General features: G+C 37.2%; 10 protein-coding genes and 1 long non-coding RNA gene across 20 annotated transcripts in view; 7 read left to right on the top strand and 4 right to left on the bottom strand.

Moving 5' to 3' along the window:
• LOC120314649 (carboxypeptidase B-like) overlaps positions 1-2643 on the top strand; it is a 13922-nt gene extending 11279 nt beyond the window's left edge. The window contains 2 exon segments of the mRNA XM_039357948.1: positions 1760-1844; positions 2416-2643. Coding sequence (XP_039213882.1) covers positions 1760-1844; positions 2416-2600 — 270 coding nt within the window. The 3' untranslated portion in view covers positions 2601-2643.
• A 15180-nt stretch (positions 2644-17823) lies between these two features.
• LOC120314648 (mast cell carboxypeptidase A-like) lies at positions 17824-32244 on the top strand. Its single transcript, XM_039357947.1, is given in 10 exon segments — positions 17824-19881; positions 20101-20176; positions 21196-21320; positions 23726-23828; positions 23945-24046; positions 24507-24608; positions 25170-25280; positions 26201-26291; positions 26991-27199; positions 31920-32244. Coding segments are annotated over 10 exon segments (1128 nt in total). The 5' UTR covers positions 17824-19807; the 3' UTR covers positions 32055-32244.
• Positions 31920-79785, top strand: LOC120314647 (mast cell carboxypeptidase A-like). Its single transcript, XM_039357946.1, has 12 exons — positions 31920-32004; positions 49014-49164; positions 49268-49343; positions 54419-54543; positions 55296-55392; positions 63621-63722; positions 65096-65197; positions 65866-65976; positions 68243-68336; positions 72913-73115; positions 73890-73974; positions 75750-79785. The coding sequence occupies exons 2-12, from the start codon at positions 49094-49096 to the stop codon at positions 75935-75937; spliced, it is 1254 nt and encodes a 417-aa protein (XP_039213880.1). The 5' UTR covers positions 31920-32004; positions 49014-49093; the 3' UTR covers positions 75938-79785.
• Positions 79786-127249: 47464 nt separating this feature from the next.
• Positions 127250-149931, top strand: GYG1 (glycogenin 1). Of its 3 annotated transcripts, none has more exons than XM_039357942.1 (8): positions 127313-127392; positions 129657-129737; positions 133703-133838; positions 135915-136089; positions 136852-137014; positions 143227-143353; positions 147043-147262; positions 149096-149931. In XM_039357942.1, the coding sequence occupies exons 1-8, from the start codon at positions 127386-127388 to the stop codon at positions 149279-149281; spliced, it is 1095 nt and encodes a 364-aa protein (XP_039213876.1). In that variant the 5' UTR covers positions 127313-127385; the 3' UTR covers positions 149282-149931. The 3 variants fall into 3 exon arrangements, with proteins under 3 accessions (XP_039213877.1, XP_039213876.1, XP_039213875.1); XM_039357941.1 differs by lacking the exon at positions 127313-127392 and adding an exon at positions 127803-127899; XM_039357943.1 differs by lacking the exon at positions 129657-129737 and having other exon boundaries at positions 127250-127392.
• A 719-nt stretch (positions 149932-150650) lies between these two features.
• HLTF (helicase like transcription factor) lies at positions 150651-173993 on the bottom strand. Its single transcript, XM_039357940.1, has 24 exons — positions 173846-173993; positions 170978-171170; positions 169658-169824; positions 167616-167749; positions 167401-167498; positions 166188-166262; positions 165662-165853; positions 165424-165516; positions 165275-165308; positions 164957-165047; positions 162922-162998; positions 162793-162837; positions 161724-161815; positions 160378-160521; positions 159233-159371; positions 158278-158413; positions 157785-157964; positions 156832-156956; positions 156391-156563; positions 155452-155571; positions 153883-153995; positions 153469-153649; positions 151737-151817; positions 150651-151518 (listed from the first exon to the last, which is right to left on the bottom strand). The coding sequence occupies exons 1-24, from the start codon at positions 173974-173976 to the stop codon at positions 151375-151377; spliced, it is 2958 nt and encodes a 985-aa protein (XP_039213874.1). The 5' UTR covers positions 173977-173993; the 3' UTR covers positions 150651-151374.
• A 1048-nt stretch (positions 173994-175041) lies between these two features.
• On the top strand, positions 175042-198205 carry HPS3 (HPS3 biogenesis of lysosomal organelles complex 2 subunit 1). Its single transcript, XM_039357988.1, has 17 exons — positions 175042-175403; positions 177149-177649; positions 178214-178397; positions 180065-180153; positions 181399-181591; positions 182498-182579; positions 184049-184203; positions 184401-184509; positions 184611-184792; positions 185863-186037; positions 187322-187552; positions 189500-189685; positions 190383-190571; positions 192433-192540; positions 193856-194062; positions 195203-195293; positions 195993-198205. Exons 1-17 carry the CDS (start codon positions 175193-175195, stop codon positions 196115-196117), a joined length of 3018 nt encoding a protein of 1005 aa, XP_039213922.1. The 5' UTR covers positions 175042-175192; the 3' UTR covers positions 196118-198205.
• Positions 197305-230770, bottom strand: LOC120314667 (ceruloplasmin). 4 transcript variants are annotated; one of them, XM_039357984.1, is made up of 19 exons: positions 229699-230770; positions 224982-225226; positions 223987-224199; positions 222917-223090; positions 222159-222413; positions 218110-218287; positions 216952-217091; positions 215837-215977; positions 215273-215484; positions 213263-213413; positions 211657-211869; positions 210645-210849; positions 210310-210449; positions 208653-208781; positions 207534-207640; positions 206464-206680; positions 205727-205866; positions 204840-205003; positions 197305-197479 (listed from the first exon to the last, which is right to left on the bottom strand). In XM_039357984.1, exons 1-19 carry the CDS (start codon positions 229851-229853, stop codon positions 197452-197454), a joined length of 3207 nt encoding a protein of 1068 aa, XP_039213918.1. In that variant the 5' UTR covers positions 229854-230770; the 3' UTR covers positions 197305-197451. The 4 variants fall into 4 exon arrangements, with proteins under 4 accessions (XP_039213918.1, XP_039213917.1, XP_039213920.1 ...); XM_039357983.1 differs by lacking the exon at positions 197305-197479 and adding an exon at positions 198201-198595 and having other exon boundaries at positions 229699-230009; XM_039357986.1 differs by lacking the exons at positions 197305-197479; positions 229699-230770 and adding exons at positions 198201-198595; positions 227536-228556.
• Positions 229854-240880, bottom strand: TM4SF18 (transmembrane 4 L six family member 18). The gene is made up of 6 exons (XM_039357994.1): positions 240668-240880; positions 238176-238265; positions 233952-234094; positions 233449-233629; positions 230994-232108; positions 229854-229986 (listed from the first exon to the last, which is right to left on the bottom strand). The coding sequence occupies exons 1-5, from the start codon at positions 240842-240844 to the stop codon at positions 232094-232096; spliced, it is 606 nt and encodes a 201-aa protein (XP_039213928.1). The 5' UTR covers positions 240845-240880; the 3' UTR covers positions 229854-229986; positions 230994-232093.
• Positions 240881-244069: 3189 nt separating this feature from the next.
• On the bottom strand, positions 244070-276964 carry LOC120314669 (glutathione hydrolase-like YwrD proenzyme). 5 transcript variants are annotated; one of them, XM_039357990.1, is made up of 12 exons: positions 276783-276964; positions 274999-275123; positions 274727-274880; positions 269614-269767; positions 267955-268161; positions 258200-258352; positions 253416-253503; positions 251510-251681; positions 249862-250024; positions 248689-248859; positions 247921-248005; positions 244072-245210 (listed from the first exon to the last, which is right to left on the bottom strand). In XM_039357990.1, exons 2-12 carry the CDS (start codon positions 275093-275095, stop codon positions 244978-244980), a joined length of 1677 nt encoding a protein of 558 aa, XP_039213924.1. In that variant the 5' UTR covers positions 275096-275123; positions 276783-276964; the 3' UTR covers positions 244072-244977. The 5 variants fall into 5 exon arrangements, with proteins under 5 accessions (XP_039213926.1, XP_039213924.1, XP_039213923.1 ...); XM_039357989.1 differs by lacking the exon at positions 276783-276964 and adding an exon at positions 276677-276778; XM_039357993.1 differs by lacking the exon at positions 276783-276964 and adding an exon at positions 276677-276778 and having other exon boundaries at positions 244072-244623.
• Positions 253542-257826, top strand: LOC120314672. The gene is made up of 3 exons (XR_005558496.1): positions 253542-255842; positions 255977-256053; positions 257253-257826. It is a non-coding gene; the product is annotated as an uncharacterized LOC120314672 (long non-coding RNA).
• A 6631-nt stretch (positions 276965-283595) lies between the features above and the next one.
• The window catches only part of TM4SF4 (transmembrane 4 L six family member 4), a 6632-nt gene continuing 1869 nt past the window's right edge, over positions 283596-288358 (top strand). The window contains exons 1-4 of the mRNA XM_039357979.1: positions 283596-283943; positions 284591-284680; positions 285877-286022; positions 287101-287290. Of these exons, the coding sequence (XP_039213913.1) occupies positions 283773-283943; positions 284591-284680; positions 285877-286022; positions 287101-287290 (597 nt within the window). The 5' untranslated portion in view covers positions 283596-283772. The remainder of the gene's footprint in view (positions 283944-284590; positions 284681-285876; positions 286023-287100; positions 287291-288358) is intronic.

The raw sequence follows: 288358 nt of genomic DNA, 5'->3' as shown, positions 1-288358 counted from the left end.
AAGTAGTATGCTTTCATTCATACATATATTATATACATATACATATACATACATACACACACACACACACACACACACACACACACACACACACACATATATATATATATATATATATATATATATATATATATATATATATATAACACATACATATGCATACATATATGACATTATTTTTGGCAAAGTGACTAGAATCCAAAGAGTAGTCCTATTGATTAGATAAACAAAGATAACATTCTACACACATATGCATGCACACACACACATCCCTGGACAAGAAACTCAAGATTCATGCTAGAATCTCACCACTGGTGACTTCTTGGAGGAAGAATTTGATTAATAAAAAATATATTCCTCCATTTTTTTCACAGCTTATTTTATTGCATCCATCATGCATGCAAAAATGCATACATGTATGCATATCGCCCATAACTGATAGTCTAATATTACTCTTTTTTTCTTGAAAAGTACTAAATCAATCTCTATTTCACAATGTTTCACATAATGTGTTTGGTTTTTTTTTGTAAAAGTAAATTGCCTCCCTTATCTTTGTAATCAGATTTTCCTACCTCATTCTCTTAACATTTATATTGGGCTACTTAAAACCTCTGTATATTTAATCACCTCTTTTTTTCTCGAAAATATTGCAAGCTTGATTCAGAATGTGCTCAGACTTTGGCTTGGGTTCCAGTTTAGATCATTATATGGTCCATCAGTTACAGCAAATATGTATCAAAACAAATTTAACTCTCCTTGTACTTTAACAATAATGCTTAAAATTCATAGACATAGAGCAGCGGTTCTCAACCTTTGGGTCGCGACCCCATTTGGGGTCGAACAACCATTTTATGGGGGTCGCCAAACAACGTGATCCACCATTTTTTCCCTCAGGGGGCGCCGCCGCGCATGCGCGCCGCACATGGGGCGGCGCCACACATGCGCGCCGCACATGGGTGCGCCACGCATGGGCGGCGTGTCCTTATGACCGGAGTCGCTGTATAAAAAGGTTGAGAACCACTGACATAGAGGGATAAAACTGGTTATAAGTTTAAAAATATAAAAATAAAATCCCTAATTCTCTATAGAAATGTAGGCTATTCTGATGAAATAATTTCCAAACCTTAAAAAAATCCTAATTACTTTCTTCTGGCACCAAAAACTCTCTGCTGTAACTTTTCTCTGCTAATTAATGAATATTGTTATGTGAAATTTTAAATACTTGACTTTAGCAATAGCGACAGCACTTAGATTTATATACCTTTCCATAGTGCTTTATAAGCACTGTCTGAGTGATTTACAATATCAGCATGTTGCCCCCAACAATCTGGTTTAGTTGAAAAACAGTCATAAATAACTTTTTTCGGTGCCATTGTAACTCTGAACAGTCACTAAACGAACTGTTGTAAATCGCGGACTATTTGTATATTAGATTGCAAGTTATTATTGCAATGGGAAATAACTAATTAATATGGCTGATATCCTGTTTGGATTATAGATATTGCCATGACAAAAAAAATTCAGAGATAAACCTTCTGTCAAAGCAACTAATACCTAAGTGAAAATTAATTAATTTATGTTTGAAGTGCCACAAGCTTTTTCATTGTATGACATTCTCTCTGAAGCTCTGGAATTAAGGGCTGACTACGGTAATAAAAATATGATACCTAGTTTCCAAAATATAAGTCTTCTTCCCATCTTGGCTTCCACTCTGAGCAAAACATCTGAATGTCTACCACAATTTATCTTTTCTCTAAAGAATTCTATTGCTAGAGCAGCCATCCGAGAACTAAAAGTACTGTATGGCACTGAATATACGTATGGTCCAGGAGCTGCAACAATTTGTAAGTATTATACTAATAGCAGTACGACTATGGTAATGATTAGATTATTGTTCATAAAAACTTGTAATTAGAACATTACGGACAGTGTATATACACAGGGATTCTCCCACTTTTCAAACATCAGGACTCTTGAGTACTATATGACTACAGTATATGTGATTTGCAGAAGTATTACAAAAAAGATTTCTCCTATTTTTCATAATTTAAAGCCTTGACTATGATATATATGAAAACAAGTAGAACTATACTGTTTTAGTTCATTAATTTTAATACGAAATTCCATGACTGATTAAAAAAAGACAAAGGAAACAAGCATGGTAAAATTATCTATTAATGTGGAAAATACAATCATTGGTGTGTCTCATACACTGCATAATGATGTTGGAAGAAATACAGTCTTACTCTTCAGGTAAATAGTAGACATCTAGCATAGACATATGTTCTGGAAATTATGGGTACTGAAGATCCAAAAGGGTGCCAAGTTGATACCATACATTAAATTTATGAAAATCAATTCTATTTACCTGCTTCTTTCTTTTAGCATATGTATTCCATTCCTTACTATTTACAGATCCTGCTGCTGGTGGCTCAGATGATTGGGCTTATGACCAGGGTATAAAATATGCCTTCACCTTTGAACTTCGTGACAAAGGCCGATATGGTTTTGCTCTTCCTGAATCTCAGATAAAGCCAACTTGTGAAGAAACTATGATTGCTGTTAAATATATTGCTGAATCTATGCTTTCTTTGAACTAAAAAAATAGCTTTCCAAGCTGAATAAATAAAATTTAATGCACAATTGCTTTTGTACATTTTCTGAATTTTCTCTGCCCCCATAACTTAGAAATATAAAACATAGAATAATAGAGTTGGAAGGGACCTTGCAGGTTTTCTAGTCAACTGCCAGCTGGAACAGGAGGTCCTATACCATTTCAGATAACTGGCTCTCCAGTCTCTTTAAAAACCTCCAATGATGGAGCACCCACAATTTCTGGAGGCAAGCAACTCCATTGGTTTATTGCTCTCACCATTAGGAAATTTCTCCTTAGTTCTAGGTTGCTTGTCTCCTTGGGTACTTTCCATCTATTGTTTCCTGTCTTGCCTTCTGGAGCTTTGAAAAATAGTTTGATCTCCTTTGTCTTTGTAAGAGGCCCTCAGATATTGAAACACTGCTATCATATCTCCCCTAGTCTTTCTTTTCACTAAACTAGACATGCCCAATTCCTGCAACCATTCTTCATATATTTTAGCCTTCAGCTTGTTCTGGGTTCTTCAAAAACTGTAGATGTATGTCTGCCAGCTTCCCTAGTATGCTGTTGTTTAAATAATAATAATTGTTCTGAGGAAGCTAAAATTGACATAGCTGGATGGGTAGATGAATGCAGAAGCAAGTTTAGGTTAAGGTTGATTTAACTGCCAATATAAATACACGTAAGTAGAAGTAGTGTATACCTTTTTTTAATGAAAATTATCAGCACTTTTGATCAGTGACGTCATCAAAGTAAACAAACCCACGTGCTGATTACGTCAACAGGGCACAGCCCTAAAAGGAAGTGACGTGCTCAGCCCCCACCCTCCGGATGTGACGTTTTGGCCTAATCCCATCAAGATTGGCAGTCAATCCTCTGGGTACATGATTAGGTTAACCCTAGACTAATTCTATGGACATTCAAAACCAAAAAGAGCTAAGTAAAGTGAATAATTAGCAGAGGCCTGTGTTTTTGGGGAACAAGCCCTACTTTGGGGAGCTGTTAACCCTAGACTATTTCTATGGACATTCAAAACCCAAAAGAGCTAAGTGAATAATTAGCAGAGGCCTGTGTTTTTGGGAAACAAGCCCTACTTTGGGGAGCTGTGAAATAAAAAATAAAAAAAGGCTTTTTATTTCTAATCATTCTAGCCTAACGATGCTTTTAATTTTTGTGGAGTTTTAAAAATCAGTGCCTCAAAAGCTGGGGAAAAAGAAGCCCCTGAAAGGCAGCCAGAGCCTGCATTTAACCCCTTTTTTCTAAAAGATATTTTTTTCTAAAAGGTATTTATGTCTAGGTGGTTTTAAAAGCATTTCCTCGAATGCAGGGGGAAAAACAAACAAACACAGCCCCTTTTAAAACCCACAGCTGGTTTTTACCTTTGTAAAAAATCTAAACACACATATTTTGCCATTTGTACCCCGAATAAAATTTATTCTGCCCGCCTTCCCACTATAGCAAAAGACAAGGAATATTAACAGGAATTAAAATGCTCACAAGAGGCAAGCAGCCAACCAGGCTCACAAGAGGCAAGCAGCAAGCAGCCATGCCTCTCTGTCTGCTAGTAAAAAAAAAGAAGGGGTAGGCCTTGTTTGGGACGTGCCCGGGCATGTCATGCTCCCCGTGATCTGGGCATGCGCAATGCTCAAGGGCGTGTCATTGCAAGGGGCAGGGGAGTTTGCTCCCCGTGATCTGGGCATGCGCAATGCTCAAGGGCGTGTCATTGCAAGGGGCAGGGGGGAGTTTGCACGGGCAGGGACATGCCCGGGCATGTCATGCTCCCCGTGATCTGGGCATGCGCAATGCTCAAGGGCGTGTCATTGCAAGGGGCAGGGGAGTTTGTGTGGGCAGGCCTGAACAGCTAGCGATTTGACCCCAGCAGTCTTTTGAAGATGGCAGCCTCTGATGGAGATTTGTTTGATGTAAATTTGACCCCCAAACCACCCAAGCGTGGGCGCAGAATAAGAAAAGGACCTGAGTTATACAGTTTCATTGAAGAGAACAAACTTATAAAACCTTGTTATTGCAGATTCTGCAAAACATCAAATGGTAAGTAAATATGTTTTTATTTATGATAATGTAAATGGTGCTGGAGCGGATACACCGCTAACAGGATGTGCTTTATATTTTGCAGACTCTGAATTAGTAATACCTAGACAGCAAACACTTCAAGACACCCCGCTTTTAGATTCCTGTGGTAATCGCCATGGTCAGAAAGCTTCTGCAGATTTCTCTGATCTAGACTGTAACAGGGATTATGAGCTATCCCAGAGACCACGCTATCTACCTTGTGAGTTAAAGAGCTGCAATTTGTGTAAAGACTGGTTTGCTTGTGACTGCGGACGTGATTTGTGGGGCTCAGACGGGTCAGAGTATTATAAAATAGTATTATCTTCTGATTCTGATAGTGGTGATGAGGGATATTTTTCTGATGGCAGAGCCGTGCACCCTCTGAATTCTGTATAACCAATAAAAGACTGTGTTAATGTCAACACTTGAACATTTGTCAGTGGTCTTTCAGTATAACGATGCATGAAAAGCTTTTAAGTCGTATTTATTATACTCCGGGGTGTGTAGGGAGTTATGGAGGTGTGAATGCCCTTTTTCAGGAAGCTAGAAAACATGATAAAAACCTGACCATGAAGCAAGTCAAGACGTGGCTGTCAGGGGAAGACGCTTATACGCTTCATAAGCCTGCAAGAATTAATTTTCCTAGAAATAAAACAGTAGTGTCTGGCTTAGATCATCAATGGCAGGCTGACCTCATAGATGTCTCCAAATTTTCTAAAGAGAATCATGGAAAAAAGTACATCTTAGCAGTTATCGATGTGTTATCTAAATATGCCTGGGCCTCCCCTTTATCTGATAAAACAGGGAGGGAAGTTACATCCGCTTTCCAGAATATCTTTCAAACAGGACGTGCACCCCGAAAATTACAGACAGATGCAGGTAAAGAGTTCTTGAATATTCCACTGAAGAAACTTTTAGCACGTTACGGCATTCATCATTTTGTCACTCATAGCGAAACTAAAGCAGCCGTTATAGAGAGGTTTAATAGAACCCTAAAAAACAAACTCTGGAGATATTTCACAGCTAGAAATACCCACCGGTATGTGGACATTTTAGCAGATACTATTCAGGGGTACAATAGCTCTTACCATCGTAGCATCGGTACTGCTCCTAACACCGTAAATTTGTCTAACGAAAGGGGTGTGTGGATGAGGCTTTATGGGGCAACTTTAAAAAGAAAAAGAAAGGAAAAATGTCTTAAGATGGGGGATCATGTCAGGGTATCCAGACTGAAGGGTAAGTTTGAAAAGGGCTATCAGCAAACCTATACGGATGAGATATTCATCGTCAAAGAACTGCAGACAAGGGGGGAAAGAGCGGTGTATAGATTAAATGATTACAATGGTGACCCTGTAAAGGGGGCTTTTTACTTTGAGGAGCTCCAAAAGGTTCCTGCTGACCAACAGCGCATATACAGAATAGAGAAAATTATCCAAAAAAGAGGGCGGGGGAGACACAGAGAATTTCTAGTCAAATGGACTGGATGGCCAGAGAAGTTCAACAGTTGGGTTAAGGAGACTGAAGTACAACATCTTTGATATGGCAGAGTTTTACATCACCCTTCCCAGCAATGCGTCAGCAGCAATTTTCCCCCAAAACAGAAATTCTAATTTTACTATACAATTAGCAAGATCATTGGATCTTCCAGGGTCATGGGAAGTAGGGCTAGCAGAGATACAGTATCCGCATAGTTGGCACACATTAACTTCTCCTGGATATTTTGAAATTGCTAATGAGAGAAAGAGATGGCATTTTTCTTTGAGAAGCGGATACTATACTAGCATCCGACAACTGTTAGAAAATATGAACAAGCTTATATCAAGTGCCAAGGACGGCCCTAAGACAACCCTACAGTATGATGCAGTGGGTCGAAAAATTAACCTTAAAGGTGATGAACCGCATACCATTCTAGTTAGCGGAGAACTTGGACATCTGTTAAGTACATTCCCTGGATTCAACACCTTATATGTTTACACAGACATTGTAGAGCTCCAGATAGTGGGTGACTACTATGTGCCATTACTGCGCTGTGTGCCTGTGCAAGGGCAAGACAATGATTTCATCACAATAACCTATGACCGTCCACATTATGTACCAGTCAGCAAACATCACATCGATACCGTTACTATAGAAATCAAAACCGACCAGGACAAAAACGTGCGTTTTTATAACGGGAAGGTGATTGTCAAGCTTCATTTTAGGCCTCGGAAAAGTGAAGGATGGTTGTAATCAAGGAGCACGGGAACCCTCAAGACTACGTGGCTTACTACAGGGCACAAGCCGGTGGAGGCCTTCCAGGCTTCCGAGGAGCCCCCATTATGTACGGGACAGGGTTAGGGGGTCTGTTCCGTGGGCTTTTTCGAAAAGCAATGCCTTTTTTGAGGCGTGGGTTAGAAATCATTAAGCCGCATGTGAAATCTGCTGCCAAAAACATTGTCAGAGATGTTGCGGGGAATCTTGTATCCCAAGTTGTTGATAGGGGGCAGGCTGGATCAGGGTTGTTCATAGCCAGGAAGAATTATGCATCGGGCCCCCCTATTCCGCTTAAAAAGAGAAGACTTGTGAAAAAGGCCCGTCATACCAAGAGGAGACGTGCGCAGAAGAGGAAGCTCTGTGACAAGGAAGACATATTCTAATACAATATGTCATTTATTCATTCTGCTTCAGAGGAATGTGTTAAATCAGAACTGGATCTTTTTCAACTGGCGCCTACACAGACCAGTATTGAAAACAGTACCTATGTCGAGATCCCTCCTTTATCAGCGCTAACACCCAACGCACCCCTGGAATTTTTTATCACAGGGCATGGTGAGCATTACACGGATTTAAACAACACTCTGCTGTATGTGAGTTGCAAGATTGTAAAGGCGGATGGGACGGATATTGATGATGGGGCAAGGGTGGGCCTGACCAACTACCCTATAGCATCACTATTTAACCAGCTGGATGTTACTTTGGGAGATCGGCTCATTACACAGAGCCATCATTGCTATTCTTATCGGGCCATGATTGAACTGATTCTGAACTTTGGTAGTGATGCACTGGGTACCCAATTTACAGCTGGGGGTTTTTACAAAGATGACTCAGAACTCATGGAGAGTACTCTACTGACAGCTGCTGGGAACTCCGGTTTCAAAGCGAGAGCAAGACACACGGCCGGTAGTCGTAAATGGGATTTGCTAGGGCCTCTGCATAGCGATCTGTTTTTTCAAGACAGACTGCTGATTAATGGCGTTGATGTGAAAGTCAAACTCACAAGAAGCAGAAATGAATTTTGTGTGATGAAGGACGGCAATGAGAATTATAAAGTGCAACTCCTGGCAGCTTCTCTCTTTGTAAAACGTGTAAAAATAGCCCCGGGAGTGCGCCTTGGGCATGCAGAAGCTTTGCTCACCTCCAATGCCAAATACCCCATTGATCGAGTGGGGATGAAGGTTTACAGCATTCCTGCAGGGAGCCTTGTGTGTAATCAGGAAAATCTATTTCTGGGGCAGCTACCTAAACAATTAGTGATTGGGTTTGTGGACAATGCATCTTTTAGTGGGGATTATGAAAGAAACCCGTTCAATTTTCAACACTGCAATGTCAATTTTTGCGCCCTGTATTGTGATGGCGAGCAGATCCCTGCAAAGCCTCTCCAGCCTGATTATGAACACGGTCTTTTTGTGAGAGAGTACATGCAGATGGTGCAAGCCACGGGCAAAGGCATGAAAGACAGGCCACTGATAATCAGCCGGGAAGAGTTTAACCGAGGGTATACTTTGTATTGTTTTGACTTGAGTCCTGATCAGGGGTGTTCTGAGCACTATTCTTTGATCAAGAATGGTAACCTCAGAGCCGAAATTAGATTTGCACAACCCCTCCCCAACACCGTCAACATGATTCTCTATGCAATTTTTGAAAACCTTATTGAAATAAGTCACACAAGGAATGTGCTTTTTGATTATATGTGAGTATGGACACACTGCAGCTCCTCCAATTGTTCTCTGGAAATACTGCCTTTCTAGGGGTCTACCCTTGTGATCTGCTACCCCAGAGACATATCTCCAAAAGACCTTTTGGATTAATTGTAAATACTCACCCTCACACTCTGCCTGGTGAACACTGGCTGGCCCTCTACTTCCCATCTCCTGGATATGGGGAATTTTTTGATTCTTATGGAAGACCGCCGGATAGCCCTGACTTTCCTGGCTCTATAGTGATGTTTTTAGAGCAGCAAGCTGAGAAGTACACATTTCACCAACGTCAACTGCAACACCCCAGCGCTGTGACCTGCGGGCAACACTGTGCGTTTTTTCTACTGAACCGGACTAAAGGAGTGGACTATGAAAATATTTTAAAGATGTACTCCAAAGCCGATATTAAAAATGATCAAATGGTAAAGCTGTTTGTAAAAACTATAAAGGTGGGAAGGGGGCTTGGAACCTGTAACCGTCACCAATGCATGCAGACATGCATGCCTTATTGTAAAATAAAGAAGAAGACTTAAACGTTTTTACTTGTTTCACTGTGTTTTTATTCATTTTACAAATTGAGCCAGTCACCAAACTTGAACCTACTTCTAGGATTTAATGTCCAAGGGCTAGAGGGGGTACCGGTAATCAGAGGCTTCTGAGTTCCAAAAGGGGGTGTCATAACAGAGACGGGGTTAGTAGCAGCTTCATCCTTAACAACCAGAGAATCTTTCAACTTTTCTATTTGCTCTTTAACAGTTGTAGATCCCAACACAGAGGTTGGAACATTCACCTCGGCCATAGCATTCATAAAGTCATCCCAGCCTTTAGGTTTCCGCTTCTCAGTAGGAGCTCGGTGTTGTGAGGCCCCTTTTACCAAGTCTAAAATATTAGTACCAGGAATAGGGACCCCTTTGTATAAAAAGGTACCACGATCATCCCAGGTTGAGACGTCCTGATGCTGCTTCATTTTGTTCAGTAAAAGTTCTGCATTTTTCCTGTAACGGGTGCTCACACCCCTTAGGATCTCATCCATCGCTGTGTCCTGCGGAGATGGCTGTGGCGGCTGTTCTGGTAAAGTTGGAAGTGGTCGAGGCTCTTCCAGTGGATAAATGAGATTCAGTCTGTCCTTTTCAGATTCATTTTGCCTGGTCAGTCTTAGATACCTCTGCAGTGTAGAATTGTAGAGCTTAATCTTGTCATCCTCAGACAAATCAGCTCTCTGAAGAATGGTACGCATCTCATCATCCAACCGGTTAGTGGCTATAGCCCCCATAGTAGGTGGCCTACCCTGTAGTTGCTCCATCTGATGACGCGACACCAGGTACATTTTCTCGGCATGATCCATGGTTTATCCAGCTAACGGGCTAATCAACAGCGGAATAGCTGTCCCTAGTAAGGACCCGATAAAACCACCCGACTGAAGTATGATCTTCTTCTTCTTTTTTAGTGAGACCTTTCTATCACTCAACTTTTTAATGACACCTTTCTTTCTCTTTAGAGACCGGAATTGTGAAGGTTTCAGAGGAAGGTTTCCTTTTAGGGTGTTCAGAGCTATTTCTGCTATTGCCCCCACCAGGTCATTGTTAGCATTGCATAAGATGGCTTTTCTCTGTCTTGGTCCAGCCTTTACTAAGATTTTTAAAAGCCCCCAATTTCTACGTACCCTCTCTGACATCTTAAATGAACTAGTGCTAGGGTAACTGAGCTACTGCTTTTTACACTTCTTTTTCATTGTGTAAACAGTAGGCCAATCAGGCGGGAAGAGGCCTGTTCTCAACCTGTAGGATTCTGGAGTGGTGGCTGCCAAATCTACCAAAAGGTACCCATGTGGTTTGTGAGTGGCATCTTGGAATACTTCTAAAAAATACTTTGTGTTAGTGGGATACATTTGCCTGGCCAGTGTGACAATTTGCATCTGATCACGGGGGCTGCTGAACAAAACCAAATATTTGGAATTCAGAGCTATTGTTCTCATTTTCTTACCTTGAAAGAACAGGTTTTGTAGTATGAGAATAATGCTCAGGTTTCTGTGATGGACGTACTGTGTAAAAGCCTTCTCTATTTGATCGCTGTCACCGGCCGATGCCATGAGATCATCTATCACAGCTAGAGTGATTTGTTTTGGCGGAAACAAATCATCATCTTCAAAAGAAGACGGAAGCCCCTCCATAAACTTAATATAAGGAACTTTATTAAGCAGTTCTTTGTACAGAGGTTGCCAACAACTATAAAACCATACAATATTTTGAGGCATTTGAGACAACACAACATCACCATGTTCTAACATTTGTTTGATAAAAAAAGATTTGCCAGAATTGGACGGGCCGCTTATAATACAGGAGAAAGGATGTACAAATTGTGCAATGTTTTCTGCCATCCTTAATAACCGTAAGGCAGCGTACAGTAATCCTCACTCTTTAATAACCTTTTATTATACACTACTTTTAGAGTTTTTCGGAGGACCCGCGTTTCTAGGGTCCAATTTTTCTTAACCCTAACAATCCCCAACTGCTCTACCCCGATCTCCTTTTTTCTCTCTGCACCAGACACACAATAATCATCTACCAAATCTTTCAAGCTGTCAAAATTAACCTTGTTGCTATTACCACAGTTTAGCGTGATCCCCTTCACTTTTAGCACCGTTTCCCCGTTGGACAAAGCATAAGCATACGTTTTGGGACCAGCTGCAACAAACTCTGTTATCGTAGTGTTTGGTGGAATCTCACTTGTCAGCTGTCCTAAATAATCACCCAAAGGAGGTGTCCACGCCCCCTCTCTACTTACAAAAATGACTGAATCGGTGTCATGGTACAGGCACCTATCGCCCAGCCCATCCAGTAGTCTGTATAATTCCAGCCGGGCATAAGCAGTAGTAAAGCTGGCGATAAATACATTAGTGCATGTCGATTTGGTGGGGTGGTTCTTGGCTGTTTTCCATGTCACAACAGCTGTCTCTGTATCCACAAACTCACATGAGGAAACATCATAATAGGGCACAAAAAGGTATTTGAATAAATCCTCAGGGTTTGTCACCACGGATGTGGTCGGGTGATTGGTGCTCTGACCAAACTTGCCCCACAGCGAATTTAAAAACAGCTTGGCAATCTGTCTTTTAGCAGGATTTACTTCAATGTGGTCACGTCGTAAGCGGACACCTTCCATCTTTTCATAATCCTGAATATATTGCTCTTCATCCTGTTCTGTTTTGCACCAGTCAGGGTAACCACTGGCCTCCTGTTTCTGTCTGAGATGCGTGTTCATATAACCTGAAAATAGCTCATTTGATGTTCTTTCAAAATGCCAGATCTCATAGATTTCAACAATTCTGTAACCTTTTTCTAAAGCTACATTCAATTCAATGGTACACCATGTCCCAGTCAGAGCTCTTTCCTCATCACTGTGTTTACAGGGGGTGGTTTGCAGTTTTTCTGTGCAGGTTGCACACAAACTAAACATTAATTTGCCCCCTGATTTGTGGGGTAGGATTGGGAAATAGAGATTCCTTGGTGGGTACACTTTGACTTTGGCCAACCCAAAATATTGCTTTATGTCCCCAAAGTTTTGGTAGATGATTTGCGGATGGCCAATTGGGTACTCCTTGGTCTTATTCACAAACGGGTACAAACTGGTGAAATCATAGTATAAGATTTGTTCACCGGGTTTTGGTTTGTAGTACAGGCATGTAGCATTTGTTCTACCACCAAAAAAAGCATCTCGAGGATTCAAAGGAGTTGGGAGCTTATTCTCAACTAGAAACTGCTTCAAAGAGGTGTCATCCTCCACCATGGCCCTCCATTCATGTTCCCAGATGCAGCGCACAGCATACCCCTGGCCCCTGAGGTACTCTTCTTTAATCTTAGTACGATTGTGCAGGCCTCCATATGTTGAATCAAGTAATTTGTTGAAGTCTTTTTCAGAGTAGCAGACAGGGCACCCATGAAAAAAACACCCGCGAAATTCAAAAGCTGTGGGAGTTCCATTTATGACAGCAAAACCATCCAAAAAATATTTGCCTACTTGCTTTTCACCCCCCTTCAGAGCATGCTGGATATTGAGATTCTCAGTGTGCTCTATATGCAACAACCATTGAATCGCTGGAGCTGAATACCTTTTCTGTGTCTTGTGATAATTGTCCAAAGGAGCTAATGCAATGGTATAGCTCTTCAAATACATGAACCGGTACTGGGCCATACAGACAGATGCCAGTGTGATATGTTGGAAGGGGTCAATGCCTCGAATCGCTATCTCCTCAACAATATCCCCCCCGACCCCTCTGAAACACTCTCGCTCAGTCATTTCCATCACCTGTTCCCTAAATCGAATACAGGCCTCTCTTAATATATCTACATCTTGTCTGCAATAGTAAGCCAGAGCCTTCTTTAGTTTAAACACAGTACCTGTATTAGCAGAGTGCCATTTCATGAATTCTTCTCTCTCCCCGGGCATCATGGTTTCAGGGCTGTAATACTTGATTTCAGGGAGTGGCCCCACATAGTCTTGATTGGCCATTGTATTGAACAAGTGGGGGAAATATCCTTTGCTGCCTTGAAACCCCATAGCTTTGGGTAATTTGCTTAATTTAAGGGGCAAAAATGAGAGGCTATCAATAAACCGGATCTTATAATCTGGCAGGGTGATACACAAAAGTTTCCCCCCTTGATTTATAAGCTGAACCCTAACCTTTTCACGGATCAATTGCTTCAGTACTAGGTACCCGTCATAACCTTTGGAGTTGTGAGCGATAAAAGTACATCCTTTAAACTTATGATTTATAAAATTCTTTACAAACTGCTCCAGGCATCTAACACCATAACAATCCCACCTCACAACATCTTTATCATCCTCATCCTTCAACATATCCCTGGCGCAGGCATAATTAGGTATATGGATGCCTGTCTCTTGACAGCATTCAAAATCATAAATAATATATCTTTTGCCAATTTGCGGCCGGTCCAACGAATTTAGAAAGCATAAATGCCCTTCCAAACTTTCAACCTTCTCAGAGCACTGTCCACACTTGGTTTCCTTGCACTTTTTGTGGGGGCTAAAGACGTAAGCCCCACACGTTTCACAATATTCTTTATTCTTACAGTCTACTTTTCCCTCCATAGCAAGCTGTGTGTGTCTTTCAAGACACACCTTAGACCGGCAAAACTCTTTGCACCTACAGCAGCGCGCCTTCTCCCCCACCACCTGCTGGCATTCTTGGGTGAGGCAGGCTCTGCAGATATATTGACAGCCATGACTAAATTTGTGGTGGTAGGCTGTGTGGCAGAATTTACAGAAATAGCGTTCACCCAGGAAGCCCTTGATATTTTTGATGCCATAATAATGCTTGTCGTGTAACAATATAAACACTATTTTTTCTTGCTGGGGGCTACCTGTGACAAAAAACCGCCAACCGTCCTGCATATAAAACAAGATCTTTATAGTGACCCTTAAAGCTTCTTCAAAGAGGTGTATCTGAGAAAAGTCAATTCTGTTTTCTGTGGAAACACCCAGTCTATTGTGAAGTTCCCTGGCCCTGGTAATAATTTCTTGATTTCTAACATCCCCGCCAATCAGCCAGAGCAAACAGCTAGCAAAACATAGAAATTCACCTCCCACATTGAAATCTACTAGGTGCTGTCTTTTTTTCTCCAGCACTCTGGTGAGCAGCACAGTGCTTAACTTCCTAAGACCTCCCCCCTCCTTGTTCTTCACAACAGTAACCACTAATTGCAAATTACCCCCCCCCCCACAGTATCTCGGCCTTACTTTGCAGCAGATTTTCAATACCGGTCAGAAAATCCTCAGCATTTAAATCATTGATATTCCTCCTGAGAGAAAAGAGAGGATGATTTAACCCCTCTGCATCCAGCCGGAGTTGAACAAAATCATTTGGACCTATGTCCCTAGCAACATTATTCAAAAGAGGCTGTATCACATTATGAACAGCCTCTATAGCATCTACAAAAGACCGGATTTGGTCAAGATTAATAAATCTATAGCGTTGATAATATTCCACAGCCCTGAAATTCCTGATAGGCTTCTCCCATTCCTGTACCATATCCAAATAAACATTGTTCATATTCTGAGAGTTTGCAGAGTTAGGGGCTTGTAGCTGTGGTGTAGAATGACATATCTCCCCTTCTGGTTGAGATGCTGGCATGGAATCACATTTATGACTGTCTGCTGGGGATGCGGGAAGTCCACCTCCATGCATTTTTGCTTTTTTGCAGGCCGGCTCTGGTTAAACAAACAAACAAAAGGCTATCACCAACATTCCTAATAATGTAATAACGCTCCCCTCCCTTTAGTTTCTAAAAAAATAATACTAATGATTTTGTAGTTGGATAAAATGCTAGATATTATACCTCCTAACAGCATTCGTGTTGTGTAGCTTGTGCATGGCTGGGCCTCTTGGGGCTCCTGGGGTAATGTAAGGTCTACATAGGGCTGGTCATCCACCCATTCTGAAGGAAAAAAAGCCCCCAATGTTCAGAATTGTTGCAGAAATGTTTACCAGAATCTAAAATGTTATGAAAATATGAAAGACAAATACCTTCATACGCCCTCAAACATTCTGAGTCTGTCAATTGGTTCTCTACAGTAATAGCAACATCAGTGAATAACTGGTCATCCTCCCATTCTGAAGGAAAAGAGAAATCCTATGGTCAGATTTGTTGCAGAAATGTTTACCAGAATCTAAATGTGTGAAAGTATGAAAGACAAATACCTTCATAAGCCCTCAAGCATTCTGAGTCTGTCAATTCATTCTAGTGAAATAAAACAATCAATCAGTCAAACAAGCAAGCAGACAAGAATATTCTAAAACTCCATTTTGCATCTAAGTGTTTCAAAAATTAGCCATAAAACTACTTACAATAGTGGCTTCCATTCTGAAAAGGGTCTTCTTAGCAGATCAAATGGCTCCAGAGGTACAGATATGCCAGAAACCAGCAAATGTGACTAGACCAGTATGGACCCTGCTTTTGTATACGCTGGTGATGTCACAACTTAATCACATCAGAGGAGGTGTGTTTTTCACAACTTTTGCAAATCTGACCAGCCCCGCCTCATCAGGGAAACCGAATTGAATAATACCCCTTGAGTTTTGATTAAATTGTGTTTAACATCTGCCAAAGTTAAACAGGGGTCAGCAAAAGAAAAACATAATACATATTTCATGTGATTTGTAAAGCCCATTTTATTATAAATTTCATAGCATTAAGAGATTCTTGTAATTAATTTCTGTTACATTTTGGCATATGAGCCTCTTCAGAGACAATGGCAATTCAGATTCAATCTTTGACATTAATGACAGTGGTTTACGGCTCTTTTCGATACGCTGTATGAATGTCTTGACCTCATCAAGGGAACCCTGGGTGAAATATAAGTTATTCATTTTGTCAGAAATACTGATGATGATCCAGAGAACATGAGGCATAGAAAGTCTAAAGCATAAGCTTTTAATATGTTCTGTTTCACTGGTACCATCCACGTGGTCTTCATCTGATTGTAGACACCCCATTAAGCAGTGGTGTAATATTTTAATAATACACGCTTTCAGAATCTGAGGCATGCTGGCATTTTGAGACTCCGCCGTTTCTAAAGCAGGAAATAAGTTAGATTTAGGCTTGCTGTTTCAACCAATCAAAATACTGTTTTCTTAATTTTTATATATATATATTTACTTACCATTTGATGTTTTGCAGAATCTGCAATAACAAGGTTTTATAAGTTTGTTCTCTTCAATGAAACTGTATAACTCAGGTCCTTTTCTTATTCTGCGCCCACGCTTGGGTGGTTTGGGGGTCAAATTTACATCAAACAAATCTCCATCAGAGGCTGCCATCTTCAAAAGACTGCTGGGGTTAAATCGCTAGCTGTTCAGGCCTGCCCACACAAACTCCCCTGCCCCTTGCAATGACATGCCCTTGAGCATTGCGCATGCCCAGATCACGGGGAGCATGACATGCCCGGGCATGTCCCTGCCCGCGCAAACTCCCCTGCCCCTTGCAATGACACGCCCTTGAGCATTGCGCATGCCCAGATCACGGGGAGCAAACTCCCCTGCCCCTTGCAATGACACGCCCTTGAGCATTGCGCATGCCCAGATCACGGGGAGCATGACATGCCCGGGCATGTCCCTGCCCGTGCAAACTCCCCCCTGCCCCTTGCAATGACACGCCCTTGAGCATTGCGCATGCCCAGATCACGGGGAGCAAACTCCCCTGCCCCTTGCAATGACACGCCCTTGAGCATTGCGCATGCCCAGATCACGGGGAGCATGACATGCCCGGGCACATCCCAAACAAGGCCTACCCCTTCTTTTTTTTTACTAGCAGACAGACAGGCATGGCTGCTTGCTGCTTGCCTCTTGTGAGCCTGGTTGGCTGCTTGCCTCTTGTGAGCATTTTAATTCCTGTTAATATTCCTTGTCTTTTGCTATAGTGGGAAGGCGGGCAGAATAAATTTTATTCGGGGTACAAATGGCAAAATATGTGTGTTTAGATTTTTTACAAAGGTAAAAACCAGCTGTGGGTTTTAAAAGGGGCTGTGTTTGTTTTTCCCCCTGCATTCGAGGAAATGCTTTTAAAACCACCTAGACATAAATACCTTTTAGAAAAAAATATCTTTTAGAAAAAAGGGGTTAAATGCAGGCTCTGGCTGCCTTTCAGGGGCTTCTTTTTCCCCAGCTTTTGAGGCACTGATTTTTAAAACTCCACAAAAATTAAAAGCATCGTTAGGCTAGAATGATTAGAAATAAAAAGCCTTTTTTATTTTTTATTTCACAGCTCCCCAAAGTAGGGCTTGTTTCCCAAAAACACAGGCCTCTGCTAATTATTCACTTAGCTCTTTTGGGTTTTGAATGTCCATAGAAATAGTCTAGGGTTAACAGCTCCCCAAAGTAGGGCTTGTTCCCCAAAAACACAGGCCTCTGCTAATTATTCACTTTACTTAGCTCTTTTTGGTTTTGAATGTCCATAGAATTAGTCTAGGGTTAACCTAATCATGTACCCAGAGGATTGACTGCCAATCTTGATGGGATTAGGCCAAAACGTCACATCCGGAGGGTGGGGGCTGAGCACGTCACTTCCTTTTAGGGCTGTGCCCTGTTGACGTAATCAGCACGTGGGTTTGTTTACTTTGATGACGTCACTGATCAAAAGTGCTGATAATTTTCATTAAAAAAAGGTATACACTACTTCTACTCACGTATAGTAAATGGCATTGTGTCCTGGAATGGCCTTCTTACACCTTCCTTTTGGCATAATTCCCTAAACCTTCAGAGAGGAACACACTCAAGAATAGCATGGCATGGCACAAAGGAGTCTTTCTCAGCCAGCACATCCATCATATGATAGAGTTCAATTCTCCAAACCCTCTAGCTCAGAAAGGCTAATAAAAAGGGTTGTTGCAGGAGGAGGAAAAACAGACTTTGGAAATTTGTACAAGAGCTTGTCTCGATTACAACAGACTTCTGTGTTGATCCTAATCAGATTCTTATGCAACTGACACAGTTCTATCTAGAAGTAGGCAGAAATAACGGCTGGTCATTTCTTCCTCTTTCTGGGTTTATCTATTTCAGATGTTCTTGAGATATGAAATTCAATCAAAAGACAGTATAATAAAATAAAATTAAAAAGATAAGATACTGTATATGGGAGCTTTGAATCAAAACATTAAGCAGTCAGCAAAGGTGATTTTCCAAATAATTGTGCATATGCTAAAATTTATGGTGCAAAGTTTGGTGTTTCTCAGTTATTCAACTGGTTAAACCAAACTTATGAGGGAAGAAGCAGAGAATGAATGAAGACATTAAGGATGCAGCAGGCAGATAGAAAGAAAGAAATAGATAAACAGTCAAGAAGGAATATAAACCATAACTGCTGAAATTCTTTGAATCTCCCTGTTCTGATAAATAGAGCAGATTTGTTTGACGTATCACACAAGGGTCAACAGCCCTTTTAAAAGGACAGTAGGAGACTGGTCTCTCCCACGTATTTCTTTATATATGAAAAAGATTTAAAGCAAGTCATGTGAAGCACATGGACAATAGAATTTCTCCAAAACTGTCCAATATGGATCGACATACCAGTATATATGGTTGACATGATTCAACACCTGTTTAATGTAGGTTTATGCTTTAGTTCAAAAGCTGCTGATGTTATGAAGCCATTTTATTCATTAGTTATCTCCATTTTTATTATTTGTATAAATAACTCAAGACATACCTAACATGCTTTTATCCTCCTATTTCTCCCATAAACAACAAAACTGCCATATATATGCTCTGTTTCTTCAAATCTCACTCCAGACTCTGCCCTCAAATTGGACCAAATTACATCCACAGTAATCTGGAGAGGACATTTCTGGTTCAATGCCTCGGATTAACTCGCATTATCTCCACGCACTCACAAGGAATTGCTTACCTTCAGTCAGAGGGAGCATTTGCTAGGATACTGTTAGGATAAAATGGCCAGCAAATGGAGTAAAAGTAAACTGAAAATTTATTTATTTGGCAAATTTATATAGCTGTTAATTTCATGCATGTGACTTACAAAGCAACTTACAAAGGTAAAAACACAAAAACATTACCAAAAAAATGTTCCACACCTATCTGTGGAATCCTTGATGCTCTTTATCAGTATTGGGAGGAGTGTTATTTTCTTGTAAATAGTTTTTGATTAGACTGTTGTTTACTGTTTGACTGTTTGTCTGAATTAGTAATTCCTTGAGTGGAGTATTGTTTACTGCTTGATTGTTGGTCTAATACTAATCCTGATGTTAATCCTTGCTTATCTGAGTGTTGATTGCAGGTGAGGAGGTATTTTGCTTTTTTTTCTTTCCTTTTTAGCTTTTTTGATAGTCATTTTTGAACGGTATGTAAATGTTGTTCATCTTTATTTTACCTCTATCTAGGCTGATATGTGCTGAAGTCTCCTGCAGAGCTGTTTATCTCCCACCATACAACATGACACTTAATCGTATTTTTCATCTGGCTGAGTTTTAGTTTTTCTTGTTAGTTTTATTCTCAGATTTTGTGATAATGAGTGGAAGACTAAAAGTATTAACTGGCAAACTCAAAAGTCATAGTATAGTATCCAATGAAAGCTTTAGAGGAAGTCACCTGATTGCTTATGTGTGCATATAAAGGCATATATAAAAAGTAAGGATCTAGCTTTACAGACAAAGTGGAATCATGAGGTTCATTCTTACATTTCTAGGGCTCCTTTTTACACCTCTGGGGGTTGTTCTCACACATTCCTTTGACAGGTAGATGTTTCTCATTGTGGTTATTTCCTGAAAGCAAAGTTACTGGTTTTACTAGCTTCACTACTGTATGTAGGAATGTAAGCAACTATTAGATGCAATCTGGCATAGCACTGTAAGCCTGATGGAATGATTTATAACCATACATTAGATAAAGAGAAGAAGAAAATAGAACAAAATGTGATTGTAATGTATTTTAATTATGCTTTATTTTTATTGAAGTGACAAAGTATTTCAAGTGAAACTTGAGAATGAAAATCAATTAAATGTCTTGAAGGACCTGGCATCTACAATACAGGTGAGGAGTCTTTTTAACATATGCGTCATATCTTTTTCCACATCATTCTACAAAGTTTTTACAAATTAAAAAAAATGCTTCAGTTAAATAAATGTGTTTTCAGTGCATAGTGAAAGCTGCAAATGAAGAGAAACCATTTCTGTAGTTCAGCTTATACAGTATTTGCAGCATTGACATACATATTGTATGTGCAGATATGCCAAAAACCTATTTTAGCTTAAACTACTACCCAAATATTTATATGATTTTTTAAAATGTAAAGTCTTGCAGTAAAACATAAATTGCATGAAAATTTTTGGCATTTTTGATTGTTTTGATCTTGGTGCTGATGTGATTGTCAGATATGAAGTAACATTGCATGTCAACAATATGTTGTAAAATATTTACATCAAATATGGGAAGATTAATAACAATACATTGTGAGAGATGAAACATTCAAATATTGGTGATTACATGACATTTTATTAATTTAGAAGATATGCTGAAATTTATAAAGTAGAAAACAGTACATGAAGGCATCCCTTAATACAACCTTTTCGTAGTTTCATGCTGGTCATTCAATGGCTTCATATTACCAATTGGCATTCTTTTCTCCCAAAGCTACCTATTTCTGACGATTAGTCCTCCATTCCAATATTAACTGTTTCTCTGAGCACCAGTCTATTCATTCAAGTCATCATAGCTTTGAATAGTCACTGAACGAATAGCCATTAAATGAGACTACAGCTACTTTTGCTCTGCATAATTAATTCATTTGCAAAGAAAATAAAACAGGATGACTGACTTTTATTAGATATAGTGAAATGTAATGAAGCAATGAAATTCTGTATCGTTAATGCTGAAGTTAAACTCAACTAACCTAGATAGGGTCAGTTGTTCTAACACAATATCCTATTCTGGCTCACATAACAAAGAGTACAAGAAAGGCATTTCTCTCTAACAGATAAAAAAAAATTCTACATGATTCCTCTTTTTTATTTACATGCTTAAAAATAAACTTGCCGTATTTTTTTTCCTAGCTTGATTTTTTGCATCCTCATTCAGTTCAATATGTTCTTATTGAAAAAAAAATGGATTTCTGAGTCAGTTCAGATCAGATAAACTTTGTTCAAAAGATCCTGGAGCAAAATCAAATCCAATATAGGTATGTGGTTCACAATTCAGATTCATGAGAATGTATGCTACATTTATTAGAATGATTATAAATAAATAATCAACAGTTTAATTAAAAAATATAAATGAAATCCAAATAGAATTAAACAATTTTTTTAGGAGACAGACAGAAGGAAGGAGACAGAGATGAAGAGTGAATATATGTCAATTAATTAAAGACAATTTAAATCAACTTAAAAGAACAACTCTTTAATGGAGGGTACACAACATATCAAGGGCCACACCTGGAAAGTAAATGGGGCCAACGGCCATTTCTGAATAGATTTCAGGGACTTTAAGGGGAAGAACAGATGCCTTGGGTCTCTTCCAAGCTTAAAGCATCCATTTTGCACTTAACTTTCCTCTCAAACTTTGAAACTTATGAACAAAAAAGAAAGGCTGAGATATGAGGTAAAAAGGATTGATGATCTTAGTTTAATCCAGTTTTTAAAATAGTATATTATGCTACATCTACATCTACAATATTATGTACATACTTATGTATGATGTAAGTCCTTTTACATCACTGCTGCTTGTTCTTAGAATAGAACTGGAAGGGACCTTGGAGGTCTTCTAGACCAGCCCCCTGCTCAAGCAGAAGAATCTATACTATTTCAGATGACTGTCTAGTCTCTACTTAAAAATCTCCAGTGATGGAGCGCCCACGATTTCTGAAGGCAAGCTGTTCCACTGGTTAATTGTCCTCACTGTTAGGAAGTTTCTCCTTAATTCCAGGTTGCTTCTCCCTTTGATCAGTTCCCAACCATTGTTTCTTGTTTTGCCTTCTTGTGCTTTGGAGAATAGTTTGACCCCCTCTTCTTTATGGCAGCCCCTCAAATACTGGAATATTGCTATCATGTCACCAAACCCAAGTCCTGCAGCCGTTGTTCATATGTTCTTGAATAAAGGGTAATCAATGTAAGATTCCATTTCTCTATTCATTCGATTTTTCTACTTGATTCGCAATCTCTTCCCCATATAAAAATAAAGGTTTGACATGCTTTCTTTTTTAAATGGCCATATCCCTTTTCTCTTGCTACTGCTCCTTCAATAATATATCAGTGCAACTTTCTGACTGTTTCTTGTGCTGTAGTATTGCAATAACTACAGATTTTTAAAATCCAGAGACATTAAAAGTGATGAGAGTTCCTCCATTGATTTCATCTAAATATCATTTCTATTTAATGAGGACAATCCAATACAAAACAGAAAAATAGGAAGCTGGGCCCAGAGCTGATAGTGTTTTTGCGGGCTGGGGAGAAAGCCCATGCTTCAAGCTAATTGGGGTATGTAATATATGACTATTTATTGGAGGATGGAATTGTACTTTGTTTCCAGGGGAGGAGAATTTAGTTTTTGGGTTCAACTATGTAGTGCCGTTACTTTGTTTGTCGAATAAAAGATTCTTTAAGGTAAACAATGCCTCGAAGTTCTTTTAAAGGGCTTCATATGTCAGAACCTAACAAAATGATACTTAATCAAGAATTCATTCTTCAGTTATTTTGCTGAACTAAACAATACATTTATAATAGAAATAGCTAATTTATGTCATTGTGACTACGGTATATATGTGTCCTTTCTGGATATCACAGGATCAGTTACTGATTTCTGCCTTTACCAAGCCTTTACTTACTCCATCTTATGCAGAGGTAACATATTAAAGGTTGCATAAAGTAACGTGATGTTGTACTTCTGATGCACTTATTAATATGATTATCCAGTTTAAAAACCTATTTCAGAATGGCTTACCATATTATTTTAAACCCAGTGTTTTCTTCATTTGTATATATAAAATAACCTGTTCACCAAAATTCACACATGGGCCAAAACTTTTTATGATCCATCCATCATTTATTTATTTTAAGAATTTATACATTGAAGCAGTGATGAGCTTTGGGCTGTGTGACATTGTAGGGAAGACAGTGGCTTGGGGTTCCCAACCCCCGGTCCATAGACCAGTACCGGGCCATGGCATGCAGCAACAAAAGGTTGGGGACTTCTGACTTAGGGAATGATACAATGCAGCACTTGTCAGTCACTGGATCAATCCTGTCCTCAGGTACATTAGGATGGCAACCAAAATTGTGCAATCAAAGTGTCATCCATTTGAAAAAAAAGGAGTGGGGCTTTGATCATTTAATTGTGGATGCCATGTTTTCTTTTTTGAAATTTAGCTTTATTCCTATAAATATTCAGATTAATATAAGCAAAACACAAAGGGGGCTCCAGTCCAATTTATAATACAGGTTTTAACAAAGAGAAAAGAAGAAAAAGAAGGAATACTTTTTAATGTAAATATAAGCCTATAGGGTAGACCTGGGCCAAAGAAATCTTAAACAAAAAGACTTCAGGGAAAGCCATGTTACATATTTAATCTAATTATGCTTCCTATCACAGAATTTTATTCCACAATCTACAAGATGAAATTGAGAAACAATTGGATGGAGGAAAACTTTTCCGTAAGAAATACTTCTACACGAGATATAATGAATGGAAAAAGGTATTATGCATTGAAAAAAAAGTGTTTTAAAATAACTTAGATAATTGAAAATAACAAAGCATATTCTATCCCTTTAATTCTATTGTCTTAATTCTATTATTATGTGATCCACTTAGATTGTTGCATGGACTGAACGAATGGCCAAAAAACATCCCAAACTGATATCCAGGAATGAGATTGGAAAGACGTATGAGGAACGGCCTATGTATGTCCTTAAGGTAAAAGTGTCAGTATAATTCAAGCATTTAATAAATAGGTGTATATCTACAGCTAATGCATAATGAGAAAGTAGATTAACAGATAGTTGTATTGAACTGCATTAGCTGACATCAGGATTAACTGATCTACAATGGAAAGTATGATTAAATCTGCTCTAATTCATTCAATTCCATACATTTTTTAAAAAAAACACTCCATCAAATATTCATCTCTCTTTTGTTTTAAAATGCAATAAAATGTACATGTATTTTATTACATAACCTTCTCAGAATTTTACATGTCTGGTTCCCTAAAATAAACAATTTTAACTGAGAATTTCAATAAAAGCTAGAAGTAGAAAAAAAGCTAGAAGTAGAAGCAAATTAAAGGAAATGCAAATTAATTCTAACACCAAAACATCAATTATTATGTAAAGTAAACATAAGAAAGTTGTAAAAACTCAATTTTCCCTGGAAACAGGTTGGGAAACAGAGTGGCCAAAAGAAAGCTATATTTATGGATTGTGGTATTCATGCACGAGAGTGGATCTCACCAGCCTTTTGCCAATGGTTTGTAAAAGAGGTTAGTAAAACATGCTTAATTAACATTGTTTGAGGGGAACTGACAGGTACAAGCGATTAGAAATCTGCTGATTTAGCCCTTATATTCATATCCCTGTTTATATGATTCTCTGTAGGCATTTGTCTGGCCACAGATTTGACACAGAATATTGGGCTAAATAATCTCTTGATCTGATTCCTCAAGGCTTGTTTTAGATTTTTCGTGCCAGTCTCTCCAGGCCCCAAATAATCTTCTGAAGTCCTCCTGGAAGTTTCCCATATAAGGTGAAACAGGAAAGAGCATTCAAGAAAGAATGGTCTTTACTTTCCCTCTGAAAAGAAATTTGCCCAGAACTAATTTTAACATTAATAGGTGCCAGAAAAAACACACATAATGTAAATACTGTAAAATAATTGTAAATTATTATTTACATTATAGATTTCATTAGTGTAAGCTAATATAGATAGACGAGGGAAGATAGAATGAAAATATACTTTAAAAGAAAATTATTGTAACATTTCCAATATTCTCAATTTATTGAAAATTGTTTTCTTTTAACATGCAAGTCTTTTTCTGTTACAGGCTGTCACGACTTACAGTATAGACAAGGACATGACACAACTCTTGGACAACATGAATTTCTATGTTCTCCCAGTGTTCAACATTGATGGTTATGTCTGGACATGGACCAAAGTATTATTCATATTTTTTCCTTTCTAGAAAACACCGTTTCTTTTGCTAAAATGAATTACGGGGACAATAGAAAGTTTCAAAGGATGATGTGTTACTACAGGTGTGTTAGAATATAATCTCTATCTGAGGATGAAAGTTCTCTATATAATATAATCTCTATCTGTAAAAGTTATTTGTGTTCTAACACGAAAAAAAATGAAAATCATCACAGATAAATATGTCTATCTATCCTTTCTTGGTGCTTTTTTCCCCATCATAATTAATATTAAAAGCATAGCTTCCTCCTCATGTAATCCTTTTGTTAACTCAGGACAGCAAAAAGTCATAAGTTAGGGCTTCATTAGTCTTCATATCAGTTAATTACTTCCAAGGATTTAAAAAAATGCAACATGCAAATTAAAGCAAATGAGTATATTCTTATCTGATCTTTTACAGATTATAGCTCCCTTCCTCATTCAAAAAAGGACTAAATCCATAAGAAATTACAGCTTATAATAATCAGCATATAGGAGTATTAGTCTTCTCTCATATGAGTATATCTTTCAATTACTCAAATGTCATCCTTACTTGGATGTCAGCACAGCAGGACAGTAGGATTATACTTACCCAGCCCATTGATAAACAACAACTCAGATTTGAAATGTAATAAATGCAAAGTGTACGCAATTCCAAAAGTTAATGTATATTTATATAATGTATATCATGTACATTTATTTTTATTCAGAGATAAACATTAAAGGTAACTTGTATGTTACACCACTGACAGATAATGCAGAAGAGAACATGACTGGAAGCAGTATATAGGACCCCAGTCCTTCTACCCACTTACATTTAGTTGTACATAATTTGCAAATAAGTTAATACTTTCAGAATTAAGAAATAAAAAGAAATAATGGACTTCAATCACTTTTGCCTTACAGGACCGCATGTGGAGAAAAAACCGTTCCAATAATTCAAACAGTGATTGCATTGGCACTGATCTGAACAGGAATTTCAAAGCTTCTTGGGGCTGTAAGTAGAATGTATGATATATAAGAAAAGAGAAATCCCACAAGTAAATATCAACTGCAGAACAAGTTGAAAGAAGCAACAATATCTGCAGGGTGATCAAAGTAACACAAATGATGAAAGCAGCACCATGCTGATGCAACAGAAGCCCTGGCACTTTTATATGTGCTTCATGATGTCACAAATACACACAAAGGGAGTAGAGCTTGGGTCACAAAAATATAGAGCTACCTTATTCATTTTGGGATAAAAATGGTAGATTCTGAGTCACTTCTGGATGAAAGTTAATTAGTTTTCTCTAGACTATATTGATGTATAGGATGCATAGCAGAATCAGGGACAATCTCTAAGTTAGACAATAATTAATGCCAATAATAATTTGTTCTGTTAGCCCTACATTATGAGAAATATTAAAGTAATTAATAATCAGAATGTGCCAATCTTTTTTTTCTAAAAACTGTATCAACTCAAAAAAAATCACAACTCTGCCTGTAAGACTGAGGTTCCCAAACTATGTAGATTCATAAGTGACCAATATTTCAAGGCTTTCATTATCTTGCTATTTACAAACTCAAAAGACTTAGGAATTTTTTACATAAAGAACCTGTTATGAATGCCTAGCCCATGAATCAGTAGTGGGAAGAAATACAAATAGCTTCCATATACACCGTAAGCAACTCTTCTTAATATTTTTCCTTGCAGCAGACAAAGTAGGTGGATTGCATGACCCTTGTGAAGAGATATACTGTGGTTCGTCAGCAGAATCTGAGCCAGAAACAAAAGCAGTCACAGCCTTTATTCGTGCACACCATGCTTCTATCAAAGGTTATATAACCATCCACGCCTATTCTCAGATGCTGTTGTTTCCTTATGGCTATACAATAGGAGAAGCACCTACTCATGACAAACTGGTATGTAGAAAAGGGGAGCTTTTCATCAGTCTACAACAGGAGTAGTCAACCTTGGCTCTTTTATGATTCATGGACTTCAACTCCCAGAATTCCCGAACCAGCACAGCTGGCTCAGGAATTCTGGGAGTTGAAGTCCACGAGTCATAAAAGAGCCAAGGTTGACTACCCCTGATCTACAACAAAAATGCATGGCCTTAGGACCATAAGCGGTCTCCAGAACTCTTCTGGGAACAAAAACCACACCAACAACTAGATAAGCTAGCTATTGTGAATATCAGTAGCACATTTTCTTGCTATTTCAATATTACAAATAAAGTAAAACTGTAGTGAAAGCCCTGAAACAGGCTCAAGGACATGTTTAAAAATTAAGGAAAAAATAAAATTCTCACCTCTCCCACTGTTCTTGCCTCCTCTCAAACTTTGAAATGACTCCTGGCCATCCCAAAAGTTTCTGCTTGCCCTTTTTATTTGTTTATTTATGTTTAAAGGTTTGACTATGTTTTCCCATTTGTTTTTATTTATTTTATTTATATTTCGTATTTCTAGACCAGGGCTTTTCAACCTTTTCACCCATTGTACCACTTTTAGGATATGGCAATATCTGAGTAACACCAGTCACCTAGCAAGGTGTCCAAAACCTGATGACCCCCCCCCAAAAAAAGGAAAAAAGTGATAAAGTACAGGTAGTCCTTGACTTACAACAGTTTGCTTAGTGACTGTTCAAAGTTACAATGGCACTGAAAAAAGTGCCCCCCAAGCCACAGCTGAGCAAGACACCTGCCTGCCCGCCCAGCAGCGCTCTTCCTCCTGTCCTAGGTTTTCATTGTTGTGAGCATTTCTGTTGAGGATTGGCAGCGTCTGCTGCCAATTCCCCCCATCTGCTAGGTTTTGGTCACTTCACATGACCCTGGGACACTGTGACCATCATAAATATGAATCAGTTGCCAAGCATCTGAATGTAAATTACAAGACCCTGCAGATGCTGCAACATTCCAGCTGATCAGCGCTTCTTCTGGGCTCAACAGAAGCACCAGGATCAGCGCTGAGCTCCAGCTGGAGCCTGACGCTGATCCTGGTGCTTCCATTGAGCCCTGACTGTCCCGAAGAAGCGCTGATCAGCTGGAAAGCGGCACTGATCCTAGACTTCCGCTCAGCCCGGACAGCCCTGCAGCTCCAGCCATCTCTCGCTCAGGCTTGTGCAGTGCTGCCACCGGTTCAGCTCATTCCCCTCCCCCGCTACCACTTTTCTAGGATTGTCACATACCACCTGCCAGTTGTCAATGTACCACAGGTGGTACCCGTACCACTGGTTGAAAACCCCTGTTCTAGACCACCCATCTTTCTCAAGGAAGGGCTCTGAGAAGTGTACACATAATATATAAAACAGCATATAAAGTTAACATTAGAATATTAAAATTAATTTGAATTAAACATTTTAAAATTATAAGATTGTAACTTAAAATTTCAAAGAAATAAAAAAATCCAAGATGCCCATTTAACATTGGTTAATAAAGGCAGAGGAGGGCTCTTATGACACCAGCCAACTTCACTATTGCATGGTCCTTTGTGCCCCCCATGCAAGGTAGCAGAGCCAGGTTTTGACCCCTTTTCAGACGGCCAGGATAGTGGGGGCCCACCTCATATTTGAAGGAAAGATATTCCATAATGCAGGGGCAGTGACAGAGAAGGGTGTCTTCCAAGACCAAGGCTGTCTGCAGCATACTTCCCTATCTGAAAAAGTGAGACAGGCTGATGGGATGGGATGAAGCCAGTTTCATAGGTTGCCTTGCCCCCTGCCATGTAGGGCTTTATGAGTGATAACTAACACCTTGAATTTGACCTGGAAGCAAACTGGTATCCAGTGCAGTTTGCAGAACCAGGCTGTTATATATGCACCCTTCTTTGATCACCAAATACTGTATATGCACAACAATTCTTTTATTGTTTTCATGTACTAAGTCATCTAGACTTTTTTTTAATTTGGTATATTAGGAGTGAAACAGACTTTTCCCCAAGAGACCTTTTTTTTTTCTTACACAATTTTCCTAAATTACACATTTTAATGCAATTTTTGACCTGAGGGCTATTTCAAGACAGAGATCAGGGGTTTTGTGAATAATCACAAAAGAATCCATCTTGGCAGATCATACCCTTTTATAGTTCCTCATCCATCTTCTCTGCCTGCTTGTTTGCTTGGTGAGAGATAGCACATGGATAGAAAACTCAAGAAGGAGAGGAAGCAGCAGCAGCTGTTATAGCAGGCCAAAAAGCCCTGAGATTGGCAGCGGCCCAGTTCTGAAGCATGGGCTTTGGCAGGTGCCCAACAGTGCTGGTCTTGACACCATCCAGCCCCAGAAAAAAAGTCTTGTAAAAGCTACTCTCCAGCTTCCCAACCAGTACGTACTATCACAAAGTACATGCTAGTTTTTAAAATAATCTGCACTTTGGCAATCACCTCACTTCTCACATTCAAAATGAGATGTTTTTCTTTGCAAAATAATTTTGAAAGGTTCTCCTATCCAATGCAAGCAGATGCCAACAAGGATCATTTTCCATTAGTGGTGTCTGGTGAGAGAATATTAAAGTATAGAAAGTTCAGATTAAGAAACTATTTCCTTTTATAGCCTGAAGCACTGAGTTGTTCATTTATTATAAAAAATCCACATTCTAAATTAATAGACCAAAATGAAAGGAATAACCAGACAATTATTGCTTATCTACCACATTTAAATTGCCTCCCTGAATTCACATGTAACAAATAACAGAAGTGCATTTGGGAGATGATCTGGGGTGGGGTAAAGGTAATTATTTACCTATAAATAAAAATGCCATCTTGGCCATGGCTCATAAGAAGAAAAGCAATAGGATGCACATAAATCAATAAGAACTTGTAACAAAATTGTTCTCACTGGAGCGGAGCATAGCCACCTCCTGAAAACAACAAGCACCAATCAAAGGGGTCTCTGACCATTTACCATAATCAATGATGAATAGAACAAAACAGACCACAACACAACAAAACACAATACAATACAATGCATAATAATTAACCCAGACTCATATCACAACAGGGTCCTTGGTGGTCTCTGAGCTTGGTTGTTTTCTTGCAGATGTTTCATTACTAAACTAGGTAACATCATCAATGCTAGTAAGGTGCTAGTAACATAATCAATGCTAGTGAACACCTTACTAGCACTGGTGAGTTACCTAGTTTGGGTAATGAAACATTGGCAAGAAGACAACCAAGTTCAGAGAGCACCAAGGACCCTCTCATTTCAATCCTGAGTTACAAATAATTTATTGGTATTCATATCACAGAAATAGCTTATATTGGTTTAAAGTTTCACAGATTAATGGACTGCAAAATGTATAGCTGATCTGTTCAATGAGACAATTTAAAGATCTGTGGTGTCCTTGGTTCTCTCTGAGCTTGGTTGTTTAGTTACAAGCAAACAATTTAAAAAGTACCAAGGACTCCACAGTTCAACCCTGAGCATATATTCTTTTCTCTTGATTCTAGGCAAAGCTTTCTTTTACAGATTGCCCTCCAATGACATTGATTTCTGGAATTTGCCACCCCAACATATCTGGAGGGTAGCAAGTTAGAGAAGACTGCTAAGACTGCAGAATGCTATAAATGCTAATCATCTAAAATTAGGAATTAGTTTCTCATCTCTGAAATTCATTTTTCTCCAAACTAAAGAAGATGCTATGTCACCTGCCAACGTATTTATAATATTAATGTTCTCATAAACAATGTAGCTACGTTTTATACAGCTTTTCATCCCATCAGTCTTACAAAATGACAGAGGTGTCTTCAAAACAGGGGGAAAACTTAATTAATTCAGTAAAATATGTTAAAATGTGTCAGTATATAAAAATGTTCTCTCTTGGCATCAAAAAGTTGGCACCAGGCTAAGTTCTTGTGTAATAGGAATGTAACCACCCAGAAAGCCACATCTTATAGGTTATCTTTGTACTTCTGAAGAACAAAACATGCAGAAAAAAACCTCAGCAGATTATCTTAAAGAACTGCCTTGGACCGAGGTGACAAAGAAAAGTGTATTATATACCTTTCATCTAAAGAAATATAGAAGTTGGCACTCCTTCAAATGAAAGGTCCTAGGCCTTCTATTATTAAGGATTAAAAGGCATTTGCATGCATATTCCAATACACAAATGGAGAGGCATATTCGGATCCTGGCTTGCTTGCAGACTATTGTTGCCGACTCAGCAGGAGACATGGAGCGTATTAGGTATACATCTGTATGACAACACATCTCTAGATGCAGTACAAATCATTCAGCAGACTTTCTGTCCAAATTATACAGCTTGAATAGGGATAAAATTCCCAACTGTCTTTCAACAGAAGTGGGAATCCAAATTCATTGCCTGTGGCCTCTAGTCACATCAATGCTCTATTATGGGTAATTACTTATGGACTGGGGCCCAAATCTAGGATTGTCCAAGAGCTTTAAAATCAACCAAAATTTAATTCACTTGTGACACTACATAGGGCTCAGTTAGCAGGTGTTAAATAGGACCTCAGATGCTTGTCATACTGGGCTAGAGGAACAAATAACCATTCCTGGCTGAAGGCAAGTTCCTATGTTCATATAAATTATCTGAAAGTGATTGGGATATCATTGAATTTGTATATAGTTGAATTTGCCAAGAAATAAAGGATTATTGATCTAATATTTCTTCTTTTCAAATACAGAATAAATTGGCTAAGGAAGCTGTAGATGCTTTATACAGTCTCTATCAAACAGAGTATATATATGGAGCAATTGCAACCACAATTTGTAAGTATTTGTATTTGCAAAACTCTGCTTTTTTATGCTTTTTACACTGAAAAGTTTACATATTTGCTTTGACATGTTGGGATATTTTATTCTGTAACTTATAAATACTTAAGAGAGAATGCTATAAGACAGTGATGACGAACCTTTTAGAGACTGAATGCCCAAAAACTGGCCCCACCCCCACTCCAGCTCCCAGCTCCGCCCTCACTCTGCCCCCCCATTCCCTGCCCCACCTGCCCACAGGACCACTCACCGCCTTCAGGGCCCGCTGCAGACCGCCCAGGCAACCCAGCAGCGCTATGACAGCCAAACCCCTCTGCCTGCGTCCTGCAGCATCAACTGCATGATGGGGTGTGAGGGCAGAGTCTTGTCTATGTTGCCTGGCTGCCATGTCCTTGGCTGTGCTGCTCCATGTGGGCCATGCTCAAGGGCGACTCTCCTTCAGGGGGGCTGCTGGAGAGGAGGGGGTCACAGGGGGAGGAAGGCTGGGGCAATGGTACGGCTGCCAACAGAGAGGGCTCTGAGTGCCACTTCTGGCACCCATGCCAGAGGTTCGCCACCACTGCTATAAGGCTTTATAGGAAGGTACAAACTTCATTCATGTTGGGCAGAGGAGGAGAACTATAACAGGCATCCTCAGTGGAGCTGTGGAAAGTTCTGCCATCAGGTCTGAACCATGCTTCATACTCCACAAGTGAAGAGAAACTGAAGTTATCTTAGGAACATATAGAATCTTAGATTTTCTCATCATCATTTTCTCATTTCTTTAACCTGACCCCAAATGTTTTTTGATAGATTTCAAAGAAGAAAGACTTTATTTAAAAAAAAAAAAAAAAGCTCAACCTCTAAGACAGTGGTTCTCAACATTTTAATGCCGCGACTCCCCAACCGGTCGTAAGTTGAGGACTACTCAACCGGTCGTAAGTTGAGGACTACTCAACTGATGCAGCACCGTTTGCAGAATGGGAGTTTTGGCGGGCTCAGCAGGGCAGAGACAGCCTGGACAATTCCTATTGGCTTTTGAGAGCCAATAGAATTAGACTCTATCCAAGAGAGTCTATTCTATTGGCTTTCAAAAGCCAATAGAATAAAAGGGAGTAGCACAGCTAAGGAAAAGGGGAAAAATGGCGGACTGCATTGTTTGGCTACCCCCGTGAAATGGTCATTCGACCCCAAATGGGATCCCGACCCACAGGTTGAGAACCACTGCTCTAAGAGTACCTTGCAGCCAGAGTTTTTTTAAGATTCTTTAATTCTGGAGATAAGAGGTTCATGTGAACTTCTGCTGTATACATATGCTTTTTTCCTCACATAAGCTTTCTTCTCACTTTGCTTTTTTTGCTTGTTTTGTTTTGTTTTTGCAACTTCAAGTCCGTGTTGATTCCTACCAACTTCCTGGACTAGTCTCTGAGGTTTTCTTGGCAAATCTTTTCTTTTTCTTTTCAGAAATGATTTGCCATTGCCTTCTTCTGCTAATGACTTGCCCAAAGTTACCCAGCTGGCTTTGTCCCTAAGACAAAACTCAAACTCTAATACTTAACTACTGTACCAAATTCACTCCCTCCTAAAGACAGTATTATTGACTGGGATTATATGTGAAATTTGCATTTCAGTCCATCTGATCATTTCAAATATTCAGGCAGAGCATGAAAAAGGCACATCCATGTATACAGTAATATTTCGTCCTCTAAAAATGTTTTTATCCCCACTTGACACTGTAGCTCTAAGAAACTAACAGGAGTTTGGATATGGCACAGATTCTACTGTGGATTCCTCCAGCCATCCAGTAAATGAGACTCTTCTCTTCAGGACTTATTTTCTGAGAAACCAACTATTTTGCTACCAGCCCTGTCATTTAGATCGGCAAGGGAGACTCTGTTGAAGTTATCCTGTTGCCTGCCATAATCTCTGCTATCTAATACATAGAAAATGGCTTCTCTTGTATGCAATGCACCTCCTATATATCATGTGTCGTAGAGAGTATTTGGACCCCATTTCCCAAAGGCTTAGGAAAATTGTGAAAAAAGTCCAAGCTGTTAAGGGCTGATTAAATTTAATGATTGTGATTAGTTTGCTTTGATTTTAAATACATTACCTATACTTTCATGTTTCATTATTAGTATTTTAATTACTATAAGCTACCTCAAGAATTGTTAAATGCAATTTCACATGTGTTTGTTTATGGTCTAAATAGATCTCCTTTTTAAAAAAACAAAAGACTGAACTGCAAAAAAACTACAATATTAACAGAAAAAAAGACATGCAGTTAAAAAAAAACTAGCTATATTATGGTGATATATACTAAATGTGAGTTTATTAAGCCTTGACCACATAAAAAAACATAGCTTCATCTTGGTAGTTTAAAATACAGAGACTTTTCAAAGTAGATAATAGTCTTCTCTACTTGCCTCAAAATCAAGTAAAAATACTTTTAAAATACTCTCTCTGCTCCACTCCGGGTTCAATGGAGGCAAAACTTGCATGAAATAACAAATTCCGTGTTTTATGAATTTAGCTCTATATCAGATTAAGCTCCTTAACTATAATATTTCTTCACAAAATTGTGTTGACATAGGTAATGATTTAAAACCAAAATGAGCCGATAGATTTTTAAAAATCTTCAAATTTATTACAATGCCAACATAAAACAATTTAAAATTTAAAAAATCTTTTTCAACATCCATTGAGAGAACAATAGAAACAAAATATTTTCTGATGAATTAATTTCATATTTAATCATAACAAAAATATTATGTATCTCTTAATCATCTTGAGTCTTCAAACTCAAATATTCCAATGCAGTTATCTCTTAATTATAGGAAATGGAGTTTTATTTAATGCCTATCTTTGCAAAGTTCTTTTTCATTGCTCTGATATTTTTTGCTTGAGCAAACTTTGTTGAACTAGTGTCCATTTTTGCCTTGAATTGAAAAGCAGTGACATTTATCCTATATTCCTTTTGTTCTCTATGATTGCAACAGATAACTTTTCACAATCAGACAGTACACTTTTGTATCAGCTTTTCATCTAACTGTTAAATTACCCTTTTCTTGCTGAAAGTACTGGTTTGAATTTCCATCTTTCTGATGTAATCTTTACAAAGAAATACTACATCATATGATATTATATCACAATAAATTCCCATGACTGGCACCAAACATCATTCATACGGAGCAGGAATTATGCAATTTTCTTTTGCTGGTGGAAGAAACTCAGCAACAACATTTGCAACATATATGAAACTAAGCCATGATGTTTTTCAATCCAACTTTTTCTGTCTTTAGATTTCAACTGTTTTCTGCAAACTCTCTTTTATATTTGCATATCTGGACTGATGATCTCACTTTTTCTGTTTCAAACAGCCAATAATTGGGTATTTTATGTCCAGACTTTTCAGTGTTCTATAAATTAACAAATATCCTTTTCTGACAAGAGAATCAAATGTACTGCGCAGTAAAATATTTATTCGTATTTCTGCATGTCTGGCAGTTTATAAAGCATTCTTCCTCATAATTTTAAGAGACATCATTTTCTAAAACTATTTAACAAACATATGAAAAATATCTCAAAAAGTTTCTGTTTACTATAGCAATAGTTTTTTCATTACAGGTTCTGTTTGGTTTGTAGGAGGTTTGTGATTGTTAACTCCTAGGGACCTGTGATTGTTAACTCCTAGGGACTGCCTGAATAAGTCCATGAGTTTTCTTTGCAAGATTTCAGAAGTGGTTTGCCATTGCTTCCTTTCTAGGGCTGAGAGAGAGCAATTGACCCAAGGTCACCCAGCTGGCTTTGTGCTTAAGGTAGTACACATCATTTCTCGGTTTCTCGACTGGTGCTTTAACCACTACTCAAAACTTCTTCTTAATGTGGAGAAAAGCAAGGTTTTACACCTAGGTAGGAAAAACCAAAGGTGCAAGTACAGATTAGTGAAATCTGGCTCAAAAATAGTAACTGTGAGAAAGACCTTGGAGTCCTAGTGGACTATCACTTAAACATGAGCCAGCAATGTGCTGCACAGTCAAAAAAGCTAATACAACCCTTGGTTATACAAACAGAGGAATAGAATCAAAATCATATGAAGTATTAGTACCACTTTATAAATCCTTAGTAAGACCATACCTGGAATACTGCATGCAGTTTTGGTTACCATGTTAAAAAAAAAAAAAGATGTTGAGACTATGGAAAAAGTGCAAAGAAGAGCAGCTAAGATAATTAAAGGCCTGGAGATGAAAACATATGAAGAACAGTTGCAGGAATTAGGAATGGCTAGTCTAGAGAAAAGAAGGCTAGGGGTGATATGATAGCAGTATTCCAGTATTTGACGGGCTGCCACAAAGAAGAGGGGGTCAACTTATTTTTCAAAGCACCAGAAGGCAAGACAAGAAGCAAGACAAGAAGCAATGGACGGAGATTAAGGAAGGAGAGAAGCAGCCTGGAATTAAGGAGAAATTTCCTAACAGTGAGAACAATTAACCTGTGGAACAGCTTGCTCTCAGAAGTTGTGGGTGCTTCATCACTGGAGGTTTTTAAGAAAAGACTGAACTGCCACCTGTCTGAAATGGTATAAGGTCTGTTTGAGCAGTGGGTTGGACTAGAAGACCTCCAAGGTGCCTTCCAGCTCTATTATGTTTGAATTTTTTTAAAAAAGGAAAGATACAATAGCAAACCACTTCTGAAAAACCTTGCCAAGAAAACTGCAACGTCTTATCAGGCCAGTCTCTAAGAATTGGACACAATCATGAAGAAGAAGAAGAAGAAGAAGAAGAAGAAGAAGAAGAAGAAGAAGAAGAAGAAGAAGAAGAAGAAGAAGAAGAAGAAGAAGAAGAAGAAGAAGAAGAAAGAAAGAGAGGAGGAGGAGAAGAAGAAGAAGAAGAGAGAGAGAGAGAGAGAGAAGAAGAAGAAGAAGAAGAAGAAAGAGAGGGAGAGAAGGAGAAGAAGAAGAAGAAGAAGAAGAATAAGAAGAAGAAGAAGAAGAAGAAGAAGAAGAAGAAGAAGAAGAAGAAGAAGAAGAAGAAGAAGAAGAAGAAGTAGTAGTAGTAGTAGTAGTAGTAGTATACAAGCAGGGAATTTAAGCCTGATTTTAGAAAATATGGATAAAGACACAGATAGCTGGGTGCCCTAAAACAACAGTATCCATTTAATTGCCTATGCTAATCCTCATTCTGTTTCATTTGAACCAATGGAGGTAGCTCTGGTGAAAATCTTCTTTTCAGGCTAATCTTACATAGCCAGTCTTCCTATTTCACCAATCCCTTTGTGTTCCAGTTGTTTTTAACATTATCTGTTTTTCAGACCCTTGTTCTGGATCCTCCATAGATTGGGCTTACGATGAAGGAATAAAATACTCATTCGGCTTTGAGCTTTGTGACTGTGGCCAGTACGGTTTCCTCCTGCCTGAAAGTAAGATAAAACCTACCTGTAAGGAAACTACGCTGGCAATCAAAGTAATTGCCAAACACATTGTCAGCAATGTTCAATGAAATTTGGTCACACTTCCTTACAAAAGAACTTCTCTCTTCCCTCACTGCCATTGCCTCCTTGATTCTACCCACAATTATGGATTTTCTTTTCTGATTTTTCCATTCCACTGATTTTTTGTTGTTGTTGTCTTTTCTTTGGTGGCTTTCAGCCCTAATTAAACTTTGAAAATGCAATTTGAAATTTTAGAGGCAAATTTCCTACTAGATTCATTTTATTCAAGCATATGGAAGGCATTTGCTGAATAACTGTTAGTTTACCTCTTAGTGAATTCCTGGATTTCCCCTTTAATGAAGATATCTCCGATAAATCTGATGATGATTCCTCCATTGCTCTTTGTTTGAATATTTGTTGCTTGTTCCAAATTTAGTTTTTTAGCCTGGCTCATCTAAAACATAAACTTTTAAACCTTTGGGCACAGAAATTCTGAAGTATGTCACAACTACTTTCCTTTGATATTACTTGCTATGGCTGAAATATACATATAGAAATATCATAAACACAGAAATGGAACTGATCATATAGATCTTTCTCAACCTATTCGCCAGTCATTTAGCAAAACTTCTTTATGAGAATCAACCAAATGAAGATCCAAAATAGCACTGTCATATAGTTCAATGGAAGGCTATGAAGAAAAAAGGTCTCAATTCTCAAAAGCTTAATATCTGTGGTGAGGCCTTATGATCCTGTCCTAAAATATCAGAATTTAGCTTCCATGTATCTGTCCGTCTGTGGCGATTCTGAGTCATCCAGGTCATAGTTGTCTGAAAAGTTGCCTTTTGAAAAAGCACCTTTGAGACATATATCTGTCCCAAAATAATCTTTGCTGATGAGTTCTTTCTGACAATGAAAAGAGAGCTTGCAACTATCAATTGGAAGCCTCTTCCGTCTTTTCCGCCTAAACCATTTGTTTTGTGCTAAGAAAAAAACATGGGAAAACATGTGAGTTACAAAGGGAAGACAATAATGTTTGGTGTCCCCTCAGTTCAGTTCTGGGAATGAGGCAAGATAATTGCACAATAACAGCACTGTCTCAAGGCATTGTATTGCTATTCAGTAATTCAGTATTAATGGGGTCATTGCGTTTACATGTTCAGTTCATCATTTAATGTGCCACCATTCATTCACTTTGCAAGAACTAATCTACATTTCATACACAATCCAGCAAAACAGCTAACTAAATTAGATCCAATTTATTGTTAAAGGCAAGAATAAAATTCATTTTGACTTTGATAAATGTACCTACAGTCCTATTTTAACTGAAGTAGCAAAAGTAAATTTGAATAGACACATTTTATTTTCTATCTGCCTGCTTACAGTTATTCCTTCTTTTACAAAATGTTTGCTGTTGATATTACTTAGCAATTGCAATACTTCTCTTAATACAGAAAATCCAATGCATGAAACCAAAAACTTTCTGAAAAGTATTTCCTAAATCAAAGTCCTGTTATATCTTGTTTTGTTGCCTGGACAGTTCAATTATGATTAGAATAACCTTAACATCCTTCATATTCATGAAGGCAATAATTTTATTTGACCAAATAGGTCAACAAACATTGTACGAATTTAGTAACTCTTTATCAGACCACAGCAGACACAGCATATTTTAAAAATCATCAAATGAAATTGACCAGCATTCTGCCATTTTCTAGCCCACCTTGAAAATTCAGAAGTTGTGAAATACTGGATTACAGGCTTATCAAATAGATACCTATTCTACTAAATCAGCCAACCATCAAGAGAATGAGTGATGGTGGTCCCTATAGAATGTTGGGGAAGCATTCTTCAGTTACTATGACACACAGATACACAAGCATTAATTTAAAGGAAAATGGCCTTTAGACATTCTTCCTGTGCAGATATACCACAGTCCGAATCATTCAGAAGGGTAGAGTTAATTTCTTACCTTTCGATGGGGTGGGGTGACTGAGTGCACAGTACTCTTCCTCTCATTCTGACCTTGTTTTCCTGAGAAATCATTTCGATTGTGTAGCCTCTGGGTGTTTTACAAGAAATGGGAAAAGAACTAGAGGGTACTTGCTCAATTTTATACAAAGAGTCTAACTGCACATAATATTTAATTGAAAAGGTTAAAGCATCTGAAGGAAATCAGTAGATATCTGGAAAAAAATCAGGACAAATACTTAAATTATTCCAAGCCTTGTCTCCGTAGGATACTTTCAACCATCTTCTTTATCTCATGCAAAAACTGTGGTCAGTGTTAATCGCCTATTTTAGCTAAAAGATGTAGAAGGATCAGTGTTTGCTTTATATTTAGTCTTTTATTTCAGTCTTTTCCTGAAAAAGGTGAATGAGGTGGTTTGGTATTCTTAGACAAAAGCTGATTACCAGCATTTGTTTTATTCAGGCTTGTTTTTAATACAGAAACAGCCTTAGCTCTCAGAGGAATAGCCTGTGCTGGGATCCCATTTCTCACCAAAGGCTCAGTTCCCCCTTTAAAGCAGTATCTAACTTAGAATCCAAGAACAGGAATAAATGTCTGCTGTCATGACACCTTGTTTTCAGGTCCCCGGGCCCTCTGAAGGCAAGCAAATTGCAGTGGAGAACATTCGATTTGTGATATTTCTGATACTTTCACTATTATATTTTCATTACTAGAAAATACTTTTTCTTAGGTGCCCACCCAGGCTTTTTGATAGAGGTTGATGAATTTAGTATTCTGTCTAGAAATATAGTTTGCAATTTAATTGTATTTAATTGTATTTTCATTTTCTCTTGATTTGAAAAACAATCTCTAACTGCTAAATGGAATATGGAAGTAAACATGAAAAATGATTTTTTTAAAGGAAAATAAGAATATTAATCAGTGGTTTATGTTTATCAAGTTGCAAAGAGAAAATATTCGCTACAAACTCCAAGGGCATCTGGTCAGTAAACTCTCTGCTCCATTCAGTTGCCCTGACTCCACCCAGAATAAAGGGATTAGTGGGTTGTAGAAAAAAAAATTATCTATCTATCTATCTATCTATCTATCTATCTATCTATCTATCTATCTATCTATCTATCTATCAAATGTTAGAAGTACTAACAAGAGTCTCATTGGGAATTTCATCCCAAAACAAAGACCAATTTGAAAGGAACTGATTTCATCCTAACTGTACTGGGAAAATAAAAGACCAAGCCTCATACATATCTTGAGATTCCAGTTACTATCAGCATACTATGACTATATTTATATTTATATAAATACATATTAACCGCAAGAGACACTTAATATACTATCTGGTTTAACACTCATAAAAGATCCAATTCTTCATTGGCTATGCACCTGGAATTGCCATAAGAAGACTCTGGTTTCTTTGCATCCTTCAACATAAGCAAAAAAGCACATCAACTTTTTTTAAATTCCTGCCCCATCGATATTTTCAAGTACCAGCATCCCTGATTACTGATTGTTGTGTCCTGAGCCTGCAAAAGCAGGCTCGGGACGTTGCAATGGTCCCAGGCTGTTGCAAGCTGCCCGGGACCAGACTGAGTGGCACCAGCCTGCGCGCATGCGCAAGGCACGAAAGTGCGCCATTCTTTGTTACCTTTTTTTGCCCGGGGATTCTATTTAGAGGCAGAGAGGCCTGCGAGCCTCTGAGTTGTGTCAGAGAGAGATGAAGAGAATAAAGGCTGTTACAACTATCAGATGTGTGCTCTTCTTTCGCCATTGACTCGAGGACTCAACACTGGCGACGAGGATGGGATGGCTTACAAGATAAAGAAAGAAGACTTGTAAGGCTTACCCAAGGAGTCCTGGAGAAAAGGAAGACGGCGTTAAACTCAGCATCTGGCCTGCCAGTACAGCGTTGCTGGAGGTAAGCTGGCTGATAGACCCCTTCCTAGAATAAGAAGCAAGGATGGCGAAGATAGGGAGATTGTCTGAATTCGACGTTACTCACCCAGAAAGATGGGAGTCTTATGTTGCTAGAGTAGAAAATTACTTTAGGGTGAATCAGGTGAGAGAAGATGGCTTGAAGGCCACTACTTTGCTGTGTGTCTGTGGTCAAGATGCATTTGAGATTGCAGAAAATTTGGCAGCCCCTGCTCCTCTTGAGTCTGTCACTTATACAGACTTAAAAAAGTTATTGAAGGAACATTTTCAGCCCACGTTGTCTGTCATTGCGTGGAAGCACACGTTTGAACAGAGGGATCAAAAAGTTGGTGAATCAGCCAAAGAATACATTGCAGCTTTGAGAAGAGCAGCTAAGCCCTGTGATTTTAAAGATTTAGAAGAAAGGCTGAGAGATCGATTTGTATGCGGGTTAAGGAACAGAGATTTGCAACAGAGACTCTTTGCAAAAGAAGATATTTCTTTCCAAGATGCCTTGAGAGAGGTCACAGCAGAGGAGGCAGCAGGTGGGGCGGTCAAGAACATGAGGCTCATCAGGAACAACCCAGAAGCAGTCTCCGTGCACCATGAGGGAGTCCAAGAGAGCTCGGAGGAAGATCCTGAAGATGAGGTGGATCATCTCTACCCATCCAAAGAAAGGAAGCAGAGAAAAGGCAAAGAAAAGGCTCCAGCTGTGTCCAAGTGCTTTGGGTGTAGAGGTCACCACAAGAGGGCTGACTGCAAGTTCCGTTGTGCAATCTGTAGAGCGTGTGGAAGGCAAGGCCACATAGCATCTGTTTGTCTGGGCCGTCAGAAGGCACAACCTCGAGAAGAATTGCATCTGAAAGGTACCAGGGTCCCCAGCCAAAACAGGGTGGGTTTCTGCGCATCACGCAGAAGTATTTGTAGAACAGGTACACACAAACCACTTAAGAATAAACTGTCACTTAAGGTGAGGTTACAAGGAGTTCCATTGGTTATGGAACTGGACACTGGGTCTGCTCTTTCAATCATTTCTATTCACACTTTCAGGAAGATTTGTAATAGCAGTGGGTTCCAGGCCAAACTTAGTCCATCCAATATAATCTTAACAGATTTTCAAAATTCCAAGGTGTGTGTAAAGGGGGAGGCTACCCTTACAGTACAGTACAAGGATTTTGAAGGACCATTGGATGTATTGGTAGTTGGGAGTGAACGAACGAGTCTTATTGGACTAGATTGGTTTGAGGTCTTGGGAATCCAAGTTACAGGGCTACACAATTTGCAAACGTTAGGCCTAACAGAGGTCTGCAAGGAGTTTGCAGATGTATTCAGTCCACAGCTACGATCTTACAAAGGGCCTCCAGTTTCTTTGAAACTTGACCCTACTGTCACTCCCATCAGGGTGAAAACAAGGAGAGTACCTTTGCTCTTAAGGGGAAAATTGATGCTGAACTGGATAAATTGATCCAGCAAGGTATTTTAGAACCTGTTGATTCAAGTCCATAGTTACACCTCTCAAAGCTAATGGGGACATTCGCATCTGTGCAGACTACAAATGCACATTAAACAAGGCATTGCAACAGCATGCGTATCCTATACCTGTAGTCAGCCATATTTTGGCTTCCCTAAAAGTGGGGCGTGTTTTTGCAAAGTTAGATCTGGCACAGGCATATCAACAGTTACCTGTTGATGAAGCTGCTGCTGAGGCACAGACTATTGTGACCCACAGAGGGGCATTCAAAGTCAAAAGACTACAATTTGGAGTAAATGTAGCTCCTGGAATTTTCCAAAGTGTTATGGAGAACACTCTGAGAGGTATCCCCGGGGTTTGCCCCTATTTTGATGATGTCCTTATTACTGGAGAAACTACTCAGAATTTAGCTGAGAGATTAAGGGCTGTTTGGCTTCGTTTCAGAAAAACAGGCCTAAAACTTAAAAAAGATAAATGCAAGATAGGAGTTACTTCTACAGATTTCCTGGGATTCAGAATAGATGCCAGGGGTATTCGCCCTGCTGATTCTAAATTAAAAGCCATACAGCAGGCTCCTAGGCCTAAGTCTAAAGCTGAATTACAAGCATTCCTAGGTCTCTTGAATTTTTACAACACTTCCCTACCTAACAAGGCTAATGTAGCTGAACCACTTCATAGGCTTTTAGACAAGCAGGCAGTTTGGCAATGGTCCCAAGTACATGAGAAAAGCTTTAATGAGGTCAAGGTCTCGCTCACATCAAATGATGTGCTTGCACATTTTAATGAAAACCTACCAGTCTGCATCGCTTATAATGCTTCCCCTTATGGGGTGGGGGCTGTACTTAGCCACTTAAGAGCTGATGGGACTCAGGTGCCTGTTGCATATTACTCCAGAACTCTATCCTCTGCTGAGCGAAATTATGCTCAGATAGACAGAGAAGCCTTGGCCATTGTAGCTGGAATTAAAAAATTCCATGATTTTTTATATGGCAGACATTGCACGGTCTGTACTGACCATAAGCCCCTGTTGGGGTTGTTCACCACTAACAAACAAACTCCCCATATTATCTCTCCTAGAATGCTGAGATGGTCTATTTTTTTTGTCAGCCTATGATTTTTCATTGATTCACAAACCTGGCAAGGAAATGGGCGACGCTGATGGCCTAAGTAGATTACCTCTGCAACTGGTAGAGGCTGACCCTGCCCCTGCCATCAATATTCTCTCCATTCAGGCGTTGCCTGAGTCTCCCCTAAATGCCAGGGATGTGGCTGCTGAATCAGCCACAGATCTCATGCTTACTTGTGTGCTTTCATGGGTCTTGTCTGGATGGCCTGAGAGTTGTCCAAGTACTGAGTTCCAAAGCTTCTAGCTCAAAAAGCTTGAGTTATCCACTTTTCAGGGTTGCCTGTTTTGGGGCAGCAGAGTAGTTATTCCTACTTCATTGAGACCTAGAGTCTTGGCCTCTCTCCATGAGGGTCATCCTGGCATTGTCAGGATAAAAGTGCTCGCGTGCAGCCATTTATGGTGGTCAGGATTAGACAGGGAAATAGAGGCCCAAGTGCATGGATGCCACTTGTGCCAGTGTTCACGCACTGAAATGCCTCAGGCTCCTGTGCATAGATGGGAGGAGACACAGTCACCTTGTCTAGGGTGCATGTGGATTACGCTGGGCCCTTTCAGGGACAATTCTTCTTGGTCCTTGTTGACAGCCATTCAAAGTGGCTTGAGGTTGTTCCTGTCTCTTCCACTACTGCTGCCAAGATCATTCAAGTACTAAGAGAGATTTTTGCTGCTCATGGCCTTCCAGATGTTCTGGTTTCAGACAATGGTCCTCAATTCACTTCTTCCGAGTTTCAGGCTTTTCTGCAGGCCAACATGAGTCGTCATGCGACTTCAGCGCCCTTCCACCTTTCCACCAACAGTATCATTGAATGGACGGTTCGCATCACCAAGGATGCTCTCAAGAAACTGACTTACGGGGACTGGCATCACAGATTGGCAGATTTTCTTCTTGCTTACCGCACCACACCTTCTACTTCCACTGGGAAGAGCCCAGTAGAACTTCGCTGGGGGCGCAGACTGATCACCAAACTTGACAGGCTGCATCTGGACAGGGTGGCTCCTCGGGTCTCCCAACCAAGGGCACCAAGGTGTCTGCAAATGGGTGCCCCAGTATGGACCCGGAACTATGGGCCCAGTCACCTGTGGGTTCCGGCGGTAGTATGCAAGGTCACTGCTCCCTTGTCCTACGAGGTTTCCCTGGATGCCGATCGTGTCCTTCGGCGGCATATCGATCAGCTGCGTACGAGACTGGACTCTTCCTCTTCAACTCCTGGGTTTTCTCCGCGGGGAGGGGGACCACTGTGGGCAAAGAGAAGGGTGTTGGCGGCAATCAGGGGCAAATGGAGAGACGGAGGAAGGCCTTTCCCAAGGTTCCGTAAGTGTCCCTAACAGGAATTCAGGGGAACAAGGAACAATACAGGCACCAGTACTTACTCCAGCCAGGGAGTCACCCAGGGGGCATACTCATTATTCACAACCTCACTACAGCACTCCAAGCAGGGAGAATAACCGGGAGCATCCAAACAACCCAAATAACACAAGAGAACTGGCATCCAAACAAACAAGCTGGCCCAATGCTGCTACTGCTCCCAAAAGGAAGTCTGCATACAGGGAGGTAGTCAGAGAGGCAAATCCTGATTCTGGTACCTCCGGCATGGAATGGGGGGCAACCGAGTACTGGGGCACCGCAGAAACACTAGGCAACCCAGTTACGGGGCTTGGGAGTGAAGGGATGCGTTCCCTTGATAGGTCCATTGTGGACTTGGAGAATACCACTGAATCACCAAATACTGGTGGGAACATAGAGGGGCCCAATAGCCTACAGTTAGGCAGATAAACCAGGTACAGTAGGGAGCAAAGTCTTGGTCTGACGAGCCCTGGTCAAGCAAGCAGACCAGGCAACAGAACCCAGGTCACAGGGACCACCAGAGCTTAAAAGAGGAGGCAACTCCACTACAATCACTGCACAGGATGGTCAAGGGAGTTCTCAAAATCTGAGGAGGTCACAGAGGGTTAAAAGATCTCCCAAATACCTGGAAGTACCATGTTATAGAGTGGCTAGTAAGTAGCTGCAACAGTTGTGTGGTTCCATAAGGGATAGCACACCACGTCCATTTGAAGGTCGTGTATACCTATCTATATAGGTTCATTAAGTTTCATCCAGGGGGAAAGGGGTGTTGTGTCCTGAGCCTGCAAAAGCAGGCTCGGGACGTTGCAATGGTCCCAGGCTGTTGCATGCTGCCTGGGACCAGACTGAGTGGTGCCAGCCTGTGCGCATGTGCAAGGCGCGAAAGCACGCCATTCTTTGTTACCTTTTTTGCCCGGGGATTCTATTTAGAGGCAAACAGGGCTGCGAGCCTCTGAGTTGTGAAGAGATGAAGAGAATAAAGGCTGTTACAACTATCAGAATGTGTGCTCTTCTTTCGCCATTGACTCGAGGACTCAACATTGATTATATTGGCTGAGGCTACTTGGAATTATCATCCAAAACATCTGAACTTCTCTTTTATTTGTTTGTTTAAAAGTTTACCCACTTTTGTCATTAAAAACAACCCCAAAGCAGAAAAGCAAACAATACAATTAAAAACTGTTTCCAATGCATTGAAAACCATTAAAAGAACAGCAATTTAGTAAAAAGCCTGTAAAAGTAGATGTTTAAAGTTATAAACAGTTTAAAAACTATGAAAGAGAACAGGATTATGTTGAATCAGGTCAAAAGGCACAGCAGGTGCTTAGTCAAAAGACAACTCGTTCTGCATCCAATTCCTATATGCTGGGTAAGAAGTCATAACTAAAGGCATCTTGAAGTTTAGAAGTCCTCACTATGAGAAACTATTGGAAAATGCCCAGCAAATAAGTCAGTTCAAAAATATGTGGATAAAGGTTGATAACAACCAGTTAAAAATAAAATATTTCCTTAAAAACTTCAGTCTGCTAGTATATAACAAAAAATACTTGATTGCACAACACTGATCCTAAAGGTATGTAAATAAAAATAGCACCATGAGATCATGTTCCATGCCATGGTTAGTTTACCCAGGAGAATTAAATTCTTCCTGGCCTGTACTCTGAATAAGTGCAGCCCAGAAGCAAGAAATCCACATGGGAGAAGGAAATTAAAGGAAGGACAATTATTCTAAAAAGTGAAAAACAGGTAGGGAATTAGAAGTCTGCAGTTTAACTTCATTTAGCTACACTCATAAACCAAATAAACCTTACTTTCTTATAGTTATATAAAAGGAACAAAAATCAACAAAAATAGCTGTTTTTAAGGAAAGACTCTCTCTCTCTCTCTCTCTCTCTCTCTCTCTCTCTCTCTCTCTCTCTCTCTCTCTCTCTCTCTCTCTCTCTCTCTCTCTCTCTCTTGTGAAACATGTCACTCCCAGTTAAATATGGGTTATTTTCCTGAAAAGACAGCTTCTCACAGAATTTTCTCTGTACTCTAAACAGTAATACAAACCATGGATTATATAGTTCATTGTTTATCTTATAAAAGCCAGAGTAATTGGCATTGACCCATGGCATCTATTGAACTATATTACATTTGTCTGTAATAACCCATGGTCCATGGATTGCATGCAGTCCTGGACAGCTAGTAATGCAGCCCAATTTTTAATGTTAAACTTTTAACATTATTATGTGATTTATATACATTAACTGTATTATATATTTCATATGCAACTTCCCTCAGTGCAGCCTTGGCAAGCCAAAAGGTAGGACACTCATGATCTAGACAAATGTGTCGCAGGTACTGTATCTTCATTAACTTAAAAGTTATCTATAAACGTAACATATTTTAACCTGAAACACACACATTCTTCTGGTACTTATCTCAGGTGCAATATGGTCCAGAAGTATGATGAAGTAGCCTGTTTTACTCTGAACAATGAATCCTTTAATCACCTGCAGCTCCTCTAATTTTCCATGCTTCCATTAAATCCAAATAAAAGATGTCTTACCCTTTTTTGTCCAAACTATCTTAGAAGAGTTGTTGCTGTGAAGAAGATTAGATGGAAAGACTGTAGTGTATGATATTTCAGCTCCTATACAAAGGCGTGATATAAATCTAATCAATAAAATTTGATTGCGGCACAGGGGGGGAATTCAGATCTGGATGGGACAGCCATAGAGGCTATACAAAGGTGGAGATGTAAAAGTGCATATATTGTTTTATAATAACAAAGTAAAGGCAAAAGTATAAATATATTCAAATGGGCATGACAATGAAACCAAATCTTTCCCAAACTGTGAGGACCTCTGGATGTATTAAGGCTAACCTCAAAGAGAATTCTCAGACTTGTATTCTCAAGTATACAAATACACAAGTACAAATGCATTCTGTGTCCCTGGACATGTTTTCTCATTTATCAAATACTGTATATCATTGTGAGAGTCATTTTCTGAACATTCTTAAAGGTGCTAATACGTATTACAGTGGTTCCCTGAAAATAAGACCTGGTCTTTTTTTTTTTTTGCCTCCAAAAGAGGCACCAGGTGTTATTTTTGGGGGGTGTCTTTTCCACCTTGCAGTGGTGGCACCAACAGCCCTGCTCAGCCAGACCATTTCTTCTGCGGCTGCTTGCCGCCACTCATGCGCATCGCCCCCAGGCTCTGCAGCTGAGAATGAAGCTCCGGATTGACGATGCAGCACCCCCACCCTCCATTTTGCCATCATAGGACTTCAGGAAAGGCCTTTGCAGCCAAGAACCAAGCTCCGGATTGATGCATGCGGTGCCCCCCGGCCTCCAAGGGCACCAGCTGCGTCAGTCCGGAGCTTAGTTCTCGGCTGCAGAGGCCTTTCCTGAAGGCGTCTGATGGTAAAATGGAAGCTGGGGGTGACATTCATGTGTGAGCGGCAACAAGCAGCTGCAGAAGAAGTGGGCCAGTGAGTGAGGCAGGTGTTAGGACATGGGAGGCTGGTAAGTGGGTGCAGGGCGTATGGAATAGCTCCATCCCACCATCCCCACCCTACTTGGTTTTTAAGCATGGGCCTCGCCCCAAACTAGGGTTTATTTTGGGGGTAGGGCTTATATTAGGTCCACCCCCAAAAATCAAGCTAGGGATTATTTTCAGGGTAGGTCTTATTTTTGGGGAAGCACAATGTAAGATTCCAATACCCATAGTAAATGTACATGAAATCTAAATGCAGACATAACAGCAAAACTTCACATTGTCCAGAGAAATCCTCTGTGGATATTATCTGATCATCAAATAGAAGAATAAAAATGTCAGAGATGAATGGCAGCAAAGAGAAAGGACCATGATGTCCCTGTTGGTTCTGGACGTGATGACCATTACTTGTGTTTTCACTTCTGCTCTACAATTTGACAGGTACAGCCTTTCCACATCATCAAAGGGAATTTTGGGGTTGTTGTTTTTTTGTTTGTTTCCATGCCTTGAAATGCTGCTCATTGCTTGACTTTCTCTTCTAAAGTGCAAAGGTTTTTCGTGTGAAACCGCAAAATGAAAAGGAAGTAAGTGTCATGAAATCCTTGTCAAACCTCATACAGGTGAGAAAAATTTGCAACTCAGATGCTTTGTGCCCTTTAAGGAATTTTGTAAAATTAATGCCTGTTCAAAAATATTTTCTATTTATCAAAGTGTTTGTGTGTGTGTGTGTGTTTCTGTTTGCATATACAGAAACCTGGATATGTACAAGCAATACAGATTCTTTGCCTGATAGAAGAAAATCAACTGTTTTGAATGCTTCCAATTGTTTAATATATAAAGGATTGTTAAAATGGTAGTATATCTCCACAGTTGAAATTTAATTAAAGCAGGAATGGCTCCCCAATATACAATATATCACAGAGCAAGGCAGATTTAGACATCTGGAATATAGTTTTTAGGGCTAACAAAATTACTAATGTTTAATACAAAGTTTAAATATTTAATCTGTGGTTAGTGGTTGGGGATGCAAATGAAAGAAAGAATATATTAAGTTATTTTTTTCTTTCTTCATTGTTTTTTATTTCAATATGAGGATGGAGGAATGTAACATCTTGTTTTTAAAACATTTTTTTGCATTTCTATGTTTGTTTTTTTCTACTTTTTTTGTATTTATAAACAAATGGATAAAGAAAAAAGGAAAAAACAATGCCTGGTAAACTCAGTTAAAAACCTGTCCTCAGTTCCAAAGCCTGTGTGCAAGTTTGCAATATCTTATTATTATTGTTGTACATTTTTTCTTTTCTGCCACAAAGATTTCATTTATCATATATTTTAAAATTCCAAACATCTAGATGATTCAACAGAAAAATTCTGCCCCCCAAATTTAAAAGTAAGTTAATTTCTAAAATTAGAGAAACGGGAAGACGCAGTGGATGTTACCATTATCCACTAAATGTTACACTGCATTTTAGTGAAGGGTGATGAAACACCTATTTTTGTAATAAGCATCAATAAATATACTTGGATGTCTACCTGAAAATTACTGTGTAAGAATGAAGATGCAAGGATTAACAATTGCCCATATGAATATTCTCACTATTTCCTGTGGTTTATTTTCTCTCCTTATACAGTACTTAAGAGAATTAAATTCATGCCAGACTGGCATTAAAAGCCAATCTGAAAGATTCACATTATCTTAAATTCTATTTCAAGTTTAGTTGGATTCCTGCTGATTTCATGGATGTGCAGTTTGTGTTGTTTTGTTTTGTTTTGTTTTTTGCAGCAGCACAAATGTGCTTTTCCACTGTTGGGATGTTTTTGTTTATTTAGAAAGCTTATACAACTACCTACTTTAATATTGGCCAATCCTAGGAATTTAAGAGGTCTGCCATCCAAGTACTAAACAGGCCTGACTCTATTTAACTTCCAAGCCCAGAGAATATCAGCCACACAATACCATCTTCTGGGACTATATTTTCATTCACATACAGAAACTTTTCTCAGCCCAATATGGCTTTTATAAATTACAAGAGGAAAACAGTCAAAACTTTAAAAAGCGATCTAATGTATGTAATAAGAAAACAGGTTTGTCTGGCTTTAGACCTTTTCTCATTGTTTTCATATCTCAGCAAACCCTGATTTTACTTCTAAACAAAGAATGCTTTATAAGTAGAATATAAACAGGATGAAAAGCCTTTTCATGGGCTTTCTTTTGACCTGCCTTATGGCCTATGTATAATGTGGATTTAAAAAAAAAATCCCTTGCAACTCAAGGTCTTTAACATGCAATGTCAAATAAGAACCAAACAAGAGTAAGCAAAGGGTCCAACTCTTTCATTCCAATTAAATTACATTACTAATTACATTATAAATCTAATACCATAAGGATTCCCTCTGTCTTTTCATTATCAAAGGCTGAATCTGTGGCAGAACTTGGCTATAGAATGCATTCTCAAAACAAGGCTTCCTTCCAAGAAATACACAAAAGGATAAGACTGTTTGGAAAGTTCTGTTCCTGGCTTAATTTAATAATTAATTGTCATTAGGATTCTGAGCTGATTTAAGAGGGACTGGAGAAGCTGTAATCTCGAAGCTGCTTATTGTTACAACCCATTTTATGGCCTCCAGAAGCCTTTAACAACACTGATGTTTAGCTTTCCATCATAATAAACCTGCAGTAGAATGAAAATAAAACTTCAGAAAAAGCCAGCCTTGTCTATGAACATGACCAGACCACTTTGGATCTCTGTGCCAACCCGTTTGGCTTTCCATGAAATCTGCCATGGATCCTCTGGCATTTTAGTCCAAACACCCAGATTCTTCCCAACTATTCCCAAATATTATTCAGTGGACCACAACATCTGCCCAATAACTTTAACATCAATTCCCAAAGGAAAGCCAAATGGGTTGCTGAACACCCAAACATAAGACATATGTGACCCCACAAAAAAGACACCAGGCTTTGAACTATCACATCAGCAATGGACACACGGCATCTGTCAGGAATCTCTGTATAAATAGGGCATTGTATCCTCTCCTCAGAGTGAGTGCAGGGCCCCACATCAAACTGTAAATTACAACATGACTAGCTCTAAGCTGAGAACATATGCCAGTCCAGTGTTTAATTTTTTAAAATATAAACAAGGCTGTGTTTCAATGGTTAGATGGCCTAGAGATTGGCATTTGAACATAGATCTTTTTAACATTTACATTTTATTGTGTTTTACTAATCTAGGCAAAATGTTAATATAAATTGCTAGTCCATGTATGATACGCTAAATAAATACATAGGTGGGCTGATTGTATAGCAGATAATAAAGGATCTAAACAGCAAGGTTAAAAATTATTTCCTTAGTAAAGGCAACTTTGTCAGGCACAACAACGCTCATGAGAAGCACACAATCAAGCATAGAAGAAGTAAGGTTCCCTCCTCACCCCCCAAAACCTGTTTTGCTTCATCTACATTTCTGGAACAATATTGGTATCTGGTGGCCTTGCTAGTTTATGGGACTTTCACCAAGACTATTGCATATTCCAGCAGCTGTTGCCTCTCACCAGTCCCCTATGGGAGAAAGAGAATGCTAGGATGAAAATGTCTTTTTTGAAACTCTGCCCACTTTCAGCTCTGATCCTGCCTATTTTGAACTCTAACACGTTTAACATTAGAAAAAAAAAATCCAAAATAGTTTTCAGCTCGCTTTACAATGAAAAGATATCCCAAATCTAGCATAGTAGTAGGAACAATGATTACAAGACATAGTTTCATTTTATTTTTTTTATTGAAAATTTTTAAGTTTTACAAAACAATTCCCTTCCCCAAACCCTCCCAACCCTCCCCTACCCTCCCCCGACCTTCCCAGAGCTGAATACAGGCTTAATTAAAATTTTTAAGAAAAATCTTAATACACATATAAACCATAAGCAAATCTAAATACATTAATTAAACAAATTATAAAATAGTTAACAACAATATATATATTAAAAAAATACCAGAAGGAAGGAAAAAAGAAACAGAAAAAGAAGAAATCAAATAAAAAGAAAATTAAAAAAATGTCTATAAAATATCTTAAATTTTAAATATAAATTATTCAAAAACTAAGTAATATTTTTATATCCAACTTATATTGTATGAAATCTATCCATTTTTTCCATACCAAAATATACTTCTCTTGCGATTGATCTTTCAAGAAAGCCGAAATCTTTGCCATTTCCGCCAAATAAGAAACTTTAAGAAACCACTCTTGCAAAGTAGGCAAAGATTCCTTCTTCCAACATTGCCCTACTAACAGCCTGGCCGCTGTAATTAAATTTAACATCAATATAATCTCTTTACTATCACAATCAGAAACAATACCTAACAAAAACAATTGTGGGGTAAATTTTACCCTTCTTCTAAAAATTCTTTGGATATTCCACCATATCTTAATCCAAAAAGCTTTTATATTTTTACATGACCACCAGATATGATAATAAATAGCATCCAAACATCCACGTCTCCAACATTTAGGCTGCAAGTCAGGATACATACGAGACATTTTTTGTAGATCAAGGTGCCATCTATAAAACATTTTATAAAAATTTTTCCTTAAATTTTGGGCTTGTGTAAATTTAACATTCCTCACCCAAATAATTTCCCAAGTATCTAATAGAACCGGTTCATCAAAATTTTGTGCCCATTTAACCATACATTCTTTAACTAATTCTGCTTCTGAATCCAATTCTACTAACACCCCATAAATTCTCTTAATATGAGTTCGTCTTTGATCTTTTATTTGTTTTAGCAAATTCTCATCTTCTCTAAGCAAACCCACATTACGATCTATCTTCCACCTCTCCACTATTTGTCTATAATGAAACCATGAATAAATAATATTTTCTTGTGTTAAATCTTCCAAAGATTTTAATTGCCAATTTTTACCATCCCATCTAAGTAATTGTGCATAAGAAACGCTATCCATCTTGACTCCTCTCTTTATCCCTTCTATCGTATGCCACGGTATGGCCCATAATGGAATTTTAAAGTCACTTCTATAATAAGACATAGTTTCATTTTTGATTGTTTAATTAAAATATTATTTAGAGTGCCTTAAATGCAAAACCAAAACATGATTAGAGTAAAACGAGAAATGAAACCTTTCAGTTTCTTTCTCATAATTGCATTCAAGAAGAGAAAAGGTAGCCTGAAATTTGGCCAGGCTTACCATCACAGTGCTAGGGATATATATATTTTATTCAATCTGTATTATGCAGTCTGATTCCCAATTCAGGGAGTAACATATGAGAACAAAGTTCTTCAGTTTTCAATATCTAAATATGTGACTTTCAGATTTTTTTAAAAAAAAGTATATTTTACAAAGAGCAATATTTTAAATATATATTAGCATATAATTGAGCTTTCATGCTGTTGTAACAGAGGCTGAAACAGGACACAATGTATTTATATAAAACTAAAATTGATTGGTATGTGATCATTTACAGTCAACATGGACTTTGTGACACATAATCAATCCATTAAAATTGATTTATCTTTTTGTCTAAACAAAGCATTCAACTATGACTAATCATTACATATGAACTTGTTTTAGTCTTCACACTTCTTCATATCAGATAAAAGAAGTTGAACAGCAGCAGTTTTTTGGGGTGTAACTTTCATTTCTATTCAGTCACAAGTCTTTTTGCATTTCTTTTTGTGCAGGTTGATTTTTGGTACCCAGATACGGCACTGCATATAGTCAAACAGATGGAAGTAGATTTCCATGTCAGTGCTACACAGAGTAATACTGTTGAGAGACTCCTGAAACAGAATGGCATACCTTATGAGTAAGTTAAACTTCTCTATTTATTTCTCAGGTCTTTGGTTATGTACTTTTGAAATTGTATAGAGATTGTACATGGGATGTGTCTATGTAATATATATTTATGAATCAGTGTCTTTCAATTAATTAATTCTCCCTTATTAGAAAATAGTGCTCTTGGATAGGAATGGTAAATTGCTCTTCTTCACTTGTAGCATCCTTACTGAAAAAAAGCAATCATCCTGGATTGTGCAAAAAAGTTCATTCCCAGATAGAGTGGTGTGTTACTGCAGGACCAACATACAAAATTTCCCATGAAGTTAATATGAAAGATATCTGAAGAGTGGCTTCTTTAAAAAAATAATTTATATGGCCTGCTCTAACAGATATGAATGATTCAAATACCACTGAAAGCAATGAAATAGTTTTGTTACGTCTAAACCTATTGCCAATTTGAGGATCAGATTTAAGTTGGATGGGCCCCATGATTTGAAAGTTGTACAAAATCTGCATGCAGTAGGCATTGAATAATTAATGTATGTTTAAATAAATATACAATAAATCAGTCTAAAGTAAATCAAAGTCTGCAGGTGAAATTTTTGTTAGTGTGGATTTGTCTGAATGCAGGAGATTTCTTGCTGTTCCTCATTGCTTTCTTTATTGTTTTAACTTGATGTAAGCCAATCAAAGTCCTTTTGGAGTCAATTGGCTTCTAAAATGCAGAAATAAAATGAGCTCAGGCTCAGTATAATTTTCTGATTATTTTTTATCATGTAGAATATTATTTGACAACCTACAAAAAGACATTGAAAAGCAGCTTGATGGTGACAAGAACGATGGACACAGCTATGAACAATATAATGAATGGGACAAGGTACAGAACTTATATGACATTCGACAAAGGAATGTCGAATCTTCAGCAGAAAGAATCCCCATTTATCAGAGATACTGGGAAGGAGGAGTCATGGCGCAATGGCTTAATGATGCTGGATTTGTCAGCTAGAGATGATTGGCACTCCAGCAGTTTGACACCACGACACCATGTGGTGGAGTGAGTTCCTGCCATTTTCCCAGAGCTCCTGCCCATTTAGCAGATCAAAAGTATATAAAAATGAAAGTAGATAAATAGGTATCACTTCAGTGGGAAAAATAAAGCAGTGTATAATGAGGAAGCAGGAGCGAGCACCAGACTTGCCTGGATTCTTCCAAAGTTGGTGGAAGAAAGCCCAGATAACCTGACATACCCCAAACCTTGCTAGTCAGCTGGTACAAAGCTAGTTCTCCCCTTGTGGTGTACTGTGTACTGTGCATACATGAACAAAATGAACTAGCAATTTTAGGCTGCCAGTACTACTCTGTGGTAAAAAGCATTGTAGACTTCCCTGGCTATATACACCATGCACTAAAAAAGAGAGAGAGAGAGAGATTAGACCATTTGCACTTGTTTGTAATTATATTTGAGTTTACCACTTGGGTGTACATACATCCTCTGAAGCATGAAGAGTGCACTTGGTCGCTAAAACTGAGTCTAGTTTAGACTATTACCTAAGGAATCTATCAAAAATGCATGCAAAAATTTTTCACACAGGATTGGACATGTATCTTTTTAGTACTAGGCATATGTCATGCAAGGATTTTTTTTATTTATTTAATTTTTTTCAAAAATTTTACAAATAAACATCCACCCCCCCCTCCCAAACCACCCCACCCTCCCCCCCCCTCACTTCCCAGAACTGAATATAGGATTATTGAACAAATTTTAAAAAATAACGTATACAATTTATAAGATAATTAATAATAATAATAAAAATCATAATAATAATATATATAATAATAATATACGTAACATAAACTTTAAAGTAAATAATATATATAAAAAAAAGGGAAGAAGAAAAAAGGGAAAGAGAAAAGAGGGAGAAAAAGAAAAAAGAAAGAGATAGACGAAAAATAAAACATATATAAAAAAGTATATAAATAATAATACAGAAGAAGAAAGAAAGAAAGAAGAAAAAAAAACAATCATTACAAATTATAAAAAGGCTAAATAATATTTTTCCATATCCAAATTATGTTGCATAAAATTTATCCATTTTTCCCATACCGCAAAAAATTTCTCTTGAGATTGCTCCTTTAAAAAAGCCGAAATCTTTGCCATTTCTGCCAAATACGAAACTTTATAAAACCACTCTTGTAAATTAGGCAAGGATTCCTTCTTCCAATATTGTCCTATTAACAGCCTAGCGGCTGTAATCAAATTTAGCATCAATATAACCTCCCTAGCATAACAATCAGTAACAATACCTAATAAAAATAATTGCGGAGTAAATTTTACCCTCCTTCTAAAAATTCTCTGAATATTCCACCATATCTTAATCCAAAAAGCTTTTATATGCTTACACGTCCACCAGATATGATAATAAGTAGCATCCAAGTGTCCACATCTCCAGCATTTCGGCTGTAAATTAGAGTACATAATGGACATTTTCTTTGGATCAAGGTGCCATCTATAAAACATCTTATAAAAATTCTCTCTTAAATTTTGCGCTTGTGTGAATTTAACATTTCTTATCCAAATAAGTTCCCAAGTATCCATTGAAATCGATTCACCAATATTCTGTGCCCATTTAATCATACAATCTTTAACTAATTCAGATTCTGAATCCAATTCCACTAAAACCCCATAAACTCTCTTAATATGGGTTGGCCTTTGATCTCTTACTTGTTTTAGGAGAGTTTCATCTTCTCTAAGCCAGCCCATTTTACAATCCATCTTCCATCTGTCCACTATTTGTCTATATTGGAACCATGAATAAGTTAGATTTTCATGTATTAGTTCTTCCAAAGATTTTAACTGCCAGTCTTGGCCATCCCATCTAAGTAACTGTGCATAAGAAACCATATCCATATTAACCCCTTTCCTTATACCTTCTATGGCATGCCGAGGTATAGCCCATAATGGTATTTTAAAATCAAATTTATAATACTTCCTCCACACTCTAAGCAAAGAGATTCTTATAATATGAGACTTAAAAACCCAATCCACTTTTTTATTAAATATTAAATAGGCATGCCATCCAAAAAGTAAATCCCAACCTTCCAAATGAAGTATTTCTATATTTGTTAAATTCACCCAATCGCTGATCAATGTTAGTACTACAGCATCATAATACAATTTCATATTTGGTACCTTGAGTCCACCTCTCTCACGAAAATCTTGCATTATTTTAAGTTTCACCCTTGGTTTTTTCCCTGCCCAAACAAATTTATTAATACCTTTTTGCCATTCATCTAAATTACGATCACTCTTTAAAATAGGTAACATTTGAAACAGAAAAATAAACTTTGGCAGGACATTCATTTTAATAACTGCAATTCTACCCATAAGGGATAACTGTAAATTGTTCCAATTTTTTAAATCCTTCTGTATCTCCGTCCACAACTTTTCATAATTATTTTTATACAGTTTTGCGTTGGAAGCAGATAATGTAACCCCCAAATATTTTACCTTATCAACAATTTCAAAGTCTGTTAACTTAACTAGAACCTGTTTATCACCATTAGTCATATTTTTAGCTAATATTTTGGTCTTATTATTATTAATTTTAAAACCAGAAACACGTCCATATTGTTGGATCAATTGTAATAATTTTACCACCGAACAAATAGGTTGAGACAAAGTAACAACCAAGTCATCTGCAAAGGCTCTTAATTTATATTCTTTTTTATTAATTTCTATTCCTTTTATTTCTTGAGACTCCCGAATTTTAATCAACAATATTTCCAATGTTAAAACAAACAATAACGGGGATAACGGGCATCCCTGTCTTGTACCTTTTTCTATTACAAAAGCCTCTGACAAACCCCCATTTACAATAAGTTGAGCAGTCTGTTTTTGATATATATTAGATAGTACTTGTAATATATTTTGTCCAAAATTCATCTCCTTAATTAAACATAACATAAACTGCCAGTTCACTTGGTCAAAGGCTTTTTCAGCATCCAAAAATATCAAGCCTGCAGAGACTTGGTTATTCTTTTCTAAATACTCTAATAAGTTAATAATTTGTCTAACATTATTTTTCATATACCTTCCAGTTATAAAACCCGATTGATCCTTATGTATAATCTGCTGCAAAATCCCCATAAACCTATTAGCTAAAATTTTTGCAAAAATTTTATAATCCACATTTAAAAGAGATATAGGCCTATAATTTTTAGGCAATGTAAGATCTTGATTGTCTTTTGGAATCAGTGATATAAATGCATTACGCCAAGATGGAGGGATCTCTAACCCCTGTAATAAGTTATTAAACAATTCACACAACGGTTGAGTCATCTCTTCTACTAGAGTTTTATAATAAATAGATGTCAACCCATCCGTACCCGGCGCTTTGCCCAATTTCAATTGTTTAATAGCTGTAACAATTTCTTCCTTAGTAATTAAACCATTAATCTCTTTTTCCTGATCTTCTGTTAATTTAGGAAAATTAACTTTACCTAAATAATTGTTTCTATCTGTAGTTTGAATATTAGTACTCTTGTATAATTTTTGGTAATATTCTAAAAAAGATTTCTTAATCAATTCTTTCTGATAAACCAATTTACCATTATAATTTATTTTATCTATATTCCTCTGTTTCTGTTTCTTTCTTAACTGATAAGCCAACCATCTCCCTGGTTTATTAGCATTACAAAATGTATTTTGTTTCATAAATAGTAAATTGGTTGCAACTTGATCAGCCATCAACATGTTAAATTGTGTTTTTAACAGTTTTATAGCTCCTTTCACCTTTTCATCTAAAGGATTTAAAATTAGAAGTTTCTCTTTTAATTTAATCTCCTCTTCTAAATCTTTACGTTTCTGAATCTGTTTCTGTCTATGCAAGTTATTCATTTTTATCAAAATACCACGCATAAAAGCTTTACTTGCATCCCACACCATTGACATTGATGTTCCCTTATTCATATTTAAAGCAAAATATTCCTTTAAACATTCCTTTAGTTTATGGACATTTTTTTCTTGTTTAAATAAATTCTCATTCACCCTCCAGGATCTCCTGTCTTCTTTCTCAGCAAACAGTTCCATCCAAACTGGACTATGATCAGACAATGTCCTAGGAAAAATTTTTACATTCTTCACCCTGTTGTATAAATCTGTTGTAATCAAAAAAAAATCAATTCTTGAGAAAGATTGGTGTCTATCTGAGAAGAAAGTAAAGTCCCTTTCTTCCTGGTTACGTTCACGCCAATAGTCTCTCAATTCCCAATCTTCTTTCATGTCAAAGAAGGCTTTAGGTAGCTTAGCCTGTTTAAAAAAAGTAGAAAAGCCTTTTTTATCCTTTTGTATATCTAAAACGCCATTCCAGTCTCCCATTAAAATCACAGATCTATAGTCCAACAAGGTTATTTTCTGATGTAGCAACCTGTAGAATTGCTCCTGTTGCTGGTTTGGTGCATACAGCCCCACAATAAGAATTTTCTTGCCATATAAACCAAGTTCAAGCATAACATATCTTCCATGAGGATCTGATTCTAACAGGATAGCAGATAAATTCTTCTTAACATAGATTACCACACCCCCTTTTTTCCCAGGGGCGGGAGATACAAAATGAGATCCCAAACGAGGATTGTTTAAGTATTTTTGGTCTTTAGATGTAATATGAGTTTCTTGCAAACAGATAATATCATTGTTGTGTTGCTTTAAATAATGGTAGATTTTTTTTCTCTTTTGAGGAATATTTAATCCATTAACATTCCAGGTCAGGAGCTTTGCCATCTCCCTTGGCCTTGAGCCTGGAGAAGATCCCCTCAAATTCTGCTACTGAAGAGTATGTTGCAGAGCTTTTGGGTCTTGCTCCTCCCACCGGCATTGAGACAATTTGCTGAGTAGATTCTTTAATTTCTTTTTCTTTTTTCTGTTGTTCTTTTTCTTTGCGTTTATGTGCTGCACGGGTCATTCTCTGTTCTTTAACCTCTGCTTGAGACATCCATACCACCTGTCCAGCAGTCATCACACCTGTACCTTCAGGTTTCTGTTCCATCTCTTTATCACTCAAGACTTTGTGCATCATGGGCAGAGGTGAGCCTGCACCCAGGACCGTTTTGTAAAAATCCTTAGCTTTAGCAACTGTATTAAGTCTGTAACGTGTCCCCGCATGGCTCAGGACAATACCTATCGGAATCTCCCATCTAAATGGCATCAGTCTTGCTTTAAGTTCATTTGCTAAAAAAGCAAAATCTTTTCTGCTTCTTAAAATTTTAGGTGGAATTTCCTTTAATATAATAATATCTTGGGCAGCAATCTGGAATCTTTTGTTGTAGAAAATTTGCAAAATCTGGTTTCGCAAAGACTTCTTAGCAAAATATATCACCACATCTCTAGGCAGATTCTTCTGTTTTGCAATCCAAGAATTAACTCTATAAATTCTTTCCACTTCCCCACGTAACTCATCTTTATCTATGTTCAAAATAACAGCCAAGTCATTAATCACCATTTCCATCAAGTCTTGGGTTTTATCTTCTTTCAGGCCTCTTATTCTCAAAGCATATTCCATCTGTCTATACTGGAACATAAGAATATCATCTTGTGAAGCTTCCACTTTTTTCTCCATATCTTGGAATTTATAATCCAAAAGTTCTACTGTTTCTTCAATTTCCTCCACTCTAGAGTCCAGCTTCACAACCACTGAGGCCACTCCAGATAAAGCTAAAAGTATATCATCCCTCAAAATAGTATTATTCTGTTCTAAAAGTTCCTTCATCTCTTGCTTCATTTCTTCCTTACTTTCAGATTTATTCTGTTCCAACAATTGCTTCATTTCCTCCCTAAACTGTGACACAGCATTTACCATTATTTCTTTAATGTCTTGTGCTGATGTACCAGATGGGGGAGGTGAAGGTGGAGTAGTTTTAGGTTGCTGCACTGAGGGTATTATTTTAAGTTGTTGTTGCCCAGTAGAAGTAACAGGAGAAGAGATTACCTTAGGAGCTGTAGTAGCTGGTTGTCGTTTTGAAGCCATTTTAATTTATCTTCCTTTCTTCATAAAAATACCAGTAAAAAATAAAAAATCCAAAAGATTAAAAATAAAATAAAATAGAATAAAATAGAATCAATTTAGAAAACTCCCAGAAGATAAAATAAACTTAAAAAAGAAAACAGTATTAAGCAATAATTCAGCCAGTCCGTCTTTCAAAAGAAAAACTTTAAAAACGCCATTTTACTTTCACTCTCACTTTTCCGCCCGCAAGAAAAAAAAAGAAAGCTCAAAAAATAAAAAAAAATCAGCACATACTAAATAAACTAAGTAAACTAAAAAAAAAATAAAATAAAGCTAAACTATAAATAAAGTCCTTTAAACAGTTCTGTCCGGTTTAAAATTACTCACGGTTACTTTAAATACGGAGATGGTAGCGGCGTTTCGCTTTGTTTCCGAAGAAACAAAGACAGCTGAGAGGCGGAGAAGGCAATGAACTCCGAGGGAGCACTCTTTCTACCCCCCTAAAATAAAAATCCAGGGAAGGTTAAGAGGTTCTACCTCTATTCATGCGATCTCTACCCCTTCCCTTCGCCCGGGAAGAGGATTGCGAGCCGCGGGCCAGCTGATGAACGCTGTGCTCCGCGGATCTAACACCATCTCAGGAGGATGGCTACAAAGTAGCCGCCATCTCCACCGCCTTAACCACCGGAAGTCATGTCATGCAAGGATTAAGCTACAGCCGCAACTACGTGAATTGAAGAAATTGTCCTCTATCATTATTATCGCATTGTCCATTTTTCTTCACAGAGTTGTCAATGTTTTTACAGATTCTATTCTTCTACTGCATTTACCAGATGCTTCATCTAAAGCAGTGTTTTACAAATCTGGCAACTTTAGGATGTGTGGGCTTAAACTCCCAAAATTCCCCAGCCATCGGGAGCTTGAAGTCCACATATCTTAAACTTGACAAGTTCCTTCTCCCAAAACTTACTATAATTTATAAATATAATTCTCTTGCAAAAGCAAAATGTTCAGGCAATAATATTCTTTTGAACTATTTACCCAGTAACTGGAATTTGATAACTGAACAATGTAAATGTGCCCTTATTATGAACAAAAGACTGATATTGCAGTATTGGAAAGATAAATGTAGGCCCTCTTTCATTCAATGAATTGAGAAGCCAATTACACTTGCTATAGGATTGCCTGTAAAGGAAGACTCTGTATGGAAAAATATAATGAAATATATTCAAATATAATTGAATAATAATAGCATCAGATTACTAATTATAAAATTGCAACTATTTATTGCTAAAATGATATAGATTTTTTTCTTTCTCCCTTGCTGTATTTTTTAATTTTAAAGCACTTTCTATGTGGGTATTTTTCCTCTTCTTTGACAACGTGTGTATTTTTATTTTTGTTTTTTCACCCTTTTGTTATTTTAAAAGCAATAAAGAGTATACGTAAATAGAAAGTTGCCTAAAAAACACTGCTCCACAGCAATAGATAATAGTGTTTTTATTTCTATGGTGTAAAAAAGTATCACTTAATTTTGTCAGAACTGAAGAAGCTTCTTGGATGACAAGTAAAAAGTTTTCAAGTAAAAAACCAAGTCCAGTTGCCTTTTGGAAAAGTACCTTTGGGACTATTACTCACGTATTTGTACAAATCAGATTTAAAGATAAGACAGGTATATTTTTTTACCTTAAGTGGATAACCAGAAGTTTAATGAATATGGGTTCCTTCAGCAGATACTAGACTAGTCTTCCTGATTTCAGCATCCCTCAGCTAAATTAAGATCACATTTCTCCAAATTCTGGCCAGTATATCATTGGAGATTTGTAGTATCACAAAGCTGAAAGACATTAAAATGGGAAGGTTATGGTAACAGGTATGAGATCAGTTGTTATTTAATGACCTGGTATCATATGCCTTATCTACAATTAGAAAATCATCTTACTCAACTTATAGGAAGAGAACTATGTTAATCAGTGATACCAAAAAGAACAAGAGTCTGGCAGCACACTGTCCAACTTAAAAAAAAAAAAATCATTTAATTTCATGGGCTGTAGATCTTTTCATCAATTTGTTTTCCAGCAACCCTTATTTTTCTTTTACCCAGATTTCTGATTGGACTGCCAGAATTGCAAAAAGCAACTCAACATTGGTTTCCCGTATCCAGATTGGAAAGACATTTGAAAATCGACCCATATTCCTTCTTCAGGTATGAAAACCTTTTCAGGAAAATAAGCAAAGAACAGATGAAACTGTGTTGAAAAACTCTCTCACACACACCCAAATTCACCACCCATATCTGGGGAGGATTCAAACAATTGTTTGATTAGTTCTAAAGCTAGCAGGTTACAGTGAGTCACTGGTCTGTTGCATTCAGAAGAGCCAACAGCAAAAGTCTCAAAGTCACATTTTCTTATATAGAATGTTGATCTAGTATTTCAGCCATGCATCTACGCTAGCAGAAAATCCCAAATGAAGGAAGAATTTTTTTACAGCTAATGAGAGAAAATAGCCAAGGACAAAGAGAAAATAGCCAGAAAGGAGGAAGTGGGTATCTTTCATAGTGTGAAAACATTACAGACACATTCTCTGAAAAGCTACATGTTATCATGTGATAACAAAGCTTTGCACCAAAGCTTTGTTATCACATGAGAGATAACAAAATGTGTTGAATCTATTTCCTCCTCTAAAGACATTGAATATACTGCCTCCTCTGAATGTGTTAATTTCATAATCAATTAATCATCAATAGGTACAAATTAACACACTAAATTCTACTCTTAAAGGTGCTGCAGAAAAAATACAGCAAAATACACGTATTTAGTAATACATTTGTATTAATAAGCATAATTGATTCAATCCGAATTCTTCTTCCAACTCTCCACAACATGACGTTATGTGTCATGCTAAGCAACCATGCAATTTGTTCAGTTTTAGTTTAGTACTCCACTAGTGCAGCCATCTGATTAACAAATCATGGTTGGTTTATGGTCAAGAACATGAGATCATTCTCTTTTTTTCCCTGAATGGAAGTCCAATAAAGTACTCTATACCTCATTATATTTTACATAGCAGATGGGGTCAGAATGAGTAGTGGGTGTTGTTAAAACAAAAATTATATTTGCTTTCATTTCATTTACAACACATAAAATTGAAATTAATTAAATATATATAATACAGTTGTTTCCATATATATATATAAACATTCTGTTTCTATCACATTGAACATTACCAATGAGCAGTAACTTCTGGAAATCTTTCAAGATCACAGCTGCCCTGAGGCTTAAGGTTATCCATCTTTGGCTTATTATGTCATTTTGCTCAATATAATAAGCATGACATGACAACCCAACAATACAGTCATCCTACTCTTTCAATGAGACAACAACAATGAAAAAAATGACTTGCATATACATTTCTACATACAAGAATTAGAATGAGTCTCTTAGAAACTACTTTTTCTTATTAGCAAAGCTATTTAAAAGTGAAGGTGGCAGAATAGAATGGATCCATCTGTAAGGAATAGTATGGTATTGAAGTGTACTTTCTTAAAAATCTCTTTTTTTTACTTTTTCAAAACAGATTGGAAAGAAAAATGAAGAGGGAAAGGCCATCTTTATGGATTGTGGTGTTCATGCACGAGAGTGGATTTCTCCTGCCTTTTGTCAGTGGTTTGTGAAAGAGGTTAATTAACAAGGATTTTTTTTTGTCTCATTTGTTAACTGTCCTCCAAATGTGTTGAAACAACTTCTAGCTTCCCTAGTTCTTACTCATTCATAATTGTATTTATTTGTTTGTTTGTTTGTTGTTAGTTAGTTAGCTAGTTAGTTAGTTAGTTAGTTAGTTATAGCCACCATTATTATTTTTACAATAACTCAAAGCAGCAAACATACCTAATGCTTCTTCCTTCTCCTATTTTCCCCACAACATTAACCCTGTAAGGTAGTTGGGCTGAAAGAGAGTGACTGGCCCAAGGTCACCCAGCTGACTTTCATGGTTAAGGTGGGAATTAAACTCACAATCTCTTGCTTTCTAGTCTGGTGCCTTAATCACTAGACCAAATTGGCTTTGATCTTTGATCTTGTGGTCTTTGCACGCTCTATAACTCCAAAGATCAAAGCTCTTGTATCCCACTAAACAAATAGAAATGTGAATCATGTTTCTGTATTCTCAAATCAGTCCATCATGAATAATATGGAAAATAGATTCTATAATGTTATATAGTGTGATGAAAAATGCTACAGTTCTAGATATACTTTATTTATAAGACCAACTGAGCCTAAATTTTGAGTATACAGGATCACAGAGAAAAAATTTTTTTCTAAAAAAAAGTTATGTTTTCTAAATTTCAGGCCATCAGCACCTATGGAAAAGACAGGGACATGACATATATACTGGATAACATGAATTTCTACATTGTTCCTATAGTCAATGTAGATGGCTATGTCTGGAGCTGGACACAGGTATCATTCATACTTTTTAACAGCATAATCTATGTTTAGTACCTAAGCCATGTTCCTTGAACCAGCACTCCCAAACCATCAGTTAAAAATCAGCTTTTATTCTGAGAGGCAAAAAAGCATACATCAGAAGTCCTCTCTCTTGCCTTCTTATGGGTCATCATTTCAAAAGCTGATGACCCATAATTTCACAAAGCTTGGGGAGTTGAAAATCTGTAAGATTTTAAGTCCTACTGGCCTTCTGGCACATTTTTAATGCCCTAGATCAATGGATATCCAGCTTTGTTTCATATATGGGGAATGGGATCTGGGACCCCAGACTTCATAGGACCCTCCTCCCCATTTTATAATTTTGGAGACCACTTTAACTATGAATTCAGAATTTTCTCCCATTATGAAGTGAAGGCATCAAAGTGAAATATCCTTTGATGATATTTCAGTTCTGAATACAATAGAAATTTTGCATACTAAAAATATTCAGTGTATTCATTGGTTCCAAAGTAGAACAGTCTACTGAAATGAGTTGGGAAAAGTTAGTTATAATTAATATAAACCATTCATTTCTATAAACTACTCTGAGTTTATATCCAATCCAACTGCATGAATCATCTTACATTTGCTAATAAGAATAAAAATAGCTATTGAAAACAACAAAACAAAATTAATAGAAAGTAGAAATGATTGCAAATATCTCTGCAGCAAGGAGCAGATAAGCATAACAAAAGATATGTATAATGTTATAATATATCAAAATTAGTAGCAATACAGTAATATCTATCTATATCCATTTATCTCTATATCTATCTATCTATCTATCTATCTATCTATCTATCTATCTATCTATCTATCTATCTATCTATCATAAAACAGTAATATCTCCAAGCCACCAGATTCAGCTTAGTTCAATATCTCTTTTAAATTATATATATTTGCTTCAGATATAATTCAACCAGCTTCCGGCCAAAATCAAAGAGACTAGTGGAGAAAAAGAAAATTATATGCAGCACGTGAGCGGTTGTGGGTGTTCCTAAAAGGACACATATCTGCTTCATGAGATGCATTGGTTGCTGGTTTTTCAAGATGCAGGGGGTTGGACTAGATGACCTCCAAGGTCTTCCAACTTTGTTATTACTATCCCATATTTCATTATAATATAACATTAGTAGTGAAAGGGAGGATGGGTGCTTATTAAAATCAATTACCTTCTAAAAATAATTTCAGTGTTTCTCAACCTTGACAATTTTAAGGCATGTGGACTTCAACTCCCAGAATTCCACAGCCAGCATTGCTGGCTGTGGAATTCTGGGAGTTGAAGTCCACATGCCTTAAAATTATCAGGGTTGAGAAACATTGTGCTAAATGGATATTTGTGGATAAAACCGTGATTGGGAAAACTAATGAATTAGTTTTACTGCCATGATTGAAACATATCTAACCATCTTAGATATCAGTCTTATAAGATTAGATCCTGCTAAGGCAAGAAGCAGGAAGGTTTTAAGATCGCCAAGGACTGCATCAAGAAGCAATTAATTCAGAAGGACAAAAATAAGGCATTCTTAGATTTAAATCCACTTGGACATATAAAAGCTCCTGATATTTTTCTAATGTAGTAGGAAATCTGTTGTTCTATATGCCTTGTTCTGAGTTTGAAGTATTGTACATTTTAATCTAATCAAGCCATGCCTTTGAAATTTCTACCACGTTAAGGCCAAAAGTCAAGATAAGCTGTGAAGTGTTAGAAAGCAGTCTAATCAGGGCAACTTGACAGAACCAAAGCTTAGATGGGGTCTTTTCCATTTGTAAGGACATTTGCCTAATGCAGGGGTCCCCAACTCCCGGTCCATGGACCGGTACCAGGCTGCAGCATGCCAGAAACTGGGCTGCACAAACAAGCAAAACCCCAAGCAGCACACAAAAACATACCCCCTCTGACCCACGGAAAAACCTCTCTCCACGGAACATGTCCCTGGTGCCCAAAAAGTGGGGGACCTCTGGTCTAATGGATCTGAGGATGCCTCTCTTCTTCCCTGCATTCTTTTACAGAACACTTGAACAAACCTTTTATCTGAACTACATAGCAAAGAGTTACAGCTAAACAAGGAAGGGGAATCAGGCTACCAAAGGAAAGCTCACTCAACACACTAGTTTTTCATTGCATTGTCTTTCTACAGAAAATTAATGCATTCCACTCGTAATTAGTATAAACAAAGAGAAAATATACAGAAATGTTTATGGGTCAGATTGAAGTCCCTAAATGATTTTTGTCCAGCAGGATCGTTTCTGGAGAAAGAATCGTTCTAATGCATCCCAGAGTAACTGCATTGGCGTTGACATCAATAGGAACTTTGATGTTGCATGGAGCAGTAAGTAGCCTTTGTAATATTATCTATACCTGCATGTTACTTTCATATGACTAATCCAGATGGTGTTTCAGTAAAATTACTTAGATTGCCACCAGACTTTTAGAGCAAGTAAAAAAGAGTTGGGTTGAAAATAGCATGTTTAATGAACTTAGGAACTAAGACTGAGTAAATATCTCATTTTTATTATCACCAAAAATATAAGTAATGCTCCTTAAAATATTATATAGGTCATACCTTATCACAGTTGTACTTTCATCAGTTTTATGTCCAACATCAATTTCATGTTGGAGCTAAAAGGATAAAGAACAGGCCTTCATTTTTTTAAAAAGATATTTTATTGTTTTTTTAATTCTTAAGAAAAAGTACTCAGGATACACCGTGGTGTTTGGGTAATCAGACATTCAAAAGTAAAAACATAAATAAACAACTCAACTTAATACATTCATTGTCCCCTCTCTATTTCCCTCAAATAACATAATACGTTTAAAATATTCCATTTCTAAATTAAATTTCTATTACTACTAAACCTGTTTTAAAATTTTATCAGTTTACAATTACCATAATCAAATTTAACTTTAAATCAACAAGTTATCAATTCAGGTATCCCTTCCAGATGTATTCTATTCTTAATCTCTCTCATCCCTCCTTTTATTACCAATCTCATTTATTTCTTCTTCCACTACACAATAGCTATCTTAGTTAAAAAACAATGTTAAACCTTAATTCATTTCAATTCATTACACAAACTTCAAATTTCATCCAATTTATCACATCTTATGTTATTGTACAAAAAGATCATCTAACTAATTTAAAACACTCCATTAATTATTAAAACCATCCCAATCTAAAAAATCAACATTTTTTCAATTCCAATACATAATTTTCATCAAAATAAATCTATTATTCCAAAAAGTACATTCTTAATCTATTTAAAATATCTGTTCTAAAAAACACCCTCGTATATATATATATTTATATTTTTTCTTGCTTCTAACTCTAAATCATAATCCTTAAAACAATCCAACATTGTCTTTTAATCCATTACACAATTTTAAATTTCTCTTTTCAGTCTAATTCTGGCTTTTTTTCTGTGCCAGGCAGGTTTCCATAAAGACACTTCCCTTTCAGCCAGTAGATCTATTTTTGTTGCTTGCAGTAGCCTTTGAAAGGATAGAAATCCCATCCTCTGCATTAGATATCTATTTCTCTCCTCCTTGAAGCTTCGTTGCTTTGTAGTTTGAAATCTCAGTCTTTGCTTCTTCTGTTCTTCTAAGTTGCAGATGGAAGGTTTGTAAGATAGAATAAGTTCCTCTTTTATCTCTGTTGATTCCTCTTCTAGTATGTTTTGATTTATACCATAGTCAGATGTAGCCTGGACATCCATTTGAACGTTTGAAGTGAAATTTCTGGATCTTAGTTCTGTAGTAAACTCTTTCATTGTAGCACATATTTCTGAAGTAGCCTCATAAATCTTTTCCAATATAAGTGTACAGTTTAATTGTGACTGAGGTTTCTCCATTTTGATAGTGATTAAAAAGAGTCTCTTTTTTCTTTTTTTGTGGAGGCTATATTTGATATAAATTAGGCAATATCCACCCCCACAGTTCCCACAGCTGCACAGCTTATCTTTTCTCTTCAAAAGTATTTTGAAGGTCAGGTCTGTTCCATCTTCAAAAGTAACCAGAAATTGCAGTATTAAATTTTTGCCATTAGATGTCCTCAGTAAATTTTAAAAGGTCTTTTCCAGACACCATTTCCTTTTTTCTATCTTTTAAAGTATAATGTGAAAAAAGAAATAATCTTCCAGCATAGGATAATAGTACAGTTCTTAGAAAGAGAGGAAAAGGAAAAAAAAAATTCTGTACCCCAAAAAATATAAAAATAAAATATAGTCTTTAAAATTTTGTTCTATTTTTATAGAACGCCTTTCTTCCCAAAGAATGTAGAAGCTGCCTTTTCAAGCCAGGGAAATAATTCCAACAAGGCTCTTACAGGTACCAAAAACAAAATAAAATAGAGAAAATAGCAAAGAAAAATCTCACCTGGATTCACCATGGGGGTTCTTACAGCTTAGATGTTCTTTGACTTGCGGTTTGAAGCAGCAGGGTGATCGGCCATTTTACTGGCCGATCTTCTTCTCCATCGGCCCTCAGAGATAGCTCGGACAGCTGAAGGAGCCGCCACTCCTTAGCAGCTGAGCAGAGCCTCCTCGACAGAAGTCGCACCCTCTAGGGTCTACCGGTGGAGGGAAGGCTAGCCAACGAGGAGACGAGTCTCCCCATGCAACTAGGGATGCCACGAACCAGAACTGGAAGTCATTCATTTTTGTTACTCTTATAAAGTAATACATACATTTTGGATACAATTCCTCAAATAGGACTGATAATAAAATCACCATATTAAGCATATACTACAAGTAAAACTATATTTACTGTGGAGAATAAATTGTAAACAGTAAAACATTAACTCTTTGCTCTTAATAGCAGTAAGTTAAGTTATAAAACAACATTGGAAAGGGTTAGGATCATGATAGAGTTTTAGACCTGGTCTTTATAGACAAATAAGCTTATTAACTAAAATCATTGAAAAAAGATGGTGGAGAAAGTTTAATTTTATGTAGCTAGGAATGACTCTAACTCAAGTATAAGAGATCCTCCATTAAAGATTGTAGAAGCTTTGGGGGAAATGAAAAATATTATAAAATGTTACACTTTCTGTTTTCCTATATAACTGTTGTGATCTCCATACCAAACCCTAAACAATGGAAGAAACTGCTTTAATATTGGTTACCATAGCACGATACATCACATCAGTATTGACACTCATTTCTTAACTACTGTGGGAAGTACAAAACTCTGGTCTTTTATTCTTCCATTTTAGTTTATTTATGTAAAGAAGATAAGGTAGCATTGTACACTCCCCAGAACCCTATTGCAATTTGTCTCCAAAATTTAGCAATGTAACTTGCCATCAAAATTGTAGTGTTCAGGCTTCCATTTAAAAGGAAATAAATCCTTTCCTTTCTCCATTTTTTCATGCTTTTATTGTATATGTTTACATGTGTTTTAAATCTTTTCTGACTGATTAAGATAGTATTTTATTTTTATACTATACAAGCTATTTCTCTAGGTGTAATTTGCAATTTCTGAAAAATCTTTCACTGATGTATGGCATCAAATTTCAATTACAAGATTTCCTTGAAGACTAAAAATCCATTATTAAAAAGCATTGTTTCATATTGAAACATTAGTGTACATAATGATTAAGCGTTATAAAAATCCAGCTAGGCCTTGGGAAGTGACTTTTTTCAAGTTGATTATAGCTATGAAGTACTTATCTGTGTGAACATGTATGTCCAAGTGATACCCAGTTTAGTCTAGGGTTAATGCACCCGGAGGCTGTGTGTGCTTTAGGCATGAAGTTAGGTAACTAAGGGCCAGTCACTCTCTCTCAGCCCATGAAAGGAGGTTCAGGTAGCAAGCCAATCAGTCAATTCTTGTTGCAACCAATGGGTGAACACTCTATTGGTCCAAAAGCAAGTGGAGCCTATGCTTGTGTGATAATGCTAGGGGGAAAAAAGTAGTAAGCTTCTATCTATTATATATATAATAATATATGGAAATTGTATGCTATTAAGTAATCTAGTATAATAATTGTCAAGGGTTACATTTTTGTATAATATTTAAACTATCTCTAGAGTGTATTCCTATGGACATTTACTAGTAATCCCTACTGAATACATTGGGACCTACTTTTGAATAAACTTGTGTTAGACACAAAAATAGTCACAAATTGAAATCCACTCTGAGTTACAAATAGAAAAGAAGTTTATTAGACTTCACATCCAAGTCTAAAAAAATAACGGTTTGCAAAGCGTGGTGGATTCAGGAAGGCAATGCAATGTAGCCAAGCACTGAACCACACCCCAAATTCCAAAATCAGATATTATTATACATCCTATCGCGATGCCCCATTCCCTTCCCCATGGCCCCATTGGCTTAGGCTTTAGAGGTTATAATCTATCAGAAGCGCCTAAACAGAATACATTATACTAATAAGATCCCTCTCCTACTATCCTATATCAATTCTAGAGGAGAGATGTCTCCCATCTTCTACACCTGTTAGATCCAGTAGGGGTACCAGGCACCAAAAGGTACTTAAAATCAATTCCTAGATGGTGACTCACGCTGGGCCCCATGGTAACTCCTGTTCTCCCCCCTTCCTCCACCTGAGGCTTGTATATTCCCTATATACTCAAAGCATCTACTCAGGCAATTGATTATACAATGATAATTATAAAATATAAAATATGATTACATGATAATACTAAAAGCATATATATTTTTATTTTTAAATTTCCCCCACACTTGAGAAAAAAACCCAAAACCCTGTGCAGTCAAAGCTATGAGTTATTTGAACATGCTTAAATGGTTTATTTCTATTAATCAAATTAACATGCTAAGTGGAAATGTCCTGATTCAAACGAAACAAATAAACATTTATCATAAACATTGTCTATGCTAACCAGGATCAACTTAACTGTGCAATAAAATGTAAGTTTTGTTTCCACTGACAGCTGCTGATGCTTCCAGAAATCCCTGTGAAGAAATATATTGTGGATCTGCACCAGAATCTGAACCAGAAACTAAAGCAGTTGCTTCATTCATCCGTAGCCATCTTTCTTCAATCAAGGGCTACCTCACCATGCATTCCTACTCTCAGATGATATTGTTCCCTTTTGGTTATACCTATGAGAAGACAGCAAATTATAATGAATTGGTATGAAGGCATTGCAATTGTCCCATTTCCTAAAATTTCTAATTTGAGTCTGTCTTCTTTGTGCTCAATCAACACAATTCTCTAGCAATCTTGAGATGAAATCCTATCACCATTTTTCTCATGTATCAATCAAAGAGATCCACATCCAGAAATCGTAGGATTTCATGTGGCTTATCATTCCCATCAAAAATTAATACCAAATTGTTAAATTGAATGTGATGAAAGAAGAGTATTTTAATAAATGGCAATTGATTATAGGGACATAGTTTTAATTACCTATCAATAAATTAAATCAAGGTTGATTTTTGCCCTGCCCCTAATTTACTTCTTTGTCCTGGAAGTTTAATCCCCAAAATCTTATCCATCAGAATTTTTAATCACATATGGCACTTTTAGACCTGCCAAATATATAATAAGATCCAGAATGTACAAGCTGCTTGAAATCTGCATTTCTCAGAATTTTGATATAATTCAAAATGTTCTTATAAAAATTGCACCCTAGGAACATTAGAACTGCACATTACTAGAACAAGCTAAAATTAGAATAATTCATATGAACATTTGTGTGAATTTTTTGCTGAATTTGTAAGCAATGGAAATGCCCAGATGATGTCAATAAGATGAAAAACTCAGTGAAACACAATTGAGGTAAGCAAAATTCCTCCGGGTATCCTAGATTCTGTGGCTCAAAAAAGCATATAGGAAGCTTACTTTTAAGACATATGTACATATTTTGCTCCAATTGATGCTGGTTTCTTCTTTGTTTGATACTAGAATGAACTTGCAAAAAGAGCTGTCAAAGCTATAGCCAGCCTATATGGTAAAGTGTATAAGTATGGAACATCAGCATCTACTATCTGTACGTATTTTACACATTGTTAAAAGACATATTACATCCTTTATAAGTCATGCTGGATAGTGATAGGGCAGTGGTGGCGAACCTATGGCACGGGTGCCAGAGGCGGCACTCAGAGCCCTCTCTGTGGGCACGTGCACCGTCACCCCAGTCCTAGGCCTTCAGCTGGGTTTAATAAAACCTTTTCGCTTTAGGTCTCCGCCACCATGTGCAAAAAAAAAAAAAAAGGTTCAATCAGTCAATTTCAACTTCTTGCGGGAAAAAAAAAGATCTTGCAAAGTTGAAATTGATTGATTGAACTTTTTAGTCCCAGCCAGTCTGCCGTTACCACCGCAGCCATGCCCACCCAATGGGCCACGCCCACCCGCACTCGACGATTCATAAGTGGGTTTTGAGTTGCAGTTTGGGCCCTCGGTCTCTAAAAGGTTCGCCATCACTGTGATAGGGCTTTCTTCCTCTGCTTAGAAGAAAAAAACAGTAGCATGGAGATGCAGCACTTGTGGAAAATACAGGTAATCCTTGGTTAATGATTATTTGTTCAAGGAATCATTTAAAGTCACAACAGTGAAGGAAACCTATGGCCGGTCCTTGAAGTTGCTTCCATTGCAGCATCGCTGCAATCAGAGATTACCACTTGCAACTTTCACTGCCAGCTTCCAATAGGCACAGTGAATGGAGAAGAAGGCAAATAGTTGTAAGTTGCAGTAAGTTGCAGTCACTTGACATTGTGCTTAATGATAGTGTACAATTCACTAAATAACTACAACCAGAACTGCCAATTTAAGTTGGCACATGATTTTTCACTTTCCAACCTTAGCAATGGAGTTAGCAGTCTCAATTACGGTCATTTACTGAGGACTAACTGTACCATCTATAACATAAATGAGCTGTTGAGTGTTTGCATATTCCCATAAACCCAATGCAATCTCTCTTGTAAGTATGTGCAAATGAAGCCACCAAAAAAGTGACAAATAAGAATATCCAAAGGTTTAGGGATCCTGAAAAGAGCTCATCTTTGACTTGTTGTGAGGGCCCTATATAGGGAATGGAGAGAGGAAAGACAGATCAAGATGGCTAAAACAGATGTGAGTGAAAATGGAGATAGCCCGTGAATGCATAAAATTCCATGAGTTTAAATTGATGATATCTCAAAGAGATTAATAATAGATCAATCCCACATCTCTGATTTCAGGAATGTGTTTGTTTTTCTCCTTTTAGAAAAGAAGCAGGAAACTGAGCCATAGCAATAGACTAGTAATCAGACTTATACACCACTTCATAGTACTTTAAAGCACTCTCTAAATGGTTTACAGAATCAGCATATTGCCCCTAACAATCTGGGTCCTCATTTTATGGTCCTTGGAAGGATGGAAGGTCGAGTCAATCTTGAGCCAGTCAGGATCAAACTGGTGGCAGTTGGCAGAATTGGCCTGCAGAACTGCATTCTAACCACTGCTCCACCACAGTTTCATAGAATTCCTATAGCATTCTACATAAACTGTTTTTCCATCTACCTCCATTTTTATTACTGGTAGCAGCTTTCCAAGTTGTGAGAGGGCTTTCATAACTTATGATTCCTGGTCCTATTTTTAAAATGGAAATAACTGATCTTAAACATTTGACTTTCCTCATGACTTCTACAAGTGAATAACAGTCTCCCCCTCTTAAAGTTATTCAAACACCAGTATCTTACCTTCACTTTTATTATTTTGTTTTTCTTTCTCTTTTTTTCCCTGCTATGTTTCCTGTCATTCTATTTGTTGTGCCTTGCTTTACAGATCTTTCTTCTGGTTGTTCCGATGACTGGGTATTCAACCAGGGGATCAAATACTCCTTCACCTTTGAGCTTCGTGATAAAGGCAAATATGGATTCCTTCTCCCTGAATCCCAAATCAAGCCAACATGCCAGGAAATAATGCTAGCAGTCAAGTTAATCGCCAGTTACATCCTCAACAAGGCTTTATAATTTGGACTAATGCTTTTGGATGCATTATAGATGTTTGGGAAGTAATAGATCATCATTTATTACATGTAAAATATTTGTTTTGAATTTGAAAGCACTTTTGGGATCTGTGGTCCCAAGTCAATGCAAAACAAAGGCATTTTAGCTTCTTCAGTTTCAAGCATAAAATATAATTTCACAAACAGTCTTCCTGCAAACTTTATTCTAATTATTAGACACAGAGGGACATTCCAGAAAAGAAAGGTTTTTATATTTATCTTCAATATCTGTATAAATTCTGAATTAAGGAAAATGTATGGTTTTGGTTATTGAAAGACATGTCAGTTAAGACAGCTTGAATTAAATTAGCTATGGTATATATTTTCTTAGAATTAAATAGAAAAAATAAAGGGATTTTCTTTTGTTTTTATGATTGTTTTGAATGAAAGTCAAATGGAACAACCAGTCCCTCATTAGAAATCAAAATGAAAGGAGGCCATAGTGTAATTTTTATAAGATGCACACAGCCAAATAATATTTTGGCATCTTGTGTGTCCCTTAGATTAAGTGGATATTTTTACAAGTGCAAATCACAGCTGAAGTGGAAGAAACCAGGACTGGACCATGTTGTACTGGATCAGATGTACTACCTTTTCTTTTGATAAGGCTGAAAATTATTCCTTCATACTAAGCTTTTCTTTATATTGGAAGACGTTTCACTGCTGTAAATTGGAGTTTTTCTTGTAATTCAAGTAACATCTCCCAGAGGTGATTTTCACTGTAACAGGTCATGAGGGATAAAGATTAAACTCATCTTCCCAAATTCCTGTTGTTTCAATAATGTTTTTACTTCTCATGAGAGCTATTTACAGGTGTAAAAACAGTCACACAAAATTAACATTATTTAGAATTATTGCAGCTATGTGCTATATTAAGCCATAATGTAGCTTGCTTCATTGTGATTTAATATATGCATGAGTCTAGCCAATCATTCCTTATTCAAGCAAATCTGTTAAACAATTCATGATATATTATGATAGGTGAATCCAGTTACTGAATATGATAGTTTGGTTCTTAAAGATGCCAGTGGCAGCAGGGGCATGAACTTTTGGCAGTCCCCAACATTGTTTCAGAGGAATTCAGATGTACTGAGTACATAAGTTGTGGTATTTTGTATTTTCCTTAATTTCAGAAAAATATGCAGATATAAAACTTAAATCTAACCAAAAATTAGAATACTCAGATGAATGTAAAGGGCAACTACTTATCTATGTGTTTTGTCCACTGGTTAAATTATAAAAACATTATGCATTCGTGCCTTTTCTCAAACCCATCTCTGATTACCTTTCTTTATAAAATTTATGGTCTCTTGATTATCTTCCTTGCCATGTTCTGAACCTGTCCCAGGTTCTCTGAAATTCATTTTAAAGTGAGATGTTCAGAATGGGACACTGTAGTTGATATTAATCTGACCTCAGCAAAATAAAGTATTGCCTTCTGCTGTTTAAAAATTATGCTTCTGTTGATTTAATCCAGGGGTCTTCAAACTTGGCCCTTTTATGACTTGTGGACTTCAACTCCCAGAATTCCTCAACCAGCCACACTGGCTGAAGAATTCTGGGAGTTGAAGTCCACAAGTCATAAAAGGGCCAGGTTTGAAGACCTCTGATTTAACCTAAAAATGTATCCAGGCAATACCATTTAGATTCTACATGTTTTGATTGTCTAAGGCCAAGTGTAGTCATGTTCAACATGCAATTTTTGAAGTCTTTAAAAGAACTATAAGAAATTGTCTGATTTAATATATTGATCCCTTGCTTAGCCCAAGTATTCCAATAAACAATTAAATTATTTTCATATTTTAGATTATTCTACAAAGTCAGTTTCTCTGGTGATTCAGAGTCAAAATGTTACAGCTTACCTATTATAGACCAAATGTGCCTGCCTGTTTTCAAGGCTGGAAATGAAAATATGTATTTAATAAACCCACATCCTAAAACTTGTCATGACTTCAAATCATTACTCTCCAAATAGACCAAAAAAGGGGAACAGTGCCATGGACCTGTTAAGTGTTAAAAATTGTCCTCTCATTCCCTGATCCATGCTTGTCCAGACAGCACACTACACAAGCCAATAGAATTAGTCAGCAAATATTTGTTTCACTTTCTCAAAGCCCTTTTGGAGTTCCTCCAGCATCTTTCTCATTTTACATTATCTCTTTTTCCCATGAATCTTCAGATTATCATCAAGTTTTGTGGTGTGGCAATTCATGATATCTATTCACAACTTTAAATGGCATAAAATTTAAATCTTCTCCAATATTTCACCTGCTTCAGTCTCTTTCAGGAAGGACTGCTGCTCCACTTCTTTGACTAAAGAAAATCAATGTTTTTTTTCCTTGTTTTTTGCAATTTTCTGTCTGACCATCTCTGATTAAATCAAGCACTTTATGGGTCCCTGACCAGCACTGACATTTTTGACTGTGCATTGACTGAATCTTGCTATCTTGAAATGACCACACTTCCTTAGGTAGGTGCATTGTTTTGTTTTGAGTTAGTCAGCATTGCCCTCTGCTGGGCCTTGTTTTAAGCACACAGTTGTTAATTTTTATTTTTATTTAAAAGGGTGGATAGGAGAATAGGAGCTAAGGTGGTTGAGGTAGTGAACTTGTTCTCTGTGGAAGTCATTGTTTTTATTTATTTTGTTGGTTTAATTTCTTTTTGTGTAAGTATTTTTGTTTTATGTTTTTAATTCTAGGTACAGTTTCTTTTGTTCCTGGTTGGATTATTTTCATAATAATTCTTTGTAGCCATATATTATTTATCTTTATATCCATAATGCTACTTTTTAATGCTTTCAAGGGCAGCTTACTTTCTATGGTTTCTATACATAATTATATTGTATTTAAATTTTTCATATGCTAAATTTAAGGATATTAAGTTGGAATGTGAGCGAAATGTAAAACATCCTTAAACATAGAAGGATTCTACCTAGCTCTTTAAATATCTGATGTTATATTTTTGCAAGAATCTCATGTCAGAGAGGATGGAATATCTTTTTTCATCTGAAATAGGATGACCAAGTATTTCAGAATATTTGCAGTATTTTCAATTTAAGCATATTTTAAAACTCAATATAGATTAGATACTTTGGCTACTTCAAAGGTATCTGAGATGCTGCAGTTGATGGAATCCATAACAGAAACCATAATATCTCTTTATCAAAAGTTGAAGAACATTTTTAAGTGAATAATAGTGGGATATATCAAACATAAACCAAAGGATTAGATACACTGATAATGCCCCATCAATGGCTTCATGTTCTTAAAGATGTTAAAATGGTATTGATTAATTTCAGACTGAAGCTGATTCATCAAAAAAATATTTAGAGTGTATTGGACTCCCCAAAGGACGTACTTGAGATTGTCTCTGTGGGAGATGTAAAAAGGATTATGTTATGTATGTGGGGGGTGGGTAGCTAAAAGGATAATATTGAGAAATTGGAACAGTGACTTTACTACAGACATTAAAGATTGACTTTTAGAATTCTGAAAATATATCTGTTTCAGAAAAGACAAAATGTTCTACTAGTAAAAGGATGAAGAAATATCTTTTTCTATGGCATAAATGTTATAATGTTTTATAATAATATTATAATATATGGTATTTGTGTAAAGCACTAGCCAATTGTCAGTTTAATGTATGATAGGTTTGTTGTTTCCTTTTTTCACTCTTCTTTTTTTCCTCTTTTTTATAGTTTTTATTTTTATGGATGTTTAGTTTAATTTTGTCAGTATTCTGTATCTTGGTACTTTGCTTTATATTCTGTGCTCTTTTAAACTAAAAAGAAATAAAGTGAAATAAAACTAAAAACACAGCGTTATTCTAAAACATTTTGGCAATTTTAAATGGTAGTTTGCAAACATAATATATAGCATGAGAGGCTCTTGGGATCAGGCAGATGTACTTGGATGCCAACAAAATAGCTTCATGCATATAATATTTTTTTGAAGACGTAGAGAAAGGCAGAGCTGGGGGGGGCAGAATCAAGTGGGTCATCAGCATAGAAATGGTATGTTGCCACAAGTGAACTAAGTTCAACACTTCTTCAATTCTGTTGAATCTTATCTGGTGCCAATTTAATATTGAACTTAGTTGACTAGATTCTTGTGTACAGGCTTGAGCAATAAATCTTTGAACTGCAACTTAATGTATGGTCCTGGTCCTTGTGAAAAAATAATGTATTTTTGATGAAATTATCAACCTATTGTTGTTGTTGTTAGTTGCGAAGTCATGACCGACCCATCGCTACCCCATGGACAACATTACTCCTGGCCTTCCTGCGAACCTATATAGTGTTTTTATTTTTCCATAAACATAAACTCAATAATTAAATCAACAGTGACACCCTGTGGCAAAAATTTATAGTCTGCTTTAAAAGTAGTATCTTAAAGTACGGGATGGAACATAGAGGTGGGACCACAATTGAGACTGGCAACTTAGGGACCACAATTGAGACTGGCAACTTAGTTGTTAAGCAAAGTGGTCACTAAGTGAAACAGCCATTCTGCTTATGAACTTACATTCTTCAAAATTTCAGCTTTCCTTTGCTTTACAGACCTGCAAAGGCTGAAAATGTGAAGATGGGTCATAAAGTTACTTTTTCATCAGCATCGTAACTGTGAAGTCACTAAATGAGGCAGTCACTAAAAGAGGACCCACCTGTATTTAACAAAAAAGATGAGCTTGATTTTGAAATTATCCTGCCCAGCAAAACGAAGAGTGGCTAGAGTGTTTATGTGTATAAATGTATTTATATATGGAGAGAGAAAATATCTATATCCATCTCTATCACTATCTCTGTCTTGATCTACATTATTTCCATACACACACACACACACACACACACACACACACACACACTATATATATATATATATATATATATATATATATATATATATATATATATATATATATATATATATGTTTTCTGAGGTTTTCGCGGGTATTTGTATGTAGGTCTTTGGTTGTTCGGGTTTTCTCCCACGTAAAATTGGAAGTGTCTTGGCGACGTTTCGACGAAGTCCCATTCGTCATCTTCAGGCTGGTGCTTTCAGCTTCGTGCCTCGAGCTGCAGTGTGTGGTCTTGGCTGTTTCTTCCTTTTAACTGCCAGTGGAGGTATGAACTGATTGGGTGGGAGCTTGGCTGTGTTCTGATTGGGTGGAGGTGTGTTCTGATTGGTTAGGGGCTTGGCTGTGCTCTGATTGGCTGGGGGGTTGGCTGTGCTCTGATTGGCTGTGCTCTGATTGGCTGGGGGAGTGTTCTGTTTGGTTGTGCTCAGGTTAGTCTGAGTTGCAGAGGGATTCAAGATTTTGGGCTGCCCTGCCCTTCCTTGGCTTCGTGTTCGTGGTCGTGCTTCCTCTTCATGGAGGGTGTCAGTTTGCTTCATGTATGGATTGGGGGGGTTTAAAGTGGCTAATGATGCAGCTGTGGTCTGGCTTCTGGTTTGTGGTCGTGCCTCATAGTCAGTGTGGCTTTGGGTTTGTTTTTTGCGTGGATGTTTGGTGGTGACATCCTGTGTGGTTTTTGTGAGTGTGGGTCTGGTATCATTTTTTGTGTTAGGGAGTCGTTTGTCAATGAGGGCGGGTTTCCAAATGGCTGGTAGGCGGGAGGTATCATCTCGCTTGTTCATGCTGTGTGGGCGTTTTTCTATCTCGATGGCTTCTCTGATTATTCTGTTATTAAAATGTTCACTTTTGGCAATGGTTCTGGTATTTTTAAAGTCAATTTCATGTCCTGTGGCTTTAAGGTGTTGGACCAGGGAAGATGTTGGTTCCTCTTTTTTGACTGAGTTCTTATGTTCTTCAATGCGTGCACTTATTCTTCTGTTGGTTTGTCCGATGTATGTGGTGGGACAAGTGGTGCATGGGATTTCGTATACTCCTTGATTTTCTAATTCAATTTTATCTTTGGGGTTTCTAAGGATGGTGGATATTTTTCTGTTTGTGCAGAATGCTGTTTTGATGTTGTGTTTATGGAGGATCTTACTGATTCTGTCTGTGATGCCTTTTATGTATGGGAGGATGGCTTTGCCGTTTTCTTGTTCTTTGTCTTGGATTTTAGTGGGGGTTTCTTTTTGGATTAGGTTTGTAATCAGAATCAGTAAGATCCTCCATAAACACAACATCAAAACAGCATTCTGCACAAACAGAAAAATATCCACCATCCTTAGAAACCCCAAAGATAAAATTGAATTAGAAAATCAAGGAGTATACGAAATCCCATGCACCACTTGTCCCACCACATACATCGGACAAACCAACAGAAGAATAAGTGCACGCATTGAAGAACATAAGAACTCAGTCAAAAAAGAGGAACCAACATCTTCCCTGGTCCAACACCTTAAAGCCACAGGACATGAAATTGACTTTAAAAATACCAGAACCATTGCCAAAAGTGAACATTTTAATAACAGAATAATCAGAGAAGCCATCGAGATAGAAAAACGCCCACACAGCATGAACAAGCGAGATGATACCTCCCGCCTACCAGCCATTTGGAAACCCGCCCTCATTGACAAACGACTCCCTAACACAAAAAATGATACCAGACCCACACTCACAAAAACCACACAGGATGTCACCACCAAACATCCACGCAAAAAACAAACCCAAAGCCACACTGACTATGAGGCACGACCACAAACCAGAAGCCAGACCACAGCTGCATCATTAGCCACTTTAAACCCCCCCAATCCATACATGAAGCAAACTGACACCCTCCATGAAGAGGAAGCACGACCACGAACACGAAGCCAAGGAATGGCAGGGCAGCCCAAAATCTTGAATCCCTCTGCAACTCAGACTAACCTGAGCACAACCAAACAGAACACTCCCCCAGCCAATCAGAGCACAGCCAACCCCCCAGCCAATCAGAGCACAGCCAACCCCCAGCCAATCAGAGCACAGCCAAGCCCCTAACCAATCAGAACACACCTCCACCCAATCAGAACACAGCCAAGCTCCCACCCAATCAGTTCATACCCCACTGGCAGTTAAAAGGAAGAAACAGCTAAGACCACACATTGCTCCTCGAAGCACGAAGCTGAAAACACCAGCCTGAAGATGACGAATGGGACTTCGTCGAAACGTCGCCAAGACACTTCCAATTTTACGTGGGAGAAAACCCGAACAACCAAAGACCTACATATATATATATATATATATATATATATATATATATATATATATATATATTGTTAAGAATATTAAAAACAAAACAGTGATTCCTGGGTAGACTCATATTAAACAATAAAATATACGAACACCAGGAAGTTATAAAACTATAAAAAGTTTTAATAAAACCAGAATAAAACCAAGCTTTCGCTGGCATCTGCCAGCATCATCAGGATAGTCTCCAGTCCCAGCCAATCCACCTGCGTTTTGATCGTAGTTTCTGTGTTGCAAGCTGTAATTTCCTCACTTTCCTTACTTATGCTGGTACCGCAGCTCTTCCTCCCTTCTTTGCATAACTGTAAATCGGGGGGACTCCTTAATTCCACGTAATTAGATGTGCACTGTCTGTGTTTATGTTGTTTATTCACCTCATCCTCCTTCTTGGTACTCTCTATTTCTCTTCTCCTCCCCCTGTTTCTCTGTTTACGATCCTCTTTCAAAACTATACCCTCATTGTTTGTCTCTGTAGCCCATGATTCCATTGTGTTTACATCATCCTGTTTCCCGATCCTTCGTATCACTTTATTAACTCCCCTTTCTATTTTCTCTTCAGTGGGGGTGATTTTAACACCCTCTCCAGAATTCGTGGCACCCACAAATTGATTGCTGACCCCTTTTTCCGAGGGAGCTGTCCCTTCACTGTTGTTCGTGTATTCACTCATTACTTGGGGGTATGCAATCTTCCTTAAAAGGAGAGGGGCGGAATCCTTACAGTCGTGACTTGCATCTCCTTGTGCATTCCTACGGGGAGTCGTACCTCTCAAATGTCTGTAGGAGCGTGTGGAAGCTCTAAGATTATAGCGAACAGGCTTCTCATCTCCCCGTTGTTCTCCTGCATTCCCAAGGCAATAACAATTCAAATGGGAAATGTCATTAGTAAAGTTAGTCGCAGGATCGCCGGTGGAATTACACGTGGCACTCCAATCCTTCGAATCATGATTGTTTAATAACCCAAAGTCTATACCAGATCGCTTTTTTGTCAAACTCCTCGCTGTTCCCGGGGAGACCCTCAATTCATCGGCACTTGGCTCTTGGTTGTCAATCCACTCCTGTATCCATGAGGGAGGGGCATATGTTTCAGCAGGTGGAGAGTTACTCTGCTGCTGGTTATTCCCTGTCTGGGTGTTTCCAAGGCTCGTCTCCTCCGTCAACCCTCTTTGCCGAAGGCACGTAATGTTACATCGTTTTTCTCCGGAGGGACGGTCACGCATTGCCCATGCTCTTAATATTACATGTGCTGGGCATAGGTCCACATGTCTGTTGATGGATTCTTCATTAGAGAGCCACGCCTCTTTAAGGAGCCGGCCCCCCTTCGTGCTGTCACTAGCCATCACCTGCACGTTGCTAAAATTGAACCTATGCCCAGATTCTAGCATATGCACCCCGATTTGGGAATACTGGTCGCCTCTCCTTACCGCCAACTTATGCTCGTGAATTCTAGTTTTGACACGTTTGGAGGTCTCCCCCACGTAATTAGCAGAGCAACCTTCACAGTTGATCCTGTAAATGACATTGGACTTCTCTGTGGTGGGTAGTGGATCTTTCAATCTCATCACCTTAGATCGCAGCGTCTGGTTGGGGTTATGTGCCACCCTCACATCATAGGGTGCCAATATCCTAGCCGTGGCTTCTGAGACAGTGTTAATATACGGGAGAGTGATACGAAGTCTCTGTGATGTATGTTCTTCTGTATGGGACCTGATGGGTCCCATACCTGACAAAGTCCAAGGGATGAGCATCCCTGAGATTACATCCCGCATCTCGTTGTAGGAGGGCAAATTGAGGCTGAGTCAATGTCTTACTAGACAGATTGTACACCAGTCTTTCTGAGGGATTGTGGCCATCCAAATTACGTAGTCTCTCAGTCCTATGCTGAAATTTCTCCATCGCCCGTTGGTTTGTAATCCTAGCCACAGAGCGAATATGTTGGTCTAGCACAAAGAAATGCTGATTCACAAGTGTCCTCTGGCAATATTCACGATGATTCTGAATGTTCCTCATCAAGCCATCAATACGCCTATGCAGGTCGTTTATGAGTGCTCTCATGGTTCGATGTTGGAACCGCTGGTGTACAATCTGTCTAGTAAGACATTGACTCAGCCTCAATTTGCCCTCCTACAACGAGATGCGGGATGTAATCTCAGGGACGCTCATCCCTTGGACTTTGTTGCGGCCCTAGAACCAGCCATACACCGCATTGGAGTAGGAGAGGAGACCAGAAACACCATCAGGCAACAGGTCACAGGTTTGGTTATGAATCATAGGGGCCACCAAACCCTATCTAAGAAAGAACTAGAGGCTTTAAATCAGCTCAAAAAGGATTACACCATCCTTATAATGCCAGCAGATAAGGGGAGGGCCACTGTCATTATGGACAAGGCACAATATATTGGTAAGGCATTGTGCCTGCTCAATGATACTACAGCTTATAGAATGGTAGACGGTGACCCCATGACGGCCCTTAAAAACCATACTAATAAATTACTTAACAACCTCAAACGCAGTAAGAGGCTTGATGAGGTTACTCTTAGAAAGCTGCGCCCTAGCGACACCACAATGGCCAGATTTTATGGCCTTCCTAAGATCCATAAGGAGGGGGTCCCCCTTCGCCTGATTGTGGCATTTAGGGACACTCCGACCTCAGGCCTTGCCAAATGGCTGAGTAATCACATCAAACATTTGGTTGAGGGTGGTTCCACTACTGTCAAATCTGCTGAGGATTTCCTTGACAGGATCAGGTCTTTGAGGATAGAGGATGATGAGGTGATGATATCTTTTGATGTCGTCTCCCTCTTCACCTCTATCCCACAAGATCTGGCCATCAAGACGATAAAAGCCCTTCTCGAGAAAAAAGGTTTAGGTCACCAGCAGGACCACCTTCGGCCTCAGGACCTCATAAATCTATTAGAAGTATGTTTAAAAACATACTTCACATTCCAGGGCACTACCTTTGAGCAGGTTAAGGGCACCCCCATGGGGTCACCAATATCCAGCATCATAGCAGAGGCAGTGTGGCAGCAATTGGAGCATGTAGCGATGACCCAGTGTTGTTCTAAATTCTGGGCTCGCTATGTAGACGATACATTTGTCATCATCAAGAGGAGCCAAAAAGCTGGCTTTGTGGGCATACTCAATTCGGTGTGCGTGGATTTGCAGTTTACGGAAGAGGAAGAGCACCAGGGTGAGTTGGCATTTCTTGATGTCCTGGTCCACCGCCAACCTAATGGAACCCTGAAGACCAGGGTCTACCGCAAGTCCACGCACACAGATAGAATTCTACACTATGATAGCAACCATCCAGTGGCCCACAAAGCCAGCTGTATTAGAACACTCTTCAAGAGAGTAGGCTCCCACTGCAGCACTGCCAAGGCTAGGACAGAAGAAAAGAAGCACCTTTTTAAGGTGTGCAGGCACAATGGTTACCCTATGAAGTTCATCAGGCACCATGGACTATCATCCAGACCCTCCCTCCCCATCAGGTCCCATACAGAAGAACATACATCACAGAGACTTCGTATCACTCTCCCGTATATTAACACTGTCTCAGAAGCCACGGCTAGGATATTGGCACCCTATGATTTGAGGGTGGCACATAACCCCAACCAGACGCTGCGATCTAAGGTGATGAGATTGAAAGATCCACTACCCACCATAGAGAAGTCCAATGTCATTTACAGGATCAACTGTGAAGGTTGCTCTGCTAATTACGTGGGGGAGACCTCCAAACGTGTCAAAACTAGAATTCACAAGCATAAGTTGGCGGTAAGGAGAGGTGACCAGTATTCCCAAATCGGGGCGCATATGCTAGAATCTGGGCATAGGTTCGATTTTAGCAATGTGCAGGTAATGGCCAGTGACAACACGAAGGGGGGCCGGCTCCTTAAAGAGGCGTGGCTCTCTAACGAAGAATCCATCAACAGACATGTGGACCTATGCCCAGCACATGTAATATTAAGAGCATGGGCAATGCGTGACTGTCCCTCTGGAGAAAAACGATGTAACATTACGTGCCTTCGGCAAAGAAGGTTGACGGAGGAGACGGGCCTTGGAAACACCCAGACAGGGAATAACCAGCAGCAGAGTAACTCTCCACCTGCTGAAACATATGCCCCTCCCTCATGGATAAAGGAGTGGATTGACAACCAAGAGCCAAGTGCCGATGAATTGAGGGTCTCCCCGGGAACAGCGAGGAGTTTGACAAAAAAGCGATCTGGTATAGACTTTGGGTTATTAAACAATCATGATTCGAAGGATTGGAGTGCCACGTGTAATTCCACCGGCGATCCTGCGACTAACTTTACTAATGACATTTCCCATTTGAATTGTTATTGCCTTGGGAATGCAGGAGAACAACGGGGAGATGAGAAGCCTGTTCGCTATAATCTTAGAGCTTCCACACGCTCCTACAGACATTTGAGAGGTACGACTCCCCGTAGGAATGCACAAGGAGATGCAAGTCACGACTGTAAGGATTCCGCCCCTCTCCTTTTAAGGAAGATTGCATACCCCCAAGTAATGAGTGAATACACGAACAACAGTGAAGGGACAGCTCCCTCGGAAAAAGGGGTCAGCAATCAATTTGTGGGTGCCACGAATTCTGGAGAGGGTGTTAAAATCACCCCCACTGAAGAGAAAATAGAAAGGGGAGTTAATAAAGTGATACGAAGGATCGGGAAACAGGATGATGTAAACACAATGGAATCATGGGCTACAGAGACAAACAATGAGGGTATAGTTTTGAAAGAGGATCGTAAACAGAGAAACAGGGGGAGGAGAAGAGAAATAGAGAGTACCAAGAAGGAGGATGAGGTGAATAAACAACATAAACACAGACAGTGCACATCTAATTACGTGGAATTAAGGAGTCCCCCCGACTTACAGTTATGCAAAGAAGGGAGGAAGAGCTGCGGTACCAGCACAAGTAAGGAAAGTGAGGAAATTACAGCTTGCAACACAGAAACTACGATCAAAACGCAGGTGGATTGGCTGGGACCCATGACGAGGTCAAGAAGCCGGGCGCAAAGAACGCCACACTTATAAATAGCTTCTCCCATCGACTGGAGACTACCCTGATGATGCTGGCAGATGCCAGCGAAAGCTTGGTTTTATTCTGGTTTTATTAAAACTTTTTATAGTTTTATAACTTCCTGGTGTTCGTGTATATATATATATATATATATATATATATATATATATATATATATATATATATATATATAGTGTGTGTGTGTGTGTGTGTGTAAACATCAGTTGAAGGTCCAGGTGATAATCCAGGAGACCTTTTATCCCAAATAAATTTATGCATGAGACAGAATTTGTATACCTGTGTGAATATATTTATTCCAAAACATTCACACATGATTGATTGACCCATGGATAGCAGAAAAAAGACAACAGATCATAGAAACATTAATTCAGAGTTCTCAAGGTAAAAATGATTTATCCTAATTTTAAAACATTATACAAGCAAAGTCCTATCTCTCTTGAAAAATTTGTAATGCTGGGAAATTCGGAAGAAAAGAGAAAAATATGGTCAGCAGCAACATGAATGGACTCAATTACAGCAATGATAGGTGCACTGTTGGAAAATCTTTGGTTTAAAGATAAGTCATCCTGGAGAAAGTTATCAATATGGTGAGAGTTGACACCAACTCCACCTAAACAATCCTAAGCAATTAATCTCAGTGGAATTTATTAAAATGAATTGCCTTTAAAAGAATCCTCCATTTGTAAATTAATTGATCCTTTTTGCATGCAAAGCACAATCTTCACACATAGGTCTACATAGGCTCTCAGTCAAAACAATTTGGAAGTAGACATAAGTATGACTCCTCTGAAGCAGACTGTAGCTGAACTCTCTCAAAGTTTCATTAATGATTTGGAATTCGGAGAGAAAGTAAGAAATAAATATTACTCTTACAAAAAAAAATGATACAATGTTCCCTAAACTTCTTATATAAGGAATAATTAGGATAAGAACAGAGATTAAGCAAGGAAAGTGGAGAAGGTAGTTTAATTATTGGCAGTTGCCACTGTGCTAAGCATTAATGTGGTTGCTTTATTTTGCATTAGTGTCGTGAATGAACTCATAAAATAGAATAGAATTCTTTATTGGCGAAGTGTGGTTGAACACACAAGGAATTTGTTTCTGGTGCATAAGCTCTCAGTGTACATACAAATAAAGTGATAATCATGATCATATACAACATGAAAATACACTTCATCATAAATCATAAGATGCAATACTTAATGATAGTCATAGAGTACTAGCTAAGCAAACAACATAGATCACACTAGGGTACAAAAAATATATAAATTGTAAGATACAAGCAGCAAAGTATAGAAGATAAAGATAGGTAATAGGAAAAATGAGGAGTATCATAGTAATACAGCTTTACTAAGTATTTTGACAGTGTTGTAGGACTTAGTTGTCAAGCAGAGTGACAGCATGGGGAAAAAAACTGTCCTTATGTCTAGTTGTTCTGGTGTTCAATGCTATAGCATTGTCTTGAGGGAAGAAGTTGAAACAGTTTGTGTCCAGGAAGTGAGGGCTCTGTAGATATTTTCACAGCCCTCTTTCTTGCTCGTAGAGCATAGAGGTCCTCAATGGAAGGCAGGCTGGTAGCAACTGTTTTTTCTGCAGTTCCAACTATTCCTTGAAGTCTGTGTCTGTCTTGTTTGGTTGAAATGCCAAACCAGACAGCTGTAGAGGTGCAAATGACAGACTCAATGATTCCTTTGTAGAACTGTATCAGCAGCTCCTTGGGTAGTCTGAGCTTTCTGAGTTGGCGCAGGAAGAACATTCTTTGTTTTGCTTTTTTTATGACATTTTTGATGTTAGGTGTCCATTTTAAATCTTGAGATATTATAGAACCTAGAAATTTGAAGGTCCCTACTGTTGATACTGTGTTGTCTAGTATTGTAAGAGATTGTAGAATAGAAGGGTTTATCCTAAAGTCTACTGTCATTTCTACAGTTTTGAGCATGTTCAGTTCAAGATTGTTCCGCCACATCACAAAGCTATAAAGCTGACTATAAGTGCAGTATCTGAAGAGCTGTTGTTGTAAATTGAAGCAGAATTGTTCAGACTTGATAGAATGAAAAACTATGGGATTAAATTGTAACGAATTAGATCTGACCTGAATATCATGAAAGAATTGTTCAATAATGGAACAACTTGCCTTCGGAAGTGCAAGGAAGGTTCCATCCTTTACTTTAATATTTAAACAAAGACTGCATCTTAATCTTTTGGGGAAGTTGTAATGATGGATTGGTGGATCATTGAGCAGAGGAATAAGATGATCACCAACATCCTTTCCAAGTTCCAACTCTTACATGATCCTATATAGTCTTTATTCCACAGTTAAACAAGTCATAACTTTTTGGTGCAGATCCAAACAAAACATTCTTCAGTTATAGATCCTTGGATGAAGGGTATTATAATAATAGCTCACATTCTTTCAAAATTCCACTGTTCAGTGTTTTTTCCTAGTTTTGTATCTCAAGAGCAAGGTAAAACATGGTTAGGCAAAAAAAAGGAATTGGTGGTTTAAAAATTAAAGGTTCATATTAGTGACCTAAGCACATCAGTCTTTTTTTTAAAAAAGTTTTATTTTTGTTTTGATTGGTAAATTTAAAATTGGTCATTTATTTAATTCTATTTTTCAAAAACACTTGGTCCTCTTGCAACGAATTTCAGAATTCCCAGGAAACCTAATAATCTCTCAACACTCCATCCAAAGAAAACTTAAACCGGATTAGACCTAGTCTTACTTTTACTTAATATTAATTAGAGAGTCAATTAATAAAACATTAATTTTATTAATTTACTAATTTAGAGAGTAAATTAAATCATTCACTATTTGTCATTTATGATATGAAACCAGCAGAGGGCATTATTACCTCAAATTGATGCTCTGGCTGTGAATGAATAATATACAGTATAAGAAATTAGGAACTTTCATAACTTTTTATGAATATCCAGACAGAGTAAGTTACCTCTGATTTTCACAACTCATTACTTAATCTAACTTAGATTATATAACAAGGTTTCCTGGGTATGGTATACTTCCAGAATTATCTATTACTGTCCACCAGGGCTCCTTGATTTTTTTAAAAAATAAAATAATTTGCAAGTATGCTTATAAATCCCAGAGAGTTTCTTTGAAAATGAAAACAGTAGGTAGATATACTCTACTCTACTGCTTTACTAAAGTGTGTACCCAACCCAGAAAAAAAAGATATATGGTGATAGTAGGAAATGTCATTGCTCTAAAATGATTTGGTCCACCATCCTGCTTTCAAGAAAACTTGTAAAACTGAGTATGATCAGGATTCGTGCTCTAAATATTTATCCCAGAAAGGCAATTTTCTGATGAAATACAAAGAAAGGGATATTGGTGAGTTTATATCTTTAAATAATATAAAGAGTATAGAGATCTATATTTTTATTTAAGATCTCTTAGATTAGTTGATTGTTTTGCCCAAAAATTATCCTGAATATTATGTCACTAGCTGTAACCATTCATGCCCATTTAAATCCTAAAATCTCCTGAAGTCTAGTCAAGCCTGTTTGTAATCTGAAAAATACCGAAAAATACAAGAGTTTCCTCCTGAGACTATACATTTTGTGATACTTCTATTAAAATACAGTATGTGATCCTCAGGCACCAGTTGTTGAGACAGCAGCTAAAAACCACAGCTCTTTTTATTTTAGTATTCTATCCATTGCTTACCTACCTATTCATTATCCCATCATTCTCAGCTATGCAGGAACTTCACTGCATTTCTGCTGTAGATGAGTCCACCACTACTCAGCTAGGCCTTGCTAAAAAAATAATATAGGATTTCAAGAAATATTTCTTATGAAAACAGATCACTGGAGCCAAGCAATTTTATAGCCTTAATATGCAGTACTTGAACATTTTAGCTACAGTTCCACAAAAACAAGTCCTTTTCATTTGTCATCAGGACACAAATGGCAAGTATATTCAGGCCATCATAACTTTATTTTTAAAATGCTATAAGACATATTCTCATTTTTTACTCAACAAGCTGACACAACCACCACTTATATAACCTCATTAATTGTATTGGTTATGTAATACTTCAATTATTCCTGTAAGAAAATACATCCAAAAATGAGTATCCATTACTAACACTTTTATTATACAAACTGACCACCAGTGAGAGATACATTTATATGACCTAATGCATTTCTAGGACAGTGTAGTGAAGAAGAAGCTGGTAATAACGCTCTAATCTTGTGCAAGGCAATTGGAATCATCACTCAAATTGCATCTGTTTAGGAACTCTGAGTAGAGAACATCACCTTCCTGTAGTCTATTTTGGAACTGAAGGAACCTGAAGGCTCTTGAATCTCTGCCACTTTCATCCAAATATAAGAGATATGTTGTTACTTTATATAGTAAGCAATATTTTGTTTGGGAGTGAAAGTTGTGGAAGTCTTAGGACTCTTCGACTTCAAAATTGCTGATATTCAATTCCCAGCCAAAAATGCTGTCATTGACCCTTTGGAGTCTTTCTCATGACAGTTAAAGTCAGAATTGGGACATTGGTCCATGACTGAATTGAAGGGCTCTCCACCCATTCTTGAGTCAACAGAAAAATATACCACATTTTCTGCCCCCACTGCACAAATTTGTTGACCCCATTTCCAGTCTCCACATTAACTCTGTTCTGAGTTATTGCAAAATAAAGTGGTCCAAATTATGCATGTGCAATGCATTTGAGGGAATGCTGGCTGAGGAATTCTGGGAATTGAAGTCCACAAATCAGAAAAGGGCCAAGTTTGAAGACCCCTGTACTAAGGTATCTTGCTGTTTAATGAGCAAGTGGCAAAATGGCAATAAAAGAGGTTGTCCAGATACCAGAATTGAGCCCAGATCAGCCTCAAACTTTTAATAGTGTTTCTCTGCTCACTCCCGTTACTAGTCACGTGATTTCAACTTGGAAATGATGTACAATGGATTTTTTTTTCAATCAAATTTGGTGTTAGACCAATTAGAAAAATTGCTTTTAGAACAATTAGGACAATAAAACAAATAAGATAATGGATTCCATTTGTCCAGCAAGTCAGAGGTAAAATGCATTAAAAGTACCAAACCTGTATATTCAACTGCAGGTTAAAATAGTAGCAATAAAAAAATCCAGAAGTGGGTGGGCTTCATGGAAGTTAAAAGACAATGTGTCTAAAATTGATTGTGGCATGAGAGAGAAGCAAGTATAAAGCCAACCTATTTAACAGGTGCTATGCTTAGTATGTGCCTGTCAAATTTGGTAAGCAGTTGCATAAAACTACCATCCTATAATAGAAATTGGCCATAAGCTGAGACTGATCTATGGGTACCCACCATCATCAGGGGAAGACTAAGCCTTGCCCTCAGATTTCTTTAGAATGGACAATGGAAGATGGCATGTTATCCTGTATCCCAGGAGCAAAGCCTTTGAATCATTGGGCAATTTTTATGCTTGCCCACTAGAACAGCAAAGACTAGTGTTTGGCACCTTGCCAGTGTAACAGTTTTTCTATGGCTCAGTATTTCCAATTACAGGAGAGACTCCATAGGAACCACTGAAAATTTGAACCACTCTGAGGCAAAAAAAAAAACCTTTCCAATATCTTTCTAATATTCTGTGTCAAGGATTGTTTAATGGCTACCTTAGCCCTATCATGATTCATCCTAAGAAGCTTAATTTCAGTCTCATTGCCTTAACCCAGGTAAGTGTCCTGGGTTAAATCTAAAGGACTAATCTTTTATAACTACACTAAATTCAGCCACAGAGTTAGGGAGGCAAGATATCATCCACTTTAATTGTGTCCATCTCCAGCTGAAGGGTAGCATTTAGGACACATCAAGGAAGTTATCAATCTGTTCCGAGAAACTGAACTGCATTTGTTCTAAAGGGACAAAATGGAGGGAAGGGTCCTGACTACATTCTATACAATAAGTGAGCCATCAATTTCACCTGAAAGAGCTTTACTGCACCCAGTATGAAATCTACCATAACCACCCCTAACACCACCCCAATGTTCAGAATTTCAGGATTGCATATGATGATCTGTGTGCTACCTATTCAATTTGGGCCTTTGAAGAACTAGAAGTATGGAATAACAGAATAACAGAGTTGAAAGAGACCTTGTAGTCCAATTCTTTGCTCAAGCAGGAGACTTTATACCATTCCAGACAAATGGCTGTCCAATATCTTCTTTAAAAACCTCCAGTGATGGAGTAGTCTAATCTAGTCTAGTCTAGTCTAGTCTTATTTGGCTCTTCAGAGTATTTTCAAATAATTCTTGACAAAAATAGCAACGATGCAAGTAATAATCTGAGGTGCAAAAAGAAGAGAGCTACTAAATGAAAGGGGAGCACATTTACAAAGTACAGGTAGTCCTCAACCTGATCTGGTGCCCATCTCTATGCCATGAGGTCCACATAGGCCTCTGGTCAAAAGACATGTCCTTGGGTTTTTGATGAGAAGGTGCTCTCACCTACAATATTCTGTCAGCTTTCTCCAGGCCCTTTTTAAATCCACTGGCATCTGAGACACTATCTCAGTATCATCTGCATAAATAAAGAGGGAGATATAACAGCCTCTCATTGATAACAAATTTTGTATATCTTAAGGGTGCTGTTGTATAACGATCAAAACTGACTTATCTCATTCATAGGCAGGGAACAAGACTGTCCTCATTGTGTGGACAAAGGTGAAAATTGCTGTTGACGAGGAATGATTATGCCGTGACTAAGTGCAAGAGCAACATGCCAGGGATTCAGAAAGGGAATCCAGCATCAGGTTTCACCCTCTGGACCTTCTCTGTAGCCTCACAAGGGGAAATCTGACTAGTCCTACGTCTCTGCAGTGAGCCTGCTTCTCAAGCTCCCTGTTTCAGGTTTCAGTAAAACTATTTGTTCCAGATCATATTGCAATAGTTCCAACTAATGGACTGTGTCCAATTTCCATCACTGGATACAGGGGAGCATTTAGAATATAGCCTAACGAGTAGGGTCTGCCTTCAGAATGGCTGAATGAGTACATGAGTGCAGAATTGTGGCTGTCAGAAGTACATAGATTCTTAAAAGCAAACAGCTCTGCATAGCATTGTCATAATGTTCAGCAGCTTCGGAGAGATCAATTAAAGTACCTCCCATTATTATCAATTGATAATAATTTGAGCCCTCCCAAATGCTTACAATGTGCCTTATACTATTCAAGCTCCAGCTTAAAGCATTTGCACAGTCAAAAGTTCCATTGGATCAGTGGCTTTCCTGATCCTGGAATGCTGATTTATGCTTTGACTCATGGCTTTTTCTCCAAGTTTGCTATCAGGATAGAGGGAACATATTCAGACAGCTCATTTGCAAAACAGAAAAAAAAGATTATTTTTATCCAGGGATATCTCATTTCCTCACTTCTTTCTAGTTTTCCATTGCAGATACCCAGCAAGTAGATTCCAACACATTTATTTTTCATTGGGCTGATTTGAGGATTTAGACAATTTTTTTCTCCCTGAAGAATATTGCCTATTCTGCCATATTTGGGAATCCTACTTTACTGATTTCTCCTTTTTGATTCTCAATACTACCCTCCTTTTGGGTCGGTTCTCCATAGCCATCCAAAACATAGGTACAATCACTAATGATAACCTCAGTCTTTCCCTTTACTCCAGATGTGCTAGGACCTCAACTTTCAGAAATTCTTAGATTTATCATCCAAGCTCTTCTGGAAGGTGCCAGGCTGGGAAAGGCAGAACTACTTTTTTCTTCTTCATATAATCAGAAGGCAAACTATAAGCCAAACCCAAAATAATGGAAGAATTTGTGAAAATGTAGAAGAAAACCCATACATTTTCTACTTATGAAAGAAATCATCATGTTTCTTGGTGACATCTTAACAGCTTAGACGCAGCACATCTCAGGCTTAGTGTAACCTTTATTCTTCATTATTGCCTAGATTTACCACCTGTGCATGCACTACTGATAATCCTAAAATCATACAACAAAACTTTTGTAATAGCTATTTGTTATTGTAAAATTCACTTAACAAAACAATCATCTAAACTTATTTTGCCTAGAGCTCGGCTTTCACATAAGTAAAGATTTGGATGGGGGTGGCGTGGTGGCTCAGCAATTAAGACGCTGGGTTTGTTGTCTGGAAAAGCTGGCAGCCCAGGTTTGAGACCCAAGTGCCACGCAATAGAGTGAGCTCCCAACCTCGTTCCAGCTCCTGCCAACCTAGCAGTTTGAAACAATCAAATGCAAGTAGATAAATAAGTACCACTTCTGTGGGACAGTAACAGCACTCCGTGACATCATGCTGGCTGCATGACCATAGAAATGTCTTTGGAGAGTGCTGGTTCAATGGCCTTGAAACAAAGATGAGGATCGCCCCCTAAAGTTGACAATGACTAGTGAAGTAAAATCCGCAGAGACTCTTACATTACCCACCTATACTAACTGCTCAGTATATGCCTGCTCAACTATTTTCCTTTAACTATTTTAATTTACAGTGCAACGTGGTTACCTGTCTTCAAGCAACTTTGTGCAAGTACTATTTGCCCCCACAATTATTACAATTTTAAGATGTAACTAAAATCATTTATCTCCCTGAAATATTTCTTGTAAGTCTCATAACAAATGTAGTCTCTTAAAAATAAGCACTCAATAATTCAAAACCTGTTCATTTTTTCACAAGATTGCTTGATAATACATGGCAGTAATATTTAGCCATGTCCATAGTAGAGCTTCTTTATCCAAATCAGAGGTTCATACATGCAGCAAACTTTCACTGCCAGCAGTACAGTTCTCTCCCTTGTTGCTGAACTGCACAGATGATTAAAAAATATTCTATGGTCAGTTATAGTGGAATAAGAACATTTCTGTCCCAAACATGCCAAACCATACTCAGTTAGGGTTGTGGAGCTTTTTTTTAAAGAAAAAGAAAGACCCCATTCATCATCCATGACTTGCTAGATGAAATTGGTGAAATTTAATCTGTGCTTAAAATCAGGACTTGTGAGAAACAAAGTGTTATTTCAGTTTTTACTGAAATTAATCATACAGCAATTCAGTGAAAAGTAGAATAACTTTTCCAGATGTCCCATCCCCTCATGTCAACATTTAGAAGGTGAGACATTCTTATTACATCTTGTTTGCATTGTTTAGGTGTTTATTTTTAATCTGAGGAACTTCAACAAGGGCTGCAAAGCCATCAAATTTCCTTGCCTCTTGGAAATCTTCCGGGGGGGGGGGGTAGGATTCAAAACTGGAATCTGAATTCTGGGATAAGACAAATAGGGAAACAGACTTCATACAACTTCTGCAGAGCCACAAAATTTCAAATAAAAACACTGATTTTTCTAAACAGAGATCACACAAAGGAAGAACAGACTGGGGGACAGTATGCACTGTGTGTGAAAGAAAGGCAATTGAAGGACTATCTGGACAAGAAGCTGACCAAAAGGAACTGCATGGAGTTCTCAGTGCTTTCTGCTGCTTGCAAAATATCTATAATACTCATATACTTTTCCCTACTGTATATTGTGCACTCCTTCCAATAAATTCCTGACATATCTTGCTGACAATTTTGTCCCTTCAGAAGATTTCAGAGAAAAATTGTCCTAATACAAATCAATGAGGACAACTGAAGTAGTGAAACATTGGGGAAAGTGATCATAAACTGCTGGTGTCATGAAAACGAACATTCAGAATGAGCAGATGCTAAGAATAACAAGACAGAGAAAGTATGCAAAACTTGGCTTCTGGAATTCTTCCTAGTTCCTCTATCAATAATTGTTTTATTGTGTGCACTCAAAAGCATAAAGCAAAATATATACACTAGGCTACAGATCATCTGATCAGGAGAGAGGAGAACTTAGAATGGAAAGATCATCACCATTCCAAATAGCTGCACAGCTGTCTTTCTCAAACATTGGGAATACAGTAGGGGAATTTGGGGACTTTTTTTCTTCAGATTGCTAGCCTGACTCAATCCATCTTCAAACTCAATCTTTCTTTAGCAAGCTTCTTCCTTAACACAAAACAGTCCTGTTCTGTTCCATTTTAGAAAGTTATCTCATTGACAGACAGAGTTCTAAGCCCCTTTGTGTAATTCCTTTCCAGCGTTCTCTTAAGTTAGAAAGAAAGAAAGAATTTTAAATATGTTCCAAAAAAAAGCAGTATACCAGCTGCTCTTTGAAGATAATAAAATATAAGCAGGTAATAAAGAAAAAGCAGAGCTACTCAACTCTTATTTTGTTTTGGTCTTTTCCAACAAAAAAAGAACGTGTTCCACCCAAAAGAATTGTGAAGAGTAAGATGAAGGGGCTCATGGAACTGATATAAACATGATCAGGGAATCATTTTGAATGAGTTTAAATCTCCAGGGACAAAAAAAAATTGAGAGAGAGAGAGAGAGAGAGAGAGAGAGAGGGAGAGAGAGAAAGAGCGGGAGGGAGGGAGGGAGGGAGAGGGAGGGAGAGGGAGGGAGGGAGGGAGGGAGGGAGGGAGGGAGAGGGAGACAGACAGACAGACAGACAGACAGACAGATATAGCATTCCAGGATAGTAAAAGTGATTGTTGACAGAACTTTTATTTATTACCTTTGACAATTTCTGGAGAACTGGTGAAGGCCCAGATAATTAAAGCAAGATCACACAAGCTACAGGTATGTGATGTCAATATCAGGGAACAGTCTGCAGCAATTCAAAAATCTGAAAGTACCTTGAAAACAATGTGATAATTCCCAGATCAACATGTAATTATGAAGAGCAAACCTTGCTGCACTACTTTACTGACAAGTAACTTCTTTGACAAAGGGAAGAGGAGTATATGTTCAATGGGGGCATGTCTAGGACAGTTATCTTGGATTTCTGCCCTGTACAGGGGTTGAGTCTGATGGCCTAAACACGCCTTCCATCTTCCTAATGCAAAACTGAGTTCGTCTTAATTTTTATAACACCGAAATGTGAATTTGACAATGGAGAGGGGGAAGTTGGATAACTAGCCGATATTGTTATTGTTCATTTAATAAAGCATGTAAAACAGAATTGTGTATTGTGTACTGTATATGCATGAGAAACTACATGTACATATCATTTTGTGGAGTTGTCTATTTGCCTTATGGTCTAACGTAAGCATTGCACAACAAGCTCTGCTCCTTTTCTACTTATATTGTGATAGTGTTTGCGAATATGAAAGATGCAGAATTTGAAGTGTGATGGCATGACACTGCTTTTGTCATGTTAATGTCACGGTCCTGTGGATGCCTCTGTAAAAAGGCTTCTTTGTCAGCTCCTGATGCACAAATTATGCTGTGGAGTCATCACAGCTCATCCTGAATTTCTAATAAATCCTATAAATCAAAACCAAAAGAAATTCTGATAAACTTACAGTAAGTCAAGCTGCATCCAAATTTGTTATAAAACATACTTCAAATGAAGTCAACAAATCTCAGAGAATCTAAGTGTCCTTTGGCAGTGTCTAAAGATAGGAAAATGTCTTTTTATGAGATTAGGAATTTTTTCTCCATTTGAATCTACTGTAATTGCAACACGTGAGACCTTGCAACTTTTTTTTCCTGCCATTTTCTCAGTACATTTGCCTTCATCTCATCCCCTAAGCATACTGAGGCAGCTTTAAGCTATCATTCACTGTTTGGGTGATAGTGCTTTCCTTTTTAAGGCAGCAACAAGCCATAATATTTTTGCTCTGGGTATAATTTGACAAATTTGACTAAATCTTTGGCCAATGATGGCATGAAAAGACCGATGGAATGGGATCAACCCATAATCTCTTAGACGCTTCAAGCTTACCTCTGATCCCTGGGTACTGTCTTCTATAGCCAATCCTCAACTTGGAAGTCTCAACACTAGCTGACAGTGGTGATGGTGGCAATGTTTTTCCAATTACCTAGTTATGGCCAGTAGGAAAGGAAGAAAAGAAAGAAAAGGAAATCTACCAATATCTTTCCTTATTGTATAAACAGTAAATAAGGACATCACTACAATATTTGTTGGTATTGTGCCTAGAGCAGGATAGGAATCTAGTTTCTGTCTGAGACATGAGTGGAGAGCACATTAACTTGGCTCAGAGGAAAAGCTCTAGATATTTATTTAATGACGGAGCATCATTTCCTGAAAAATTTTTGAATTCCATTTAGACATAGCTTGGACTAGCCTGATAGTCCCTTTTGCCTCATTACATTTTCTTGTATTGTGGTCTGAGCCTTTTTCTGTCTATGAATATTGATAATGCTTGGAGTTTAAATTAGTAAAGACTCCACTGAGAGCTTAGGCATCAGTATCTAGCTAGAAAAATTGCTTCTAGACGAGCAACTTCAATCTTCTACAAAAATAATAAAAGTGCATTGTTTTTATAAGATTTTAACTATTGATTGACTTTAAGTTTGGCTTTAATTGAATCAGTTTCACTATTTATTTTTTAGGGAAAATGGTGGCTCATGAGGTTAAATTGCTGGGCTGCCAATCAGCAGGCTCATGTTTGAGACCCATTGTTGCCATGGGATGGGGTGAGCTCCAGTCACACACTCCAGCTCCTGTTGACCCAGCAGCTGAAAAGCAGGCAACCATGGGTAGATTAATGGGTATCACTTTGGTGGGCAACTTCACAGGGACACAAAAGGAGCCCCACTGGGCATCCCTGGGGAACAGTGCAATCACCGGCAAATTGCTTCACCCAACATTATTATTATTGTAAGATGACTTCATTGTTTATATACTATAAAAAGTGGGGTACAAATCCATAAATAACTAAATTATAAGCCATGATAAATCTGTTAAGATGTTCCCAGTTTCCCTGGATTACAAATCAAAACATTAAAAGTGATTGGAAAATTCAAGTTTGACAATGACCTCCTTCCCTCCCACTTCTCTAATTTTTTTTTTAAATGATACAGGGCAATTGAGTAATTCATGGAGAAAATTATCTATGTGGTAATTAGAAGTCAAAAACAACTTGAGGACACATAATCATTTAATGGCACAATACAAAGTATTGTCTTAAGTCCCGTAGTCTTTTATATACTACAAGACTGTATACTTTTTTCTATAATGTGGGATTAATTGCTTCTGCCCATGGACATCTCCCACAAGGGCCTGAGATAACTGTTTCAGACACAGGATACATTCATCAGCCTTTTGGACAGACTCTGATAAGAACACCTGCAGTAGCCTTGCATCTGGAAAGTGTCTGTTATTTGATACATTGTAACCACCCCTATATACGTCTTTTGATTATGCTGTGTGATGTAAAAACCTTAGTAACAATAAAAGAGGGTGCTGGAGTCAGCTCTGGGCTCTCATCCCGAGATACCTGTCTGCGTGTCTCATTCTCCATGGGAGACCACCACATCTGGTGACCCCGACGTGATCCACTGAAGGATACGTCCCTGCCAACCCTTTACTTATCGCCTGGAATAGGCTTGGTGCACCCGACGAAGTTGCTGGCAACTGACTCCTCTTCGTAAGTATGGGGGGTGGAATGTCTCACGCTCAAAAGCAGCATGTGGAAGAGCTGAGGCTACTTGGCAGGAAAAAATATCTTACTGATCAGGAACAGAAATTAACCCGTCACCTTTCTAAATCTGAGGCTGCTAAATTGCTTGCTTACGTATGGGCTAACTGCTCATCCTATCCGGAGTCTGGATCTTTAAAAGTAGATACATGGAGGAAAATTGGTACTGTTCTCCACCAGTCTCCAAGAGCCCCTGTAGAGATTTTATGCCTTTGGAAAATTGCCTATACTTTGATTCAAACCTATGCTGAATTGCCTCATCAGCCTTTATTAGATCCTCCACCTTATAAAAATCCGTCTGTTATGTTGGCCACTCCCTTACCCCCTGGAGCTGGTTTTAACCCTTCTGTCCCTGCAAATTTTATGGATTCTGATAAACAGCAAATAGCCTCTCCTGTTCCTGCCACGTTGCCTCCTCTCTCCCAGCCTGGAATCATCCGTGGTGCTTTTCAAAAGGCTTTAAACAATGGTGATTTAAGCGTTTCTGAACTATCCGAGACAGAGTTGTTCCCTGTTAATTACCAACAGACTGCTACAGGGTTAATAGTGGGTTGGGAGGCACTTCCCCTGGCTATGATCAGAGAATTGAAAAAGGCTACAAAAGATTATGGCATAACCAGTCCCTATACTAGAGGACTGATACATTCAATTGCTAGTGCATATAGAATGTTGCCTCAAGATTGGAAAGATCTGTTCCGCATGCTTTTTAACGGAACACAATACGTAGTCTTTGAATCTGAATATAAAAGAGAGGCACAAAAGAGAGCTAATCACCCAGGTTCACAATACACAGCAGAACAACTCTTTGGAGAAGGCAATTTTACTACCCTCAATGCTCAAGCTCTAACTTTTACTCCCTTTGCATTTCCTATCATTAATGCTTGTGTTCTTTCTGCCATGGCTCGTGTTGATGAGTCTGGCACCCCGATTCAATCTTTTTCTGCCATTTGCCAAACTGCAACTGAATCCTATGCAGACTTTGTGAATTGCCTGCAAGTTGCCATTAAGCGTCAAATTTCAAACAGAGATGCAGCAAATGAAATCCTCATAAAATTGGCTTATGAATATGCAAATGCAGACTGCCAGTCCATTCTTAAACCAATTGTTTCCAGTCCCACGGCCACCTTAGCAGATTTTCTTAAAACCTGTCTCATTGTGGGAACCAATGCTTTTCAAATGGACACTCTTGCAGCTGCAATCCAAAAGGGGAATCAACCCCAAGGCACTTGCTTCAATTATACTCTTCAGATGTATTGCAACTTTCTCTTGCTGACTGGGCAGGATCTGTTTCCTGTCATGTTCCCTCTGACCCTCGCTTCCAACTCCTTAATAATGTTTCAATTTCTCTGCATTCTCCCATTTCCTTCTCTCCCATTCCTAACGCTGTCACCCTGTATGTTGATGGCAGCAAGACTTATGGTTCATGTGTATGGAAGGAGGGTGAACAATGGCACACAAAAATTACTCCTCCTCAAACTTCTGCTCAGCGTGCTGAACTTGCTGCTACAATATTGGCCTTACAAACTTTTTCTTCTGAACCTTTTAATCTTATTTTAGATAGTCTTTATGTATATAAAGTTCTCACCTCTTTATCTGATTCATATGTGTCACCCTCATTGGATGACTCTCTCCTCAGTCTATTTCTCACACTCCAATCCCTTCTTCATTCCCGCTCTACTTGTTTTTTTCCTGCTCATATTAGAAGTCACCAACCTTTCCCTGGTATTATCTCCGAAGGCAATGCCAAGGCGGATGCTGCCGCTTCGGCTGCCTCCACTCACCAGGACGTTTCTGTCCTTGTTTTATCTCCCATAACCCCATGGGACAGCCATTCATATTTTCATCAAAATAAGAAGGCTTTAATGAAACAATTTTCTTTAACAGCTACAGAGGCTGCGGCTATCATACAACAATGTCCCACCTGCAGCCTCCAAGCACACTCTGTTCCTCAAGGGGTCAACCCAAGAGGGACGCAGAGCTGTCAACTTTGGCAAATGGATGTTACGCAATATTTACCATTTGCCCCTTGGAAATATTTGCATGTTTCCATTGACACCTATTCAGGTTTTATTATGGCCACCCCTCAAAGGGGTGAGTCTGCTAAACATGTTATTAATCATTGTATTCGTATCTTTTCTATCCTGGGCAATCCAAAAGAAGACATGCATGCAAAAAAGAAAGGGGAAAATACCCCCGGCTTGCCTGGGATACAAAACACTCTTAATCTTGTACTTTTTACCTTAAACTTTTTGAATGTTTCTGGCACCCCTGGCTCAACTGCCGCAAGCAGGCATTTTTCTGCTTCTCCCACAGATTCTTCACGCCCCCAGGTATACTATCGACGTTTGCCTGATCCCACCTGGAAAGGGCCTGCCTCCCTCATTACTTGGGGTCGAGGCTATGCTGCAATAGACGACCATGGCGAGATCATTTGGACTCCAGCTCGTTGTGTTCGTCCTTATATGGCTCAACGTACACCACCTCAGCCAGGCATATGAGGATCAGGGACTGTGGGCTTTTAATGCTTTTGTACGGGATGCCAGGCGCACTGCTCTTACACTTAACGTCACGAACTGTTGGATCTGCATGCAAATTCCTGGTGACAGTCGTGGTGGCCTTATTTTCCATGCCATCCCGTTCAATGAAACAGGATGGAAGCAGCTGTGGAGCATAACTACAGAGACATTGAATATGACATATGCTGTGGGTGCTCGTATAATGGAACCTGCCAGATTTTGTTTTTATAGCACAGGACTATTCCGTACTGCTACTTATTTGGGAACTTATAGTAATTGTCAACAAGTTATTATATGGAATTCAACAAAGAGATGCAAATCCATCAAAAGCAACCTTACTAAGATAAATGACACTTATTGAAGCAATCAATGGACAAACATCAGTACCTACATGGCTTGCCTTGACATGGAATCCATAATAACATTTGCTAATGAGTCTCACCAGGGTTATTATGAGTTACCCAATATGTGGCTACTATGTGGCCATAGAGCCTATCGCCAGGTGCCTAAGGATTGGAAAGGCACCTGTACACTGGGCCTTTTGACTCCTACTGTATATGCTTTGCTTCATCTCCCTGATGGACGCCTGCGGAACAAACGTGATACTGGTTCCTCGGATCCACCCCTAACATTGGGTGGTAGTTTAGAGACTCAAATCAGCAGAGGGATTCTACCCAATCTAGGAGTTGCCATGAACTATAGAGACCTTCATTTGCTTAACAATTGGACTGTTCATATGTTTAATGAAACAATTAACAGCATTAAAATGATTAATCAAGAAATGGGGGAAATAAGGGAAGTAGTTTTGCAAAATCGGTATGCTTTAGATATTATTTTAGCAGCAAAAGGCGGTGTATGTGCCTTAATTCATTCTCATTGTTGTATGTATATACATGATTTTCAACCTAATATTTCTGCTACAGCTAGAAAAATGGAATCTTTGCTCCAAAATAATCCCTTACGCAGTGATGGATCAGGCACCGTGGATATCTGGGGTGCCCTTTGGTCCTGGCTACCGGATGGATCCTGGCTACGATCTTTGATTTCTATTATAGTAACCATTTTGATATTATTTGTATTGCTATGTTGTTGCATTCAATGTATTCCCTCCCTCCTGCAAATGTGCAAAAATGTTACGCCCTCCACTAGGAAGGATGCCTTAATCAGTGAATCAAGATCCCTTCTGGAACTGGAAGTGAGTAACATTAAAGAAAAAACAGAAAAGGAGGAGATGTGGGATTAATTGCATCTGCCTATGGACATCTCCCACAAGGGCCTGAGATAACTGTTTCAGACACAGGATACATTCATCAGCCTTTTGGACAGACTCTGATAAGAACACCTGCAGTAGCCTTGCATCTGGAAAGTGTCTGTTATTTGATACATTGTAACCACCCCTATATACGTCTTTTGATTATGCTGTGTGATGTAAAAACCTTAGTAATAATAAAAGAGGGTGCTGGAGTCAGCTCTGGGCTCTCATCCCGAGATACCTGTCTGCGTGTCTCATTCTCCATGGGAGACCACCACACTATAATATAATGCCTTACTTGGAATTTGGAAGAACTGCATTTCCTATACTGTGCTATCAAGAAAGGGGTTTAACAGTTAAGGTGATAGTGATTTTTGTTTTCATTTAAAATGTTTTTAGGGGAAATTGGGTTTTTTAAATAATCTCTAACAGAAATTGCTGCCTTCTTAGAGGTCCATTAATTAAAGAGCTTTCCCTTTTAATACTTTGCTAAATTTTCACATTGCCCCTTTCTGCTCTGAAATTGACATGTTGCTCTGTCTTAGCATGTAGCTTTTTTTTTCTTCCTGGAAGATAGCCTGATCTATTCTGATGTCTCAAATTATGTAACAGTGACCTCAGGCAAGAAAAGCAACAAATGTATGAACTTGTTGACAGCCCTGGGAATTAAAAAATCAGGGAAGAAAAGGCAGGAGAAAGCAAATCATGCTACTATGTGCTGTAAGGAAGCCTACATTGGACCTATATTGATGTTCTGAAGCACAGAATCACTGCATCATGCAGAGTAGCGGGACTCTCTAAAATGGTGCAATACTATTCTGAGCATTTGGCTGACAAAGTTCCTTAAAGTGAAAATAATTTATTAATGGGAAACAAAAGTATACTGAAGTTAGGAATGGTGCTGATGAACAGACTACTGTTTTTGTGAGAAGCAAGTCCTTGTTTGCTTGCAGCTTCCACCTGCAGATAAGATTATAAGGATATGAGACTTCCGGTCCTGCGTGGTAGTGACTGGTCATGGGCTTGTGGACCGCTGCAACCCCACGGCCAACTTTCGTCCTGCCAGGAGAACCTAATAGGTCCAAGCCACCCTGGAGAGGCGGCGAAGAAAGAAGGGTGGCCCAGTGACTCTGGAATGATGGTGGTCGTTCTATTTGTCTTGGGGAAAGCCTTCTAACCCAACAGGAGAAAGGCTGTATTTCATCGATCAGCCCAAGCTACTTGCAACCGGAGTCCAAAAGAATTAACCAGCACTACAATAAACAGCATACTTGAAACTGGGTGAGGAATCTGATTTTCCCTTTTCTATTCTACACTTAATTTCCTGGAAAAGATCCCCAAGAAGCAAAATACCTCCAAAAGTGAAGGAGGGGGACTTCCGCCCCATCCTTATACTAGCGGAAGCGGTGAATTAAAATTTCTATGGAGGATCAAAATATATGGTAGGGAAATAAATTTATAAACTTGAAAGCTAAAATTTAACTTTGGACAAGTTTAAGATTATTGAATGATTAAGACTCTCATTTTATAGACTATTGTTCATGTTGAAAACTAAATAGATCCTGACACCTAGTGGTGGATGAAGATTATGACAGCTATGATTTCCATAGAGAACTTGCCAAAACCTGGGAAAACCTAATCTATGTTTGTGACCTTCAAAGCTTTAATAATAAAGAACAGCTGTGACAACAAAATAAAACAATCTGGGCTGCAGACAAAGAGAAAATTATAAACTTTAGGACAAAAATCTTTTTTGAACTTTTTGGATTACAAATATCTATTTAACCGGGACTCTAAAGCTATTTGCATATAAGAAAGAAAGCTCCAAATTTTGGCCATCATGGATCAGAGACAGAACACACCAAGAAAACATAAATACCTCTCAGGAAGAGATATATAGTATACTGCAATTAATTCAAATAACACTGAGTTCAAATTACAAAGAAATCCAAAATAACTTTGAAAATACAAATCAATCTTTCTCTAAGTTAACTTTACAACAAAAAAAACTTCCAGGAAACAACAGAGAAGGAGCAGACAAAACAAATAAGTGGACATAAAACTGAAAATAGAGACTCAAAGACGGAACTTAACAAAGCAAGAAAACATGATTTAATCCTAGTCAGAAAAAAATTTACAAGAAATGGAAAAAAACAACTCATCCCTTAAGACTACAAAATAAATCTGAAGACAAAAAAACAGATTGGATAAAATGGAATGTAGAGATGTTGAAAACATCAGAGAGAAAGAAGTGATAAGAGAAGCAAAGAAGAAAGAGAAAAACATTTTCAAGAAACATGGAAAGGAAAAAGCCTCACATAAAGACACTTTATTCAATTTACTTCTTATACTTACAGCAGCAGTCATGAATATATGGAAAAACTTTTTGATTCAGCAAAACACATTGATCAAGAAAGATACTGGTCAAATAAAAAAGATCAAAGTGAAAATTAAGAAAATAGATGATGAGATCTACCAGAGAGAATATTTAAAAAAGAAACATTTGTTTGAATATGGTTAAAGAAATAGAAAAGACTCGGAATACATATATCATTCTAAGAGAGATGAATTCCTTAAATAATACTGTATGCTTTTTCCCCCTTTTTATTTTATTTCTTGATATAAGTAATATAATACTGCTGAAATGGCCTAGATGAAGAAAATGTTTTAGATAATTAAATGTGTCTGAATTTAGGGAAATTATAATGTATAAAAAAGAAAAAAAGATTTGAATAAGAGTTAAAGGATTAGATGACTAGGCACATTAAATAGAATATTTAATGATTAAATGTATTTTAATCATGGTTAAAAAGAATAAGAAATTTTGGGAATGAATATATATCAGCTTAGGAGGAATATATATTTTAAGTAGTATTTTACTTTTTATGTTTCTTTATTCTTGATCTTTTTTCCTTTTCTTTACTGTTTTTACCTATTCTTTAAGAAATGTAAAAGTGTTGAGATGGTTTATATGGGAAAAATGGATTTAAATCTTTAAATGTAATTAACTGTTGAGAAAATCTTAACCAGCAAGAATACTTTGAACTTTATGGGAGAAAAAAAAATCTAAATAAGGACTGTAACAGGATATAAGATGAGGCAACCAGAATGATTAGATAGAAAAGAAATATTATATTGATGTGATCATTATGTCTAGGAATATTGGAAAAAAATCATATATGTAACTGTTATTTATCAAAATAATAAGAACTGTATTATTTCAAGGTTTGCAAAGAAGACATTTTGGGGGAAAGGGGAAATCAACTAAATGTACTATGTGGATTATGGATTATAGAAACCAATTGTTAATGATTTTTCTTTACAAATGTAAACCCGGCAAACACACTGTTTACCAACTATTAAGTAATTTATATTTTAAAAAATCAATAAAATATATGGAAAAAAAGATTATAAGGATACATTGTCAAGTAATAATTCAGGATCTGCAAATAAATTCTTGAAAGCCTCAGGGTCTCCCAAACTTCCTGCAAAGCATAGCCACATAGCAGAAGCTTCTCAAGCGTGGGCAGGAGCAAAATGTGACCTTCTAGTAATACCTGGATGGTCAAAGGTCAACAGAAATGTTATCTCTTTAGTGGAGCTTGTGGCATACCAGACTCCAAGTTCTGGCCTGTTTCCCTCAAAAAGCTGCCCTAGTGGGTTTGACCAGAATTATTATTATACATTGAGTGAGACAGCTTCCTGTAGATCATTTCCAGAGAAATCTGGAACAGAATCCTGAAATATGATTCTGCAGTAGAATCTGGCAGATATCCATCAATGCCAGATATTGGTGCCAACTCTGTTATAGAGATACAGTGGATGTCTGTATTGCACAACCAGCAAAATTCCCATTTCAATTTGAGATGAGGAATTTATTTTGCCCCATTTTAGGTCTGCTGGCGACTGCAGGCTACTTTATTACAGAGAAGCAAGGTGAGCCATTCAAAATTGGTCTACAATTATCAACATTTTTTTTTCCTTCTTCATATACTAAGTCATCCTGTCCTAACTCCAATTTTTGCACAAAGAAATAGACTCCAGTTTATTCATGTAAAGAAAAGAAATGTATACCTAGTAAATACTCATTACAGAATTTAAATAGCATTAAATGTTGAATGACAACTTTCTATAGCCTGCTGGGTTTCAGATGGGCTAGGGCTGTATTTTACCGAATTTCCAGTCAGCAGAATGTTGACTATGCTAGTAAGAATTTGGGATAATGTAGACCTAACTATTTAGGAAAGCTATTGTTTGAAAAAAGAAAAGCCTATTATTGCAGATTTTGTACTGCACAGTAATCATCCCAAACCCCTGCATATGATTACTTACACCTTTATTATACTGCTTTTTCCTATCCTCCACCCTTATTTTCCTTCATTAAGTTGTCCTTCTTTGTAGCTTTGCAATACTTATATGTAATCTCTCTGTCTCTCTCTTTCTCTCTCTCCTCCCCATGCTCCTCCTCCCCCCTTGTCTCATTTAATAGAGGTATCAAAACAATCAAAATCTGATCTGACGAGTTGAATCAATTCAATAAGTTCAGTAACCAATCTGCTAACTTACAGCAATTCCAATTTTCAGTTTTATTAAGTAAAAGGGTACATCCTCAAAGATAAAATTCATCAGATCAATTTCAAAAGTAATAATTGGACACAGTAACTTCAAAGATTTGATTTGCAGATTCAGTTTTGAAAGAATGATTTGATAAAATTCCCTGCCAACCAAAACTTATATATTTAAGGTGTCAAATAGGTAATTCCTTTTCTTTTTCACAGCAAGGCTGTCTTTCACCTCCCTGCATTGTGCAAGGATGCTCTGTGCATGCATGTGAGTCTGCATGCATATGGGTATCCAAAAATTAGAAAGAGACTGTTAGCAGCTTTTAAGATTGAAAAATGTTAGGACAAAACATAATTCCATGAGCCACAACTGACTCATCAGAGTCAACTATGGAGTGTTTTAAGTTAAATACATACAAACACATAGGAAGGAAGTAGAGAAGCGGGGGGAGAGAAAGAGAAACAGAGTAGTTATTGTAGGAAAGCAACCTAAATAAGCACCAAAGATTAACAGATATTTTTTAAATCTCTGGCATTCAAGCAAGTGCCATTTATCTTGAAATTCATACTTATGAATATTGAGTAATTATTCAGATTTCACATAGGTACTATTTTTGCTATACAATCACGAAGGCTTCTGTCACAGGAGATTTATGATTATGCATACCATATTTGGTTGAAATATTTTGGATAACAACTAGATGGCAGCAAAGATTTACACCTTCCTGTATGCCTTTGCTGCCATCTTGCCATCTTTCAGATTGTTAGAATATTTGTATTTCTTTATGAATACGCAAGTTCAATACACAGCATTGAAATAGCTTAAGATACTTGGTCAGATATCCAAGTCAATTGATTGTACATTATGAAACTATTAGCTTGTGAAAGTCTAAAAAGTAGTTTTGACAGATTCAACTGCCATATCCTTGTTCATTTTATTTTATTTTTCATACACAGACTATGTGATGAAATATAGTCTGGATTCCCAAGAGGGAGGGCTGCATTCCAGAGGAGCAAAAGACAGTGTGGTTTAGATCAGTGGTTCTCAATCTTTTTAGACCAGCGACCCCGGTCATGAGCAGGCGGCGCGCATGTGCGGCGCCGCCCCCTGCACGGCACGCATGCGTGGCACCGCCCCCTGCGCGGCACGCATGCGCGGCGGCACCCCCTGCGCGGCACGCATGCGTGGCGGCGCCCCCATGCGCCGGCTGAGAAAAAAATGGCGGATCGCGTTGTTTGGCGACCCCCGTGAAATGGTCGTTCGACCCCAAATGGGGTCGCGACCCATAGGTTGAGAACCGCTGGTTTAGATAGCTTGAGTGGGAGGAAGAGAGTTAAAATACTTCCTCCCTAAGAGTTCTCAGAGTGTATGTTTAATAGTGTAAGAAATTTGCTTTAGTTAGGCAAGATTTCTATGTGTAGGCGAGGAGTAATAAAGGAAACTGCTTAGAAGAACCTCAGCATCTCTTTCTTAGTATTTGGAACCTGACAGTGACACACTGAACAAAAAACTAGCCAATACTAGTTCTGTAAATCTAGTTCATTAGATTCATTTTTGATTTAGTGTCTTTCACAAATCCAATAAATATGTTGGCTAAATCATGGTTCAATTAGCCCAGTGTTTCTCAACCTTGACAATTTTAAGGCATGTGGGCTTCAACTCAGCAACAGCATTGCTGGCTGTGGAATTCTGGGAGTTGAAGTCCACATGCCTTAAAATTGTCAAGGTTGAGAAACACTGAATTAGCCAGACATGGTTTTGTAAACAGAGGTAGAAATGTTTTACTTTTCTCAATAAAAACAATTGTGTGCTGAATGGTGATGGTGATGAAGATAATAATAATACATTTTAGGGAATCATCTGTGTCTTTTTATTTCCCATCACAACTTAATGCATATTATTATTATTTGCTCAAACAAAGATGACTTGTCACATTTGGTCAGGGCTATTAAGGTAATTTCCATTGCAAACCTTAAGATTAGCATCACAAAAGTTAGATGGGAGTAGGAAGGATATCTAAACAACTATGTAAGTTCATAGCAATACTTTAATGAGTTTTTAGGCAGGGCTTTTAAGTTGCTCTTAATGCGGGATACAAATAATCTTGCCCTTTAAAAATGAAAAAAGAGGGGAGGATTCTGGAGTGCACTTAGAAAACTGATTTGGAATTAGTTTACTGTGACTCAGTATGGTATCCACTGGTATCCACAGAGGGAATAAAAGAAAAGTCAAGATGGCCAAGACCCTTTTGTAACTGATAATATTACACCCATATATGAAGCAGCAGGGCTTTGATAGCATTACTGGAACTACCATCTCCTTTTTTTTTTTTTTTGACACTTCTGCCCCTTAGAAAGATCACTGACAGATTCTATCTTAAATGAAATATGTTCCTAACAAATAGAATTAATTTCACAATCTGCATTCACAAATCTGTACCGTAACCATAAGACATCAAAATGACAAGTTATGTATCATGACATCACAGTGCAAGTTCCAACCTTTGTATATGCATCATGGTATCACATTCAGATATGTAAAGCAAAATATTTCCACCACAATGTCACAATGAATCTTCAATGGATACCCATTACTATGTTGTTATTTCTGCCAAATTCCTACTAATTCACCTACAGCTTGGATCAAAACATCAGTGAGTTTATATTTGGACACAAAACCAAATTCATTCCTGAACTGTCATAAACAACAAGTCCCCAAGGAAATATAAACATCTCCTTAATAAAATAAAACTTGGCAACACTAAGAGCCGCAACTCAAGAAACACTTTCTATAAACTCCACAAATATACACCACAACCACAGCATCAATAGGATCCTTAAGGTTTCCAAGAAAAACATTCTTCAGGTAAAAATATCTACTTATTTTGATATTTTCTGAGAGGACAGAGAAGCACTGAGTTAAACTCTTTGGAAGAATACGCCTTATTACTCCACCCTTGGAGTGAAGAACGAATGCCTTCTTCTCAACTTTGCATGAACAATTTGAAACTCTGTCTTACATTACAGTGTGTGCATTGCACATATTTTCAGGACATGAGTCCTCCTAATGTGTTATGGTAGAGTATGCTATTACAAATCTTATATATTGCAGAACCATGTTACAAACCAACAAAACTTGATATTTCTAGGCATTTAAAGAAAATTTAGTCTCATAATCTGCTATCCTAGGAACAGTTTCACAAGATGTAATAATGACTGCCAATATGAATGATATTAAAGGAGAATTAGATCAGTGTGGCTCATCTATGAGAGCATAATCCTGCTGTAGGAGACTGGTCTATTTACAAAATGGTGCTAAAATAGTCATTTAAAGCCGAGGTCCCCATACCCCAGTCTATGGACCAGCACTGGGCCACAGCATGCCAGAAACTGGGCGGTGCAAATAAGAAAAGCCCCATCCATGGGATACCAGCAATACACAAAATCACGCCCACTTCCAATCCACATAAAAAACCTCTCTCCACAGAACTGGTTCCTGGTGCCCAAAAGTTTGGGGGTTGCTGATTTGAAGAATTCAAAGCCCCTTCAGAATATTTGACATCATCCTAGTGAAATATTACATACAGAGAGAAAGATAGAGGCAGGGAGACAATATATACAGTATATCTGTTTGTTTATGTGCAAAACAAAAGAGAAAAAAAGAAAATAAGTTTATAAAAGGCCTCCCTTTAGAAGAAAAAAAAGGTGGCAGTTGTGGCAGGAAGATTGGTGTGTAACAAAAGAGGTACCAATGATATATTAGTTTCCACCCTTACTACATTATCAATTCCTAATTAAGAAAATCAATGAAGATAAGCCAATCAATGTTTACTTCTCATGATATCAAAATTAATTCCAGGATTGGAGACATTCAGTTTCTTAAGGAGAGAGAGGGGGGGAGGGAGGGAGGGAGGGAGAGAGAGAGAGAGAGTGTCTAATGCAAACTCAAGTGCCATCAACTTATGAACTGGCAGGATACATGTTCATCATATTATTGAACTAGATATTTCTTGATCTCAATCTCATAACTTTTTTTACATTCTTATATATTAGAATTCCCCCTGCCAAAGAAATTAAGAAAGACATTAATTTCAATAATATTTTTTTCATATCTTCTGAAATAAGGTGACTGAGATCAAACTATTAACAAGGTTCAAAGAGCTAATTTAGATTTAATTTGGTGTGTTCACTGCTAGAGTGTATAGGACAGATACTTCTGGAACATTTTTCTAAAATGGTTGCACAAACAGTATATAACAGAACATTGCCAGAAAAGCCTATCTTTGGGCACTTCAACAAGCTGCCAGCTCAGGAAAGGAAGTGGTTAAAGGGAGCGGTCTCTGGTCTTTAATAAGACCTTATTTTTAGACAATTTTGGAGCAACTTTATTTTTTAGCTTGGAATGAAATATTTTCACCTTTGGTTCGGCACTACATCTTTATAGATTCTTATTAATTTGAAAGTTTTTATATTGTAGTTTCCTCATTTCTGGTTGTTCTGCCTTAACGTGATTCACATAGAATATTTCAAAAAATTATTGTGATGAAACCTTTGAAGTTATCTGGCAGAAACTCTAAAGGATTTGTCACCTCTATTTTCAACTTATTCTATGAATATCGTAATGGTTCGAATTTTATTCTGAGAATCTCATGTTGGATTAAATAGAATCATGTTGCTTTTAGAGTTTAATTTTTAAACTATTAATAGATAAATGTGTGCAAATGCCCTCTTGACCACAGCTGCCACTTACTTTGTGTAGGAGCCATGACTCCAATAAATCCCCAAGTTGTGCACCAACTCTGTCTGAGACATAGCAACCCATTCAGAATTAAAGAATTTTTCCAAATTTCAGAGGCCTCAAAACCATAGCCACTCAGTCTTCCCAGGGTTGAATCAAAGCCTGTTCTTCCCCATCCAGGCATCTATAGTCTCAAGACACTGGGAAAGATCTTTGATGACAACATCTGCTTAATCCAGAACACGGATGTACAGTTAGGTATCCAGTACAGATAATCCCTCATTCTGTATTGATGGACGACTTCACCAATGGCTATATGTTTATTAGGAGTGGAGAGAGAGCAGAGGCCTGAAGTACATGATAAAGTAGGGGTCTAGAACTACATCTTTTTCTTCCACACTAACACTAAATGGAACCAGTCACTATGGAGAAAAGATAAACACTATGCCTTCTACTCCCAACCAGTCAGCCCAAAGGGATACCTTATTTAATGGTATCAAAAACCATAGAGGGATCAAGAAAAGCTAGAATAGATGCATTATACCCATCCTGATTCTGCCAAAAGTTATCAATAAGCATGTCTTAGTACTCTAACAAATCCCGAAACCTGACAGAAAAGGATCCAGATAATCGATTCCCTCCCAAGCCATCTGCCTTTCAATACTTTCTTAATAACCTTCTCTAAACAGGGAAACTTGGAGACTGGTTCAAAATTGTCCAATTCTGATCGATCTAGTGATGAAGCCTCGAGGAGAAAACAGATTATCCCCAAGCATTCATGACTGCATGGACTCAATCATATGTCTCCTCCAAAGGCTTTATCCAGCAGGGAAGGGCATAGATATAAAACAAGGAGACCAAGCTAGCAGGATCCTGTCTACTTCTTCAAAACTAACTGACTCTAACTATTCACAGATAACAATGCATGACTTTATCTCAGGCAGTTCCATAGAATTTTTATAGCTAGAGTTGAACTTTATCAAATCCAAGCAATTTTATTTGATAGTTACCAAGAACAAGCAATCTTTATAGCAGCTTTGTGAATATATCTCCAGATTCTTCTTAACCAGAAGTAAATGGGCCACAAGTTGGGTCTCCACAACTTCAATGAGGGCATGAAAATAATTACATTTTGTTACCCTTGTTACCCCAAGGTCGTCCTTAAGAAAGACTCCTATGCTTATACAGTTTAGTTCTTCATTTTCTTCCAGCGGAATTCTCAGTGTCTCTCATATGTTTCGTTATATGAAGTTCCTCTGAAAATCAAGGAGTTTTGCAGGATCCATGCACATAAAGATTATGCTAACTTTCAATCTCAGATTTGTATATGATTGACAGTAGAAGATCCTATACACTCTTGCCATATGCTGTGTGCTTTGTTCGCCCCTTCCAAGAACACCAACCTGCTATGATGAAACAGCACGTATTGAAGACTAACAATAATTGAGTTCTGTGTATTCAACCAGTTTCTTGATTCACACATAACATTTAAATCTTCTTCATATAATAGAAGTGACTATATACATATATTAAACTTATCTTAGATACATTTGTGTGGCAGATTCAGGCCCTATGACTTTTATAGGCTCTGGTCCATGTGTTGTATGTTGAAAATAAATAAACATGCAAAATATGCAAAATTTAAATTATTCAATGCTGCTCTGGCCCATTCAGGTACCTGTATTGGAAGTAAGCATCAAAAGCAAAAGAAAACAACAAACCAAAGTGGAAAGATAACTATAAGATTCATTTGTATGTGGACATTAATAAGCACGTAAAGGATAGTGCATCCTCCAGAGACTACTTACCTTTAGCTCTGTTACTTTTGCATCTGCCTTATAAAAATAAATGGCTCCAAACTATTGTTTTGTTTTCGGAAACTATTTTATGAGTGGTACTAAAAGAAAAAAAATGAAAGCAAGTTCTTGCCAAGCGCAAATCTGTATAGCTCCATTAGTCACAGTAGAATTGTGCTGTCTTGCTCCATCAAAGCATTTGAATCATCCTGAATTCAATTATATGCACACACACAAAGCAGCGGCCTTGATTTTATATAGTCAAATACAGAGCAGTTCCCTACATAATGAAAATATAACAAACTTGCTGTATTATTCATACTACAATGAACACCTTATTGCTTCCCAGATTATAGTGGTTGGATTTAATGTAGTTGACAAATGAAAGATATTTTTTTCTGATTTGGTTTTTTTTTCTCTGTAAGGAAAATGTAGGTAGATCTTTTATTATTACTGATATGATATTATCCAAATATATAGGTAATGATTTAAGCAGAGTGAAGAGTATACATTTCATATCCATCAGACATATCCAATCATTTCTGAATTTTAACCCTGCAATTTGACACATTTCACAGAATCTGTTCCAAGCAAGCAACCATATATCCTAAAATCAGATTTAGCTACTCTCTGTCTACTCTTAGTACTGATATCAAATATAGGCAAATCTGTTCTATTTTTGCAGTCTATTCTCAAAAACAATAGAAAGACAATGAGAAAAGTAACATTTCCTCAAGAAGAGCTCAAATTCAACCTTTGTATGTCCAGTTAAGCGATCTAAGAAATGTGATGGTTCAGTTTCTCACTTTTGGTTTCAATAAACTACCATTATCAGCTTTAGGAGCACGGCGGTTCACATGATTAGGACATTGGCTTGACAAGTAGCAAGTTTGTGTTCGAGACCCAAATGCTGCCGTGGGGCAGGGTGAGCTCCCATCCTTTGCTCCAGTTCCTACTGGAGACATGAAAGGAGCCCCCAACTGGGTGTTTCCTGGGCAACAGTAATGTTACTGGCTAATTTTTTTCAACCTGGAAGCACTTTGGTGTCTCTGTGTGATGCGATTATAAAATTTATTTTTTAAAAAAGTGAACTTGGTAAATGCTGCCTCCTAGGTTATCTCTGCCCATATTAATTTTCAGGTCTCATTAAACAGGTTAGTTAAACTTCCGCAGACCATCTCAACCACATTCACACACAGGTGTGTGCATTATAAACTTTCAGGCTGACTACTGTGTTTATGCTATAGTGCAATGTGTAAAGCCAGCTGTTACATTTTCAAGGTCATTAATTAACCACTCAGTTGATCAGGAATTTTTCAGTTGGGTTTCTCAGGCCTGGTGACATTCCTTTTGCAGCATAGGCTGGGTTTCTATTACACTTCTATTGTATATGCCAGATTTTGGAAGTATGGTAGGTCATTAAGGCATAATAATTAGGCTACAATACTTGGGCTCCAAATCCAGGTAATCTCTAGAGAGCAGCAAAGAAGCAAAGTTTTTGTATCTTTGGGTTGCCATCTAGTGGTCTTCTGTACTTTTGCAAACCAAATCAGGTAGCCCAAATAGTAAAACCATATATGTGAACAACATTAATGGCACAAGGAGTCACGAAGTATGCCATAGAATAACGCTTAGTAGGGCAACCATGAAGATCTTGGAAAAGATATTCAGATGCCATGATGTGTCTATGCCTACAAAACAAGAATTATTCAAGCCATGGCATTCCCTGTGATTCTCATATGAAGTGAAAGTTAGATTTTGAAGAAGTGGGATAGGAAAGATGAACTTTGGTCTTGGAGAAGACTTGGAGAGGACAGCCAAGAAAACAAACAAATGGATCATAAAATAAATCAACCCAGAGTGCTTACTAGAGACACCAAAGACCAGGCTGAAATGATCCTACTTTGGACACGTTATGTGAAGATGCAGCTCTCTGGACAAGGCTCCAATTCTGAGAAAAAGAAAAGAAGAGGGTGATCAGCAGTAAGGAGGATGGACTCAGTTACAAGGAAATAAATGCACCATTAGTCAGCCTGAAAGAGAAAATCAATCTATCTGATCACTAAGAATGGACACCAATTTGATAGAAAATAATCAGTCCGTACAGCCATCAATATATGTGAAAGAAGGTAGGCCTGGCCTTAGGAATGGAGAAAAAGAAATTTCAGAAAATGATTGCAATTCCAAATCCCAATCCCATTCCTAAATCAGGTCTACATTCTTTTACACAGAACATAGAATATTTGCTACTGGAACTCAGCTAACTCAGCTTTATTCAGACAACAATAGTAAACAAGCTATGGTTAGGATCAATATACAAACAAAATCTCTTTCAAAATTGACTACTCCAGCAGTCAACTTATAAGACCAGTACAAAACAGCTTTTTTCTAAGACAACTAAAAAAACCTCTCAAATCATATCTTGAGTATTAATCTGTGGCTTCAAATTCTTTAAATGGATACTGTAAGACAGTGGTTCTCAACCTGTGGGTCGGGACCCCATTTCACGGGGGTCGCTAAACAACGCAGTCCGCGATTTTTCCCCCTTTTCCTTAGCTGTGCTACTCCCTTTTATTCTATTGGCTTTTGAAAATCAATAGAATAGACTCTCTTGAACAGAGTCTAATTCTATTGGCTTTCAAAACCCAATAGGAATTGTCCAGTCTGCCTCTGCCCTGCTGAGCCTGCCAAAAGTCCCATTCTGCAAACGGTGCTGCAAGTTGTCTGCAGCGAAGGCGAGCTGTCTGGAAGTTTCCACCCCTCCCTGCTGAGCAACTACTAAAAATGTAAGTAAAAGAGGGACAGGGGTGGAAGGGGGGAAGCCGGCGGGTGCAGGGAGGGCTGCTGTCGTGCGTGGGGCCCAGTGGGTACCTTACTTCCCTTGGGCTGGGCCAGCTGGTGGCCCAGCCGGTGGTCAGCCTGCGCCGTCTCTGCCACTTGCCAGCTAGGCCTCGGCCAGTGCAGGTGGCGGCACCACACATGCGCGGCGCTCCCGGGCAGGGAAAGTCCTCGACTTACGACCGGTTGGGTAGTCCTCAACTTACGACCAGTTGGGTAGTCCTCGACTTATGACCGGTTGGGGGTCGCGGCATTAAAAAGGTTGAGAACCACTGCTCTAAGAACTTCGACAATCTCTTAGAGAGTTTAAGGCAACTCATTCCTAATTTATGGCAACATTTCCCTGAAACACTGTACAGTGTAGTACGTTATCATGTGTATTGATCATACACCTCATTCAGTTGTCTGATGCAGAGAAAGAATACATAAAAGATGAGTGCAATTAATAGCAAATACCAGAGGATGCTTTCCAGATGCTTTCTGGTTCAATACTGAAGCTTGAGAAGGTGGTAAGTATCCTGGGAAAAAACAGTGCCTTTTTCCATTGTTTCTTACTCAAAAAGGATGCCCATTTCACTGTATAGTGAAGGCTGTATCTTGGGAAGGATTCCATCTAAGCATCAGTATTATATTGATTTAGGTTTGCTCTGATGCCATTTCAATATCATGGGACAGGCAGAGACTTGAACTAGAATAATTTGGACAAGCACCTCTTTCAAGGCCATCACACTTACTGATCTCAGTCTTACTTACTTTACAAGTTTATTGTGGGGATAAAATGAGATGATTTAGCCACCATGAAGAAGATAGAAGGCAAGCATAATAAATATTAATGTCAGAAGTCCATCCATCCAAAGTTCACACCAAAGATAACCTCTGTTTTTTCAGGGCTTATCAATCTCCCATCCTCCTCCACCCTTATTCCCTGAAAGCACAAAAAGCTTCCCTGCTTGATGCTCACATAAGTAAGGCTCTTGAGCAGCTCTATATGCTCAAATAGCCTTCCTGAATAGAAGCCATATTGATATTAAGTGCTTAATACAATACAGACTGGAACCTATGCTCTCTTAACAGCAGTATTCTATTCATTAACATTTCATGAACTACCATTGCACTATCTTTAAGTGTTTGCTATCTTGCTTTTGAAATTACAATCATGGTATGCATCATCCACTCTTAAAAACTATAGAACACATTCCATATCAAAAGAATTTTCATTTGACGCCTCTGAAACCTTTCTGAACAGGGCATCAAAGTCCAAAGTTTGCTAAGAAGTCTGTGATTTTAAGATAAATTATCATATTGACTTCGTTTGTGTAGCTCCTAAGTAAGGCCAGTCCAAGGTCCACAGAAACCTTTACAAATATAATCATTTTGCAACATTCCAATATATTGGAATGTTGCAAAATTGGAAACACAAGAATATTAAGCAAGTTTGAAGCTGGAGTCTATTCTTAAGAGAACTGAAACTAGCATGTTGGGTGATTTTTTTTTTCTATAAAATACAAGCAAGTTGTCTTAACAAGTAAGTTTTTTAAAGTTTTTAAAATATTATGAAGGCATGTGAATGACAAATAGAAAAGTGTATGACATTGCCTCTACTTTCTCTTTTAAAATGTATGTTCTCATAGTTCATATACAGCAATGGGGAAATTTCTATCACCATGATTAATAAAAGTTAATTCCTATGTTAGTGTGAAGACCGGCAGGAATCCACATTCCACTTCTCAGTTGAATAATCAAAAATTCTAGTGGCATCATTGGGAGAGGTCTTTGGGGCAGACCTGACACAAAGGCCCCCAAATATAGCAATGCTGATTTAATGCATTTGAAAGTGAAATAATACACATTGCCATCTAAAATGCAAATGTGTTTATTCATGAGATTTCCAGCATGTTTATCAGTCTACATCCAAGTCTGGAAAGATCTTCCTGAATTAAGTTCTTCCACTCATGAAAAGAGCCAGCAAATCACTAATAGCAGGAAAGGAGTTATTTTTTTACTTTTCTATTTTTAAATGCAGCAAAGCATATATACTAACAATAGTATTCATTGACTTCATTGACAATCAATTTTTTTAAAAAAAATCCTTAATAGAATCCTTTTCTGATCCCTAATTATGGTTCCTTTAAAAAAATTCATATTATTAACTATTAATCTGTAGATAAGATAATCTGTAGCACAAGCAGTCAAAAGTCACTATGTAATATCTTAACATATTTTCTCTAGAAAGAGAAAAACATGATAACAGCAAATTATGGGATGCTTATATGTGAGAAAAAGATACTGAGGCCATATTGTAAAATTACATGAATTAGGCCATGAACACACAATAGAATAGGAGGTAACTTTCATTTGCCTTTTTCCGAGATGTTTATATAAATGATAGACAATCCTAGATAAAAATGGTGACAAACTGAATCTTTGAAAGGACCGCTGTTTGATAAAAGAAACAACTTTAATTCCTTACTTGAAAAAAGAAAAGGGGAATAGGAATGTTCGTAGTAATGTAAGACAGATAGAGCAAAACTACAAGGTATTTAGCTTGATTTGGAGAAACTATGAAATTTAACATGCTAGTCAGTTGCTGTCTACAGTATCCAAATCAAGACAGAAAAGGCACATTAGAAAAATCCAATTTAAGTCCTCCATTGTTTCAGAACAGAAACTTTTATTTATTTATTTTATCTTCCAGCATGCACTTCCCCTTACACTGTAGTTACTTTTAGATCATACTGTCAGAACACAGGAAAGGTTTCTGTCTGCCAGTATAAAAGCAGGTTGTATAACTGGCTTTAATTTACACACTTCTGTGCCAAGTTATCGTGGTGACAACAAAGATTCCTCTGCTTTCGAGTCATTCACTATGATTAACAGCTGCAGTCACACAAGTCCGGAGTTCAGTATAGAATTGGCTCCTGAAAAGAAATCTTTGAAAGCGTAGGTAAGCTGGCCGAAGAAGATAAACAAAAAAATTGAGGATCAACCCACATTTCTGTAGAGAATCAAGAGAGCCATTTTGGCTGGACTATATTTACTGTAGCTCAGGAAAAACAAAATACCCTTTCTTTTTTAATGCACCGTTCAGGCTAGCTGACTGAATTTAAATTTAATGCCCAAGTTAAATAAAAATAAGATACCATTGGGGGGGAAGGTTTTTTAGAACAAGCAGAGAAGGCATAACATTCCTTGTTCTGAAATTTAAATCATTTGAAGAACAAATGTCTTCCTAAAAAAACCCAGAACTCTAGCTCCTCTCAGCAAAGAATTTCATAGCTAAGCGTGGTGACTAAAAAGGCCTTTCTCTCCTTAGATATGCCCTCACCACAGTTCAGATCTAGGTAGAAAAGGACCTCTATACGCATTCGGAGAAACAAGGCAGACTGTTATGGGAAGAGAAACAGCACATCATATCTCCAACTTCAGAATGAACTGAAATACAGTCTGCCGCCTTTTGGAAACATCCCCCCCCCTTAATGTACAAAAAAAGATCCCTGATGAAATTGCTTCCCACACACTACCTGAGCTCTTCTAGTATAACGGACATTCCATTAAGCTCATCTATAATTCTTAATGGCATTAAACATATTCTTAAAATTCCAATTCTGGGTGTGTCACTATCAGGTTCTCTCCACTGCATAAGATCAATGATCCATTACTCTAAAGTAGAGTTAACACTGGTGTGATTGGTTAGGACTGGATAGGAATTAAAGACCAATTCTTTCTATCGAAGGGATAAGAATTATGCTGTGCTTCTAAAGCAGTAACCACTCCTACCAACACACCAACACACACCATACACCAAACATCAATATAGCAATATAGGATAGCGTTTGCTGTTTCTGCTCCTCTTTATAAATGCCCACTCCTCATTATCAATAGAAAATTATACATATAATGGAATGGAATGGATACTGTGAAATACATATAGTAAGTAGGGAAGAGTGAATTGTTCTTCATAAGTTTTAACTAATGCAGCAAAGTAGACTTAAAAGATATAGAGAAGCATAAAAAAAACTAAACAGAAATACAGCCATATTCAGAACCCTTTCAGTCTTTTTAAAAAGCATATTCAAACCAAAAATTCAAATTACATTTGCACTACATTAATTTGTATTTAGCTAGCTCTTAAAAAGCTCAGAGTGATATAGTCTGGATATGAAATGTCATACATATATAAAAATGGAGAGCCAATTTGATGAAGTGGTTAAGGCATCGGGTTAGAAACCAGAAAACTGTGAGTTCTAGTCTTACCTTGGACTTGAAAGCTAGCTGACAACCTTGGATCAGCCTCTGTCAGCCTAACCCACTTCACAGGGTTGTTGTTGGGAGGAGGGGAAGATGAGGAGGAAAGAGTATTATATATGTTCACTGCCTTGAATTATTTATCAAATAATAAAGCAGGATAAAAATGTAATAAAATTGTTTCCTGCATCAAACAGAAGTCCCCTCAAAGATTCAGACTGTCACTATTTATATCTAGACCTCTTTATCAAATATCTCAGAAAAGAGCAAATGAATTTATAAATAATAAATAAATAAATACCTGGTTGTCCTCCAGTCTTCTAAGCAGTTGAAACTGAAAGATAAACCATCTAGTGCAGGGCTTTTCAACCTTTTCACCCATTGTACCACTTTTAGGATATGGCAATATCCGAGTACCACCAGTCGCCTAGCAAGGTATAAAAACTTGATGACCCCAAAAAAAAAGGAAAAAAGTGATAAAGTACAGGTAGTCCTCGACTTACAACAGTTTGCTTAGTGACTGTTCGAAGTTACAATGGTACTGAAAAAAGTGCTCCGCAAGACACCTGCCTGCCTGCCCACCCAGCAGCGCTCTTCCTCCTGTCTGAGGTTTTCATTGTTGTGAGCATTTCTTTTGAGAATTGGCAGCGGGCTGGGGGGGTGTTTGGTTTTTATTCCCCCCGTTTGCTGGGTGGTTGCAGCAGGTTTTGGTCACTTCACATGACCCTGGGACACTGACTGTCATAAATATGAATCAATTGCCAAGCATCTGAATGTAAATCACAAGACCCTGGAGATGCTGCAACATTCCAGCTGATCGGCACTTATTCTGGGCTCGCTCAGGCTTGTGTGGTGCTGCCACTGGTTCAGCTCATTCCCCTCCCCGCTACCACTTTTCTAGGATGATTGCGTACCACTTGCCAGGTGCCAATGTACCACAGGTGGTACCCGTACCACTGGTTGAAAAGCCCTGATCTAGTGAGCTTTAGGCTTCAACCTGCATGTTCTTGCGCTATACATTCTTATACAATACATTCAAGCACTGTTATACTTACCCTAACATAATAATACTAACCTGACAGTAATGTATTAGTATCAGACCAGTGAGTGGCTTCAGACCAGTCAATCTCTCTCATCCAAACCTACCCCATAAGGAGGAAGCTGTGAGGACAAGATGAACTCAGTGAAAAGTGGGATATGAATAAATTATCCAAATACATTATATTGCATAGGTTATGTTCATTCAGGTACTTCCATGGCTGATCTTGAAAACCTAAACCGGGTCAGACCAAGTTAGGACTTGGATTATTACTAGGAAATTTCAGGGTTGTAAGTTAAACCAGGAAGAAAAAAAAGTATTCAACAAGACAACAGCATGTTATTATGTATTCTTGCCAAGAAAATTATATGAACATATCCTGGAGAACATTTCTAACTATATATTAGGAACTAAACATGAGACAGAATGGTTTATCCAGGCCTGCAAGCTGAATTTCAAGCTCATTACTAAGAAGGAAAAACAGGTAAACTTTAAACATGACTAAACAGGCTAATGCCTTTCATTGTTTTCTGATAATCTGAAGTGAGGTCCTTTTGATCAGAACATGTCTGTGCAATATAGGCTTTTCATTTTATTTTAATTAAAGAATCAGGAGGAATGTTGATTCCAAAATATGAGAAATAGTTCCTAGGTGTTTGATCATAAAAACAAGTATATCCATGGCAGTATAAAGGCAAGTCTTCAGTTGTTTATATGATTATGTGTCAGAAAATGTAGACTTTTAGCAACCCCATACAAGAAGTCCTTGACTTACAAGCACAACTGAGCCCAAAAATTTCCACCGCCAAACAAGACAGTTATGTGAGTTTTGCCCAGTGGTGGGATTCAAATATGTGAACAACCGGTTCTCTGTGTGGATGCTGCTTCCGGACGTCCATTCTGGGCCTGGGCAACAAAAAATTAGCTACCGGTTCTGCCAAAGTGGTGTGAATCAGCTGAATCCCACCACTGGTTTTGCCATATTTTATGACTTTTCTTGCCACAGTTGTTAAGTTAGCAACATGGTTGCCACCATAGTTTTAAATTAGCAACAGGGTTGTTAAGTGAATTTGGCTTTCCCATTGACTTGTCAGAAGGTCACAAAAGGTAATCACATGACCACAGGATACTGCAACCATCATAAATACATGCTAGTTGCCAGGCGTCCAAATTGATCACTTAACCATAGGGGTACTGCAACAGTCGTGTGAAAAACAGTCAAGTCACTTTTTCCAGTTCTGATGTAACTTTGAATGGTCACAAAATGAATGGTTGTAAGTCAAGGATTACCTGTAGATAGATTTTTCTCTATTATGATCTGTCCCCTGCCAGATCCCTTCAGCTCTTCCAACAGTGCACTATCACTATCCCTCTGTGAGGGGATGAGCAATTTTAAAATTTGATAAGTAAATAAATTGTTGTAATTGAGTCCTTCTACCTTGCTGCTACTCTTTTTCCTTCCACCTTTCTCAGCATTACAGCCTTCTCCAGAGAACTACGGTAGGCCTTCACATCATAGGGTCAAAATATGATAATTTCAGCCTGATCATTTGTACATTGAACACTAATGTAAGTAAATTTGTTCAACACTGTTTCCTTGACTATCCGTGATATTCTCAGGGGTCTTCTCCAGTACCAAAGCTCAAAAGCTTCAATACTCTTTCTACCCTGCTTCTTCAAACGCCAGTGTTCACTATGTACATATTTGTGTGTATGTAATGAAACATTTTGTGCACAGATTATCATTAGGAGGTGGTCCAGCAAAACATCCAACACTTTTCAAGAGAGCCTCTATTATTACTTTATCATCCATCCTAGCCTCAGAAATCCTGTAATTCCAACAACCTCTCAAGTAGTACAGGTATCTAGCATTTTTAAAAAGCTGGACTTTGGACTTTATCCACATCAAGAATGAAGGCATTATCCACATCAGCAGAAATGGGTTTATAAATTAAATTATGATATAGGCTCACACAAGTAAGCTCAAACTACCTGGTGGTTTAATACACTGTGTAAACTGAAGAACTATGAACCTATTCTAGTGTGATCTAGAAAAGATGCACCATGTCTTCTTTAAGCAAATTGCAACAGTGGAGTCCTTCCCAAACAAATATCCTCCATGGCTATTGGACAAATCCCAATTTACATAATAACTGGGAATCATGGGAACTGTAATCAAACACACCTAGCAGGTCTCAGACTAGAGAAAATTGTGCACACCATACAGTTGTTAGTCCACATGACTTTACAGGAGGACGTGTCTGCCAACACAGGCCTGCTTTCCCTGGCCAAAGTTTTCAGAGCAGCTACCCGACTGTGCTTTTTATAGTGGGTACCATTCAAGCGAGCAAGTTCCCGGAACGTATCCCTTCTCCAAGGATTTCGGATCTTCCCTACCAGCCTAAAATGACCTTATTCTACAAGGATGCAGCCTTTCCTTTCTCTTTCCGTTCTAGCTAGCAAGCCACCGTATCTTCTTCCACCTTAAAGCGCCTTCCCATGTACACCGCAAGCGTGAGTACGCCCCCCCCCCCCCCACACACACAGGAGGCATTCCCGTTTTGGCCCATTCTAGAGGCTCCGCCCCTTCTGCCGGACTCCGCCTGCCCTATATAAGAGGTGGCACTCCGGAAAGGGAGCGAGTGTCTGAAAGGGGGTGTTGGTGAGGTAGGCTGGAAGACTGACAGCGGCACTATGGCAGGTAAGCCCGAATGACGCTTTTTTTTTTTCCCCGGAAGGAGGCTGGCGGCGCGTCCTTTCCGCGCCGGCTTGGTCGTCAGTTGCGGAGAGCGGGTCATACATCCGCCCGAGTTTCCTCTCCCGGTTTTTTCTCCGCCCAGTTCGCCCCGGGTCCAGCGTTATCGTCTAGCCTCAAGTGACTTACAAGCCGGAGCAGCTGCGGCACTTCCTCGTTCCCGACGCTCTGCTCCTGCGAAGGAAACGAAAGCGGCGCTCGCTGGGCCAGGCTGCTTGCGGGAGCGCTCGTCCTCGGGAGACCTCGGCTGCCCTGTTTTACGCATGGCGGCCCCTATTTTTAGGCTGGCGCGTGAGCCTTTTCCCGGGAGGTAGCGTGCAGGGAGTGCAAGTCAGCGTCCGCCCTCTTTCTTTTGGGGGGTCTTCGGAGCAATGTCTGGGGCACGTGCGGGTGACAAGCGTTGGCGGCCAGATGGGGAATCTAACTCTTATAATTCGTATATGCTGCGCGCACATATGCATGTTTCCTTGGGTATCTTCTCTTAAAGCGGCAGCCTTGTTTGTATCGCTCGTGCAAATCCGGAGGGCATAGATAGACCGTTTTATGGGGTTGGTCGATAATGTGTCAGGTTTTTTTTTCTTTTTTCTCTTTGGGCTGATAAAAAAAAATACCTAATTGGATAGAAGAGGCACCATGTAAATGAGATTAGATGTTTGAAATTTATAAATCTGCTCTATGATAGAATTGGCCAGTTAGCTGTGTTTCTTATCTAGTTCTGCAGATACTGCAACCTCTGTAGGTTCCTATTCTAGTAGTCCTGGGGGTCGTAGGGTGAGGCTCCACCATGCCAAAGTGGCCAGAGACACTCTCCTTAATGTCATCAGGCCCTCTGTCCCCTCTGCATTTTCATAAATTTAATTTAAAAGTAAGATGAAGTATCGCAAGCAGAGCTCCAGAACATCTCAGGACTATAAATCAGCTGCATAAGCTTTTTAAAGAAATAATTTTGGTGGCTATCCACCTGTTCCCCAAAAATGACAGTGGTAAGTAGAAGTAATAAGAACCATTCTGTCAAATCCCTGGGGACATAATCAGAATATAATTTTTTTAATTTGATACTTTAACACAATCACTAACTCAATATAGTACAATACCAATTGGAGGGAGCCTGAGCCTATTTTCAAAATGGGAACTATACCTATAGTCCAAACATGCTGGGAACCTTATCACAGAACCATGGTGAATTCTTAATAATACACATTTAAACTTGTGGCCTGTTCACTTTCAAGTTGATACACAAGTGTGTTGCTGTTGAGCCCTAAGAACTGAATGAGAAGTAGGAATCTACTGTTGCAAATTATTCAGAAGAACTTTCTTCCATCCAACCACAATGCCAGCTGCATAGGTTACGTAGATGAGAATAACATATCCCCAAAGGGACTACTCATTGTGGCACTTGGGTTTCTTTCCACCAAGTGTCATCCTTTCATTTTTGTTCTTGTTAGTTTCTCCAAAAGCTTGGCCTTTATTGACTATGCTATCTTGTTAGGGAGAAACACAATTCAAAACCTTGGGTAGGTGTGCCTGTAATAACACATAGTGTGCTAAATGTTTACATGTAACTTTGTTCTGCCACAAGTAGCTCTACTTTGAGAGTTTAGCCTATTGATCAATGTAAGCTGTTAAGATTCTTACTTACCTAATCAGTATCATAAGCATTCACTGTGAAGGCCTAGGCATTTCTCATTTTAATTAATTTTATGAATGAGGCCTTGCCTTCTGCATTCATCTATTCTTAATATCAACCCTAACATCCCCTTCCCCCACACACACACACACATAATCCAATTCAAATCTGGTATGCTTCTATGCATAAATTATATAACTTGGTTTCAAGCATGCGTGTTATCTTGTGCTGAGTCAGGATATAGTCTGATCTTGTATTGTGTGCTTTGGGAAGTAGACCTTATAAAAACAATTACAATGCTCTTTTCATTATTGCTGCCCAATCCATTTAACTACAGGTGTCAGGGATTAAACATTTTTGAAGCACTTGTTCATTTTCTGAATTGCAGCATAACCTTAAGGGTGCTTTATTAAAAAATCACCTTGAGCTTCTGATGACTTCATGGACATGGGCATGTAGTTTTCCTAATATAGTAGCCTTGTCATTGCCTTCTTGCAAGTTGTGTTGTGGTTTAACCTACAGGCATAAAATGACCCAATGGTCTTCCATCCAAATACTAATCAAGTCTGACCCTCCTTTCCAGACAAGGTCAGCCAAGTGCTGCACCTGCTGAAAACAAGGTGTCGTGAAACATTGTACATGGCTATTATCTGCTTCTCTAGAGGTTAGTGTGACAGAATGTACACCAAGAGAAGGAATTGGGGAGGGGAGGGAGATCTCAGCAGGAGCACTGCAGTTTCCCAAGGAGGACCCAGAACATTCCAATGAGAAGCCCAAAATAAGAGTCTGAGCAGTCCAGGAGGTTTGGGGAGAGAGGAAGAGGTTCAAAGTAGCCACACCCTAGAATTTCTTAGGATATATCTATTATGTTAGAACATTATAGTTTAGCCTGCTGTGATGTTGTCTGTTAGGTGTAAGCAAATAAAGTATTGGACTAGCTTGGATTTAACTGTGTCATCTTTGGGCTTGGGCCTGACAACTAGTGGTAAAAGGCACAAACAATTGTAATGGCCAATGTTAAATAGCCTTGAGTTTAAGTTAAATTATGTTTTGTCTTGATCTTTCCAAAATGTGTGTGGATATAGTAATAAATGGAAATTGGACTTAAAACCTATTATTGTGGTAGTGTTATAATAAACTGGTGTAAGTAATGCACATTCTCGGGTAATATTCTTATGTTTATATTGATAGGTTTGCCTTAAACCACTCATCACATCTTCCCAAAGACGAAAGTGGTTTTACTAATGACCTTTGGGGTAAAAGAACAGCTTTAGAAATATTAAATTGGAAAAATATTTTGGGTTATATGTACAGTAATTATGTGCAAATAATAAATAGTCTGATAGTACATCAGGTTTAGTATATATTCAGAAATATAAGAGTTTGCTGGATTATATCAGATTTTCTGATTGTTATCTATTGTGAACTTGTGTATGCTGATAAACCCTTCTAAGCAATTGAGCCCCCAATTTATGCCAGCAAATTTTATAAAATGTGTATTTTGTCAAATTTTCTTCAAAAATATATTAGTGATCTGAGTTGTATTGCATTGCTGTATTGGTTTGTTATTTTAGTATAATCATATATAATCCATACTCATCCTGTAGAGTAATACTGATTTAGCTAAAATGTGGCATTAATATAGCAGCCATCTTTATACAGTATCTTATGTTTATACAAATTTATTAATATATATTAATAAAATCAATATTTTCTATATGGTAAAGTTGTTAGATTGTTTCTGGAAGTCTTTCTTTTCTTGTTTTTATGTTGGTCCTCAATAAAAGATTGATTCTACAAAATCATTTTATAAACATTTATACAATTGCATGAAGTTCTTGAGCAGCATTGGTCTTGAATAACTAAGAAAAATATTGAAGACTAAACATTACCAATTTGGAATTAACATTCAATTTATCTTTCTTTAGTAAGAGCAAATAACATTTATTTGTGTTTTGTCTCATCTTTATTAATTTATAAGTAACACAAGGCAGCAAATATATAATATCTCTTCCTCCTATTTTCCCCACAACAACAACCCTTTGAGGTAGGTTGGGCTGAGAGAGAGTGATTGGCCCAAGATCACACAGCCAGCTTTCATGCCTAAGGCAGAAGTAGAACTCAGAGCTTCCTGGTTTCTAGGCCAACACCTTAACCATTGCATCAGACTGGCTGTTCATCCTTTCTTAAATGATAATTACAGACTACAAGTGCCAGTTCATCACACTTTAACTTTCAGCAGCAAGGAGTACATATCCATTGGCAAATAAAATTAGCATTAGCTTAATTAGAACATTGTCCAGACTCTAATAACACAAATTCTAGCTAGGTTTTCAGGTTGAAAGGACAAGACTTTCGTATCCAACCTATAATAACACTGAATCAGCTAGTTTGAAGCTCTCATCTATATTTCAGTTGCTAGCTACTTGTAGAGCAGAAATATCTCCATGTTAAGCTGCCTACATTCCTCTGAATAATAATTTCCAGATGTCATATGACTTGCTTAGCAGGTAGAAGGCTAAGGTCTGCAAAGCTTTGTCTCAAATATATTAGCTGTTCATAATGAAGATGTAGTATTGAGATGTAAAAAGTATTTTTTTTCCCTTACCACCACTGCATCATCTTCAAATGTTTTCTTTTCAGCCAACAGAGCAATTGATTATGGAAGCTTATAATGGGAAAAATATATATTTACACTCCGAACCCAATCCTGGGCACACAACCACTACAATTGGATGGGCAAGGTGGTTGTGTAAATATATTCAAGTAATGAATAAGGAATTAAAATACAATATTGAGTTTATCAGCCTGCTTACAATAGACATCTCAGGACACATACTCGGAGATGATCAAAGAACCAGTTCTGATATTCCGTTGCAAAATTGGATACATATAAACATGTGGACATTGCCTAAGGAGGGCATTGTAGTAGACTAGGCTGGTCTGCTGTAACCTGCCTGTAAACTTAGATAATGGTTCCATGCGGAGAAATTAAGGAATTTGTAGAAACTTTATTTTAGTACTACATGGATGGGAAGGTCTGAGCTATTTGTACTGCAACCCACTAAGTTGAATCTCATGCAAAAATATATTTAATTAGAAATCCATTTGGTATGTATAGTTAAACTTGTGTATCTTGCACAATTTGAATTGCTAAACAGATTTCCTAATAATTTCACTGACATAGAAGTTTCCCATTTCCAGATAATACGAAGCTTGATAGTTTCAGCTCCACAAAAGTATAACTCTACAACAGCACAAAAGGAGACATCGTATCCCAGTAATGTGTGGGGAGCATGTCCCTTTCAATGTTTTCTGTTCAAGGTTATGTATTTTATTGTTTACTCCTACATTAGTCCAGTAAAGACAGGAAAGAAAAGTGTTCTTAGGATTAAATTACTATCAGTGGATGACATTTGGTCTTATCCTGCAGGTAAGACTTTACAATATGCATGTTTTAACATTATTGGTTAGGTAATTGTAAATATCAACTGCATCAAGATATGCATAAGTTTTGATTTCTTTATTTTTTAAAAATTATATATTTAATGAACATATTTTATATAACCCAAGGTCTCTGGCCGATTTGCAAAATTAAAAATCCACAGTACAGAACAGTACAGTATAGTACCCCACCCCACTTCACTCCGCAGAGGCAATAATCAAACCAGCTGCTTGATTGGCTCTGCATCAACCGGGAGTCCCCAGGTCCGCCCACTGACAGAACCATGTTTTCAAGACCTTTCAGAAAAGTATCACAGAGGTTTATTATTTTTGAGGTAATAACATTCCATAGAGAAGGCTCTTTTTCTTGGGTGCAATAGATGTACTTCTCTATGGGACTTGCAATTAATATTAAACATTGCAGATGGCAGTAATTATCAACCCCAGCTGTATTGCCAAAGCCAAAAGTGGTGGCAGAATGCCAGGTTACCTTCCTCTTCCCTAATCTAGTACGTTCCTAAACTGATCAGCCAAAGGCTTCTTTGAAACCCATAGAAAAGCAATATTTTACTTTGTGATCCCTCAAAAAATGTTTTATTTATTTGTCATATAGCCACCTATCTTGCAATCAAGTGTCTCATGCTGTTTGGATATATAGGTAGTCCGCAACTTACGACTGTTTAACAAGCATTCGAAAATGACCTCAGAAAAAATAATTTACGACTTGTACACAGATTTGTGACTATAATACCACCCCTGCAGTCATGTGATCACAATTCAGGCCCTTGGCAACCAGCTCATGTTTACAACTGGTTGCAGCAACCTATGGTCATGTGATCACAATTTGCAATCTTTTTTGTCAATGGGGGACTGGATTCACTTAATGGCTGCATTATTTGCTTAACAGCCATGTGGTTCACTTAATGTCCAAGGTGATTTATTTAACCACTGTAAAAATTGTCATAAAATTTGGTCTGATTCAACTTATGACAGGAACCATCCCAGTTGTGATTGTAAGTCAAGGACTACTTGTATGAGTACAGTAATTCTTTTTAGCCTAAAACATAAATCCTATCTTTCTGGAACTACTGCCAGAATAAAATGGAGTGATGGGTCCTAAGAATGCACTATAGGCAGTGACAGATCTTTTCTATATTAATGAAATATATATCTCTTTTCCTTAAGACCAATCTTTTGTGACACTAGCCACAAATGATTCCTATGTAAAAGGAGCACTTGTCCTTGGATCATCGCTACGGAATTACAGAACGACAAGGAAGTTGACAGTATTGATCACTCCCCATGTATCTGATGCAATGAGGTGAGTTGCCTGATGTGTTATGGTCATCCAGCCCCAGTGAAAAAGTGCACCCGAAGGTCAAGTGAGTGCTTAGTTAAAAATAAATTAAAAATAAATGCAGCTGGGTGAACTTTCCCTTAAGAGCATAGCTAAGCCATCTTTTGTTAAGACGAATCATACATAAAAATAATGTGAATAGTCATTTCATAGTTTAAGTAATATTTTCTGTTTCACTTAAATGGAACAAGCAATGTTTTATAGTTTCCATTGAAAAAACTAATCAGCATTTTATTTGTAAAGTAATAAAACTGAACCTGCCTGGAACTATTATTTCTTTCTAGCCATCATTAAGTAGTGAATTAATGTGTATATTAATAGTTTTTTTTCTCCTGGCTCTTAATTTCTATATTCATTGGAAATTGCCCTTGAAGGCCCTTTGACTTTAGGATTGTCTAGAGACTATGGGGTAAAGAGAAGGGTCTTGTGTTGGACGAAGAGCAGACAAATTGATTCTATGCAAACAACCCAGATGCTGACATTGGGGCTTTAACATCTTCTCTGAACGTAGTTGAAAGATTTTTTGCTTCATAAGAATGGATGTTGAAAATAATGCAGGACCAAGATTTTAGCAACTGGGGATGTTTATAAAGATGAGACATTAGACTACTTATTCTTAGTGTAAACAAGAAAGACAAGTTTATATATGGATAACTAAGATAGCTTTAGTGTGTTAGCAGGTTTAATTAGTCATAGTTGTTTCTTAATTTAAGGCTAATTTAAGTTGTAGCCTGAATTCTAAATGTTTTGCTAAGGATATAAGAAACTTCACTACATTTTCCAGCTTGCTCAAATATTTGCATATATGAGATTTGTGGCTTGCTGTGCTAAATCTTTAGCGGTTGTATCAAATGCTATGCAAGGTCTCTCTTTTTGATGGAGGGCAGGGTGTTTAAATTTGTTTAAAGTTTTACATAAATTGAACTTTTACAGAGAACTTACTCTGTAACTTACTCCAGTCTAAATAAATGTGGTAAAAATGCCTTCAATTCCAGGAGAAACGTTAAAGGCAAAAATTATGCCAGAATTTTCATAATTAAGCGTCTTCAGCATGTGTTTCATGGGCAGTTGGACAAAAGTGGTCTATCTAGCTATAAAGCAGCAGTGATCTGTAGGGAAGTGACAGTAAGTCTTTTAGCTCCTTCCTGCACAACCGTGAATCATCCTAGAATCTAGGGTAAAACCGGTAGAGAGGAAGTACTGCAGTATTGCCAGTTGCCCAGGACTTCTGCTTTTGTATTGAGTAACTGAAAAGAGAGCAGTAGTATAAAAGGTCTCTGTACATCATACTATTAATTGTTAGGGCTTTTTAGACCCCTAAATTTTAAGAGGTGATTTAATAATTAAATATTTTAGACTTAAAATTTCAAAACACTATTATTCTTGTTTAGTGTAAACATGGCTAACTAGAAATTTCAATTTCAAAATAAGATAAATTTTGTTGGTACAATTTAGAGCCACCACCACTGTTTCCTGCTCCTGCTCTGTGGTTACATCTCTATTCTAGAACTCAGTTTATCTGGATTTCTTTTTTCAGTACACCCCTTTTCCATTTTTGCAAATGCTGAATCATTTTCAATGATTAGTTATTGTTAATATTTTTGAAAGTTTTCAAACCTTATCAGTTTTCTATGGGTATGTTCTGCAACCCTAGTATATTCTTGGTTATTGCCCAGAAGTCATCCCATAAATGCTAAAAACTCCATAATTCTTTAGTTTTAAAATAGCCAGTTGACTTATCAAGAGTGTAGGTCTTTCTGACCCATCTATTCGTGTAGCTCTGAGAGCCTGTCAGTACTAGTAATCCACCACCTTTCAAGTGCATTATCTCAAGTCTGCATTCCTGTACACTTTAAGTTTGAAATATACTAGAGGGGATAAACAGTTGCTGTCAGAAGAATCTATTTCAAGCAAATTCCTATAGGCTCTTGCAGAAATATGTCTGCTTTCTCACAGGTTCTAGGGATAGTGTAGACAGTTATTGGATGAGTGTGAGTGGCATTGAATATTGACGTAAACCATGACCATTCCTTTCAATAGGACAATCTTAGAAAAGGTCTTTGATGAAGTAAAGCTGGTGGATGTTTTGGACAGTGGTGATTCAGCCCATCTTGCACTATTGAAAAGGCCTGAACTTGGTGTTACTTTGACAAAACTCCACTGTTGGGAACTAACACAGTATTCAAAGTGTGTGTTTATGGATGCAGATACAATGGTATGTCTTTCTTGCTGCTGATAATCCTTTTTAGTTGTATTGGTTTTCAGTTCATGTTAGAGAATAGTAATTTGTATGGCACATAGTGAGTCAGTGAGATGCTTTAGATTTGCCCCTCTTCAGAAATATGTGGTATTAATATATATAATACTTATTCCATTGTCATGAATCAACATCTTTTAAAGTACAACCTATAGCTTATATATAAAATTTCTTGAATTCCTCATACATTACAAAATTGACTACATATATCCATCATACATGTACCATAGCACTGTTTTCCTTTTATACATTTTTACTACTGTTATCCATTTACACTGTCCTACGCTAAATAAATAGACATATGTAGAAACTGCATACTTTGTTACAGTAAATTATGGCTTCATCCATTGCATTAAAAGCATCTACTTTTTATGCATCTAATTGCCCTGTTGATAATAGGCAGTGATTTAAGGAAAAAGTCAGACTGCACTAGAATTTTGGGGTAGTGCTAGATATAGAAATATATCCATTATGTAGATGGATATATTTCTATATCTTTTCTTTGCCATATAGACAGGATTCTTCAGAACAACTTTAAACTGGGGAAGGAAAATGGATTGTGAATTGAAATGCATTCAATTAACTTAGTTTCCAGAAAAAAAACCCTATCAACATTAGGAGGTCTAAACAATGTAATAACAATGTATCTTAGAGGAAATTACCATTTCTTTTGCTGGTGAATAATACACTTGTACCTGCAAACCATATCTTCCCTACTAGGTCTTGTCAAACATCGATGAACTTTTTGAAAGAGAAGAACTTTCTGCAGCCCCAGATCCAGGCTGGCCTGACTGTTTCAATTCAGGGGTTTTCGTCTATAGGCCTTCCATTGAAACATTCAATCAACTGTTACAACTTGCCAGCGAGAAAGGCAGCTTTGATGGTACGTATCTCATTTTATCTGGGTGATATGAAAATCTTTTATTTAAAGTCTGGGTATATGTTAAATCAGATTATTCAAAACAAATCTGCAGCAAATGTGTAATGCTTATAGAATGGTGTACTTCTGAAGCTTTCAGTAGATGGGATTTTATTTCAATGGACCTGAATGTATGAAATATTAATAAGATTTCCTACAAATGGAGTAAAAAGGAAGTGGACAATCTGTCAGTAAATCATCTGTGTGTATATGATTACAATAAGAATTGCAAATAGATAGTCTTTCGACAGATCAAGAGTCATTACCTAATGGCATATTGAATAGGGCAATGTATTCTGCTTTTTCTAGAAAACAACAAACCAGTGTTATATTTCAAGCCATAATACATGGTTAGATAAATGCATAATGAACCACAACATCCATTTGGCAACAATATAAATGCACACTGCTACTGATCTTTCTTAAAAGAAGACCTGATAAGAATATTCCTAGCATCAGAGTTTAAAGAGGCCATTTAAGTCATCAAGACCGGTTCCCGCATCCTTGCAGAAACCCCTTTGCTTCTAGCTACTGCTTGAATACAACCTTGCAAAGGGAAGCTTTCAGCTGCATCTCCAAGTAATTAGGTCAGTTATGTTGCTGGTTGTCCTATCAGTCAGAATTTGTTTTCTTGTTAACCTAAGCCCAGAATCTGATTTCTGGTACTTTAAGCACATCAATTATATATCCTACACCAGTGATGGTGAACCTTTTATAGACCGAGTGCCCAAAAACCACCCCCCACCCCGTCCACGCTCCACCATGCCCGCTGGGTCACCCACCACCTTCACGGCCCACCACAGATCACCCAGGCAGTCCAACAGCGCCATGGCAGCCATGCCCTCCGCCCGTGCCCCGCAGTATCTTCTGCGCACCACACGGCGCAAGGGCGGAGTCTTGTCCCCACTGCCCGGCTACCATGTCCTTGACTGCGCTGCTTCGCGTGGCCATGCCCAGGGATGACTCTCCGGGGGGGCTGCTAGTGAGAGGATTGTGGGAGGAGACGGGGCTGAGGCGACAAGTGTGTGTGCCCACAGAGAGGGCTCCGAGTGCCACTTCTGGCACGCGTGCCATAGGTTCGCCACCACTGTCCTACACTTTAGAATAAAAGAGTAGCTAAAGTGTATGCTACAGCTCCATAGTAGTTGTCCCCACTTTCAGAAATGGTCCAAGCAGTCCTGAAGTGTTTCCAATTTCAAACAACCCTAATTTCATTTCTGAACACTTCCAAAATGATTGGAACGGCATTGGAGTATTTTCAGTGAGGTCAAACTAGGGCATTTCAAACTTAAGACATTATGAATTTGGAACATTTTCCAAAGAACAGGTTTCAGTTTTCCATGCAAGACTCTTTCAAAAGAATACCATCTTATCTCCCACCAATCTTTCTAGGTAAGAAAATGCCTGAATGGAACAGGGAGGGCAAGTTGCTGCTTTGACAATTGCTGTGAATGCACTTGATGTGGTTTGGTCATGCCTGTCTCTCAAGTACAGATGTCCAGCACTCAAGGAAAGAAGGTTACTTAATCATTTTTGCCATAACAGGTTGGCATATTTACCATTGAAAGCAAAGGCTTTGAAACTTCCAAGAGTATCGTAACACTTGCTGAAGTAGTTAAAAGCAACAAAAATAAAAATAGTGGTTTTTAAAAAGATAGTTTCTCTCTCCTCCACCCCACCCCTTCCCTTGAATTCCAAAGAAGATTGGGCTGGCTCACTAGAAAAGACTCACTTATGAAACAGTACTTTACTTGACCCTTTGCAGCTACCGCTGCCTAAAATAAAGGCATAGCCAACTAGAATCTAGAAGAAAATCATTGCAGATAGTAAGAATGTACTGTAATGTTTTGGCCTGTTTTTCTATTTGTTTCTATAATCCTTTGCCTGAAGGAGAATGATTTTTTTGAGCTTTTGATCTCTACAATTAGGCCACAATCTTTTACATGCAGAAAACAACAGCATAACATGGAAAAAGTTGAAGTAGCCTTTCCTTAGTGTTGTTTCTATTATAATTCCCATCACTCCTCACCATGTTGTTTGGGGCTGATGAGAATAGTAGGTACAGATTGCAGGAAGTTAATTTGTACAATATTGGCTCAAGGGACACTGAGTTTGATTCTCTTTGCAGAGAATTAGGAAACTGGTTCTCTGTTGTAAGCCACCTGGAGTTACCTGTAGGTGAGAATCGTGGCAAATAAATTTAATAAATAAATAAATGCTATTTTTCTGAGTAATAAAAATAGTAACATTTATAATATTTATAATAAAATATAAGTTAAAAATTGAATAAAATCCAGTTTGATCTGGTGGTCAAGGCACCAGGCTAGAAACCAAGAGTCTGAGTTCTAGTCCTGTCTTAGGCGTGAAGGCCAGCTGAGTTACTTTGGGCCAATCATTCATTCTCAGCACAACCACCCCCAGAGGGTGGTCTTGTGGGGAAAATAGGAGGAGGAAGGAGTATTAGATAAGTTAGCCATATTGAATTATTTATAACTATAATAAAAGCAGGATAAAAAAAATCTAAAAACAGACCTTTTTCAGTGAAACACAGGCTAATATAGTTCCCATCTTCAAAAAAGGAAAAAAATAATGGATCCAGGAAACTACAGACCTATCAATACCTGGGAAGATTCTGAAAAAGATAATCAAGCAACGAATCTGCGAACACCTAGAGGCAAACAAAGTCATAACCAAAAACCAACAAGGGCTCATCAAAAACAGATCGTGCCAGACAAATCTTACTGCATTTTTAATAATGTGACAAAATTAGTGGACCAATGAAATGCTGTGGATATAATTTACTTGAATTTCAGTAAGGCATTTGATAAAGTAGACCACTATCTATTGCTTAATAATATAGAAAAATGTGAGTTAGACAGCATCATCATAGATGGATTCATAATTGCTGACCAACTGTACTCACCATGTAGTCCTTAATGGAACTGTATCTACATGGAGGGAAGTATGCAGTGGGGGTCTTAGGCCCAATACTCTTCAATATCTTCATCAATGATTTAGATGAGCAGATAGAAGAGGAATGCATCAAATTTTCAGATGACACTAAGGTGACAGGAATAGCCAACACTCCAGATAGGATCAAGATACAGAAGGATCTGAACAGTCTTGAACATTGGGCCCTCTCTAAAAAATGAAATTCAATAATGAAAAAAGTAAGGTTCCACATTTAGGCAAGAAAAAAACAAATGCACAGGTATAGAATAGGTGGTACCTGGCTCAATAATAGTAACTGCAAAAGGGATCTTGGAGTCCTAGTGGACAGTCACTTAAATATGAGCCTACAGTGCCCTGCAGCTGCCAAAAAAAACCCACACAGTACTAGGCTTCATTGAGGGTTAGAATCAAGATCACATGAATCACTTTATAATGCCTTTGTAAGACCACACTCGGAATATTGCATCCAGTTTTGGTCACACGATATAAAAAATATATTGAGACTCTAGAAAGAGTGCATAGAAGAGCAACAAATATGAGTAGGGAACCAGAGGCTAAAAAATATGAAGAACAGTTGCAGGAATTGAGTTTGTCTAGTCTAGTGAAAAGAAGGATTAGGGGTGACATGACAGCAGTTTTCAAATATTTGAGGGGCTTCCATAAAGAAGAGCAGGTCAACCTATTCTCCGAAGCATCTGAAGGCAAAACAAAAAGTAACAGATGGAAACTAATCAAAAAGAGAACTAACCTAGGACTAAGCAGAAATTTCCTGACAGCGCAATTAATCAGTGGAACTGGTTGCCTCCAGACGTAGAGCGTACTCCAACACTGGAGATTATTAAGAAGAGATTGGACAACCATTTGTCTGAAATAGTATAGGGTTTCCTCCAAGATCCCTTCCAACTCTGTCATTCTGGATTCTGACCCTATGTATTTTTTCTGTATTTTGGAAATCATTCATAAATAGTCCATGAGACAAAGGCTTGTTATCTTATAGAACAGGATCTTGCTTTATTGCTTGCTTTGCTATAATTGCTCCTAATGTGGAAATGCCTTCTGGGTGAAGTGTCTGTGCTGAAAATTATGTGGAAGATGCTTTTTAGAGGAACTATATTGAATTGTAGAAGGAGATGAAAACATTGCATAGATGTATAATGTATGGGCATATTTTTGATATTATTCACACTTGTACTGTTGTATTCCCTCTGCTAAAATATGCGTGAAAATTAGGTTACATTACTGCAGGCAGTTTATCACAGGAAAATTCTTCCCTCCCCTCCTCCCAAAAGAATAGCCACATTCTAAAGCTTCATTCATGTGAACTAAACCTGCTGCTTTCTAACTTTAGGAGTTGCTTGTGTTAGTTGATAGAAGCTAACAGAAATTTCCAAAGAAGCTGTTTTGGTTGTCTAAATTTTGTTGCTTTTCAGTAAATTTATTTGTGCCTCTTTTAGCATGGAGTGCAAAATAAGATGGAAAACGAAATCCACATATGAAATAGCAAGAGTTATTTAGGACTCTACTTTTGTGCTACTTTTTGTCATTTAAAAGTTGAGTCCTAAATTACTCTTGGTTTTTTTATATGGCTTAATTAATGAGTATTGGCACTAGTTAAACTGGCAAAGATACTAGATGGCTTACATTAACAAGATTGCCTGGTTCCTGTCTCAAGCCAAAACACAAATAGAAATCTTGTGTTCCCTCTGATTATATTATCTTAATATTACCTTCCATGGCTATTTAAATTTATTTTGAAATTTATCCCAGAATGCAATCATGTTGAATTTCACTTAAAATCTTGTCAAGGGGTATGTTTTGGCAATAGCCATGGTACACTGAGAACAAATTTCAGACAACAACTCTTTCTACTGTGGGAAATTGAAACAGAGATGCTGTTTCCTTAGAAATATGTTAAGTGTTTGAGTCTCTTCCATTCCATGTTCAATATGCCCTGAATCTTAAATTGGTACAGCAACTAGAATTGCCAAATTTGAAATTACAAATAGCTTCGGATGCATTCAGAACTGCTGTTGTAATGTTTTCCATCTGTATGCTTAGGACTGCGGAAAGAATATTCCTAATCTTACTCTGACTTGTAAAATGAATGAGATAACTTCTTTATGATTTGGAAAATGAATGAGATAACTCTCTTTTTTTTAAAGGTAGAAATTATATAAATCAAGTGTACCAGCTTTCAAACGTGAATCATATTTGATCTTGACTCTCTGATAGAGCCAACCAAAACCTAACATGGACTGCTAAGTTTTGATGTATCTCTAGCAATAGCACAGTCTTTAATCCTTACTGAATAAATAACTTTGCAAAGTGTTTAAGTTAAAAGTCCCCACTCTTAATTTTTGTAGATCAATCCAAGGAGTTAGGCTGCTTCTAAAATGCTGTTGTCATTCTGTTGTTGTCAATAGTCATTCTAACTATTCTGTTTGCTAAACTGAACTAGGCAACATAAACCGTTCCTTGGCCCAAATGATTGTTACTTGATGTCTGTTGCTTCACAAAATAATTTTAATGAATGTAGATTGATATATGCAACCCCATTTGGGCTTCCTGAAGCTGGTATTCTGGATAAGATGCCAAGAGCTTGGAAGCCTTAAATATTAATTCATGATGAGTCAGGGATGCTTGCAGAAAAAAATCAGTGCGTGAATGATCACATTCTTCATTGAGAAAAACAACTGATAGATGTGATCAATAAAGAAAAAAAAATCACTCGTCAGAAAGGTTCAATTTTAATCATTTACATCACTGTTGGTCATATTCATAATTTCTAATAGTTCTTTTTTTTAGAACTAAGCAAATTTTAAAAAATAATATCTTTAATTTGCAAAAATGGGTATACACATCGTAAAGCAATTTTTAAACTGATTTCCACCAGCAAAAACTTTTATTTGGCATGAAAAAAGATTCATACTTCTGAAATAATGAGATGGCCCATCTTCACTTCAATTAATCAATTATAAATGTTTGGAAAGCTGTCTTGTTCATTACCAAACAGGATTTTAAATTGCATTAATAAACTTGTTAAATTTTGTTCAACAAAACTACCAAAGTAATATTTCAGATGAGACACAAACATTTCTGACTTTCTGGATTCATTTTATGTATAGCATGTCAAGAATATTTGAAAATGATTTTTAAAGTCTTTTTAAACCATTGCTTTTTTTTTTACTCACCTCTCTCTCTTTCTCTCTCCCTTCCTCCTTCAGGTGGGGACCAGGGACTGTTGAACACTTTCTTCAGCAGTTGGGCAACTACAGATATTAGCAAGCATCTCCCATTTATTTATAACTTAAGCAGTATTTCTATTTACTCCTACCTCCCAGCATTTAAAGCGTAAGTAGATGATTATGCATGCAGACAAAATAGGCTGAACTATTAAATATGTATGATTTGATATTCATTCTGTGTCACTACTGCTTCCAGACTTAAATAGTATGAGAGGAATTGTGCTATATTGCTCTTGATGGCAAGGGAAAGACCCCAATAGCTAAAATGAGAATAAAACAAGTTTATAGTGAGTCTTATAATAAGTGACACTCATCTGTATCCAACTTTAGTTGGTATCAGTTTTTTTTCCAGAATGAATAATACGAATTAGATGGTTATATTAAAATCACTCTAATATTATGCTATCACTCCTTTATTTCATCTCAGCAGAATAAGCCTGCAAAATTTAAAAGGACTGTTACCTATCATCACAGCTCTTTGAGTGATTATCTTTGAATTTATGCCACTGCACAGAACCCCACTGAAGTTATATGAATTCAGAGATGACTATTCAGAGAACTGCAATTGTAGATAAGAAATCAGCTCTTTACTGTATTGTCAGTGATTCACATAAGAAAGACTAGCAAGCTTTTAAGCTGGAGGAAGACCAGCACAATATCAGTAATGCAGAGTCCAAGACAGCTTGTGCAGTAAGAGTAGATCAGAAGAGAACATGGCTGTTTAGCCAATAAATTGGCTAATAAATTTGTTCCCAGAGATACTTGTTTGAGATGGGCAGTTATAGAAATTGAATAAATACATAAATTGCGAAGCTCAATCTGACTATTATGAAATGCTGAAGGGAAAGAACACTTCCTTTAAAAGGTCATTGGAATACAAGTGTTCATCTAAGCAAAACTATCTTATATTGTAAAAAAACAAAAGCATGATGGCCATGTAAAGAATGAATCCATGTTTCGATGGCTCTAAAAGCTGGGAGAATGTAGGCAAGATATCTTGACCAAATGCAAGATCAAGATTGATTTTGGAACATGGGCCTTTGCAAATGTTTATGTAACTGAGAAGAAAATCAAGGCATGCCAAGCTGAAATAAAAAAGTGGAATTGTCTCACAGTAGCATCTGGAAGAACGAATAGTTCTGTGGATGAGATAATGACATTTAATCTGTCTGTTATGTGAGCAGCAAAAGGCACAATTAGTTGACAGTGTTAGAAGAAAGTATTGTAGCAGAAAGGTTGCTTAACTCTTATATTTTGGGGAGTTATTCCAGAAATACCTTCTGAGATTATGAAAGATTACTGTTAAGGACCTATAATCTATCCTAAAAGAGAAAAAGTAAAACTGACTGAAAGCAAGATAGCTTTCAAAAGTACACTGGACATAAGAGCTGTGATTGGTACTTCAGAGTGCTGAAAAGGAAGGAGTGAATTTCAGGTATTCTGATGTAAAAGATGTTTTGGAAGAATAAATCTTTAGGAAGGCTTGCCTAGAATTCCCCATCTTAGATAATTCTCTTGCCTGAAGAGTTGATGGTGAAGACTGGACAGTACTAACTGGATCTGGTTAAAAATGACCATTATGGAGAAGAACTCAGTGCATCTGAATTATGAAGGCATTGGAATTTCTTTCTTTGCTCATCAGGATAACTCTCTTAGAAGGTTTAATAGGCAAATTTGGACCTGTATAGGTCAAATTTGCTGCTGCTGATTGTAAATACGTATTGGTGGATCTTCTGGAGTTGATGGATTTGATCAATTTACTAAAAAAAAATGAAGAAACCAAGAGACCGTTCCTGGGATATAGTAGAGGGCTAGGAAGAAGATATATAGTTTTATAAGGTCAGAAACCCCAGAATGTATATGCCTATTTAAAAAGAGAAGCTTGCTTCTATACTCATTTCACTTATGAAAAGAAGCCCTTAAGACCAAAGATCAAATGCTATTTTTGTCCCATGTTTTAGCTGAAACCTTTAAAAGAAGCTTTGTTAAACAATCTTTGGATTCAGTGGCACAATCTCAGGATGCTCTTGGTGCCATAAAATGGAGACTGTGGCAATGTCTTACTTTCTCCTGAAACAACCTACCTTGGTAGCATGTTCATTTCTGAAGTATTCATGTTTCGTATTAAACTCTGTTTGTGATATCTTACATCTCAGGGAAAGCCAAATAAATGTCTTTAAATTCTGCCACTTACAAGATCCAGAAGTAAGTGTGCAGTAGGCAACACTGAATGATGACGAGTTTATAGAACAGCTGACATAATCACTGTTTTCATTGATTAAGGTTCAACTGTGTCTTATGATCTGAGCGTCAGGTTAAAATTAGAGCCCTTATTTTGGGATCTTCATGCAAACTGGAATGAATACATTGTACTCAGTGGCTGGTGGAAAGTGTCTGGCTTGGTGAATGGAATTGTGATGTAATTATGATTGTAAGCAGCTCCTCTTACATGAAGCGTTCTACAAAGAATCCTACATTCAGGTTTGCGCTACATGGAGTTCTTCAGTTCCATTCTTGCAGGTCTTGGTGGTATTCTGGCCATGATTGGTGAAATTTTATAGCATGAGTTTCTTCCACTTTGAAGTAGGAAACAAAGTGCAAATGAAATATAAGCTCATAAATAGGTATATCATAGATAAAAAAATTAAAATCTGACCAGATTCCTTCTCAGTCCTACCCAAATTTTAAGCATGGCCATGCCTGATACCAGCATACCATTAGAGCAGGATAATCAACTATGCCAAATGCAACAGCTCCTGGAATCAGCTTAAATTTTGTTATGGTCACACTGAATGCTTTTTAAAAATGGAGAATGTATTTAACAGATATAGGTGTGAACTCAAAATTTAAAACAAAGTATTTTTGTACAATAACAAAGAGATTAAAATAGCTTATTTAGGGGGATGTTTTACTCAGGAAAAAAGTTGGAAAGTGTTGAACAGATAGTCAATGAACCATGCATAAAATAATTAATTTATTAAATAACACATCAGATCAACTTGTTTTTCACATACAATATTTAAGACATCTTGTAGAACTGGTTTTCTTTCAATTTCAAACACTCCTTGTTCCATTATGCTGTCTATCAAATTAATAAAGGAACTCAGGATCATGCACTTGATAGTTACATACTACTAAGACTTGTTGACCTGCTAGTATTTCCAAATTTTCTAATATAAATAAATGGGGAAAGAGCAATGTCTAAAGTATGGTAGATAGTTGGTAGGCATTTGGTTGTAAAAAAAATAAGTAATAAGTTATATATATATGTATATATATGTATATGTGTGTGTGTGTGTGTGTGTGTGTGTGTGTGTGTGTGTGTGTGTATGTATATATATATATATATATATATATATATATATATATATATATATATATATATATATATGTAGGTCTTTGGTTGTTCGGGTTTTCTCCTGCGTAAAATTGGAGGTGTCTTGGCGACGTTTTGGCTGCTCGAAGCACGAAGCTGAAAACACCAGCCTGAAGATGACCAATGGGACTTCGTCGAACAAGTTGAATTAATTATGCAAATTGATGTAACAATATGGCACTGATTTTGATTACTTCTCTTCTTCTTCTTCATCACTAGTTCTGGCTGTGGTAAAGCCAGTAAAGGTGTTTTTCTGATAGACATAAGAATTCAGATCCATACAGAATATTGAACTGAACTGTATTTAACTTTAAACAAAACAATCAATTATTCTTTCAATCTATACATAAAGGATATCCACTCTTATATTAGATGCTGTGACTTTACCCACATATAAAGGTGACCTCTTATTTTGACAGGTTTGGGATGAATGCTAAAGTTGTACACTTTCTGGGCAGAGTGAAACCATGGAATTATACATATGACTCCAAAGCAAAAAGTGTCAAAGAAGACGCTCAAGATCCCACAATGATTCATCCAGAGTTCCTCAATATGTGGTGGGACACTTTTGTCACAAATATCTTACCATTATTACAGCAGCATGGTGTAATCAAAGATACAGCTACTGGTGTAAAAGCGGTATGTCTCATAAATGGACATTCTCTACGTTAATGTGGGATGTAGAAAAGATTCCTTTTTTGGCTTGGAATTGAGTTGGTTTGAAGCCAGCATGTTTGCTACAAAAATAGCTTGCAACTGTGCATTAGCTAGTGAGCTGACTAGTCATAAGTATTGCAACATTTTGTCTGCTCCCCATAAATGCAGCATATTGATCTGCTTATTAGAATACCAAATAATAGTTGAGGTTCTAGACTGTTCTTAAGGGGCTATGGGGTAGCCAAAACAAACATGGTCAGGCCTGCATTTATGTCTTTAGTACTAACCAAATAATTAAAACGGGTGTTTGGAGAATGGAAACATGAGAAGTCTTTATCCTGTAACAGAGTTTGAGCAAGAATGGAGATTATAGACTACAGAGGTCTATAAATTTACAACCCCTTATCTCCTGAATCTCTCCATTTTAGTCAAATCATGTTTCCCTATCATCCTAAATACAGTTAGCAGTGACTACATGTCCCTAAAATTATTTTCCCAGAGCTCATAGGAAATGTTATAGAGCAAAGAAATAATGCAGACAGAAAGATATTTTTTCCCATCTTGATCATCCATCCATATAAGATTCCAATACAAATGTATATACCATATTTCAGTGCTAGAATATGAAGAAGAGTGCCAAATCAATTTTCAAGGCACTTCAGGACAGGAAGTACATACATTAAAATAGGGTCAAATGTTTTGTGCAAGTTCAGACTCATCAAAACCAGTGGTATTCTGAACTCCCACCACCATCTTTTGGACAGTACCCCGAATAGCATGGTTGAATTCTTACTTTCACTCAACGGAACTTTGAAGAAGTCTACAAGGAATCTGAATGTGGTTGATATTAATGTCAGTTTTTTACAATGGATTTGCATACTTTGTAAATCTGTGTAGCTGGTTTGAAGAATTTTCTTGAAGCATTCATGATTCCTTTACAGGTTAGGCATGTCTTAGACTTAGAGCACTGTTAAATTCCAGCAGGCATCATTTAATGCTTGCATTTTTAAAGCAACTTTAAATGACACAGTGCTATTAATTTTCATTAAAATGTTGATTCAGATTGGAATATGCACTTAGGCCAGGGGTAGGCCTTTCAAAGCTTCATATCCTGCACTACGCTTGGCATCAAGTTATTTGTCTTAAGAGAAAATTTCTAGAAAATTGCAGTCAGTAAGCAGACCATAGAGAGATGCCTGCAGGGGCACATCTGCTCTCCATTACGAACTGCTGTCTCTGATAAATTGAGGGTGAATGAAGGGCAGTATGGTGCCAACTGTCTTAAAATTTGTATTACAACAGCCTTAACAATAGTGCACCTACAAACTTTTTGTGTTTCTTTACTGATGTTTTTACATATCTTGCCAGTTAAAATAACTTGGTTCTGCCTTCTCATGCATGCAGATTAGTAATGCAACATTGATTACTTGGGCTTGACATACAGAAAACAATAATTAAATTCTTAGCCCTGTGACTAAACATACTGATCGATTCTTGAGCTATGCTTTCTGTTGTCTGTATTTCAACTTTCTAATGAACTATTTGCAGCTGTCGGGCTTGGTCTATACACTGGCTTTCTCTTGTGGCTTCTGTAGAGAGGTATGAAGAACTTAAAATAACTACCTGTCTGCTATTTCATTGACCCAGATACTCTTTTTATTTATGTGTTCATAGCTCTTTAAATTGCATTAATGGTGCTTGCTGCTTTGCATGGGATCTCATTAGTTTTCTTACCTTCTGCTTGGTTGCTTTACGTTTACACTTTTTTGTAGCGTATAATTGTGCTTCTCCCACTTATTTTTCATTTCTTTTTAGGAAGAGGTAACAGAGGCAGTGTCCCACCTATCACTTTCAGCAGCAGCAATGCCACATTTGCCACCTTCACCACCAGCTATATCCTCAGAAGAACGTAAAGAAAGATGGGAGCAAGGCCAGGCTGACTACATGGGAGCAGACAGCTTTGACAACATCAAGAAAAAACTTGACACCTACCTCCAGTAAAAGCACTTGTATTTGCTCTCCCAAATATCAGCAATACAAGGACTTGTTTCAGAGCTGTAGCAACTAGAAGTCAGCTAGGGTCAGTTAAGTTTGCCGGCAGCATTGCCACTGCTCAACTGAAGGCTTTTGGTAATACTGCAGGTAAGAACTGAGCAAAAGCTGTTTCAAGTATGAATTCTTGTGCCAATCATGTGTCCAGCAGTCAGATCTTTTTCTTTTGCTCAAAAACCTATGAATAAGCCTGCAAAGAATTTGAGAACAGGACACTGGACTGGCCTGAAACATGTTACTTAGATCTAAAAGACTGTGTGTTACCTCTCCTTCCTTTCACACACATGCACACCAATATGTTCTGCTTGCTACAATAAAATAATGGCTAGAGATTCAGGCAGCTATAATGGAACAGCCTTACAATACTAGCATATGTATATGCAACTTGGTAACTGTAAAGTTACCTTTCTGCCAGTTCCAGCCATTTCTGACCAGATTTCTATGCACAAAACTACAGCATGGCAAATGCTTTTGTTCAGTTCTCTATATGACTGAGACAAGTAAATCTGTGAACTGTAATGGCACTCAAAGTACAAAATAAAAACATTGTTGAAGATTGTCAACCCATCAAGTGGCAATAAAATCTGTGACCCTCTGAAGTCTGTTACTTAGCATTTGTAGTCTGTGTCTTCAACACTTTTCAAATCTATCCCACTGAGGATTTTCTTAAAAGTTGATCTGGAGTAAGTCTGCTTTCTATTTAAATGTTTGTGTTCTACTTAAAAGGAGCTATGTTAAAGGCCACAGAGGATGTCTACATTAATTGAAAGCTCACCAGGGTGGTACTTTTGAAATGGGAAGGAAATAAAAAGAGAAAGTAATGCTGTCATAAGATGGTGTCAGAAATTCTCACTTTACAGGCTGGGCATTTCTACATCCAAAAAACCACAGCCAAAAACTTTTTAAGCATGTCCACTTTAACTTTAAAACACCTTAACAATCCTTAGTAAATTATTATTCTAAGCAATTAGATGAACAATACTTCTGAATGGCTAAAACATTATTCCAGGGATACGTGAGATGGTGTCCATTCAGTCAAGTCACTGCAGTTAGTGTCCATAGACAGGCCCTTTTCTCCTTGGAAATTCTACACCAGCTGGGATTTTGAAGTGTCAGACTTTTCAAATGTGTGGAGAAAATCCAGAGATGGAAGAAAACTTCTGTCTTCCAACATTAATCCTATACACATGAAAGTTGGCATGGAATTTTAAAACTTTCCGAACTCTAGTAAAATCTCACCAATTTCAAAAGCCTTGAATAATCCATAAGTCTAACGCTTATGCCCAGAAATAACAAAAAAAGTATCTAGTCAGCAAACCAAAGTCTTGATAAAAATTTTATTTGCCTAGAAATCAAACTAGACATATACAATAGTTTTATGCTATTAACAGCAGAAAAACAGTTCAAATGATTCCTTATTTTTCAATAAACAAACCAAATGCAGGCATAAAGGAAGTTTACAGGCCTGATATGTTACCTAAGTCTCAGTTGAACACATTTTGAATTCCTTTTCAGATGCTTCTAACTTGGAAAAACATGGGGCAAAACCAAAGGAATGTGATTGCTGGCATATGCACTTTTCTTAATTTTTCCCCAATATACATTATTTGTAAGCCTTTTTTCTATCCAGTTGCTAATATATAGTCAGTACAAAACATAATACACAGTAGCATTAAACTCCAGTGGGTAAAGCTTCAGAAGTTACAAGTTAACTTGCAACAAGTATAGATATAATCCAAGCAACAAAATTTACAACTCAGATGCTTACATCAAAAACATTTGACAATATACCGTGTACATTCAATTCTAATGAAGCTTTGCTCTTAGTATAAAAACTGAACATTTAGACTTGAGTTTACTACACTAAAGTTTGTTACTACTCTGGACCATTTGCCCAGTATAAGTATGTTTACTAATGATTCCTCATTTGCTGTTTCGGGAAAAAATCTTGCAGTTATTAGAAATATTATTTTCAGTATTATATTGTCTGAACATGTAACATCAACTTATTTTTAAAGCTGAATTTGTTCCAATGTTTTAAATTACATATCCATCAGAGTCCTGATTTCGTTCATTTTTGTTTCACCAGTAGGCGGTTTTTTGGTTCCAAAGGCTCCAGCTGCAAGTTCTCTCTTCTTGTTTTGGATTTTAAGCATATTTTCTTCTACAGAATTCTTTACAATGAACTAGAACAATTTTTTAAAAAGATAAAAGAAAATTAACTACCATTATAAAGTTATTTAACTCAGAGCACATGAAAAAGAATTATAAAATATAGATGTTATTATCCTCCAAATTAGCAAGTAACAAATTCTAGATGTTACTGAAAAAAATATCATTTGTTTCCAAAGAGCAAATGTGTTATTTTTAGGAGTGCAGATTATTAAAATAACAATCAGCTCACCTTGGTGATGATAACATCATGCTTCTGTCCAAGTCTATGACATCTGTCAAAGCACTGGTCCTCCGCAGCAGGATTCCAAGCCTAAATTGAACACAAAGAAATATGTATTCATATCTAAATTTCCACAGAACTTAGCCCTGACAAAGATAATTTATTTTAGAATAATGTATTTAGTTATTTTTTATTAAAGTTACAATTGCAATAATAAAAACTAAGACAAACTAACAAGAATAAAGGCACAGAGAAGAAAAATAAAGAAAAAATAAGCAATTTACTGCAGGGTTATCAGAGATAACATAACAAATTTAACCCTGATCTCAAATAAATCAACTTTCTATTCCTTCCTTTTAACAATCTTGTTTAATCTCATCAAATAATGTTTTAAAATTTGATTCTTTTCATTGATACTTGTGTGTGAGTATCCCTTCTCAAAAAAATTATTCAAAGCTTTAATGAGCCTCTTCTGTAAATCCAGTATTGAAAAATTATCTTGATTTGTTCTTTGTATATCCCTTTCAATTATTAAGGCATCAGGAGATTTCTTTTGTATGTCCAGTATTGCATTTTTCCCCCATCATTCCTCTGCTTGTGATTTTTAAGTCTAAGTTCAGATAAGTCTCAATCTTGTCAGGCAGAACTTATATTCCTCTCCCATAAGATATTTTAAGCATTATATATAGCGGCAAACTCTCTTAAAATTAACTTTTGGATCCACTCTTCAATATGTCCAGTGATTTAAAAAAAAAGTTCATTCTGTAACTTGAATTTAAGTGTTCTTCTCCTTTAATTGTAACCTTTCATTCCTCTGGTTCCCTCTACTGTCCAACCCCCAAAGTCCCATCCTATCATTTAAAAGAAAGAATTCAAAATAAATATTTACCCATGGGAAAGATTCTTATAATTAATTCCAAAAATTTTGTTTCAGATCCATCTGGACCCTTAATCCATTTGTAACTTTCTAAAATTTAAGTTCTAATCATCCTTTTGCTGTTTATTCCACACACACACACACACACACGCACACACATTTTTAAGTCCTTAAAGTTGTATTTAAAGTTTCTTTGACTATTGAGGTAAACTCCCCAGATGTTTTTAGATTTATCAATCCAAAGGTTCATAATAGTTGAAAAGCAGGTAATAAGCAATTTCCAAAAGTGATTAGAAAAGGAAGTATATGAACCCAGTGTCCTTTTAAAGGTGCCAACCATGTTTTCAGCAAGATGGCTCTTCTCTCATCTCCTTGTGATCAAAACCCACCAGGACTCCTGTCTTACTGTCTCCTCATGAGGAGCAGCTATCTGGAGCACTTATGGGCCATCTCATGCTGAAAGGAATTCTGAGGAACCAGCCTATTTCATTCTGCTGTGATTGTTTGCTCCACTTCTAGCCATTTCTTCCCCAGAAATTATTTTTTTTTAAAAAAAATAGTTGTATATGCTTTTTATGTTTTATAGATAAAACACAATGCCTATTCTTATGAATATTACATCTTCTTACATTAACACTATTAACACCATTTCAAAATGTTGTGCTAATCAGAGAATTAATGAAAAGCATACATATATTATATAGATAATAGCTCAGGTTTTAATCCTAACACAGCCAAATTGATTAAAAGTTGTTCCCTCCTCCTCAATACTAGAAGTAGCCTGCAAAGAAATTCCTCATTCCTGCTTAAGTGTCTAAATTGGTTGCATGGAATATTAAATGTCAGCAGGGACTTTATACTTACAGGTTCCATTAAAAATACCCGGGAAGCTGCTGTTAGATTCAAACCAACTCCACCAGCTTTCAGTGATAACAACATTATAGTTGGAGATCCGGTTTCATGGCTTTGGAACTGCTGAATTGCTTCTACTCTTTGTTTCTGGTTCATAGACCCATCTAAACGAACGAAGAAAAATCCAGATTCCCTGAGAAACAAGAGCAGCAGGTTATACAAGTGTCAGTCTCTTTATATTCTGATCCTTGGAATGAAGTTTTGATTTTAAAATGTTCTCCAAATCACATTTTTATTATTATTTTATTATTATTATTAACATACACATGCTGCCCAACTGCCAGTGACTCTGGGCAAGGTTTTTTAATTTTTTTAAAAAATAAATTATTCTTAGAATAATTTTATTCAAGAACACATTTTACTTACTTTAGTGGAGTTTCTATTATAGAGAGAAATTTTGTGAACTGTGAAACAACTAAACTCTTAATAGCTGGATTTTGTTTTCTTAACTCAATCAAAGCATGCATCAGTGCATTGACCTGAAAGACAAAATAATTCTTTTTAATTTTCAAAATATTTTTTTCTGGCTTATTATCCATGAAATCTATGCGCATCTTCTGTCTTATTTGCCAACCAAATGTGATTTCATTTTCTACACCCAACTATGCAATGTCCTTGTAACTTAAGCAAATTAAATTTAAGCAAATTAGCTTTCCCAAACTAATACTATTGAAGTCTAGAAAGAAAGCTAATTTCTTTTATGGAAAGTTATACTTCAGAGATCTAAATGATTAAACCTGAAAAATAATTGATTCATATTTTAGTGCTGTATAGAATGGTTTTTGAAAGTAATAATTACAGAATCAAATTTACATATTAATTTTTATTCAGATGTCTTATCACAAAGTTGGAAGGTGCCGTTTAATGCAAAAATCCAACTCCTCCCCTTAATTTAGAGAAATACACACAGACAAGCCAGTGCAAATCTTTGAAAGTTTTCCTAGCATTTTCTAAGGAGTACTGCTGTTTTTATATCATGGCTGAGATTAAGGAAGACTGAACACTCCAAAAATCTCAGCCTTTCTGCAGCCATCGTAACTACCGGTATCCCAATATGGCACATACTACCTACTTACCATTCATTATCTTCCAGCACCTTCCCTGGAAGTTATTACACCAAATATCCTAACACACTTTCTCTGACTCTCCCACCCTCTCCATAAATTTCCTAGTGTCTTTCTTCTTCCCCCTTTCCCCCACATAAGCTACCATTGCCAATGTCTATGATTCTTTTTTCCTAATTTTTATAATCACCTCCTTAACCAACTTGCCTGGAACAGCTACATTTTAATCAAATCACATTAAACACACATGCCTTCTTTTGGGTATGACCTACCCAAAACAATCTTTTGCACATCATGATTAAGCATTAATTGATCATAGATTGCCTCTTTTAAATTTTAACTAAATTTCAGTCAAGAGAATCCAGATATCAAAATTCTAGAGTCAGACTGGCTGCATCTAAAAACAAGTTCACAACCACATACCAGCATAGTACATAAAATAACAACAAGGCAAAGGCAGGGAATTGGCAAGCAAATTGAATGAATGCCAACAACCTTTGTGCCACACCGAATAGCAACTTGCTTATGCAGCAGAGTTCTACTGCATCCATTTGGAACTGTTTATGGCCATGGAGAAAGATTATTTAGTTAGCATTTGTCTTTGTAAGCAGATCTACAAGACGGACAGTTCAAATTTGCTCCAATACTGAAAGGTTCCTCCCCATCATAAATGTTCCCCCCCATCATAAATGCTCCTCCTCTAACCATTGCTCAGAGGAAAATACCTCGAAGTACCCATTCAACTGAATTCAAAACATCCAGTTTCTACATAATTTATCCAAATATTGTACTATTTGAAATGCAATAGTTTGGTGTAGTTCAACACATTTTTCTGAAGCAGACACACACACATATGAAATGTAGAATTTACCTTTGAACTAGATACCCATTGTTGTTTAGTATTTTTTTCATCATGAGTTTCTTCCAAATTGCATTCTATTAAATGTTCTAATGAAACTTCCTTTCTACAAAGAGGACATTTTGCATATGCCTGAAAAACAAAACTATTTATTGTAAAAAATGCACACAATTGGAAGCAAATAATGCCACAAAAAAAGTTTAAAGTAAAAATATATATTTATATTAATTAGACTAGAAAGAGTAGACCCAATATGTATTTGTGCTGCCTCAGAAGACAGTTATTCCAGGAGATTATATGAATTTTTAATCTAAAATATAGAGATATAAGAACCTTTTTTCCCCAAGGAAGTTAGCTGACTGACAAGATATAGTTGCACTGCTTAAGAATGCATTTGTGCAGAGGCTTAGTAGTTGACCTAATAGCGAATATTTTTTTTTCAAATTCTCATATAATTGATGAGCTGTACAGAAAGAAGTACATTTAAAATAATTATAACAGAGCTGCAGATATAATTATATATTATATAATTACATAACAGAGCTGCAGATAAACCATCTAAATAACATCTAAAATCAGCTGATACCTCATTAGTTTAACTTTAAATAAATATTACATATAAAAAGGACAAAAACTGCTTCTAGAGACATTAGGTTCAGTGTGAAAGTAATGTAGGGCAGCTGTCCCCAGCCTTTCTGGTTCCGTGGACCAGCAGTGACAGCAAAGAGGGCTTCACGTGGGCTACCTTCACATGCTTGCCTGTCACTTGAGTGGCCCAGTTCCCAATGGTCCACGGGCTGCAGGTTGAGGACCCCAGCCATAGGACACTGGAGAACATTCACATTAGTGTGAGCAGAAGAAAATAAAAGAACGAAGTACTGCCCATTCATCTTGGACTAATGCACATCACTCTGAAATAATTTGTGCAGGTAACTGATGGTAATAACTTGCCTTTTCTCTTTGGATGACTTCACAAATGCATGGCTTACAGAACACATGGGCACAGTGTGTTATCACAGGAACAGCCAACGAATCCAAGCAAATAGCACATTCTTCGTCTGATCCAGAGCTTAGAACCAACTTCATCTTCTGTATTAATCTGTCACGCAGTTCTTCAGAAGTACCTACACATTAAAAATAAATACTACAGATAGAGCGTGTAAGCTATATATATATTAGGACTGTGCTTCAGATTCAATTCCAAAAAAAGAGCTTTTGGGATTCAGTATTTGTCAGCAGTCTTATCTGATTCTCAAATCACAATGCTGCTTCTTCTGAACTGAAACAATGTACAGCCCTGATATATATGCAGTTACAAAATACCACTCTATTATATAATAGCTAATAAAAAAATCAGGTTACATGTCTACTGAACTGTTAAAATGTACTCACTTTCTAGAGAACTGGATGGAGAGATATTGGAACAGAGAGATGGGTGACAGCACAATTGTCTCAATCTGAGCAAAGCACCAAGAACATCTGCATAGTGGGCCAAAACACTTCCCTCATTAAAATACCTAAAGAATAATTTTTATAGTAAAACAAACTTGTTATAATAGGATTTTGCAAATTCTATTTACTGGATCAAAATTATTGCATTGGAATAGAATTTTGCAAAAATTTTGATCCAGTAAACCAAGCATTCTCTCATTTTATTTTTTTTCACCAGCTCTCATGTCTTAAAACAAGCTTGTTCCCATTATATTCACATTAGGAAATTTTTGGTTTTATCTCTGAGTGCAATCTAGGTCATTCTATATAAAATGTGCTTCATTTTTTAGATTCCACTTTGCTTTATCTTTCATAATGGATACCACTGACAGCACATAATATAATAGATGCATAATATATAATAGATCTTACAATTTCTTTGACATCCATCAACAAAAGCAGAAACACATAGGCACATGAATACCATTTTTAGCAGCAAAAAAGATTATAAAATTGAACTAATGAGTCACAGCCTAACTAAAGTATACAATACAGATAGTCCTCGACTGAAGAGTTTGTGTAGTGACTGAAGTTACAACAGCACTGAAAAAAGTGACTTGTGACTGTTTTTCACACTTACTTAAATTTGCAGTTGTACTTAGAGAAAAGCCCACTTTGTATAAACATACAACCATGCAACAACTGATTAGAATAAATGAATATTGCTATAGTTTTCAGTTTACTTTAATCTGGCCATCATTTATTAATCATATTAGCAATGTTTATCCTAAAAGATTTCCTCTTATACAAATGTCATTCTGTATAAAATCCATTTCTTTATATAAATCAGAATTTAATACAGGTAATGGTGTGTATATGTATATATATTCCATTTAACAGCTGGCACTATTTACCTGCTTATAGCAGCTTTAGTCTCATTTTTCACAGAGTGATAGAGGGCACTCTCTTCATCTGTAAGTGTAATATGCTGAATAAATACTTTACGTTCTGGGAGCTTCAAAACTGGCTTCCCGTTAATTTTGCTTGTTTTAGTTCTTCGAAGAGTAATGCTCTTAATCAGAGATTGTAAACGCCTAGGAAATACAGAAATATTCAAACAATCTATAATCATATCAATCAAAAAATATGGAAACATTCACAAAAATATCACACATAAATATGGAAATATTCACAAAACAATCTATAATATCAGACATGCTATACACAATCGCAAAGCTAGCTCTTATATATAAGGTAAAGTTGAATATTTTCTGAATGTTATCTAAACTTGAAGGTTTCAATACTTAAAGCGTTTTAAAGAATATTTTAAATGCTAAAAGTGCTAGTTTACACATGTATTGTGCTAATCTTATAGAATATCTAGAATATATTAGATGCAGTTTATACTTAAGCCCTCTTTCATCTCCCATAGTGACAGGCCGCTGGATTGTTCTGTGCCACCACGCTCTCTCTGTAAAAGGCTTCAACTTTAAGAAGGAAAGGAGAGACCACAAGTCCTTTAAAGAATTCTGAATAGGTGTGCCTGAAACAAGGACAGAAAAAAATATGCTGTGCATCATGCTTACTCGATTTAGGTAAAATAAGCCTCAAGGATTGTTTAATAAAAAAGTATTTCATACTCCACTTCTCATTTAGTGACCAGATTGGTTCCAACACCCAGTCTATGAGAACGTAGCCTTCTTACTTAAGCTGTCTCACACCACCTTTCTCCTATAGAGAAGGTTGCTTCCAAAGAATTGCAAGAACAGAGCCCGTTAGAAAAATGGCCAAGTAGGCTTGGTGAGTGAGCGGGAGAATGAGGCTACCTGAACTGAGGCTGCTTTGCTTGCAATGCTGGGCTGGGTGGGCAGTGAGTCTTCCTGAAGCACAGCAGCTTTGCTTGCCCTGGTGGGCTGGGTGGGTGATAAGGCTTCTCAGGCTACGGCAGTTTTACAAGCATTAGTGGGCCATTTGGGTGGCTGAAATCAAGGGTGTGGGAGATAGGCAGGTGGGAAGACTTGCAGCAGTGATGTGGTAGTAAAGTGCAGGTTTTTTTAATCATATGATTGTGGAGGTGTTGTTGCAATAGTCCTTACATTGGACACTTGAACACAAGTCCCTCTGTTCAGCCCCACTGCAATTTCAAACAATTATTGAACAATGTTCAAAAGTTGGGGACCATCTGCACAAGACTGTACTGAACTACTGAATCTTATCATTCCTCCGATTTGTATATATGTGGGGCGCTTCAAATTCTCAAAGAGAAGGACCATGAACAATGGTTAGGAGGATGCAACATTCTCTTAGGACAACTGTCCCCAACCTGGTATATACTGCAATATTGAATCTACAGCATAAATACCTGTCAAGATCCATCTTCTTTGTGCATTCAGGTCTAGAACAGCTTTTGTCTGTTGAGCATTTGGATTTCGTATTGTATGACCTTCATCCAACACAACTCTCAGCCACTTTAATTTATGTAAAGGACTGTTATCTCTGGTCTGGAAAAATATATATATTAGTCATTTTAGTATTTGAAATGAATAAAATGTTGAATAAGCATTTGGGGATGAGGTTTTTTGTTGTTGTTATTAAAATACATACAAAGACAAATATTTTTTGTTTTTGATAACTTCATCAGAAAAGCATTTATGATTTTACAAAGTGGAAGAGGGAAAATATATTAGCTATTTTGATATCTGAAATAAATAAAATGTTGAACAAGCATTTGGGGATGAGTCATCTTATTTAAAACACACACATAGAGAAATTCTGAGAATTTTCCCAGAAGAATGATTTTACAAAGTGGAATAGAAGTCATTGTGTGTGAATTAGGTGGCCATATAAATCTATTTATTTAATACAATAAATACAAAATAAAATAAAATCTGGAATACTGAACGTTCTTTTCACTTCTGTAAAAACCATTCTCACAGCAGAATATTAATAGTTGGATTCATGTTTAGATTGCCAGTTCTGTGCCATCCCTATAATTGTTAATATCAGCAGACAGTAGCTGACTTTGTCTGGGCCCAAAGGTTAAATAGGGTCAGGCCTGATTAAAACCTGAATGGACAAACTCAGGAATACATGAAAAAAGGCAATGGCAAATCAATTCCATACTGTTCCCAGGAAAACAACATGAAGTCAGCTGGAATCAAGCTCTCTTTGTAGAAAGCATTATTTTTTTTACAATTTTCAGCTCTATCAAGTTATTTTCAGCCTTTTAAGGAGGTAGGATCAATAGTGGTAATATTAGATGAAATCTGGCAACCAAGCATAAAACAGCCCTGTTAGAAAACTATAACCTCCTTAATGCCAAACAACAATGCATAAAGGATTTGAAAAACACAAGTAAGTAGCACAATGAAACTATTCCCAGCAGTTTTAAAAAGTATGAAAATAAATTCAGCATGAACAAATGTCTAATTTGTATGAATTTTGCATTACTCCTTTCTTTCTAAAAAAAAAAAAAAAAGCACTCTTGGAATTTTTCAGTATACTCACCCCATAGTCAGTGGCCAAAACATTGTACGTTGTTAAGACAATATCCTGCTTGGAAAGTACTTTCAGATCTTTGTTCCGTTCTGAGCCATAGTAAACATAAGTGTTTAGCTGAATATTTGGATCAACATGTTGGTCAAGTTGGTCCTAAAATGAGAATTGACCAAAAAGTAAAATTAACTGGCTGTGCCATAAATTTTATAGCTTGCAAATTCTGCTCTAATCTGTGCTACATTAAGTTTCCTGGTACAAAAAAATAAGCTATACAGGGATAATTATTCACCTAAAACAGATTTATTTGCTCTCAGTTGTTTCTTCAGTTACGATTCCAGAGGAATGCAATTATATTAATTTTAATATGTGACATTTGTGATCATTCCCTCAGGCCTTGTACTGAAGAAAATTAAAAAATGATGTGCCCTTCTTTCAGGTATAGGGATTAAGAGATCTAGTTATTTTGGTGAAAGTAGAAACTGCATCATCATCATATCCTGCCTTTTTTATATATAACTCAAAATTATTAGGATGCTGAGTCTTAAGACTATTAAAGATCTACAGCTTGACAGTTCAAGACCCAAGTGCCACAAGACGGAATGAGCTCCCATCACTTGTCCCAGCTCCTTCAAACCTAGCAGTTCAAAAGCATGCCAATGCAGGTAGATAAATAGGTAGGGCAAATAAGCATGCGGCAAGGTAACATCATTCTGAGTTTCACCACTCTCTGCTGCGGTGTGATGTCATGCCAGCCATATGACCGTGGAAAACATCGCCAGACAATGCTGGCTCTCTGCTTAAGAAATGGAGGTGAACACTACTCTCTAAAGTCAGTCACGACTAGCAGGGTAAAACCCTCAGGGACACCAAGGTGGTAAACATATCTACCAGTCCTATTTTTTCCTCAACAATTCCAATCAAGGTGTAGAAATATGTCAGCCACAATCAAAAGAAATGGGAGTCACCAGAGCTAAATTTTAAATGTTGTTGCAAAGGGTCTGAATACTTATGCCAATATGATATTTGTTTTTTTCTTTTTAATAAATTTATCAACATTTCTAAACTTCTGTTTTCACTTTGTCATTATGGGGCACTGAGTATAGATTGATGAGAAAAAAATGAATTTCAACAACTTTAGAATCTGACTGCAGCATAACAAAATTGACAAAAGTGAAGGAGGTCTGAATACTTTCTGAATGCACCATACATTACCTTGTCAAAGCAATATTCTGGTTGAAAAAGAATTTAAAGAAAAAACAGTGTTTTCTTAATTCAATATAGAAAAAACCTCATTCATTTAAGAGTTGCAATCTATAAACATTAGGAAGTACAAACTATATAAATTATAAACCTACAATCCAGTTACTTAGGACAGAAAGTGGACAAATTATCAGCGTCCCTCTAACATTATCAACTTCATTTTTATTTGGTTGTACAGGAACATCATCTTGGAGAGAAGGAAAAAACACAATTATCAATTTGAATATGCTATGGTACTTATATAGTTCATTTAGTATTATTCAGTTAAGGAAAAAACTACATGCTAATAAGATATTTCTACTCCAAACATATCATCTACAATCCTACTGATACCTGTTTTACTACCCAGCCATTGAAATTCTTAAGTAATATAAAATGCAGCCATTCATTCTGAGCTATACACTAACTAATTTAGTAGTTTCATGTTTGGATAACTTCTTGCTTAATCTTCAACAGAAGATACACGAGTCAAGATAATGTAAATTTAAAATCAAAGATGTACATGTATTTATATTTATATCATTTATATAGACAGCTATAGCTGTAACATGCATATCTTAATTTATACATTGATGTATACATTTATGCAAGCCATTATTTTCCTTATCAAAGTTGATGAAAAAGTTAAAATAGTTACACACACAACAGATTCATGATAACAATCAATTACTCCTTCCCTGGATCCTTATCCCCACCCAGTGAGGCTCCCAAATCATTATATACAAGATGGAAGAAAGCAAAGGACATCTTGCAAATCTGGCTAAAAGCAGTCAGATACAGGGGTACAAATGAAAACTGGAAGAAGGAATTAAACTATATGCAGAATCATAGATGAAGTAAAAAAAAAGAAATTAATTCTGGCTCATGATTTGCCACTATTGATTAAATAATTATTAAATTCAACAAATCCAGTTGGTTTTTATCTATCTCTTTGTAATAAGCAATACCAAGACCTTCAGGACAGCTATAAGCACTATTTAATCCAATATTAGGTCACATATCTACCTACCTACCTAATTTAAACTAGAAGACTCCAAGATTCCTTCAAATTCTGTTATTCTGCAATCCCACAACAATAATCAGTGCAGTTTTTAAAAGTATCCTGGTATTATCAGATTTCTAAGGAATCGGGAGAGAAGAAACAGAATGATGAAGTATCATTACCTAGTTTCCTTTTCCTTGCTCTTGATTTTGGTTTTTTACCTTTAGCTGGAAAACAAAATATGTTATCATAGTAAGCAAAATTGAAAAGATACTAAGAAAATAATAGAATCAAAAATAACTGTAACTCACTTTTTATTTGTTGTGCAACTTCTTGGTCAGGTTCTGTGTCACTGCTTATTGTGTACTTTGATTTCTTGCCCATAACTCTAAAGCACCGAAAATGAGGGGGAGAGGGGGGAGAAAAGCAGTATTTTATATGTTCATATCCAACTATTTTAATTTTACTTGCTCAATTTTACTTGCTCAACCTATAAAGAAGGTTGTTGACCTAAATAAGACCCATCTGCGGGAGATGGACGATTAAGAAATTGGATGGATGGATAAAATAAAGCAGTGTTGACTACAACCACATTTGCCAGTCACTCTGAGCTTGGAATTGAGATAGTCGATAGTTGTGCAACTCATTCCCCAAAATTTAGATATCTCACCCATTTTACAACAAAAAAGTAGTTTCTGTAGTATGTGGCTACCAGATATTGCTGAAATCTAAACTTCAGTAGTCCCAATTGTATAAAACAATGAAAAGGATATTGTGAGCTGTAATTCACCAATATGCAAAAGGCGACAAGTTGCCCATACTATCTTATTTTAGATAGAAGCCACGGTCAAAACAAATCAGAATATGTAGGAATCCACTAAGTATGTCTGTACTAAACACTTAGCATGATTAACTTAACTCAAGGCTTACTCCAATAATCCAATTTCATGAATTAGCATATCACACTGAACCATAAAGAATCATATAGCTCAGATTTGAAGATATCTATTTGTTGGTTCAAAGTCATGAAACACAGCCAACTATTTTTGTGTGTATATTTGAGAAAGAGATAATCCACAAATCATTTTCACTGGGAAAAGAAAACGTAAGTGCTAAGAAATTCTTCAAAACTATTTAGTGCGAGATTTCAAATATAAGCAGCGTGAGGACATCTGGCACATTTGCCCTCTGGAACAGCATCATTCCTCAAGATTTAGAAGGGCTCTAGAGCTCCCACCCTTTAAATATTCTGGAAGTCTCTAAATACTTTGCTCTGTTCCCAGGTTATTTATGGAGCCCCCGACATTTTTTTCTAGATGTTATCTATGTGGTTTTATCTAGGCAGTATCTTCCTTTTTAAAGTCTGCATTCTTTTAAACATTGTAAGGTGCCCAGGCTATTGAGAGTCAGGCAGCCTAAAATCCAATATATTAAATACATAAATGGGCACCTAAGTATTTAACCAGAGTTTTTAGTTCAAGAAATGAGAGAGAAATATAAAAATAAAAGAAAGTTCTTAGAATTCTAATTTAAAAAATAAACATTATGCTGGATACCATATTTTAAAGATAAAAACTTCATTTCAAGTTAATAAACATCTAAATACCTACCTAAATAAGTAAGAGATTATTATGGTGGTTTATAGGGCAAACTTACAAGTAGTCCTTGATGTACAACCGCAATTGAGCCCAAAATTTATGTTGCTAAGCAAGACATTTGTTAAGTGAATGTTGCCCCATTTTACGCCTTTTCTTGCCATAGTTAAGTGAATTAATGCAGTTGTTAAGATAGTAACATAAATGAATCTGGCTTCCCCAATGTCTTTGCTTGTCAAAAAGTGAAAAGGTGATCACATGACTCCAAGACACTGAAACCATCACATAAGCCAGTTGCCAAGAGTATGAATTTTGATAACATGATCATGAGGATGCTACAATGGTCGTAAGTGTGAAAAATGATGTCATTTTTTTCCACAATGCTGTTCATTAAAGAACTCGGTTTTTTTCCGGCTTCTGGGCAAATCTGAATGAAAAAATAACATGCTGCTATTTGTGAAGAGTCACCTGGACTTTAAGGAATTGGTTCCTCAGAAAAAAATCAGGTTCCTTCAGTGCACTGTTTCCCAACATTGGCAATTTCCATATGTGTGGACTTCAAATCCCAGAAATCCACAACCAATAGCACCATTGATAAGAATTATGGGAGTTGAAGTGCACAATCCTGGCACATTATCAAGGTTAGGAAATACTAACTTAATGAACAAAAGAGAAGGGTATTTATGCAGTATCCAAATTTTGAATATGTTTCAAAGCATACACATTCTTAATAGAATGGAAAAAGTTCTACCTTTTTGGATAGGGTTTGGAAGATTGTGAGGGAAAAGAGTCACTTTCTTCTTTTGAATTGGAAGCATTCAGCCGCAAGCCACAGTTCAGTGCTTATGAGAAAATTTTTTTAAAAAAATATTTTAGAAGTAAAGCCATTGGAAAACAAACATATTTAATGTAAGAAAAGAATTTCTCTAATTCATTTTTAAGGAATTCAATCCAGACTAGGACATGCTTCAGACTTTAATGAGATTTAATTTACATGTTAACTTCACATGAATCTAAGACAGATCTGAAATAAATATTCTCAAATCAGTATATATTTTGAATAAATTACCTTGTAAGTTGTTTTGTGCAGTAGGAATATATTTCTAAAAGGTAAAACAGAAGCAAAAAATTAATTGTTCTGTTTCTTCTCTTACTTTAAATATATGGATTATTTTTTACTTAAATACTTAACAGAATGATAGATGATAAATGTCCCACCTCTTTCAATTGATCAACTTTCTTTTCAAGAGGAAGAGCCTTCCCATTATGGAAGTTGGTAAGAATTACTGCAATCATAGTAAGTGTTTTGCCCTAAAATACATTGAACAATTGATTACCATTTTTTTCATAGAAGCAGAGAGTTGGAATCAGCTTTTCAAGATCCCTGTGCAGTGAAGAATCCAAATTAAAATATTCTTGACAGATAACTAACCACATCCTCATGCAAAATAGTTACCAGTCCCATATCATCTGCCAATATTCCTCCGAGCACATTCTCTGGTCTATTTTTTTCAGCAAAATGTATAATTGTATTGTAGAAGAAGTTATCACGCTCTTCCCAAAATGGAGGAAGATCCTTATTGTTCTCTCGCAAAATCATCCAAGCTAAAGCTTGCTTCTGGTGTGGCAGTAAAGGAGTCAAAACAGCCTAGAAAATAACAATTCCATTTTAAATATTTCTTCAGAGCAAAAGCTACAACTTGCAGCTGTTCATTTTTTCACTATCATTTTCTATCTTTTCATCTGACTTTAACTTACTTACAATTTATTGATTACATTCATTGGCAACAAAGTAATGGGCCAGTCACATCTCTCAGCCCTTGGAAAAAAGCAGTGGCAAATCATTTCCAAAAATCTTGCCAAGAAAATAGCAGACACTCCTCTAGGCTGTTGCTAGCAGTCAAAACTGACTAGAAGGCACAACACCCCCACCCCAAATTAATGTATTCAATTAACCACTGTGACTTATTCAAATTACATACCTTTGCTGCTTCCATTTCATAGGTCTTATTATCTTCTTTCAGATCTTCAAAAAGTTTGTCAAATTCGGTTTTAAGCTACAATGTAGGATATGTTAATAGCCTTATAATATCCAGATTATATTACTTCACACAATAAAATACAAACATATTCTTCAACATTTTTATATTTTATATTTATATTAACAGGCCTATATTATACCCTATATAGTAGTAGTAGTAGTAGTAGTAGTAGTAGTAGTAGTAGTAGTAGTAGTAATAAAGTTGGAAGGACCTTGGAGGTCATCAAGTCCAACCCCACACTCAGGCAGGAAACCCTACACCATTTCAGACAAATGGCTGTCCAGTCTCTTCTTAAAAACTTCCAGTGTTGGAGCATTCACCGCTTCTGGAGGCAGGTTGTTCCATTGGTTAATTGTTCTAACTGTCAGGAAGTTTCTCCTTGGTTCTAGGTTGCTTCTCTCTTTGGTTAGTTTCCACACGTTGCTTCTTGTCCTGCCTTCAGGCACTTTGGAAAATAGCTTGACTCCCTCTTCTTTGTGGCAGCCCCTGAGATATTGGAACACTGCTATCATGTCCCCCCTTGTCCTTCTCTTCATTAAACTAGACATGGTAAAGTGAGACTGAGGTAAGGAAAATACATTAAAATTGTAACTCAAAATTAAAATGGGCAATTTTATACTTCAAATCTACTTGGGAAATATTCCAGGCCAAAGGCAAGACAGATGAACATGAACATTATTGGGGGGTCACAATGTTCCTGATCAGAGCAAACTAAACCCTACCACCCTCGACCTAAATCTATTCACTTGATGACTGACTGACAACATTGTTTTCTCAAGATAGAGGTAGAGTAATTTGGTGTGACCAGTCCATGCCTTTCATTGCTCAAGGAAAGAGAAATGATCTTGTAGCCAGCAGACTTGACATTCCCTGTCTACTTCTTCTATAAAGAGTTGCTTGGCTCGAAGAACTGTGGTGGTGTAGTGATTAGAATGCAGTATTATTGGCTGACTGCCCACGGCCCGAAGTTCAATTCTGAGCAGCACACCGTTTACTCAGCCATCCATCTTTCTGAGGTCGATAAAATGAGAAGCCAAATTGCAGGGGGCAATATGCTGACTCTGTAAACTGCTCAGAGAGTGCTGTAAAGCAGTATATAAATCTAAGTGCTATTGCTATTTACTATTTTTATAACAAGCATGAGTAGTAATACCTGTTCAGTTGTCATTTGGATAGCACCATGGCTTGGAGCATTGTAACAAGTTCTACCTCTGCCAGATGTTCTGCCAGTCTCAAAACCAAACCCTGAAACTGAATGCCATTGAAAAAATGAGAACTAGTAAATGTTTGGATATTATATTTAGTTTTTTTATTTATATGAGAAAGTCCTTCATATTTTGATTAATGACAATGTAAATTTTAACTTACATTTTCCTGGCGGTGCTAACTTTAATCCATGGATTTTTAGTCTTTCTAGAAGTGCTTGCTTATTCTCTTCTTTTCCCCAAAAGCTCAATTTCACTGCCATAGTGAAAGCATTATTTGCTCCATGAGGAACAACCCTAAGAGAAAAAAATAGCAATGGTATTATGTTACATGTTTGTCTTTCCCTTTGTAGAAAGAGTTCAGGAAAACATATATATTAGGGCTGTGCTTATGATTCAAAGGAGCACTTGCAAAACTTATTAAACTGTTAAAGCAGCATATTAACACCTTTTCCTAAGGATTTACACAGCTCTAGACAACATATTTATCCTCCCTTATGTTCTTCTTTTATTATTCCAAGCATAATGGAACAGGCTGAGAAATACTGACTAGTACAGTGGTTCTCAACCTGTGGGTCGGGACCCCATTTGGGGTCGAACGACCATTTCACGGGGGTCGCCAAACAAGGCTGTCCGCCATTTTTCCCCCTTTTCTTTGGCCACGCCCCTGGCACCCGGTGATGTATAAGTGATTGGGGGTCACCACAACATGGGGAACTGTATTATGGGGTCGCAGCATTAGAAAGGTTGAGAAGCACTGGACTAGTACAATGTTATCAGCAAGCTTAATTACTGGCTAGCTATTGGAATCCAGATTATGCCTTTCTAGTTTGATATTTAAGGCTGTTCCCCAAAAATAAATACAATTCCTTTAAATATTCCCTGGGCAGTGTAAAAAAAAAAACCCCAGTAATAATAAGAAAGGAATTAGCAAATAAAGGGGAAAACTGATATTACAAAAATTGAGATAATTTATTTTAAATATCAAACTTCCATGCAAAATTGAAACATGGAAGAGAGTACTATCTACATCACCTGAACAAAATGATACATATAGATAAACAAATTTAGTTAATTAAAACACAATATATTTCCATACAGCTTCAAAGTACTCAACTTATGCCTTCAAAAGGACATAAGGCAGTGGCTAAAATCAATGAAATGCAAAAATCAACAAATGATAGCGAAACAATAAATGGAAATAAATCTTGCTTTTAATCGCTAAGATTAATTCTATAATGTTTAATAGGTAGAACTTACAAAGTATTTTATATAAAATCACAAACTTCATTGATGCAACATTTTATTATGCCACATGATCATTTTATCATATGTATATCATACGAACACACACATAACATGTACAAAATGATGCTATAAACCAACAGCTAGCATGTCTCAAAGGTGGTTTTTCAAAAAGCAACAGAACTATGGTTTTTCCTTGAGGAAGATGACATTTTGTTTCTCATCAAAGAATCTTCATCAGTTCTGACTGGGGTGGGTGGGGGATGGAAGGATTATATTTCTTTACAGTCACCTAGTCTTTAGCATTCTCTGAGAGCCATTAAGACCATTTGGGTGTTTATCTGTGCCCTCAGGGTCACCTAAATCCAAATGCAAATGGGTATGGAATTTTCTTGGAATTGCTGAAAGAATGGAGATGGGACCATATCTCTCCCCCCCTCCCTCCCTGTCTACAACACAGTCCTTTCAGCAGTTGCAAGAAGATTCCACACCCATTTGCACTCAGATTCAGGTGACCCGAAGGGCACAGATAAACCTCTAAGTGGCCTCAAGGGTTCTTAGACAGAGTGCTAAGGACCAGATGAATGAAAAGAAATATAATCCTTTCATCCACCCCCATCCAATTAGAACTAATGAAGCGTCTTGGATGAGAAGTGAAACGTCATCTTCCTAAAGGAAAAAACAGTTGCCTTTTAAAAAGCACCTTTGAGATAACCATGACATGAATGACCGAGAATCTCCATTGACAACAGTTAGCATAAACTGGAATCTTAGTCTTCATTTAAAAATTACACTAATTATAAAATATCCATGTTTAAAGTAGCAATTTGCTTAAAGGTGCAATAAGGAGGTTTACACTACTGAAACGATAAACTTTTTTGTTTTCCTATGTTTAACTACTGGATTACTGATCAAGAACATTATTTGGGGGGGGGGATAGTATTCAAAATGAATTCTTACCCTTCCACTACTGCCAATTTGTTGTCCATGATATAAGCCAAGCACGCTGCCAGTTCTTTTTTTATATGGCCTACCTGATCACCATTCACATTGTTTACTTTTATAGCATTCTTATCATATGGATTATTAGGTTCTCGCTGGAGAGCCACCATTTCATCATCATTGACCTGTAAAATTAATATTTGCAATTAAACCAGACACAAAGACTGCTAAATTATTCTTAAATGTTTAACCAAAACGTTTTTTTTCTTTAAATAAAAGATTCTATCCAAAAGGCCCTACTCTTAGTTATCTTTTGTCATCCAATCTAATTTGTGGGATCACAACAGGACTTTGCAAACTTCATGGATTAATGGTACTGCGGAAGCAGTGTTTAATTATTTAGGCTTTATAGATAACTGTTAACATTTGAACTGACAGCTGTTTTTCTTGATATTACTTGCATGCTAAAATGGGAATAATCTGAACATTTTTCCAGACAATTACTGATAAGCACACAAATTTTAGTTCACGTATAATATTAAGCTGTAGCTTAATCACTATCTACTGATTTGTATAGCATACAATACCATAAATTACAAGCTATATTTTCTGGCTTCATATAACATATTAAATCCAAATTAAACAAACTACACCATGTAGCGGCAATGCAGAAGATCATTATAGTTGCAAGGAATTAGTGACATATTATTTCTCTTTCACATTAAGAAAAGTTAAGTTTAGAGCTCAGTCTGAACTAGCCTGTTTTTCATTCTTGCTTGCTGAACTAAGAAGGGGAGGTGGAAGAGAGAAAAAACTTTCACGTAGCTTTCCTGCCATAAAACGTGACTTTTGATTCTCATCCCAGAGTCAGGTTAGGTCTTGCAGTCTCCTGACTATAGCAGGGCCATGAAGTCATGTTGCCAAGTTTTGATAAAACTGTGGGATTGTTGCTATTTGTTGGCAGCTTCTGCAGGAAACCCAGCGTTAGGTACTGTGGAAACTAGCTGCCCATGGGATATCTCTGCTGTTGTTATTAAGAAGCTCCTGGCAGCCTTGGTGTCATGCTTTGCATGTATGCTATTTATGATATGCTTTTAGCCAACAATTAAGCTTAAAACCTCTTTATTTATTGGACCGCTCATTGTCTCTGAATCCAAAAAAAGACAATTATCTGAGCACCTGCTCACTGCCCTGACACTTGGAAAAACATACCATAGCTTGTGTGGCCCATGAACTGATCCAGTGTTTCAAGATATTAATAATTTTAAAAACAGGGTTTTTTTCACTCTCAACAAAGCTAGAGCTTCATATCACCAGTTCTCATCATTCTGAACTTACCACACCAGTATAATACCGTAAACCAACCACACTTCCTCGCAAAGTTCCAAATAATACCGCTGAATCTATGTCTTCATCAATCCCTGAAGTAGCAATTCCCATAATATCTTCTAAGCTGGGATAAAATTCACGGGTAAAAACATTATAATGCCTATCTCCATACAAAGCAGGATCCAATTCCCATGAGAAATCTCTACAAAAAAAAAAAGGGGGGGGGAAGACAAGGTAAAACAATTTTTATATAGGAAGTTATTTTAGGTCTTCAAGGTTTGGATTTGACAACTTTTTAAAAGCAAACACAATTACTTGGCTAATTTATTCTTCAAGCAGTCCATTATCAATCAATCCCTCCAAATTCTCATTATTAGATAATTAAATTAGTAATTAGAGTTATCTTTCTCCTAGTAACTCATCAGGTACCTTGTTTTACAGGAGATTAAAGTTAGGCTACATCATTACTTGGATGGAAGAGCACCAGGGATTTCTAGGCAAAAAGAGGGGGGTGCATGCGGGAGTAGCTTAGTATAGGATGCTTAGTTTTATACTTGAACCATTTCTAATTTTCATGACTGACCCAATTTTATGAGCTTTTTTGCAGTGGTCATTAAACAATGTGGTAATTAAGTAAATAGCATAGTCATTAACAAAACAAATGGGTCACTATGCAAACAGTTTTGCCAAAACCTGGAAATAAATGGTTTGTGACAAAACCATCATTTAAAACTCATGTGACCACAGTATGTTGCAAACAGCTGCTGAATGCTCAAAGTGTGGTCATGTGATCAGAGGAAGGCATGAGTCTTGGAACTTAAATTTGGATCATAAGCACTCCAAGGGAGGAGGACTTGAGAACTACCTGTAGAACTATTGTTGTTTCCAGTTGCTGTTCTGTGAACATCCTAGACAAGCCAAAACACACAAAAAAAACCACACCCAGGAATTCTGGAAGCTTGCCATAGACAAATCAGCCATCAACAGACACATAGAAATAAACATTTACACACCATTCAAAAGACAATAAAAAGGAAGGAAACAAAAAGACAATACATGCTCTGCAGCAGTCAATACCCAGATAGAGATTAATACCAAACAATCAAAGAAAATAATACCCTAATCAAGGAATTACCAAAAACACCCATACTAACACTCCCTAATCAAGGAATTACCAAAAACACCCATACTAACACTAACAGGAGAAACTATTACAAGATATATATAAACTTCACTTTCACTAGCCTGATGTTATGGAGTTGGATAACTTTCTCTCTTTTTGCTATATACCAAATTGTGAAGTGAGCAAGCATGCTAAAAAAAACAATGCATTGTCATAAAAACTCTAAAATTATACAATTAGCATAAATTGTATGCTAAATTACATACAATTACAAATTGTATGCTAATACAACTGCTGGATTTTCAACTGACACAATCAACTTTTAATCCTTTTCTATAAATGCAATAAAGATACATTGTTAAGAGCTAGGCAGGAGAACATGGACTATTTGTTCAATCTCACTTTGTTTTGAAAGTCCATTATTCCCTCAAAAATTCCAGGGGAATTTTTCCAAGGGAAAAATCAACTTTTTAAAATCTTATTAGCGTCTGTTATATGTCTCCCAGTCACTCTGGGCTGTCTCAGGTTTTAGCTCTTTCTCTACATTTTAACTTTATGAACATTCTGGGAAAAATAATGCATTGATTTGGAGCATTGATGACACTCAGAAATCCATCTATTTGTGAGAAGGTGGATATCTATGGAGACTCTGTCATCCAGGTCATGGTTGTCCCAAAGGTACTTTTTTTTCAAAAGCAACTAGACTTTTTCCTTGAAGACATTTCACTTCTCATCTAAGAAGCTTCTTGAGTTCAGAGCTGAATAGTGGAAGATAGATTTATATTCTTTGCAGTCATTAGCACTCTTTCTGAGAACAGTTGAAGCCACATGGAGGCTTATCTGTGTCTTCGGGGTCACCCAAATAATGTAAATGATGTGGAACCTTCTTGGAACTGCTGAAAGGACTGTGTTGTAAACATCCCTTCTGTTGAAAGGGCTGTTCAATCTCTTTCAAACCAGTGGTCCCCTCTGTCCAAGATATGGACTTTGCTGTCTTCAAAAGAATGACCTTTGCCTTTCAAATGGACTGCTGAGTCTTGTCCTGATGGGTTTGTTCTCCTATTGTGCCATGTGTTTGTGAAGTGGGTATTCTATTTCTCCAGTGAACAGGTCTCACTACATTGTACTGCATATATTTTGTTTGTTTGTTTTCCTTTTCCCTTCTCATCCAAGAGGTTTCTTCGATTCTGAATGAATGGTGGAGCATCCTTTCAGCAGTTCCACAAAGATTCCACACCCATTTGCACTCTGACTCAGGTGACCTTGAGGGCACAGATAAACCCCCAAGTGACCTCAACGACTCTCAGTGCCAACGACTAGATGATTGTAAGCAATATAAATCCTTCCATTCTCCTCCACCATTCAGTCAGAAGCTTCTTGGATGAGAAGCGAAATGTCTTCAAGGGGAAAAAAAAGTCCTGTTTGCTTTTTGAAAAAGTACCTTTGGGACAACCATGACCTAGAAGACTGAGAATCTCCATAGATATCCACACGCTCACAATCAGATGATCTATTTACTAGATGATGATTTAGCCATGATTTACGGAATGAATCACAAATAAAACAGAACGAAACGAAAGAGTAAAAAAAAAGAGCGCAAGAACAACACCGTTACTTGCCGAGCGGCCCTTCGACTAGATCCCCCCCCCCCAGGCTTCGGTTCACGGCCTCAGCCTCATTCCCCACGGAGGAGCCAACCAGGCTAAAAGGTTTCGCTTCGTTACATGCTTGGTATCTCTGGATATCAGGCTCACCTCAGGAACCTCCAAGCCATCCCGACACCACGCAGCTCCGGCCGCCAAAGGTTACAAACGTTCCCTTCCGGCCGCCAAGACTGCAGAGAGCGGCAAAACCCGACCGACGCCTTCGCTTTGCCAGAGAGCATGCGCGTATCTTCATTGGTCGAACACGGCGACGGCCGCCTCCAATCGCTGACATCGTCTCCAGAAGTTTGAGCCAATAAGGAACTCAGAGACAGTCGATACTCTGGGCTCCGTATGCCTACGTTTCTATTGGTTGTTTTAAAATGTATTAGTGTGCTGGGGGCCAATGGGCTTTATAACTGGGCCGTGGTTGTTAATTAACAAACGAAGGCATGAAAACATTGACTGTCCAAAGATATAAATATGAACGTGTCTTGACTGCTCGATTGTCACATGGCGTTATTTATTTATCACGTGTATATGGAGCTGTGTCATGGGAGTGGTTAACTTTTAATAGATAAAAATCATCACCAGTCAATTGCAAAAAAAAAAGCTTTACTCGAAACAATTTACATCTTGCGACGATAACTTTAATGTTAAATAACTACCTGTCTATTCTTTAAGGACTGGATAGGTAGACAAAAATGCCAATCCAATCTAAGCATTTGGCTGACCGCAATCAACCATAAAAATAATAGACAAATTCTAGAATAAGCTGTTTATTAGTGTTGCCATGATTACTGAGACTTTTTTTACCTAGCGATTAAAAATAATTAGAAAATTGAATTGCTCTTGGGCATTTTACGAAAACTTAATTATGAGCGTAGAATCAATTACCCAAAGAAATGGTGGCGCCCATTAATGGAATGCAACGATCCCACTGAATGCCGTAGTAACTTTTTTGCAAAATACATGTTCCCACAGATACTTTAAGAATCCCTCCAGAGTACATGAGCGCACGTCTAAAGCGCCTTTCCTCTCACTGTTAAATAAGCGCAATCCCGATCCCAACTAAAATAACTTTTAGGAGTGGGAGAACTATTTCCCTGGCGGAGAGCAAGATTGGGCTGACAACGCCTCTCTCTTGTGGAGAGAGTAGCGCGCAATCCTGCTCCACTTTACCTAGAAGTTGACCATTGTGATTTGCCTTCGGGGAGGTAAACCACAGCAGGCCGCAGCCTTAAGCCCTGTAGCCCGGTATAAATAGCTTCAAGCAGCCTTCGATAGAGAAGCTGCCTTCGTGGTGGCTGGATTGGGGGCATGACTGACGCCTCCTTCCAACTGACCGGCGTGGGGCGGTGCCCTTTGCGGAAGCGGTAGTCTTTGCAGCGGCTACAGAGGCGAGGATTGCGCAGGAGACAGTTGGGTTTGGATCGGGAGCCTGGGCTAGCTGGAGCCATGGTGCAGGTATACAACCTGCACCCGTTTGGGTCGCAGCAGGTCGTTCCTCTGAAGCAGGAACCGGCGTTCTTCTGCTGCGGGCGCGACGTACTCCTGGTGGCCTGCGGCCCCGGCGCCTGCAAGGTGGAAGTGTTTGCGGAACTCTGCGAGCCACTCGGCTCCTTCAGTACTCTGGGCCGAGTGCTGTCCATGGCGTACGGCGAAGTGGGTAAGCGCAAGCCCGGCTGGACATCCAGAACCGAGTCGGAAGGAAGGCAGTTCACTAAATATGCTGCCTTTTCCAAAGAACAGACATTTCCTTTCTAAACGAAAGTTGGCTCATAAGCGAAGCCAGGCTTCTTGTCTTGATGGACGAGACAAAAAATTATGGAATTTTGTGACCATTGTTGGCCTGGTGGAAACTCTTATCAACTGATTCCTCGGGGCCCTTGTTCCTTTATGAAATCATGCCGGGAAAACACCTAACTCTTAGGAGTTAGCAGATAGAAAGTCGGACGGCATATAAATTTAATAAATAATAAACCTTTACAGTAGTGGCCAAAATAGTGGAAACCTTTTGGGAAAAGTGTATTTTTGAGGTTTGATGGCTAATAACACTTTTTTTGGAGTAGTACCATAAAATTATAAATCAATGGAAAGATAATTTAATCAAGAATGTAATGCAACAAAGTTTGTTCAATTATCTGTACTGTATTCTATGAAAAGTTATAGCCAGAACAAGAACCAGAAAAAGGAAGCACAACTTCCTTAGGTTGATATCAGGTAGCTTTTCTTCATCTGATTGTAGCCAATGAGCATTAGTGTTTAGAGAGCCAATCAGGTGTCATCTTGTTTTGGCAATGAGCCAATCAGATCACAGTAGGATTCAGTTATTGATGTCATGTATTGAAGCTGAGATGACATTTGTCAGGGTGTTATGTGATCGCTATCAAGTTGGTTGGGTTTTTTGTGTTCTTTCATTTAGTGAGCTTGTAAAACATAATAAAATTAAAGTAATGGTGCAAAGAGTTGACTGGTTGCTCAGAAAGTGATGTAAAATAGTATTATTAAGTGAACAAGGCTACAGTTATAAAGAAATTAGAAGAAAAATTGGTGGAAACTTAACCAAAGGTGGCATTTCTACTGTACACTTTTCCCAAAAGTTTTCCACAATTTCCACAATTTACTACTATATATCATTTCCAGTATGTTAATTACCACCACCCTTGTTCCCCTTCGTACTTTGATACTTTTCTTGGGAAGTTAGAGGCACTTATAAACGAAGTTTCTGGAGCTCATTACGAGTTCAGAGTCAGGCTTGGAAACAAAGATGATGCTAAAGGCTGACATTTTGCTTTGCCCTACACCAGTTTCCTGTTGAATTAAAAGAAGAATGAGCTAGAGGAGGAGGGCAGTTATAAATATGGGCTTGTTAGTGTCCCCAGGCAGCATACTGAGGAACCCCAAATGTAAATTGTAAATCATGCCTTCAAAAAGCAATGAGGTTTGCACAACATCAAAACTAATGATTAGTGCTTAGTTTGAAGGCAACCTTCAAGTTTATCTTTCCAGTAACTTGAGTTTTATATTTGAGCCAAGACTTTGTCTAAGAGTCCTTATTCTATAATCTATAGTCAATATGATCAGCATCCTTTTAATAAAATCTGCTAGGATTTTCATATTAACTGTTCTTAACAGACATATAAATACAGTCTTACCCAGTCGGTGATGTTACACAATCCCCATGTAGTAAATCAGGGTATTCTAACGTACAAGTTTGCTAATTATGATAAATACAAAATACAAAGTCTCATGGCACTGTTACGGATTTGGCATGATCTTCTGATGGAATTTCCAGCTAATTCAAGAGCTAAACTTCATTTACATTATAGTTTGATTATACACACTCCTATGTTTCACTATGGCATTTATGTTTATGGCCAATTTTTTTCAAAATCAACTTTTGCTTTTCAGGAGATTATGTGGCCACTATTGAGGAGAAACACAGCACCCTCTTCTTACGAGTTTACGTTAACTGGAGATACATGTCCTCTGGCAACTCACGCGTTTGTGTGCGGATGCAGGGTCATAACCCAGAAGCTTCCTATACTGAGACTTCTAAAGAACAAATGTCAATCATAGAAATACCTCTTTCTGATCCTCCCACATGTTTCTCCTGTTGCCCTTTATCAGGAGACCTATTGGTTGGCTGCAAGAATAAGTTGATATTATTCCACTTGAAGCATTTAGTTGTGAGTGAGGATGTAAAAGTGCTGGACTTTGAGCGCTCCTTAATTTTGCACATGGAGAAGTTCACCCCAACAGAAGTTGCATTTTGTGCAGGGTATGTTGCTGTCACAGCAGAACTGGAAGTCCTTGTCTTCAAGCTACTAACTGGGGAGAAAGTAACTTTGGCTGGTAATAGCAAACAGCATATCTGTGAATTTGTAGAGCCTGAAATACCCATTAATGAAGGTCAGTATGATATTTAAAATACCCAGATCAAGACTGTGCCTCCCAAGATCAGTTTTTCTGGTCTTGAGAAAAGTAGCATACAGTTGGTCATTCAAAAATCGTTCTTTCAAAGTTACAACAGTGTGAATGAGGGGAACGTAACCACCCGTCCTCATAGTTGCGACCATTGCAGCATCCCTGTAATCACATGTTTGCGAGTCAGATGCTTAGCAACCAGCTTACAATTATGACATGACATTCCACATTCATTGCCAGCTTCTAACAAGTAAGATCAGTGGAGAAGCTGGCAGGAGGGTGCAAATGGCAATCACATGATTGTGATCACCATGGGATGCTGCAGTCATGTGAGATTCACCTAACAACAGCAACTGGGATTGCCAGTATAAGTCAGTGTGGGGCATGTGATGTTGTGTTTTATGACTGCATTGCTTAGCAACAGCCCCCAGTCCCAATTATTGGTAAGCAAGGACCACCTGTACAAGGTTAGGCTAGTAGTATTTCCTCTATTAAGTTCTAGTTTTCTTGAGAGTTGACATTGTATACTGACATTCTTTTCCACTTTAGTTACTAAAGGTATAACCGAGGAAGTTGATCAAACTCAATCAGAATCAGATGGGTTTGTTTTCTGTCAGCAGCCAGTGGAACTTTTCGGAGAAGAAAGTAGCAAGTGTGAGATACCTGTTATTTTGGAGTCTATTAGCTTAACTGGTGAAGATTTAAATTTCCAAGTGCAATATGTTCTGTACAGGTAATAAAACAGATTATTGCTAATAATAGATTTTGTGGATATATGTATTGTACATACAGGTCACAATATTAATAACCATTCCTCTCTGAAATGCAAGCTTTCACTTTGCCCTATAGTAGGGCAGATCAAAGCAACAAATATCATCATCTAATATCACTGGTTGGCTGGATCCATGTACCCGGTTTAACAATTTGTCAAGCAAATGTTAGTAACCTGGTTCATATAACATGCTCAGCTGCAAAGTACGTTTACAGCTTACAATAAGCTAAAACTAAACAAAACATTCTGTGGATATTCATCTCTATTACTACTTACTACAATGAAATTATTGTCAACAGCTTACATAAAATATAAAATAAAACATCCATAGTTCACTTAAAATCTAAGTTGGGGAGGGTCTTCCAAAACAGCATAAACAAAATGTTCTTTTTCCAAGTTATAGATAAATAGGCAATGTTAAAATCATCTGTCTATACTAATTTGTCTCTCTCTCTTCAGCTGTTAGGACAGAGTCCACCTGCATATTGTTTTCCCTCTAGTGATGATAAAACAGCAAGCATTCTCTAAAAACTAGTTATCCCAATGGCATGGTTTCCTCTCTGATAGTGTTGCTCATGCTTTGAAAATGTAGTATTTTATGTCTCTTTCTCCCGCAGCTAATGTTAGCTAATATAGTGATATATTCTATAGATTGTTGTTATAAATTACTTCATAAATTATATAAAGTATCAGTATCCAACATTTTCCAAAATAAATCAATCATCGACTTACAACAGTTTGTCAATATAATGTTGATGTTATAATGGTCTTAGAAAAACTGGGTTACAACCTATCCTTGAAGTTAACAACCATCACAGCACCCCAAAGGCATGAGACTGCATTTCCTGTGCTTGGCAGCTAGTTTACATTTATAATAGTTGCTGCTTCTTGCAGTCATGTGGTTGTGATTTGTGGCTTCCAACAGGCAGAGACAATTGCGGAACCCAGATTCAGTTACTCACTGTGTGATTTGCTTAACAACAGAATTGTGGTAAAAATACTTGTAAAATCAGTCTGGGCAGATTCATTTGATTTCCATGTAAAGTAAAAGGCAAGATAAACAATGGATGGAAACTAATCAAAGAGAGATCCAGCCTAGAACTAAGGAGAAATTTTCTGACAGTAAGAACAATCAACCAGAGGAATGGCTTGCCTTCAGAAGCTGTGGGTGCTTCATCACTGGAGGTTTAAAGAAGAGACTGGACAGCCATTTTTCTGGAATGGTATATAGGGTCTCCTGCTTGAACAGGAGATTGGGATTAGAAGACCCCCAAGGTCCCTTCCAACTCTATTACTCTGTTCTAATTCACCAAAGAAACAATAGGAACACTTACAATGTCTTATGTGCCAGTTTTAGAAGGCCATTTTAGCCAAAAAATGCAAATTGTTAGAACTGTTAAAGAATGCTCAAATGTGAAGACTAGTCAGTCTTACGTACTTGTTTGCTAATGCACAGAGATCTTAACTACTTCTGTTGCGCCCTGCTTAAATTGGATACTACTTCTGACTTGAGCAATTTCCAATGCAATATGAAAGAGCAAAAAATTGCATAAAGATTCCTGTGATTTCATTGTAAAAGTAGAAAACAGCTGGTTTATCATCTTTTCATTTGTCACTTTTCTTTGTAGGCGTTTTGCTCTTGATGTGTCCTCATTTCCTTTTTCTGCTGAAGATGCCAAACTGCACTCTCTTCAGCTGCTGCCAATACATGAATCAGGTACATTTCTGAATCTACAGTATCATTATGGATGTTGTGGAAAAATGCATCCCATTTCCAATATTAGATTACCATATGCTAGACAAAGCTAGAGTTTATAATGGGGAAATATTTTCAATAAATGCAATATCATATATTGACAGCAAATTTTAATTTCAGTAACCTAAGAATATGGATCAGAGTCATATTTAAAATAGCTTCAATTGTGAGAATTTCAGAATCATAAATCCAATCATAAATTGCAATACTGTGGCAATTTAGAAATTTATATACATTCAGTTGAAAGCTTCTAGAGGGTTACAGTATTTTTTTTAAAAAAATGTCTCTTTTGAATTCATTTTTTACTTTAAAATTTTCTTGGAGTTATAGCTTGTAACATGATGGAATGAAGTTGGATGGAATAAGAGGAGGATCTGTTGATTATGAGAAGAGACTGTAGGAACAGTTTGTATTATATTCAAGCTGCTATCAACTTTGTCCACCCTTCGCATACAATTAATGGCAAGTTCCAGGGATCAGAACTCTAGTTCCTGTTGATCTTTTGGGTTTAATACCAAATTCATCAGTGTAAGATCAATTGGATCTTACTGAACTGGGCTGAAAATCTTTATCCTGACATTTTGGTATTTTGTAATGGGATGTCAAATATGGTCTTTCCAAAAACATCTTCATTCCATGTTAGTTTCCCAGGATATGCAGAGGTTTTTCACTACACTTTCAGTTTCTGGGTTATTTTTTTTTTTCAACTGTTAAAATTGCAGGGCTCTTGTACTCAACCCACAAAATATCTCCTAATTCATATGGTATAAATGTTAATCTAGTTTTAGATGATCTAATGTTACTAAGGTAATTTTGCTCCAGGATCACTGGGAGTTTAGCATGTAACAAAGCTCTGCATCAGATGGTTGCACCAAGAAACTGCCTAATCAGTCATTTCTTCTTCTTTCAGAATGTTCCTATTGTGCTTCTTTTGCTTTTTTTTTCTCCCATCAGAATATCAGAATTTTGGCTCTACCAAATATACTCAATTCTCATTTGGCTGTATGTATGTAGGGAATTTTTTTCCTCCCTTTGGGATTTTACACAAGGTTTGTGTATATCTTCTTCACTATCATCATCCCAAATTAGCCAGACATCTACAGTTCATCTGATTCAAAATTTCTAAAGTTGCTGGATTGAGAGAAGGCTCAAAGATTACAGCTCTTACCTAGTATCTGGTGCTAGATTTTCTCTTTTTTCATCTAGGGACTTCTGTCACGGCTAAGGAAGAAGATACATCTAAACAAGAATTCCTGAGTTTGTTTTGCTTTTTCTCCCTACCTCATGTGGCATACCTCTACACAATCAATGACTTAGTGGAACTTATTTCTACCTACCAATATTCAGAAAGATCCCAGCAAGCAGTTCTTACACCCCAGTTCCTGCATGTCATTACAAGGTATCACATTTTATTGTCCATCATCCTTGATTAAGGTCCAGAACATTCCAATAATGGTTCAGGTTCTGTGTTGAGAAATGGGTTGCAAAGTTTGAGCACAACTGACCAAGAATATATACAGTATATTGATAAGAAAGCAGCATTTATGTTCCTTCACCAGATATACAGACAAAATTCCACATGGTGAAATATGAAATGGGATAGGAATTTAATGCTGGAAAGGAAAGAAGTTTTATTTTAGAAAATCCTCTGTATAGCCTGCAATAAAGATCTAAAAGTTTGTGTCTTCTGTGTTTAAGAATTGTACTATACCATAGATTCTGGACAAGCCGTTATTTAACTGTAATTTGTTAAACTGCAGTGGCTTAATATTGTGGTACTAAGCCATATAATATTGTTCGCAAACCATAGTAATCATCTTGGCAGTTTGCACAAAACTAACAAGATTATTTATTATTAAGCTTAAATTTATCAAATCTGCACATGACATTTCATCCGTTCTATATAGAAGGTTTTATGGCAACCCAGACTTTATAAACAATATTCTTATTCAGTAGAGATCCTAATTAATTCCTCTTTATTGATAAGAGCACTTATGATTTGCATCTCCAAGATGGGATTGTTGAGGTGATTCTCCTGGACATATCTGAAGGAGATTATCTGGAATCTAGCTCTAGCTCTAGCTGATTAGTTCAAACAATAGTTCTATATATTTCACAGTGTATTGTGTTTACATTGTTACACACTAATAATCAAATATTCTATATGCTTTAGCATTCAACCCTTAAAATTCTCCTGCTTGCATAGTCTGTTAGGAGTTGTAGTTATAACACATCTGGAATATAACACCTTGGCAGTGGCCTGATGGATATAATCCAGCCTAATTCCTCTTTGTTTTCCCCTTAGCAACAACCTGCAGTGTTTTACAGTGAGATGTAGTGCTGCAGCAGCTCGGAACGAAGACCCCTACATTGATACAACATTAAAGGTGCTCTGATTCATTTCTGAGATTAGCTTTGTTTCTTTCCAGAATCCACATGTCCTTAATTGTGATGCAAAAGTGGGTGACCTTTTGGAAGCTGTTAGCCTCATTTAACATTTTTTTAGAGCAAGAGTCATAGTGAGCACCACCCTGACTCTCGTCCTTCCAAGGATCCAAAAGAGAAGCTCTTCTATACCTTTAGACAAAACCAGGGTTGTTCTGGTTTATTGAGTTTGTATGGGGAGGGGGGTAGTCCAGAAGGCAATGGAGAGAAAAGTGACATGGAGATTGGTTTCCAAACAATGGGGTAGCACGCATCGACCAAACAATAAAAAACATGTGTCATATGGGCCATTAACCCAGAAAGGACAATCAGATAAATATAGCAAAGACTGTCAGAATTCAGTCAAGGGTGAAAATAACCAAGACTGTCCTATTAAATCCAAAGGATTAGTTGTAGAGTAGGTCCAGAGGGCAGGTCACATCCAGAGAACCAGATGAGGTAGTCATGAAAGAGAAGTAAAAGATGTTTTTGTTATTAGGCTGTTTCAGTGAACAGCTCAGCCTCCATCCCAACTTGTTAACATGCTCCAGATGTACAAAGGCTTTAGAACAGTGTTTCTTTGAACTTAGCAATTTTAAGACGTGTGTGGATTTCAGCATGCTGGCTGGGGAATTCTGAGAGTTGAAGTTCACACATCTTAATGTTGCTGAGGTTAAGAAAACCTCAAACACTGCATTAGAGGTAGCATTGACTAGCTGTGGGATGACTTCATGGTGAAGATGAAAATGGGATTTGAAGAGTTCCAAGATGGACACAAAAAAAGCAAAGCTAACATAAAATGATGTGCATTTCAAAAGAAATATCCTAACTTCATCAGCATATTTGAAAAATTAAAGCTGCCAGTATCTGATCAAGAAAGTTATCTTGAATTAGATAGTTCAGTGAAAACTAATTTAAACCCCATTAGGAATTTTCTCCAGTAAAAATCTCTGGGAATACAGATGACTGGATATCATTCCAATCTCATTGGGTAGCATTTTATTAGAAGGGTTCAGAAGTACTCCTAATTTAATGATACCCGAATAGTGTTTAAAAATGCAACTTTCAGATTATGAATTATGAGGAAAATAAAATGAAATAAAATGTCTTTATAAATATGTATAAAGCTGTACCATCATCACACCTTATAAAATTATTATTGAGAAACCCACTGAGGTTTAAGAAACCTTAAAATAATGAACCTTGGGCTGATTTTATTACCCAGTTTGGGGAGAATTTTTTATTCAATTATTTGGAATACCACTTGATTTCCAGTGACTCTTGGAACAAATTTTAAAGATCGGCTGGATGGATGAAGCTTTTGGCCAACCTGGGAGGTTTTGGGGACACAAATGGGTGTTGGAGGTTGCCAAGTGATCCATTTTCTGTTCTAGAGAATTTCAAGATGTAAAGATATACTGTTTCTTCACAGGCTTGTCCCCCTGTGTCTCTTGATGTTTGTACCTTGAGGATGCAGCTTTTTATAGGGCTGAAAGCCATCTCTCACTTCAAACACCATATCATCATTTTGACAAAAGCAGATTCTGAGGACATTGTAGAGAAAAAAACACTTTCACGAAGACTCCTGTAAGCATAAAGGTTTCAAGTTTTGGGGTGGAGGCAAGATTTTTATGTTTGGGACCAGAAGGAGATCATTCAGCAACTGATCATCTGGAACATATATTCTTGCCTTTCTGTTGCTATTGAAAGAATTCTAAAATAGCTGATAAAATTATTATGGTTGTGTAAACTTAACATTCACAAATGCATATGTATCCTTTCAGTTACCGAAAGGCTGATAACATCAAACCTAAGATTTCCCCAGAATCTGAACCTGGATGGAATTTGTATATTGTGAACACAACTTCAACTCTACAACTCTACAAAGAAATGGTACTGTGTTATTCTGCATTTATTTTATTGACTTACAGAAATAGGATAATGTACTGTGGCCTAACGTGAATCTGAAAGTGACCCCCTTTTTTCTGCTTTAGGTAGAATACAGCAAGACCTATGAAAATGTAAGAACAGAGAGTTGTATTCATCTCTTAAGCGAGGCTCATTTGCTAGTCAGAACAGCTTTAATGGATCCTTCTCTGAAAGACTCGGAGGAGAAGGAAGCTCTCCTAGCAGCGTTTCATGAGAGTTGTGCTCTTCTTGGAGACTGTTACAGCAGGTCGGAATATTTTGTGCAAGAAAAATCTTTATTCTGATCATATCACAGGGAGGAAATTATACTGGGAACTTCATTGCAGAATTGTCTTCTTAAAGACCATGCACTGCCTTAGAGGTCACCTTTGATTCAAGATAAGCACTACTATGTTCTTGTCTTAAGGAAGATAAATAATCTTCGTACATCTTCAGCTTAGCTAAAAGAAATAAGGGAGAATAGGTCAGCCCAGATATATCTTATCACACATACATCCACAGTGTGTGTGTGTGTGTGTGTGTGTGTGTGTGTGTGTGTGTGTAAATGGAGGATTTCAACTGATTTAGACTGCAAGTCCCATAATCTTTAATGACAGCAGAAAATGGGAGTCAATTCATTTCGAGGATGCAGAATGTCTAAGAAAATAAAGGACATGGCAATCAATCTTCCAGTCCCCATCTTTTTGTTTGCTTTATATAGGATATGATTAAGAAGCAATTTGAACTTCTGCTTTCAACTGTCCACATTTTTGTCAAAAGGAGTTTTCTCTTATAAGTCAGAACAATACACACAGAACTTAAAGAGCTTCGTAGTTAACCTAGCTTGCCTTCATCCCCATCTCAACTTCTATTCTCCTGGCTCTTTTTCTAATTTTGTATTGTGGTCTGTACTTACCTACCTTAAGAGCATATGCTAAATTCAAAGAGAAAGTATGAAATCTGAAATTTCCCATTCTAATGGTTGAACTTAATATTCTGTAAGCTATTTTCCATGTTTTGGTTTTCTTCAGAGGTCTTTGAATTACAGTTGCTAGAATTAAAGTTAAAATCACGTTTAGAGATTGTGGAGGGAGATATACAGCCTGGAAAAGACTAAATTTTAAATTATGTAAAAAAAAATTATAATGAGCTAAATTAGAGCCACATTTATGAAAAATATCATGTTCTCTTCTTACTAAATAAACCTGATCCGTTAGCTATGTGCCTGTAGTTCCAGTACAAGACTATTGTAAGACCAACTCTAATTTTAGTTACCCATACAGAGAGATGTTTATTAAATAGATTTTAATGTATCTTTGTTGACTTCTATGCTTTTAGATTTGACACCAAAGACTTCCATCTTGCACTCCCTTACTATAAAATGTCCAGCCTTTCTATATCTGACATTCTGAAGCGAGTAGCATTTGGAGATAAAACACAGAAGTATGGAAAAGGTTTTATATTCTACTTGCAGCATTCCTTGTATGAAGACATAGATGAAAAGCTAAATGAAGTAAGATGATGAGTTTCTTTACTTGTCCTTCATACATATAAGAAGGTTCATGTCTTGTGTTGATTCTTTTCTTCCACTCACAATAACGAACAAAGTCAACAGAGTAAATAAAGCATTTAAGAAAATGAGTAGGACTAACTCCTATTACTGTTGGCCACCAGAATGTTAAATAAATATGCAGGGAAACTAACTCAATGTTTCCTCAGAAATTAATTCTGTTGAATTTAATCCCTGGTAAGTGGATTTAGGACTGCAGCCTTAAACAGTGAATAGGTGTTCTGTTATAAACTGAGAAGCTATACCTCCCCTGTGCTGTTCATAAAAGAGAGCCAGTTTAGGATAGAAGCAGTCCTTGACTTACAACCAGTCACTTGGCATTTTTTCCTCTGAAAACTGGTGTTTATCTCCATTTCCATTTCAAATGTGTATTGCAGGCAATGGGTTTGCTTAACAGCCACAGATTTGCTTAACAACCACGGTGATTAGCTTAACGATCACTGCAAAAAATGTCATAAAATCAGCCTGATCATTTGATGACCCGTTTAACAACCAGCAGGAAATATAACTATAATTCTGGGTTCAGTTATGGTTTTAAGTTGAGGACTATCTATATGGCTAAGGCACTTGGCTAGAAACCAGGAGGAGACCATGAGTTCTAGTCCTGTCTTAGCCACAAAACCAGCTGAGAGACCTTGAGCCAATCACTCTCTCTCAGCCTTAGGAAGTATGCAATCGCAAATCATTGCTGAAATCTTATCAAGAAAATTACAGGAACTAATTCAGGCAATTGCCAGGAGTCAAGACTCACTTGAAGTCATCAAAAATAAAAATAATTCTTGAGAAGTCTATTTCCTGATGACGTGATCTATTTCAAAGGGCTGACAATTGTCCAGGGTGCCTTTGAGAGTGTTCTCCTATCCCACAAAAGCAAGAAATTCCACTGGCGTAATAGAGGACTTCCCAGGATAGTTTATATTTGGCAAGTCTTCTGGGAATGCAGCCATTACATGCTCTCAGATGCCTAATATTGTAGGTTCCTCCAAAGATTACTTATTTTGCCCAAGTAAGTAGACAGGAAAAGTTGAATCTTGAAAGAACTGTTGCAAATTATGGGCATTTCATGATTCAGGGATCTACCCAGTTCTCTCATGAGCTACTTCACATTATTTTGATATTTTATTATGACTTTTTAGAGAGTTTGATAACCGCTGATTACATTTATGCCTTGTGTTATAAATAAGATTGTAACAAGAACTAGATTGATATATCTGTTTGCATTTTTAGGACTGGGCTGCAAAAGTGCTCCAGATATTCCACCATGCTGAGCCAAACCAGATACCCCACATCCTCTGCAGTCCTTGCATGAAGAATGTATGCCCTGAAATGGCAATGAAATATCTGGAAATGATAGAAAAGGTGGCACCATCTGTTGTGGTCACATTGGCCAAGGCTTCAGTGGCTCTGAAAAAGGGGGATTGGGATGGATCTAAAAAGGAGCTGGACAGCCAAGCAGAGGTACAGATTATTGGGGGATACATATCCTATATGTATACATACATACACATCATTATAACACAATAGAGGTAATTAAGATAAGATAAGATAACTTTTATTGTCATTTTTATACTGTGGCACGAAGGCACACATCAAAAATGAAATTTAGTTGCCCGCTCTCAAAGTGAAACACATACATGACACACACCTAAACATACTATGAACAACATATGTATAGGCCCACATCCCTACATATATGTAGCAAATAAATATTAAATATTTTCCATCTTGAATATATAACGGAAGGAGGAAGCTTGAGAGTTCACAAGGTTAATGCTGTATGGAATGAAACTATGGCTGAATCTGGATGTTCTGCTTCGAATACCACGAAGCCCCCTCCCAGAAGGTAACAAGGAAAACAGGTCATGAAGAGGATGTGTAGTGTCCAGATAATCTTACGGACCCTGCTCAAGCAGCGCTTCTGTGTTATGTCCTGGATGGGAGGGAGGGAACTGCCAATGATCTTTTCGGCCATTCTCATCACACTCTGCACCGCCTTCCTGTACCAACATTCTGCTAACAATTATGTTTGGAAGTAGATCTTCCATGATTTTTTTCCTTCCTGCAGACATTTCAGTCTGTTCACTGTTTTGGAGAAGAACAGAGGTACAAGAGCAGAGCTCCCATCTGCAGACTGAAGGTCCTAGACCCCAGTATCTCAGACAAAGGGAAAAAATCCCTGTTGCAACTATTCCTTATAGCGCAACATTCTAGGTGGGCCAATGTCTTAGCATGGTAAGTGGCAGTCAGGAAGTGAGATGGGTTTGTCTTGGCATTCAGTCCTAAGCTTGAATGAATGATTCCTTTTTTCATGAGGGGAGAGTAAATTTCCTTTTAGATATAGTATTTTTGCAATTGACATTGTTAGAGAATAAAGATAGAAGTTATATTGCAGAATAAGAGATTTGATGGATGAGTTTACGCTCTAGTTATAGCATTTTTCAGATGAATATAATATCCCTCCTCTGTTTTACATTGCTCATATTTTTGTTAGTTTTCCCTGTTCTAATGACCTCCAGATGTCTAGAACTGAAAATAGTGTAACTCCAGACCAAAAGTGCCTTTATGGGGGTGATCCGCCACATCAGCAGAATACCAGGTTCAGTATGGATGTTTTAAGTATCAGAAAGGAATTCTGTACTTCCACGTGAAATAGCATCTTTTTGCTGCAATCTTATTGGCATCCTTTCTCAAAGAAGCTTATCCTGAACATCTGTGCATAACATTCTCTGCATTTTCTAGGCAAAATCTAGTCTGTGGGGTTGAACATGTTTTTGTCTCATCATACATTGCTGAGACTCAGAGAGGTGGAGCATGTATTTCAGGAGTTAAGTGAAAATACTAGGTCCTGTTCAATGAGCAGCAGGAATTGAGAACAATCTTACTTCACATCCTTTCCAATAAGACTACTCCTAGTGGATATATTTACAAATAATAATTGTATTATTTGCAAATCAGTTTTTAATTCTACAGTTTTCAGGTCTTGGACTGAGGATGAATTTGATAGAGCTCATTTAGAGCTATTGCTGGTGACTTGAGTCAATGTTAATTCAAAATGTATTTAATCTGCTTTCAGCTTTATGTGTGTAAATCTAATTAGTTGTGACTTAGTAAAGCATGATTAAAATATCTGTCAGTACAATGTGAGTGTAAACCACAGCAATGAATGTGTCATGGCTTGATCATTCTGCAAAGGAAAGCAATGAAACATTGAGTCCCTTAGCTTGTTTACCATGTAATATCCATTGACATTAGGAATACCATCTGCACCCTGGTCTTTTGAAATAAATATGGTCTAAGCATATATTTTTGCTAGATTTTTTTTTAAAAAATTGAAAAAAAAATAAATTGGCTACCATTCAAAATGTAGGGTGGAACCACTAGCTAGATCTTGTATTTTGTCTGCAGATGAAATTGGTATGTGGTTTTATTCGGGAGCCAAGACTTCTAAAACAGCACATTAAAGGACAAATGTACCCAACTGAACTTGCTTTGTATCTGAAAGAGACCAGACCTGGATTTCTCCTAGCTTCATTATTGGCTTTACATGAGAATAATAAAATGGAACTGGAAGAAGCAGGCTCTTGTATCAAGGTTTGTTGTGCACCATTTTTTATTTTTATTTTTTGCTCTTTTTATTTATGTATTTATTTAGGAAATTTATATGGCCACTTACTCACTCAGATGACTCTAGGTGGCTCAAAAGTAATAAAAACACAGTATAGAAAATAAAATAAAAAACATAACTCCTACCATCCTTATAGTTAAGATCTATCAAAATAATTCTGTTTCCAATCTATAGACTTTATGATTAAATGATACATAAAAGTTGGAGTCATTTTTTTCTCCTACTATACGAAAGAGAAGTATAAAAAATTCAATAGTCTAATTCATGTAATAGACAATTAATACAGCCAAAGATTGATTTGAATTGCTGTCACTGAAAAGCATGGCTTTTAATGGGAAAATGGCATAGAACTGAAAATGATAAAGCAATATCAATTCTAAGTGTGGGGTTTTTTTGGGGGAAAATAAATCTATTTCCTAATTTTGTATTTATAGCTGAATGTAATAATATGATTCATGCATGTCAGTTAACCAAAGTAAGGCCTGTTTGCAGTTGAAGAATGAACCCACCAATTAAAGCTTAGCAGTATTTAAAACAAACTGTGATTGAATGTTGGAGTGAGCAATGTTTGATAACCAGTGACCTCCCCAGCTTTTGAGGGGAAAAGAGCTGCAGTGATACATAGTGCAAGTAATTCCTTTTTTATATATTTTTGGAATGCAGATACTGACCGGTAAAAATGAAGATGCTGTTCCCCAATTCTTGGTAGACTTCTGGGAAGCTTTGCTTGTAGCATGTACTCAGGAAGAAATTGCACAGAAATTACATTTTAAACTTGCTACACAATATATTTGGAGACTATCCAGGAAAGAGCTTCCTGACACTGAGCCTCTAAAAACCACTGAAGATTTGGTAAAGTACTTTGGATGGGGAAAAGAGACAGAGTGTACATCAGGATAAGCCAAGGCTTGAATAGCAAAGCAATAGCACCTAGGCTTATATACAGCCCTATAGTGCTTTACAACACTCTCTGAGTCAGTATACTGCCCCCAACAATCTGGGTCCTCAGTTTATCAACCTTAGAAGGATGGAAGGCTGAGTCAACCTTGAACGGTTCAGGATCGAACTCCAGACTGTGAGCAGAATTAGCCTGCAATACTGCATTCTAACCATTGCGCCATCAGGGCTCTTGAAACCATTTTATGGGGGGGAAACACAGTTGATCAAATCCATATCACAAGCTAAATAAAACCAAGTTAGAGCTATCAGATCTAGTCTGCAAAATCTATACAAGCAGTAGTTGGGAGCAGAGAAAGATAATTTTAAAAAATTACTCTGCTTCTATCTATTGATGGTCTAGATTTTTGCAGTCTAGGTCTGTTAATCCTGACTTAGTGAAATGTGAACTTTGCCCAAATGTATAATGCAGAACATTTAAAAGTTCATCATAAATGTCTTGTGTTAGTGATTTACCAGCCCTCTGTATATCGAAAGGATTGTTCAGTTGATAGTAATGAAGGTCCTCTTCTTCAAACTTAGTTTTTTTCTTTGTATAGAAAAGTCATAGAACAGTGATTTTCCTATATACAAAGAGCTTCATCTCTTAACAGTGAAATAAAAATTTACTGTTCGTGAAGAACACTTTTTATAAATTATACTTATTATAATCCAAATTGCTTTTTATTGTGGCCTTCGGAAACAGAAAAAATAAAATATTTATTTTTCACATTTTTGAACCACCCATCTCCCTTGGAGATAGACTTTGGGTGATATACTGTTTTATACTTTAAGGTTTTATTATATATCAAAATTAGAATTTTAAAAGGATGATTAAACACTGTTAAAATTAGTTAAAAGGCAAAGGGGGGCTCTGAGCACACCAGTCAGCCTCATGGCTATGTGCTTTCCTAAGTTCCTCACATGAGACCACAGACCATATCTTAACTCCAGGAAAATGGAGGCCTGCCTCACTTCTGGGGAAAGAATATTCCATAACGCAGGGTCAATGGCAGAGAAGGCTCTCTTCCTAGCCCCCACCATTTGAAATTCTTTAACTGAGTCTGCAACATACGTTCTCTGCCTGATTGGGTGGGATGGGCCAGTGTAATTTTTTATTTAAAAATAAAAACTACAGCTTGAATTCTTGTACACTATATGATAATTGTCTTGGTTCTATGGTTTGTAGTCATGTGGCCTTATAAACTACCCATTTCTGCAAGACAGTTCTATACCAAGTTTATTTTGCACAGTTTGAAGAGAAAATTGGAACTAGATTTTGGTAGGAAATATTTTTTTAAAAAAAATAATTGCTAGACTTGAATTGCTGGTATGGATTTTCTTGTTTTCCTACAATGTGCTTTCATCTGTATTAGAGATTTCTATGAAGCTTGGGCAGCACAGACAGTATTCTATGATCTTACTAATGTAGCAAAGGGAAATTGGGCTGTGTAACTCTTTGCATAGATTAATCTGAGAAAAAAATGATATATTAAATCCACAGATACCAGCAATAGAGGATACTTAAGAGAATTGATGCTGTTATGAAATTATTAATAATCTGTCTAAATGCACAATTAAAAATGTCTAATTATCAAAGGCTTTGCATTTCATAAGAAATAGTGCAATATCAAATAGGTTATTGTTATTTTTAATTAAGTAAAGTTGATTATCTTTGCAGTAAATGTTAAATGAGACTAAAAAGCTGAATGTAAATATGCTTGCAGTGCAAATGACTTTTTGTTTTTTTGCAATAACTTTTGTTTGGTGGTTTCAGATAAATTCCTGCAATGATTATGGACTTATATTTTCTTGGATTATATTCATGATGTCGTTAGTACCTCTTCCTGATTGGAATTCATATGATGACCTTTCAAAATTACAAGTATGACATATGTTCACACACATGGTCTCTCTCTCTCTCTCTCTCTCTCTTATGAAAATACTCTTCAGAGCCCTTGACATCTGTGCAAGTGTAAGCCAATTACACTCATATAATAGGCAATCTACTTCTGGAATGAAGAGGGATAGAGCTACCAATAATATATGTGATAATAAATTTCCCCTATTCTATAATCAATAGGTTTATGATTAAAGTAATATAAGGAAATAAAGCAGTAGGTGAACCTTGAAATATTGGGATGAATAGTGGAAGTCCATGTTCCTGACATCTCGGTGTTAGATTTCAACATAGGCATACTAGATTTAGACGTTTATTTTTAACTTTTAAAAAAATGTTCCCTTAATGAACGTACAGTGTCCTGCCATGGAGGAGATGGATGACTGCAAGTGTTGTGCAAGAGATAAAACCCATAGAGCCAGCCTCTTTCTCCTCGCATTCCTTAAAATGTTTGCATTCCAGGGACAAATCATTGCCCGAAACAGAAAGAAGTCTTCTGCAGTCACACTAACAATTTCAATAAGTCTTCCAGCCTCAAATGCTGAGCATATAACCAGCTCCTTACTTGAGTAATCTCTGGCTCTTCCCTCCATGTGAGTAAGATTTTCTAGCACAAGGAGACAGCTCTCTTTTCTTCCCAACCAGGCACCATAGAAGGATGGGAGAGTTGGTTTATGCAGGCCTGGTAAGGGTAATCAAGCAGGTGCTTTCTCTGCATGCTTCTCTTTGTCCTGTTCTGGCATCTACTGTCTCCCTCAACCTTCACCCTAACTTTCCTCCCCCCTCCCCCCCAGATTAGCACTGAGTCTGCAGACATTCAAAATCTCGTGCTGTGGCTTACTCACAAGGATGCTGGTGTTTTCCCTTCAGCACAATCTCCTTCAAAAACTTCTGCCTTAAACACTCTGTCCTGAGACACACACACCTCACACACTGAAACTAATTCTGAAGATATAATACTTTGTATCAATATGAAAGTATCCTGGTATTAAACAAGGAAAACTGTTCTAGACTGAGCAAAATAGTTATTGCTGGCTATTCTTTTACAGACTAGCATCAAATAGTAACAGGAAAGGAAGACTTAGCATCTAAGTCAAATTCAGATTTGTAGTTGCTTCAATTCTGTACTGTCTTAGTCAACCTTGCAGTTTTTAAAGATGAAAACCTCAGTGAGAGCTATAACTTTTAAATCCTTAAGTTCAGAAACTTCATATCAAAATAAGTTGCTCAATTTTTTCCCCATTTTGGTGCCACTTTCCAGACCTACAGTAATATGTCTGTTCTCCTGTTCTTTCTGCAGTCTCTCTTATGCAGTCCATCCTTCAAAATATCCTCCATTCTCCCATTTGTGAAGAATATTCCAGAAGATTCTATTTCTGGTCTGAGCATACATGTTCTTTGTAATACATGTTTAGGACAGCATGAAGCAGCTATTGACAAACTTCTGGATAGGTGCCCTGAAGCTGTCATACCTTATGCCCAGCATGAGCTGAGGGATGAACATCAGGTGAGCATTAATAATCATAGCTGTCATTTTTTTTCCTGTCCTTCTAAAATCCAAACCGTTGCAGTTTTACAGGAACATTTTAGTACATCAGTTCCTCATATGTAATTTCATTGTACCATATCTAGTCAATAGTTTTAAAACTGAACAAAGTGACCCCATTATATTGAATGTGGGAAATGCGTAACTTCTATTTTGTTAAAATGGTGAAATGATGCAAAATTTTGAAGATTATAAAGTATTTTTTATTATTTCCTCAATGTAGTTTCCCCAGCCTGGCCTTTGCTTGCCTTATCATATCTCATACTGTAACGTGATCATGTTCTCCTGAAATATAAATGTATGTCTTTGATACTTGCTGGCTGAATAAATTGTGCAGGAGTTTCTTTATAATAACCACATATGTAGGTTATGCTGTCAATAGATCATAGATGTGTTTGGAATTATATTGGGTTACTAATCGTGTGTATGCATTTTAAGAATCAGCAGGAAGCCCTGTATGTTCTAACCTTGCCCAACCTCAGTTGTTTTGAGTCCATGCTTCTTAAATTTTCTAACCAGTAAAACCACCAGACTCTCAGATTGAAAAAGGCTAGTGTAGGCAATGCTCACTGACATTCGTAGCTCTAAAATAAAAATGGAGCAATATAATTATGAGGGGTCCTTGGTGCTCTCTGAGCTTGCTTGTTTTCTTGCAGATGTTCATTACCCAAACATCATCGGTGCTAGTCATTGTATTTATTCCATTTAGACAAACAGTGCCTTTTCAGAACCTCAGAATAACTACCTGAGGTACTGAATTACTCCAATAATTTAGGTAGGAGATAAGATGATAAATAATATTCACACGTTATCGCAGGCCGTTGAATGTCACTGTCTTTCCCCAATGCTCTTTGGCACTTTGAATGGCACTAGAGGGAGCTTGCATCCCACTTCATTGGCTGATAGATCTTGAACCTCTCCTGAATGAATCACATCTTGAACACAGGAGCAGCAAGTCTGACATATTTAAAGGTTTGCTATTTAACATGCTCACTGCCATGCTTTTATGAGTAAATATAAGCAGCAGAAGAAGAAGAGTTGGATTCCTTCAAGAATAACACTTGATTTTCTATCTGGATCTTATTTTCTGACTGGCTTTAGGCTTTGTGGTGGAACAAACTTCTTCCTGAACTCTGTAAACGAACCAGACATGTTGGTGAAAATTACCCTGTATTTCTGTCATCACTGCAAGGTAACAAAAAGAGTTTTTATAGCACAGAGCTTTTGCGGTACATAGAATAGCCTTTCGTCTCAAGAGGATGTTGTGGAGTGTTTACACTTCAGTGACTAAATTGAAGAACTGGATTCAATGCAAATCACACATTTTTGTTAGATGCAGACCACAAGTAACAATCTTCAAGGAGCAACGTTTGCTCATTTATTTATTTATTTAATTTTTACACCACCTATCTTAATCCATGTTAAAAGTTGTTGGAGATATGGGCAGTACTCAATTTATGAACACAATTGGAATCAGAATTTCTGTTGGTAAGCAAGGCAGTTATTAAGTGAGTTGCACCCAATTTTGCTACCTTTTTCCGCCACCAATGTTAAGCAAATCAGTACAGTTGCTAAGTAAATCAGGCAGTTGTTAATCCAGTTGTTAATCCAGTTGTTAATCCAGTTTCCTGCCCCCACTGACTTTCCCAGAAGGTAGCTGGGAAGGTTACAAATGGCAATCAGGACTTTGTAAATACATACTGGTTGCCAAGCTCTCAAATTTTTATCACTTGACCGATACTGTGGCTTTTGTAAGTGCAAAGATCAGTTGTAAATCACTTTTTTTCCAGTGCTGTTGTAACTTTGAATGATTACTAAATGAAAGATTGTAAGTCGAGAACTAGCTTTACTCAGGAGTATTAAACACAATGTTTGTGTCCTTTTTGTCCAGAAACATTATCAGTCATTGCCATGGCACTGGAATTGAGAGACTTCCTTAATGTTTTACCTGAAGATGGGAATGCAGCATTCTTCTTGCCCCACTTGCTTCAGTGCAGCAGAAGATTGGTGACTTAATCATAAGGAGAAGCATCAGCCATTTTGGATTGTTCTTATGGGGTGCAAAGTACTCAAATGAACAAAACTCCATGATGCAACTATTAACTTAAAACTTTAAATGCTGCATACTCCAGGCATAGTCTCATGTATATGGGAAGAGTAGGGTTTGATGGATCTCCAAAGATTGTCATCCGATGTGTGGTAGCAGTACAGTACAGGTAAACTGGTGATTCTCAGCCTTGGCAGCATGGTCTGGACGTCAACTCCCAGAGCTCAGAAATACTGAGCTAAACACATAGAGGAGATGTCGGTAACATGCACCTTCATCCCTAGCCTCTTCTGTATTAAAACTTTGAAGCTTCCCAAAAAGCACTGCAAAAAAGCAGCAATGACTCTAGATTATTTTGGTGAGAGACAAAATAGAATAGGTGCATTAAGCCTATATAAAAGTAAATCTTGTCCCTCAAACAAGTGATAACTGAGCCAAAACTTTCTTCCGTATAAAAGTAAATCTTGTCCCTCAAACAAGTGATAACTGAGCCAAAACTTTCTTCCGTATTCTCCCCCTATCATAATACCTTTGATAAGGGTCATTATCTTATCTTGCTGCTTGGGATAGGTTTTAGAAAAGTTTCACCACTCTAAACTGCTGGTGGTGCATGTGAGCTGACTAGAAAGCACATAAAGTTGTGAAGGGGCCTTTCTAAATAAATATTTAGTGCGATTGTCATTCAGGGCTTTTTCCTAAACATCAGTCATATGTGTAATGTTTAACTTGTTCAGTAGGAATATTTGTTTCTCGTGGCTGCTAGGACAGAAAAAAGAACAATTTCACAAGAATTCTAAGTAGAGCCAAAAGTTTCAGCAGATTGGCTCCCGTGCAGACTATCTGTGTTGCAAACAATGAGTTTCTTCAAGTTTTCTAAAAGTGAATTAGATTAGAAACCAGATTATGGAGGCAATTTATAAAGTTGGCCTAGCAAGTATCACAAAGTCCCAACATTAACAATGACAAAGGTTGTTACTTTATCTGCTTTTAATTTTTCCCATCTCTGCAGTTGTAATATGAGTCAGACGTCATTTTGTCATATTCATATTAACTTTTGAAGAATCTTCAAGACTAGTTTATTTTGAAAGAAGACACTTAAAACACAGAAAAGTTGTGAAATTAGAAATAGAAAATAATGTTCTATCGATCATAACTAAGACTTCCATGCAAAAGCATTCCTCTAGTTTTATTTTAATTATTTTCAGTAGGGATTTTTTTAAAAAATATCTGTCAATGTTTGGAATCATGGAGCTCATCTTATCACAGTCGAACCATTTTTCCAATTTGAGAATTCGGCCGAAGTTCATAATTTTGTTTGTCTGATGTCACTGCTGTAAATGACAGAAAGTGAAAGTCAGTGGTTTTCAAAAGAACATTTAAGCTAATATATATTTTATATTTTTATTATAGCCACAAAGTAGATATGTTCTTAATTTCTCCCTTTCATTCATATAACAAGGAGTAGAATTTTAAGAAACTAGTGCTCTAAAAGTAATTGTCTATGCTAAAGCTAGGCAAGGTGATGTATTCCAAATATTTTATCTCCCATAAAACCCGGTAGGCATGGCTTTGAACTATAAGTGCTGTAGTCCAAAACTCCTGGTAAATCATCAAGTTTCATACATATAGTGTAGTTTCTGAAACCTGACTTTGTGGATAGGTCCAAAGAGAAGATATATATTTGCTTGCAGGCACCAGTTTAAGTAGCACGTTTCATCCAGGGCTACTATTTCAAACATGGGGTACTATATGTGTATTACTTACTTTCACAGTTTCAGTCCTTTCCAGAATGCCAATGGAAACAAATTTAAGATAAGATAGAGAAAGAGAAAAAAAAAGGAGAAAACACATAGGGATCCAAATTTCTTCCAATAGAATGAAACAAACACAATATGCAGATATTAAAGAGATACAGCTTATCAGCATTATGAGATTAAAAATTGTACCAGTTTACTTGAATAACCACACCTTCATTAGAGAGATAAGGGTGGCAGTTAAAGTTAAAACCTCTGTCAATTCCAGCTCGACTATCCAAATAAAGTCCAGGATTTCTTTCATTTCTGAAGATCTTACTGGTTTATTGAATACATGGTATGGTATAGGCAAAGGAAAATTAACTCTAAAATCCCAAGATATCTAACCAAAGCATATAATGACATTCCCAGCCAAGCCTCCCAGATGTCCAAGTAGTTCATGTGAACACCTTCTCGTTGTTTGAGAACCTTCTGTTATCTTCTTCCCCACAGTTAGAATGTCCTCAAAACGTTTTCATACATCTGTGTTTCAACGAACATCTGCAGAACTGGAGAGGTTTCGTTTTTCTAACTAACCCATTCAAAGCCTTATCTCCCCCCCCCCCTTACACAAATAACAAGATGAAAACAATAAGGCATGTGGCTGCCAAGTTTTCACTCTTGACATGCTGCCCCCTTGAGAGAAGAAAGGACCTGGAAAAAATAATAAAATAAACACACATGAATTTACCACTGTTACATAGACAAAGTCCCGTCCTTCACTGAGGTATTTGGAATGGAATTTTCTTATTAGCCTATCTGTTCTAACATTTGTAGCTGCCACCCACTGCTTCAGCTAAGGGGTATCCTTTCCATTTTAGTCAATACTGAAGTTTCCCCCTGCTATATCTAGAATCTAAGATTTCTTCAATTTCATAATGCCTTTCCCTCGTAACTTGGAAGCCGAGGTGATTTTCCAATTGGTCTCAATCTGGAACCTTGAAAAGGCTACAATGAAACACTGGATGTATCCGTTTAAATATGCTTGGTAACTGTAATTTTATGTAATGGAGTTTATAATTCCTATGATGGTAAAAGGATCTATATATTTTGGTCCTAGTTTTCTACTTGGTATTCTTAAATTCAGATATTTTGTGGATACATATATTTTATCTCCTATTTTAAACACTTTTTGGATGGCTCATTTCTTATCTACCTTTTTTTTTTTTTACTTTTTTGTGCCTCCAGAGCTTTGCGTCCCCCAGGCCAGGTGCTTTTTTCCATAAATATTTTATTAATTTTCTATTTTTACAATCAAGTGCCTAATAGACAACGTGATGACTGAGTCCATTAGTGATTCCGTGGTACATGTATGCTTCTTCAAACTAAATCCAATATTACACCCTCCAGTACATCTTCTCTTCTTCTGGTAATAGACATTTTTCCACAGTAGGAAATACAATTCTTACTGTTGTGAGTAAATATACAATTGCCTATCAACATTTGTTATATTTTTCTAATAGTGTCAATAATATCAGTTTAGAATATCTTTCCTAACCAAAGCATATCTTAATTGCATTTGCACTCAATATCCATTTATTCAGTCTATATCCTATTTTCCCTTTTTTCAATTTTAATTCCCCATCCATGTTCAAAATATCCCAATCATTTATAATTTCAGAACAAGTTATATTTGAGTAACCCAAAGCTTCCCTTATTCCAAGTTCTTAGCATATTCTTATTTCCCTTTTCATACCAAGATATGATATTCTGATTACAAATCCTATCTATCTAGTTATAATAATACTTCTATTTCTAGCACACTATTCTTAACCATATTCAAACATCTTAATTGGTAATATAACATCCCCTCTAATAGGTCAAAGCTTCTGTTTCCTGCAGTCTTACGCTAGCTTTCTTTCTTTGCCAACTAACTTTCCAAGTCAGTGCATTTGGATCATCAAATAATTCTTCCTCTATTTTTGTGTATATTATTTGAAACAAGAGAAACAGTTTAATTAAAATATTTTTGGAAGAACTAGCCCGTTGATATTCATTATACAGCCTCCCCCCTTCTCCAGTTCCCCACAGTCTGTTAACGTCTTAATCTTCCATTCCATCAGCTCTCCTTCCTTATCCTCCAGTATGTTCTGAAACCTTGGTTTGTAAAATGTCTTTTCCATTTCCAATATTATCGTCGTGTCTTCTAAGTCTTCATTTATCTGAGTCTGGTCATTAGTTTCTTCCTTAGTTTAGATCCTCAATGTTTGTGTCAGCATTCTCTAGTTTTCCTTCTATTTTCTGGATTGCTGGTTCCTTCTCTGTAGTTATTTTCTGAGTTTGTAGATTTAAATTAGAAAATTCTTCTTTTATCTCATTTGTGTTATCTTTAATTTCATCATGAATTAAAGCAATTGTTTCTTGTATTAATTTCAACATGAGAGAATTTCTGTGGTTCATCAGTATTTTCTTGGTGATATGGCAAACTGAGGCTTCTGGAGATAGATGTTAAGGATGTTTTTTTTTACTATTTAGAGCTAAGTATGGAACATCCATTTTATTTTTTGTAAGTAGCCTTTATAAATTTATCCAATCAACTAGCTGCTCTTAAACCTCCCTAAGCAGATATAAATAAAATTCAAATGAGAAAAATATCCTTTCTGTCCAGGGAGAAAAAAGAACCATTAAAGATTGTTTAACAATCAAGATTTATAATCCAAAGTGTTCCATCATATCAGGCAATAGTGTATGTTTTTTCTACAGCAAAATAGTTCCATAATACAGTTCTGAAAGTCAGTATTCATGTTCATAGTTTAGACAGGCCAATTTTAGAATAATATTATATCTCTGCTACACAGATAAGCAGCCCCGAATCTGTTCCTTTTTCTCAGCTGTAATTCTCAAAAGTAAAAGCTTCAGGGCCAGCCAAAATCTTATTTAGCTCTGGGCTTCGAGCCAGGTTTCTTTTAGGCATAAATAAGTTGTAGTGCTGTAATTCACTAGATGTCATCAACGCCGTTTTTCAGTTTTTAAATCCAAAACTTATATTGTAAATTTTTCAAGTCTTTCTTTTTTTAAAAAAAAGGTCTTAAAAACACTTTTAGTCCCCAAATTTCCAAGTCATATACATATAGGAGCACGAAGTCGAAAGCACCAGCCTGAAGATGACGAATGAGACTTCATCGAAACGTCGCCAAGACACTTCCAATTTTACGTGGGAGAAAACCCAAATAACCAAAGACCTACATATATATATATGTTAAAATAAAATGAGCACCAAGGTAATTAAAACTATAAAAGTTTAATTTAAAAATGCCGAGCTTTCGCCGTCACCTGCCGGCATCATCAGGGCTTAAAACGCCAGAGAGTAGTTTTAATTACCTTGGTGCTCATTTTATTTTAACATGAATATACCCAGGGTTCATATTTTTAATATTATTACTCATATATATATATATATATATATATATATATATATATATATATATATATATATATATATTCCAAATTAGTCTTGTAGGTTTGTCCTTTTTCCCCAAGTAATTAATTCACCGCTTTCCTGAGGGAATGGGTTGGAAATTCCCTTTCTCTCCTTGGGGGGAGTGCTTTGGGCAGATTTTAAGGAAGAGGTCTTAAAGTCATAACGAGAGGTTTAGGTCTCACCCAATTTCATCCACGTTGCTGTAAGATTGCTTGATAGTGCTTGTTCTCTTCGGTTGACAGCAGCTTCTGACTGGCTATGCGAATGTAGCCAATCTTTCCCCCGCCGGTTTAGAGGGCTTCCTCAGATCAAACAGGAGGGCTGCCGCCCCCTCTCCGCAATCAATGAGGGTCCCCTCCTTGCTTGCCGCCTCTACGGGGCAACTTTCGACCCTTTCCAGAGTCCCTCAGCAAGGCAAAATCAAATGCACAAGACGGAGCCCTGTCTTCCTGTGTCTGCTTTCAGCTACACCATTGGTACTTGGATGAAACCCAGCACTAAGACCTTGAGACAATCCTATTGATCGGATGAACTCTCTCCAAAATCTTGCAGTGAATTGTATTCCTCAGTCTGATATAATTCGATTAGGCATTTCATGCAGCCTATATATATGGTGCACAAACAACTTGGGTAATTTCCTAGCTGAGGGAAGCTTGGGACAAGCAACAAAGTCTGCTTGTTTTTAGAATAAATTAACAATTGTTCATATAACAGTATTTCCAACAGTCTCTGGTATTTCTATTAGGAAATTGGTATTTCTTCCCAGGGTCTTTGAAGGTTGGCTACTAATTGTAGTAAGCTGGGGTTTTCTCAGGTAACCACTTCATTGATACACAAACCATGCAACTAGGTACATAATCTTTGATATCCTTTTTCATTTTTGGCCACCAAAATTGTCTTTTCATAAGATGAAGGGTTTTTACAAACCCAAAATGACCGGCAGATTTTTCATCATGGGCCCAGCCCAACACCAAAATCCTTTAGCTATCTGGAACCGACTTTGAAACGTTTCCATGCCAGACCTTTTTTCATCATAAATTCACTTTTATGGATTTGAAACCAACTATCTTGTTCCATGCCCTCCTTAAATTTCTGTCTCAGTGGATCTAAAGTTAACCAGGGTGGGTTTCCCCAGCACTGAACCCCTTGCACTGGTGCAGCAAGCTGGCTAGAAGGGATTATAGAATTTATCACTTCTTTCTTGGTACTTTTGTATTAAGGCATTCATGAAAGAGCATCAGTAACATATCACTTTTGTTTGCGTATGTAACAAGGACTAAAATTAAATTGATTAAATATTAAGCCCATCTAATTCTTTAGGAGACAGTTTCCTTAGAGTCTTCAAAGCCTCTTAAGTTTTTATGATCTGTCCATGCTTCAAATGGAATTTTGCTTTCCTCTAGTCTAGAAATTGTCTCTACATTAAGAGAGCCCAGTGAACCGCAAAAGCTTCATTTTCCCACATAGCCCATCTTCTTTCAGTATACAATAACTTCCGAGAGGTGTATGTATGCACATAGTTTTAATTCCTCCTTCTCATTTGTTTGTAGCAAGACTGCCCCCTACTACGACATCACTAGCATTTACTTGTATTACGAAAGGCTTTCCTGGATTCGCGTGCCTTTGCAGGGGTTCCTCAGCAAAAAGTCTTTTTAGGTTTTCATATGCTACTTGACATTTAAAAGTCCAGCTTAATGGCTGACTGGGTTTTCCTTTTTCCGTTTTTAATAAGTTGGTTATAGGCAAAGCAATCCACGAATATGGGCATGAACCATCTATAGAAATTGGCAAATTCCAGGAAGCTTTGCAGCTGCCTTAGCATCCGGAGAGCTTCCCACTTCATTATAGCTTTTACTTTTCCTGAGTCCATTTCTATGCCTCCAATGGAAACACAATATCCCAAGTAATCTAAACTGGTTTATGAAAATCACATTTTGATAATTTGGCATACAGTTGATTATCTAATAATTTTATTAACAATGTTCTTACTAATTTTTAAATTTGCAGGTTGAATGAGCTCTTCTGAGCTCTTCCATTTCTTTTGGTGCCATAGCATACATTTTTGGTTTAAGAAATTTGGCCCTGGAATTACTTCAATGGCACAGTCCAATGGCCAATGAAGGAGGAGAATATCCAATTCCTTTTCACTAAATATTTCCATTAAATCTCTGTATTCAGCAGACACTGTGTGCCCCAATGCCTTGGTTGCTTTTCGTATATTCCCTTCTCTCACTGTCACTTTCTTAACCACCGGCACACAGTGACTAGCCAACACCTTGTGTGGCTTTTGTTGATTGACTGCTCTGTTCCTTAATTGCCTTTTTTATTCCAATCTAGAAGTGGATTCGTTTACTTTAGCCAGGCTAAACCTAAAATCATCCTTTCAGTCATTCCAGGGGCTACAATAAAACAAATGATTGCAATATGCTTGCCCAACTTTATAGTAACTGATTCGGTGAGGTAATTTGCAGATTCTCCTCTGCTGCCTTCCTGAGACCATTCACCCAAGTAGTTAATGGTGCCGGTCAAAGAACCTCTGCCTTTCTTCCTCTTCCAACAGTTTGAGGTTGTTCCACCATTCCAGCATTCTGCTTTGGGCGAGCCCTCCCCCCAACAAGTCGATTTCTCCTGTCTGGATTATAGTTGCCATCCTCTGGAGAGAAGTATCTTTGTGAGCTGACCCTTCCTCAGTCTTCTGTTCCATTGCAGAACTTAAAATGTACTAGCACTCCTGGGAGATAAACCCAGGTAGGCTACAAAAATTATGAGAGTTAGTTTAATGTCAAACTCCAGCTTGAGTATCCAAATAAAGTCCAGGATTTCTTTCATTTCTGAAGATCTTACTGGTTTGTTGAAATCATGACATGGTATAGGCGAAGAAAAACCAACTCTAAAATCCCAACCAAAGCATATTACAATGACATTCTCACCCAAACCTCCCAGATGTCCATGTAGTTCATGCAAATACCTTCTCATTGTTTTGAGAACCTTTTGTTGTCTTCTTCCCCACAGTTAGAATGTCCTCGAAAAGTTTCCATACATCTGTATTTCAACAAATGTCTGCAGAACTGGAGAGGTTTCATTTCTCTAACTAACCCATTTGAAGCCTCATCTCCCCCACCCCCTACACAAATGACAAGATGAAAACACTAAGGCGTGTATATGCCAAGTGTTCTCTCTTGACAGCCCCTATTTGATTTCTATAGTTTGGCATGGGAGATAAAATTCAGGGAATCCAGAAAAAAAAGTTGGATAAATAAAATTATACTTAATTTCACTGGCCATTTAATGTGTCAATTTTTCCCAGCCACCTTGATGTCATCCTCAAAATACCTGTCTGGCACAGCATTGGCTATACTGCATACTGCATATAGATTCCAGGAGATGAATTTCAAAGCCTAAATAGCATCAAGTGGAAAAACAGTTGCATCTCAAGAGATTTTCTCCTTCCTTTCAAGCAAATTAATTAATATTTACCTTTCATTTGGGAGTACAGAGTAAGTAGTTTCCATGCCAGCATGGATATGGTCAGTCACATGACAGTGCAGTAGCCACGTCCCAGGATATTTTGGCCACATCTCAACAGTTTGAAATGTCCCAGGGAACAGGTCATACACATCTGCCCGGAAAGTTCTATTGTACTTTTGGAGAGGAAAAAAAAATAACCAATCATATATTTGTGTAGTTCTAATACTAATTAATTCATTGGAAGAATGCAACAACATGAATAAAGAGCATCGTAACATTTTAAATATTTTAACATATAAGCACTTTCTAACTTAAGAAAACTCAAATACTTAAACATCTATGATTACGGACCTTCAATTACTACTTAAAGCCAATTAATGTTAGTAGAAAGTGGACCAAAGTTAAACCTGTTCTGTCCTCAAGGGAAAAATAATACTGCAGATATGGCAGTTGGATTGCTGGGAAAATAATAAACAAAGTTTTTCATCCATTTGTCAAAAAGTTGTTTTCAACTGAATTAGTATACAGTGTACAGAGTATACAATTTCCAAATTTACAAGGATGTAAACCTACGTATGTTAGGACACTTGCTAGTCACACACATCCTTGTCAGGCAAATGAAATAGAATATATTTGCTCCACTGCTAAAATCACGAAGGGAGGAAAGAGAAAGAAATGTAAAATTGAGGGATAAAGTCTGGGTTTCAGTTCCCAATCAGCTCCCTAGCTGGAAACTATAAAACAATGGCCTGCCAAAATGGGCAGACTTAGGTTAACTGAGTTAGTTATCTGACTTAAGAAAGTTTTATGTGTTCAGTTGTCCTACATATTGCTTTCTCTCTTAGCTAAGTATGTACCTTCTTTTTAGTTCTTTCTTTAAAAATGGTTATTTTTACCTTGTAATCGAAGCTATGGCCATGGAAATGTGCGGTGTGCATATCAACTTCATTCCCCATTCCTAACAAGTACCAGTTTACTTTATCTCCAACATGCATTGTAAGACCATGCAAGTTTCCAAACAGTTTTCCATTAATCGCTAAAGAGAGAAATATTTGTTATAAAAGTGCTGTTTATTTCCAGTTATGGATCTACATATCAATCTAATAAATTTAATACAAAGATCAAGCCTTATCAAAAGCTTATCAGAAATCATTGTCCAAGATATATAGCTGGTCCATTAATTCAAATTGAGTTCAAAGATCAGAGCAACCTAAGAGTCATTCTAATTTGGACAATCTTCATGATGTACATTCAACAACCAATGGTTTATCCTCCCTCAATTGCAGAGTTTTGTCAATAGGCTGAGCTTAGTATAGTTGGCACTACAGTGTTTATGTCAGGGGTGGACAATTAATTTTCCCAGTGGGCCACATGAGAAACCAGAACTCTTGTGGAGGCTACTGCCTTCCTCAGGCTAAACAAGATCAAATAGATTTCTGTATGTTCTCTATCCCAATCTTACAAATACAGCAGCTGTCCACTGCTAATAATCTATGTGTGTGTGCATGCATGCATGCATGTGACACAGAACACAAAAAAGCATTTCTACCCATTTATACCTTATGCAGTGCCACTTTAATTGATGTGAGATAACTATTATTCCAAAATACTGGAATTCCAGATCCACGCATACCATGCATTTTATTGCTTTCAATGAATTCCTCATCTTCCTTGTTGACATCTCCTGGATTGGCGGAATGCAACTTGATATTCTCATCTAAATACCATGATTCATTTTCATCAAACACCAGAAAAAGGAGAGCAAACTGCAGAATTTTGGGATGTGGAATTACAGGGAAAACTTCCTTGCGACAGACAACAAGTGTTCCTATTAATCCACTATGGAGATCCTGAAATAAAAAATAAAAATAATCACTTAGTACTATTACTAGGACAATATGCCCAGATAGCCACATGTATATATTGCTTTTAATTGATTTTATGGAATCTATGCATGATTTAATGTGGATCCAATCTTTTATACTAACATTCATTTTAAATAGAAATGTGTTTTTTGCTAAAACTGTTTGTGGTACTTTTAAGTTGCCCATCCCCAAAAAATCAAGTAATATATATTAGAACATTTCCAAATGTAGATCTTAAAATAACATTTCTGCTGATGTCATCAGTGGTTGTTGACTTTTAGCATCCACATAAATAGATTTTCTTTTATTCCCCCAACCATGTTCTTCAGGTGTTCTAATGGTACGCTATTACCATGGTAATTGAGTCCATCCACCTTGCCATTGGTTATCTCTTTCCTTCTACTTTTCCCAGCATAAAGGACATTTCAAGGGAGTTAGATATGATAATTTGAGCCTTGTCATTGTTCCTCAAATGAGCACTCTGAATTTATTTGTTTCTAAGATTGGTTACTATACCTGATATCATTACTTGATCTCTATATTTAACGGTAGTCCTATTTTTTCATTGTGTTCCTTGGCTCACATTATAAGAGCTTGCAGATCATCTGTGTTTTCAACTATCAAAACAGAGACATCAGAACAGAGTCTCCATCTCTCCTTTGACACAAAGTCTCCACTCCAGAATCAGTGAGATATACAAGTCCAGTCCAGTTGCCTTTGTTAATCTTTCAGTTATTATAAAATTATAGAATGTTGTATACTTAATATATCAAGCTACTTTAGAAATACTGTCTCCCAAAAAAGAGAACAACTTTGACCACTGTCACTGTGAGTTTACCTTCACTCTATCCACAGTAGAATAATATGCCCAGGGAATACAGGTAGAATCTCCTTTCTCAGGACCAGATCTTGCTGGGATTTCCCAGATATACTCCTCGGTTGCACCTGAGTGAAACATACATTGTAGATACGGATTTATTTTTGTAGATTGTTTTTCCCTTTATAATCAATGTTTAAAAAACAAGCAATGGAAGTGCTTTTTAGATAAATTTTGCAATCTTATGCCAGTGGAGAAAAGAAGTTTTGCTATACAAGCTAAATAAAAGAAGCAGGTGCTTTCTGTTTTACTTTTTTTTTTTTTTAGTTTCTTCTCTCACACAAAACAGGATGGATTGGCTTCTGTTTCTTTTTGTATTTCTGTGACATCTTGTTTGTAATCACAAATTTTAAAGTACTTATTCAAAATTAATTTTCTTAAAACAAGAACAAAACCTCTGATTTAGTAATTTTAGGACAATAATATTTTAAAGGTGTACTATTTTCTACAGTCCTATCTGCGATACGGTCCCATTGAATTCATGTGGCAATGTCTCCTGAATAGATGGATGAAATTATATTGCAATATACACGTGGTACGTCAAAAATGATATGAATACAGATACTATTTTTCCCTTTCAAATAGCAACAATGATAAAAGAATCAGATCCATGCTTTTGAGTAGACCTCAAGGAAAAGCTGCAGAGAATAGCATTAACATTTGGCTCATGCATACACAAATAGAATGCAAAAAAGTATAATTTCCTTTCCATGGAAACTCAATACACTCCAAATCCAAGTTTTTATAAATCATTACAACTGATGACAAAATAGAATTGACAGAATTTTAGATTATGATATGAGTCAGTCTTTCAACTGAATATACTACAAGTTCAATTATAGCTAACCAAGGGTTGAACTTGGTTAATTCTTTGATTACAGATCGTCAAACAACATAGGCTACAACAAGACTTAATGAAAACATTCTGGAAAAAGACAATGCAAACAATATTATATTGTTCAGAAAATAATATTCATAAAGTCACAAGGAGCCTGAGTCAATTTAAAAGTGTAACCTTTTCAATATCTATTTTTTTGTTTTTTTATTATCAACTCAGGACTGACAAATGAATTACTGTACCTGGAAGTGTTTCTGTTACAAGTGGATACTTAGTTTTTACTCCTTGTGCATGGATAGAATAACGCCTAGAGGCCATGTTCTTGAAAACAACTGTAATTATATCTCCAACTTGTGTAAGAAGCAGAGGACCTTTTAAAAAATAAAAATAAGCATATAAAAAGTAAAGTAAAAGGAAAGTATAAAGCTATAAAATTATTTAAGAAATCAGAATTTAATAGATTAAATGAAGGCAAACTGACTTTTTCCTGGATCAAAAAAGCTTTAAATAGTAACCTTAAAGCTAACTGGATCAGGTACAGCATAACAATAAACTAAAGATTTAATGTGGTTCCTCATAGTGCAAAACAAGGAAATTAGTTTGAAGCTCACATAATTTCAATCCTCTGTTAATCTTCCTAGTTAAATTTAACCACAGTTAGAAATTTCATTCCAAAATATGCACTGATATGTATATAACCATAAGAATTAGGATTGCTTAAAACTATTATATGCAGTATTGAAATCAGCCATTGGAAATGATATTTGGACCTTAACTTGATTTGTAGTTAGTACATTTGGACTTGATTGTAGTTAGTACATTTGGAATTTTGAAAGCATTATTTTGTGGGCATTAATGGGGAAGACATAAAATATCTGCGATAAACAATGACAAAAGAAATCTGAAGAGGCAAGAAGTCTTCAAGGTATAAAGGTAAATATCCATAGGCACCACCAATGGCCATAATTTAAATTAACTACCAACTTGAAATGCCTGGAATATAAGAAAGAACTGTATTTAGCTAAAACTAGGTAATGCACCCAATTTCTTCATAATGTTATAATTGATTTATGGTTCAGCATTATATGTAAATTGAACCAACTGCCAGCCTGTGGGCTGGATGCATCATAGTGAAACTGCGCCCACTCCATTGCCGGCAATGGCAAAAAAGTCACAATACATCGTGACACGTCATATGACGTTGCAAGTTTGACACCCCTGACTTAGATGAACTACACTCAGTTCAAGTGAAGAGTCTCTACCTTGCCTGGTATGAAATTTAATCAAGATTTTTATGCACATTAGTATTAATTGGTTAGGCCATCTATGAGTTTGGAATTTTCACAAAGCTCACAAGGAGAGATTTATTCATAATTATATTAGCACAAATAAGCAAGTAGATACAAATAGAGAACTCTTTGCACACTGTTGTCATTCACTGTCTGGCAGCGGAGTGGTTAGAATGTAGTATTGCAGGCAAACTCTGCCCACAGCCTGGAGTTTGATCCTGACAGGGCTCAAAGTTGACTCAGACTTACATTCTTCTGAGATTAGTAAAATGAGGACCCAGATTGTTGGGGGCAATATGCTGACTCTGTAAACCACTTAGAAAGGGCTGTAAAGCACTGTGAAGTGGTATATAAGTCTAAGTGCTATTTCTATTGCTACTGCTGACTTTGAAAAAGGATGAGAATCTATTAGAATCAACCCAGGTAAAGTAGAAACAAATATATAAGTAAAAGGGTTCCATGTAGACATTGAAAACTTCTGGCTTGATCCATTGGTTCAATCCTGAAATCACTGCCTAAATCTGTTTCATATATTCTCACAAATGGTTACATAATATGTTACATGTAGTGCAAAAATCCAGATTTTTACTGAAACTCTTGAGGCCAATACCTAGGATTCCTAAATGTTCTTTCTCTTCATTCCGTTCTTTAGGGATTTTAAATGTTTGGTCAGTATATTCCCGATAAACCACTTTCTTGTATTTTGACCCAATGAATTTATCTTCCTTGTTTAAAAATGGATTTCCTGGACTAAAAGAAAAAATGAAGTTAACTTTCACATACCTACTCAGAGTTGTATGCCCAAGAAAATTACATGAATAAGGAATGTTACAAATGCTGCCATTGCACCACATAGACTCAACTCATTTCCCAACAAATTTAGATACATCATCAAAGAAAAAGTTTTCAAAGTTTTTATTTTTATTTTCATTAGTGCTGCCTTACCTTTCATCATGGAACTGATGCCTCTCTTGTTCCCATATCCTGTTAGGGGAATAGTCCCACTCAACTTCTTCAGCTGCAATGTAGAAAGTCTTCTGATGAGTGTATTGCTCATCTTTTGCTGATGAACCACATCTCTTTACTTCATACATTTGTCTCATACCACCTGTGTAGTGATCGGTTGTGAGGCAGGCCACTTCAAAAAGACCTGGAGAAAGAATAGGAAGCAACTAGTTGAAACAAGCAAATAAGAAAAAAAAATCCCAGGCACATCCAATAGATGCAATATCTAACCTTCCATTATAGTACCATTTTCAAAACAGTAGATCAGTCTTCACCATCTGGTATCTATGATAGTTGAAAATTTGGGGAATTGTGTCCCTTATACCTCCAGAAGGTGGCAGAATGGTGCAGTATCAAGGCAATGAAATATCATTTCTGTGGTTCTAGGGCCCTCTGACTCACAATAAAACAGCCATTTCTTTTCATATTTGGAAAAAACAACATCAGACTATTTCCTCATAACACACTTGAAGTCTCTCAGGAAACCAATTCCAAATCAGCTTGGTGGGTGCTAGTGTGCATCATACTATTTCCTAAATTCCTTCTGCTACTTTAACAAAAGAGATTATTTTTGTAAAAAAAAATTTAAATGTGATGCTGACTCTCCCCAAGTCACAAATCATAATTCATTTTTCAAGAAGACACCACATATTCCTCAAATATAATGTTCTTTCTTTCAGCTATGTTGTGAAGTCCATTAAGGGTCAAACAGGGCTGTGGAAATGTAATATACATTTCTCAGAAAAAAATTCATAAAAATAAACTGTTCAATGTAATATACAATCTTGGATTATGGATTAGGAGTGCAAGAGGACAAGATCAGAGAATCAGATTTATGATTTGAAAATAGGACATTCCACATTCGGAACAATCCTAGAAAAAGGTGCATTTGGACCCACTGCAATAATATCCGGGAAGGATTTTTGTAAATAGTAAATGTGATTTTGTTCACCTTCTGAGTCAGGCTTCATAACAGCTGTGGCAGAAGTATGCGGGAAAAGATTAGCTATATCCTTCCTAGTCCCTTTAGTTACAAAAGTATTTCCTGAAAAATATATTCCATGAATGTCAACTTCAGTTCCCAAGCTGATCAAATGCCAGGAAACTGTCTCTCCAAGACACATCTCAAGGCCTTTCTGATTTCCATACATATATCCATTTATAGCTGCAAAAGAAAAAGCATGCAATTTAATAACAAGATTATAGCATGTTATCCAATTAACAAAACAGACAGCCACATCTACATGATCCTTTATCACCAGGATCTCCAATAGAAAATAAAATTGCAGGTAGTTTCAGTCAGTATTTTTTTAATTTTTATTTTGGTCTTTTGGTATAAGTATATTTGGGGATTGGTCATATCAACCATGGCAACTTTTCTGAGTGCCCATAACATACGGTCAAATGTTTAGATACATCTAATGACCCATAAAAGGTTGGGGGTATCCACTGTTTTGTTTTAGAAACATACAGAAGCCATCAAAAACAAATAAAATAATTTCCTAAATATATATATCTGGGACATGCATTGCTCAGGTTTATGTAACTTTATCCCATAATGAGCTGTTCTTTTTTTAGTGGGGCCTAAGCAACCATGTAACATCTACATATGAATTTGTTTGTTTGTTTGTTTGTTTATTCTCAATTTCTATAGCCTGTCAACTCAACCAACTAACCCTGCTTTATTAGGTTTATTACACTAGGCTCCAAAACTCTACACAGTCAACAAAAAGAGATATAGCAAACCTTCATTCTTGCTGCTATTTAATAGTCTTTTTTACAGCCTAGATATGACCATTTTACATAATTGTGTTCAATCCCCAAAACCTTTCCCCTGTGTAAAGTATTGTGGAAGTGAATGAGATAAATCCAGCCCTTCAGCTGAGAAATAAAAATGTAATAACACCTAATGAACTACATGCAAAATCTCTGAGTTTCCTTGACAATGTCCAAAACATCAGTTAACAAGTAAGATAATAATGCTGTGATATTAACAATGATTGGAAAGCTAGTCCCTAGAAAAGTTAAGCATTTCTTTCTTTCCTTTTTTAAAAAATAAAAAGTGATATCAAATAAGGTAAAAAGTTAACCATTTTGATCAAAATTCCAGCTATTAAATTCCATTTTCATTGCTCAAATCTTGTATTTCTTTTCATTTCTTGAAAAATCAGCCTACATCCTATGCCTGCTGAGTAGATTCATCCTCATAGAGCAATGTCACTATGTTGAGATTGAGGTTTTGACTAGGAGAGATTCTAGTGACCAAATCTTAATTATGGCTTCTAATGCAAAGCACTCATTTTTGTAACGTTATTTTAAAATACCTTTTCAATGCAAACCATGCCATGATCTATAGTACTTAGGCAGTGAGATGATTTAATTAATTGCCTCTGTATTTTATATACATCTCCATTCATCAGACCTTCTACTCCTGCCATTTGTAAAACTAGGGAACTATGAGCATTGCTTCCTCCTTTCATCTCAATGGCAAATAAAGTTAAAAACAACAGATAACTAATTTATTATATTCAACAATATGACAAAACACAAACTCTTACAGTGCATCTTATTGGACTCTTGAAAATCCTCATCTTCTTTATCAACCTCTTCAGGGTGTTCTATAAATTTATTAATAGTGTCATCTAAATACCAGCTCTGATTTTCATCAAATACTGTTGCAAGAAGAAAAAATTCCTTGTCTACATTAACCTATGAGAAAGAGAAGATAGAAGAAGAAGAATATGCAAAAAACAATAAATGGGGTTATCTGTTATAACAAAATTATGTTTATTAAGCAACCAATAAGACATTTTCTATATAATTATAAATATTTAGAAGCTTCTTGGATGCTTAATAACCTCATGTGGTATAACAGTTGCAGATGGGATTTGCTGTAGCTGATCTTAGTATCTTTAAAAATAATCAGCAAAGAATTATTTTAAAAGTCAGAAAATCTTCAATTGTATTTTTCAAAAACAATATTTAAATGTTTAGGAGAAATTATTTCTTTAAAAAAGATTATAATATTCTTACAGTGATAAAATCAATCAAGATTTGAATGGGTTTTCCTAGCCAGGAAGAGACACAATAAGAAAATGAACAATTGTCTTATTCTGTTTTTAAATAAGGAGTTCCATTCCTAATGAAAAGAGTCCTTTGCCTGCATGTTAGGAAAGCAGGGATTGTCCAGCTTTATCCCTTTTGCAATATTCCATTCAAGACACATTTTGGGGTCTTGATTAACTTATTATTGTTCTGAAATTACGTCATTTTCTTTTAGAGACTAGACAGTTGGTTAATTATTTAAAACAATGCTGCGTTTGTTACCAACATGTCAATTAGAAATTTTGATGCACATATAAGGTACTTTTAAAATATATAATTTCTAATCTAAAAAGTTTTAAATACTTTAGAATGCCAACAAAGGATTATTTCATTGGAATAGCACTACCTGGTTCTACTATTAGATCCTGATGTTTCCTATATCCACTAGATCAGTGGTTCTCAACCTTTTTAATGCCGCGACCCCCAACCGGTCATAAGTCGAGGACTACTCAACCGGTCGTAAGTCGAGGACTACTCAACCGGTCGTAAGTCGAGGACTACTCAACTGGTGCAGCACCGTTTGCAGAATGGGACTTTTGGTGGGCTCAGCAGGGCAGAGACAGCCTGGATAATTCCTATTGGCTTTTGAAAGCCAATAGAATTAGACTCTATTCAAAAGAGTCTATTCTATTGGCTTTCAAAAGCCAATAGAATAAAAGGGAGTAGCACAGCTAAGGAAAAGGGGGAAAAAATGGCGGACTGCGTTGTTTGGCGACCCCCATGAAATGGTCGTTCGACCCCAAATAGGGTCCCAACCCACAGGTTGAGAACCACTGCACTAGATGATATTAATGTCATTCCTTGGACTATACCTTTGATGATTAACTTCTACAAAGGTATTCATTAGGCAAACTCAACAAGAAGTTAAGGTCAATGTTACCAATGGAATTCAATTATGTGCATCAACCAGCAAAAGCTTCAAATAGTGCAATAAATAACATGAACATGGATAATTTGCTGTCATCCCATGAAAGCTATCCTGAGATGTAAATACTGCAAACCCTAAGCATCATTTTCCCCATTATGCAGAAAAGGGATCATCCCATTGGGTGCTTGATGCTCTTGTTTTTGCAGTCTAAAGAGGACTATAAACCAAGACTTTTATAAAAACAATGTTTGGGGGGCACTAGTTGGATGTGTTATGTGAGATGCCTGCCTGTTCCACTCTGAAGTTGTCCAATAAATTGCCCTATGTTAGCCAGATGAAGCAGGGCAGAAGAAGTCATAGTGATGAACAAGTGTTTCAATATATACACTTTTTAAATGGTTGTAAGCTGCTTGATGAATTAATTTATTAGTTTCTTTAACATTAAGAAAGCATACATAATTTGTAATATTAATATATACAGTAAATATGTCCTCTAAAAAGCTCCTCTTTTATCAGTGCCCTTTTATTAGCATACTTCTGGAAGGGGAGGATGATTGTTGGAATAAACTGGTGATTTTAGTTTTTTTTTAATTACCGGTTTCCATGGAGCAGGCATTATGCCTTTTCTGCACACCAAGAGTGGGCCCACCAGGCCTGAATTGGTATCCTTGATTGGATCTGAAGCTGAATAATACAGCAGGGTTAGACAATCTGGATCGTCTGGCGTAGGGCCCACAGTTTCTGGCACTTCCCATTTATAGATGAATTTCTCTCCAGGTTTCACATGTGAGCCTGGACTTGGAGTACCTGCAATATATTCAAAATTGAAATGGTAAGAAATCAACAGTCCTCCCCCAAATGAAATAGGAATGGAATGGAATGGAATGGAATGGAATGGACTGGACTGGACTGGACTAGACTAGACTAGACTAGACTAGACTAGACTAGACTAGACTAGACTAGACTAGACTAGACTAGACTAGAATAGAATAGAATAGAATAGAATAGAATAGAATAGAATAGAATAGAATAGAATCTGGAAGGAACCTTGGAGGTCTTCTAGTCCAGCCCGCAGCTCAAGCAGGAGAACCTATACATTTGGTTGATTTCTTTAATTAATATTACACTTAGATAATTATATTAACATAGGTGCATTTACCTCCAGACAGAGTGTGGTAGAAAGAGCCCTCATTGCTTTTGGTATAACTCAGGCCATGTGGTTGAATGCTGAAGGGGCGGCTTGCATTGTTGAAGAAGACTACTTCAATATAGTCACCAACTTCTGCTCTTATGATCGGTCCTAGTTAAAAGAGAGATAATCAATAGCACTTAGACTTATATATCACTTCACAGTGCTTTACCGCCTTCTCTAAGCACTTCACAGTGCTTTACCGCCTTCTCTAAGCAGTTCACAGCCTATTGCCCCCAACAATCTGGGTCCTCATTTCACTGACCTCGGAAGGATGGAAGGCCTTGAGCCAGTGAGAATCGAACTCCTGGAGTCAGCAGTGAGTCTGCCATACTGCATTCTAACCACTGCGCCATCATAGCTTAATCTAATCAACCTTCGTTCTTGTTTGTGACTAGTCCTCACTGATCTCAAAAAGCTAAATAGGGTTGGATCCATATAATAATTCAGTAGAAGAGCCCTGAGAAATCCTTAGGTGGTAGCCGAAATTGAAGTTTTTTAAAAAAAAAAATTCTTTTTTTTTTAGTATATGTGCTGCTGAAGCGAGCACACACAAAAAAACATTCTTGAAAAAGATAATGCAAAACACTTTGAGATTGTTGTCACAAAAATTACATGGCCACATCTGTAGCTTCACCAGAAAATTAGTTGAACCCAAAAGAGACAATATAGCTATCTACCCTTTGAGCTAACTACCTAATTAGCTGCTTCCTCCTTTTTTTTAAAATGTTAATTTTAGGTGAAAATGTTACGTATATGTTCCATTTTCTACTTGTGCTTTAAAAATCCAGCATATTGGCAATCATGCACTTAATATTAGTGCAATATAACCTATAGAAATTTTGCTGAGTCTTACTTGTTATTATGAATTTAGAAGTCTCAGTTTGAACATGTTCTATAATGATATAATTTATACTATACTAATAGGTCTTATTATCATAGCATTTGTGCAGGCCCCCTTGCATCCTTGATCATTTTCAGAAGATAAACTTCCCAGATTTCGGACACATCCATATTGTCACAATTCACATAGTGTTATATAGTTCATGTAAATTGCAAAATGCAAAATGATCAGATAGACTTACCCAAAAGTCCAAGATGCTTTTCATTATGAGACCGGAAAGAGCGTCTAATAAAGTCGACACTGGTATATTCGAAAAAACGGGCTTTTTTATAAGTCCCACCAATTCTATTTTTATCTTTTTCAAAAAATGTCTTGGAATCCCTGTAACAAAACAAAACACATCAACATTTGCATTTGTATAGCAGCAGGAAGAAAGGTATTTCATATGTTAGGAAATAGATAATTTGGATTATCCTTTATAATTTTTTTTCTCAGGATTTTGAAAGGAATGTTAATATTCAAACTAACAAAAATGTACAGATACATTTAACATAACAGCGTGGAAAGGACTAATATAACCATAAAACTGATATGCATAGCAACAGAAAATACAAAAAAAAAGGCCTGGAAATTATGTCATAAATAGATTAACTTTTACCATCTCTTTCTTTTTCCCTTTCTCAAAAACAAAAAATAAAAACTAATCAGCTTTCTCCTTCTGTGTTGTATATAATAAATCTTTAGCTATGCCCTGTTTATCAAATATCCACACTTTGAAATTTTACTACATTCCAAATACTAGAGATACAGCCAAGAAAAACATAGCATCTTTAAAATGTAGCCAGAGAAATATTAACAGTGCTATTCATATAACTCTAAAATAGGACAAGACCAAACTATATGAATTAATTTTCAATTCTTAAGTTGGATCTCCAACAGGAAACTCATAGTAACCAATATTTACTGAAGATTTCTGAGGCATCTAGTCTATATGAGACACTCTTGTTATTATTCTTGTATTAACTTCATTTTAAGCTCTGGACATTGTTTTGTGCATCCTTTCATTCATGAATTATAACAGGACATCACATTCATTATTCTAAAAGTTATCTAAATAATTTAAAATTACGTCATCAATTTCCTATAGAGAAGGACACTGGCTTAAAAGTCACAAAAACTTCCTCCAAAATCTCCTATTACAACACAATGTCAGTTCAGACACAAAATTCCCTCTGCTATCTAGTATATCAGGAACTGATACCAGGACTTTTGCACCAAAGAAAAAAATGTGTACTAGCTTGGACCTCTTCATATCCACTTCTATAACCAGATGTTAGTAAATGCCAGCAATACATTTTATATGAAATGGTTTGGCTGCCTACAAAAAATAATCACTTACTCATCTAGATCAAGGGATTCTCTTGTGAATTCATTTGTTCCAGATGGACCATAGTTCCATTCCTCTTCCTCTGCAGCAATATAATAGAATCTTGTGGTAATGACAGTAGGGGTTTGGTTCATAAGAGATGGAGAATGGTGTTCACAGTTTTTCACTTTAAAAATGGCCTGCATGCCACCTGAAGGAAGATAAAGATCATTGATTATGTAAGCTCTCTAGGATCAAGAAGTTCATAGACTAAGAAATTTAAATTTTCCCCTGTCCTATGCCAACAAGGAACTCAGAAACCAAACAGATATAAGACAGGAATAATTTTCACTGTGTAATATCTAGACAATGAAAGCCTTAGACCAGTGGTTCTCAACCTTCCTAATGCTGCGACCCTTTAATACAGTTCCTCATGTTGTGGTGACCCCCAAGCATAAATTTTTGTTGCTATTTCATAACTGTAATTTTGCTACTGTTATGAATCGTAATATAAATATCTGATATGCAGGATGTATTTTCATTGTTACAAATTATACTGTTATAATTTCAGTATAATAGTTATACTGAAGGCCTGTGTTTACAGTAGCTGAAGCAGATTGGATTAAAACAGAATGGCTGCATTTGTGCAACTTATGAAGCTTGATTAAACTTGATGTCAATGTTGCTTTTTTGTGTGTGCAGTCTTAGTGAATTATGGAAATATAACCCCTTTATTCTTCTAGTATTATGTGATTCAGAAAATGAGTCATTTCAGCTGGTCTTCTTTTCTCCCCCCAGCTCCCCACCCCAACTCAGTCAGCAGCTCAGTTCTGGGGCTGTGCCTGCCAGAATCTTAGGAGAGATTTTTGAAAGGAGGTCTTGTCCACTGAGGCAGAGGCAGCAGAAGGGAAATCCATTCCTTCCTCCCACCCCACTGCTGGTTCCACTGAGCAATAATCAACTGCTTTTGGTGCAGCAGCCAGGGCAGGAAGAATGGGGGGCATTACTGCAGCAACTGCAAGAAAAGGCCCCTTGGAGCTTCTTGATTCCACACTAGGAGCAGATTCATTTTGCCCCCCCCCCTTCCCGGCTTTCCAGAGGCACACTAGGAAACAGAGAAAAGGCAGGCAGGAGGGGAAAGGGAAACACATGCTGCAGACCAAAACATCCACCCAAAGCAGCATTCATCTCCAAAGCCCCCCCCCCACCTTTGATCTCTTCCCTTTTCACTGCCTGGACCAGTTTTCCTTCTCCCACCTGTAATGAAATGACGCTCCCTTCCCCTGCATCCCACAAGTAGTAAGCCATCAATGGGGAGGGGGGGTAGGGATTAAGCAGCAGAAATCAAAAAGTATGTGCTGTTTTACAGAGGGCTGCAGGGATCACAGAGGAGAAGAGGATGTGGGGGGGGGTATCAGCTGCTGTGGGAAGAGAGGAAAAAGCTCTGAGCGAGCAAAGTTGTCTTTAGCCATCAAGGAAAAGCAGAAGGCACCAACTGCACCGCAGGGCAAAAAGTAAAGGATGGAAGAGGGGAGGGGGCTCAAATTTGGGGGGATGCGCGCACAGGGTGGTAGGGAGATAGAAGGAAGCCGGGCTTCGATAACTGGCCGCTTGCCGGAAATCATGATCCCCCTGAGGGAGTGATGCTTCCCTGAGCCAGAATGAAACCGAATGTCCTTCAGAGAACTCCGGGCCTGCCTGAATGAAGATCAACGGCTTTCCCTTCCGCTTGGCTCTGCTGGGCCCGCACAGAATCCAGGGCTCTCTGACAGGGCAGGACTCGGCAGGGGTAGGCGGAGGAACAGCAGGCAGGAGAATCAGTGGCAGGAGGGGAAGGGCTGTTCTGCTTTGGCTGCCCACCAGGCGGGCGGTCTCAGAAGGGTTGCAAACTCCTCCCCCTGCAGGCAGTCCTCTGCTCCCCCCCGGACTTGCCGTTCCCATCTAGCACAGGTGATTCCCACTAAGCCCGCTAGAACTAGCGATCGGGCAGCGGAGGAAGCTTCCGACTCCGGTTAGCACCACTTGGTGCCTTCCTGCACCCGGGAAGCGTTTGGACTAAGCTGACCTTCCGTAATTTGTGGGGCAAAGCCGAGCAATATCGCGTCGACTCTTCTGCAGAATACGAGGAGAGATCAGCTCGGCTGCGAAAAGGTTTCTCTGGAAAAAGCGCTCCGTTTGATTCTGCCGAAGAGCAGAAGAGCCTTTAAAGCCGGACGGCCTTTAAAGCCATTCAGCTGGAGAGCCTTTAAAGCCATTCAGCCGAAGAGCCTTTAAAGCCATTCCCCGATCCCGAGGTGGATGCAAAAGAACACTGCCACGTATCTTAGACTAAGTTCCTAAGACCATCGGAAATATGTGTTTTCCGATGGTCTTAGGCGACCCCTGTGAAAGGGTCGTTCGACCCCCAAAAGGATCGCGACCCACAGGTTGAGAACCGCTGCCTTAGACAGAGTTTAAGGAACATCTCAGATAGGAAATGGTTCACTAACAAAAGGTTCTTTGATTGAAGCCATCCATAGAAGGATTAAGAAGGGAATGTTGCCACACAAGCTTTACTTCTTATGTATTTACATATCGTACATGATAAAAGTATGAATGGGAGGAATTTGCACTGTGATGATATGGCATATATTTCATCATTGTGACATTATTGTAGTTAGAAAATTACTTCTAGGATTTTGAATTATTCATTTATACTGAAGAAAACTAGTACAGATATTATCTCTGTGCCTATCTGTTTGTTTGTCTATTATTTCTCTATCTGTCTAAGTCTCTGGATTCTTCAGATCAGAACAGAAAAAAAATGTTATCTTATTCTTTCAAGACATGTAACCCAACTGTTAGTATCCATAGTAACTCTTGAACAACACATAATACTTTACAGTTTTTACACTCAGTTGATAACAATGTTTATAATTTCCATGATCCTTTCATAGGTCCCAATCTATTTATCAATGATTCAATCAAAGGTTGTATTTTTATGTATGATTAAGCCATTGCTGAATATAATTGGAGTTATCTCCAGACATGCTTGATTTGATTGTAAGACCATTTTCTTTTTAACTTTTTATTTTACTTTGTATGTGAAAAAAGATGGATCAAGATTTAAATTGAATGAAGTCTCATTAAGCCAAAATATGGGAACCAGTTTGGGGTAGTGGTTAATGTACCAACCTAAAAATGTGGAAATTGTGAGTTCTGGTCCCACCTTAGGCACAATGTCAGCTGGGTGACTTTTGGCCAATCACTGTCTCTCAGCTCTAGGAAGAAAGCAATGGCAAACTGCTGAAAAAAACTTGTAGAGACTGGGGCCAAACAGCCAGGGTCAATACTGGCTTAAAGATACACACACACACACATACACATCATCTTCACCACCACCACCATAAGTTACTGGGTTTTTATGTAGTAATTCATTTTGCCACATTTCTTTGCAAGTTATAGTTTAATATGTTTTGTGAATCTAACTATTTGCGTGGAAGTTAAGTCACAGCAACTGGATTTATTTTTTTTATTGGTTTGAAATTTTTTGCTGCCAATCCAAGCAGCTTATTCTCCTAAACTTTTCAGGGGTATTCCAACACAAACCTCAGGGTTTTTCCCCAAAAAATGCATAGTCCTAAGGATATTCCTAAGAATTTTATAAGTTGGCACATTCCAGTGACTCTCTGCCTATTCAGATTTCCCTAATCAACTTGTTCGGACTTAAGAAGCTGCTTGGATGGTAAGCAAAATGTTTCAAACCAACAAGAAAGTAAGTCCAGTTGCTATGACTCAACTGCCAGACAATTCTACCTGAATGACTAAGAATCTTCATCAACTAACTAGCTGTGATTTGTTAATTAATTAAATCAACTGTAGCATGATGTGAGAACCCATTCATACATTAAAATTCCACTTTTCTAATTTGAAAGACCAGGAGATGAGGGGGAGTGGGAAGAAACACTACAGGAATAATCCAGATAAATGTGCTCAGCTCTTGTACCACTGAGATCACAGAATTCTGAAGCTGATTTCAAATTAGCTCAAAGCCCTGTGGAAGTCTTCATTAGGAAAACAGAAAGCAGCCATTTATTTCATACCTTCTATATGATCATTGACTTGGCAGCTAAGCAACCAATCACCATCATTCTTGGGCACCATAAGAGCATCCACAAAGGTAGCTGGGAAGAGGCTGATTGTGTTGACACGATGCTTCCTTTCTATCAAGGTTTGCCCATGAAAATAAATGGAGTGGATATCAGCTTCATTACCAATGCCAAAAAGATGCCATTTCACTTTCTCTCCTGCACACATTGTGACATTGGGAAGATACCCATACATATATCCATTGATTGCTTTAAAAGAGAGAGAGAGTAAGAGAAATATCACTGATACTGGCTCTAACAAACCTTTAATATCAATCAAGGTTGGTGAAATTAAACAAAATGTTGTTCCTGAAATCTTCTACTGGATAGAAATGTTGATTAAATTGGTTTTATCAACGGAGTTAATGATATGTACATCTTGCATTTATATTTTATAACTTACATGAGTGGCATTTCAACAGTCTCCCATTTATTAACCAACCAGAGCTAAATCTGCTTAGCTTTAAGAATTGCCATAAAAGAAATATCTGCAGAAATGAAGAACTGTTTATATGTTTCAGTGGATATGTGCAAAAATTTGTGGAACTATGCAAAATTATTCATTATTCACAAAAATAAGGCTCCATGTTCCTGAATCAGATGGTTTTGTGAAAAAACTGCAGAAACCTGGCTAAGTTTCTCTTAGCCAGGCAATGTGAATATTCATGCAAAGTTCTTAAAAGAACAAAACTTATTCTGGAAGATGCTCTTACAGTGCATTTTGTTGCTTTCTTGGAAGTCCTCATTCTCTTTGTCAACTTTGTCAGGTTCAGAGCAGTATTTCTTAATATTCTCATCTAAGTACCAGCTAAAGTTTTCATCCATCACAGAGAACAGCAAGACAAACTCACGGTCAACATCTTTATCTTTTCCATTCTGCAGAGTGCCTTAAGAGAAAATATCATTTTTAAGACAATTTCCCAATGAAAACGATTATTTCAATTGCTTTCTTTAACTTGATGCCATCTGCACATCTAGACAATAGTACCTAGAATCCCCCAACTGCATCATCCCTGATGATTGTACTCCTAACAAATCTAGAGGGCACAAGGTAACAAAAAGCTTCATTAACACTATGACCATCATCGTACTAGATGAGGTAGGGATATGTGGAAAGACCAATGGTTTGCCATTTATAAAACTCCAACTTTTTGAATTCTATTTCTTGGTAATGAGCGAGTAGAATATGGAAAGTTAATGGAAGCCCAAAGAATTCCTGAATTCATATACCTTTAATCATTACAAACAATGAAAAATGAAAAAAATGTAGTTATTCTTTACAGCTTATGAATTTCACAGAAATTCCATTTGAAATTTCAAAGACATTTTGAGCAGCACACTTGTAGTTGAACAGAATATGCCTTGTATCTCATTTGCTACAATTAAAATATCCAATAGGTCTCTACCACTAGTTAGCCAGAGATAATTTGAGCTTCTCTTCATTAGCAGTGTTCAAACAGAGGCTAGCCAGCTCCCTCTCTGGGATATTGAATTTGTATTCTTGCACCAAGCAAGAGAATGGATGCCTTTTCCAAAACTCCCAACTCTATGTCTCAAAAGTCCTTTCCTCCCTCCCCAAAAGGCAACCTATCCTTCCTCCCCCTACCCTCACAACTGATGAAGCTTCTTGGATGAGAAGCAAAACATCTTCTTCTTCCTCAACTCCCCCCCCCCAAAAAAAAACCAGTCCAGTTGCCTTTTGACAAAAAGCACCTTTGACATAACTATGAACTGGATGACTGAGAATCTTCTAAACTTCACACCTTTATTGTCATATTTTTACCTTTTCTGCAAGTGATTAAAGCTCCAATAAGTCCAGAGGCAACATCCTTTGGGGCATCTATATGAGAGTGATAGATCCTTGTCAAGCAGTTACTGTCTCCTTCTGCTGGACCATGATCTTCAGTAACATCCCACTTATAAACATACTGCTCTCCTGGTTGCACAGCATCATCTTTCTTTTGTAAATGATTGGTATTATCAGGATAGAAAGCTCCTAGGAAGCATAAGAAATTATTCATGTTATATAGTTATTTCATTTTTGTGTTGTTTCTTAATTTGTCCTGCAGTGATTGTAATTTTAAATAATACCTGTGACTTCTCAGAAACAATTATCATGTATTTGCATGTACATCAAATATATGCATTCATATACCTATATATGAATGTCTGTAGGTATAGAAAATATAAAAAGACTTATTGAAATCAGATAAAAGTATTCAGTATTATTTTCCTTTCGTTCAAAGTTGGTCCTTGATGGAAATAAAAAAGCAAAAATTACCTATAAACAACTAACCATTATTTACGTATACTTTCAATATACAAGATTCACATGGGATCATGGGAGTAGGCGCATGTCTGACTTATTTATAAATACATATTAGAATGGGTTGACCCATTCCTCTCATGGATTATATATGCAGAGCAGAACATTAGCAATATTAAAATACACTAAACAAAACACAGTTTTGGATTACACTGAAAGCTCTATACTTATACAGTTATAAACAGAGAACTTTGAGGTCAAACCCCAAGACTGAACAGGAGCTGGCAATCTGTGTTATGTACTCCACTTTATGCCTTCAGTTGAACATCCAAAGGTGTCATATGAATCCAACTGATGTAAATGTTGGATTGATATGTGGAGGTCTGCAGAATCATGTGGTTATAAATAAAAGCATTCCTCACAAGATACAAAACAATTTTCATATTTTTGTCCAAAAGGAAATATATAATTCACTCAACTGAACCCTTGTTAAAAGAGTACATAAATCTTACCTTCATTTTCTTTTGTGTATTTGACACCATGGGGATGTAGAGAGTAGACTCTTGTAGCAAAATTTTTTAAGTGAACTATAAAAGAGTCCCCAACTTCTGCTTTCATAATCGGCCCCACGAAGCCCAGCGATGGTGGTTTTTCCACAACATAACTATATGAGTTATCTGTGTACTGCATGTACACAGCTTTTTTATATATGCTTCCTATGCGATCTGGGCCTTGCTGTAGAAAGACACTAGCTTCCCTGAAAGAAAAACATTATATTAATTATATCAATACAAGACTTTCAAAATAATGTATTATTTACAATATCATTTGTTTAATGATGGTTCAAAGTTACAACAGCCTTGAAAAAATAGACTTACACGGGTACTCACACTTATCATCTTTGCAGCATCCCCACAGTGGTGTGATAAAAATCTGGGCAGTTGGCAATCAGTATGTGTTTACATTAGCTGCAGTGTCCCAGAGTCATGTGATGGTCATTTGCAATCTTCCCAGTTGTCTTCCAACAAGCAAAGTCAATGGTGGAAGCTGGATTTGCTTAACAGTTGCATGATTCATGTAACAATTGCAATGATTTGCTTAAAATCCATGCAGTGGTGGGATTCAAACATGTGAACAACCGGTTCTTTGTGTGGATGCCGCTTCCAGAAGTCCATTCTGGGCCTGGGCAACAAAAAATTAGTTATCGGTTCTGCTGAAGTAGTGTGAACCGGCTGAATCCCACCACTGCATCCATGGTAAAAAAAGATTGTAAAAATCAAGTGCGACTCACTTACTCTTCACTGTTCCATAACGAGGTGACCATAATTGTACAACTACATTTGCTTCTTTTGACAGATTCATATCTCACAACAGACCCTGTGCTATCTACTTCATGCCAACATTTGCATGTCTTAAGTGTCTCCATCCAAACTATTTAAAGAAGGAATTATAGTTCTCTCCATGTATCAGAACAAGATTATCTTTATTACATAATAATATTTACTCTGGGATATCATATCTAGTCTGTTAAAATCTGAGTCACTCTGTTAGCCTTTTGCAAGGTATTGGAGACCTCACTGTTTCCTTGGGCATTCAGGTCAGGTGAATAGATGAGCTCTGTTAATATTGATGTGTTTTTTGTTGGATGGGTTTTTTAAAAAAATCTTGGAAGGGTGGAGTTTAATGGGGCAAGCTTTCTATGTTTTAATATATGTAACTTACGCAGAGATACTTATGTGAGACAGGCAGTTATATCAAATAAATAAATAAGCAACACAAGAAATAGCGGCTTCATTGTGGTCAATTAGTGGTCATCCAGATTTTTTTCAGCACAGATGATAGCCATATACAGTGATTACCTGAACTAAAATATTTTTTTAGGTTTTTTTTTTTTCCAAGCACAGTTCTCACAGAATTCTCTTTGGTAAAGTTTATTAAGAAAAATAGGAGTGCAAGTATATTAGCACATCAGCTATTTTCACATTAGAATCGATATATTTTAAGGTAAAAATTTTCTGATTCTCTACTTCATAGTTTTCCTATGAACCTACAAGGAATCTATCTATTCACTGACAAGGAAGTCTGCTTGCAATTATTTAAACAATGGTCTGGAGACCAACTCTTAGGCTAAGTGGAGTCATTTAATGAACTATTTGACAAAATAGGTGTTTGTTATATTTTAATGTCTTGATAAATCCAACTGTACAATATGTGCACCAAATGTATACTATTTCTGAGGTAAACGGACACAAACAATGTTATTGCATGTGGATTGTCTAGAGTACTTTGGATAAGGATTGTGTTACTTTGGATTGATGCCCGTACTCAGGTTTTGTCATATCTGAAATATGGTGTCTGTTAAACTGAAGATTTAATGTATATTATTTACTACAATAACAATGACCAGTTAATTGCTTTAGTTATGTTTCATTGGTGAAATAGTTGTCTACATCTCTGCTGTTAATAATGGGGGAGAGAAGAGAATGGTAAATGAGGAGAAGGAAGAAGAAATAAGATATTCTATTAGAAGTAGCAAACAAGAGCTTGGTTCTGGGAAATAGTAACAGAAATACCATATTGCAATGTAATTGTTATTTGCCTTTTGATCACATTATGCATACTTGTGCAAATTGGAAATAAATGAGCAGCATTGTTTAAATCCTTTTTGAGAACAGAAATTCAAATAAGTAGATTCTGGCTATTTAACAGCAAAACCTTAGCAGCCAATTTTAACTAGCTTAACTGTTTAGTCCAAAGAATAAAAATTTACAGGTCAGTGCTGGATCAAAGTTTGTGTCATAGCTTTTGTTCATGCCAGACTTGACTATGCATTTGGGAATCCTGCTTTTTCATTAAAAATTTGACCTGATTACTTTGTCTTGTCTTTTTCTTGCTAATAACTTGCATTATTGTACTTAGACATTGGTGTGTTTTTTAACTGTATTGCACCCTCATTTTAGAAGTTATCTAGCCACTCAAAAAGCAGAACAAGGCAGAGATGGGAGTGCCCGAATTGACAGAACAACAAACATTGTACTATTTTGTCACCTTGATCACTAGATTTACCTTTCAGAGTCATCTTGTTTCCTATAAGGTCTCCCCCAGGTTAACTTCTTAATTCTGTCGGTCACTTTTGCCTCTGTTCAAAAGTTCCACACATCACAGCATTTACTTTTTATTTCATTTCACTGTTTGATTTCCAGCAATCTTGGGACTGTCTCGCAATTTGATTTTCTCAGTTAACCAATGAGTTGCTTCAAAGCCTCAACCGATGCAGAGGACTGTACAGTTTCAAAAGCAAACCAATATTGCCTTGTAAAAATTATTAACAATCTTGTTTTTCAGGAAGCTTTGTGAGACACTAACTAGATTAGAGATGCATGTATGGACTTGCTAGAACTGTACAGATTTCCTGTTGACATGGGCATTATGTCCTTTTCCTTATTCTTCTTTGCAAAGATAATGGCTTTCATTTAAATATAAACCTACAAAATCTTATTACTAAGATTTGTGAGGGCTGAAGCATTTAAACAGAGATTTAACATGAAATATGGAATATTGCAAGACAAGCCTTTCTTCATATAATGTAACCATCCTCGATGGATTTTCAACAACATGGAAGCTCTAACTTTTGTCAGAGACTGAATATTTCCAATCACTATTATCTAACATTTTGTTACTGTGTTTCCCGGAAAGTAAGCCCTCTCCCGAAAGTAAGCCCCAGCTGATTTTTGGGGGGTGGGCCTAATATAGGTCTTCCCCCTGAAAGTGAGCCCTAGTTAAGAGCCTGCGCAGAAGGCTGGCTGCCAATTCCATCTGTTTCCACCATAGACACGAGGTAAGGGGGGGGAAGCTGCCAGTGCTTCTGTGACGAGGCAAAGCCAATGGAGTAGGGGGATTTGACCCACGTGCCCCACTAGCAAATGGTATACTAGTTCCTTACCTCCATCCAGCTCATTCTGTGGCTGGTTTAGGCCATTTGCAGCCAGCTGCGCCCATTTGCCACCTCGCGTGCTGTGCCCAATGCCGCTACCAGGAGGCTTGGTGGATCCCCCCATCTGACCACACAAGACCATAGCCAGGCCCCCCCATGCCTACAGTAACCTTAATCCCCACTCCCCCCAACCCTAACAGGAGATGGGAAGCCCTGGGGAAAAAACTGGAAAAAGTTGGGTGGGGAAAAAAACAAAGTTCCCAAGCTGATTTCTCTCTGTTCTGTGTTCAGTGTAGTCACTGATTTTCCTGTGCAAGTGGTCCTTGAATAGCTTGTTTATTGCAATATCCAGAGTCTGGAGATGGGCAGACATTCCTGCAAGAATCATTATTTGGTCTATTCCTCCTCTCTCTCCTCCTGTTTATCTGCCACTCTCTGTTTATTAAGAACACTGAAAAATAAAAAAAATTGAATAGTTTCACTACAGTTTTTCATTGCTACCACTAGAACCTCAACTTTGGGAACTTTAAGACTTGGGGACTTCAACTCCCAGTTCCCATGCTGACTGGGAAATTCTGGGAGTTGAAGTCCATACTTCATAATGTTTCCAAGATTGAGAATTAAGGGTCAGCAGTACCACAACCATGGGATCTTCTAGAGCACCTTTGATCTTTAGAAAAAGCACTTGCAGAACTTCGAAAATGAATTTAAATGATGATAAAATGGTTATATTTTTGGTGTTTCCAAATGATATCTCATGAAAGTACACCCAAATAATGCATTGCAATGCCTGAAAAGGTTACTGATTCTTCCCTTAAGCAATAAAACAAATTACCTCTAAATAGTTTAGGATAAACGTATTTACACTGTTCTTGGATAATTTCCTTTCTCTTAATCCACCTCCTGTGCAAAGTATGATCTAGTGTCAGGTTTTGATGCAGTGAGCAGAAAGTGCTTCTTTCTCCCAATCCCAACACCTGAGCCTATAATCATAAAACTTCTGTTTTCTAGATCTAAATCTGCATCATATACAACACAAACAAAAATAAAAGTCAGATTATAATCATATGCAGGTGCAGAGAGACAAAGCTCCAATTCTTTTAGTGTTATCTGTGGTAAGATTTTAGCAGGCGAAACGTTTTCTGCAAGTTTGTTTTCAGGCTTCTTCTCCATGGCTAGTATAAATGTCAAGCACTTACTCTTCTTTGCATTCAGTCATTACTGTCTAGAAATAAAGAGTTCATAATAAAATGTAAAACTTAGTATGAGCCCAATGAATACAAGTTAAGACTTACTCATCTTCTGAAAAGGGTTTCCCAGATAGGATGTTCTTTGTTCCTGGAGCATAATTCCAATCAACTTCGTTAATTCCAATGTAGTATTCTCTGGTTACTGCAGAGACTTGGAACAAGTAATAAGCCAACAAATGGCTTAGCACAGACAGCTTCATGTTCGAGGTTGCTTTAGTCCAATGGACTCATCCAGGAACAGCTTCTTTAAATATCTTCAGTATTTCCCCCTTTGCAAGCTTTTGTTTACTTTCAACAGCCTGGAAGGTTGCACAATTCTTGTTTAAACAAGCCCTGTCAGATTTGATGGAAATAACTCTTAGGCAACTCATGGATTACTGAAACAGTTAAAAAAAAATCCCCATTTTTATCACAGTTAATGTTGTTCAAATGTAAATAATGTTTTATATCTCAATATAAAACATTTGAAAAATGTTCTTAATCAAATCATTTTTAAAAAATTTAAAAGAGGTCCACAAAATGCTTTGAGAGGTTCCCAGCACAACATCAATTTTCTCCTGTTCTTTCTGTTTGATACAGCTGAAATTTCCTGCATTTCACAACATGGGGAAAGTTATATTTCAGCTTTAAACTGCAGGACAATATCCAAAGTATCAAGCAGTTAATAATCTGTCAGTGCAGTTATTATCACATTTCAGATAAGACTGGCATTACTTATCCATATTATTTAAAACATTTTTTCTTGAAAACATGGTTGTTTGGTGATTCATATTGTAACTGATTAATTGGGACAAATCTTGCAACATTATATTAAAAGCTCTACAATTCAATCTGAATATTTATTTATTTATTTATTTTTGTTCTACTAATCCCAGTTACATACCTGTTCAGTTTCTTCTTTTCAAAAGCTGACATTTACAGGGCTGTTGATTTGTAGGAACCAAAAATTAATTTCAGCACAACCACAATTATTTTACATTTTTGTTAATTAAAATGCACCCATCTAATTCATGTTGATTTTTTATCAGAAGTAAAAGATTTCCTGAACAACTTTATCCAATTTTTCTGACCCACTTATCACACAGTAGCAATACTTTTTTCTAAAAGATAAAAATGCCAGCTATCACCAATGAAGAAATGATCAGCTGGGTAAATTCTGCAGAGCTTCTGTACTACAAATGCAAAGGGAGCCCTTCCAGTGATTCCAGAAACATTGCAATTGAGCCACAAATAAAATGGCTGTTGAAAAATAAAAAGACAGTGTAAGTAGACCTTGACCTATGACTGCAACTGAGACCAGAATTTCTGTTGCTAAGCAAAATGGTTATTAAATGAATCACCTGGTCATTAAACAAATCTGGCTTTCCCATTGACTTTGCTTGTCAGAAGCTGTCTGAGAAGGTTGCAAATGCCATAATGTGCGACTATTGTAAATATATGCCAGTTGCTAAACAAATGCTTGTAAGTTGACGACTACCTGTAAGAGATCAGAATGATATGAAGAGGTACAAAGTATCTTTATTAATATGAAGTATTTTTTTAATACTCCCTATGAAGAAGTATCCAAAGTGAATATGACTGTATTTCATTAAGGAAAATTAGGATCCATTCAAGTCTTCTTGCTCAATGGGTGAACTAGTATAGGTAAGTCTATTCTTATGGATTTCTACATGCAAAAGATATTCCCTAAATCTCATCTCAGACTATGACATTTCTCCCAACATCTGTGCAGGGGAAATTTTATTCAATTGCTCCTTTAATCATGCTAGATGCATATTGATCTAGATCCAGCATATGAATATATAAGAATCCAGACCATTTGAAGTGCCAATCAGCAGGAGAACCAGTCAGCTGCTCAGAATTCAAATATAGCTCCAAACAAACAACCAATCGCATGACCAACTGACTATACTGGCACACAAGACATTTATAAGCTAAGGAGAATAGGACAAGAAAACCCAGCTGATGATGTTACCTAGTTTGTTAACGAAACGTTCAGAAATTATATTGAAACAAGCTTGGAGAACAAACCACAGCCAAAAACAAAATGGTGTAATCTATCTCTTTACTAAGAAAGCTGTTGTTCACAATAATGTGACTGTTCAATGAATCAAATATTCATTCATTTAGTATCGATGATATGTAAGTGCTTTATATTATATAAACACAAAAAATTCTTCATTTTTCAAGAGCTTCGCAATTTAGATATATAACAAATACAAGAAAGGGAAAGGGTATGCGAACAGGCAACAAGAAAAACAGACTATCCAAAAACTGTACACTTTAGCTGAAATGTGTGGAGCATCATAAATAATATGTTAGAAAAACATTGGTAGTCCTTGTGTCAACACAGAAACAGAAAAGCCTGTTTTAAAAATTAATATTAAAATGTACGCTCAGGGATACGATGGAGTCATGGTAGAGTCATTCCCCAAGGCTGTTAGATCAGTGCAGGCTGTAAAAAAAGAACAGAAAGATATAAGATTTTAATGGACGTGATTCTAGGACAGTGGTTCTCAACCTGTGGGTCGGGACCCCATTTAGGGTCGAACGACCATTTCACGGGGGTCGCCAAACAATGCAGTCCGCCATTTTCCCCCCCTTTTCCTTAGCTGTGCTACTCCCTTTTATTCTATTGGCTTTTGAAAGCCAATAGAATAGACTCTCTTGAACAGAGTCTAATTCTATTGGCTTTCAAAAGCCAATAGGAATTGTCCAGGCTGTCTCTGCCCTGCTGAGCCCGCCAAAAGTCTCATTCTGCAAACGGTGCTGCACGTAGTCCTCGACTTACGACCGGTTGAGTAGTCCTCGACTTACGATCAGTTGGGGGTCGCGGCATTAAAAAGGTTGAGAACCACTGTTCTAGGACATACCATAAGCTTGTGGGATGACTGTGCTGACAGCTGTGGGGTTTTTTTAATCTGCGCACTGATTGTATTTATTGTGAGATTGGTGTAATATTGTGTGTTGCTAGCCACCCAGAATCATGATGTTGAGATAGACATGTCATATCGGTTAAAATAAATAAATAAATGCTTTTATATCCAAATTATTTCAGTCAAGACAACTTGAGCACATCACAATCTCCCTGTGAATTCACATTATACCCACAACACAAAAGTCTCAATTGATCATTGACTGAATCAGTGGTTCTAGCAGCATATGACTATTGGGTCTAAATTATAATTTTGATAATAGAGCCCATAGCTGCTTTCTCCAAGTAGTGCCTAACACCCAATGAGTTCTCACATCAGGATAATATCAGCAAAGCCTCATCACATCACTAGCTCCTTTTTTTAATTGGACAAGATACCAAAAACTCTCCTTAGTGCCATCTAATGGATGTCCAGAGCTTTGCAACCCACAACTATTCTCTCTCATTTTAATTGGTCAGTAAAAAGCCATAAATGTGAGCCAGAATGGTGTAGTGATTAAAGTAATGGATGGGGAAATACAGACTCAAATCTACTCTTAGCTAAGCACATTTGGACCACAAACTATTTATAGCCACAGGGTTGCTGCTATGAGGTTAAATAAGGGGATATTACCTGTGTCCTCTTCAAAGAAAAATGGTATATAAATAAAATAATAAATAATCATGGCTTGATAACTGCAGTCACATAGGGCTGGAGAAAGTGTGGGAGGCAAGGCAAAGCTGAAGATGCTGGTCCTGTCAGCTATTTATCAACTGTATTAGAGCATGCTTAGAAAAATAAACAGTCTTATAACATTTGGAAGAATAAAAATAACATAAGCAGCTATGGTATGTAAAAAGAAAACTTTGTGTCTTCTTACCTGAACAAAGATGGGATAATTTCCACACAGGATTTGCCTTAATTCTGCAATTATTTTCAGAAAGCAGATCAAGATTTGGAGGCCACTAAGAACTATCAGAATAGACAACAAAACGATGTTCCACTCCACTACATAAGAAGGCTCAGTGCATTGGGACCAGGAAGTAGGATCCATGAGGTAGCTATCAGAGGAAACAATAGCATAAAGAAAATGGAAAGAGATTATTACCATGAACATACTGTCAGATGGTCTCATCACACAGATTATCAGCCCAAGGTCTCTGTCCATTCATCTATCAGACTTCCAGAGATGAATACAGGGAGGGCTAAAGAATCTGGAAATGGACTTGGATGAATGAAACAACTTTGAAAATAGAAAGGAGAAGCAGCCCAACCCACTCCTTGTAAAATCAAAGGGCCACATCAATTGGCCATTTCATTTTAATATTTGGCTAAAGAAATCAATGTATCTAAAGTTAGCTTTAAGATAAGCCTGTTTCTTACCTGCCTGCAGTGTTTTTGAAGGCATATTCCCAGTCTGCTGAGGTTTTGCAGTATGGGCCTTGCACTAATCTCAAAGCAGATATGATCAGACTGTAGCCAGAGAATGCAATCCCTAGTAGGGAAAGCACAACAGAAATGAAACGCTGCATTAAAAGAAGAAGAAGCAGAGTGAGAGGGAATGAAAAGATTCCATCATTACAGAGAATGAACTACTGTATGTACATTAGACCTGGGCATTTTAATAGCCCCTGGACCACATTTGGCCCTTTAGTTGTCCCTGTCTGATCCATGTGAGGTCAATTGGAAATCAGAAATCAAATGTAAATAAATGTACACCATGCACACAACTGCATGGTGTACATTTTGAACATGGTGTAAAAAGCAACTGCATTGTTTTTATTTTGAAAGCAACTACTTTTTTTTTTTCAGTTTATGTATCTGTGTACCTATGCACCTTCAAAGCCGTATTGGCTTGGCCCTCCAGAACTGTTCCAGTTTCTTTTTTGTATTATTATAAGATTTTATTAGTTTTTCCATACATATAATAATAATTTTTCAACCAACGTGCTGTCTGAGTTTAAATACACTAATATTTCCTAATCCTTTATTCTTTCCTCTAACCATCGATAAAGTAAGTTCCAAATTTGATAATATTCTGTTTCTTCTTTTTCTTTCAGTCTCATAATCAATTTGTCAATTTTGCACATTCCAATATTTTTTTGATTATTTCTTCATCTGGTGGTATTCCTCCATTTTTCCAATATTGCGCAAATATTATTCTTGCCGCTATTGTGAGGTGTAAAATCAAATATAGGCTTTGTTTGTTAATCTTTTCTGGCATTATACCTAATAAAAAAAGTTCAGGTTTAAAATCTACATGTTCCCCCAACATCTTTTCTAACCAAGTATGTAATAATAACAATAACAACAATAATAATAATAATGTTGGAAGGGACCTTGGAGGTCATCTAGTCCAACCCCCTGCTCAGGCAGGAAACCCTATACCATTTCAGACAAATGGCTGTCCAGTCTCTTCTTAAAAACTTCTAGTGTTGGAGCATTCACCGCTTCTGGAGGCAGGTTGTTCCACTGGTTAATTGTTCTAACTGTCAGGAAGTTTCTCCTTAGTTCTAGGTTGCTTCTCTCCTTGATTAGTTTCCATCCATTGCTTCTTGTCCTGCCTTCAGCATGGGGAAAAATAAAAGGTAAAATATATTTGAAAATTCCAGGGTGGTTGTCAACTATGGAAGCATTTGTACACCCAAATTTGGTGGACTTTGAAAAAATCTGGACATATACTAAATTCTGAAGGGAATTTAAAAACTAAACAAGAAATGGAAAATCAGGGGATCAACTTGTGGTGGGCACATCTACAAATGCAAACTAAATATGAAAAAGATGTTAAGCTGTATGGATTTTATAAAGAATTGTTACAGTTTCTTATGTGCCTCCTTGGGAAAATTAATTGCCCACTCCTGATCTACATCCTTAGATATATCTTATCCTTTGGTCAAATGTAGAAAGCAATATAGTTAGGACGATAGGTAGTGCTGGTCTAAAACTTAGTGCACTGTCCACTTGTAGAACACATGATGCATTTCTTCTCAGCTAATCAGAGAACATGGCTGATAGATTTATAGTTGTGTCTTGTGGTTAGGCAAGGCTGGAAGTCATGAGCATCCTGCCTGCAAGCCTCAAAGTGATACTGTATATGTGATTCCAGCAACAAACTCATCAAATTTGCAGATGACACCAAGCTGGCAGTAATAGCCAACACTCCAGAAGACAGGCTTAGGATACAGGAGGACCTGGACAGACTTGAACACTGGGCGCTATCTAACAAAATGAAATTCAATGGTGAAAAAAGTAAGGTTCTACATTTAGGCAAGAAAAAACAAATGTACAGGTATGGTATAGGGGGTATCTTGCTCAATAGTAGTAACTGTGAGAGGGATCTCGGAGTCCTAGTGGACAATCACTTAATTATGAGCCAGCAATGTGCTGCAGCTGCCAAAAAAGCCAACACAGTGCTGGGCTGCATTAACAGAGGGATAGAATCAAGATCACGTGAAGTATTAATACCACTTTACAATGCTTTGGTAAGGCCACACTTGGAATACTGCATTCAGTTTTGGTCACCACGATGTAAAAAAGATGCTGAGACTCTAGAAAGAGTACAGAGAAGAGCAACAAAGATGATTAGGGGACTAGAGGCTAAAACATATGAGGAACGGTTGCTGGAATTGGGTATGTCTAATTTAATGAAGAGAAGGACGAGGGGGTATATGATAGCAGTGTTCCAATATCTCAGGGGCTGCCACAAAGAAGAGGGAGTCAAGCTATTCTCCAAGGCGCCTGAAGGCAGGACAAGAACAATGGATGGAAACTGATCAAGGAGAGAAGCAACCTAGAACTAAGGAGAAACTTCCTGACAGTTAGAACAATTAACCAATGGAACAACCTGCCTCCAGAAGTGGTGAATGCTCCTACACTGGAAGTTTTTAAGAAGAGACTGGCAGCCATTTGTCCGAAATGGTATAGGGTTTCCTGCCTGAGCAGGGGATTGGACTCGATGACCTACAAGGTCCCTTCCAACTTTTTTATTATTGTTGTTGTTGTTGTTGTTATTATTATTATTATTATTATTATTATTATTATTATTATATTTTTAAGCAGAGCAGTTTGAAAATCATCATCATCAACAACATCACCACCATCACCACCACCACAATGGGCAGTTGCAGCCAGGTGTTTTGTTTGAAAATAACCCCAATGTATAAATAAGGCAAAAGTAAGCAGAATTAGTACAGGATGCCCTTGGCACTGATTAAATCTATGTGGTAATTTGTGAGCTTCATTATGCCATTTTGCAAATGCTGAATGTGTCCTTCAACTCCAAAAGGTTGGACTCTGGACCAAACTTAGCAACATAGCTCTTTTCTAGCTATGAGAGTTTCAGGCAGCATTAGATCTGTTTCCTGTAAAGCCATTAGAGTAGTTTGGGATGATATGACATGAAAGGAATCAATATAAAACTAGTTTATTGCTATAACCCTTATCAAAGTGTAGGTTGAATGAAAATTGGCAATTTGCTTTTTCATGTGGCATTTTCTTTATTGAAGCTAGCCTAGTCCAAACTGCTTTTCCACCTGAGAAATCAAATCAAATGGAACAGACACTTCTCCTCTAAATTGGAAAGTTTAGCAAACATTATTTTAGCCAAACATTAGCCAAAAAAAATCTCATAAACACCTCTCCCTGTTGCTACCAGAAATACAACCATTCGGTTTTTGCTCTTGTTTATATTCAAAATCATGACATTTGATTGCCACCAATGTTGCCCAATGATGTGGGTGTACAAGAACCATAGTCACGTAGATGAGTTTGTAGCAAATTTGAATCAGTCTCTCAGAATAAGTTCTTAGTCACTGTAGTCATTAGTTCTCTTTTTAAAAGTTAACTGTTCTTCGTGTACTTACATTTACAAAATATTATTTTTCCATTTACTGTATACATCATCAAGCAAATGCATCACTCCATAAAAATAAGACTGTCTTATTTTTAATGCAATATGCCAAAACTGACATCTCATAAAACACCAAACGGATCCTTAAACTCTCAAGACCAGGGTGATCTCATAGAGCTAAGCTCTTCATGTGACTAAAGATGACAGAGAGGGCAATATTATGTCATGCTTCTTGGGAGGAAGACAGGGGGTGATTGTTGTGGCAATAGCTTTTGGGACTTGCATTGCTAAGGTTGAGGCAAGAGGTGGAATTAAGGAAAATATTAATTGTTCATTTGAAACATGATGATAGGCCAATCATCTTTGTGTTGCTTCCTCCTCAATGCTGTAGTGCACACTAGGTTAATCTTCACTAATATGGACTCAGAATTACACTAATAGGTTCAACAGACTTGGAGAGCATGAGACTGCTTAACAGAGAGGTGGAATTTAGGGGAAAAACATTTGGCAACAATTCTAAAGTTATGTCTGTTGATACTGGTCCATCTATTTTAGAATGGTGGTCAGCTGTTTTTCCTGTTCTTGTTTGTTTGCCTTTGCAGATTTGCTGCAGAGATAACAAAGAGCCTCTTTCTTTTTTCTTTTTATCTCCATCACAGACTAAGGAAGGAAACAACAGCAGACGGTCAGAAGTGTCAAATAGAGGAAGGAAGGTCTTTTTAAAGCAAAAATACTACATTGGCAAACCATACACTCACTCTATATGTTCTGGTGCAGCTTTCACTTTGGAAGCATTCATAAAAGGCGTCCCGGTCCAGAACTACCAGAAGTGCTGCTAGAATAAGAATCTAGAAGACAGTAGCACAGAAGATATTGAGTCTCCGAACATTAAACTCACAAAGTTCTTCTTTCAGAAACATATATTCTGATTAGATAATGCATGATGTTGAGTAGCTACTTTGCACCACATTTGACTGAAAGTAGAGAAATGCTTTATTCCAAAAGAAACAGAAGAAAAACATATGCAAAATAAACAGAAGGAAAATGTAGTCTATGTGCTCCTTATAGTCATAGATAATTATACAGGTAGAACTTATGCGTGAACATTCAACTTATGCTGAACATTGCCAATAGTTTAATTTTTGGATATAGTACTTGCCGGTACTTCCCTTACTATATGATATAAAATGTTTTAAAATATAGAACTTGTAATGTTAGCTTTTGAAAGACACCTGTATAACTAGTAAGACAGAAAAACAAAAGAATGAATAATTTCCAAAAGGAAATATTCTAAATTGCATGGGTGGTGTAGACATAATAGAATTGGTACCAATGGGCATTTTTTTCCCTATGTTTTCTTTATGGGGAGTGGGTCTTTTATCTTTGTTCCATTCATGGTTGCCAAGGAAAGGGATAAACCACCCTTCCTGATATCAAAACAGTGAGATACTTTGCATTTGTATTACATTTAAAGAAAAAAAACCCTAAATTTTACATTCTGGCTGGGATGCTGGGAGTTCTAGTCTGGATAACTGGCAGATCACAAGGTAAAAGATGATTTGTTCAAAAGAAGACCTTGTTTTTGAAGAATTTGACATCTTCCAAAGAATCATCTTATACCTAAGAAAAATATCTAACTCACTTTAGATAGACCAAAGGGCAAATAAACCAATCCCTTGCATTGTTTCTTTTGGTAAAGTAAATTGGGAAGACTACATAGGTAAGATCTTCATGGGTGTGCAAAAACATATATAGAAGCACCAGAGTGGAGCCAGTGACTATGTAACATTAAACCTTAACTATATACTGGTTACAAGTTAACAGAATGCCTTGAAACACCAACAGTGACAGGTGGCTCACTTTTTAAAGAAATACTCATATTTCTTTTTTCTGTGCACTACTTATTTTCACTTGGAAAATAATTGGAAAATGGACCCAAATGAATGGCAGGATTAAGCACCACCTGAACAAAAACTAAGGAAGCAGTTTTAGTCAAGATGTATTCAAAAATGACTGCACTTGGTATCTAAGAAATAAAATTCCCTCACTCCCTATGTTCAGTTATATGAATGCAGTTGTGAGCCTTTCAAAAATACAAAAAAGGGTAAAAAAGTATTGGGAAAAATGTGAGCATTACGAATGAAAGAGACCCTGGTTGGTTCTTCCATAAAATCCAAATGTGAGTGATTATACGATAAAGATGTTGCCTAAAACCAACATCCTTATTGTATAATTACTCAGATATGGATTTTATGGAAGAGCCAACCAGGGTCTCTTTCATTTGTAATGCTCACATTTTTCCCAACACTTCTTCAACCTTTTTTATTCTTATTAAGACTCATAATTGTATTCATATAACTAAACATTGGCAGTGAGGGAATATGCCTTGAGGATCCCACAACTGACTTAAGAGATATAAAAACAGCAGATTTTAAAAGCAAGCCAAATATTGATTACACAATTAAACATAAAGCCAATTTTTGTTTTTTTGTTTTTTTTTCAAAAGTCAACCATCTTATTGAGTTCAATAGTTTTGAAACATTATCATCATGAAATATAAACAAATCCTTTAATTCTACAGGCCAAAGCTATTTGAAATATAATCTTCAAAATAGGAAATTGGGATAGAAGTCTTTTGATATAAAAGAATGAATAAAAATGTTAGTGCGATTTTATTCCAACTAAATTTCACTTGTATGTGTATATATATATATATATATATATATATATATATGTAGGTCTTTGGTTGTTCGGGTTTCTACATACAAATACCTGCGAAAACCTCAGAAAACAAATATATATATATATATATATATATTAAGAATATTAAAAACAAAACAGTGATTATAGTATAAAACTTTTTATAGTTTTATAACTTCCTGGTGTTCGTATATTTTATTGTTCGTATATATAGCATTAAATAATGTTAATCCATGTCTACAACCATCATTAGATCAATCATACAAATCATACAAATATATTTAATGATCTATAGTAAATGATGTTTAAACCATCAGTGAGGAAAAAAATAACCAAGTTACATTTTAAAAAATCCTTCTATCAACATTAAAATGTTCAGTACAGTATAATGACATGTTGATTTGGCTCTTAATACTGCTTCCAAAATATTTATTTTGATTCTGTCCCTTCCTGAAATCTCCCCTTCCTGGACCATCTACCATCTCAGGATCAAAGAGTCCTGTGGAGAAAATGAAAGATGTATTCAGCTAATCAGAGAAGCAATACTTACCATAATACCTGAGAAACAGATTCCTTCAAAATGCCACACATAGATGGTGTGATTATTGCTGGAGGCATATGAAGATTTCCCATCAGGAAAATATAGGAGAATATTTATAACAATACTCCACAGTGCCAGGGGGATTAACAGGCAACTCAAACAGCCGCTGCACTTTTGTAATCCCATGTCAAAAGAGCAGAGAAAACAGTTGATAAAGTCTTACTCAAGTGTTCAAAAGCTCTTGTTTTCTTGGTTGAATGGAGACATTTTGCATTTACATGAATCAGTTGCTGGGATATGTTTCTTGTCTGACAAGTCCAGTTCCTGGCAAATAAAAGTATTGCTGTCGTAGAACAATACAGTTAGAGGGGGCTGGAAGTGGGGTGGGATGGGCGTTCCTCTGAAGAACTTTACTTGTAAAGAGAATTCCCTATGGTTTTACTCAGACACCTCAATCAATTTGAGGAAAACAGAATTCATCTGAAAGGAAAAAGTAAGAATTAGATGTGTGTGTAATAGGGAAGTAGAGACTGATTGCTTTTTGTCTCTGCAGCATGTAATCTGATTAGCACTTAACTGAGATATATCCATCCAACCATAGTGTTTGAATCTTACTTGGAAACTATTGGCGCTAGTTGAGGAAGATCCCAAACTTAACATTTACTATTCTCATAAAAATATATTTAAGCCTAGTTTAAAATGGTGATTATATCATAGCCCAGGAAAGTTTATTGTTTATTAAACTGAAGAAACATGGGTATTCCAGCATGAGAAGAAAAAAAACCATAAGGGAGATTTGTTAGTCACATTCAGATCCTTAAAAAAGCTAGAGAAAAAATGTTCAAGAGCTATTTTCCATAGTCTCAATTTATAATGGATATAAATTGCAGCTATGTAGATTTTGTTTAAATATAAGGAAAATCTTATTGATGATAAGATCTATACAACAGTGGAAGAGTCTACTGATGGAGATTGTGGGTTCTTCATCTCTAAAGGATTTTTAAAAGACTTTGATAGATGGCTTAATTAGTGTTTCTGTAAATTGTAGATAAATAATTCTTACCGTTTCTTACAACTCTACAGTTTTATGATTCAATGATAGTAATAATAAACTGAAGGGGAAGCTTCCTAGAATAGTAGAAATGCAACCAACCTTTTCTTGTGCTTGCACTTTCCATTGGAGGACTTCTGGTTGGCTGGCTCCTACAGAGAACTCTGGGATCTCTTTAGATCAGATAGCACCTAGGCTGGACTATGCACCAAAAGATTATACCATTTAATGATTAATCAAATGATTGCTGGGCAACAGAGGTAAAAATGGCTAGAGGGTGTTGATGCAAACTAAATTTATTTGGCTAAGTATTTCTTGCTGTGTTCCTGCACTCTACATACTTTTGTTTACACTAAAAGGGAACAAGATGATGGGAATATATGGGAACAAGGTAGGCATAAAGAGTTTGAAGATTGGGAGAGGAGATGACTTTGGGTCAGTCTTGATTCCTTGATGACCAACTCAAGAAGTCCCTGCAGTTTTCATGGCAAGATTAACGGAAGTGATTTGCCATTGCTTTCTTCTTAAGGCTAAGAGAACGTGAGTGGCTCAAGGTGCCATCAGTGCTTAACAATCACAATTAGGGTAGGTTTCTGGAGTTGCATAGGTAGGTTTCTAGAGCTTGTGGATCATCTAGTCTTAGTGAATAAAACCTTGGGAGAACAGGGGAAATTGTATCATTGACAATTACCAGAGCAGACATAAACATTTGAATTAGATTCACTGTATCAATACTTATCCGTTCAAAATATGGTGTCATTGATTTCCATATGGATTAATTTTCAAGTAGATATAGGTTTTAATCTAAATAACACATTGTTGTATTGTATTAGATTACTAAATATACTGATAAATTTCTGCACGTATGTAACAAAATCTTGTATCAGATTCTTTAAAAAATCTCTGTTAAGTTTTAAACAAACAATTGAACAGGAACAATGTTTGTAATATGAGCAATGCTAAGCTAATAAAATAAAAATATTTGCCAAATGTAATTTTACAGCCAGTTCTCACACATACAACAGTCGCAGTGTCCCTGCAATTGCACTTCACAGACAGCTTCTGACAAGCTGGGTCAATGGAAAAACCAGAAGTAAAATTGCAAGCCACATTCAAGTGAAGTCTCATGTTATGACTCTGGGAATTTCATGGAATTTGTTCTTTTCTGCCCCCTTCTCCTGCATCATTAGTTGGAAGGAATTGCTTTTAAGGCAGCTAAGCAATACTAGATCTTTCACCAAAGGCTACAATAAGACCATGGGGTGGGGGCGGGGACTTCTCCCAAGTAGATGTTGGCCTTCACGATTTCCTCCAAAACACAACAATATCCTTCCCCTTCCAATCTTATCAGATTAAGCAGGATTTTTAAGTGATAGCATTTTGGCTTTGATGCAGTTAAGTCAGAGGTTTTTACTCTAAAGAGAGGGAAGTCTGCATCTTACCCAGCTGTTAATCAAACTGTGAGAACTTCCTCCATCTGCTCTATTCAGTAACATCCTCTTACAATAGGTACTGATGTCTAGACTTTAGAACTGATTTCAATTACACAAAGTTGCATAAAATAAATGAAATAACTATTTATCATCAGAACAATTGACCAGAACATTCTATTGCAAAAGTATCCTTAGCCCTATTTAGTATTAATTTTGTTCACCATCCCAGAGTTCCTTTTGGTTGATGAGCAGCTATATAAATTGGTTTATTTCTTATTTATTTATTTTTATTTATTTATAAAATTCATATGCCACCCATTTAACTGATATGGCAACTTTAAAAATAAAATGAAGTAACTAATTTTCCTAATTTTATTGCTTCAATATTTGCAAAAACTGCAACAGAGACAAGCCTAATATTACAAAAATAAGTTAAGTATGCATGTCAAAACAGCTATTTGCTTCTATTCTATTCATTTTTGCCAATTCCCCCTCCTGCTTCCTCCTCTTCTGTAGTTTAGCATACTGTTTCTAAATATCACCCATCTTAGGAGATCAACAGAGCAGAGTGACAGGAAAGCCCTGTTTTATGAACTTTGCTCCTTTCACTGAAGGGAAGTTAAAATCAAATCCAACCTTTTAAATTAGCCTTCCTGTATCAGAACAATATGAAATGCATATTTTACGCAGTAATAAACACTGCAGAGTTTGGGGATTTTACACATATCCATGAGAATTTAACATTTCTTTCACTTTCAACAATATTTTTTTCTTAATTACTTTCAGTAATAAATTTTGCTTATCACAAATGAGATAAAGAAAAATCTTTTTAAAAATATTTCAGCAGATATATAGCAGTCCTGAATACAAAGTATGAATTTTAAGACTATTTTCTGTTTTTAAACTCTTTAAATGTTTGTGTCTGACTTATATAACATGTCCTACTGGAATATATATTAAAGAAAATTAAGAAATATTATCCTGACAAACAAATCCTTTTTGTGGATATCTCTTATTTGCTGATTAGATAATTTATATTTATTTATAAAGAAGTATAGCATAAAAATCTGGAAATACCAACATTTTCTCAGAATGCATTAACAGTAATTGATTAAATATATATACTAGGGAAGGCTAGGGAAGAAACAACCTGGGCTTGTCAGTTATTCAAATGTTTATATATTTGTTTTGAAGAACAAATACAATGTCAACAAAAACATTTTATATTATTGTGACTAAAAATGTTCATAAAGGATATAATCAACATACTTTATAGTTACTCAGTTTATACAAACACTAAATCATAATATGTTTTTAAAATGATATACAATATGCAAACATCTAAAAAAAATGATTTTGCAACAAACTATAATTAGATAATATGATTTACTGATTTTCAGGTCTTGATTTTAAAACAGTTCTTTTCCTTTTAAACTTGGAATTCTGACTTCTGGTTTTGTTTGTGTGTTGCCCTTACTTCTCTGATATTGGAAGAAAAACAGAGAGGAAACAAATAAAAAAGTGGTTGAAAATAATCAGAATTACTTTTATCTTCCTGGTTTGTTTAATAAACCATGATTAAAGATTATGAGAACAAAAAGCAGTCAATATGCTCTGAATCGCAGATAAGTATCCCATTCCTAACTCACATGTAAATAAATGAAATAACTGAACCTGGGATTTCTCCGTCCAAAACATGGACTGTTATCATCTAACTATGCTAACAGAACAAACAGATCTTGATCTACCATCTTTTATTTTCTAGCATATCATCATGCTGTGTCCCTTTGAAATCTGTTTCTATTCACTCAATCTAGTCATCTTTTCTTTTCATACTAGTATCCCAATGCACAACCATCAGCTCGAGGATCAGATCCAGCCCAAAGTACACTGTAGGAAGAAGAGACAGGTTTTTGTCTCCACCATTCTCCTTTGGTGATAATTTGACCACGTCCAAACATACTCCTGGCATAGCCAAGTACAGGTTCCATGATATTATGGCCCATGGCTCTCAAATCATCTGTTATGTTTTGAGGAATGCCATCTTCCAAGAACACCTGCCACGCATCTAATGATTGAAAGAACAGCATTCAAGATTTTATTTGCAGTTTTGCAATACTGAACAAATGTCCAATTGTTTTACAAGTACCAGCTAAAATATTTTTTTCGGCACTTAAGCATGATCCCACAAAAGGAAAATAAAATATTCTCACCCATCGTCAGAGGAATAGGAAAGGGAGTCTGAATAGGAACATTTTTAAAGCAACTCTTTTAAAATTATTGAATGACAGCTATAACTCTGTAGTTAAGAAGCAATCATCCTACATAATCTGCATCCTCTTTATAACTGAGAGAAGAAAACAAGGTATCCCTTCTGGAGGCACACGATAAAAGTTTCCCTGTCCAGTCATGTCTGATTCAAGGGGGCAGTGCTCATGTTTGTTTCTTGGCCCAGAGGAGCCAGCGTTGTCTGAAGGCATTTTCCTTGGTCATGTGCCCAGAATGGCTATACGCCAAAGGAGCACAGAACACTTCCCATCAAAGTGGTACCTATTAATCTACTTGCATTTGCATGCATTTGAACTGGTAGGTGGGCAGGAGCCCTCTTTCTATGTAGCTTCTTTATATAATGTTAATTGGCAATTATATATACAATCTGTGGTCCTACAACCAGACTTTTTTTTAATATATTGGATGTAGCCTCCATAATGCTGAATTGCAATGATTAATGCGACATCAGGAAAACATGATGAAATACACTAAAATAATATTCACTGCATTTAATTGATTAAACTGGAATATATATTCAATTCTGAGACCTGGTTCAGTGTAATGATTTAGGCACCAGGCTAAAAAAAAAACAGGATACCATGAATTCTCGTCCTACCTTAGGCACAAAGCCAACTGGTCCAGTTACTCTTTCTCAGCCCTAAGAAGAAGGCAATGGCAAACTATTTTTGAAAATCGTGCCAACCTAACTGCAGGGACACATACATTTATACATGCATACACACACACACACACACACACACAAACACACACACTTCTTTTAAATCATTTTGGTTGTGACACTAGCCACACAATTGTAGTGAATTTATGCAGCTTTAAAAAACAGATTTTATTTTATTTTATTTATCTCATTTTCTCATTTTCTTTCTGTACACACTATGCAGAAGTGTATGCATAGCACACTATGCTAAATCTTGGTAAAATGGCCAAGATCCTTGGGGATATATACAGGGTGGGGCTAGGGGCAGAAAGGCAGTCTCTGCTAATTTTATCTTTGTGAGAACAAACCTGCAAAGTGGGCTAGGTTGAGAGAGAATTACAGATCCAAAATTACCCAGTGAGTTTCATGGCCAGGTGGGATAACCCTGATCGGAGCACATTTAACTACTGCAGTGCACGTTTATGACCTTCCTTCCTGTTCACTTTCACACCTTATGTTTCAGTCAAGCGGATGAGGAAGGCTAGAGGAATGCTGAGCCTTTGTAATCTTTGTCCAGGTTGGTTCTGAGTAAGCTGTTGGGTGAAAAGACAGGCTTTCAAGCAGCCTTCACATCAGCCTAGCATCAACAAAGGATCAAGAAAGTCAACATCCCCAAGGCCACCAGGTTAAGAAAGGCTGTGCAACTAGCTGTTAATGCTTGCCTCAAGGACTATTGAAACCTGCTTCTAAGTAAACCTTATCTCATTTTACTATCAGGCAATAGGTCTAAATAGATGATCTAACTGAGTACTCTTCAACTAAGATAAATACAAGACCTAAGTTCTATGACTTCTTAAAATTATGTTCCTGTATATTGTAAATACAGAAAAATAAATGAATGAACATATACACAGACAGAGAGGTATGTTGGAACCAGCTTGTACTGGCTCATAAGAAGTGATTGGTAATTTTTTTGAAAAACTGTTAGCTGGAGTTATGCTTAGTATGCTTAAAATCTGCTATTGGGTCAGCACAGTGGTGCCAGTGGAGCCACCTAAGCTAGTTCTTATATATTTATCAGCACATCACTATGTATGTGTATACACACAAATTTATATACATACATACATATGTGTGCTTATGAAATGTATATTCTACTGGGCCTTCAGGATAGGTTCTTCTTTTCTGGCTATATCAAGTGGCGCCTAGACAGATTTTGGAAATGGTTTGCCACTGCCTCCTTCCTAGGGCTGAGAGAGGATGACTGGCCCAAGGTCTTGCAGCTGGCTTTGTGCCTAAAGTGGGATTAGAACTCATAATCTCCCAGCTTCTAGCATGATGCCTTAATCACTGCACCAAATTGGTTCTTTGGAAGTAACATACAGAGACTAAAATACCTCATCAGAAGTAAATCTATGTGTGGGAGGGTGGAGAAATGACAGGTTTCCATTTGCCATTTCTTTCAATCCTATTATTCTATGAAAGCTATATCTACTGCAGCCATTCACCCAAGAGCACCAGTAAAATAAAATCAGGTAAATGAAATAAACCAAAAGGAAAAACAAAGTAATAAATAGAAACCAACTGCAACATAGAGTATGAAATACCATTGTACTGATTTTGACATAGAACAAACTCTATGGGTTTTATTTCATTGCTACTTGGAGAAAAAGAATCCATCACCAAATTTAATTATAGTAGGATACTTACTGCTATCCAAACTTGAGCTATTAAATCTTAATCAACAATACTTTCTTAGCACTGTGTCAATATAATGAGGGTCTGACAATTACTTTGGATTTCTTCCTGCTCATTTAGATAGAATATAAATTCCATTTTATAGTCTTACCTTTTTTGCTATATTCCAAATAAAAACGAGATGCATCCAAAGCCTCTTGTGGATTCTTTCCAAATTCAAACATATTCAGTAGTACCTATAGGAACATACAGAGGAAAATGCAAACCTGGATTATTGTGGGAATAATTCATTCATAAAATACCAATGATCTAGACAATATTGTTACATAAAAATATATTTTTCTATGTATATTTTGCTATGTTCACGAAATTACTCTCAAGGTAATTTGATGCTCATTTCAAGCATACTATATCCTGCCTAAGCCTTAGATCCACTAAAATATACGCTGAATGCTCAGCTGACTTTATTTTATTTTTATATTCTTTTAATTAAAAAATAAATCAAAAGCTGATATGTTACAAGGTAGAATCCCAATCTCAAACAACACATTAAGCAAACAAACACACATTTCATAGATGCTGCTGAATATGATTATTATTCAAATGAAAAGAATAGGCAGCTACAACTCTTCTTTTTTTGGAAGTATGCCTGCTTTATGGTGAAAAAGGTAAATGTAAATGGAAGTGGACTTAAAAGAAACCGTCTTGGAGAAGGTATGATTGTGAGAAACAGTCACACCCTTATGTCAATTTTGCTGTTTTGTGGCTGACCTTGACTTCATGACAGTAACTTTGTGAAAATGCCGATAAAATTTTCCCCAAATTTGTTCAAAGACATAAACTGTATTCAGTCATGTAAGCTTTGAGGTCCAAAGGATTTTCTGAGAATAAATTACACCCAGAGGAAACAGATACTTACTTGAACCTGAGCTTGAGGTTGCATGAATCCTCCCATAACTCCAAAGCAGCACAAAAGTTCTCCTGTATCAGCTGCAGTGGCCAGAGCTGGTATAATTGTATGATAGGGCCGCTTCCGAGGGCCCAGGCAGTTTGGATGATCATGCTGTAGTGAAAAATTGGCTCCTCTGTTCTAGATAAATCAGTGCACTAAAAGTCACAGCCAGATAAAGCAATCCATGGGGTTGAATCCTAGTTATCTGCAGTATTGATAGAAGAAAACATTTATAGCTCAGTATTGAACTGTTGGGTCCTTGTTCTCGCTGAGATTGCTAATTTTTTTGCAGACATTACCAAACTAGATAACATAATCAGTGCACTGATAATGTTACCCAGTTTGGGTAATGAAACGTCTACAAGAAAACAACCAAGCTTGGAGAGCACTAAGGACTCCACAGTTCAGCCCTGAGCTACAAATATTCTCTTATTATCGATGCAGGTAATAATAAAACAGTGTAATAATAAAAAAACTGCAAAAAGTAACAGTCCATTGACTGATAATAGCAATAACAATAACACTTAGACTTATATACCGCTTCACAATGCTTTACAGCCTCTCTAAGTGGTTTACAGAGTCAGCATATTTCCCCCAATAATCTGGATCCTCAGTTTACCGACCTAGGAAGGATGGAAGGCTGAGTCATCCTTGAGCCAGTCAAGATCAAACTGCCAAACTGCTGGCAGCTGGCAGTCAGCAGAACTAGGCTGCAGTATTGCATTCTAACCACTGAGCCACCATGGCTAATAAAAATATTTGTATAAAATAGACATCATTAAAATGAAGATGAAAAGACTCCTTATTACATGATATTTACATGATCTGTGATAATATTTCAACACAATTTTTGAAAAGATTCCGGTGACTAAGAGAAATTTTAAATAGAAGAGGAAACCTTTAAATAGAGAAGGAATTCTTGCACATACGGATGAAGCTAAAGCCTGGAGTTTGGTTGTGAAAATGAACTAGCTTTCATTTAAAAAAAAAAATACAAGAATTTGAAATGGCTACACTTAAATTAGGAACAATTTTGAATCAATCCTGATATGAATTAAGAGCATACCACACTGAAAAATTAATGCTAAAACAATCATTTCACTAAGCACACATTCATAATGTTGAAAAATACTTTCTCACTTGCAAGGTAAATCCACAGCCATCTGGCACCAGCCCTGCACCAAATCCTTTGTACAGGCTGCTAATAAAAGAGCAGGCATTGCCTTCAGCATCCACCACGCTAAAATAAACGGTGTCATTGCCCACCGAGGAAGGATTTCCATGACTATATTGGGCAGTTGCTCTGGTAAGAGGAAAGAAAGCAGAAAACTTAAAATGCTGGTATTGTTTGTAGTATTTACAAAGTGTTGAGAGCTGAAATCTAGCTGCAGCAATATTTCTCAATTTACTTATTTGAGGATATTGTTTATTTATATTGGGACAGAGTCTATGGCAAGGGATCGACTTCTATGTATCCAAAATCCACAAAAATAATTATATTTTTTTCAATTGTTGTTTTATTCTACTCTCACTCTACAAGTGAGTGATAAATAGAACTGCTAAGACTACAAGAGGAGATGGGACCAAGATGTTTTGTCCATTGTTTTTCTGTTTTGGGGCTATGAAAAAAAACATGGAGGCATAATGAACCTCCTTTTTATTTATTTTTTGTGGGAATCCAAAACGTATAGAAATGTTCTGGATCAGGACTGTGGAGCATTTTCTTTTTCAATTAAAGTGGTCAATTAAGAAAACTTTCAACAATTTATTTATTGCATTGCATACTTTAGAAAGTTGAAGCAAAGTTACATAGGAAATGATCAAATGATCTCCTGTGAACAGGTAACAACTGGATTGTTTTAAGAAGTGTTTGCACTGGGAGGTTAATCCCAAACATAAGTTAGAGTAAGCAAACATTTTATCTAACGTACAAAGACTGGTATTTTTAACAGACAGATCCTTGGGATTTTCAAGATGTATTCTGGCATTATGGCCAATCTGAAAATATTCCAGCATAATGGTAAATTGTCCTGTTTATTGACCATTCAAAGTTACAGTAGCACTTAAAAAGAAACTTTATAACTGTGTCTTCACAGGACAGTGTCCCTGCAGTCACAATACTAGGATTTGAGCATTTCATAACGAGTGGGTGCTTAAGACAATCACAACATCCTGCAGTCCTGATATCACCATTTATGATCATCACAGGCAGCTTCCAACAAGTACACTCTACCAAGAAGTAAAACCACAAGTAAAATCACATTGCTTAGTGATAGAATCATCAGTCCCAATTCTGGTTGTTCAGCAAGGATTACCATCGTATTATTATTATTGTTGCTGTTGTTGTTATTTTAGATCATATTAGCATGCCTTCCTCTTATTTTTCTCCAGAACAATCCTGTGAGGTAGGTTAGATAGAGCCAGAATGACTGATCCAAAATTCCTCAGTAAGCTTCAATTTTCTGAGGGTGGACCTTAACTTGAGTTCCCCATGCCATCTCTGCAACCTCTATGAAGAACTATTTTCCTATGAAGAATTATTCTCAGATTTTCCAAGTGTAGATACTCCCAATCTATCTAAAATTAATTATGAAAAAAAGCTGTTTTGAAAGCAGCTCATGCAGTTTAGAGAAAAACTGCATAATCATGCCACTGGAACAGCTGGTAAATATATTAATAAAACTTATTTTAAAAGAAAGTGAAGCCACTAACAGTAACACTGTGGTATTATTTGATATTTAATAAGTAATTAATAAGTAGTGGCACTTACAACAGCAAGATAGCTTACCTATGTAAATTGATTAACTTTGAACGGTCTCTGGCGTAAGATTTAGAAAGGAGCTGTGGTATAGGTATTGTTTCTTTTTCTGGATCAGCACAAAACCAAAAACTATCAGCAAAGCTCAGCTTGAATGCTTCAATTAAAATGTGCAAATAACGAGTAGAATTATGGTCCAGATCTACAGAAAGAAACCAAGATAAATTATTGTTTGCAATTCATAAATTTCTTCACATACATAAAAGTATAATTGTGTACATTGTACTTACTGAGAAATAGTAAATTGATTCATACATTGTTTTCTACACCAGAGGATGCTCTTTGCCCAGGTATTTGGTTAGTGTGACTGAAGCCCATTTTCTTCTTTTTCTTATTCCTGTTTAAGCTTTCTATCTCTGCTATTTTTGTTACTTTTTGTCCTGTATTTTCTTGCTTTAAAATGTTTTTAATGATTTTATAAACTACCCAGGGTTGTTGGGAGCTTCGCAGCATATAAATTTAATTAAGATGATGCCTGAGAGCATTGGATGTGCCCTATCGTTACCAGAGCATCTCCAGAAATTGTCACTAGTTTTTTTCAACTGACAAAAGGAAAGATAATGGGTTTAATGAAAATTAATCATATTTAAGTGTATGTAATTAATTTAAATTAAATTTAAAAATGAATTAAATTTTATTTTTGCTCCAGGTCCAGTCCTTCTTTTGGCCCTACTATCATATCATACCATTCAATTTCTGACTTTGTCTAGAAAAATATTTCCCTGAAAAATCAAAACAGATCTATGGGACAGCCCAGGACAAAAGTGCCATTCTTTTTCTGCTCCATTCTCTTCCAAGGTCAACCTAATATCCCTCCTTTATTGCTGATTCTCATGGATCTTCCCCCTTGTTCCCATCCACTTGTCTTTGTACTTTGGCATTTGCTATCAAAATGTATATGCCATCTGCTCTTCTCATTCCAGCTGGCTTACAATATATGAGATAAAACGTTAATAAAATCATAAAAGCTAATCTCTACCATAAGAGACAGGATTTTCAAGATGGTATTTGACAAGTTTTTAAAAAGCGTTTCACTACACTAATGCTCTTTCCAAAGTCACTGATATACTTTAAAAAGCCAATACTTCAGGCTAGGAGGCCTAAATCTGTGATTTCACAAGTATTCCTTATATTCACCAGTGATCTCATCTACATATTCTCTACAAGCAGCATTTTAGAACTGTAATTTATCTTATCATTTTTGGGATCATCAGAATAGGGAGCTAGATTAGAATTGAACTGAACATTCCTGGACAGTTGGAAGGTGTAATGCTACGTGTATTTATCAAGAATGATCATTTTTTGTTTTCCTTATGGAAGCAATTTTACCTATATATTGCTACAATTAGATTGGGATCTAAATTACAATGGACGTAATTTACATATATTGCTACATGATTAGGAATTTTTATAATATAAAAATAAAACATTATTCTTTCTAAAAAGGCTTAATTGCCTCCTGTATTAAAATTATGTCTAGGAATTTCTATATTTGAATGAATAATATTGTGATTTATATAAATAAAGTTTTCCTCAAATTAAGTGAATCTGGGAAACTAAATGGATATGTTAAATTTGTTACCTTGGAAACATCACAGAAGAAATTTGCCATTTTCTCATTTTTTTCCCCTCTGGTTTCCCATTATTAGTATTGCTTTAAGCCAATAGCTAACAGACTTGCTGAAATGGCAAATTTTGTCAATTTTTTGCATAGTTCTGTAAATGTCTCTTAAATAAGTCTTACTTTTAATGATCCTTCATTCAATATAAATTTTGACAAAAGGTATTTTTTTCTCTTTTTTTCCTAAAGTAGAAACATCTGGCACTTTTTTTCCTTAGAAACAACAGATATGTACAAATTAGAAGCTGATCATACCTTTCATATTGTAATTTTCTAAAATATTCAGGGCTAATAAAGTTGTGATTCCTTGTCCATTTGGAGGAATTTCCCAAATATTCATGCCCTAAAAATGATTGACACTACTTAATACTGACTATCAGCCAAATAAATAAAAACTTTCTGATACTATTCTAAATGAAATTCTTTACTTATTTTTCAACTAATGAAACATTAACACTTTAACATGGATTACCTTTCCTTAATAAGAAAAATATAATCAAACACACAAGAAATATATGATGCAAATAACATTAAATAAATGTCATTAGTTTTTAAGCAACAATATATGCATCAATGTAGTATGTATTTAAATTCTTGAATCGATTATATGCTCGTGTCAATTAAATACTTGCTCATAATAATTCCTAAAATGTTTCTGATATTTTTTTGAAAACATTTCTGAAGATCCTATATATACACAAAGACAGTTAACAATGAAATGCATCTTTCTAATAGATTCTGACAACTTCTAGGAAGATAGATTTTACAAACAACCAAATAATTATTTTAAAACACAAAGGGTTTGGGACAAGGTGCAGCTATTAAACATTTTTCATTAACCTACAGTTGCTTGATCCTCATTTTTAACACATGGATCTTTAATGTTTTTGTGGTTCTTACATGACTAATAGATGTAATATTACACCTGGGTTTTAAAACATATCATTTTTTGCATGACTGAAGAACTTGGAACACTTTTACTATCAACTAGGTATATAAGCATTCCTTTTTCTTACATGAGTTTTTTGCCGTCATGGTTTCTGTAACAGACAGCTGTTACATTCTGAACTGCTAGCAGGTTATTGATATCCATAAGCAAGAGCTGAATAATCAGTTTTATACACTTGCCAAATCACTGAGAAACTGCCTCACTTTCCTTCTGCAATAAGAAGCTCTCTGAAACTTAAAAATGTTAACTACATTTCCTTTATTTGAATCAGTTCTCCAAATTATCACTTATCTCATCTTTCATTTAATGAAGAATAACTTTGCAACAAATATCATCTGGGTGCTACATGAAACTAGTCGTTATGAATTTTGTATTATGAATTATATAATGCTATTATATATTTATTATTATAAATTTTATAACCATATTACACACTGTATAATTATGAATTATATAATTTTATTATGCATTTAGTATATATATTTATTATGGCTATCATGAATTGTGGGATGGCGCAGTGGCTCAGCGGATAAGTACCATGCAACAGGGTGGGGTCCCATCTTCACCCCGTTTCCTGCCCACCTAGCAGTTCAAAAAAATGCAAATACAAGTAGATAAGTAGGTACCACTACAGTGGGAAGGTTAACAGCTCTCCATGACATCATGCTGGACATACGAGGGCAGAAATGTCTTCAGACAGTGTTGGCTCAATATCCTTGAAATGAAGATAAGTGCTGCCCCCTATAGTCAGCAATGACTAGCAGAATAAAATCCACAGGGACTCCTTTACCTTTTTTACCTATCATGAATTGTATTATGAATTGTATAGATCGTCGGCTACAAAATCCATTTGGAAGCTGAAAAATAGTTATACCTTGCTTTATTGTTATGTTCACATATTTCCTGAAGAATCTGAATCTCCAAGCCTTAGTGTTTTATACCACACATACTAAATTTTATTGATTCATACTTTATAAATTTCAATATTGTCATAAGTACCGGTATGTCACTGAGTTCTAGTTTCTTTTCATAACACAACAGCTAAAATATTGGAAAGAAGTGATTAACATGATACAGGAAATTAGAGATATTTATACTTCAAATCAACTTATGTCAGTCAAGCTTTTAAACCTTCTGAATTATTACAAGAGAAATGTAAATTGTCTAAAATTGTAAAATGGCAATATATTCAATTAAAGCATATTCTGATTTCATTAGTCCAGCAACATTAACAACACTTGCAAGTTGCAAATTACTATCAGACTGGAATATGTTTGAATTCATATAAACAATTATAAGAATATTATTTAACTTTTAGAACAATTACTTGCCAGAACTCTGGAATAAACAGTTGTAATATTCCATAGCAACAAATCAAAAGCTAAGAGTATCTTACAATTTTAAGGTAAACAATTCAACTATGTTTACTGGAAACTTTAGGGAAGTTTTAAAAAAGGAGTGCTGGGAGTTTAAAATGGTTAAGGATGAACCCTGCTATTGATGAGGGTGCTCTGTATGTGATTATTGTTTATCCTTGGGTGGCGTTCTTGGCCATTGCACTGATAATGTAACCCAGTCAGGTAATAAAACATCTGTAAATGAATAACCCAGCTCAATGAGTACCAAGGACTCCACAAGTCATTCCTGAACTACCAATAACCTTGGGTGTTTGGGGTTTTATGTTGTGGGTTTTTATGTGTTTTTAATCCTTGTAAGATGCCAAAGTCATTTAGGTAAGATGGGTATTTGTATAAATTATATATATTGTTTGGTTTCATAATATAGTTATTACAAAGATCAGTGAGATATACTTATGAATTATATAACAACAATTCAAAGTATATCACCATATTTCTCTTTCTTATAGAACGTCTTGCCCCCAGAGATCCAAAACACCACTCCTTAATGTTTTGGAAGCTGTCAAGACCAGAATCTTCTGTAAAGGTAGGTGGGAAAGATCTTGGGAAACGGGTCAAAGAGATGATGTTTAGGGAATAGTCAGATAAGAGGCAGCACAGAATAAGAGGCTCAGAAGAAATCTTCCCTAAGCTCCCTGGCTGTAAAAGTGACAGCAGGAGAATTGTCTCTTCAGACTTGTAAAATTCTGTTCATGTAACTTTACAATAAAGTAGAATTAGTTTATCTGGTTGTGTTTCCTGTCTAGTCTACCTGCTAAGGCTGTCAGCATTTGAAGTTTGAAGAAGGAATCCTGATGCAGGAACTGTATTGCTTGGGGATGCCCAGAACAGTATGCAGCCGGGGGGGGGGGGGATGGCCGGTGCCTTGAGAACCCTCCCTTCACCTTTTAACTTATTTTAATCATGTTTAATCATCCTTGCATCCTTCTAAATTTTTAGTCTTTATATACTGTTTTTATATCTTAACATGTTATTTCACATTTAATCTGAGGGAGATTAAATTTAATTTACCTAGTCTCCTTTAAAACAGCAACGCAAGCATGCCAATATGCATTTAGTTTATAATTTCAAAGAGTTAGAGGCATAACATTGTATATAAATACTGGAGCTAGTTTTGAAGAACACTTGTTTTATATCACTCCATTTACATCAGTTACAAGAAAGTTTTGAACTCCAATCTTTTATTTCTCCTTAGCAGGGGAAACTGTCAAAGCTGAATTTGATTTGCAAGATCTTTATTCAGGATATGGATCTTTGCCAAAGATTTATTAATAGTGCTAAGGGGGAAAATATCAAAAAGAGGTTACAGAACAAAGGCAGGAGTGAAGTCCCAAGAATGACCTGACAAGGAAAATTCCTTTTCTTTTTAGACTTGGCTACATGACTGAAAATAACTCCTTTGAAGTGTAGAGAAGAACAGATTGAGTCAAGTATTCTTGTTTATGGAATGTTCTAAGGTAGAAGCAACACAAAAAGGGAATCATCACACAGAACAGTCTCCTGATCTTTGCATTTTTGGGTTTTAGTCTACATCCAGTTTCTAAAGTTAAGTCCTGTTTAACTTAAGTATTTTATGAAGTTTGAGTTTAATCTTTAGCAATTAATAACAAGAACATAGGTAAGTCACTAAATAGTTGGGATGATGAATTCTGTTGTTATGTGAAGCAGTTGCATGAACCATCACATTTTTTAATGATCTTACTTCAGCTTTCCTTTGTTTTACAGGCTTGCAAAGGTCATACACATGGAGGACTAATAACAATATCACTATTTCATCATTATCATAACTGCAAATGTTTGTTAAATAAGTCAGCAGCTAAATGAAGACTATCTGCAATGGAATAAACACAAATGGACACACAAGTATACATAGATACAAAGAATATGTATTTTATGTTATATTCATGAAAAAGATGCTACTATGTGTTAAAAGTGACAATGATTTGTCAGCTTACTACTATTCCATAGCTGATGGTACATTTTACTATTACAGCATTTCAAAGAACATCATCTGAGTGGGAAGGGATCTTGAAGGTCTTATCTAACCTCTTATTCAAGCAGGAGACCCTATTCCATTTCAGACAAATGGCTATCCAGTCTCTTCTTAAAAGCCTCCAATGATGGAATACTCACAACTTCAAAAGGCAAACCGTTCCATTGGTTGATTGCTTTAACTTTTTTTCCTCCTTAGTTCTAGGTTGCTTCTCTCCTTGGTTAGTTTCCATCCATTGCTTCTTGTCTTGTCTTCTGGTGCTTTGGAAAATAAGTTTTCCCTCTCTTCTTTCTGCCAGCCCCTCAAATCTCTCATTTTTTCTGGACAGTACCATGCATCCATTCATTATACAGAGCAAGGAAAGGGATCAAAAATAATAAACTAAAAAGTTAAAGGCAGAAGATAAAAGGAAGGAACAGCTCACTAAATCTAGTTCACATTGTATTGTGGCCATGTGCTATTGTGTATGGTTTCCTTAGAATAGCATAATACATGTTGGAAAGCCAGCACTATCAAATATTGCAAAACTTTATGGGACGATTCAGATAGGTTATGAACAACTTGCTCCGTGTTTAGAAGTCAAACCAAATTACTTCTTAAACCTCTGAGACAAAACCTATGAAGAATCATATAAGCATCCATGTAGTTATATCTTTCCATACGATTAAATCTGGCATACCTTGTAATTTGTGACAATAGGCTCAACTTCTTCAGTGACATGACTTTTCAGGTCTCCTAAATCCATTACTCCACCATTATTCTGAATAACGTCCACGATTGCTTTAGCCACATGGCCTTCATAAAAGCCTCTTTTGCCAGATTTTGCTAACTCCTGAGGGGAAAAAAGTCCTTAGATTACAAAATCAAAAGAATAGTGATGTCCTCAACAGCATTTCTGAATAGTATCTTTTCATAATGTTTCTTTGGCACTTTTCAGTTACATAGACAGGGACAGTAGAAACTGGAAATAAATGCTGGTTTCCAGTAAAAAAATATCATCAATCAGGGCCACCCAATCGCAGGATGCTATAAATAACTGTAAATCCAGGCCAGTTGCTGAGTGTCTGAAATGTGGTCCCCTGAACCCTGAACGTGTGTGTGTGTGTGTGTGTGTGTGTGTGTGTGTGTGTGTGTGTGTGAGAGAGAGAGAGAGAGAGAGAGAGAGAGAGGGAGGGAGGGAGGGAGGGAGGGAGGGAGGGAGGGAGAGAGAGAGAGAGAGAGCAGCCATTGGAACTTTGAATCGGGATCAGAAGCATCTTTTTTTGTGGTCTGGCGTGACTTTGATCACTGAACAACTGATTTTAAGTTGGGGGACTACTTGTAAATTTGCAGAGAATCTGCCTGGAGGTATCAGCTAGTGGCTTAATATCAGAAAAAGAAACTTAGGAAGGACCAGGGTGTTAAAAGTCACTGCAGGAGATCTGTACTTTCAGATTTGCAATACTGATATCAGCCCTCCAGACAGAAAACATGACCTGATGAGCTAGTTCTACTTTATTGTAAAGCTACATTGACTGAAATGTCCAAGTCTGAAAGTACAAATTTCCCATGACTTCTTTTAAGAGCCTGATCAATTAGGGCAGGTCCTAAATTTCTTTTTCTAACCATAACCCTAATTCTTATTCATCAGCTTTTGCCAATAATGTGTCAGTTTGTTGCAGGCTTTCTAAGGAATGTTTTCAACTTATATTGCAAGTACTAAAGAAAAAAAAAAATATTTTGACTTCTGAGAATGTGCCACAGGTGGGTTAAAGATTGTTTATACAATGGTTGTATACCATTGTATGGTATATTATGGTTTATGGTATAGTTAAACTAAATTAACCCTTCATAGAAGCCATAAAACATAGTTTATAAATCACAACAGCTAAGGTTGCATAGCACAGTACACTATATTATGATTTGATGTGATGTGATGTGGAAACCCAGCCACTAAGTGCAGAGTCTGTTTAGAACCCAGTTCAGCAATTAATTGAAACTTAAAAGCCTAGTCAACTTTTCTGTAGCTTGTTATTACTACTTGTTTCCTACTTGTAAAGATAAATCATATTATAATTTTCTGAAAGATAAAATAAGAGAAAGCTAATATAACTGAATATTCCTTGCTTATGCAGATATTCCTGACAGCTGGTATAACAAGTTAGAAATACATCAAAAAATATCTTGGTTCAAGTACAATAGAAATGTTATCGTGTCAATTGGATTTGAGTACATCTCTCTATCTTTTCCATGGTTCCACTGCCTCCTAATGTCCTATAATGTCTTATTTTATAGCAAGTCATGCTTTCCCTCTTTCTCTGAACTGACAAAGTATGGTACTTTCCATTCAAGCTAGAATAAACAGTATAAGACTATAGTTTGGATTTTCTATCAACTAAACCAATTTTATACAATCATTTGAGATTACGAATTTTACAACATTTTTTCATTGGGGCAATAAAACATAATTGTGCATCAGAATCACTGTAATATTACAGAGCATGCAAAACATAAGTAGCTTCATCAAAAGGCAAAAAACACAAGGAATGCTTATGTATACAAAAGGAAACTGTCCTGCCTTTGACCTAATTCTAAGAAAGAGCCACGTCAACCTCAATAATTCAAAAGGGATGGTAAATTGTTCGTACCTGGTACTAAGACAAAACAGCATGTGTCATTCCATATACTCAGTCAAATAAGAATACCTTTCACCATGTGGTGCATTACCATCTGGCACCAAATTGTTAAATATTAACAAGATGTAATTAGCCACTAAGGAAGCTGAATAGGTGAACAGTTTCATCCAATAAATTGATTACAAACAGTCAGATATTTTATAACATTACCAATAGAAAAGAATACATGTAGTACAGGGCTGAACTGAGGAATTCTTTGGTGCTCTCTGAGCTTGGTTGTTTGCTTGCAAAGGTTTCACTGTTGTTGTTTTAACCATTTAGTCATGTTCTACTCTTAGCAACTTTATAGGCAAGTGCTCTTCATGCTATGCTGTCAAGCATAGCTTCTTTCAGTTGTTGGATATTCATCTTTGTATCAATTGTGATGGTATCAAGCCAGCATGTTCTTTGCTTGCCATTCTTCTTGTTCTGTTAACCATTCCTAACATCTGTCAACTTCTTGTTCCATTAACCATTCCTAACATCTGTCAACCTAGCTGCAGCCATCTTGCTCGTTCTAGGTTGCCATATGAATGGGAGGGGGTGCAGAGCATTTGTGCTATCTAACAATTCTGTGTCCCGTGGGAACCAAGGTTATTCTGTTGGTTATGCTAGGGGGTTGGGTGGATTGCTAGAAAGCCCGCCAAACTATTCTATTGGGGAACCTAGCTGATTGCATAGCACTAGGATGGGAAGTTTAACTTTGTATTAGTGTAACTTTTTGTTGTAACAAACACTCTTTTCCAACAACCCAAGAGACGGCTCTGCACATGGATATCACCAGACAGTCAACACAGAAATCAGATTGACTATGTGCTCTGCAGCCAAAGATGGAGAAGCTCTATACAGTCAGTAAAAACAAGACCAGGAGCTGACTGTGGCTCAGATCATGAGCTTCTCGTTGCAAAACTTAGGCTTAAATTAAAGAAAGTAGGCAAAAGCACTAGGCCACTCAGGTATGAATTAAATCATATTCCTGATGAATATACAGTAGAGTTGACAAATAGATTTAAGGAATTAGATCTGATAGAGTGCCTGAAGAAATATGGACAGAGGTTCGCAACATTGTACAAGAGGTAGCAACTAAAACCATCCCAAAGAAAAAGAAATGCAAGAAAGCAAAATGGCTGTCTGAGGAAGCTTTGCAAATAGCTGAGGAAAGAAGGGAAGCGAAAAGCAAAGGAGAAAGAGAAAGATACACCCAATTGAATGCAGAATTCCAGAGAACAGCTAGAAGAGATAAGAATACCTTCTTAAATGAACAGTGCAAAGAAATAGAAGAAAACAACAGAGTAGGGAGGACCAGAGATCTCTTCAAGAAAATTGGAGATATGAAGGGAACGTTTCATGCAAAGATGGGCATGATAAAGGACCATAATGGCAGGGACCTAACAGAGGCAGAAGAGATTAAGAAGAGGTAGCAAAACTACACAGAAGAACTATACAAGAACAAGCTTAACGCCCCAGATAACCACGATGGGGTGGTCACTGACCTCGAGCCAGACATCCTAGAATGTGAAGTGAAATGGGCCTTAGGAAATCTGAGCAACAACAAAGCTAGTGGAGGTGACAGTATTCCAGCTGAACTATTCAAAATCTTAAAAGACGATGCAGTAAAAGTGCTACATTCAATTTGTCAGCAAATTTGGAAAACTCAACAGTGACCACAGGATTGGAAAAGGTCAGTTTACATTCCAATTCCAAAGAAAGGCAATACTAAAGAATGTTCAAACTATCGCACCACTGCACTCATTTCACATGCTATTAAGTTATGCTTAAAATCCTACAAGCTAGACTCCAGCAGTATGTGGATAGAGAACTACCAGAAGTACAGGCAGGATTTCGAAGAGGCAGAGGAACTACAGATCACATTTCCAATATATGCTGGATCATGGAGAAAGCTAGGGAGTTCCAGAAAAACATCTACTTCTGCTTCACTGATTATGCTAAAGCCTTTGATTGTGTGGATCACAACAAATTGTGGCACATTCTTAAAGAGATGGGAGTACCAGACCATCTTATTTGTCTCTTGAGAAACCTTTATGCGGGTCAAGAAGCAACAGTGAGAACTGGACACGGAACCCTGATTGGTTCAAAATTGGGAAAGGAGTCCGGCAAGGCTGTATACTGTCACCCTGCCTATTTAACTTATATGCAGAGCACATCATGAGAAAGGCAGGACTAGATGAATCAAAAGTTGGAATTAAGATTGCCGGGAGAAATATCAACAACCTAAGATATGCAGATGATACCACTCTAATGGCAGAAAGTGAAGAGGAACTAAAGAGCCTTTTGATGCGGGTGAAGAAGGAGAGTGCAAAAGTTGGCTTGAAACTCAACATTAAGAAAACCAAAATCATGGCATCCGGCTCTCTCAATTCCTGGCAAATAGATGGGGAAGAAATGGAGGTAGTGACAGATTTTATTTTTCTGGGCTCCAAGATCACCTCAGATGGGGACTGCAGCCAAGAAATTAAAAGACGCTTGCTCCTGGGGAGGAAAGCTATGGCAAATCTAGACAGCATACTAAAAAGCAGAGACATCACCCTGCCAACAAAAGTGTGTATAGTCAAGGCCATGGTTTTCCCAATTGCAATGTATGAATGTGAAAGTTGGACCATAAGAAAGGCTGAGCGACAAAGAATTGAGGCCTTTGAACTATGGTGCTGGAGAAGACTCCTTCGAGTCCCTTGGATTGCAAGGCATTCAAACCGATCAGTCCTAGAAGAGATCAACCCCGACTGCTCTTTAGAAGGCCAGATCCTGAAGTTGAAACTCAAATACTTTGGCCACCTAATGAGAAGGAAGGACTCACTGTAGAAGGGCCTAATGCTGGGAAAGATTGAAGGCAATAGAAGAAGGGGACGACAGAGAATGAGGTGGCTGGATGGAGTCACTGAAGCAGTAGGCGTGAACTTAAATGGACTGTAGAAGATGGTAGAGGACAGGAAGACCTGGAGGAACGTTGTCCATGGGGTCGCGATGGGTCGGACACAACTTCGCAATTAACAACAACAACAACTTTTTGTAGGGAACTTTAGACTTGGTTTCACTTTTGACTATGCTGATATTTTGTATCCAATAAACATGTTCTTTGAGGAAGTCTCTTGGCTCAGAGTTCTGATTTATTTGGCTCTATTTATTGGAACCATGATACCCTCATTGACTTCTCCAATGAATTTGCACGTATGACATAGCCAAAGTAAATCAGACATAGTCTTGTGATTTTGGCTTCTAGTGATGTATCTATTCAGCATCTCTCTATTGGCTGCTCTGGCTGTCCATAGTACAGACAATAATTTACACCAGCACCACATTCAAAGTCATCAACATGTTTGCTTGCAGATGTTACATTATCTATCTGGAAAGAGGATCTGGATCATTCTGACCCTACTTTTCATATATTAGAGACATCAATCAGAGTTTGTTTTTCCTGTTGACAGGAAAGAATTGTGAGAAGAGTGAAACGAAACCAGGAAATCCACCATTCACTGCCCTGAAAGTGCCCATTTTAAATTGTGTAAGGCAGTAACACCATCCAATCTTATTACTGACCTACAATAAAGGTCTGCTGTGGGGGCAGCACAATTCACATCAACAGAGTTTTCTGTTGAATCAAGAATGTCAGAACTCATGTTAATGTTATTCATTTGGCTGGGCCCTTAGACCTTTCTTCTATCTCACAGACCCCACCCTCTCAAAGAACCTGACCTATCCAGAATTTGATCTATCCAGGCCCTCTTTCCAGATAGGTAATGAAATATCTGCAAGCAAACATCTTGATGACTTTGAATGTAGTGAACCTGTTTCACTTAAGAAGAAAATCAAATCAATACAAATAGTGCAATTTTAGTTGATATGTATGAATTAGTAAAAGCTTATTCATGCAAAGTCCATTAAAAGCAATGTTCCTGTGTGATGGATTTCTCTGTAGATTAAAATTCAAATTTGTAGACATTTATATAAATAATGAACTTTTGTACACATCTAAGTTACACAGATATTAGCATAACTGGCCAAGGAAATTTTATGTGTAAAAAAACCCTGTTTTTTTTCTGACATGTAAGAGTTCATGATCCAAGATCAAATTCAAATTCTCCCCTGTAAAGTCTCTCAATCTGAAAAAAGATACTTAAATACTTAAGAGCATTTATGTCTCTATAAAGTCTGATTATAGTTGACTCTCATAATTTGCTTCCAAAACGATCTGTTGCAGAATTCTTTTACCTCCTTATGTCTATGGAGATTCTCAGTCATCAAGGTCAAAGCTGTCTCAAAGGTGCTTTTTCAAAAGGTAACTGGACTGTTTTTTTCCTTGAGGAAGAAGACATTTTGCTTCTCATCAAAAAAGCTTCATTGGTTCTGGCAGGATGGTGGGGGGGCTATGGAGGGATTAGTTCTGGCAGGATGGGGGGAGGGGTTTAGAAGGATCATATTTCTTTGCAGTCATCTTGTCTTAGCACTCTCCTTAAGAGCTCTTGGGGCCACTTGGGGGCTTAACTGTGCTCTCACCTTAAGTTACCTGAAGGTTATCTCAAGAAGTAATACATCTAAACCATGGAAACAGACATGTCAAACACAAGGCCCGGGGGCCGGATGCGGCCCGTGAAGTGGTTTCATGTGGCCCGCGAAGCCATCCTGGAAACAGTGAGGGAACGGCCCCCACTGCCTTGGCCCTGGCCCAGGCCGGCCGGGAGCCAATGTACAATTTTGTGGTGGCCATCTATGCTGAAACACATTCAGTCTTAGCTCCACAAGGCCATCTGGAAACAGCGAGGAACCACCCCTGCCATGTCGGCCCCGCCCCCGGGTGCATGCTTGGGAGGTGTCACCCTTTGTGAGGAATGAAGAAATGGACCATGCCTTGGCACTTGCCCTAGTCCCACCCCCTTCTGCCAGAGACCCTCAGATCTGTCCCACTCCTGCCCAGGCCTCCACAGACAGCCTTGACGCAAACGATGAAGAGCTGGCCATGCCCAGCCAGTAGGCCGCACTCACTCCATCCACACCTACCCAGTAGGCCACGCCCACCCTGGCCACACCCACTCGCCCCCCCGAGGCCAACCGCAATGCTGATGCAGCCCTCAATGAAATTGAGTTTGACACCCCTGATCTAAAACTAAGGGTCACTCCTTAGTTCTAGTTGTATTCCTCCTCATTTTACACTCCATTCCGTATACTGCAGAATATGATTCCAAGAAAAAACATATAATCACAGCATGTTCCTCCTGTACACTTTAATGTAGATATCTATGGATACTTTATCTAACAATTCTTAGCCAATAGACTGAATGTTTCTTATGTTAACCAACATTCTCATCTTGTAAAACTGAGATGAAAGTTACACACTAGTCTAAATACAAGGAATATATAGATGCATAGAAATGATGGGAAGTAAGAAAATTATTACATTAATGTGTTATGTAATAAAATAACTTGAATGCAGGTGGAAAAAAGGCATAAGCAAGTAAGCCTCTGCTGCCTCTCTCCAGGACAGAGTTTAAAAAGTAAGCAATCTGACACCATCTATACATTTTACCTTTTGCCATTTACTGATTTCTATGGCATTTATCTCTGAATGCTTTTTCAACATTATATAAGTCTCAGAATGAAGTTAAAAAGCAGTATCTGTCAAATCAGGATACTAAGATTTATAATTAGCTAAAAAATGATACTGAGAGATGCTGCTGAATAGTATCCAGACATGGCTACCTAATCTCTTACGATTTTCGTAACTAAGTTAGCCAGGAAGCAAATTCAATTGCTGTGGAAATAAAATTAAATTTGATGTACATTATTGCTATGCTCCACTAATTTTCCTGCATCGCATGAAATATCCCTCTTTTGATAAATATCAGCCTTCAATGTTTCCAAAGACTATAACTCTTGATTCCAACCAAGTGACCCAGAAGGAGCCAGCTACAGGTTACAGAGGGTCAAATTCTATGGGGGAATTCTGTCCTGAATCTTCTTTATGTTCACAATGCAATTTAAAAACCACAAATGACATTTATCATTTGTTCGAATTAGAGTTGAAAGAGAAAAGGCATATCTTATCACTGAAACTATGCACCCAAAGCACTAGAAACTGATATGGTGTTTTTTGCAAGCTTGTGCACAACGAAAGTCACAATGAGCTACATGGTCTTGAGAGTCTGGTTCTCTGAATGTTGTAGGATCCAATCTGGGTCAGTCAGCCCTTGATGCTAGAACCCATCTTCAGGGAACTTCTCTCTAGCCTAGAGAGAACTTAGAAGTTCCTTGAAGATGGGCTCCAGAACGAATCCAAAAGCTCAGAAGACAAGAAGTCTGGTCCTGGTGACCAATCCAGACCAGATCCTGTAACATTATCCTAGGACACATATATTTGCCTTCATTCTGAATGTTGTGTTGAAATTCATGTACTGAAGTAAAACTCTTCAATCAATTTCAGTGTATATTAGATGTGGATGCCCCCTAGCAAAAAGTACAGGCTGCAGAAACATCCAGAATTTCATCTGCTTTTCCAGGCAATCAAAAATTAGGTTTGTGCTGATAGCAGTGGAAAAGTAATCATCTGCAATAATTGTCGAGATTGTACATGTTTCCTGGCAACTCTGCTCAGTATCTCTGATTGCTTCTAATAAACACACTAGTGAGTGCGTGGGTGAGTGTCTGAGTTTACATAAAATATATGTGTGGTATATAGGTAGTCCTGAACTTACAACCATTTGTTTAGCAACCATTCAAAGTTACAATGTGCTGAAAAAATTTAACTTATGATTGATTCTCACACTTACGACCATCACAGTGGTCATGGAATTACAGTTCGGATACTTAGAAACAGGCATGAATTTACAAATGGTAGCAGCATCTTGCGGTCACATAATTGCATTTGCGACCTTCTCAGTCAGCTTCCAACACGCCAAGTCTATGGGGAAAGCTGGATTTCCACATAATTCACTTATAACTGTGGCAAAAAAAGTTCAGAAAATTGGGCACAACTCACTTAACAATATCACTTAGTGATAGAAGTGTCGATTCCAATTGTGGTCATAAGTTAAGGACTACCTGCATGTGAATGGCACATACATGCATGTGTATTCATCAACCTCCAATTCAAGAATCAGTCTACAATGTCCATTGTTCTGTATATGGAAAGTAGACAACCTTCTCCTAATTCAAAAGCTCCTATTATGAAGCTATTAAACAAATGAAAAATGTAACTAGTAGCTAGTTTTTTTTACCAAATATAACAGTCTCTGTCAGTTATGCACTATTCAAAAAGTTCATATTCGCTTCTAAAAGCTCTCATAAAAGAATGTGAAGCAATTGTGTCATTTATTCTCCAGAAAATGTGCCATGTTAACCAAGGGGGAAAAAATCCCCAAACATTGAATAATTATTCTTGAACTATTTCTATAAAAGCAAGGGCTGAAAACATAGTGTCAGAACCAATATACAGAACTGATTTTAAATAGAAATATCCATACTGATTGCATCTATATATAAGGCTACAATATATTTTAACCGTGAGTTACTGAACAAGCCATAATGGCCCAGTTCATAATAATGAGATGTTAATAGGTGGTTTCATACAGTGTTCTAGGCCAAATTATCATAGTATGGCTTAGTTATATATCATCTAAGTAAATATATTTCAATTGTTCTATAATAATCTACATGGATACCGTGATGATATGTGACATAACCGAACCAACAGTAAAACTCAAAAGGTGGGTGGCTACAATCAATAAATGTTACTAACTTAATGCATAACTGACTCTGCAGCTCTCTTTACCTTAAAAGTGTTAGCCAAAAGAGGATTTTGGAAGACTTGGCCATGTTCTGGTGCTTCACCATTGATCAAGAGGTCCTTTCCATGTTGATTTCCAGGTGACTGAAGGACATAAGTATCTTGCTTCCACTGGTAAGAAGTAATTTCAGACACTGGGAAGCCCTTCTCAGCCATTTCTATTGCTGGTTGCAAAATTTGCCCCATGGAAAGCTGAATCAAGGAATATTGCATTGTTATCAATCAACATACATCCACCAGTTATAAAGATTTGCACAATACACTGAATCACATAAGCCAAAGTTAAAACTAATCGAACTTAGCATGCCATGTGCATGCAGTCACCTAGATTTTAGCTTGCCTGGTTAAGTGTGTAATATGAACACACTTATATAAATGGTGTAAAAGTAAAGAGGAGCTTTGAATCAACATAAAGGATTAAACTGGGCTTTATAGCTTCCCAAATAGATGAAAAATTAATGCAGTGGGATAGAATATTAAAACTCACTAGCTTTCTGGAAGGTTCCTCCAAATTATCCTTTTCTGAGTCGCAAATTAATGTTATTTCATCACATAATAAATATTATTAAGATCTATTTCAAAGGGCATATCAGGTATTCCTCGACTTACAATAGTTTGTTTAGTGACCGTCTGAAGTTACAACAACACTGAAAAAAGTGACTTATGACCGTTTTTCACATTTATGACCGTTGCAGCTTCCCCGCGGTCACATGATTTACATTGGGATGCTTGACAAGTGACTCACATTTATGATGTGTCCAGGGGGGGGGGTCACGTGGCAACCTTCAAAATCAATGGGGAAACCAGATTTACTCAACAACCATGTTACTAATTAAACAACTGCAGTGATTCACTTAACAAATGCGGCAAAGAAAGTCATAAAATGGAGCAAAACTCACTTCTCAAATTTCTCACTTAGCAATATAAAGTTTGGGCTCAATTGTGGCCATAACCCAAGGACTCCCTATACTTCATTCCTTCCTATGGTATCAAGTATGTGAAATCTACATAAAGGAAATTAGTAAAATCCCAGCAGATGACAATAAGAAACTGAGCAATATTTTTAAAATAGGAAGGGGAGAGGTCAATGTCCTGTTCTTTTGCCTGCCATTTCCCATATCTTAGGCAAGCAGAAGAAACTGGGTGTTATTAAAGGAAAAGCAAATTCAAGTACTTTAAAAAAAAATGCAAGCACATTTATGAAATAAATCTGCAGATAGTCCTCAACTTACAACCACAACTGGGACCAGAATTTCCATTACTAAGCAAGGCAGTTGAGAAGTGAATCGTGCCTGATTTTATGACTTTTATGCCATGGTTGTTAAGTGAATCACTGCAGTTATGAGTGAATAACATGGTTGTTAAATGAATCTGGCTTCCCCTCTTGGTTCTGCTTGTCAGAAGATGGCTGGGAAAGTCACAAATGGTGATCACGTGGCCCATGGATACTGCAACATTGATTACATGCCAGTTGCCAAGCAGCTAAATTTTGATCATGGGACCATGGGGGTCACTGCAAGGACCAAGTGTAAGTTACTTTTTTCAGTGCTGTTGTAACTTTGACCACTTGTTAAATAAATGGTTGCCAAGTCAAAGATTACCTGTAATCAATGTTTTGAGCAAGAACATTTGGTAGACTTTTACCTGTTTGCTTCCATACAACGTGACAGCATCACACCATGCAGCAGCAGCACCAGGGACTGTGATGTTACATGCATGTCGTAAAGGCAAAGGATTCGCTTCATCAAAGCCATCTTCTTTTAGCAGCTCCAGGGTGAGGGATTGTGGAGACCGTCCACTGCAAAGCAATCAGAGGTACACAGGTGAGGCATATAAAACCCAAGTTTTATTCAATTTTAAAAGGGGAAAAAAAAAGACTGATGCATCACAATCAGCTTAGCAGAGCCCCGAGCATCAACCACTCAAAATAATGCAGGTGATTTCTAGGCCTTTTAAATAGTTTATAACATTACAGTTCATATTCCTGGAAACTCTTTTGTTATTTCAACTAATTCTTGTTCTACAATTAATCTCATTACACTGCTCTCAACATTTTAGGATTCTTCCCAACAGCTCTTAGTAGTCCATCTGAAGGCTATTCTGTCTTTCCCTCCTTCATAGGTGTTCTGATTTAAAGAAAAACATTGAAAGGATAGTTACAAATGGAAGACGGAAGCATGAATCATGTGAAAGTCACACATAATTTATAATTAAGAACCTACTTGGAAAATAACCTTTTGTTCATTCAGGCCTTATCCCACTTGCCCTTTGTTGTTGTTGTTGTTGTTAATTGCGAAGTCGTGTCCGACCCATCGCGACCCCATGGACAATGTTCCTCCAGGTCTTCCTGTCCTCTACCATCTTCTGGAGTCCATTTAAGTTCACACCTACTGCTTCAGTGACTCCATCCAGCCATCTCATTCTCTGTCGTCCCCTTCTTCTATTGCCCTCAATCTTTCCCAGCATTAGGCCCTTTTCCAGTGACTCCTTCCTTCTCATTAGGTGGCCAAAATATTTGAGTTTCAACTTCAGGATCTGGCCTTCTAAAGAGCAGTCAGGATTGATCTCTTCTAGGACTGACCGGTTTGAACGCCTTGCAGTCCAAGGGACTCGCAGGAGTCTTCTCCAGCACCATAGTTCAAAGGCCTCAATTCTTTGGCGCTCAGCCTTTCTTATGGTCCAACTTTCACAGCCATACATTGCAACTGGGAAAACCATGGCCTGGACTATACGCACTTTTGTTGGCAGGGTGATGTCTCTGCTTTTTAGTATGCTGTCTAGATTTGCCATAGCTTTCCTCCCCAGGAGCAAGCGTCTTTTAATTTCTTGGCTGCAGTCCCCATCTGAGGTGATCTTGGAGCCCAGAAAAATAAAATCTGTCACTACCTCCATTTCTTCCCCATCTATTTGCCAGGAATTGAGAGGGCCGGATGCCATGATTTTGGTTTTCTTAATGTTGAGTTTCAAGCCTACTTTTGCACTCTCCTTCTTCACCCGCATCAAGAGGCTCTTTAGTTCCTCTTCACTTTCTGCCATTAGAGTGGTATCATCTGCATATCTTAGGTTGTTGATATTTCTCCCGGCAATCTTAATTCCAATTTTTGATTCATCTAGCCCTGCCTTTCTCATGATTTGCTCTGCATATAAGTTAAATAGGCAGGGTGACAGTATACAGCCTTGCCGGACTCCTTTTCCAATTTTGAACCAATCAGTGGTTCCGTGTCCAGTTCTCACTGTTGCTTCTTGACCCGCATATAAGTTTCTCAAGAGACAAATTGCCCTTGCCCTTTGCCCCACCATAATCCCATCTCATCCAGCCGTCTTCTTCTTTGTCGACATAATGCTGTCCTCATCTCTTCCCAGCTCATGAAGAAGCCAAAAATGTCATTAGCTATAGCGCTATGAAGGCCATAGTTTCCTCCAGCAGCTGGCATTATCCCAACCCTTTTCCAAGATAGATAAAATGTATAAGCCTTTGTGGTATATCTATTTAGTCGGTAAATTTGTATATCTATAGGAACTCCCAGTAGTTAACAATTTAAAAAAAATAGCACACAGCATAATTAAACTGTCAAGGCTAAACAAAACTAGGTGAAAGAAAAATTTAAAATGGAGCGATAGCTACATTCAAAACATTATAATCTTCCTCCTGTTCAAAAATTCTTCAGAAAAGCTGTTTCTAAAAAGCAATGAAAGAGGAGGCTAATCTAATTTTCAAGGGAGATTATGGAATGCTCCTTCAGATAGAAGATTTTCATATATTTATGATGGTTGAAGATCATCAAAATTGTTGGTTGAAAATTCCTTTTTTAGCTAACGGCCAGGGATAGTCAGTTGACAAAATGCTATCTCCATTTCTTTTTTGTGCCAGGGATGCAAAATGCACGTGGAATTTTGATACCATTCAAGTAAACATTTATATTATATTGATTTGTGATGTATATAATAAATCAATTAGTATAATACTAAGTTAGTATATAATAGTGAGTTAGTATAATACCCAACACAGCGTTTGAGTTAGAATAATAATATATTAAGATTTAACTTCTCAGGGCTACACAGGAATTTACGACATATAGATATAAAATTATGTGAAAGTCTACATACTTCTAATGACACTTTCACTTAGATCTTGCAGAAATATAGTTTTCATTGAAAGGCTTCTGTGTTTTTCAAAATACTAACACATGAAGTTTTCATGATAAGGATATGCAACCATAGAAAAGATTTATCCAATAAGAATGATTCCACACTAGCGAACCTTAGCAGAATCCAACCTGTACTGTGGTAAGAGAAAGAACCGTTGAAATAATGTTTATATCATCCTCTCTTTATTCAATCTCTCCCATGTGTTGCTCTGGATATTTTGTGGTACGGAAATGAGATAGCAGTTCTTAAATCATGGCCTGAAAACTAGACAAAGGAGAGTATCATATGGAAGATGGATAAAATCAGACCTGCTTGGTGTTCTGGTGATGCCAATAGAGGAGAATATACAGTATGTAGCTCAGGACTGAAGGCTAGTACAAGCACTAGCACTGAAGTTGTTACCTATTCAGATAATGAAACATCTGCAGGCAAACAACCAAGCTCAGAGAGCACTAATGACTCCACACTTCAAATAATAAATAGTTCTATATGTTTATCACAACTGATAAACTGATAACAGTAGAAATTTTGCCAGAAAATGGCACCTCTCATTTTGTTACACATCAGTACAGATGTATTAAGCAGTGCAGACATTTTCTGCAACTGTAATTTCATTTTAATTCCATGGCAGTTACTAGTTTCCATTTTCAGAAAAATAGATTCTTCAAGTCAAGTATCATTATCCTTTTTCCCAGCTGTGCATGAATACAGCCTGGATTTCTAAAACTACTCATACATTTGTCTTGTTGTTTTTTTAAATCAAACCCTAAGCTTGAATTCTGATTAGTTTGCTATACTGTTATTTTTATACATCTAATATGCCTTTACAGCAAATTATTGCATGGAATAATAGAAAATATTTTCCATTAGAAAAAAAATCCTTTAATTATACTTTCACCATAATGCTTGGTCAAATGTCATATATGGGAAAAAGTCATTTGTATTTGATATTGTTTCCTGTTTCTCTGTGAAATGTTCAAAGAGACAAATATGTTTGGAAATCAGATTTATGAGACATAGAACATCCTGCTCTTTGCCCTCTGACTATGCGCTACAGAAAAAAAATAAAAAACCAACGGACAGTAGACTTTTATGGCACCCTGCTATTCACTTTAGTGAAGCTCAAAGCAGAAGGGCAGCCATTCCCTTTGCACTGCCCAAAGGTTCAACAAAAGTTAGATATAGGAAAATCAGAACCAAAAGAAAAGGAAATGAGATACAAAGCTGAATTCTGACCTAATTCAATACAAAAAATTCCCAAATGAAACTTTCTATCCACTGTTATTTTATATACACAAAATCATTAGCAGGGACAGTTTAAAAATAAGTTAAAGTGGCATCGGGCACACAAGCCTATTGGTACAAATCCAAAAATTGAGCAATTATTATTTGCAGACACAAGAAAGCTTGTGAGAACTGCAGCAATCCTAATAGTTATCATTACATTGTAATGTTCTGGGAAATTCAGTCCAGAAAATCAGTTCAGAAAAAGTGCATTTATTTGTTTGTTTAGAAAGTATTAGTTGTAATAAGCTGGAGTCTTCTTTGCATTATTTCTTTAAATAAGTCTTTGTTTGCATTATTTCTCTATCATCAATTTTTCTACACTTCAAGCAACAGCTAGACATCCTCTCCCAATACTGTATCGCCAATAAGGCTCAATCAGTCCTTGATTCAAGTGTTTTCTCTGCTTTTAATTCATTGGCTCTGAGCAAAAAGCCTATCCAGAGCCTCAGCTATATTTTCTACAACTCATTTAGACTCGCCTATTCTTTCCCTTCCACTCCTATTTCTATCACAAAGGAATTCTCAGTGTCTGATATAGTCTCCTGAAGCTTCAATCCTGTTTCCTTTTATAAAAAGGTACAAAAGCTGGAGTTTTTAAACAGCCCTGGAGTGGGGTGGTATGTTACCCTGCTTTTAATTTATATTTATGTGATATATAACAGGTTTTTTTTTCACCAAGATAGGTTTTAGCAATGTTATTTGTTTCAATTGTCTTTCCTTCTTATTTTAACCCTAATTTTCAACTGCAATTCAGTTGATCTAAAATCTAATAAACAAATAAATAATTTTGTTGCAGAGAAGCCTTTATATTGCAAGGTTTCAGGCAACCTGTATTGAGTATTGAGCAAATACTCCTTGCGTATAAGTGAAAATTTTTCATTCTTCTATCTATTCTTCTGGGAGGTTTTACTTCTAAAAAATATATTCTAGGCTTTATTTTTTACTTGGTTATGCTTGTTTGTTTGTTTACTGCTTTTGTTCTGCCTGGAGAGTCAGTTTGGTATAGTAGTTAAGGCAGCAGGCCACAACCAGGAGACTGTGAGTTCTAGTGTTGTCTTAGGCATGAAAGACGGCTGGGTGATTTTGAGCCAGACATTCCCCCAGGATGGATTGTTGTGGAGAATATAGGAGAAGGAAATAATATTCAGTATGTTCGTCACCTTGAGTTATTTATAAAAAAAAGGCGGGACAAAAATAAATGAATGAATGCTTTAGTTTGATTAGGCATGTCTGCATATTTTGTTTCTTTTTTTGAACTTGGTAATGGGAGCCCAGCCCTTTCCTTTAGTGCTAGCCTCATATATACCTTTTTGCAACTCACCTTCCATTGAGACCACGCACCTGCTTTGTCCTTGCATCATAGTACAGGCAGAAACAATCTCCACCCAGCCCTGTACTGAAAGGTTCTGTAACATTTAAAGCGGCGGCGACAGCCACAGCAGCGTCTACAGCATTGCCACCCATCTTTAAAATATCTGCAACCAATAATTTCATTAAGAATACAGCAGTAGCGAAATAATACTATGAAATAATAAGACATTATCCTCCCCAAATTTAAAGACTCCACCCACTGAAGAAGAAAAAAATAAATACCAAGGCCAATATTCGTGGCAAGAGACTGGCTTGACGCAACACAGGCATTACAGCAAACCACGGGGGATCGTCGGGAACAGAACTTAAGCTGTGACATCTTTCTGGAAGTGAGGTCAATGTGAAATCTGCACAGAAAAGGAATATAGTTACAAGGCATGTCAAGCCTCATGTTATATGCTAGCCAGAATCAGGATAGTATCAGATGGCTATTCAATAAAAAAATGGAAAGTATATTTTTATTTATATATTTATTCAATTTGTATGCTGTCCAGAGGTGATTTGGATATTGAAATGGGAAAGGAAAGGAAAGGAGTCCCTGTCTGCTAGTAGAATTGATGACTATAAAGGGTGGTGCTTATCTCTGTTTCAAGGCCATTGAGCCAGTGCTGTCCAAAGACATTTCTGTGGACATGCTGTCATGGAGTGCTGGATGGCATTTAAGTTTAATAAAGAAATAAATACATTAAAATATACTTTCCATTTTTTAATTACATAGTCTGACCAACTCCATCTCAATTCTGGCTGACATACAAGAAGACATTAAAATAAAATAATATAAAGATCATACAAAACAAGTATCTGGAAAAAGACCACAACCACTAAAACAAACATATCCCCGGGATCTACCAATTGCCCTAACGGTCCAGTGTTTCCCAAACTTGACAATTTTAAGGCATGTGGACTTCAACTCCCAGAATTCCACAGCCAGCATTGCTGGCTGTGGAATTCTGGGAGTTGAAGTCCACATGCCTTAAAATTGTCAAATTTGGGAAACACTGCCCTAACCCAAAGTCTTGGTAAGAGCTCATTTCAATAGGGGCAAGGTGGAGACCATGTGAATCTTGGGGCAGAAGGAAACATAATTCCTGACAATAGGTATTCTAACTGAGAAAATCTGTTTATTATGTCCCATCAAAGATTGGTTGCTGTTGTACACCAAAGACAAATGCACAAAGCTTTGCAAATTCACAATAGTTGGGATACGGGAATTCTCTGAACTTTGCTTTTCACACCTGGCAAGAAATGTTTATAAATGTGAAAACAAGCTCAGAGAACTTCTCCAACCCAATCAGTGTATTTCAACTAACTTTTAAGTTACATGTGTGTTCTTCTAGGGCAGGAGTCCCCAAATTCTCATTGACCCCCAATTGTTCTTCGATATTCCCAAATATGTATATGAAACATATTCTTGGGAGTCAATGCTGACCATTTTGGAAAACTCTATTCTAGGGTTAAAATTTCTCAAGGGGCATCCTTTCTTTTTAAAACACAGGAAATCGGGATTCCCCGGGCAAGCACGGGTTATTTGGAGAGAGCACTGGTGACTTTAGCCAAAAGAAAAAGCATCTTTCTAGGTATGAGCCAGTAAGAAGTTATGGGAGGGGTGGAATCGTGGTTTTTTCAGCTTGGCATCAAGATGAACGTCAAGGACATGCTTGGCCAGGAGACCGTAAGTTCAACCGATCTGGAAGAAGGCGCCACGTTGCGGAAGACGGTTCTTTTGCGCGAATTAAGCCAAGCAAAAGAATTTCTCCATCCCCACGAGCACCCTCTCCTAACGCAGGCAGGTCGATACGATATGAGACAGCTCTTCCTTTGCTCCTTCGTCGACAGGAGGCAAACGCAAACGAAGCAAAAGCCCTTTTAACTAGCAGGTCGAAAGTCCGCCTCCTCCTACCTTTGCGTTGCAACTTACGACGCAACAACCGCTCTTGACTTTCACACACACACAAAAGGCCCCGGAAAACCAGAGCAATAAGTACCAGTACTTGGTCTGTACTCACGTGACTGCAGAACATGTGATGGCTGTTCAGTCTTGTTTCCTGGCGCTAGGAGTCAAGGATGTTATATACAACAGAGAACGGGAGTTGGCGCTTTGAGTAGGAATATCTGGACGTGTCTCTCAGTTGTGGTGATAGCCTGTTTAATGAGGTGTTGTTAACACATCTAATGTGCGTTTGCGAGGAATTTTACCACGACAGTGTTCGTTATAAAATGGCTCTCGCCTTAGCCTTATATCTCTTTAAAGAAGGCAGATTTGATCTATCCGTTATGCTACAAATGTTTTAGCAGAATACTTTGACGCACTTAACGTGTGACCTTCAGACAGTCCGTGGTAACTGTATTTTTTTTAGCATTCCGATCCTGCAACAGTCCGAAGGTTGATAGACATCTGCAGTTCAGCTCCCATTTCAAGACAATTTTGCATCATTCCTCCTCTAATTGCACCTTACATTAGTACATTTTTTTCACTGTTGTTTTTGCTCATTGTACCCAGGGGTCTGGTAAAGCAGGGATGTTCAGGAAAACCCCCAAAACTGAAGTGGTGGAATTATAGTTTAACTGGTTTAAGTTACAGCCTTGAAGAAATATATTGATCATTCTGAGCTATTCCCATTACAGAGTCATACTTTGAATTGACCTCCCTTTTCATGTATAGTCTGGGAGCAATTTTTCCCCAGTGCCTCCTCACTAAAAATCCCCTTTCTTCAGCAAAAGAATGTTGTGGTCTGACATTTTATGCAACAGTAGACATAGACATCTTTGATCCCTCCATTGGCTTCCAAGAAATGAGCATGCTTCAGAAATGATAAGACTACTGATTTTTCTCAGCTAGCCAGACCATCTCTGAACATGATGAAGATAGTCCTTCAACATAACTAGAGTACTCATATACTAGAGTACTCTAGTTATTCTTTAACCCAGTGGTTCTCAACCTGTGGGTCGGGACCCCATTTGGGGTTGAACGACCATTTCACGGGGGTCGCCAAACCACGCTGTCCGCCATTTTTTTCCCTTTTCCCCAGCTGTCCTACTCCCTCTTATTGGTGGCCACACCCACTTGGGGGTCACCACAACATGGGGAACTGTATTATGGGGTCACGGCATTAGAAAGGTTGAGAACCACTGATTTAACCTAACAGTTGCTAAAGTTGAGAAACACTCCTTAAAAGGAAACTGCATAGAAATGTATTTATTTTATTAAATTTATGTGGCCACCTAACTTACACATAGGTGACTCTGGGCAGCTTACAATATTAAAAATAATTGCAATATAAAAACCCATAAAAATCTCCCACACCTCCCCCCAGCCCATGGCAGCAGCAACATAATTAAATAAACCATTTGATTGACTCCATTTTCATTCATGGTTCTTAGACTTGCTGACAAAACTATGTCTTTAGGGCCTTTTGGAAAATCAGCAGGATGGGACCATTCATACCTGGAGGGGGGAATGATGTTCCATAGAAAAGGGGCCACTACCATGAAGGCGTTTTTTTCATGATCCCACCAGATATACATCCCTAATCAATGGGACATAGCCTGCCTTCTTGTCCTAGTGGGCTAGGATGTAAAAGTGGAAGGGCATTCTTTCAAATACTCTGGCTTCAAGCCATGCAAGGTTTAATACTACTACTGGTATTATTACTACTAGAAATACTAGTGATGTTGCATTCTGTGGCTTTGTTTACCCTAACACTTGCTTTCCTTCCCTTCCACTGAGGCATGTATTTTAGCATGTATTTCCAAGAAATACATTTCATGCATTCAAACACAAAATAAACACAAAAGCTTAGTCCATCCTAAGAGAATATGTTAGCCTTTAAGATATTACAGGGCTTGTTTGAATATATGTTATAACAAAATAATTAACCATCTGGAATGTGGGACTTAACCAGCAGTGAACAAACATTGCATCGGTGCTCGTACTGCTCTTATTAAGGGCAGAAAGAGAAGCATTCAAAAATGTATTTTGCAAAAGTAATGACAAGACTTATGCCTTTCAGTCATAGTAATACCTTCTTCAGAGCTATTTGAATAAAGGCAATACATTACACTTTTTAAATATTTAAATATTTATTTAATTTTTATAGTAACCCATCTCAATTCATTAAGGTACCTTAAGAGACTTGCAACAATCAAAATGTGGGTTACAGATATTTTTTTCAAAAAAAATGCAGCAGCAGATTATTATACAGTAGTATTGTGCATGTTTTTAATTGTTCTATGATTATTTGCCATCCAGAGTCATTTGTTGAGGTGGGTGATTACAAAAATTAAATAATCAATAAATAAATATTGCATCTGTTCTCTTGGGAGTGGACCATAATCTCATTTATGAATCATTAACTTCTTAATCCAGGTTGCTGGTATGTAACTTTCAGTGGTCACTCCAATTTCCTATCACTGTCAAAATAAACATAATTACTAATCTCTCTAAAGTCAGAAGTTCTGTTCTTGGGATTTAATGGAAAACAAGTATAAAAAAAATAAAAAAATATCCTGTTCAGTTGTGATATACCTTGCAACACACACATACATAAAATTTCCCAGACCAATATATACTATGATATAATATTTTTTTAAAAGAATATTGAAACAATATTCTGAAGAAAAGTAAGAACAAACTACTTCTACACTGTTGCCAAGATAAATATGGCTGTTTATCAAGCTTGAACTAAACTTTAACTTTCCACTTGGCCAGGAAAGCAAGTTCCAACAGATTTCCGTGTTTGGGTATCTGATATGTAGTTTTCACTAATAAGCTTTTTGTATCAGCTCCTCTTCCTTGACTGCTTCTTATCTTGTTCAGTCACTAAGTAGTGTCTTCATGACCCCACAGACCATAGCACACTATGCTCCCCTGTCCTCCACCATCTCCCGGGGTTTGCCCAAATTCATCTTCATTGTATCAATGGCACTATCTAACCATCTCATCCTCTGCCATCCCCTTCTCCTTTTGCCTTCAATCTTTCCCAGTATCAGGGTCTTCCAATGAGTTCTTTCTTCTGACAGCATCTATCTATCTGATGCATCTGTCAGTGGAGTGCTTGAAAAGAGGAATGGACAGACTGCTTTACCATCTTCTTGTTGTAGGGACTTGAAGAAAAATGGGCAAAATTCTTCCCAATTTCACCTGGTCAAAAAAAGAGGGAAGAAGGCAGACATTGGCTACTTGGTTGTGGCTTCCATCAATGAACTTATTGTAAAAAGCCCAGCCTTATTTGTGTTGTGCAGTAAACATAGATAGGAAAGATGTCTTGGCACCAACTTGTATTGAGATGCCTCCTATAGCATCTAGCGTGTAACACTTCTCATGAGCAGTTGCCTAGGTTACCAACTCAGTCATATCCATGGCCCATGCAGCATTCCCTGGTAATGATAAGATCAAAATCAATAATTTCTGGCATAATTTGGCCAATATTTCATAATTTTCAAGCAACGTTCAGTTTAACCTGGCTGCTCATGATAGTTTGTGCAAGGTTAGTCTGAGGATTAGATCTGGCAAGGTTACAATCAAGCATCCATCACACTAATAAGAGATAGGTGATGGATCAATTGCCCTTCTGGCCCCAAAGCAGGAACCTCTTTAGGATGGATGGAAGAAAGAAAGGCAAGAATAAACCTTGCTTTTCCTATAAATATAGCTTTTATTTTATACGTAGCAATTGTTAGATAATTATTAAATTGTTTATTCAGTTCCAATAGAGTTTATGATTTGTCCTTGAATCTCCATTTGCAAAGCTAGTTTCATTACTGATTGGGGGAAGCTTGAGAATAGGATCTCTAACCTAGACCAGGGCTTTTCAACCTTTTCACCCATTGTACCACTTTTAGGATATGGAAACATCCAAGTATCACCAGTCGCCTAGCAAGGTGTCAAAAACTTGATGACCCAAAAAAAAAAAAAGGGAAAAAGTGATAAAGTACAGGCAGTCCTCGACTTACGACAGTTCGCTTAGTGACTGTTCGAAGTTACAATGGCACTGAAAAAAGTGCCCCCCAAGGCACAGCCGAGCAAGATACCTGCCTGCCCGCCCTCCTGTCCGAGGTTTTCATAGTTGTGAGCATTTCTGTTGAGAATTGGCAGCGGGGGTGGGGTGGGGGGTGTTTGTTTTTATTCCCCCCATCTGCTGGGTGGTTGCAGCAGGTTTTGGTCACATCACCCTGGGACACTATGACCATCATAAATATGAATCAGTTGCCAAGTATCTGAATGTAAATCACAAGACCCTGGAGATGCTGCAGCATTCCAGCTGATCGGCGCTTCTGGGCTCAGCAGAAGCGCTAGGATCAGCGCTGAGCTCCAGCTGGAGCCTGGGGCTGATGCTGGCACTTCTGCTGAGCCCTGGCAGCCCCAAAGAAGCGCTGATGACTGGAAAGTGGCACTGATCCTGGCGCTTCCGCTGAGCCCTGACAACCCTGCAGTTCCAGCCATCTCTCGGTCAGGCTTGTGTGGTGCTGCCACCGGTTCAGCTCATTCAGCTACCACTTTTCTAGGATGGTTGCGTACCACCTGCCATGTGCCAATGTACCACTGGTGGTACCCATATCACTGGTTGAAAAGCCCTGACCTAGACAATAATTTGTAACTCAATTTATCCTTGCATTCAGCTCACCAGTAAGGAGATACATATAATTTACTAATACACTCAAAATATAGAATACAGATGTAAATGGAATAATTTCAGGTTGAGTTTTGCACCAATTAAATAATTATATAGACAAAAAATGCAAGTAGAACTAAAACGTAATAGCACAAATTTATTGTACATACTAAGAATAGCTTAATTTTTTTTTACAAAAAATGCTAATTCTCATTGGTTGTTATTCCAGTCAGAGATAACGTTTCTGCTGTTCAAGTACATATTCACCTGTAATGTGCCCAGAGGAATTAATTCACAGAAATGCATAATATAAAAGCTAGACAAAAATTGACGAATATTAAAATTTAACCATTCTTAAAACAGATCTGATGAAATCAGTGAAACGTAACTCCACTGATATCAATGGCTTAATTCATTTGACATTCTTGGATAGGTATTCAACTAGTATGACATACAAACCACACAATGGGTTCCATTGTGATTAAGATATCTCCATGACAGTTTGATGCATGATTCATCATAAGTTTATTCCCTTAAGCTTCCAGGAGGGAAGATTAACATGAAATTAGCTCTTCCTTCTGATCTCTGAACTCAGGAGACCAGACACAGTAGGTTGCAGCATCCCTTCCATTCTCATTTTCCCCCCACAACAGGGGTCCCCAACCCTCAACCATGGACCAGTACTGGTCCATGGCCTGTTAGGAACTGGGCTGGAGGTAAGCAGCAGGCAAGCAAGAGAAGCTTCATCTGTATATGCAGTCACTCTCCAGAGCTAGCATCAGCTCCACCTCTGATCATCAGGCATTAGATTCTTATAGGAACTCAAAGCCTTGTTCGTTCCAAACTAAAAAAATATAAATATTTTCTCCATGATAATGTTCTGTTCTTTACAAACAGAGCTGAAAGTGAAGGTTGAGAAACTGATGAAATTGAATAAAACATTGTAATTGTTTTCCAATAGATAACTGGTGATAGCCTAAATCAGGTGGTGTTTGTTAAGATATAAGTCAATTCTCCCTAAATCCACTGAAATTTTGGTAATATAAAAATATATTAATCTTTCAATAGATTAAGTAAAAAAAATGTGCAGTACCCCAACCTGAAGTGATTCCAGTGATATTAATAATAGAAATACTGTCAGATCCACCATCTTTGACTTGGTGCTTTACCTTCACTGGTGTCCTGCCATCAAAGAACTGGAGAAAGGAGGGGGAACAAATGGGCAATAAAGCTGTATGTGTCTATGGTGAGAACGGAGGAGGGAGGAACCATTGAAGAAGAGCAGAACATTTTGGAATCCAGTTTGTGCCTGGCATATTCAAGGCCGTTTGGAAGTGGAATTTCATCAGCCTAAACACTTCAGCATTTCCCAAATCATCTCAGCAATTCAGATTGGTTAAAGACAGACTGGTCATGGGGGAAGGGATGGGGAACCAAGGGGCATAGTTTTGTATTGTTGTGTGGGAACTTTAGATTCCGCCTGGCTTTATGAATCAGCATCTCTTAGTAAAAGTACCTTTTGCTTCAACCAAATGGAGTCGAGAGTTTTCCTTCTCTAAGGGATCAGACTGGGGCAGATCTGACAAATACATACATTCTATTCACTCAGGGTTGGCCTAATTATGGCTTTTTGAATAAATTACATATGATACAATACAAACATTTGATAGATGATCCAAAGTGTCCAAGATGTCTTTACATAGGATGAAATTTCCACAGATCTTATGAAATGTATGTATATTCTTAGCCTTTTTTTCAATATAAAAATTCTATTGAACCATGTAGAAAAAATAGCTAACAAACCTTTGATCTGTTTACTCAGTTTCCATGTGTCATCTGCCTATCATTCTTTGCTTTTACAGCTTTTATCTTGTTCTTATTTGAAAGATCCAATAGATTATTAGTATGCTACCCACTGAAATTAGTGAGTAATGTACATGAAGTAATCATTCATTTTTATTTGTGCTATGGATAAGAATCTGAAATCTTTTCTTTTTTTCAGTCTAATGAGAGAGAAAGTACAATGGTCCAAATCTACCATCACTGGGAAGAAAGGTTACAATAATCTTCTTCAAACTACTGACTTTCTTGGGGTGGCTAGTAGAATATTAACAGAGCCTCTTGTTGTCATGACAAATTCAGAGGCTGTTCTGAACATAATCTCATTAGGGCGGGAAAGATGCAGAAATATGAGATCATGACAATGTCAGGCTTATAAATTGTCAGAGCTTTGGGCTGCTGGCAGACTGAACTCTGTGAAAGAAAGTGGGATTGAAAACACAAGTGGGTTGAGGCAAACTATAAGAAGCTTCTGCTAAAAATTACATCAAGATCCAAGGAAAGGTCTACCTTTTTTTAGTGGAATTTGCAGTACAATTTCGAAATATGTGTTGTGGAGGGTGTGCCAAGTGTCTTGGAATTACTCTCATTCCTTTAAGCATACTGTGCGTTCTCGCCAATATTCTCTTATTTTTTCCTGGGGGAATAATTGAAATTAGTGACAATATTTCAGATGAAGTTTGGTACTTTGGAGGAATTTTGGGTTCTGGTGTGCTGGTGAGTATGTCAAGTAACACGTTCTTTTTCTTTTTTATCATCTAGCGTTTACAGGCTTTATAGAAGTTCATCTACTAATATAGCAAACTTTGTTATAATCTATCATTGAAATTAAATTATTATCTGTGAATAAGCAGGTTTAAATATATAGATTGAATATGAATGAAATCTGTTATTAAGAAAGCAGATGCTTATCTGATGATGCAGTAACAAAAACACATATATATCTAGATGTCTTTGGTGAATAAGGAGATAAGCATCATTTTGTTAAATCAGACCAACACTTTATTAGAGCAGTTTTGTTAAAGCAATATGAATATAAACAGATTTCTGTAAAATATATTACTGGTTAACTTTCCTCTTTTTTCTATTTTGTTTTTCTTTTTGTGTTGGGATATTTCCAGTCAATGCTAACTGTTAAACTTGAAAATGACTCCCGTGGCATTCAGTGACTTTTTCCAGTTCAATGTGCTTAGGGTGACAGTATCATTGGACTAGAATGATCCTGTTGCTTACACAATAGTAAACCTGCTGATTGCAATGATGACATTTCAGAAAGAAAGAAGAAATGGCATTGCAGGATCCAGATTAGATGCCACTAAATAGAGAAAGATTATGGCCTCATTGTGATTTTCTGTTTTCTCCAGATGGTGTTTCCAGTTTTGGTCTTTTTGGGCCTTAAGAATAATGATTGTTGTGGATGTTGTGGAAATGAAAGCTGTGGAAAAAGATTTGCGGTAATTATAGAAGCAATAAGAATTTCCAATCCCAATCTAGTGATTAAGAAGGAAATATATATTCTATTCATCATTACACTACCATATAAAGGAGGGTATTGCTAGCTATAATCACACCTAAAGAACTACATAACAAAAAAGCATTTTAGATTTTACTTCTGAAAACAGACTTTTATTGGTTTTCCAGATTTTATCCTTGACAAAAACATGAATGGCTTGTGTGCTTCCCTCCCCGACTTTTCTTTTTGCAAAGTTTTTGAATTTTTTTAAATGAAATTTTTGTCTGGCTCAATGACAACAATATGTAATTTTAAATTTCTTAGATGCACACTGTATTTTGGAGACTTTAGATTGACAGAAAATTCCATAATGCAATGATGTGGTGGAAGGAAAGTCCACATCTGTTGCTAATAAGTTAGATGATTCTCAGTTGTATTATTATAATAGGTAAATGATTTTATATATCTTTTCTCTATCCATTTTCTCTGCCGTATTCATGATTTTGTTACCCTGTATTCTACCCCTTAATCATTTTGTTGCCTTTTTTTCCTAAACTAGATTCCACAAACATAGCCTGACTCTTTTTTGACCCTTTTCCTGATGCTATTTCCCCAAGGGATGGGGCCATGATTTAATTAAATTGAATATAGATTGTAATGAGATAATTCATTGATTAAAATTAGTACAGTTTTTCCCTATATGCTTAATCATTTCTCCCTTCTACTAGATTAAAAATTGTAATCCAGTTGTAACATGTGGTGGGACTTTGTGGGTTTACATCTAGGATGTTGAAAGTTAAATTGGTCAAACTATCTTAATAATTATTTGTAGATATTTGAAAATTTTTTGAGAGGTAGTGATCAGATTAATGAAGCAAAGAAGGCTAAATGTTTGGCTTTGTAACCCCCCAGGATAAAGGGACATAAAATTGATTTATTAAAAACAAATTAAAAGTTAAAAGCTCTGGACTGAGGTCCTGACTAGAGTACACCACCAGCTATCCTATAAGGCCAATTACTTTAATCGTGAACTTCTGTCATGATTCCATATGATTCCTGAACTAAGAAAATTTCAGTAGATTTAGAAATAGTGATTTCTTACTTTTTCATATGCCATTTATGTCTGAAATAAACCAGCTAATTATATAAACATGCAAGCTTCAGGTTTGATCTCTTCTCTTCTCTTGTTGCTGGCAGATGTTTAGTTCTATAATATTTGCAGCAGTTGGAATTGTGGGAGCTGGATACAGTTTTATTGTGTCAGTTGTGGCTTTGAACAGAGGCCCGAAGTGTAACACTGATAGGAGCAATAGTAGCATCTGGATATATCCATTTTATAACGGGTAAGATACTTTCAACACTGTTATCTTTATGTACTATTATGTTTCGTCACACAGTCAGCCAGATGTTCTGGCTGGATTTAGCATTTTTGTCTGCCTGTGGTGTCCTTCCCAAGGACCTGGGATAGGTGCTTTCAGAAAGCTGTGCTTTCAGAAAGGACCTGGGATAGGTGCTTTCAGGCTGGTGCTTTCAGAAAGCACCAGCCTGAAGATGACGAATGGGACTTCGTCGAAACGTCGCCAAGACACTTCCAATTTTACGCGGGAGAAAACCCGAACAACCAAAGACCTATATATATATATATATATATATATATATATATATCCATATTAACTCACAGAAGTACTACGCAAGTATTGTGGACCACAGGATTAGTCTCAGTTCTCAAAATCTGTCAGAAATATTGAGTTATAATCATTTTCAAATGCCAAGTATATTTTCTTATTGATAATGGCTTCAGTTCCCCGTTACTGTGTCTAATGTATGTGAACATCATTCGATATAGCCACAAATTTATTTAAAATATTTATTTATTTTAGCTTATAAATTTGCCATCATTAGATCCCTTAGAAACTTTACTAGATTGTTTCATTCTTATTGATAAATTAAGAGAATAATTCTGGTGAATCCTTCAGGCAGCGGACCATCCCACTTTGACAATAAAGGAACCTCAGTTCCTGTTACGTTCCATTCCAGCTGTCCTTTTCTTTCCAGATTTGATGGCCACAGTTTTCATAAATTAAACTTGGCCAAAATGTAACTGAAGAAGTTTTTAAAAAGATCAGTTCCATGCAGACTGTATGGGAAGAATTCTGAAAAAAAATATTGAGAGGGTGGGAGATATTTCACCGGCCACATACGTCTGGTAATCCATTGTGTCTAGCAAGATACAAAACCTTTCTCAAATAGGGGTATTAGTTTTATTCCTCATAGAACCCAGTAGGTACCATTAGATCAATACTATTTTATAATGTGCATAGATCCATCCTGGGTTATGGCAGACACATGAGCTAGCCAAGTAAACATAATATGCAGACAATGGCTTCTATAAGAGAGAAATATTCTTTTTTTCCCCTGCAGGGATTACCTTACGGATCATAATTTATGGGACCAATGCCAGTACCCAGAATCCATTGTGCCCTGGAATCTAACACTCTTCTCTCTGCTGCTGATAATGAGTGGAGTTCAGCTGGTCTTGTGTGCCATTCAGGCAATCAATGGTCTCTTTGGAGCTATCTGTGGAGACTGTAAATGTTGTGGTTGCTGTGGGGTAAGAATGCTTTCATATTCCAGTATGCCAGCGTCTCATTTGCTTATTGATGGCTTATTGTATTTTCTTAAGTACTTACGACAAATTGGCAAGATGGCAGTTTCTCTCTGAGTATCAGAAAAGACTTTCTGGTGGTAAATTCAGATTGATGGTGGAATCTAAGAAATTGAAAGCTTCTTCTCTGATGACTGAACAGTCATCTCTTAGTAATGCTTTAATTTTAATTCTTATACATAGCACAGGGGGAGACTCGGTGGTCTAAATCAGAAATCCCCAACCTTTTGAGCACCAGGGACCGGTGCCATGGAGAAAGTTTTTTCCATGGACCAGAGGGGGTGTGGTTTTGAATACTGCCTGCATCCTGTGGATGGAGCTTTGTTTGTTTGTGCGGGACACTTGCTGGCATGCTGTGGACCAGTGCCAGTCCATGGACCGGGGGTTGGGGATCCCTGGTCTAAATGAGACTTCTAGATCTATAATTTTATTTTCACAGAAGATGCGTAAGCCGAGCACCATTTCTTTGTTGTTACTATGGCTTGAAAGATGCTAAGTTTTGTAGAAGTGTTCTAAGAAAAAAACATATTTGCTTCCAGAACTTTGCAGTAGAATTGTTTATTTATCAGACTTTTTTAAAAAAGTATTTTAAATCTATACACATGAGAAAAGCAAAAATGGGTAGCTACTGTAAAGCATGTCCGTATGCATACATATTATTTGTGCCATAATTTAATTAATCATCATAATTTAGTTTGTCAGCCTAGGTCTTAAACTAGCTTCTAATACTAATGGCCTTCTGAGGAGCCATTTGTGTGTGGCAATGCTTGATCTCCTTTCTTATAAAACTTCCCTTTCTAATTTGTGCATGCCAAGCCTCCATCTAAGAGAATTCACAAGGCATGTTTACCAGTCATTAAGAACTTATCCTCACACCATCTCTGGCCCATCCTGCTCCTGAACACTAATCAGAGCTCTTTTCTTTATTTTTCACCCCTGTAGCAATATTTACTTATTCTATGAGATTGATTTTTCCACCAGTAACCTCCGCTATCTCTTTCCACATGAATCCCT

This window comes from Crotalus tigris, unplaced genomic scaffold (assembly GCF_016545835.1).
Source record: "Crotalus tigris isolate CLP2741 ecotype Arizona unplaced genomic scaffold, ASM1654583v1 scf7180000018970.2248101, whole genome shotgun sequence".
NCBI lineage: Eukaryota > Metazoa > Chordata > Lepidosauria > Squamata > Viperidae > Crotalus > Crotalus tigris.
The sequence above is the reverse complement of the archived record's forward strand: the minus strand, read 5'-3'. Positions and strand labels throughout refer to the sequence as shown.

What these genes read in the sequence shown, in the direction of transcription:
- GYG1 (XM_039357941.1), top strand. Translation starts at nt 127,818, where the DNA reads ATGTCTGGGGCACGTGCGGGTGACAAGCGTTGGCGGCCAGATGGGGAA. An exon ending in TTCGTATATGCTGCGCGCAC is followed by an intron (nt 127,900 to 129,656) that starts ATATGCATGTTT and finishes CCTCCTTTCCAG; the next exon opens with ACAAGGTCAGCCAAGTGCTG. An exon ending in CGAGAAAGGCAGCTTTGATG is followed by an intron (nt 137,015 to 143,226) that starts GTACGTATCTCA and finishes TTCCTCCTTCAG; the next exon opens with GTGGGGACCAGGGACTGTTG.
- LOC120314669 (XM_039357990.1), bottom strand. Translation starts at nt 275,095, where the DNA reads ATGTCACAGCTTAAGTTCTGTTCCCGACGATCCCCCGTGGTTTGCTGT. An exon ending in TGCCACGAATATTGGCCTTG is followed by an intron (nt 274,881 to 274,998) that starts GTATTTATTTTT and finishes TATTGGTTGCAG; the next exon opens with ATATTTTAAAGATGGGTGGC. An exon ending in TTTTGGCTAACACTTTTAAG is followed by an intron (nt 258,353 to 267,954) that starts GTAAAGAGAGCT and finishes TTTTCCCCTCAG; the next exon opens with GAGTTAGCAAAATCTGGCAA.
- TM4SF18 (XM_039357994.1), bottom strand. Translation starts at nt 240,844, where the DNA reads ATGGGATTACAAAAGTGCAGCGGCTGTTTGAGTTGCCTGTTAATCCCC. An exon ending in TCTGTTTCTCAGGTATTATG is followed by an intron (nt 238,266 to 240,667) that starts GTAAGTATTGCT and finishes ACTGTCTTCTAG; the next exon opens with ATTCTTATTCTAGCAGCACT. An exon ending in GCTGCACCAGAACATATAGA is followed by an intron (nt 234,095 to 238,175) that starts GTGAGTGTATGG and finishes CTTTTAATGCAG; the next exon opens with CGTTTCATTTCTGTTGTGCT.
- LOC120314667 (XM_039357983.1), bottom strand. Translation starts at nt 229,853, where the DNA reads ATGAAGCTGTCTGTGCTAAGCCATTTGTTGGCTTATTACTTGTTCCAA. An exon ending in ATACACAAAAGAAAATGAAG is followed by an intron (nt 224,200 to 224,981) that starts GTAAGATTTATG and finishes TATGCTTCCTAG; the next exon opens with GAGCTTTCTATCCTGATAAT. An exon ending in TATGAAGCCTGACTCAGAAG is followed by an intron (nt 210,850 to 211,656) that starts GTGAACAAAATC and finishes TTCTTTCTCCAG; the next exon opens with GTCTTTTTGAAGTGGCCTGC.
- HLTF (XM_039357940.1), bottom strand. Translation starts at nt 173,976, where the DNA reads ATGCTCTCTGGCAAAGCGAAGGCGTCGGTCGGGTTTTGCCGCTCTCTG. An exon ending in TGCACAAAACAACTTACAAG is followed by an intron (nt 165,048 to 165,274) that starts GTAATTTATTCA and finishes TTTTCTCATAAG; the next exon opens with CACTGAACTGTGGCTTGCGG. An exon ending in AAGAAGATGGATCTTGACAG is followed by an intron (nt 158,414 to 159,232) that starts GTATTTATGCTG and finishes TCCTTGTTTCAG; the next exon opens with GCACACCTATTCAGAATTCT.
- LOC120314647 (XM_039357946.1), top strand. Translation starts at nt 49,094, where the DNA reads ATGATGTCCCTGTTGGTTCTGGACGTGATGACCATTACTTGTGTTTTC. An exon ending in GTCAGTGGTTTGTGAAAGAG is followed by an intron (nt 65,198 to 65,865) that starts GTTAATTAACAA and finishes TCTAAATTTCAG; the next exon opens with GCCATCAGCACCTATGGAAA. An exon ending in CAGCAAATTATAATGAATTG is followed by an intron (nt 73,116 to 73,889) that starts GTATGAAGGCAT and finishes GTTTGATACTAG; the next exon opens with AATGAACTTGCAAAAAGAGC.
- HPS3 (XM_039357988.1), top strand. Translation starts at nt 175,193, where the DNA reads ATGGTGCAGGTATACAACCTGCACCCGTTTGGGTCGCAGCAGGTCGTT. An exon ending in TTCCTGCATGTCATTACAAG is followed by an intron (nt 181,592 to 182,497) that starts GTATCACATTTT and finishes TTTTCCCCTTAG; the next exon opens with CAACAACCTGCAGTGTTTTA. An exon ending in ATGACCTTTCAAAATTACAA is followed by an intron (nt 192,541 to 193,855) that starts GTATGACATATG and finishes TTCTTTCTGCAG; the next exon opens with TCTCTCTTATGCAGTCCATC.